Source organism: Pan troglodytes, chromosome 16, assembly GCF_028858775.2.
Source record: "Pan troglodytes isolate AG18354 chromosome 16, NHGRI_mPanTro3-v2.0_pri, whole genome shotgun sequence".
In the NCBI taxonomy this organism is placed as follows: domain Eukaryota; kingdom Metazoa; phylum Chordata; class Mammalia; order Primates; family Hominidae; genus Pan; species Pan troglodytes.
The window spans coordinates 72,351,806-72,640,163 of NC_072414.2; the positions used below are offsets into that span (position 1 = coordinate 72,351,806).

Sequence of the window (288,358 nt, forward strand, 5' to 3'; positions counted from 1 at the left end):
AATCTAGGATGGGAATGGTTAAAACTCAGCATCTGTTTTTATTTTATTTTATTTTATTTATGTATTTATTTATTTTCGTTTCCAGCTATTGACATTGAAATATGCATGAGTGGATTGTCTGTCTTTGTGGTTCTAAGATCTTAAGACCAACAAGAGAACCCAGATATTCCTAGAGGTTGCAAGAGAGAGATGATGCTTGTTGGACTCTTGGAAGTGATGGAGATGCCCCAGATTTCAAAAGCAGGGATGGGATTACTATGCTCACTTTAAAGGATGGTTGAGAAAGGGTACCACAGCTGCATCATCAAATGCGAGGCTATAGGAATCTTCTGAGACTCTGGGCATGAATCCCTGAAATGGCAGACAGAAGCCCTTTGGGACAAAGGGGAGGTCGGAGTAGGCTAAGGAGCTGGTAAGTTCATCTACCTGGCGCCACATTTCTATTTCTCACACTGGTAGTGAATGTCACCTGCCTGGAAGAGGGGAAGAGGTGTCCAACTGAGAGAGGACTCTGCATGTTTCTGAGGCTCAGAAGGGGTGAGTCCAGGCTGAGCTGGGTTGCAGAGAAAGGGCCTGGCATTCCTGGGAGTGAGCAGAGGCTGCACTGGGAACTGCAACTCTGGGAGAAACTGACTGAATTCTGTGTTCTGAAAATTAGCATTGATTGAGATATGTTTCATGCTCTCTTTTGAAAGCAAGTCCTGGACGCAGTAGATGTGTTTCCTAAAAGGGGCTATTTTGGAATCTGGATGTGGTAGCACATGTGTTACAGAAACTACTCAGTGACATGCACCAACAAAGTATATTTTGCAGCCTCTCTTGTTCATGAAATTGTACATCAAACATGCTTAATAAATGTTTGAGAAGTACTTAGAAATAATTTTTGTAATTTTAGGTCTGGAGACTATAATATCACTTTCTTTTTCTTTCTTTCTTTTTTTTTTTTTTTTGAGACGGAGTTTCGCTGTTGTTGCCCAGGCTGGAGTGCAATGGCGCGATCTCTGGCCCACTGCAAGCTCCGCCTCCCGGGTTCAAGCCATTCTCCTGCCTCAGCCTCCCAAGTAGCTGGGATTACAGGCAACTGCCACCACGCCCGGCTAATTTTGTATTTTTGGCAGAGATGGGGGTTTCTCCATGTTGGTCAGGGTGGTCTCGAACTCCCAACCTCAGGTGATCCGCCCGCCTCGTCCTCCCAAAATGCTGGGATTACAGGCATGAGCCACCGCACCCGGCCCAATATCACTTTCTTAATCTGCCATATTTAAAGGATATAAGGTTCCTTTATATGTCAATTAAAACAAACCTGTTGGTCATCTTCTATTTATCCATATCCTTTATAACTTTCATCTAGGAAATATGTCTGATTCTGAAATATAAGTCTATTGAAAATCTCAAAATTATACTTATGTCACTGTTTATGGATTTATCTGTACTGGGTGTTAATTTATCCATGCAGTACTTTATATTAAAATCATATGTGTATGTATTATATAAATAATATATAATATTTTGAATATTTTTAAACTTTATATAAATGGTGTAATTTTTTATATATTTCTGCAATTTCTTTTTTAAAAAACAAACATCCCACCAGAACCCATATTTAATAACATGCAAATAAAATAAGAATATTTTCAGAATGATTTAAAGCAAGCAGGAAAGGATCTGACATACTTAAATTGAAAGGATAAACATTTAAAAAATGCAAATAATTTTATCAAGCAGAAATGGTTCCTTTTCAAAGAAAAATAGGCAGGGATATTAAAATATTAAACTGATATAGTTTCCAAAATAATTCAATAAAACAAAAATTCCCCTATGCATGCTTAAGCATAGAACATTCTTTGAAAGCTACACAGCAAAAATTCATGAGAATAATATTTTATTCATAGTTTTCCTTTTCAACTATTCTTTGAATAGCTCTTGTACACATACAACAGAACTACAAGCTCATAAATAATGAGTTTCAGTTTTTATGTATAGATTGTAATTATTGAAGCAATTATTGGAGGAAATCTGAGGCCACAATATTAACACCAAATGAGAAACATAGTGGATTGTTCCCCATATTGATATCAGAGAGAGCAATTGAGTTGTGTCTTTATCCAACATAAAAATTACTTGATGCTGAGCAATTATAATGAACAATTTTAGTTTGGAACCTAATTTCTACTGGTATTAAAGATTCAGATATCGTAACAGAAAGAAAATAGTCATCACTAATAGTGTAAGCTGTTTTTTTTGTTTCCCTTTTAGGAACTTTCCACTATTTTTCCCTCAACTTTCTCATGTTCTGACAAAAGATACTTAAATTTGCAATATTTTAAACTTATTTTCAGCATGCACAATCCTGATTTTAGAAGTTTATCCATTTAATGATAATGTGTACAATACTCAATCATTTTTCTATCCTCATCATGCTCCCAAAGGTTATCCAATTAAAAAAAATTCCCCACTATAATAACTGAGAAATTTACATTAGGAAAATAAGCAGTGAGAAAAAAAATTACATATCTGAGAATAAAGATCACAAGATATAAAAGTTTCTCTGAAATTAAAAAAAATATATTTAGGCCACAGATTTAAGGAACCATATGGCAATGACTTGCAATTCATTTTATGTAAACAGAGAAGACAACATTTATTGGCACAATTTAATATGTAGATTAGTTTCTGCATAAATAGTTTAGAGTTGCATGATTGGTATATCAAAGAGAGATAAATATAATTTTAGTAGATGCCTTGAAGTTTGGAAAGGTCTTCTGTGAGTGGCATATTTGCTTATTTGCTGTTTAATAGCAAATTCAAGGTCTGATGATGTGACATGTGATAACAGCCTTTAGATGCCTCATCCCAGGCAGCCTCCTGTACCCCTCTGGTCTGCCTTCCCCACTGGTCTGTGCTATCAGCTGCATTATTCAGTTGTCCATTAAGTGGGAATCAAATCTGTGTCATTAAGGAGCCCCAGGTCACAATAAGCCTTCATTACTTTGCTTATAGCAGTGTGGCTTTATTTTGAATTGGACCACTGATTAATACTGTCCAGCTCCTGTTATACTGATGAGATCATTATTTAACCTTACACCTTCTGAGGCTATCAGTTACACATCAGAGAAGCCTTGCCTTGCATTCCCCTTGCCAGAAAAATATTTTCTTTGGGAGTTCCAGAAGCCAACTTTGTCCCAGGTCTTACAACAAAATTTCCTCCTCTCTTCCCCACCTGCAAGGCTGGCCTCACGTAAACAGCCAGCCTTGGTCTCGGCCACCAGGGCCTTTGCAGCAAAGATGTGCCCAGGGGAGAAAAATTCAATTTGTACTTTTCACTCAACTTTATATTTGTGACATGCATCCACAGGCATAATTTATTTACTGTCACTGCTATTTATTTATTTATTTTTAATTTTTATTTTTATTTTTGAGACGGAGTCTCGCTCTGTCGCCCAGGCTGGAGTGCAGTGGCCCAATCTCGGCTCACTGCAAGTTCCGCCTCCTGGGTTCACGCCTTTCTCCTGCCTCAGCCTCCTGAGTAGCTGGTACTACAGGTGCCCGCCACCACGCCCGGCTAATTTTTTGTATTTTTAGTAGAGACGGAGTTTCGCCGTGTTAGCCAGGATGGTCTCATCTCCTGACCTCGCAATCCACCTGCCTCGGCCGCCCAAAGTGCTGGGATTACAGGCGTGAGCCACCGCGCCCGGCCCTAAATATTTATTTTTAATGGTTATGTAACAATTTAATTATCCATTTGCCTATTCACAAACAAATATTGGTGAGTTTTCGGTATTACAATGTTGCCAGGAACACTTGTGTACTTGTCTTCTGGTGCACTTGTGTAAAGACTTCTCCAGGGCATATGTCTATGGGCTGAATTGCTGGTTGCAAGTTATGCACACCTACGGCTTTACTGGATATGGCTGGATTGCTCTCAAAATTATTCCCTTCAGGGCCTCAAAGTGGCTACAACAGGTCCAGAAGTCACATTCAAACACTACAACAGCCAAAAGAAAAGAGACAGTTTCTTCTGGTTCTTCTTAAGAATGGGAGAACCTTTCTCAAATAGCTTCCAACAGACTTTGCTTCAAGACTGTTTGCTGGGATGAAGTCTTACACTCATTCTTAAAGCAGGCATTGGCAAATCAAACCCCATAGACCACCAAATTTTCTCAACATCAGCACTCTTAACGTTTTGGGGCAGGTAAGTCTTTGTTGGAGTGCTTTCCTGTGCATTGTAGGATGTTAAACATCATCCCTGGCTTCTACCCATGAGATGCCAGTAGCACCTCCCCAGATATGACAACTAAAAACGTTGCTAGATATTGTCAATGTCACCTTAGTGGGGGAGGGCAATAGCCTCTCATGAAGAACCACTGGCTTAGTCTGATTATTTGGTAAGGAATAGATGGTGGGAATTCAACCACTGTGACCACTACAGACCCTGTGCTGGGTCAGTGCAGGATGCAAATGAACCTTCCGGAACCCTGTGTTAAAATGCCTCCACATTGAACACCACTGCTTCTGCTAAATACTTCTTCCTAGGAAGTGTTAGATCCGTAGCTGTTTCTGCTTTTAGCCTGGCAGAGAATTAATTCCAGAATCTAGTGAGTGGCAGAAGGTACTCACAGCAATGAAACCACTTCAATTGTGCAGCTGTAGGACAGCAAGCTACTCAAGTCATCACAATATAGGCTTTGATTTCATTTTCAGGTCAAAATGTGATTGAAAATCAGGTCCTTATTTCCCTTTAGGTCCTGGACTCTTTTACATTCTTTTCTTCCAAGTTTCTTTAGAGAGCCTTGAAAATATTGCTGAATGTCAAAATAAGATGTTCCCAGTTCCCCGCCCCCCCGCCAGCCTCCTAATTTATATATAGCATGGGCTAATTTTCAGTCTTCTGTTTCAGTGACAGTGACATCCTGTTCCTAACAGGTGGCAGAGTTACAGTCAGCTTCTTTGCAGTTATGGAACCATTATTTTAGGGCATATCCAGCTCTCCTAATTTATTTTATTAAATGAGGAGAAGACTCATCCCAGGGGGCTGTCATAGCAGGTAGGTGAACTTTGGCTACCTTGGCTTCTTGTGTCCCCTGGGCTTGCATATACTTGTAAACTCTGGGGAAGACTATTTGCTCCAGATTACACTGAATGGGGAACCCTCACATAGATCATTCCAGCTCTTCTCTCTGAGTGCCCTCCCTGATCATACTGAGGATTCAGAACACTCATATTCAGCACAAGCTGCAGTAGATACTTTTTTAAGAGGCAAAGGACCCACTTTTACATGCACACAAAATCCTCCCCTTTTTTCTCCCACTCCTCACACTAGCCCAAGTCAAGATGTTTCTGAGCTCCTGCTGTATTCCCAGCCCTGTGCTCTGGGAGTAAGATTTGGTCTCGGCTCTCAAGGAACTCATGGAGTGGAGGGAGAGACCCCTGATGACAGTGCAAGGCAAGATTCATCAAATACGAAAAGCAGGTGCTATGGGCATCCTGAGGAAGGAGAGCTCCATGCCTGGGGTTCCCTGAACCAATGCTGGGAGTGGTTGAAAGAGAAACGGATTTGGGACTGATGGGTTTAACTCACAGCACTCCCTCCTCCAGCTTTGTGAATATATTAGTCCGTTCTCATACTGCTATAAAGATACTACCTGCGACTGGGTAATTTATAAACAAAAGAGGTGTAATTGGCTCACAGTTCTGCATGGCTAGAGGGCCTCAGGAAACTTACAATCATGGCAGAAGGTGAAGCAAGGCACCTTATTCACAAGGCGACAGGAGAAAGACAGCGCAGGAGAAACTGCCACTTTTAAACCATTAGATCTCACAAGAACTCCCTCACTATCACGAGAACAGTATGGGGAAAACTGCCCCCATGATCCAATCATCTCCCATCAGGTCCCTCCCAAGACACCTGGGGATTACAATTTGAGATGAGACTGTGGTGGGGACACAGAGCCAAACCATATAAGTGATCCTGAATGGAGTAGTTGGTGGTCATTTGACATTTTGATCCTTCTTTTTCTCATGTGCAAAGTGGGAACAGTAACACTTATTCATAAGGCTGATGTGTGGATGAAATGAAGTAATGGTTGTTAAAGTTCCCATTATGGTACTAGCTCAATAAAGTGATGTTCTGTTTAAACTATGAAGATGAGGAGTTCCCTACCCCTGGGAAAATTCACGAAGTAGTTTGGCAGTGTGAGTAATGCCCATAATACTTACTAACACTTCTTCAACACTTAATCATGTGCCAGGCACTATACTTACTGGTTCATTCATGCATTCTATACATATTTACTAAGGACCTACTGCACGTTAGAGACACATCTAGGAGTTGAAGACAGAGCAGAGAACAAGACACTCAAAGCCCCTGTCCTTACCGCCCTTACAGTCTGGTGCTAGAGACAATTTACAAATTGCTGTTTCAGGAGTAATAAGCAAGTATGAGAAAACTAAAGCAGTGTAACATGGCAGAGGGGGTCCAGTGGTACTACTTTAAGGTGAGGTATCCAGGGGGTGAGAGATGTACCAGAAGTGAGATGGGTGAAGTACGCAGATATCAGGAGAATGATATCCAGCTCAGGGAGCACAAGGTTGTGGAGACAGCAAGGTGTCCCCTGAGCTGGAGGCAGTCAGGCCAGCGTGGCTAAGGCAGAAAAAGCAATGGTGAGAGAGGAGGGAGATGAGGCTGGAGAGGCAGCCAGGGGCCAGATAGGTGGGATGTTTTGGGCTTGGTAAGGACAGTGGATTCTACTGTAAATGTGGGAGACCATTAGAAGATTGGAAGTAGAGGCTCATGGGCTGGCTAGTAATTTCAAAGTGTCCCTCTGGCAGCAGTAAAGGGATTAAGGGTGGGCGCAGGGAGAGTGGAAAGGTCCAGTGCACAATCCAGGTGACCGGCTACTGGCTTGGACTAGGGTTGTGATAGGAGAGGCGAGAAGAGGTCCAGTCTCCTGTGGGATTGGATGTGGGGTGTGAGCAAAAGAGAGGAGGCAAAGGTTTTGGCCAGAGTAGCTGGGTGAACAACAGTGCCACTAACCAGTAAGAGGAACCATCAGGGAAGAGCAGGTTTGGGAAGTGGAGAATCAAGGTTTCCATACTGGCCACAATAAACTTAAGATTCTGTTAGACATAAAGATGTTGTGTAGGTGGTTGGAGATATGAAATGAGTTCAGTTAATATGTGGTCACATATAAACTACTTAGTCCTCTTAAACTAAGGTACGTACTCCTATCATGCTCATTTTATAGATGAGGAAACTGAGGCACAGCTTAAGAAAATTGAAACCCTTTGGTCCTTCCAGGACAAGGAGACATGGTTCATGAATGGAGCAGGTGGAAGAAGATGAAGGTTGTCCCCATCAAGTTACTGGAGACACCAGTTGGAGCAAAGCAGTGACTATTTTAGATGCTGACTCCAAAAAAGTAAGGGCACAGATAGGATTCATATGTTGGAGGTGAGGCCTGAAGGGAGGTGTCAGGGCCATGAGGGTGGACCCCCTCATGAATGGCTCAGTGCCATCCTCATAGCAATAAGTGAGTTTTCACTCTACTAGTTCCCATGAGAGCTGATTGTTAAAAGAGAGCCTGGCATCTCCCCACCTGCCTTCTCTCTCACCTTGTTGTGATTTGCACATACTGGTGCCCCTTCCTCTTCCACCATGAGTGGAAGCAGCCTGAAGCCATCACCAGAAGCAAATGCAGGTGCCTTGCTTCTTGTACAGGCTGCAGAACTGCAAGCCAAAGTAACCTCTTTCTTTATAAATTACCCAGCCTCAAGTATTCCTTTGTAGTAACACAAGTGTTCTAAGAAACTCCCCAACGCACAGCGTTTTTCAGGACTTAACATTGCCACCTAGCCCGCCAACGATCTTTACCACCTCTCCAACGCCTTTCTCCTCTGTGGGTTCTGGGAAGGACCTGTTTACTGGGATGGCAGCCAAGAGGAGATGGGAGAAGAGCTGTGCGATGGTCTCCATGGCCAAAATTCCCTAGAATGAGAAGCATTTTCTAAGATCCAGAAGCCCATGACAGCACTGTCTACTTTAAGGCAAGCTGTCCCAAGAGAAGCAGGTAAGCTCATTAGTGAGGAGCTGGGTCTTCCTTAATATCTATATTCCTTCCTCAAGGTCTTTATTCCCTGTTTAGGAAGAAATTCAAACCTGCTCAGCCCTGGCATCTCCCACCGGCATCTCCCAGATGCCTGAGCAGGTCTGTGGCACTAAACTCACAGGAGCAAATAGTAGAAGAAATACGTCTTCCATCCTGCCCAAGCTCTGAAACCACCTTTTGTGTTTCCTATAAATGTATTCACTCTTTTCACTGGACAACCATGGAAACCAGTAGCAAAGGCATTTTGTTAAGTTCTAACTCAAAAAGCTTAATCACATTTTTGGCAGCTTTTCTCTATGACACAGATGCATAAACTTCATTCTCTCCCCTTTTGCCCCTCAGCTTTGGGTATTAGGCATGTCTTAATAGACCAGCACAGCAGTTTAAAAGGAGAAAGTGTAAGCTTCCTGATACATTGGTTAACTCTGCTTCCATTCCTTTTGCAAACTTCTCAGCATTTTCCGAGAGCAACCATCTTCCATGGATCGGTATCTCCCTTTGGATCTGGAATCAGTAAGAGAGAGAACCTGTGAAATGCCATTCCTGAATAAAATATGGAAAGAGTTCATTCTGATTTTACTCATTTTTTACCATGCCAACTTCTCTCACATGTTGGAAGGATGTGTGCCCATGAAGGGGGGCTGATCAGGGGAGGAAAAGCAGGGAAGCCATCAAGACTGTGGAGGAATCAGAGCAGAGCAACGACTGTATAAAGAAGCAGCCAGCAAGCTGAGGCCAAGAAGGTCCGGCCCAGGCCAGACCAAGCAATAAAACCTGAAGGAAGGACTCTCTGTAGGGCAGTGGGACAGGGGGCAGATGTGATGGCGCAGAACAGAATGGCGAAGTTTCTGAGCCAGGCAATTTCAAGAAATCTGTAACAGAGGGACAAAGAATAAAAGGGAGAAGGAGCTATCCAGGAGAACAGGGCTAGTAGGAAGAATATAAGAAATCTAGCAGGCTGGTGGCCAAGCAGTGGTGTGCTAGAATCTATTCATATTAGTACTGGCTCATGAGAGCCCATTGTTACATTTTCAGGATTTTTGTGAGCCACTTGACATTAGGTTGGTTGCTGGAAATTGGCTACGTTGTATTCATACTACAGAAATTGATAAATGCTACAAATCCGGGTGCCTACCCACCTCTTGAAGCTCTCAATGGCCAGTTGTTAAAATTTACCAGCACACCACTGGCTGCCAAACTCCTAGGCTCCAGTGGCTTAAAATCCCAATGATCTAAGAGATCCAACTTGAGAGGTGAACTGGACAGCCTAGCCCCACCCCTTCTCTCCTCCTTGTGCTCTGAAGGGGCTGTGCCCAAGAGCATCAGAGAGGAAACTGCCATATGCCACCCACAGCCCCTGGGTGGGGACTCCCTGTAAAAGAGTAGTGATCACAGCCTAGACTAGAGTTCTCAAAGTGGGGTCTCCAGACCACCAGCAGCAACATCACCTGGGAACTTGTTAGAAATGCAGATTCTCAGGCTCCTCTCCAGGCCTGCTGAATCAGAAACTCTTGGAGTAAGGCCCAGAAATCTGTGTTTTAACAAGCCCCACAAGCAATACTGATGCTTGCCTGATTTTGAGAATCATCGGGCGAGGTTGTGGTAATGATAGTTGGGTCCAATTTGTGAACTAAGACAAAAATTTAAAAATGTATCACTGTGTCACAGTAAAGAGGATTGGAAAGATGGTGGGAGGTGGGTGCAAGATGGCCCAGCAAATGGTTCAGGATGAAGTCTTGAATTATGCAAAGGATTGGCAGGCTTTATGATCCCAGGTTGGAGAGGAGCTCATTAAGACCTGTGCTGGATAAAAACAGACACACAGACCCAATGGAATAGAATAGAGAATCCAGGAACAAATTCATACATCTACTGTGAACTCATTTCCAACAACAGTGCCAAGAACATACATTGGGGAAAGGACAGTCTCTTCAATAAATGGTGCTGGGAAAACTGGATATCCATGTGCAGAGGAACTAAACCAAACCCCTACCTCTCACTGTATACAAAAATCAAATCAAAATGGCTTACAGACTTAAATCTAAGATCTCAAACTGTGAAACTACTATAAGAAAACATTGTGAAAACTCTCCAGGACATTGGACTGGGCAAAGATTTCTTGAGTAATACCCCACAAGCACAGGCAACCAAAACAAAAATGGACAAATGGGATCACACCAAGTTAAAAAGCTTCTGCACAGCAAAGAAAACAATCAATAAAGTGAAGAGACAACCCACAGAATGAAAGAAAATATTTGCAAAATACCCACCTGGGTATCAATAACAGAATGTATAGGGAGTTCAAAAAACTCTACAGGAAAAAATGTAATAATCCAATTTTAAAATGAGCAAAAGATCTAAAAAGGCATTTTTCAAAAGAAGACATACAAATGGTAAGTATGTATACGGAAAGGTGTTCAACACCATTGATCACCAGAGAAATGCAAATCAAAACTATAATGAGATATTGTCTCACCCCAGTTAAGACGGCTTTTATTCAAAAGACAGACAACAGCAAATGCTGGTGAGGATGTGGAGAAAAGGGAACCATCATACACTATTGGTGGAAATGTAAATTAATACAACCATTATGGAGAACAGTTTGAAGCTTCCTCCAAAAATTGAAGATATAGCTACCATATATATGATCTAGCAATCCCACTGCTGGGTGTAAGCCCAAAGGAAAGGAAATCAGTATATTGAAGAGATATCTGCACTCTTATGTTTATTGCAGCACTACTCACAATAGCCAAGATTTGTAAGCAACCTAAGTGTCCATCAATACATTAATGGATAAAGAAAATATGGTACATATACACAATGGAGTACTACTCAGCCATAAAAAAGAACGATATTCTGTCATTTGCAACAACATGGACGGAACTTGAGATCATTATGTTAAGTGAAATAAGCCAGTCACAGAAAGACAAATTTCACATATTCTCACTTATTTATGGGAGCTAAAAATAAAACAATTGGGCCTGATGTGGTGGCTCATACCTGTAATCCTAGCACTTTGGGAGGCCAAGGCAGGTGGATCACTTGAAGTCAGGAGTCCAAAACCAACCTGGCCAACATGATGAAACTCCATCTCTACTAAAACTACAAAAAAATTAGCTGGGCGTAGTGGCAGGTGCCTGTAATCCCAGGTACTCGAGAGGCTGAGGCAGGAGAATTGCTTGAACCCGGGAGGTGGAGGTTGCAGTGAGCTGAGATCGTGCCACTGCACTCCAGCCTGGGTGACAGAGTGAGACTCTGTCTCAATAAATAAATAAATAAATAAAACAATGGAACTCATGGAGATAGAGAGTAGAACAACGGTTACCAGAGGCTAGGAAGAGTGGAGCAGGGGGTTGGAAGAAAGTGGGAATGGTTAATGGGTCCAAAATAGTTAGAAAGAATGAATAAGACCTAGTATTTGCTAGCACACAGGGTGAAAACAATGATTTATTGTACATTTAAAAATAACTAAAGGAGTATAATTGGATTATTTGTAACACAAAGAAAGAATAAATGCTTGAGGTGAGGATACTCCATTTACCCTGATGTGATTATTACACATTGTATGCCTGTATCAAAATATTTCATGTACCGCATAAATATATACACTTAATATGTACTTATAAAAATTAAAAATTAAAAAAAAAGACTTGTTCCGGACCTTAGTGATTCCTACATATTATTCAACACCATGTACCACGGCGAAGTTTGCAACATCTACCCACCCATCTATTTATTGATTCATTCATTCATTGAACAATTATCCTGAGGGAGCACAACTATTCAAGGATCCTGTGCTTTGCAAAAACAGGAGTGAATAAGTCACGTTCCCTACTCATAAATAGCTCATATTTCTAGAGGAGAAACAGTTGGGCAAAATATAACTACAATGCCCTAGCTACCTGACCCTAGCTAGGAAGGCTTTCATTTAAATTATATCATTTAGTTTTTATAAACAATCCAGTCAGCTATGACTTACTCCATTATATAGAGGAGAAAACAAAAGCTCAGGGAGGCGAAGTGACTTTTCTAAGGACACACAGTCTTTAAATATCAGAGCCAGGCTTGAATTCAGGTTTTCCAAAGCTAATTCCAGCTCCGTGTTCTCTGTATAACTGAGGCCTAAAAGATTGAACAGTTCCAGTTTTGCCCAGTGTTTTCCCCATGGTTTGTAGCAATTATAAAAATAGATATCACACGAGACCATGCTGAACCTTTCCTTTTTGTCTAAGTACTTCCTAAAGGAACAGTCCTGCCATGTGTCATTAAAGCAGGAGTTCTCACTGGGCACAGTGGTTCACGCCTGTAATCCCAGCACTTTGAGAGGCTGAGGCGGGCAGATCACGAGGTCAAGAGATCAAGACCATGCTGGCCAAGATAGTGAAGCCCCGTCTCTACTAAAAATACAAAAATTAGCTGGGCGTGGTGGTGCTTGCCTGTAATCCCAGCTACTCAGGGGACTGAGGCAGGAGAATCGCTTGAACCTGGGAGGTGGCGGTTGCAGTGAGCCGAGATTGAGCCACTGCAGTTCAGCCTGGAGACAGAGTGAGACTCCGTCAAAAAAGAAAAAAAAAAAAAAAAAAAAGGAGTTCTCTTTTTGAAAAATGCAAAGAAGAAATGAGAATTTGTTTTCAAAATTAAATTCAGAGTGATAAATTCCTCTCCTGGGACCCAATTCCATGAGCCTGTGGCCTGGCATTCTTTCCTTGGACTTATATGTAAAGACAGGCAATACCTTCTACCTGTATTTTTCTGCGGTTGGCATGATTTCTGAAGTAACTCTTAACAACACAGTGGTACGCTTCAACAGTAGAATTGTATACTTATGCAGATTTATGAGAGATTTTTGTTCTGTTAAAATTTCTTTTCTGAGGCAGTGTAATGGGAATACGTGCCAGATGGACTCAAGATGGTCTTATGTGATATCTATTAATATTACTGTTGCAACCCACAGGAAAGGCACTGGGTGGAGTTGGCTGACCCTGTCATGTGAAGCATGAGGCTTGCTATTGCCTACTTTAGCAGAGTGATGTGCAAGGGACGCCTGACACCAACTCACCCCAGCCTTGGTGAAGCGTTTACATTACTAGTCTATTTATAATAAAAAGCTCTGGCTGTGCCACTGAGGTCCTTTAGGAAAATAGCAACCCAAAGAGTTTATGCAAAATAATATCCTTATTTGCTTATTGGGCTAAAATGTGTCAAGGACAAGACTTTGGAAATAGGATGCACATGAATCCCAGCCCAAACCTTTTACCAGCTGTGTGACCCTGGGCAGACTTTGATTTCCATAAATGCAAGAGGGCAATAATAAAATATACTTTTCCAGGTAATCAGGAGTGTTAGCAATAATGTTCATAAATAACATAAAGTTCCAGGAGAAGAGTGGATGCTTAATAAGTGGTTACTCTTGTTTTCAAGATTTCCCCCCATGAAGTTACCTAAGAAGTGTAACATTTCCTCCAATGAATAATATGTGTGATGCATCGATCACAATGGATATATGTTGTTTAGAGTCAACCTTTTTTTGTTTTGGAACCTATCTTAAACTATGCTGGCAAACTTAAAAATTCAGCTAACATTTGGCCTAGAAAAAGGTAGAAAGGTTATGTTATGCCCCATTAAAAAAATGCCAATATGGTATTTTTCTCATTTTTACATGATGGTCTCTTATTCTGCATCAGTGATAATGAAGACTTTTTAATTATCAATAATTGTTCATTAAATATTGCCAAGCTGTTGCTAATTTTCTTTGGTGAACACTAGCAAAATATTTGCCTGGATGACAGTACTTGAGAATTATCCAAGTCCAAGAACACAGAATAATGGGAAACTAGGCCCTTCCTTTCTAATTTCCAGGGCTGTTTGTAGAACAGCACTTTCTTCTATAGCAGGCTCTCCAAGGACACCAATTTGGGCAAAATCAGGCACATCATTGCAAACCTGAGTGTGGAGACTTGCTCACTTGGCATTTACTGGAAAAAAAAATGAACTTCCACGTGCCACGGGCATTTAAATGCTTGCTAGACCTTGCGGTTGCAGAGGGGAGTCAACAGGACTCCTGCCTCCAAGGATTCTCAGTGGGCTGAGGTCTGCAGGCATGCATTGAATCCCACAGCGCAGAAAAAACTCCAACAAGTTATGAGCTTGTGTGATGCGGGAAGAAAGAACAGTTCTTGTAATGATACAAAGATAGAGGAGGCCACCTATCTGACAACTCAAATCTGATTTCATTATAAAAGTCACTTATTTCATAATGAAGTCAAAACTTCTGTTGCGTATGTATTTGTCTCAAAAAACTCTTTGGTTGTAAGTAAAGGGCAACAATTCAGGGGGCTTAAGGACTAAAATTCGGAATGGACTCAAGAATGCTTTGTGAAGCCTTGAGGCTTAAGTGACAGGACCTCTCAAGGGAGGTAGTCACAGTCAGAAAGCCCTCAGCTATCTGAGCAGTCCTCATACCTCACCTCTGTTTCTCTGTGTCTGTTTCATTCTTGTCTTTCTTCCACCTGTCCTACTCTGCCTTTCCAGATGAAGCACACAAAACAGGTGCCCCACAGCATCTAAGTACGTCTTCCCTAAATCCAATCAGCTAAGGGCTCTGTGTCTGGACCTTGTGGAACCAAGAGGCAGCTGCAGCCCACCCAGCTGGTAAGGGAAGTTCTTAGGGAAAGTGAGTCATCCCCCATTGTTAAAGCACTGGGTTGGGACTGTTCATAAGGTAAATAACCCAAGTTGCACACATAGCTATGGAAATGGTAGGTCAGAGGGAGAAGGTTCGGCTTCAGGTTGGAAAGAGAGGGATGTTTGCAGAAGAAATGAAAATCAATTGAGCATGGAAAGAAAGTTTTAACCAGCATAGTGAAGCAGCATCATTGTCTGGGGTAAATACCTGGGATTCGTTGTTTCATGGCCAAGGAAAACTAGGACACAGACACACAGAGGGTGAGGTTCAGAGTGGAAGTTTAATAGGCAAAAGAAAGAGCTCTCTTGCTACAGAGAGGGGTCCCAGAGAAAACGGTTGCCGCGTCCGCAATGAAATGCAGAAGGTTTTATAGATGAGCTTGAGGGGGCAGTGTCCGATTTACATAAGGCATGAAAGATTGGTTGCACCAGGTGTGCTATTTGCATAGTGCGTGTAAAAGCTGGCCGCCCCACCATAATTTTTTACTATGCAGATGGGTTCGCTGCCCGGCTGGTGCCATGTTGCCTGGTTCTTTTCTGTACACGTGGTGACAAAGAAAGGGGAAGATGGAGCCTCCAAGTTGAACATGCCTGGCCTTCAGGTAGCCCTTTCCTATTGGCACAGCTGCCGGCACATTCACATGTGCAAGCTTCCAGCTTGCTTATCTATGTCCACAGCTCGTTTTTTCAGGCTGCTCTTTGTTAGAAAAGAAGTGATTTGGGGGCTGTTTTTATTAAAACGGAAAATCTGCCGAGGACTCTGTTGCCCTTACTATCTGCTTAAATAATTTCTTTCTACCTCCCGTATCAGTAGGGATGAGGGGGCGGGGGCGGGGGTGGGGGGTTGGGGGGAAACCCAGACCCAAAGAGTGAAGAGAAGTCTAAGGAATAATCAGACAGTAACCGCTAAGACCAAAAGCAAGATAGAATTAGGTGCCAGGAATTAAATGAGGCAAGCAGTTCAGAACAAAACCTGGAGTGAGTTTGTCCTGAAGTTTCCCTGTGGGAAGTACATAAGGAAAGCTATGGTCCTTCCAAGATGGTGGCTGTGTGGAGCTACTTGGTCTCCATTTCCCAGCCGCATCTTCAATTAACCACTCACATCCTAACCCCATAATGGCATCTCATTCTTATTCTGGCTAGTTAACATCTATTGAGCAGTTAACCATGCACCAGGCACTGTGCTATCTATATTACTTGAAATGATTTCCCCAATAGTGCAGTGAAATAGGTGTCCTTATTTATATTTTACATATGAGGAAGCTGAGGTTTACGTGAAGCAAATCGCTTAGGGGCACATAGCAAGTAAGCCACAGGTGCAGCTTTGTGCGACAGACACTAAGACCTGTTTCTGCAATTACTATAGTGTCTATCCTCCATGTAGTCTATCTTTGATTTGTCAACTAGATTGTCACAAAACTAGCACCCGATACATCTAATTTTCTGCCTCCCTTAAGAAAATAACTTATAATTCCAGACCACCTTCACTGATTGGGGGAAGAAGCTGAGGGTGATGAATTCATGCAAATTCTGGGAAAAAGTCTAATATAAAATAAAAGACAGGCCAAGCCTCAAAAAACCTCCATCAGGTTTGTTGTTGTTTGCCTACTTTATGTTTTTTGGGTTCTGAGCTCTTGAAATTGCAATGGCTGCCTGTTTTCATTTGCAAAACGTCTCACCATAGCATTACAGCTTTGGTAAGTGCTTTTGAAAGCAAAAGAGCATATATATTTAGCAGAGAAGGTCAAAAAGAAGCCTCTAAATAGAAAAATATGTGTGCTTAAACTTTTGTCTCATTTAAATATGAAGATAAATTTAAGCACTCTTTGGTGTCCACAATTCCAACCTCATAAATTAGAAGCAACCATAGTAAATGCATCCAGCAGGATTTAAGCTATCCTTTTATTTCCCCTAATTATAAAGCATGGGGCTGAAAACATTCGCGCTGATTTACTCAATTTCCTATTGTCAAGTTCTATGTCTACACTTGATGTGATTATGTTAGTGTGCTAATTAAGTTTGTGTCCTTTACATACATCCTGCTTCCAGCAAAATAAGAAAATGCTAAGAGAAGTATGTTTTCCTTGAATGTGGTCTGGAATAAATAGGTCAAATGCCCTATGAGAGCAGAAAATATTATCTTTCGGGTTGAGCTGCCTTAGATACAATTTAATTTGAATGCTTGAACATATTTATGAGGTGCAAGAAGCAAATAGAAAAGAGCACTCAAGCTGTGTAGTGTGCCTTGCTTTCACCATTAGAGCTGAAACGATGGTGAATGTGCTCATATGTGAGCCAGAGTGTTTTGGGGGACACTACAGGGAGCAAAAGTCAAGAATATGCTGCTTGTATATTTCACCCAAGGCCACCTTTAACTCAAATTTATATCTTGTTCTATTTTTTTTCTGACTCGATTTATGCAGACATTTTCATTATTTTGCAGGTTGATATTCCTTCTGATTCTCAACTCTAGAAAAAGGCCTGGGGCCCAGGTCTTGTCTGTGATAATGCATATTCTTAAAAGAGACAAAAAGAGTCAATTGTTTCCCTTTGCAAATTAAAATATGACACGGTATTTTGTTAATACTTAAATTTTAAATTTCATGTTATTGAAAGAGCTTTTTTAGATTTATTTAGATGTAGATTTTTATCATGTGACACTCACGCATATATTAGTTAAGCTTTTCCTAAAATTGGATCATAGTCAGAGTCTTTCTTCTGAATCACTTACAACTCAGAGTCAATGTACATGTTTTTCTTCACACTTTCATCCTCTGGACTAGATGTTGAAGCATTTCTCATATTTGTCCCAATGCTGCCTCCAGGACGTTCTGCAAGTCTCGATGCTGAACTTTCTTGATCTTATTAGAAGGGTCATCCAAAGGTTTTTAGTCTACGTTGTGCATGCAGAGCATAGCAATTATGCCAATATGACAATGACTGTGAAACACTACTGACTGTAAGCCACCTCCTGATTTCAGAGAGAACCCTAGAATCCATGAAATACCGTAAATCCATAGCAGCAATCCTCCTAGGGTTGTTGTGAGAAATATCCTGGAATAGTGCCTAACACTTAGTAAGCATTCAATAAGTGATAGCTGTCAGCAATGCTACTCTAACTTGTTGGGATGGCTCTGTATATGTAAATTATTGAATAATTAGGGTAATAAATTATACCCATAAATTATACCCAGGCTTTAGTTACACAGGTATTTTAGGAATGTGTGCCTGTTTGGTCTCAAACAATGGGAAAGGATCTCCTATTCAGTAAATGGTGCTGGGAAAACTGGCTAGCCATATGCAGAAAACTGATACCGGACCCCTTCATTACACCTTACACAAAAATTAACTCAAGATGGATTAAAGACTTAAATGTAAAACTCAAAACTCTAAAAACCCTAGAAGAAAACCTAGGCAACACCATTCAGGACATAGGCATGGGTAAAGGCTTCATGACAAAAATGCCAAAAGCAATTGCAACAAAAGCCAAAATTGACAAATGGGATCTAATGAACTAAAGAGCTTCTACACAGCAAAAGAAACTATCATCGGCTTCAACAGGCAACCTATAGAATGGGAGAAAAATTTTTCAATCTACCCATCTGACAAAGGTCTAATATCCAGAATTTACAAGGAGCTTAAACATATTTGCAATAAAAAAAACCCAACAACCCCATCAAAAAGTGGGCAAAGGAGGCCGGGCACAGTGGCTCACACCTGTAATCCCAGCACTCTGGGAGGCAGAGGCGGGCGGATCACCTGAGGTCAGGAATTTGAGACCAGCCTGCCCAACACTGTGAAACCTCGTCTCTACTAAAATACAAAAAAATTAGCCAGGGGTGGTGGCGTATGGCAGCAGTCCCAGCTACTTGGGAGGCTGAGGCAGGGGAATTGCTTGAACCTGGGAGGCAGAGGTTGCAGTAAGCCGAGATTGCGCCACTGCACTCCAGCCTGGTGACACGGCGAGACTCCGTATGAAAACAAAATAAAACAACCAACCAAACAAAAAACTAAGAAATTAGCCGGGCATGGTGGCAGGCACCTGTAATCCCAGCCACTTGGGAGGCTGAGACAGGAGAATCGCTTGAACCCAGGAGGCAGAGGTTGCAGTGAGCCAAGATTGCACCACTGCACTCCAGCCTGGGTGACAGAGTGAGACTCCATCTTAAAAATAATAATAATAAAATAAATGAACAAATAAATTAATTAATAAAGTGGGTAAAGGATACGAACAGACACTTCTCAAAAGAAGATATTTATGTGGCCAAAAAAACACATGGAAAAAAGCTCAACATCACTGATCATCAAAGAAATGCAAATCAAAACCACAATGAGATCTCACGCCAGTCAGAATGGCGATTATTAAAAAGTCAGGAAACAATAGATGCTGGTGAGGCTGTGGAGAAATAGGATTGCTTTTATGCTGTTGGTAGGAATGTAAATTAGTTCAACCATTGTGGAAGACAGTATGGTGATCCCTCAAGGATCTAGAACCAGAAATACTATTTGACCCAGCAATCCCATTAATGGGTATATACCCAAAGGAATACAAATCATTCTACTATAAAGACACATGCACATGTATGTTTATTGCAGCACTATTTACAACAGCAAAGACATGGAACCAACCTAAATGCTCATCAGTGATAGACTGGATAAAGAAAATGTGGTACATATACACCATGGAATACTATGCAGCCATAAAAAGGAATGAGATCATGTCCTTTGCAGGAACATGGATGAAGCTGAAAGCCATCATCTTCAGCAAACTAACACAGGAACAGAAAATCACATGCACATGTTTATTGCAGCACTATTTACAACAGCAAAGACATGGAACCAACCTAAATGTCCATCAATGATAGACTGAATAAAGAAAATGTGGTACATATACACCATGGAATACTATGCAGCCATAAAAAGGAATGAGACCATGTCCTTTGCAGGGACATGGATGAAGCTGGAAGCCATCATCCTTAGCAAACTAACACAAGAACAGAAAACCAAACACTGCATGTTCTCACACATAAGTGGCTGCTGAATATTGAGAACTCATGGACGCAGAGCGGGGGACAACACACACAAGGGCTTGTTGGGGGTTGGGGGATGAGGGGAGGGAACTGACGGGTCAATAGGTGCAGCAAACCACCATGGCACATGGTTACCTATGTAACAAACCTGTACGTTCTGCACATGTATCCCATTTTTTTTTGAAGAAATAAAGAAAAAGCTAATCTGAAAAGTCTACATACTGTATGGTTCTAAACTATATAACATCCCACAAAAGGCAAAACTACCGGGATAGTAAAAAATTAGTGGTTTCCAGGGATTGGTAGGGAAGGAGGGATGAATAGATGGAGCAAAGAGAAGTTTTAGGGTAGTGAAACTATTCTTTATGATACTATAAAAGTGGATACATATCATTATACATTTATCCAACCCCATGGAATGTATATCACAAATGTAAACCCTGATGTAAATTGTGGACTTTGGATGAAAATGATGTGTCAATGTAGGTTTATTGACTATAACAAATGTACTAGTCTGATGGGACGTGTTGATAGTCAGGAGGCTGTGTGTGTGGAGGGGTAGGGGGTATGTGGGAACGCTGTACTTTTCACTAAATTTTGCTGTGAACCTAAAACTGCTCTAAAATAATATCTTTTAAAAGCAGAAACATTTCTAGATTAAAGAGACATAAAGTCATGACAATGAAATATAACATGTGATCCTGGGTTGGACCCTGAACAAGGATTCTTTTTTTCCATACAGGACAATTTTGGGATAATTGGGAAAAAATGAATAAGGTTCATAGCTTAGATAATTATATCGATGATAATTTCTTGATTTGATAATTATAATATGGTTATATAAGAGAGAGCCCTTTTTCTCAGGAAATACACAGAAGTATTTAGCAGAAAGGACTCTGTCTCCAGTTAGTCTCAAATGGTTAGGAAACAACAACATTGGTATATATATATATAGATATATATAGATATAGATATAGATAGAGAGAAGAAATGATAAAGCAAATGTGGCAAAATGCTAACAGTTGGGGTGAAAGGCTTATGATAGTTCTTTCTACTATTTTTGCAACTCTATTGAAAGCCTGAAATTATTTCAAAATAAAAAATATGAATAATTGGGAAAACAAACCACTTCAAAGAAAATAAGAAGTACACGAAGAGTATTAAACTCATTTTGAACCAATGATAGCATTCTAAATTCCATTCTGAACGCTTTTGTTATTGACATGCACACTCATAGAATTATAGTCTTAGTGTTCGCTTCTTTCTTTCTGCTTTCTTTTAAACTCAACATTATTTCATGTAAACAATCTCTGCATTGATAGAGTGCAAAGACCTGCTACTTTCTAGGGATGTTTTAGGATCCCACCACTTGGCTGGGCCTTGGTAGCTTATGAATTTTTTTTTGTTATTTATCAATTCCTAGCATGTTTATCTTATTCTACAAAAAATAGTGTCAGAGCTAGTATTGTTATTAACTGTAAAAAGCCTACTCACCTCACCTACCCCAACCCCTTGTTCTCGCATCCTGTAGCATCATAAGATGCAATCACCTACCAGTGAAAGCACAATGATGAGTTCTCAGAGTGGTTAGCCTGCTGGCTCCTGCATTGTTAGTCTATGCAGAGACCCGATTTTGAATCTTGACCATGTTTGCGACTAGCTGTATGATCTTAGGCAAGTTATCGAGTCTCTCTAAGCCTCTGTTTCCGTTTATTTCATTTACTTAAGTCTTTCTCAAAAGTTTGAATGTAGATCTTGCTCTATATGTGAATCCTGAATACCTGCTTACTCTATTTTTTGTTTCCCCTATTTACAGAGAACTTCCTCAATCTCATTCCAATTTACTTCACTAAGTGAGCAAGAGAAGTTACATATCAAGTTTCTGTGTTAAAATGGGATAACATTATCAGTGGAGAGAGCTCTAGTTTGCATAAATTAATACTTTACGATTGACTGAGCAAGAATTTTGGAGTCAGATTTGTCTGTATTCACATATTTATCTATGTCACTTATCAGCTATGTGACCTTAGGCAAATTCCTCTTTAACTCTGTAAGTATCAGTCACCAGATCTATAGAAAGAAAATAATATTAACTACATTAAAGAGTTACTTTAAAGGGTTAAATGAAATCTATATAAAACAATTTTGCAATATTTTAGACACTTTGTAGATATAGACATAGTTTGTATATATATGCACATATATAGATGTTGACCTAAATACTCACATAAAAATAAATATGATATAGTTATTTACAGATTAAAATTGGAAATCAGTGAGACAAAGATGCTCTCTAGAAAGGTCAGGGGCTGCTCAGCATCACCCTGGGGCATGATTACTCCCCTTGGTCTGGAACCTTGGTTTTTCTTTTTAGCTCAAGCAGAGCTCATCAGGTCCTGAGGGACAGACTGAACTGATCAAATATCAGTTTATTTTTAATAGGGAGCAAAAATGGCAAGTACACTACAGTGAACCTGTGGGCTGATCCGCTCATTACCTTTTACGGGAAAGTCTCCTTAGGAAGCCAGAGTATCCTCTGAAGGTTGCTGGGGCAGGGTGGGGTGTGTGTATGTACACATGTGAAGTATAGGCCAGAAGTGGAGTGACGGGGGATTAGAAAGATGGCCTTGTGGCCAATATCACTGAGTCATACATAATAGCCTAATGTGCCCCCATCAAGGAGAAGAGCTGGCAGCATGATTAGGGAACCACTTGAGTCCTGGACACATCTTGTTTCTTGACGAGGCTCCTCATAGACCATTCCTTGCTATTGACAAAGAAGTTCTTGTGTATCATTGCTTGTTATTTTGTTTTTCTCCAAAATGTTACTTGTAACAAGTCTTTATTCTTCCCCCTCTCCTCCAATACACATTCATCTTTAGCAGGTCTTGTTAGATTTTCTAGCTCTTTTTTTTTTTTTTTTTTGCATTTGACCCAAAAAAGATATTCTTTTAAGTCAACATCTGCCCTAAACAGTTATATCTAATTTGTGCTTATTTCTAGTATCTTGCCTTCAATTTCCTGTTACTATGGTCAGAATTTCAGAAACAGCTTCAGAAACCATCATGCCAACTCAGGAAACAAATTCCTTTTCTTTTTGAGCCCTGTGAGTAGGATGACTGGGGAAACACCTAGTTAGGAATATACTTTGGTCCAGAAAAAAAGAAAAAATGGGAGTTTCAAAGACACGTTATATGAACAACCTCTGAGACATGTCACACTCAGCAAGGGTGCTAAGGCCCTGCCATTGGCTCTCCATTTGGCCAAATTCTTATGCATTATGTAAACAACTTAGGTACCAGGAACAAAAGCAGAATGCTTTTCATAATGAATATTGGGAATGTCAGGGATTTTCCTATTCAAGTATCATGTAACATGAATATGATTTGATATACAAATATTCTGTTTAAGTTACAATTTTAGAGACTCAACTGATGAAATAGAGACCAGGTGAGGATTTGTGTTTTCCTCTAGGCATTTTCTTTTCCTCAATGTTGTAGTGCGTTGGAGTTTAACAACAGTAGTGTAGGAATGAGACGACCCCAGCCCTGTCTTTGCCATCATCCCACATTCTTACCAGTGATTTCCTTTGTAGCCAGGGGTTTGACTTTTAATAATGTATAAAATTGAGAAACCCAGACCTAGAGAAATTTACCATTATCCATCTCTCATCATTGTCCTGTTGAGACCACGCGGGCAGGAGGAGAGACCCCCATCTTGGCAGATCAGGAAGGAATGGGTGTCTCATTTTGAATCACCTAGGAGAATAGCTAATCTTAAGCCAGGAATTGAGGTGGGCTCTGGACTGGCTAAGGAAGGAACTTCTCCCTCGTTCAGGAGGCTAGAAGGAATTGGAACTCTGGATTTAAGGTGTAGTGAGGGCTGGAGTATGTGGGTGGTGAGGGGTGCACCCAGAGGCAGGCCAGCCAGATGCTACCAACACACCTCTTTGGTTTGTTTTTCAGTTAATAGAAAGTTGGTTTCCAGTGCAAGTATTAGATGAATTAGCAACACAGGGAAATGGTGAGTTTCTGGAGCAGTCAGCAGTTACTGCAGCCATAGCTAGAACTACTTCTGGGTTCTGACCCCGCATGCAGGTGAGAAGGAGGAGCAGGAATGGCCCTTTGTAAGGGAGGAGAGCAGAGGCCTGCCCTGAGGCTAACTCTGGATGGCAGCCATGGTGTTGGCAGCAGTGCCAGGAGAACAGAAATCAAGCAGGGTTGCTGGAAGAGATGGGTGCTGATCAGGAGGGAAGTCTGGAGTAGAGGTGGCAGGGAAGTGGATGACAGTGTGACAAGAGGCAACCAAGGCAGGTTTGTGCAAGATTCAGCTTCCTTGAGGACCACCCCCGCAACCTGCCCAGAGAGGCCTGGGGGTGGGAAACACTGTGAAAACTGGAGTTCTCCCTAGCAGGGGTGGTGGGTATTTGTGTTATACTTTAAGACACAAGAATGGAGTAGTTGTGACTGCTTCTCCTTCTGCCCAACCCACAACTTCCCTCCAACCCACAACTCCTCCACTTTTGCTCAAGATGCAAAAGCAGCACCTCTCTCTTCCACCCCAACCCTTAATTTCCTAATAGTCTAATACACAGGGAAAATGAGAAAGTTTCTTAGGTTTACCTCTAAATTGTGTACTAGATGGTTTTTAAGGTCACCGCTAAAATTCTATGACTCTGTGTTTGAAATAGTCATACATTCAAAGGACCGAAATCTAATTCCTCAATGAGTTAGACTGAATGTTCTCGAAATAAATTTTCTTAAACAAAAACATGCTTCATTTCCCTCTAAGAGTGTGACCTACAGGAAGGAAAGTCATTGTCACCTGTCCTTTGTTTGTGGTAATTTGCATGCTAATGATCGCGCAGTCCCAGACCAGTCGGTTGGATAATGAACTTGGCGGAGCCCTGTTGTATCAGAGTAACCAGTGTGGACGCCAACAGAATGCTGAGAATCACTTGGAAGAGAGATTAATCATTAACCAACCCTACTAATTCACAATCATTAACCAACCCTACTAATTCACTTGGCATTTTTAAGCAAAGATTACTTCTCTGTATATAACATAAGAAAAGATCAGATGCACATATTCAGCATTACTTGCTAAGACGTCCAGGTAATCATATTATGCTCAAAAAGATTGTTTTCAATTGCGCAGGTGGCTTCCAAAATGAATTAATACAACAGGAAGGTGGTTAGCTATTAAAATCTGAATAATTTCATATATGTGGCACTTCTTCACTAATAAGACCAAGTAAAAAATGCCTGGACCAGTGAAATAATGGTGTTAAAATGATTTGAAAGTCAGAAGGTGCTGGGCGTAGATGAGAATTTGTTATAACTACAACTGGTAAATGGAGTTACGTAGATGAGAATTTGTTATAACTACAACTGGTAAATGGAGTTACTGAAATCTTTCCCATGGACTGGGAAAACATGAAGACTTATACTGAATAGGGCACTAACTGATGAGTAGAATATCTTCTTTTTCCTATGTCCCTGTTGTTCTCTAAGAGTAACTGATGTAGCTTTTAATATGAGTCAGAATCAAAGCAGGAAATTAAAAATAAAAATCCAGAGAAGAAGGGTTAATGATTGAGAGATGCTGGGGTTCCCTAACACTGCAAACGTGTTAGCTTTTGCAGGGAGACACAACATTTAGCTCTATGTATGCTGCCATGGAAGAGACAAAGGGATGGAAACATGCTGCTTATATGATCACTGATGTCTGATAAGATACTCAATCACTCACTCCATGAGTATTAGAATATTTCATATGGCTCAGGCTATGAGCTGGGTACCAGAAAAGAAAAAAAAATGAAGGTAGTAGCTCATACCTAATGAATTAAATAAGATGTTATTTTAAAAACCAATCCTTGTGTAGTGAGATATGTGCTAGAACAAGGAGAAAGCAGGAATTTGGAAGTACATGTCGGAAGAAGCCCTGAGCACACCACCAGGAAGACAGAAGCAATCCATGCATGGTTCCTGATGAATGAGAGGTTCACTGGGGAGAGGGGCATTTTGGGCAAAGGGAATAGCATGGTGCACGTAGGAAATGACTGTGTGGCTGGATCTTACTGGAGCATAATTGGTGGGGAATGGGGAGCAACTATGGAGGTAAAAATGGACAGGAAGGTAGAATCAGAGACATAGGGGTTCATTCCAGAGCCTCTGCCCTTGGACTGATTCATGAATGTTTCTTTTTGTGCTTGCTAAATTTGTTTCTGCATTTATCTTTGTTCATTTTTCCCTTGCTATAATTTTTTTTCCCACTTTGTGGCAGACATCTATGGAAATGTCCTCCTAGCCTGTCCATAGCCCTATCATCTTGAGCTCTGCTTCTCTGGAGCTCCAGCCTCTAGGTCCCATCAGGGGAGGCTTCCTTCCCACATATTCTTGTCTCCTCTCCCCACCTGGGACAGCATGGTCCCCAGCGCAAGGCTGGCCTAGGAACAGGCATGTGACTCGAATCAAGGCTTCCTCCAACCTTTCCCTAAGTCGCCATTCCTTCCAGAGAGGGTGTCCCTTTCTGATCATGGGAGCCAAAGATAGTTTCCATCCTACCTGTCAGGAGCGATGTATCTTCACCACGTGGAGGAAGGTGTGTGCAGCGCGAAAGAATGACACCTGAAGGGAAGGAGAGGGGAAAATACACACAGGGAGTCCTTGTGAAGTCCAGATGCCTGGTCCCAGTTTTCCTGAAGTCGAACTGTATCCCTGCCCTTCTGAGTTTTGGTTGTTAACCCTTCCTTTGGGATACCTGGGCATCCTTAGCACCTTACCAATAATATGGCTACATAAGCTAATGTGAGTTGGGGTGTTTTCAGGTACAAAACACTTATTGACCCTGAGATTTCTGAGCTAAATGCTAATTTCACATATTTCCATTCATTTCTATTTAATAAACAAGTATTTGCAGCTGTGAATTTTTCTCTGCAGCTAGCTTTTGATACAGACAGTCATCATTATACTATTTTCCAAATTGTCAGTTGCTTTTTCATTTTAATTAAATTTGTCCCATCTCATTTCAGGGATGGGAGGCTGAACTTACCTCACCCCTTTGATAATAATATCAACAAATATTCTATACCAACCACATACCAGATAATGTTCCAAGCTTTCTACAAACATTAACTCATTTAATTCTCACAAGAACCCTGTAAGATCGTACTATTAATATCGCTAGATCGTGGATGAGGAAATGGAGGCACAGGGCATCCAACTCACACTGAGCAGATAAGTAGAGTTGCTGAGATTCGAACAGGGGACTGTCCGGCTTCCAAGTCCATGCTCCGAGAGCAGCTTAGAATCTAAAGTGCAATGTTGTCACAGCCCTGTGCGGTAGAAAAGGCCAGCCCACATGCTGCTAGCCCCTGAGACAGCCAGAGAACACAGCAAAAGCACCAGCACAAGCATGTGCTGTTCTTCAACACACAAAGAAGCTCAGGCCTCAGGACACAGGGTTCTGTTTGCAAGAGAACAACTCCCAAGAGACAAGACGCAGCCAGGAAGCAAGATTATGCCTGTAACATCGTGGTCCCATCATTGTTTCCAAACCCACTCAGTCATTGCCCCATGCCTTCCTCCTGGGGCCGGGTGCTTTGGGTCCATGCTCGGGGAGGAGTAGGGAGATGGTAAGTGGGGCAGAGTTATCCAACAGGCCAAGAGTAAATCAACCTCAAATCAACATATTTTACATTTGTCCTTCATTGTTGTTGATCTCATCTACCAATAACTAGAAAATCTTGGTTAAAGTCTCTACTGGTAAGGTGATTTTTGTTAGCTTCTCCTTAAATTCCTGGTAGTTTTTGTTGTGTACATTTTAGTACTATGTTACTTGGTCTTGATTCCTAAGAGTTCATGGATGGTACATTCTCACCATGGATATGTTTCCATCTGTTATATTTTTCACTTTAGATTGTCTCTTTTTATCCCTGTAGCAGGGTGAGAAATTTACTCATACCATACTCATTTGAACTAAATGAATTTTAACCTTGAGAGCTCATAGTATTTCTTTGTTTTACACCATCTCTTAGAAAGCTCAGCATCACCCAGGTGAATGCACAGTCATTCTTAGGTCCTTTCTCTTTCACTTCCAGCTCCCCTTCAAGGTGGTGTCTAGGTGGTCAAGGAGGGAGTGGTGAGAGAAAAGGGAGCCTTAGAGCCTTGCCCGCCTCCATTCTGAGGGGCTGGGATGGTCATTTGGCTGGTGAAAATTAAGGTATCTTTAGGAAGCCTCACACTGAGAGCTGATATCTGTGGCCTTGGTTTGGGGCCTTGTTCATTGAATCTTGCCTACTATAGCCTTTTAGTCCTCACCCAGATATCTGTTAATTTAGACCCTCAATACCTTCATGTCTCCTCACCTGTGGGACACCTAGCATACTTCACAGAGCCACGAGGAGCCAGGAGTGCCATATCAAGCCCAGCTTTGCAGCTACATCCTTCGATCCCTGCAGAACCACCCTGTGTGTTATCTTCCCCAAGACTCCCACATGGGTGGTGGCCAGAAACCCCTCTGCTTTTGGCTATTCCATCAGCTGGCTTGATATACCTTCCACGGAAATTAGAGCACCTGGGTCTGACTGCCTGTTTCCCCTCCCACCCTCCTTCCTTCCTTCTCTCCACTCTCCATGAAGGTAAAGCACGACAAGCTTCCCCTTCCTATCTCTGTGGGACAGAGACTTGCCATATTTTTCTTCTTCCCTCTGCAATACTATCACAATACATTTTAAAGTCTCTAAAGTGTATACAGCACACGCATTACTTCCTTCAATGTCATCTTCACCAAAACTCAGCACAGTAGGTAACATCATCCGCATTTTCCAGGTGAGGAAAGTGAGACTTAGAGAAGTTTCATGAAGTGACAGAGCAAAAACCTACACCACACTTTCGCTTCAAAGGCTGGTGCTTATGCCTTTTTGTATAAAACTAAGATCTCATCCACATTTGATCGGTTATAAGTCCATGATTCTTGGTGTAAAGGAGAGACTTGATAGAGAAGAAGACAGGGGTGGGGGCTGGGGGTAGTGCCTGGACAGACAATCCGTGGGCGGTTGTCACCTGTGTAGAAATAAAGATAAGGAGGTAGCAGTGGGGATAACACAGACCCATGAGCCTTTATCTCCAGCAAAGAGAGAGAGAAGTTAGATAGAATGGAGGAGGAAGGAAGGGTTGAGAGGAGACATATAAATGGAGAGAAAGCCTGTGGTTATATCCATGGCAGCCCTACCATGCCTCTCCTGCAGAAGCCCGTGCGTTCATTCCTGGTTTCTTCATATCTTAAAGTGAAGTTAAAAGAAGATAAAATTAGCCAGGCATGGTGGCTCACGCCTGTAATCCCAGCATTTTGGGAGGCCGAGGTGGGCGGATCACGAGGTCAGGAGATCAAGACCATCCTGGCCAACATGGTGAAATCCCATCTCTACTAAAAATACAAAAATTAGCTGGGCGTGTTTGGTGGGGGGTGCACCTGTAATCCCAGCTACTTGGGAGGCTGAGGCAGGAGAATTGGTTGAACCAGGGAGTTGGAGGTTGCAGTGAGCTGAGATCGCTCCATTGCACTCTAGCCTGGTGACAAAGCGAGACTCCATCTAAAAAAAAAAACAAAACAAAAAACAAAAACAAATAAAAAACCGGGTGCAGTGGCTCACGCCTGTAATCCCAGCACTTTGGGAGGCCAAGGCAGACGGATCACCTGAGGTCAGGAGTTTGAGACCAGCCTGACCAACATGGAGAAACCCCGTCTCTACTAAAAATACAAAATTAGCTGGACATGGTGGTGCATGTCTGTAATCCAGCTACTCGGGAGGCCAAGGCAGACGGATCACCTGAGGTCAGGAGTTTGAGACCAGCCTGACCAACATGGAGAAACCCCGTCTCTACTAAAAATACAAAATTAGCTGGACATGGTGGTGCATGTCTGTAATCCAGCTACTCGGGAGGCTGAGGAAGGAGAATTGCTTGAACCTGGGAGGCAGAGGTTGTGGGGAGCCAGGATTGCACCATTGCACTCCAGCCTGGGCAACAAGAGTGAAACTCCGTCTCAAAAAAAAAAAAAAAAAGATAAAATTGCCTTGGATCATTATATATTATACAATGGAAATCCTTTGTCTCAAGTATTAGGACTTAAACGGATATGAAGCAGAACTCAGGTGGCTGCTTTCTCCCATCAAGTTAAAAAAAAAAAAAAAAAGAAGAAAGAAAGAAAGAAAGGCTGTGGACCCTGGTACACATTAGCACAGCAGCTGGTCAACTCTGGTCATTTCTAGGAGCGCTGTGCTCAGAATCGTGTGCTATGGGCCCGGTGGATCTGCATTAATCTTTTCAAAAATGCAAATCTCAGCTTCAAATTCAACAGCCTCCTCTGGAATTTCAAAGAGTTCTAGGTTGTTTAAAGGTTGAGTGGAATTCCTGAGCCTGTGTTAACTGGTCACAGTCTACTGACTCTCATAATTAGCGCGAGACCACTGTGTTGTGTAAATGCCACTCAGTATTCAACAATGACTAACCACTCCATTTCAGATTGTTTACTTAAGTGGGGGGCTTTCATCCACAATCAGTGTTTCCGAGCATTTAACCTATTTAATACTGAGAGACGAGAGAGAAGGCGAGTTGCCCATTTCTCTATTTCTTCCCCTACACCCTAACTGCTCCCCAACTCCAGCCACCAAATCCCAGTATTGTGCATAGCCCAGTTCTAAGTCTTGTCTGGCTATTAAGCTGCATGACCTTGGCTACCCTGAGCCTCAGTTTCCTTATCTGCAAACTCCAGGGGCAGAATTGGATGATGTCGAAGGTCCTTTCTACCTCTGAAATACACTGACTGGGGGAGAAGATGAAATGTCTCCTTTGTGAAAATCTAAACGTATTTATTACGTACCAAAAACCACAGCACGGCCGACTCCAGACTTGGGAAGTGTCTAGCAGTTGTCCACGTGTCGCCTGTCTTTTATTGCAATGGACCAGTGCAAGAAGTAGGAAGCTTGAGCAAGATCCAGTTTTAAAGATATCAGCCGAGTAACATTTAGAAAAATGGGCAGAACACAACAGCAGAGTAAGAAAGTAAAACTTGTCAACAAATCTGTATGGTTAAATGTGTGTGTGCGTAAGAGTCATGTTCGCTCATATTTTATTTTTTAGGGAAGATATTAGAACTGTATTTGGAGACAAAATGAGCCATGGGTCCTGGCTGAAATGCTAAACTGATACATAAACACCAAGGAGAGGAACTTGCTTCCTTCTAAGGGGTGTGGAAAGTTGGAGAATAAAAGAGCCTCGTGGGATAGGCGGCAGTGATGCCAAGTGCTATTTATGGGCTATTTATGGGCCACCAGAGATTGAACTGCCTGTGGGGAGAAGGATCCACAAGGGACTCTGGGTAGCAGAAATATCTGAGATGGAGTTTTACCTTTTTTGATGTGGAGTGAGTGAAGAGAGCCTCCTCTTTTACTTTCCTTAAGAAATCTTCAGTCCAGTATACGTTATACATTAATTAAGTTGGTATTTTGAGTGTGTTGCTTTTCGGGGTATGTAGAAGAGAGGCTGAATTCTCATTTGGCTTGATGTTGGAATCAGGAACAGTCAACTTTGATATGGGGCATAAGAGCGGGCCATAGCTGATACCCTGGTTTCTCTGTCTGGGCCTGGCCTATCTTGTGGCTGGGTGCACACCTGCTTTATTTTTTACTTGAAATGTCTTCTTTTTCCACCTGTCCTACTCATGTCTTCAAAGCCTAATTTTCATTTTCCCTGATCACTCCACCTCCTCTCTGCCCTCATTCATTCATTAGTGACTACAGGCTGGAGATGCCAATTTCAGGGCTTCTGCCCTAAGCCCCCAAGGGAGCTGTGTGCTTCTTGAGTGCAGATACTTTATTTCACTCTTCCCCACTCTACCCCCCAAACCAGAAGAACGGAGCTCCTGTTTCTTCCTTTCCATGGTAGGCCCAACACCTGGCTTTGTGCCTGGCACACAGCAGACATTCAACATTTGTAGAACTGATAGACTATTAGATTAGTAGTGACAAATACTCCCCGAAGAAAATGCTTATTTGAACATACATCCCAAATTTTCTGCCCTCCAGAAAATGCTTCCTTGGAAGAATTTAAGACAGTTTGATGTCTCTGCAAACATTATCTGCGTTTAGGGACCAACTTGCCCTTCTCAGGGTTCACCTGGGATGTCTTTATTCTTCCATTTAACCTTTACAGGGGACCCCGATGGTGACGTGTCTTCCTAGGGGCCATTACCTCTCTCAGGGATCCTAGTGTCTGGTAGAAAACAACAGCTCCAAGTTCTCTGCATCCAAACTTCGCCAGGATACGCAGATAAACCTATTAAAAAAAAATCTTTTTAAATTCTCAACTTGGTGGTGTAAATAAGGCCCTTGCAGCGCCCTCAAGTAATAATCAACGGCAGTCATTATGGAAGGAGGGTAGAGATGAGCGCCTTACTCAAAGCCAAGACATTCACAATTTCTCGGGCCGGCTGCCTGTGCCTGGGCGTGTGCACCGTGCACTCCGAAGCTGTGTGCGGCGGTGGCCTTGGAGGTGCCCGTGGCCTTAGGAATTCCCGGGGTCGGGCACCCTCCGCTTAGCACCGGGCCGTGTCCCCGGCCTGGGAGCCGAGCAGCGCGGCTCTGGCATGCTAAGTGGGCAGCACTGGGGCGCCTTTGTTCCTCGCGGCCGTCTCCCAGGACCGGCTTCCCTCTGAATCTAAATGGGCTTCTCCCTCACCCGCTCCGCCCTGGCCTCCTGGCCTGGGCACGGCGCCCCTGGGTAATGCGCGCCCGGACACCTGGGGCGTGGGCGTGCGGGGGCAGCCCGGGCTAGGCGAGCGCGGGAGAGGCGCCTGCGGTCCCAGCCCGGCCAGGCCCGAGCACCTGCGCGAGCCCGAGGGAGCGCCCGGCCCTCTGCCCCCGCCAGTCGCCGGCGCCCAACTTGGGGGTCCCGCCGCCCGCAGCCCCAAGTCTCGCGGTGCTACCGCTCTGACCGGGGAGCCGCGGGCCGGGCGCCCCCCGCCGCGCGACAAAGGCTGAACCGGGAGGAGGAGGCCGAGGAGGGGGAGGAGGAGGAGAGAAAGGCGGGGACGGCGAGCGGCCGCGGCGGCGGGGAGAGCGGAGGGAGCGCCGCCCGCCCGCGCCGTCCTTTGTGTGGCGGCGGCGGCGCCTGGGCCTGACCGGGTCCCCGGGGCTGAGCGCCGGGCTCCGCGTCGCCCCTCCCGCGCCCCTGCCAAGCGGGCGCCTGTCCTCTCCGAGCAAGATGGCAACCCCGGCGGCGGTCAACCCTCCGGGTGAGTAGCGGCCTGGGCCCCGCCGCCCGCCGCAGCCCGCAGGCCTTGCCCGGGGCCAGAGCGGACCAGGCGCGCCGGGCGCCCCCCGGGGGCGCGGAGCCGCAGCTCGGCGCGGTGGGTGGTGGAGCGGCTGTCACTACGCGGCAGCCGCAGCATCAGCACCAGAGCGGCATCTGCATCCCAATCGCTGCCCATCCGGTCCCGGGCAGGCGCCGGTCCGGACCCGCGGGCGGCCGGACGCTGGCCTCGCATCCTCGGGAACCCGAAGGGCCGGCCCGGGAGCCCCCGAAGTTCTGAAAATAACCGCCTTTGCCTTCCCCATCCCACGCATTTTTCTCTTCCGGTCCCGGCTTTTGTGGCATCACGGCGTCAGCCAGTCCTGGCTGGTGGAGGGCTCCGCGCTGACGGAGGAGGGAAAAGTTTGGAGCTGGGATTCAACAGGGTACAACTCCCGGGACTCTCCCCTGCCCGCCCCGCCCACTAAGCGCTGGTCCTTTGCGCCCTTTGCGACTGGCTGCTGTGTGTCCTAACCCTCCAGGGGCACAAAACACCCAGCCTGTGGTCACCAGCGTGGAGCAGCCCTGGTCCTGCCCAGGTGACATCCTCTGCTTTCTGGTCTGACCTGTCCCCAGGGTGCAGTCTGTGACAACTGAGCTCATTAGGAAATATTTCAAAAATGGAAGAGTTCTTGATCAAGTGGCAACATTTACTTGTTTTGGTATTGTAGTAGGGAAGTTCCGTTTTCATTGGGAAAGTTCCCTACCTGATGAGCAGGGTGTGGGAGAAGAGAAACGTGAACATCTAAGCTAGTACAAACTTTTGGGTGTTGTGCAGAGGCTGCTGTGGGCACGGCAGGTTGCTGGGTCCCTGTGGAAGATGCAGGGAGAGTCACAGAGGGCGGCCCCCAGGAAATTCGCAGCAGAGGGAGGTCATGTGTTGGAGATAGGGAGGGTCGGGGGAGGAACAGCAATGCCTAGCAAAGAAAAGTGTCTCTCATCATAGAATTAGGAATGAAAGATCCCTTTCATCTAAGGCGGCCAGGGAAGGCTTCTGGAGATTGGACATTTCGGCTGAACCTTGAAAACGGGAATGTTTGAATATACAGAGCCAGTAGCAGAGGGGCATTGCAGGCGTAAGTAACAGTGGGCTTGCTCTAAGCAAGTGCAGAGGTCAGTGAGTAGTTGGTGCACTGGGGATATAAGAGGCAGCAGTGGGATTTAACACAGAGTTGTTTGGATGTGACCAGGCTTTAAAGGACAGACTGAGGAGTATAGACTTTCTCTCTCCACATTAAGGGAGAGTCCTCTGCACACTTCCTAAGAACCAGAAAAATAAAATAAAATAGAAAAGAGAGAGAGAGACAGAGAGAGAGAGAGAGACCTCAATGATATTGAACAAGGAAATCGCATGATCACTTTTTCTGGAAGACTGATTTGTCAGCTATGTCTAGGAAACATTGTAAGGAGGGAACAAGACTTGAGACAGGGAGGCCAGCATGAAATGAGGCAGGTGCTAGGGAGGCCAGAATTGGTGGCCATGGCTGGACCAGAGAGGAAGGAATGCACCACTGGGCAGGTAGAAGAGTTCCAGATTTGGCACTGATTAGATTTGGAGTAAGAGTAAAGGAGGAGGCCAAGGAGAGACAAAGGGGAGGTGTCCATGGAGACACCAAGGTGAAGAGCCTGTGTAATTCCAAGGAAGGCAGTTCCATCAGCAGAAATCGGGACTCTTGGAAGAACAGACAAGTAGGCCTCTGTCCAGAGCACTGAGGAGGAACGTGGCTGATCTGAAAACAGATCTGTGCCAGTTTGCCTGTGACTGAAGCTGCAATTTCAACCCATTCAACTACTTCAAAATCAATGGAAAATTGATAGATGTAAATGTTATGAAATTAGAAAAAGCAAAAGATGTTAAATGAAAATATTTTACTCCAATATACACTGGGAACAGGAATAAAATCCCTGGTGCTTTACATAATTTCTATGCCAGGACATCATTGTTTAAAACTTTTTTGTCCATTACATTGCTCCATGAGCTACATGGACTAAAGATGGAGTAACTGCCCCTGGCCCCATGGTGTGGAGCACAGGAAAGCCTGTGCCTGTGCCTTGGACTGCGGGAGACTTGAATGGTACAAGCATAGGGTATTGTTGGCGTTGCTAGTCAGCACCTGGCCAGCTTGACAGATGCTTTTCTCTGTTGACAGCTATACCAGAGATCTTCAGCATGGTGATAATTTCTCAAGTGAAAATTCCTTGAGGTGATCACCTTTCCTTTTACCATCATTTCTTTTACTGGTCCCCTGAGGATGATCCGTGGGGATGTGTTATTCTTGCCCCATGTGAATCTCCATCTTTTTCTTTGGGAGAAAGGGTTTAATTTTAAGGGACATGGCTCAGGGTTTGAGCCAAAGAGAGAGAGTTCAGATTCTATGGGCAATTTACAACAAAAAGAGCCATGATACCCAAGCTTGTCACCCAGAGCCTCCCTCACATGGGCTTGTGAGACTTCTTTGAATTCCTTTTTCTGCCTGCCTCCTTTCCCCAGATACGGTTGCTTTGCAAAGAATAAGAGCTTGGTAAACAGAACCAAATGGACGGGGAAGCACCAGGATTTATTTCTGCTGCTAGTTCGTGTCCAGGGTACAAAGGCCACAGCCAGTCACCTCCCCACGCCCCCACTTGTTCCTTTTTTCCCAGCTGACCACTTCACAACAGCAGAACCATTTACAATGACACTCTTCTGTGATGTGTAGTGGGGATTCTCTAGGGTCTTGTTGGTGACCGGTGATGTTGGGGTCTTCACGCTCATGTTACTCATGTTACTCTGTGGATATAATACAGGTCCAAATTTGGAATCTACTCCTTCAAGGTCCCCTGTTGGGGTTTTAGGTTAGGATTCTACCAGCTACTCTGGGAGAGGAGAAGAAAGGATTGGGCTCCCAGATATTCTCCTCATGACTTCTGCTATGACAGTCCTGGTTATATTTCTCATATCTTGTGGCCCCTGGTGCTCCCTCCTTCTGGGTCATTTACAGTCCTTACGTTGGTCACTGAAACTGTTGTATTGGCTGATTTTCTCTTTTCTCTCTGGCCAGGAATGACATATATCCTTTAGACTAGAGAGTGAAGTCATAGAATCTTCCGTTTTGTGTGTCTGTGTGTGTGTGTGTTGTTTTGCTGCCTTTTTGAATGACATTTAAGTGTTTCTGATGTATAGGAAATAGTGAAGATTTGAATTAGTTATATACATAAAAGGGTATTTGCAGCTGAAATGGCACAATTAAGAAGGAGATTGTTTCCTCAATGTCATTGTTCCATCTTAATCTTTTGTAATTTAAGCATGAGGGAATCAGCTACAAATTCAGACCAGTAATCATTAGGAATTAAGCATTATGTGGACATTCTCTGAGATGAGTATTTGCAGAGTAATTAATAAGGCTCATATGTTTTAAAGGATTTCAAAATTATGTTTTAAGAGATTTGGAATTCCACTTTTTTTCTGAAATCAATTATTGGATTTTTTCCCCACTTCCAGGTTTCTGGTCTTTGGCATTTCAATTTGGAATTAATTGTATAGTGCAGGAAGATTCTCTGGACAAATTGCCTTAGATGGAGGGACATTTGAATCAGCTTGTTGAACTGATTGGATATCTTTGATATGCCAAGCTGTCTGCAGGGAATAGAGCAATGTGGAGATGGGGGAGAATATTTCTTGACCTCAGGGAGTTCTAAGTCTACTAGGGGAGGCATAGGTAGACTAACTTAATAACACCAGGTGGAATGAAATGAATGTTGACTAGGCATGTTCATATCATCATGGGGAGCCAGAGGAAGTCTTATGGGAGGTAACTTCTGAACGTGGGCCTTTTGAAGACAGAGATTTTGACTTATAGAGAATTTAGGAATGGTCATTTTGCGCTGATGGCTGGGGTGTGAGGCAGACAAGATTTGTGAAAATATGGAATACTGTCAAGTGGTTGCTTCCTCAGTGTGCTCTTGGGGACTCAGCAGGACACCCAAGAATGTGGGTAGTTTTTGAGCCTTTGAGACGTGTGTGCTATGCTTGCAAGCTGTCCTGCCTTGAGTAGGGCTGGAACAGCCAAGCCAGCTGGACATACAGTTGAGCCCAATTTCTCTATATCCTGTCCTTCATTGAATCTACGAGCCCATCAATTGCAGGACACATCATTCTTTTATGGACTTATAAGAAAAAAATGAGCTGATGGCATTTTGGCTTTCATCAAAAGAAAGAAAAAAAGGAAGAAGTGATACCTGAAAAAAGAGATTTATTTATTCCTTCAGTATATATTTATTTTAATTAATTAATGAATTTTAAAAAGTTAATTTTTAAAGGCTCCTTTTTTAGGGCAGTTTTAGGTTCACAGCAAAATTGAAAGGAAGGCACAGAGATTCCTCATATATCCCCTGCCCCCACACATGCACAGCCTCCCCCATGATCAACATTCCCCAGCAGAGTAGTGCATGTGTTACAATTGATGAACCTGCAATGACACATCATTATCACCCAAAGTCCATAGTTCACATTAGGATTCACTCTTGATGGTAGACGTTCTATGGGTTGGACAAATGTATATGACTTATATCTACCGTTATAATATCATGCAGAGTATTTTCACTGCCCTAAAAATTCTCCATGCTCCACCTATTCATTCCTCCCACTTCCGAATTCTTGGCATCCACTGATGTTTTTACTGTCTCCATCGTTTTGCCTTTTCCAGAAAGTCATGTAATTGGATTCATGCATAACGTAGCCTTTTCAAACTGGCATTTTTCACTTAATAATATGCATTTACATTTTCTCCGTATCTTTCAGTGGCTTGATAGCTCATTCGTTTTGGTGCCGAAGAATATTCCATTGTCTGGATGTACCACAGTTTATTTATTCATTCACCTACTGAAGGACATCTTGGTTGCTTCTAAGTTTTGGCAATTATGACGAATGAAGCTGCTATGGGCTAATACTTACTGAGTAACTGCTATGTGCCGGGGACTGATCTTGGTTCTGGGATCACTGTGGTGAGCAAATTAGGTATAACTCCTACCATCATGCTGCTTGCTAGCAAGACAAATAGTCACAAAAGAGTAACACAATTGGGTTAGTTATGAAATGTGTAAATGTTATGAAGAAATGTTCCCCTGAGATAAAATAACCAAGGGACCTAAATTAGAGGATTAGCAAAGGCCATTTGAAGTCAGCGAAAGCCTCTCTGAGGAGTTGACCCTTGAGTCAAGCTCCAAGGAATGATGAGAAATGTGAGGAAGAGCGTTCCAGGCACAAGGAAGAGCCCCTTCAAAGGCCCTGAGTTGGGAAGAGCTGGAGAACAGGGAGCAAGGGTGAAAGCGGTGTGAGAAGCTGGAGCTGCAGTAGAGGCCAGCTCACGGGGGACCACTTTTGGGTTAGGGACTGAGACTTCATTTTAAAAAAGCGCTGGAAATCTACTGAAGGGGGTTTGAGCAAGGGACATGATCTGACCTGCACTTTTAAATGCTGCTTCTGGCTGCTGTGTGGAGAGCCAATTGGACTGAAGAGGGAGGAAAAGTAAGACTCCAGTTAGATGGTGCTAACTTAGGTCAGGGGCTGTCAGTAGAGAATGAGAGGGAGGTGGATTTGAGTTATACTGGGGGCAGGGATGCCATGCTGAACAACTCCAGGGGCACCAGTTACTTCCCTGTCCATCCCTTGGGCACAACATGTCCTGCTTGGGGCAGAATCATCATGACTTCATTGTAAGGAGTTAGGGGAAGAGTCAAGGATGATTCCCAGCTTTCTGTCCGACACCTGGGTGGTTGGAGGTGACAGGAAGTTAGTGAGAGGCAGGGGGCCTGTGGGGTGTGCTCCAGGCTTCAGTATTGGACAGCTGAGTTGAGCTGCTTGTGAGACAAGCAAGTGGAACTGTCATGGAGGCAGTGGGACACATGCTCCCAGAGATCTGGGCTGGAGAAGGAAACGAAGAGGGATGTTGGCCAGCCATTTACCAGGTTCTCTAAATGCTTTCCTTGGGGTAAGTTAGTTCACAGAACATAGAGCTTTTGGTCCAAGTACCATAGTTCCCAAGCAATGCTTGCATTTACTGCTTTATTGTCTGTCTTTATTGAGATTCACTAAGACACAAGGTCATAGGGAGATTATTTCTGCATCTTTTCCAGATCCAGCAATCCATTCATTTTTATCTATCTATCTATCTATCTATCTATCTATCTATCTATCTATCATCTATCTACCTACCTATCATCTGTCTACCATCTCTCTCTCTCTCTCTCTTTCTCTTTCCCTCCTTTTGTGGGGCAGGTCAGGCTGTTGGACTAGCTCACCACACGAAACTCTTTGTTCAATGAAGAAAAGTTATTTCTCAGTTTTAGCCAAGCTCCTTTCCAATTGAGGGCTCTTGTTTATGTTGTGTCCCTCTTCTTGGAATGATTAATTGCTCACTGTCCCTCCTTCCCTACCCTTACCCCCTCCTCACTCCTAACCATTTTCCTGTCCAATTCCTACTTTTCTTCTGGTTTCAGCTTGAATTCTTACTCCATTAGGGAAATCTATCCTGATCCCTTTATCCAGGTAAAATGTACCTATCATGCATTCTTCCAGGGCCCCATAAAGCTGTACTTTGCTTCTGGAGCACTTCACCTCATGTAAATTGTGCAGTTATTTGATTGATACCTGACTGGAAGCCCTGTGAGGGCAGGGAATGTATCCAACAGTATGGCAGCGCTGGCACCTACCATATTACTTCCCATAAAATAGATACCCAGTCGGGTTTTGTTAATGAATAAATGGAGGGATGCCAGGGAACTGTCTTATATTTTGTATGCGGCTGCCTTTCAATGACTCCCTTGAAGGAAAGAAAGCATATATCCTATATTTGTGGGTCTCTGTAACAAAATAGGCCAGAGCTGTCTAATTGAGATTCTGACTTTTATTTGTGGAAACTGATTTTGATCTGAAAATCCTACCAAGATAATCCCTATGCAAACTAGTTCCTCTAGACTTTCTAATAAGGAGGCTTGGACACACAAAGCTCATCATTCTTCCCAGAAGAAGATTAGGTCAGAATTGAACAGTCGAATGTATTTATATATTTTTATTTTATACTGCTGTCCACAAAGGTTAGACCAGAGGCTTAGAGAGGCTCACAGACTTACCTCGAGTCCTCAGCAGGTGGGTGGATGAGGAGGTCCTACACCTACCTGATACCTTGGACACACAAAGCTCATCATTCTTCCCAGAGGAAGGGTAGGTGATAGCTTGGAGACTGGCTGGTGGTAGTGGTAGGTTCCGTGTTACAGTCCCACAGGGTCTTCTCAGAAGGGAAGTGGGATCCTCCCATTTACTGCCTTCTGTGTTGTGTGTGAAACTGTTGACATGGCTTGCTTAATTACCAGCAGTTACCGATAAGACAGACTCCAGGCTGGCTTTGAGATTCAGCCACCCTAACAGCATTCAGGAAGGCAGCAACAAGGTCAAAAGATGCATTCATTGCCCTCTGATTGAATAGTGCAGGCTTTAGAGTTGGAAGCTGAGGCTCTTTGCAGATAAGCAGAGACTCTGTGGCTGCCAAGTCTATAACAATTTGACCATTTTTTTCAGGGAAATCTACAAAAATGCCAAAATGTTTACAAATAGGTACTTCCTGCTTTTGTACATTGTATGAAAACATGGGACATCTCTTACTGTTTTGGTTTCATTGTGAGAACATACAAAGCAGAGGTTGGAGCTCTTCTCCTAGCCCCTGCTGAGGAGTTGGTTGCTTTCTTCACCACAACCACTTTTCCCCCACAATAAAGATCTGTGTTGATTGTAAAAAATTTGGAAAATGTGCAAAAACACTAAGATAATTCTGCCACCCATAACTAACATTTTTGCATATATCCTTACAGACTTTTTTCTAAATATTGTGTGTGTGTGTGTGTGTATATATATATATATATATATAACAAAATAGAATTATTTCGAGCATATTGCTTTGTCATCCCTTTTTTCCCTTCATTAATGGTATATCCTATCAAGGATACTGATTTGAGAAGCTGCATATATTCTGTTTATGGCTGTGTCATAATTCATTAACTCACATTCTTATATCTGGGCATATAATATTTGGTGTGCTTTTCTGTTTGCCAGAATTGTACACACCATTGTATTGAACATCCCCGTATATGAATGAATATATAAATACATGATTTTTTCCTTATTGTCAATTCTTTGAAGTAGAATTGAACAGTCAAATGGATTTATATACTTTTATTTTATACTGCTGTCCACAAAGGTTAGAACAGAGGCTCAGAGAGAGGCTCAGAGATTTATCTGGAGTCCCCAGCAGGTAGGTGGATGAGCAGGTCTTACACCCAGACGCTGTGCCCCCTATCCTTGGCAGGTTCCGGCAACCCAGGCCAGGCCCTGTTGCCTGTAAGTCTGGAACTCAGATCATCTACTGATGTCTATAAAGGGCAACTGTGTACCTTTCCTGGCCTCCTTTCAGAGATTTAATAATTTCAGTGGCTTTTTAATTAACTGCTGTTAGGGTAATTGGTCCAGGTCAAAACAGGCAGGAAGTTGCCTTACTCAACAGGCAGAGAGCCTCTGATGGCCTCAGTGGGCCACTGCAGGGGCCCCATGACTGGGCTCTCCATGCCAACCTGGGTTCTCATCTGAGGCCCCATTGTTCTCCCTCCACCCCCTCCCTTATCAATTCACCTCTTCCATATGGCCTTTCTCAAACGCTGGTGCCACTAACTTACCCGGAAACCTTTGCTCACCGTCTATTGTCCACACATCCTCCTAGGATTGATCTACACACTTCCAACCAGACCACCTGGCTGACAGGGTGGTCCCAGGGCTTAGAGAGCATGCGGCGAGGTGATTTCTGGTCCTGCCTGCCTGCCTGTGATACCATTAGACAGGCCGTGGTGGTTATTCCTGTTTCAAATGCACATTCAGGAGTTGTTAGTAACTGAGGATAAATGTGTTTGTTTCTGATTTGGCCATCCCTACTTTTCTTCCAACAACTCTAAAAAAGTGGAGAGCAGCTGCAGGTGGAACTAGGCATCTCTCTATCCAGGCTTAGGTGGCAAAAGGAAAGACTCTGAGGTAGGACAGCCTGGGAAGATTCAGGGGTGCAATGTCCAGGGTGGGAGCACCAGAGGAGTTGGCCTGAGTGGAAACCCAGCTCTTCGGGTAGAGCCAGGCCTTCCAAGAGACAAATTAGCTGAAGGCCTTACTGGTGGCTGAGCGAGGGAGGTGGGTCCAAAGGAGAGGAGGGTGGCCTTCCATATACTCTGCCTGTTGAGTAAGGCAACTTCCTGCCTGTTTTGGCCTGGACCACCCAATTACCCTAACAGCAGTTAAAAAAGCCACTGAAATTATTAAATCACTGAAGGGAGGCCAGGAAAGTTACACAGTTGCCCTTTATAGAGGTCAGTAGATGAGCTGAGTTCCGGACTTAGAGGAACAGGAAGCCAAAGTTAATTGGTGCACCAATTTTTAAATTAATAGCCACACAAAATAGTATTGTCTTTCTTATCTTCAATAGACCTCTAAGTTGGGTGGCAGGACATGTGAGAAACCTGGGCACAGAGGCCAAACGTGTATCCACACAGTGCTTCTCAGCTGGGGGCATTTGCAATGTCTGGAAACATTCTTGGTTGCCACACCTCCAGGGAGTAGGGGTGCTACTGGCATCTGTGGGTAGAGGCCAGGGATGCGCTAAACATCCTGCTGTGCACAGGGCAGCCCCCCACAGCAAAGAACTTATCCAGCCTCAAATGTCAATAGTGCTGGATTGAGAAAGGTTGAGAAACTCTGGTCTATGGGAACAAAACTCTGTAGGCCTCTGGACAGTGGCAACTAGAAGAAAACCCCAGGAGTTTCACAAGGACGTGTGGCCCCCAGATAATAAAGGGCTGGCCCCTTTAAAACATGTCAAGAAAATGTGACAGCTTTAAAAGCAAGATGATGCTTTTGAGATAATTATGAAATCCGTGATGGAAGTTAATTTAAATGTGAAATAACAGAACTGCAAAAAGTTATTTTATTATTATTTTTAGAACAGCATTGATGTTTCTAGCCCATCAGCAGTTTGAAATGAGGCATAGTCTGGAATCGTTTGCCATAATTTGATATGCTTGATGGATTCCAAGTCCCCCAAAGAATAAAATGAATGAATGTGATCAAGGATCACAGCTGTGTTCTCTCTCTCTCTTTTTTTTTTTTTGAAAATATTTCACGCCAGAAAACTTCCAATTCAGTTCAGCCAGCCTCCCTGAACACTTCTATTCCCTGCACAAAGGGTGCTGTGCTCAGTGCTGGTGGTGGTGGTGTGGTGGGGGTGGGTTGGAAAGATGTGGCATAAAACAGGTTGGCTACGTGTGTGTTCCATCAGTCTCTAACACAGGCAGCACTGGACACTTATGCAAATTTATGCAAATGACTGACCAACCATTGGTGAACAGAGGAGAATGTAGACCCCCTCCATTTCTTTCCTGCAGGCAAGGAAAGATGCTGAAGACTGTTCCGGTATTCAACACATTTCAGGACCAGTGTGTGCCTTTTCCTAGTCAGTGTCACAAACTGCAGGCCTTATTCCCAGCTGCTTGCTGGGTCTGTGGTGTCCCACAGATTCTGCAAAGCCCACCGCTCCCACATATTTCCTCCTCCTGCTATGTCCCCTGTGGCAGCGAGTGGCACCACTATCCATTCATTGGCCCAAGCCAGACATTAATTATTTTAATTGCTTATCCACCTAATTAAACAAATATTAATTGAATGCCAACCGTGTGCTCACAGTAGTGTGCAAACCCAGGCGTGGTTTCTGCTTTCACAGAGCTTTCCTGTGTGGCAGGAGAGTCAGCCATTTATTAAATAATAAGTATTGTGAAAGAAAGGAGTCTTTGTTTCCAAATGCAACAGGAGGCCATTGAAGTGTGGTGAGTGGGGGCGTGATGTGATCAGAGGTGGGTTCTGAAAAGCTCTCTGGCTGCAGAATGAAGGACATTCTTATTGGCAGCAGGCTGGTGAGGAGGGAGGCCTGCCCGGAGGCCATTTCGGAAGTCCACGTGAGGGACGTGGAGGCCCGGTCCACGTAACATTGGATGTGGACAGCAATAAATGGATCTTTCAGATACTTAGGAGGAGAAACAATTGAACCAAGAGAGTAAGTGATGGACCAGATATCAGAGATGAGAGAGAGGGAGTGGTAGTGTTCCTGATTTGACCACTGGGTGGATAGGCTATCATATCCCCAGCTAGAAAATACTGGACGAGATCCAGATATTTTGGGCTTTTTGGTGGGGGTTGGGGGAAGATCAGGCGTTTGGTTGAGTTTAAGGCACCTTGAGCTCAAGACCTCCAAGGGAGATGGGGATTTGCCAGAAACCTCCAAGTTGCTTCATTTCCCCCTGGAGTCAGAACTTTGCCTTCCCCCTGCCCCCTCTCCACTGCTGTGTCCCCAACACCTTGAGTAAGGTCTGGCACACACTTGGTGCTTAAAAAATATTTGTCGAATAATGAATGAATGACTGAATGAATTGGTCTCCACATCCTCCAGATCCCAAACAAATGAAAAGAGATGTGTCCATCACAAGGTTTTGTGTTTTTGGTAATGTTTTATGCTGAACTTATTTCAGGTTTACAGACAAGTTTCAGGAATAATACAGAAAGCACTTGTATACTTGTCCCCCAGATTCCCCCATTGTGTTGCTATTTTACCATGTTGGCTTTATCAGTTTTTTTTTCTCTGTCTCTCTCTGTCTCTCTCTCTCTCTCTCACTGTGCCACTTGAGAAAGAGTGGCATACACAATGTGCCTTCTAACTCTAAATGCTTCAACGTATATTATTTCCTAAGAATAAGGACTTTTCCCACGTAACTACAATTTACGACAAAAATCAGGAAGTTGGCATTAATGTAATAGCATTATCTAATCCACAGACCTTATTCAATTTTCACCAATTGTTCCTCATAACAAAAAAAATGATTTTTCAAGTTCAGGGTTTAATCCAGGATTATAAGTTACATTAAGTTCTGATGTCTCTTTAGTGTCCTTTAATTCTGGACTAATTTCTCAGTTTTTGTTTGTTTGTTTGTTTTTGTTTGTTTGTTTTTTCTTTCATGACCTTAACATTTTTTCCAAGTATAGGCCAGTTATTTTGCAAAATATCTCTCAATTTGGTTTTGTCTGATGTTGCCTCACAATTGCATTGGAGTTGCGCTTTTCTAAAATTTTAATTTTTTTGGCAAGAATACCCCAAAAGTGCAGTTGTATCACAGGGTTACTTTTAACAATCATTTAAAAGTGAGTCTCTCTGTTGATGAAGTCAAGGTCGTGTATAGACAAGACTAAGGAAAGACGATTAGTCATGTAAGATGCCATTTACGTGCTTGGCAGACCTCATCTTTGGGCCCTATACACCATTTGCGAGTATAGGCAGCTTTACATGCTTCCTGTTGAGTACAGGTCCCAGGGGTTTTTTTAAAAAAAATTGTAACATTAACACTTTCCTAAACTAAGTATCAATTTCATTTAACAAATAAGATAATTATAAGCAAACTATGCAAAGATGATCATATCTCTAATAAAGTCAATAGGGAGTTGAAGTGTTTAATTACCAACTTTCCTGACATACAAATTGAAAAGCTTTTCAGGTAAGTCGCTCACATGGAATGCCTGAAACACACTGCAATTAACAATTGGATCTTCATTCAAACAGTAATTAGTGTGTGATTTGTCCCGTTTTTGGTTGCTGGTGCATATCCAGGTTTAGATGTGTATTTGCATTCATTTTAGGAAATTAATTTATGATTTCTTTTAAGTTTCACTTGAAAACAAATTTGCGTTTTACTGTGGCTTCATAAAAAGAGATCACCTTTTGTTGCCTGACTTAGTGACTTAAAAACCAAATTCGGGAGGTTATAATTTGTCTGCAGAAACTTGCCGAATTTTCCATTCTGAGAATTCTCCCTCTCCTTCCCATCCCCCCTCTGCATCTTCTCCTCCCTCCTCCTTCTCTTCCTTCTCCTTTTTCTTTTCTCCTTCTCCCCTCCCTTCCTCCCTCTTTCTCTCTCTCTCTTCTCCTTCCCTCCTCACCCTCTCCTGCTCCTTTTTTCCTTCCTTCTTTTCCTCCTTCTCCCCAACCCCCTCCCTTTTTTTAAAGACCCAAAGAAACAGGATGAGGTGGAAATGTTTGGTCTACCCAGTAGTTAACACAATCCACTAGGAGACAGTATAGACATTGAATGCATCCATTTTCCCAGCTGTGAAATGAGGTGGCTCCTCCGTTGGGTACTGGCCACGCACTAGGGCTGTTCTGTGTGCTTGGGATTCAGAGGTGGACAAGGCATTGCATGACCTGGTGGACCAGGGGACCGTAGTGTGTGGGTGGCTGGTTGCTCTCTTGTTCCTGCTGTTGCCTTATATGTAAAATGGGGGGTGATCACAGCACTCACCTCATTTGATTGTGGCATGGTTATATTTACCAATGTTTGGGATGGTACCTGGCACACAGTAGGTGCTCTGTAAGCACTACTTGTTTCTCTCAGCACCACCCTAGTAGTGTGGAACATGGCACAGGGTTTGGGATTGAAAAGCATCTTACCAGCCCAGCAGTGAAAAGTTGGGGAGGAAAAACCAGATGTGCTTGTTGAAGAGAGGGGGTCTGTCATGAACCAGCAAGCCCCATCTTCCCTGGCACTCTGAGTCTGCTGGGTGTGTGCAGGATCATAAGCTGTCCCTGCTCTGGGCATTCCCAGTTCCACTGCGGGAAGAGCCTCTAGGCCCTGCCTCTGCTGTCCCTACCTTGCACTGCCCTGGGAAGAAGGACAGTGGTGACCTTGGATTTGTCTCTTCCCTGAACCTCCTGGATCCGGCTGCTTCCTCCTGTCCCTGTTGTGCTGTGACAGTCTTCTCACCACCCCTCTCCATTTGCTGGACCATTCTTTTGTCCTGACTTCTGCAGCTGAATGCAGACCAGCAATGCCCTCATCACCCACTCCTCCTTCCCTGTCCTCACTGACAGAGTGGGGTAAGGTTCCCACTGTCCAAGGACTGTTCTTCCTCTCGGCCCCTCCCATGCTCTGGACCGACCAGATGGGATCTGACCACTCTCTATGGATCCTCTGTTGGGTCTGGGGCTAGGCTGCTGTGCTGTGGGACGGATGCTGTGTCTGGTCTGCCTGCACATCTGAAACTTACCTTTGTAGCTCGCTGGCTCCTTGTACCTCCTTACCTGGCCCTGCTGGGCCTCAGGCTGAGTCCCAAGACAATCAAGTTTTGTACAACACTTTATGGACAGACTAGGAGTTAGGACATGTGCCCCTTTTTTCAAGTTAATTCATTTGTCCTCATTCATTCATTCAATAAATATATATTAAATATCTGCCCTTCATTCATCACAGTGCTTAGGTGCTGGGAATACACTGGGTGGAAAGAATGACAGAGTCTGTGCCTTCATGCATTTAGAGGCTTCTTGAGGGGAGCGTCTTTCGGAGTCCTCCAAGCTGAATATTCCAGCACTGGAAACAAACCATTTTCTAGAACGCAGGATCTGTTAGGTCTGTCTGCCACTAGATGGCGTGGTCAAATAGGTACCTCAGTGATTTGCAAACCTGACCCAGGGATCACCAGGAGGGCTTGTAAAAACACAAAGTGCTGCCCCATCTCAGTTTCGGAGTCAGTCGTTCAGGGGTGGGAGTGGGCTGGGGTGAGATCGGCATTTCTAACAAGTTCCAGTGATGCTGATACTGCTGGCCCAGATCCCCTTCAGGTCCACTGAGGCAGGGGCTGCACTAAGCCAGTACTATCCAATGCCAGCTAACTCACCTGGTTCAGGATGGCTGGGCTCAATCGCCCCATTTCACAGGTGAGGAAATAAAGGTGGTCGAACTGAGCCTTGAAACGCTGATCCTAACACACGGATTTGCCTCATCCCAAGTGTACCTTCTTTCCACTGTCACACTGGCTTTCCCTGGGTGATCTGGAGGGAGAAGGGAAGATAATTAATGAGTGGACTGTGCTGAAGAGAAATGAACCAGAGGTGTTAACTAGGCATCCAGCAGCGTGAGAGGGTAGGAAGAGGAATCAGTGGCCCAGTCCTGGCATTGACATGGCATGGTGCCCTGGGACACCCCTACCTTTTCTCTTTGGGCTTTCGGTTTTCTTATCTATAATGTGAATGGTTGGCATGAAAGCACCTCTCATGTGGCAGGGTCCTGGAAAGTCCCGGGAGAAAAAGCTGAACAGACACCATGCCGGTTCTTAGGGAATTTCCATGGTATTTGGAAGATAAACACAAATGGTTTTCCTGTGCCTGGCAGCAGGTCAGCCTTAAACATCAGGGCATACTTTGCTTTGGAACGCAGTGTAAGGCTCTCACCAGAGGGTCTTAGGGGTGGAGCCTGAAGAGCCTTGGAGGAGATGGTGGTGGGCTCCGTCTGAGTTGGGGAGCCTGGGGCAATGGGAGGATAGGCTGCCGATGGTCACAGCACCCGCACCTCCCTATGCAACCAGCCATCCACGTATTTCTTTGAGCCTCTCTCCACATTTTATCATCTCACACCAGAACCCACATTCTGGATCTATCTTTTAACTCCTCTTCTATCAGCCCCTCTTTTTAGTTTAAAAAAAAGACCCTATGAACATATGAATATATGTATTGACTATACAGATGGTCCCCAGCTTACAAGGGTTTCACTTAAGATTTTTGACTTTATGATGGTTACAAAGTGATATGCATTCAGTAGAAACTGTACTTCAAATTCTGAATTTTGATCTTTTCCTGGACTATTGATATTTGGTACAGTACTCTCCCAAGATGCCAGGCCAGATCATCTGACACAAAGCCTATTTTATAATAAAGTGTTTAGTGTCTCATGTAATTTATTGGATATATACTGAAAGTGTTCTGAGCATGTTTAAGGTAGGCTAAGCTAGGGTGTTTGGTAGGTTAGGTGTATTAAATGCATTTTTGACTTACGATATTTTCAATTTACGATGGGTTTATTGAAATGTAACCCCATCAGAAGTGGAGAGCATCTGTATGAATATATATATTATGAACATATGAATATATATATTATGAACATATGAATATATATTATGGACTATAAAAAGAATTATATGTGAATATATATTTTTATTAGAATGAATATATATATTGGAATGAATGAATTAGAATGAATATATATGTACATATGTTCATTCCAATAAAAGTGGCTTACTACCTGCCTTAGAAGAGTTAGTGAGATGAGATGGTAAGAACATAATCACTCCTGGGATGGTTGACCTTGGGTAACTGAAAGCACGGACCTTGGGTAACTGAAAGTGAAAGATAACAAGGGACTACTGCAAAAGGTTTGGCAGTTACTGAGTATCTACCCAAAGGCAAAAGAAGTCATTATGTCAAAACAGCACATGCACACATGTTTATTACAGCACAATTCACAATTGCAAAGATAGGGAACCAACCTAAGTACCTGTCAACTGATGAGTGGATAAAGAAAATTTGGTATATATACACCATGGAATACTACTCAGCCATAAAAAATAACAAAATAATGCCTTTTGGAGCAACTTGGATGGAGCTGGAGGCCATTATTCTAAGTGAAGTAACTCAGGAATGGAAAACCAAATACCTTATGTTCTCACTTAGAAGCGAGAGCTAAGCTATGGATATGCAGGGGCATATAGGGTAGTATAATGGACATTGGAGACTCAGAAGGGTGGAGGGAGTGACGGCTAAAAAACTATATATTGAGTACAATGCACACTACTTGCGCAACAAGTACACTAAAATTTCGGCCTTCACTATACAATTCATCCATGTATCCAAAAACCAGTTGTACCCCTAAAGCTATTGAAATAGAAAGAAAAGAAAAGAAAGGAAGGAAAGGAGGGAGGGAGGGAAAGAAAGAAGGAAGGAAGGAAAGCTGTCATCACAATATTAAAATCAATAAAAATAAATGTTAAAAAGTACTTAATGGTACAAAGAAAGTCATTTTTAACCTATAGTTCACTAGTTTTGAAACAATGCACCGAATGACATTGTATAGGTTATATGAATTGTCTGATGGTAGCTGAGTGCAACCTCCATCTTATTGCTGTATTTTCTCCATCAAATTAAACCCAACTTATTTCTTCCAGCTTGGCTGTTTAAACATTCAGTCTCATCATTTGTTTTGAGGAAGGTGCACCTTTTTCCTAGGGTATTTACGACACCTTGGGCCTTATGCAGCTCAGGAAAATTAGAAGCTAATCTCTGATCTTCTTTTAATTGTGGTTCCTAGTGAGATACTCATTACCAGGTTTCAGGGTCCAGTTGAAGGCAGTCAGCTGGCTGGCAGTCCTTTAGTCCAAGTGGGTGTCAGGAAATTACAGCATTGAAAAATAAACAGAATTAGTAAAGCATGGACGAATTAAATAGCTACTCAACACAGATGAATAGAGAATTAATGACTTAGAAAGTAGAATGAAAGAAATTACAGAGAATTCAGCACAGAATCAGAGTTCAAAAATATAAAAGAGTGGCTGGGAGACAGAGAGGTGAGACCTCCTCCTTCTTATGTAAGTTAGAGTTTCAGGTAGAGATGGTAGGGAGAACAGGGAAGTTAGGTGTATTAAGATTCAAAGAGAAGAGGCTGATACGTTTTCAGAATCGATGAAAGTCATTGAGCCTCAGATTCAGGAGCAACAACAAATTCCAAGCGAGATAAATAAAAAGATATTCAAACCTTAACTAGATGTAGGGAAAATAGAAAATAACAAAGAGAAAAACTTAGAAGCAGTAACAAACAGCAGACATATCACCTATACAGGAGCAGCAATTAGATTGATGAATGACTTCTAAACAGTGATCATGCATGCCAGACGACAATACAATATTTTAATATGCTAGTTGAAAATAATTGTAAACCTAGAATTCTATACTTAGACAATTTTTCTTTTAAGAATGAGGAGATAAAACATTTTTAGATAAAAATTTGAGAGGATTTGAGACCTCACTAAAGGAACTTCTGAAGGTGTACTTCTGGAAGATTTAAGTAAGTGACCGCAAATGGAAGTTCTCAGATGCAGTGAGCAAAGGAAATAATGGGCACAAGAATAAAGATAAACATGCTTTGGCTATCATTAATAACAACATGTACTTTGTGAGGTGGTCAGAGGTAAAGCTGTGTAGTTTAGAACTATTAAACTTTTACTAAGTAAGTATAATAATATTTCTAGAGTAATAAGGCATATAGAGTATACAACCACCAACATGTGATATTATTCATATTAAATATTTCTACACTTACTTGTATTTATATATGTAAGGAGAAGAGTCTGGATTTACATATACCAAAAAGTTAACCATGATTATCACTTTTTGCATAAGTGTGTTTCTTAGCCTTTTTGGTCTTGTAATTTATAACAGAATAAAAATTTTAAAAAGAAAATGTGTTCCTAACTTATGTATCATACTTTATATTATGTAGTTAAAAGCATTTGCTTTTAAATCAAATGTATGTTGGTTTGCATATTTCAGCTCTGTCACTTAGCTGTGTGACTTCAGGCAGGTTCTTAGCCTCTTTGCTTTGATGTCTTGTAAAATGAGAATAATAATAATAATGATATCCACCTCATAAAGCAGTTGTGTGTACATGAGGGGACACATGAAATGTGTTTCGTGCAGAACCTAATGGCATCTGTGCCCAGTAAACATTAGCTGTTACCATCCTCGGGTCAACGTCACCATCATCCTAGACCTGAGGATCATTTCCACAAAGAGTTGAGGACTGATGCTCAATGGATCTGTGCAGTGGCAGCATTAAGGAGTTAGTGTGGAAACACACAGGAATTCCTAACCCTAGGAACACGTTGCTTACACTGGGAACGCTCACTATGTGATTATGAGTCACATAATCAGTTATGTCTAATGTATTTTTTCAGTGTCTACTGAGATAAGCATGTGTATGTATATACTTATTTGAACTATTGATAGATTTCCCAAGGTTGAGCTATATGTATCTTCCTGAATAAAAGGCACATGGTAACACTGCATGGTTCTTTTAATATTGTTATTAAAAGATATGATGAATTTGATTTGCTAAGATCCATATTAGTAAGTGAGTTTGCTAATTCCCATCCATTATTAGTAGTGAGATCTTTCTGCAAATATGCTAGAATTTGTAGTGTGGTCAGTGAAGCTTTTGATGATATTTTGTGTATGTGTGTGAAAGAGAGGGAGAAAGAGGCAGAGAGAGAGAGAGAGAGAGAGTCATACTATATTGGTCAAGATTCTTTCAGCTCCAAAGACAGACAGCCCAGTTCAAACTAACTCTTAGACAATCCATAAAGGAATTTTTCATAAAACTGGGATATCCAGGCAAGCGTTTGGCTTCAAGTAAAGATCCAAGAGTGCTAGCAATTGCTTAAGGCACTGTTTCTCTTCCTCGTGGTCCCTTAGCTTTCCCCACCTTGTGTTGGTTTTATTCTCAGGCAGGTTCTACCCAAGTGGTGGCCCAGTTGCATCTTACCAATGAAAACTCCAGCAGGGGTCTTAGGTAGAATAGCCCTGCATGATATTCCTGAACCAGGCCCTGTTGCCAGGGAACACCGTGCTATGACTGACCAGATCTGGGCATGTATACACCCCAGGAACCCTCATGGGGTCAGACTTACCTGGGCCACAAGGACTGTGGGTGAGAGAGGGAACATTCCTCAGGCAGGGTTCTCTGGGTTGTCCCCAGAAGGGAGACGGGGACAGGACAGGCAGTACAATAGATGTCTATGCCTCGTTGGCAATGTACTTTTGTGTCACAGGTTTCAGACTTCATCTGGTTTGCACACCACTCCCATGAGGTTTTATTTTGTGACATTTCATTCCCACTTTTATTGGGAAGATGTCCTCATCCAAGATGTTCGGAGGCTGGCCCACTTTGGCAGGATGATAAAGTGGCAAAGTCAGGTCCCTCCTTCCACGGGCTGCTCTTCCAGTCAGATGTTGCCTCTCTCTGAGTGCCTCACAGTCCAGCCATGGCAGTGGTATTGCCCAGGTCCCACTTGGTTTTATTATGGCATTCTTTTGTCTGTAATCATCAAATAAAAAATGTACCTGTGGGTGAAAGTCAAAGTGGTTGTATTCTTACTGCTTCACTATTGCCTGGAACCTTTCCCTTTCAGTGGTCTGAGTCATAATTTTTCTTTGGTTTGTTGACAAAACAGTTTATACTGTTTTCTTCCAAAACAGCCCTCAAAAAAAAAAAATAGGTAAACAGAGAATGGATTTCTAATTTGTCTTACCAGTTCAGGCTTCCAGCAGGAATTGAAACCCGGAATCTTTGTTTTGAAGACAGTAAAGTGGGGCTGCCTATATCTATGGCTGCTTTTAAGAATCTGACGTGAATTTTATCCAGTTCCTTGTGCAAAATAAATCCTTTTTTGTAGCAAAAGGGGTTGAAGTTGAAGGAACACATGAGATAGACAACAAACGAATTACTAAAATAAAACTATATCATGAACATGCTTGTGCAAACTTGGGATGATAGGCCATATCTGCCCACCTGTGGCCAAGTCTTGGCACACTGGTTTTTGTTTTATCGAAGAGCTGCTCACAGTAGCCTTGTTTCTGTCAAGAAAGATGAGCAGAGACTCAAACATATCTCTGAGTAGCTCACAACAAGAATACCCTTTGGAGGATCTAGAGTGTTGTGCAGTCTTTGACTTCTGAAATATACAGAAGACTTACTGTTTCTGCAAGTATGGCTCCAAAATGGTGGTCATTTTTTGTTTTTGTTTTTGTTTTTTTGAGTGAAGAAAGGATAATTTATTTAAAAATAATAATGAAACTAGTGGCTATCCTTCTGAGACAAAAGAAATATCATATACTAAAATTCCAATTTACTTAAAAATTTAAATATAAACCTAAATCAGTAAAAATATTGGGAGAAACTTTAGCAGACTGAATGTTCAACCCAGAGGTTAAAGATAGAGATATCTGAATGTGTAAATATTACAATCTTTTTTGTTCATTTGTTTTGTTTTGTTTTTATTTTTTCCAAAAAAATGGGATACATGTGCAGAATGTGCAGGTTTGTTACATACATATGTGTGTGCCATGATGGTTTGCTGCACCTATTGACCCATTTTCTAATTTCCCTCCCCTCACCCTCCACCTGTTCTGGAGTGTTTTTTTTTTTTGTTGTTTGTTTGTTTGTTTTGAAAATCTATAGGAAGGGGGCCAGGCATAGTAGCTCATGCCTATAATCCCAACATTTTGGGAGGCCAAGGCAGGAGGATCACTTAAGCCCAGGTGCTCGAGACCAGCCTGGGCAACATAGTGAGACCTTGTCTGTGATAACAAATCTTTTAAAAATTAGCTGGGCATGGTGGTTCACACCTGTGGTCCCAACTACTGTGCAGAGTGAGGGGGCTGAGGTAGAAGGATCGCTTGAGCTCAGGAGTTCAAGGCTGCAGTGAGCTATGGTCTCGTCACTGCACTCCAGCATGGGCAACAGAGGAAGACTGTCTCGAAAGGAAAAGAAAAGAAAAGAAAAGAAACTCTATAGGATACATTTCTTTTTCACTCTCTTCAATGAAGATTGCCATTTCAGTGAAGCAGCAAAATGCTCAATTGAATTAAGTACTCTTTAGAACTGGACACTTAAAAAAGAGGAGAATATCATTTATTGGATGCATGGATACAAGAGAAAAGATAGAAATGTGATTGGTTGCCTAGCTCCTTCTGTGACCAAAGTAGAAGATTCTTGAGATCTTCGCTGCTTGTTGAGATAAATGTGGATTGCTGGTAGCTTCTTAACCACACCATGGTCCTGTTGGTCCCTGTATTTCTTGTTTTGAGCACAGCTGGGGGAGTAGAGCTGAGTTTTAGGGTATCAACTTAATAGGATAGATATAGCAGCCATCACAGCGGCCCCAGGCTGCCACCAGAATCCATAGCAAAACACAGTCTCTCAATTGCCCCTGTGTCCCAAGGCTACTGCATGGGAGCGGGTAGGGCTAAGGGAAGGAGGGGCTTGGTTCATGCAAGGCCATGATTGTTTGTTACTGGGTTGTTCCTCTCTTGGAGTCCATGAAGAGGAAAGGAGATTTCACTGCTGTTGACCTGGTTAAATTATCTTGTTTAGAGGAACCCATTTCATGAATTAAAAATATGCTTCTGGTTAGGTGCTGTGGACTAGTTGTGTTCGTCAGCTCAGGCTGCCCTAACAAAATACTATAGACTGGGTGGTTTAAACAACAAATATTTATCTTCTCACTCTTCAGAGGCTGGGAAGTTCAATATCAAGGGGCCAGCTGATTTGATTCCTGGTTAGGGCTCTCTTCCTGGCTTGCGGACAGCCACCTTCTTCCTATGTCCTCACGTGGCAGAGGGAGCAGGGAAGCGAGCTGTCTGGTATGTCTTCTTTTCATCCTATCATGGAAGCTCCACCCTCATTCATGACCTCATATAAACCTTATTGTCTCCCAAAGGCCTCATTTCCAAATACTTTCACATTGGGGGTTAGGACTTCAACATATGAATTTTGGGTGGACACGATTCAGTCCCTACCACCAGCTCAAAATTCTTTCTGTTGGATGATATCGTAGTGACCCGTGTTTGGGGCAATAAGGTCATAAATTCGGGCAAAAAGGGTAAGAAAAGACAGACATCAAGAAGGGCATCAGCAGGAGGACCTGACTGCTGGGGCTGGGGCTGTGTGAGTGGGGTTTGTTCTGCTGAGACTTATGCACAGGAGTTTTGTGTCTCCCATCTGTCTCTCTGTTGAGATGCATTTTAAGATTGTTTCTTCGTTCACAGTTTAAATGAATCCTGTATTGGACTGTCCTGCTCTATTTTGAGCATGAGGGCCGTTCTTGGTATGGTACCTAATATACAAGAGATGTGTCCAGAAAATCTTAGTGAAAGGAAATTGGGAGTTTTGAACCTCAAGACTGAAAAGAAGGGAGGTTCTGCTAAGGAGAACACGGACTTGAGGTTGCCAAATGGTTTGGGGAGAAAAAAAATTAAGTTCAGTTTTAGAATACAGAGTGTGAGGTTAACTGTGAAATCTCTAGGTACACCTATGCCAAGAAGTCACTGAAGTTGATAGAATCACACACTCTTGAAAGGTGTGGGTCATTTATTTTAACCCTGTAGTCACAGCGGGAATCCTTATGATAAAGCCATACCCTGCTGCTTACCCAGGCCTTGCTTGGTATATTTCTAGGGACATACAACTGTTTAGTTTACGAAGCAATATTTTCTGCATTTAGACAGTCCCAGCTCTTCGATAATTCTCTGCCACTCTTCAAAATCTACCTCTGTGACAATTATTCCTTGTCCCTGGATGTGTCATCAGAGGGAATACCATCTACATCTGGCCTTGTTTCCTTTGGCCTGACTCCAGCTCTGAAGGGTCTCTCTCTCCCACTGTCTTCTCCAGCGTTCACTGTCAGGATCACCTGCTCATCAGCTTGGCCTGATAATGTGGAGGGGAGATCTCTATTTGTCTGTTGCAGGTATCTGTGGGCTTAATGCAGTGCCTTGAACACCACTGCTCTTTGCACAATAAAAACGGTACTTGCTGAATGACTGAGTGGAAGACTCCGTGTGGGCCAGAGGGCCAAGATTTAGGTGCCTTCTTCCAGTCCTGAAAGAGGCAGAATTGTGGAATCGTTCACCCTCACCACGTCGATGCACAGACCCAAAGGGCTCTAGGGAAATTACTGAACAGTGTAATCAATATTCATATGTCCATTGCAATTTTAACCTTACAAAGATGTCTTGGACATGATCTCATGAGGCATGGATATATGTGGTGCATAATTTACAGATGGAGAGGAATCAGACTGTTACCCAGTTCCATGGACTAGCAAGTGAGGAACCTGGATGTGGTCTCAGCTCTTCTGCCTGCGTTCTTATCCACAGGGTTGTGTCAAACCTTACACAGTAATTGTGCAGGAATTATCTCATTTGCTTGAAACCACTGTCCACTGAAATGTGCTCAGCTGATAAACGTAGAAACTGCGTCCGAAGGAGGGCCAAGATCACAAGGGAGGAGGAACTGGTAGAACTCAGACTTTAAGCCAGTCTTCCAAGTCCTTGGCACAGGAGTTTTTGGAGCAGACTTTTTCAATTTAAAAGGAGTGAATTCTGTCCTCTTCTGGAGGGGGGATGAGCAGGATTCTGAAGGAAACAGAGAACCACTGTTGGTTAAAAGCAAACATTAGTCCTTTAATATACAACTCCCAGCTTTTATTCTGTCATCTGCTCATATCCACGTCTGGTCTCTGGATCTAGAAATAGACAAATATAATTTTGCGATGTGTAATGAACTGACTCCTCAATGTTCATTCGACACATGCTTCCTGCCAGCAAGTAGATTGGAAAAGATATACGATCGATCTGATACAATATATGTCATAGGGAGATTCTTGTTAGAATACTGTATTCCAAATCCCCCTTTAAAATAAAAGGCAGAAGAAAATAGCTCGACTGGTGCAGCTTTTCTGAACAAAGGAATGGTATGGCCTAATACTGCTTAGTTGAAGTTCCCGACTGTGATAATAAGAAATATATATTTGGTCTTCACCTGTTTCCTGACAAACAGCTCCTAAAACCCTTGGAATCTCTGGAGTGATAAGAGTGTCTTTTGTGTATTAATGAGATGACTTGTGGCTGGGGCCCCTAGACAGCTTCAAGAAGGGGCTGGGCCGTGCTCTGTGCAGGATTAGAGGGTTGAAGCTTTCAGCCCCACCCCCTGACCTCTGAGAAGGGGAAAGGAGCTAGTGATCAAGCTAGTGGCCAATGATTTAATCTCTCGCACCTTCACAGTGGAACCTACATAAAAACCCCTAAATGTTGGGATTTAGGGAACCTCCCGGTTGGTGAACACATGGAGGCGCTCGCAAGGTGGGGCGCCTGGAGAGGGCATAGAGGCTCCACCCACCCCACCCCGCAATCGCCTGCCCTGTGCATGTCTTCATTTGGCTGTTCCTGCATTGTATTTCTTATCCTACACTCATAACAGAAAGTGGTTCTGGGAGCTGATATAGCAAATTATCGAACCTGAGAAGGGGAGTTGTGGGAACTCCCAATTTATATTCGGTTGGTGAGAAGTGTAGGAGGCTCGGACGTGTGATTGGCATCTGAAGTGGGGCAGTCATGTGGGATTGAGCCTGTAACTGTGGGGATCCATGCCAACTCCAGGTAGTTAGTGTCATAATTGAATCCAATTGTAGGAGATGCAGTTGGTGTCTGGAGAGGTGGAGAATTGGTTAGTTTGAGAAAAAAGCCCGCCCACTGACAGAGCCCCTGCCCAACTAAGCTCTGTACCACCAGATATCATGACTGCCCTTCCATCCTGGGAAGTGGCAGAGACCCTGGCACCCCCACCAGGTACCTCTTTCTTCCTCCATTCTTCTCTCCTTTGGTAGTCACATCCCTGGGACATCACTGTCACCCAGAAATAGCAGCAGGGCAGCCTGGGGATGAAAGTGCCCGTCCTTGAGGCCCCACCAGCGGTTACCAGGATCTGTCTGTCCTCTCAGAAGACTTCCCTAGGTCACTCTAGGTCTTCTCCCGAGGATGAGCACCCGCTTCCTGGTGCCACCCAGAGCTTCCTAGGTCCTCTGACTTGATACCACAGCTATAACTTGTGCTTTCCTGGGCCACGCTCTGTGCTGGATGCAACAGGCATGTAGCTGTGTGTCTGAGATCCTGAGTTGGAGATCTCTGTCGTCTCCCCACTTTCCAGGTCCAAGCAGCCTCCACTCTCACCTGTTCTCCACACCCGGCTGGCCACTTTTCCTCCAGACTCCAGAGTTAGGTTCACCTCATGGGAAAACAGGAAGATCATCTATGTGTCATTTATAAGATCAAACCAGATGATCAAAGCCATAACAAAGCTCCTAGGTCAAAGTTCCTCCTATCCTGGAAGCTCCTTGGATGTGTTCCCTGTTGGGATAGCCCAGGGCTAGGAGGAACCATCCCAAAGGAACAGAGCCCAAAGCTACTGTAGATTCTGACTGTCCAGTCTCAACGGGAGCTGCAAATAGCCCCAGTCCCTCTGTGCTGGCTTCTTTGCACTCTCACTCTCCTGTCTCTGAAGGGCTGGAATCTGCCTGATTCTTCATGGGTGTTGGTTGTGACCTCAGGGTTTTTCTTTGCTCTAGTGGTCTTTTTTGCCTTAGTGACAGAGAAGTAATCGGAACTGGGAAATGTGGGAATGAAGGAACGCAATCTCCTATCCTCTCTCCCACAATACACAGAACCCTGACAGCAGTTGGGCAGCCTGTCCAGGGCAGCAGTGGGCACAGATATGCAAATCCAGCACTGATCTTCCCTTAGTGGACTAACCTATGATCTTGCCCTGCACCTGCTGTGTGCTGGGCCCTGTTCTGGGTGGTGCATGTACATGGTGATGAACCATGCACTCTCCTTCCCCAGATTCTGTCCCAGGGTTTTTTCCCACCAGCTGTCAGTCTGCCCATCTTCATTTATATCCTTCCTGGAATCCAATGTCACGATCCCCCCACAAAGCAATGGACACCGCTCAGGTACTTACATGTACCCCTGAAGCCACCTGCCACCACCACCCCATTCCCTCAAAATAAAGAAAAAAACAAAACCAGAATCCTGAACCTTACATTTTCTTCGGGAGGCCACAGCCTTGGGCCTTGTGAACAGCACGCCCCCTCTGTCCTCTCTGCATGTTCTTCTCGAGGGCCTGGTGCTCTTCTGTGCAGGGGTATCACTGGGACCGTGGCAGTGGGATATAGAGCATTTGTAATCATCGTTCTTGCCACGCCCAGGTTATGGCCAGATCAGATCCACCCCCTCCCATTCCACAGCACAGGTCCTTTCCTGACCTTGCTCCTGCCAACCACTTCCCTCTGAAATCCCTTTTGCTCCTTTCCCAGTAACAATGAGGCTTCCCTTCAGTGTCCTGAAGAGGGCACAGAGGGCTCCCTGGCTCCCTTTGAGCCTGTCCTGTCTCCAAGTCCCGAAGCCATTCCCGGATGGGCCGTAGTAGGGGAGTGGGCCGGAAGATAGTCTGAAGCGGCTGGAATAGGGGTCCTTACAGACAGGCCCACCTTCCTCTCGTGATTGTCTGTTCTTCCCTTGGACCTCCTGGGCAGGCCCCTGTCTCTGCCTCCTGTCTGGCTGTTTTTCCAGGCTACCGGTTGTTGTCCCTACTTATCCAGCAGGGATCCTCATTAGGGGACACTGGCCTACCAGCTGTCTCCCTTTTGATGCTGAGGGTGGGCTTTGTTCCTCCAGTGCTTCCTCAAAGACCCCCTGGTGGCCGAAGCCCTCTCTCAGGACCTCCTGGTGGGGAGCACCCAGCAGGGGGCTGAGCAGCTGAAGTAGCTCTCAGCTGAAGTAGCTGTCTGAAGCAACCGGCCATTCTGGGGTCGCTGCCCAGGGCCGCTCCTCCTTTTCCTCCAGGACAAGCTCAGGTATGTCAGCCTAAATGGCCCAATGGAACTGACCATGATCCTTGTGAAAGTTTTTCTCCACGGAGAATTGATGCTGCTGTCTCCTGAAAGCTCAGCTGCAAAGATTAAGGGCCTACTGTCAACAGGTAAAAATGCAGCATCTGTTTCCCATTCAACTGCTGCTCCCTGGAGGGTGTGGACTTTGATGAAATAGTGCACCCGCACCAGCCCTTCACCTGCGTCTCTGGGGCACAGGGGGAAGGGCAGTGTCTTGCCATCAGGTCAGCTGAATTAGAGGTAGAAGATTTCTCGCCTCTTCTTGAATTTTCTGGGACCTGATGCTTAAATCAGAGGTTGGCAAATTATGGCCAATGGGCCGCATCTGCCCTGCCTCCTGTTTTTGTATGGGCCATGAGCTGAGAATAATTTTTACATTTTTAAATTGATGGAAAAAAAACACCAAAAGAATATTCCATGACATGTGGAAATTATTTGAAATTCAAATCTCAGTGCTCATGCATTGAAACACAACCACCCCCACTCATTTATAGACTGTGTCTACGGTTGCTTTTGTACCATAACTGCAGCATTGAGTAGTTGCCACAGAGACCTTATGGCCTTCAAAGCCTGAAATATTTACTTTCTGATCCTTCCCAGAAAAAGTTTGCCAACCTGTGGCTTAGATGGTGCAGGTGGAGATGGATCTTCTGCTTGGGCTGAGGCCTCTGAGAAACACAACAATGTTCCCATGAACAGAGAGCTTGTCCTCCTCTATAACCAGAAGGTATGGTCTCACCATCACAGCTCAGCCTCCTCTGCTAGGAAATCCCACAGCCTTTTTCTCCTCCAGAAGCTCATGCTCCCCTATCTTCAAGTATTGGAGTCCCAAGCATAAATTAAGACATCGAGGAGCATCCCATTTGGTTTATAGTACCAAATAGCATAAAAATAACACCTTAACTGCTTTGAAAAGAAAACAGATTTTAATGCCTTGTGTGTAAACATTTTTACTGTTTTGCATATATTTTATATTTGTAGAGTAATTCACAGTTTAAAATTTAACACAAAATGTTTTTTTGGTGAATGATGGATGAATATATTCATCAAGGAATATATTCAACAAGGAAACTACTTTGTTTCATAAAACCTCTTAAAGGGGATTTTAGATCTGTGGAAGGATATGTGAGTTCCTTAATCAATTTGTTGTGTAAACAGCGGGTATGCACACATTTTTTTTCCTTTTTAGAAAAGGCACTATATTTTATTTATTTTATTTTATTTTATTTTATTTTATTTTATTTTATTTTATTTTATTTTATTTTTTGAGACCGAGTCTTGCTCTGTTGCCCAGGCTGGAGTGCAGTGGTGCGATCTCGGCTCACTGCAACCTCTGCCTCCCAGGTTCAAGTGATTCTCCTGCCTCAGCCTCTCGAGTAGCTGGGTCTACAGGTGCACACCACCACGCCCGGCTAATTTTTGTATTTTTAGTAGAGACGAGGTTTCACCATGTTGTCCAGACTGGTCTTGAACTGCTGGCCTCAAGTGATCCACCCACCACCTCCCCCCGCCTCGGCCTCCCAAAGTGCTGGAATTACAGGCGTGAGCCACCGCACCCAGCCTAGAAAAGGCATTTTATAGAAATAATTGTATTTAAAGAATGAGATACCATTTTGTTACTGGAGGGGCAAAGGGAAAGCCTCTTCATTTTCTGAAGGTTTGCTGAAAAATCAACTCACAAAAGGCAGGTTAATTGAAGAAAATGGGTATAAATTTTATTAATGTGTACATGAGAACCTTCAGAATGACCCAAAGATACAGAGGAAACTGACCATTTTTATGCTTAGGTTCAACAAAGTATGGACAGCCGTGTAGATATAGGATTAGACAAAAAGGGCATGATCCAATGTCAATCGGCTGAGTGGGGAAACTCAGCAAGGCCTGTCTGTTTAGATTGCATTCCTTCCTTCTGAGTATGAGGCAGGACCCTCTCTGGAATGAGGGTCTTATGACCTGCAGTCAAACAAGGTAGGGCAGATAGTTTCTTTATGGCCAGTTTTCACACAGAAAGGCAGAGGGAAAGTTAGAGTGACATCTTTAAGTTTTATGGCTGGCTTTGGGGAAAAAGGCTTCTGGCTTCCATGCCCTGCCCTGGGGCAGAGGGATTCTAGTGTCTGTGTCTAGCCTCAGGGGAGAATGGCGCTAAGAGACAGGAGGGCAAGAGAAGATCAGAGAAATAAGTTTTTCTTCTGAGGATGCTTCTGAGGCCTTCATTTTGGGATATTATTGACTGAGTCCTGACATTTATGATTTTACAAGATTTCCTGAACAGGAAGTGCTCCTTTTTCTCCAGTTCACAATGTCACACTGGGCATCTATGGACTTGAGAATAACAGAATTGCCTTTGCTGCATGGATTTTCTTATGCACGTTTGCTTCATTGCCATTAATCTTCACATAGAGTCAAACAGTAGCATGTGGCTACACCTAGAAACTTGAAGCCGGAAGCAAAGTCCAGAGTGACAAAGCCAGAGAAGAGAGACCTAGGAAAGAAAGCATTTGTGTGAAGGTGTGAGTGTGAGGTCATCTGTGCTTTTTGTCGGGGAGACAGAGCATTAGTAGGACTCAGAGATGCCCAGAGGGGTCAAAGGAGTGGGGACAGAGAGCAAGGGATGCAGTGAGAGATCAAGAGAAAATCGGCAAGTGAGTGGAGGAAGAGAGGGGACAGGTAGACTGGGAGAGGGAGTGGGGAGCAGAGAAGAGGCAGGGAACGGGGAGTGGAAGAGAGAAGGAAAAGGAGAGGGGATGTCCAGGAGCAGGATAATAGATTGAAATAAGGATAAAGCCAGGAGCTCGGGTTAAGATAGGTAAGAAGTGGTACTTTCATGGAAGTTTTCCCTGAATCTTTCTGAGGTCCTGGGCGCAGGGTGGGTGGGAGATGGATACAACAGGGGGGCTGTTTGAGGCCACCTTCTCCTTTTATGTTTTCCAACTCCTGCTCCTGAGAGGCAGCACCTGGATCCTTACCTGCGGGTAAACCACTGGGATGTCTGGGGTCACTCTCCCCTCCTGCCGGTTGTCGCCTGTACCACTCTCCACGCTCACTGAAGCCCAGTTTCCAGGGAGCTCCCCAATCCCTTAGTGTCTGCAGATACAGCCAACAACCAGCACTGCCATCGGGCCACCTGGCCACACACCTCCTGCCCTGTGCCTGCCCTCGTCCTTTCCTCAGCCAGGACACCCCATTGCCTCCTCCATAGGTGCCAGCTTTGCCCGAGGTTCTCTTTCCCTCTTGGAGTGATGGAGGCTGGCAGTACAGAGTACCCTTCCCTTTAAGTTTTGGTTCTCACTTTTGAAGAACCCTGAGCCTCCAGGATTGCGGGCATAGTAACTTCCTCCTGAGAAGAGCCGTTATTGGGTCAGTCCCTGCTTCAGAAGCAGCAAGGTCCGTTGCTGCTGAGCGGAGGCTGCACGAGCCTTTGAACTGGCTTCCTTTCATCCTGGGCCCTGGTCCTCCCTTTCCCACCCCTTCCCATAGAACCATTTGCCTCCCAGTCCAAACAGCTGCCCCCCTCCCATGCACGTTGCTGACCCCACAGCCCTCTCACATTCCTCTGGCTCAGAGGCCAGGTTCCCTCCCTCCCTCTGTCCACAGGAGCAGGCAGTACTAAGGATATGCTGTCCAAGGCCATTACCGGCTTAGAAGTGGGAGGTGTGTGGGCTTCAGAGACAGCTTTGAAACGGCCGTGGATCACTTGGCACTGATTTTGCACCTGAATAATTGAGAACCTTGTAGGTGCCTCTTAGGGCAGCACTCAGAGCAAAATTTATCCATTCATTGATTCATTTATTCATCCGTGTCAAAAATATGTGTTGATGGTAAAAGGAATTTGAGGAGATATGGGCAAAAAAAGGAAAAAAATGTGTTGAATGGCTAGTGCGTCCCAGCTACGATGCCATGCACATGTGCAATTGTGAGCGCATTGTCTTCAGCTAACTGCACGGAAGCCTCCACTTCCTACAGCCCAAGTCATCCCCTCCTGCATCCTTCCCCCTCCCTGCACACCTCCCCTCCTTATTCAGCTTTCCCCCACCACTTTTACCTGCAGACTCAGGGATGGGCCCCTTCATCTTGGATTGATGCTTCATCAGCCTGGGTGGGTCAGCGGTAGGTGAAGTCTCAACATCTTACGAGGTCTGGGCTCTGATCTTACTGAGTTTCAGGATGCTGGCAGGTAAAGCAGCTGGGATCTGAGCAGTCACCAAGGCTTCTGGGAACGCCATTCTGTGGGGCCCACTCAATCTCAAAGAAGGCGACAAGGAAAGCATGGCCATCACTGAAGGGTGTGGTGATTCCATACGACAAATGAATAGACACTGCTTCCTGACCTCGGGGAATTCCTCCTACCTGGGGAAACAGAAACACACAGCAAGTGAGGGATTGTAACTGTATTGTGTTCCTTCACTACATCCATCCAGGTGTCCCCATCGTGGTGCCACCTCCATAGGGTTTGAGTTAAATGTACAGGAAGTGCATGTTGCTGTCCACTGTCTAAATTAGGAGTGATACTCCCAGGACACCCACATCCTCCAGATGATTAACCATCTGGTATCCTGGCGGGGGCTGTGTTTGCTTCACGACTTGTGTGGGCCCTGGCACCAGGAAGGATGGTAGCTGCTCTCGTTGTGTCTGGACAACAATCAGTACACATGGAGAAGGGGCACATGTCCCTGGTTATGTGGACAGTCTTCATTTGTGCCTGGGATTTTAACGTCTCTGCATGCTATCTGGTTTAGTATTTGTCCCACTCTCCTTCAAAGGTGTGGGTTTTGCATAACTGAGAAGGCCAGGGTATCTGTGAGCCCAGCGGGCAGGACTCAAGCTTGACTCACCTTGTCTGTTACTTCCTGGTTAAACAGTGTTTAAAATCCACGAACTTATTGCCTCCTCCAGAGCCTTCTGCATCCGTCCCACTGATTGTCTCTCCTGGTTTGTGCTGTTTGGCACCTCTGGTTCCCAGAGCTCTCTGGATTTACCTGCTGTGTCACTTTTCACACAGCTTGTCCTGGCTGTTTGCTGGTCCTTCTTCTCCCTTCTCGATGGGCTCCATCTTTCCTTTCTGTATATTCAGGGCCTTATACTGTGCCATGGAATAACCTCAGTCTACCCTTTGTGGAGAGAAGTAGGCCTTCACTCCTCACTGCTCCAGCATCAAGAAGTCACGAGCTTGTGAAGGGAGCCACAGGAGGAACTGCACGCTCGTCAGGCCACTGTTACCTCTTGCCCCGACTTCAGAGCTGGCGGCGGTGTCTCCCCCACCTTGAATAACTCATCTTTTAATATTTTCTTTGCCAGAGTCTCAGCCTCTCCATCTCTCTTATCCCATTTTTGTCTCCTCTCCTCTTTTGTGGCCTCATCTCTCCGGTTTTTACTCTTTCCTGAGTATTTCAGATATTTTACCATGCACATTTACTACTGTACTAATCAGAAAACCCTGAATATGATCATACCCAGGACACGGTGATAATGATGCTTCTTTCACAGTGTTGCCATGTGGATTTATGAGCCTGCTCAGGGCCTGCCACCTCTTTGAAACTCAGTAGCTATTTCAGCCTCAAATTCTGCCTTTTCCGCCTTTCATCACCTCTGTCCCATCCCTGTAGGGAAGTTTGCTCAGCTGGAGGTGGCTACACCATTTCACAACTGCCAGCTTCTGTTCCCCTCCCTCAGTTCTGTGTTCCCAATTCCCACGCAGCCTGCCCACGGAGCCAAGCATTTCACTTACCTTCGATTATATCACTTGCATTGCTTCCTGATCATAAGAGTATTATATTCTAAGTTTTTAAAACACAGAGATAATAGAAAATAAGTGGGCAGTAAAAATCCTATGTAGTCTTACCATTCAGTTATTAGCTTTGTTCCTTTTTAAAATGTATTTACCTACACACACACACACACACAGAGTCTCTTTCTCTGTCTGGATGTACACATATTAGAGGTGTGTTGAGTTAATTCAGTTTTCCTTAATGCTGAATGGCCGAGCATCTATGTTTGGCTCTGATTGAGGCTGATGCTGAATCATTGAATGAAAGTATGACATTCTAACAAAAATAGGTATTGTTCTTATGTTATTTTTATTTATTAGGATTCCTCACATTGTAAAGTTAAACTCTAAGTCAGAAACAGTTGTATCTAGACCCTGCCCACTGCTAGATACTCCTGTGCTTACCATGCTGCAATTTATTATACTAAATATAGACATTTGTTTGCAACTGAGTTTGGTGGAGGAATGAACTACGTTGGTTTTGTTAATTATGTCTGCATTGGTGATGATTTACTACAGATGTTATGGTGTGATATGGGAGGTTTTTTCCCTTGTGAATTTTTGAGGTGGCACAGTTGATAAACTTGGCAACTAATTTGTCCTTATAAAGATATGAAGGATTCCAAATAAGACTTTTTCTTGAAAGATGCATGGTCTAAACAGAAACAGGTAGAAAAATTTTAAATCCTAAAGATTGTTTATTGTTGTGAAGGCCAGCATACCAAACAATTCCACAAAGACATAATTTATAATATACACTAATAATCTCTTTTATTCTGTTTTATAGTAGTATTTATGGTTCTGTACATATCTTGGCTCAGAAAGAATATGACAGTCTTTGTAAAAGTAGCAAGCAAATATTTTGCCTCTTTTTTGGGGGGGTGGATGGAGTCTGGCACTGTCACGTGGGCTGCAGTGCAGTGGTGCAATCTTGGCCCACTACGACCTCCATCTCCTGGGTTCACGCGATTCTCCTGCCTCAGCCTCCCAAGTAGCTAGGATTATAGGCACACGCCACCACGCCTGGCTAATTTTTTGTATTTTTAGTAGATACGGGGTTTCACTGTGTTGGCCAGACTGGTCTCGAACTCCTGAACTTGTGATCCGCCCATCTCGGCCTCCCAAAGTGTTGTCTCTTAATATTTGTATTATTTCCTCACTTCCTATTAAATATAACTATTTGTTAAAGTTCTTGATAATTGATTTGCACACAAATTTTGCATATGAAATTAATAGCTTTTACCATATGGTCAAAGATTACTGCACATTTCATTCTTGCAATAATATTTATATTTATACACCATCTGACTGGGAGAGTTCAAAATACATCATACATACAAGGAGCTTTTTAATCTGAGTACATCTAGAATGCAGATTTACATTTGAAAGTGAACATGCGGACTTGAGCAATAAGTTCATGTGGCATGGCTTATTTGTAGTATTGATGTTGTTATGCTGTAGATGTAGAGATGGTGGTGACCTGAGTATCGTAAGGCCATTGATCATGCACAAGTTCAGGGATGCCGGAAATGATCTTGCAATAGGTATTCGACTGTTTGTCCTTTCAAAGGCCAAGGCATTCATTTAGAAGCCATGGCCAAATAATAGGTTTTGGGCAAATAGTGTAGCTGAAGCTGAACTTTGATGGATCCCTGATAAATATGTTTGCATATATGATTTTGTATCCTGCTCCATTAACTTACTCTTAGCATTTTCCTATAACATTATCTTTGAAATCATGATATTTAAAGGTTGAGTAATTTTTATCTGGGAGTGTTCCGTAAGTTATGAGCTTTTCTCTTTATGTCAGACTTGTTAGTTCATTTGGTTTCTGTTCAACTTCCAACTGCCTTTGGACAGTCAACATGTATCTTGGTCATTCATTTTTTTCCCCTACCTTTCATATCCTCAGCCACTGTGAAGAGGTCTCTGCAGTCATTGAGAACTGGCCTCTTCCCTTTTATACAGGAAGGTCCCTCAGGTATCTGAAGACAGTTTTATCCCTCCTTCTGCCTCAACGACTCTCCAGGCCGACAAGCTGTGTCTCACTAGCAGGTCCTCCTCAGTGAACCCTTCACCATCCCATGGTTCTTTCTGGTATTTTTGAATGTGGAGAATCAGAGCGTTGAACCCTCCTGTGTACTCTTCCACCAGCAACCCATGCCTTGCACTTTCTCCTTCAGGGTCTGTCTTACTGCACAGGGCTCCTGATTCCCTAGACTCAGGTCCTGGTAGGCCAGAGTCTAGGTTTTGGCTGAGACTCCTTCTAAGACCTCATTAGGGACATTCAGTTCACTGATGGACACCAATCCTTCCAACCTAGATGTTCTGGGCTGGCTTCTGTGTGATTGATGACACACACTTTCTTCTGATGTTCTGCGGCTTCTAGGTTTGACTCAAGCATGAGACAAGTCATGGGTGGATGTCTCATTGCAGTTAGACCTGTGGGGTCATCTCACACAGAGTGGGGCAGGTTGAATGGGTCACTCATCCTTGTTGTCTTGCTCCAGAATCATATCCTTGACAGCAGCCTCTCCACTTTTCTTCCATTGGAATTACTGGTTACCCATCTTCTTGCTGGGTCTGTTTTATTTTTACTCCTTTTACAAATTTCAGCACAGAGATTACAGGACTTCAGCCCACAGGGTGGAGAAGGAAGCTGGAGTTAGTGGGTTCAGACACTAGTGGGAACATGGGGAGTGACACCATAGTGTGCTGTAGTGCAGTGCCCCTGTTCCAGAGGAGAGCCAGAGCTCTACCTGAGCCAGCACTGTTAGCTGAGGTGGGAGGGCATCTCCCCGGGCTGCCTTGGGACTGGTTTCAATTCCCTAATGCCAAAACCTGCCTGCCTACTAGAAGGGGCTCAGGCAGGCATCCAGGGCTCGGTATCCAGGCTGGAAGCACCAGCCAGAGGAGACAGGACCTGGCTTCTTCTTGCTTTCCCAGGTCCAGTGGCCATCCTCTTCTCTATTGCAGAGACCTTGGCCCAGCCTGCTGATCAGAAAAGAATGTCTTACAGAGGATCTCACAGCTGGTTAAAGCTGAGCATAGATCTGCAGTCAGAGTTCTCTGATTCTCAGTCTAATGATTTTCTGTACATTGTGCTATAAAAATGCTACCCCATGGAGGTCCTTTGGGAATCATGTGCCCTGTCTTCATTCCAGAAGTAAGAGGGACCCTCCCTTGCTTGGACTTCAAGAAGAATCCTTTATTATCTCTCACTAAAATATTTGGATAAGAATCTAGATTTTTCAAATATGCATTTGTTATGGTTTCATAGGAAATCCAAGTAACCGATTTTTCAGAACCTAAGCAGTTAATGCTAGAAATTTTGCTGCAAATAAATTGATCAGTATGCAAGACAGTTGTCACGGCTGAATCATGGTCCACAGTTAAGGTAAACAGATCTGTGATGACATTTTCTGAGCAGAATACAAATGCAGCTACATTTCCTCCCAGAGGTTTCTGACATTTCTTCTACACGGATAACAGATTCTCCTAAGAAGGTGTTGGTCACAAGGAAGAAAGATCTTTGTTTAATCCCTCTGAAAAGGTAGGGCTGTGATATTTGATGTGCTTTCTGTGAAGAGAATTGTTCTAAGAGAGATGAATATTGAGAAGAGCGTTTTTCTTTGGTTAGTTGCCTGCCCTCACTCCCCTCCCACCCATGGAAAGAGTCTTTTTGTTTTTCATTTATTTGAATGGCCATTAAAATATTGTGTGTTGTCATGTTGTGAAAGTTTGCATGTAATTGATTTTTTCCCAATGTAAAGATCAGGGGATATTTTTCTTACTTGGATTCACATGAAATGTGGGGAGAGCAAGATGTCTTTTTTTCCATTTCCTCCTGTTCCTTTCATCTGTAATGCTCTCAAGTTCCACGTCTTTTCCAGGTTTTCGCTGCCTACACTGTATTATAGGAATTCTACACAGTACGTCTGCATCTGAAATGTGAAATAGTCTGTAGCTAGATGCTGCATTATAAGCCAGATATGTTTTCTGTGTTATGGTGAACCTTACAAAATCTTTAGCTTGTACTGATTTTTAAATGAGCTCCAAACCTCATTCCAACTTTGTCTAAGAGCAGACAGTCATTTCCCCTCTGTGTGTAATGGGAAACAATTTCCTGAGGGGATATTTGCATTTGGAGTCAGACTGCTGCGAATACAGATATTTCTGTCTATTTGTGCATTTGCCATCGGTTATGATCAGGGATCTGAGCAGAGATCTAGACAAGAGCGTTGCATTTGAGTGGGGGAATAACTCTCGATCTGTAGGGAGTTGCAGTTGGGATAAAAGACCAGAAATCTCCAGGGACTGGAAATGAACAAGAAAGCATACCCCTCAGAGGGGGCTAAATGACTGTGCTCAGAAATTCTGGAGCAGTCAAAGGAACGCTTTTCAGGAAACGGCATCTTTCCTATCGTACTTCGTTCCTCCCAGAGCATTTTTTGCAGTCCATTGCCAGGTTAGCATAGGGGTGGTGTCCTCCAGGAAGCCTTCTCAGATCTTCCCAGCCTTCCCCACCACATGGTATCCAGCATCCCTCACAGCATGCATTTCTCAGTGTGAAATTACTGGGCTCTGTGCCTCCATCACACTTAAGACTGAACTTGTCAGAGGCAGGATTGGGTCCTTTCATCTCTGACCATCGTTCAGCTTCTAGCACAGCCCCTGGCTCAAAAGAAGAGCTTTGCAAATGCTGCTTATAATTGAAACAGAGACCACTTTCTCACAGCAACCTCTGCAAAAGGAAATAATGTCCTGATAAACTCCATGTCTTAGCTGAGGAGAAACTGAGGAAAATAGTGATGAAGCCAGAGCTAGAAGTAGGCTGCTACTGAATGTGTGGCCCCCTGATTCAGTGAACCGAGGAATGTGTGAGCACTTGTACCTCTACTTTGCTGTGAAAGTCCTCCTGTATTGAGCATGTGTGGCATGGTAGTTGTAAATATGCAACTGGCCCAATCATATTTTTCTTCTGTCTCTAGAATTTTTTTGCCCTATACAGTGTAGGAGGATCAGGTGACCAAGGTTTTTTAGAATTTTCCCTTTTTGGGATCTGACGCCGACACACTATTTTGAGGCAGTGACATCATCTCTTTCCTCTGGCGTGCCCTCCTTGCGGCTCCATCATTCAGGCCTTGCCATCTCTCACCTGGACTGCTGTGACTTTCATTCATTCCCAGGAGAAGTCCAGGTACAGTAAGAATGAATCACCAGGGACCAGACCTGGACTGGGTAGGGGAGGGGTTGTTCAGAGACAGGCCTCCTTGAGGAGTGATATTTGAGCAAAATCTAAATGACTGTAAGGAACTAATGAGGTGAAGAGAGAGAGGAGAGCTTTCTTGCCAGAGGACATAGCATATGCAAAGGTCCTGGGGTCAGAACGGAACATAGTGTGTTCAAGAAACTGATAAGGCAGCATGGCTGGAGCCAGAGAGGTAGGCTGGAGAGGTAGGCAGTGGCCTGATCACACAAGAACAAGTTGATCATGGCAGGGAACTCCAGGTTTGGGCTAAAAGGAAAGAAAATGTGTTAGAAGACAGAGGCAAGGGCTGGCCTTGTCTGATGTGGCTTCCGAGTGTGGAATGAGTGGGAAGGACAAGAGTGGAATGCAGGAAGGTCAGGGGCATCTTGAGGCAGGCCAGCAGCAGAGCCCAGAAGATGGAGAGACCTCTCGGAGGTAGCAGCAGGGCTTGCTATTGGATTGGAGAAGCAGCAGCGGAGGCAGCGCTGCTGCCAGGCACCTGGATGAGTTCACCTAGGAGAACACATAGGATAGGAGGCTGCACAAGATGCCCTGAGGTCTGGAAGAGGAGGAAGAACAGGCAGAGGAGGCCTAGGAAGAGGGGCCTGAGGCAGGAGGTGAAGGACGTGGGCCTGGAAAACCAGGCAAAAATGCTTGAGACAGAGCAGGGGGCCACATCCCCATAGAAGGTCAGGGGCAGAAGAGCCACTGTTTGCCTTCACAAGAGTGGCCTTGTGACGATGGCAGCTCTCTAGTGGGGTGACAGACGAGAGAAGGTTGAAGGAAGCATGGGAGGCGAGGAACCAGCAAGGGGAAGCAGCTCTTTGGTGGTTTTGCTTCATGAAGGGGAGCGGATTACTTTTCCTTGTGTAATGGAAAATTCGGCCTTGGCTTTTGAGATTGATTTGAATTTTGATGTGTGTTATAGAATGCGTTCATGTTTCTATGCTGCACCAGATGCCTGTCTTCTAAATGTGGCAAACCCTCAGCTGCATGGGGAAATCGAGGTGAGGGTCCTGTTCTTCACGCCCGTTTCAGATGAGTTCCTTGCCAGGCGCTGCTTGAGCTACCCGTGGCAAACTGGAAACAAGAGGGGATGGATGACTTGTCCAGGATCCCTGGGTTTCCTTCTGAAGGGTGCGTAGGGCTGTGGGGTCCCAGGGCTGTGACAAATGCAGGGCACACTTCCCTGCTCAGGTGAAGCTTGCCATCAGCGAGGAGGAAGCTGTTCCCTGTCAGGTCCGGGGTGGGCGGTGTGTGTGGTTTGTGTGTACGTGGTGTGTGTGTGTGTGTGTGTGGTGTGAGAGAGGTGTCTGTGGTATGTGTATGAGTAGTGTGATGTGTGTTTGTGGTGTGTATGTGGTGTGTATGTTGGTTTGAGTGGTTTGTGTGGTGAGATTTCTGTGAGTGGTGCATGTGTGTGGTGTATGCATGGTGTGTTTATTGATGTGAATGGTGTGTGCATGTGTGGTTTGTGTTGTGTGTGGTGGGTGGGGGTGTGTGTATATGAGTGGTGTATGAGCAATGTGTGTTGTGTTTGCGAATGATGTGTGATGTGTGTGAGTGGTGTGTTTGTGTGGTGTGTGTGTAGGTGTGTTGATGTGAGTGGTGTGAGTGGTGTGTGTGTGGTGTGTGTGAATGCTTGTATGTGTTGATGTGAGTGGTGTCAGTGGTGTGTGTGTGGTGTGTCCAAATGGTGTGTGTATGTGAATGGTGTCTATGTGTGTTGTGAGTGGTATATGTGTGGTGTGTGTGTGAATGGTGTGTATGTGTTGAGTGATGTGAGTGGTGTGTGTGGTGTGTTGGTGTGACTGCGAATGGTGTGTATGTATGTTGCTGTGAATGGTGGGGGAGTGTGGGTTGTGTGAGTGGTGTGTGATGTGTTGTGTGTGAATGGTGTGTGTCGTGTGTGTGAATAGTGTGCGTGTGTCGATGTGACTGATGTGCGTGTGGCATGTATGTGAGGGTGTGTACGTGCGTTGATGTGAGTGGTGTGTGTGGGTGTGTGTGATGTGTGTGAGTGTTGTGTATGTTGATGTGAGTGGTGTGTATGGAGTGTGTGTGGTGTGTGTCAGTAGTGTGTATATGTATGTGTTGATGTGAGTGGTGTACGCAGGGTGTGTGGGGTGTGTGAGTGTTGTGTATGTGTGTTGAGAGTGGTGTGGAGGGGTGGGGTGTGTATGAGTGATGTGTATGTGTGTTGATATGGGGTGTGTGCAGGTGTTGTGTATATGTGTTGAGAGTGGTGTGGGGGTGTGTGGTGTGAGTGGTGTGTTTGTGTGTTGATGTGAGTGGTGTGTGTGGAGTGTGTAGGGTGTGTGCAGGTGTCATGTATGTGTGTTGATGAGAGCAGTGGGGATGTGTTTGGTGTGTGTGAGTGTTGTGTATGTGTGTTGATGTGAGTGACGTGTGTGGGGGTGTGTGGTGTGTGTGAGTGGTATGCATGTGTGTTGATATGATGTGTGTGTGTGAGTGGTGTGTGACGTATGTGTTGGTGCGTGAATCCCTGAGAGGAGGTGGGTGGGAGACAGGATGGAGGAGGCCGGTGCAGCATGGACTGGGTGCAGGCTCCCAGCTCAGGACTCAGCTCCGCACAGGGAGACCCGAGTGGGGTCTGCATTCCCTCCTGAGATCCGGGTGGGCCTGACAGCTGATGTAGAGACAGGACTCTGGGTAGAGGGACCACTGGAGGTCGGAACAGGTGGAGCGCCTCATCTCAGGCTCACGGGGTTTGCAGCTCCTCCTTCTGTCTCTGGCCAGAGCCTCACGCGGGGGATCGTGTTACGAGTGGGGTGCTGAGGAGTCCAGAAGGCCTTCTGCCCCCTCTGCCCCTCTGACCTCTCTTGCACTCCTGTGAGTGAGAACCAGAAAAGCAACATTATCGAAGTGACTCAAGTCCTTACCATAGCAAAATGACTCTAAGTGGTGTTAGCATCTGTGTGTGTGTATTTTTATTGAACACTTACATGTGCTTACGCTGTGCCAGACATCATTCTAAGTGCTTTACAAAGATTAGCTTCTTTAATCCTCGTAACTCCAGGAGGTGCATTGCTATCCCCATTTTGCAGATAGAAAACCAAGGCACAGAGAGGCTAAGTAATTTGCTCAAGGGTTATATAAAGATCACACGTACATACACGTATAATGTCTGCTTGGAAAAGACGTTCTGTTCTAGGGGAAAGTAACAGAGGAGAAGGAACATTTCTTCTACTAGACATGATAAATAATTGGCTTTCCTTAATACTCACAATAACCGTGTGATGTAAGTATTTTCCTGATCTTATAGAGGGGGAGACTGAAGCTTCGCAAGGTTCAATAGCTTGTGCACGGACCCCATGCCTAGATGGAGTGACCCCAAAGCATGAACATGTCCTACGTGCCATACAACTTTCATCTGGGCCTGTGATTGAGAATCGTGGCCTTAGCACGTCTCTTGCCACCCCGGGGAAGGATCTGCCTAACCACCTGGCCTCCGCCTGGGCACCACAAGGGACAGGGACCCCACAGTGGGTGGCCAAACACGTAAGAGCCTGCCCTGCCCTTCACTAGCCATGTTACAGGGTACAGGGCTGACCGGTCCCTGCCGAGTTTCCTAATCTGTAAAATGGGATGAATTTCCATTTACTTTATAGGGTGGATGTAAAGCTTGTGCAAAGAAGATGGCAGAGTGCCGGGAACACAGTCAGTACCCAACATAAATCTTAGTTTAGGTAAAATTTTATCATTGTTCTTAAGCCAATCCGTCCCATTATTGGACGCTTACTATTTAAAAAGGGCTTCCCCTTCCTCTGTCTCTGTCTCATTCATTCATTGCTTCCAGTTCTCACCAGTTATATATACTTTCTCCTGTGTCTTCCACATGAAACCCTTTAAAAAGTATTATTCTATTTGTCATCACTCAATTGACATATCATTAAATTAACATTAAATTAACACATGCATTGGGAGAAAACTAGAATATTCAAAAAAACAAGAGCTTTTAGGATAAAATAAAACCCACCTGTAATTCTCACAACAGAAATAGCTAAGTTTAACATATTAGTGTATTTCTATCTGCCTTCTAGTCTTTTTTCTGTGCATATAACACACACACACACACACACACACACATCCTTGCTCTCATCTCCCATCACAGCGAGGGAGAAGCTATGTCTGTGTTAGGTCCAGGACAGCGGGGAGTGTGTTTGCTGTGTGTCAGGGGTGTACATGTGCATGAATATTCTAATGTCTGTTGACACAGACTGCTGAGCTCTCCTCTGGAAAGGCTCTACTCATGAATACCCACAGCTGCAGGGTATGGTGGTGGCTGCACAGCCACCCTGGAGGTATCCAAAGTGTGATTTCCTCCCTATACAGTGCAGTGTTCAGTTCTCTTGGTGAGTGAAATTCAGAAACCCTGGAGCACATCATCAACTGGCTTGCAGGGCTGCTCTTCATCTGAAGGTTTAGCCAGCTTTGCTCTATTGATACCAGGCCTTGTCTTTGGGACTGTCACCTCCAACCTGAACAGGGACCTTCCTAAGCCACCTTCTTTGGATGGACATCCCAAGAGCTTTGCTTGCTTCGACTTGAGTCACAGAGAAAAGATGCCAGATTTGGGAAGCGGGTGCCAGACTTTTCCAGGGAAGGCTGACAGCTGATCACATTATAGATATGGACATAGATTGCAGAGGAGAGAGACTTGTTTTTTCACTTTTGTTTGAATTTATTAAGGGTGGCTCCTAAAAACCAATATTAGAGAAAATATTTTATCTTTAAAGTCAATGTTAGTCTCATCGATTGCATTTTCTGTTTGGCTTATTTAGTATCCAGAATACTTAATTACCAAAAATAGCATTTGGTAAAATGAGGCATCCATTCCTTAAATAAACTTTTTAAAGTAGACATAGGAGCAGATTCCTTGACAACAGAAACAGTGTCTGTCTTAAACCAGCAGCTCATTCCAGTTAAATGCAAGGCTCAAGCAAGATTGCTTACCATCAGCATAATCATGATCATTTTAATTATTGTTGCTTGAGTGTTTTTTTTTCCCAAGCACTATGTTAGGCTCATCACATACCTTGGCCTTAATTTTTTAAATGCCCCTTCAAGGTACATATTATGAACATTTCACAGCTGACACTTTGACCTAGAGTAGCCCCGTCACTCATAGCTGGGAAGTGTTTGAGTTGTGATTTGAAACCAGATATATTTGACTGCAAAGTAGTGACTTTCTTTTACCTCATGATAGGTCATTTTTACTCAATATTGCTCTGAAAGTTCTGGCCAATGAAATAGGACATGAAAAAAAGAAACTAGACATGAAATCAGACAAGAAAAAGAAAGATCACTTGTGGGCACCCACGCAGGTCATCTAATCTCTCTTTGCCTTGCTCCCTTCATCTGTTGGAGGAAAGAAAGGGCTTGGTTTTCAGTGTTCCTCATCCATTGCCCCACCAGCCAAGGTTTTGGGGAGCTTTACTTTTTTCAACTTATATTGCCAAAACTATCGGCATTTTTGTTTCACCCAAATTAAATTCAGGTGATTGGAATGGGGAAGGGATGACAACCTTTCTAGGATTACCAACAATGGCTAAGATCTCTTCCAGCCTGAAATTTCCTCAACTCGAAGGCAGGAACAAGGTAACAGCTTTAAAATACCAAAACTTGGGCCTGGCGCGGTGGCTAACGCATGTAATCCCAGCACTTTGGGAGGCCGAGGTGGGCAGATCATGAGGTCAGGAGATGGAGACCATCCTGGCTAACACGGTGAAACCCCATCTCTACTAAAAATACAAAAAAAATTAGCCGGGCATGGTGGCGGGCACCTGTAGTCCCAACTACTTGGGAGGCTGAGGCAGGAGAATGGCGTGAACCCGGGAGGTGGAGCTTGCAGTGAGCTGAGATCACGCCACTGCTCTCCAGCCTGGGTGACAGAGTGAGATTCTGTCTCAAAAAAAAAAACAAAAAACAAAAAACAAAAAACAAAAACTTGTGCTGCTTAGAACATTAGCTGAGCAGGTGATCCATTTTTAAAGTTTCCACAATTAGAGATATTTATTATATACTGGGATAACCGAAGTTAAGCAATCCTCTTTATATAGGTAGGACTTGTCAATATGTTTTTAGTGGATGTTGGAATCTCCAAGAAAGGGGGTAAGTGCACAGCTTTTTTCTTAACTTATTTGACCATGGAACTCTGTTCCTTGGAGAATCTTAAGGGGCTGCTGTTCTGTGGAACTTATTTTAGAAAGTAGTGACTTTCATTGTCATCTGTCTTTGCTGTAACAGTGATTCTGCCCTTCAGTTTGGGGACATAATGGACTCAATGTGTTTTAGCCTCCATTTCAGAAAAATATAAATATTTTATCAAAGCAGGCAGATGATAAAGTTGTTGGGTTATTGCTTTTAATACTGTCTAGCTGTCACAAACTCAGTTGTCTAAAGGGGAGAGAATTACTTTAAGAGGAGGATTTTTTTTTTCCTTGAGGACTTTTTGATGTGTACCTTGGTTTAAAAAACAAAACAAAAGTGTAATCATTCCCCAAGTTTTGTGGACATAGCAAGATGACTAAATTAAGCTTTTGTTTATTGTGAAATTGTATTGTGTATTGTAAAATTCTTCTTCAAGAGTTTTGAGTGGGATAGTTCAAGTTGAGCTTCAGATGTGTTTATCAAACATACAGTGTTTTGGGGCGTAACTGTGGGTCAACTGTCACAGGACTCCCTGAGTTCTACTGAAAGGAAACAGAGCAGTAACCTACACCAACCATGCACTGTCAACATCACCAGGCATCTCTCTCCACTAAGAAGGGCCCAGATTCCTTATGTATCCTGACCCATCTTTTATATATATTTTTGTAGATTGCTGCTTCCCTTCTTCCCCTGGGTAAAAGTTGAGCTAAGAAAAGGTAACACTGTGGAAGTCGTTCCCAACCACGGTAAACAGAATCACAGAGGCCACTTGAAACATTTGTTGAGCCATGGAATGGTCTGGGAAAGGGTGCCTGAGCTTAGGAGCTCTCCGTTAAGTAGGAAAGAGAGACTGCTTAGTGTGGTTTCTTTGAAATCGGGGATGCTTAACATGACCTTAACGAGCTTCCAAAATTATCTGGCTTATAAGAAATAATGTCTTGGCCACAATGTGCAGGAAAGGTACCCTTATTTAGTAACAGACCTTCTTATTCTTTAAATTAATATTTATTCCTGAAAAGGTCCAGCTCTGGAGATCCAGGAAGCCTCAGCCTGGCCTGCTATATCCTGAAGTGATGCTTTTAACACCCTAGAGCTCACTGTCTTCGTCAATAACAGAGGGGCCAAGCAGGGCTCAGATACTCAGGGCTTCTGAGTCCAGAGTAGGTGTGGCAACCAGCCTTTCTGCTTGAACACGAACCTAGGGCAACGGAGGGGCAGTGGTGGGCACTGCAGCAGGGCGTTGCCTCTCAGGGCGTGTGCCCCATCTGGGTTACCAGGAGTTGGTTCTTTCCCTCAGGTCTTAGCTGTGCTGCTCGGATTCCTCTGCATCTTACCTGCCTCCAGGTGGTCAGGAGATAGGAGTCCCTTATGAAAGCTGCTAAGCTCTTTTAATTCTGTTTAATTCTGTGGTTAAACTGTTTAATCACAGTTCCAATCAGTAAATATGAGAGTACTGCCAGAGATACCCTTTTCCAGAGAAAGAGGAAAGACTTGCCCCAGCCACATAGCTGATGATGGCAGAGCGGCCGCAGGATGCAGGTCCCTGGGCTGTCTGCGCAGGTGGTGCTTCTGGTACCGTATGACAACTTTCTTGCCTGTTACTGGGCTTTTCTGGCATTGACAAAACCTCTTGTCTTTGCTGAATTCCAGAAATGGCTTCAGACATACCTGGATCTGTGACGTTGCCCGTTGCCCCCATGGCGGCCACCGGACAGGTGAGGATGGCGGGGGCCATGCCTGCCCGTGGAGGAAAGCGGCGTTCCGGGTAAGCGACCTCAGCGTTTCCAGGAATTGGCTTAATAAATGTTGAGCAATGCTTTTGACCTGTTAGGAAAATATTGTTTCTCCCCCTCCTGTAGAATAAAAGCTCAGCAGTTTGCATCCTGTTTAACTTTTACAAGATTCCTAAATATGCACATGATTTGCTTCTAAGTGTTTTGGGCCTCGGCACCCAGCTGGGGACTTCTGTTTGCTTGTCCTTGTGGTGAGAATGTGCTTTGTGATCCTGCTGGGCCTGGCTCAGGCCATCTGAAGGGAGAGGGCTCACCCGTTATCCTGCCTGAGCCTCCAAGCCAGATTTGGCAGCACTGCTGCGCTGAGCTCCAGCCCCTGTGGGCTGCAAAGATTCCACCCTGGTGCTGTCCATTCTTTCCTCCTTCAGAGATGGTGTGCAGGAATTCCTTTCAAAAGAATTGGCTAAATCTCAGTGCTTGAAGACCAGACAGTTGGCATTGTCTGCTGCTCTGCTGGTGAAGGTGGTAATAATACTAAGTACTATTGTTCCAAGTGTACTTGTTCTGATAGGGCCAGAAATGTCATCACTCTTGAGCAGATGGAACCAAAACTGCACCTATTCATGATCCATAATGTTTGTGGCTGTACACAGACCTGAAAAACCAACCAACCAACCAACTAACCAACCAACCAACCAACCAACCAACTACCCACCAACCATCCAACCAACCAACCAATCAACCAACTAACCAACCAACCAACCAACCAACCAATCAACCAACCAACCAACTACCCACCAACCATCCAACCAACCAAAATCCTGCAGGAAAAACATGATGGACATTTTCAGACTCAAGATATCACCTAGCCCCTTTCTCCTGTTGAATCCATTTTATTTTCGATGCACTATTTGATAAACAAGGTTTCTCATGAAGTTGAATCAATTTGTACTTTTAAAGCAATTTCTGATAACACACAGCTCCTTGGGAATGCAACTGTCTGGTTACAGCAGAACCCACTTCTCACAGCCCAAGGCCTGCAGGGTGTGCCCGTTTTTAGGTGGTCCAATATGATTCTTAAAGGGAGCATAAGTGGAGGCAATGGGAAGTATCAGGATCTGGGATGGAGTGTGGCTAGAATGCAAAAGCATATTCAGCCTTGTAATTTTAGGTTGGAAAAAAGACTGTTATGTGTGTTGTATAGTCTCTAAAGGAGGGCCTGAGATTTTTATGATGAGGGAGAGGGTTAAAAAGCCCAGCAACAGAGCTCAGTGGTTATGCCAGCTTTCCCTGTATTCAGCACGCTCACTTGCACTCGCTGGGTGCTGATACAGCCAGTTCTCTCTCTGCAGCTGCCACCGTCTTTACAGCGGAACCAGCAGAGCTATAATGAGCAGTGTTGGTGCCTGGGGCAAAGCTCCGCAGATCAACTCTGTAATAAATGATGTGGCTCACCTCTGGGGCTTCCTGCAAACCCAGCCATCCGATTTCAACCAGCCATTCTTGCTAACTAGGTGCTAAACTCAGCAGTTGCTAAAAGAAGACAAGAGGTGTCAACTTAATTGATATTTTTACAATTCCAGGCCTTTTAAAATTATTTTAAATGTCTATGTGCACTCTAACTCGCATTCCCTGAGGACAGAGCCCCATTGCCTGCCCAAGTCCTTTTCCAGAAGAGGCCAGCACAGGGCTCTGTGAGGAGGGAGGTGGGCTGAGTCAGGACCAAGTCCAGGCAGAGATGCTCAGGCCCAGCCTAGTACTTACAGGACCAGAAACCGTCTCTGTGCTGGGAAGTCGCCTCTGAGCCTCTGCCAGGAGTTTCCTCTTCCCCTCCCACAGGGCCTGGGCTGTGGTGAGCCGAGGCTGCTTCCCTCCTTGGCCTCCATGTTTCTGACCCCAGCTTGGTGTCCACACCCTGATTTGTGATTGCTCCCTGAGCTGATGATTTGACTGGGGACCCAGTCCCATTTCTTTTTATTTTATTTTTAGAGACAGGGTCTCGCTCTGTGGCCCAGGGTGGTCTTGAACTCCTGGCCTCAAGCAATCCTCACACCTTGGCCTCCCAAAGTGTTGGGACGACAGGCATGAGCCACTGCATCTAGCTTCAGTCCCATTTCTGAAGAAGTCCTGCACCACTGTGCTTTCCTTCCCGGGTCACACACACAGCGTGGCACTGGAGGCAGATGTGGATCCTGAGCAGGCAGAGACAGAGCCTAGCATTGAGTTCCACTTAAAGCCAAGGGAATGAAACATCAAGAAAAGCAACGAGAGAGGAAGGAGGATGAGCAGCAATTGCTGACAAATCACCCAGGGGCAAGGGCAGGACCTGTGGAAGGCAAATCAATGGGCTTGACCTCTCTAGGGTGCTTGTCCTCCACCATCCTCACTCCTACTTCCTTTTCCCTGCCGGAGGGAGGGGGCAAACAAACCATGATTCCACTTGCCAAGCCTCAATGGCTTAGGGATGTATCCTGTGTCTAAGCAAAGAAACCTCCGTTTTTACAGGGCCGTTTCCATAGTAATTCTTGCATCTGACGTTTTTACATGTTTTGCTGAAATTCTATGACTGAGGCCACTGCTGTTCTAGAAGCTCATGATAATAGCTCCTTTGACCACAGCCTAAACACTTAACTAAGTACAAAGGAGACCCTGATGAAAGTCACTCACTCTCATCGAAATGCAGGTAACCTCATGGCAGGCCCCTGCTCCTGTGCCATGGCATGCATTTCCCACTGCCCTCCCTACTGATGGCATGGTGTTCTTCCACCTCCCTTTTCCGTCTGAGAATGTGGGACATGGTGGAAAGACTCAGAGAGAGAGGGGAAAGAAGAGAGAGGAGGAATGGGGGTGGTGGAAGGGGGTAGTGGCATTGGCAAGGACCTTCCCACACCCCCATTCTTTGCCTAGGTCTTCCCACTCTGACCTGATTATTCTGATGGAGGGAAGTATCCCAAATTTCCAGGATAACCCCCCTTCCCACCCTAGTGTTCCAAAGCCAATTAGAACCAATGTCTCGCAGTTGGGATCCTCCAGGCCTCCCGCCGGGCCTATCACTGTGGATCTTCATGGTTTAACTTTCTTCCCATTTCCCTGACAGCCTTCATCAGTAAGTGTCTTAGCGAGCTGCCTGCTCTCCCAGCATTTGGGACTCAAGGTAGAGGTTCCAAAGTCCCAGATTCTTTCAAAAGTGATTCCACATGCGTGGGAGAAATGAGCTGAAGCAAGTCACCTGGAATGCATGTTTGTAGTAACCTCCCTGATCTCAGTGACAGGGTGGTGAGGGGTGGGGGGCTTCACTGGGGCAAATTCAGCTGGGGGAAGCAGCAGTGGCTAGTTAGGGTTTGTGCCCATCTCAAAGCTAGCTTTTGATGGGGATGGAGGGTGGAGGCTGAGGGCAGGGATGTGTCAGTCCCTTTCCACTTGGAGTCCAATGCTGGGCTTCTGAAATAGCATCACTGAGGAAAAACTATTTTCAAGTTACTTATAGCCATCTCCCTCTAAGGTAACCCTGGGAGCTGCTGGAATGTGGTCAAATTGCAGGTATATTTATGTAAGCAGCTGTTTCTCTTGGTGAACTTTTATGTCCTAGCATTGCTGCAGTCTGGGCTGGCCAGTCCAGGCTCTGAAGGAGGAGCATTTTCCAGCAGCCCTTGACACTTCACTTGTTGCAGAAGCTTTGGGTTGGCCCAGGATCACTCCTTTACTGTCACTGTGGGACCAGCCCTTTTATCTCACTAGAGCATAAGTGACTTCTGTTTAGTGGCTCGTATTTGATGAAGCATTATTATGATTACAGTCACCGTCAGGGAGCTTCACTTCACTCACTCCTAACTAACTGCAAGTTCAGAAGTGCTTATCATGGCTTTCTGTCGAGGCAGGCATTCAGGCTCATCGACAGAAAAGTACAGTAAAATGCATTTTCAGCCCCCTTTTTGAAGACTCTTCTATCATCCATTCACTGTGTTGAATTAAAGTGAGTACAATAGGACTTAAAAGTCATATTTTGATTTCTCTCCTTTATTATCCAGATGCTGCTGTATAATAGAGACACATACAAGATATAAAACAAAGGATGATTTACTTAGACTTATAGAAAAGAAATAGGCATAGCTTATGGTAGTCCTATGTAAAGTAGAGAATCCGAGATGGTGATAGCGGTCCAAAGCAGCAGCATCTTGGCAGGTGTGGCTCTAAAAGATCCTTTGTGTCCTCCAGGGTTGCATTGTTTTCCATGTTGCTGATGAGCCAGTGAGACTGTTTTCGGGTGGATTGAGTCATCCTGAGTATTTAAGCATTTGTGTCCTGATTTACCTCCTGGTTCGCCTCCGAATTCTTAGAGCTGATGGCTATACACATGCACAGGTGTGAGGCACAGGATCTGGGTCCCTAATTTTTCCAGACAAATGCTGGTTCCCAAGTTCCCAGCGGACTTCAGAAGACTCTGGGTCTGGAGCAAGGCCATCTCTTTCTCATACCCTCTGCTTGATTGAGCCACAGCTGACCTGGCCAGTGTGGTATTGTTTACCATGGGGCTCACTTCCTTATCTGTCTGGTCCCACAAAGGGCTGGGTAAAGAACAGAACTCTTTGCAAAAACAAAGGTGACCAACCATCCTGGTGTGTCCAGGACTTTTCCAGTTTTAGCACTGAAGTCCTAGATCCCAGGTATCTCCACTCCTATACTGAGAAAATCAGGATGGTTGGTCACCCTAAACACCCCGAAGATCATGAAGGCTGAGAACAGAGGGCTGGCTTATAAATTGCATTTTGCAGGAGTACTGACAATCACACTCATACCAACTTGAGCTAAAAGGAATTTTAAAGATAACTGTATGTCTCACACCCACTTGTGGTTTTGTTAAATGCTTGCATGAGTTCTTTGGAATGTTGAAACTGCTATTTCTTTTTCTTAACGCTGAAATGTTTTTGACAGCACGCACGGGGTGTTAAATAACCTTCATGTGGACGGCAAAATCGCTCTTCCCCATAGTGAACACTAGGTGGCAGCGTGGTTCTGCGGCTCTGCAGAACACCGGGTGAATTTGGTTACAGCATTTTTGGTGCTTACCTTCCCGATGTAATTTTCTGAGAAAGGTGGGGTGATGGCTTAGTAATTATGCAGAATATTGATAGCTTTGATTCGTTTAGAAAGTCTTGCATTCAGCTCCCACTTGTCCACAACATCGGCAACTCTAAAGCTGCTGCCTGGTGCCTGGTTTCCCAAACTACCTTGCAGAGGTGTGTGTCTGTCTCTCTTAGTGGTGTCTGTAAGGCCCTTTAACTGTACTTTTTTTTTTCTTATCGCTGTTCTACCCCATCTCCTCTTCTTTTTGTGCGTAGGTATTTCTGTTATCATTACTGTCATCTTTTCCAGTTATGTAACTCCTTTTGTTCTTGTACTGTTAGTATAACCCTTGTGTCCGAGAACCAGAGATACCAAATTAGCAGGGGATCCTGTCAGGTCATTCCAAACAAAATAAGGCCAAGATTAGGACTTTGGCTACGCTGTACATAAAACAAAACAAAAACAAAAGATACTAATTTTAAGAAGAAAATAATTCTTTGCCTTACCTAATTCCAGTCCCTAGGTCCCTCAGGTTGCCCCTAAACCCCTAGAGACTAGGATTTGTCTTGTTGGGAGCTTCTTGGGTGTGCCCATGCAAGGATGGCTCGCCCTATGTAATCTGCCATTTCCTGGTAACCTGGGTGTCCTGTGCCTTCTCCAAGTCACTCATTAGCCACTGAAGCCCTGCCCTTAGAGCCTGAGGGTATGGGTCACCCTTACTGGGAGGCCAGCAGCTCTAGAATCTGTAGCAGTGGTCATTTAATACACACTCCATTCTGATACTGAGCTGTTCAGGCAAGGAATTTCTCAATCCAGGCTGCCAGGCAGGCTGGCCTTCCTTCTGCTTGAATTCCATGGGAACTGTGCCTCATCCAGTCCACCAGGACTACAAAGAACAAGATGGGCAATGCAGGGGCTCTGAGACATTCTCTCCAAGGAACTCCACTCACCCTGGATGTCCAGGAAAGCTCAGACATCTGTATCATTTTTCATTTTGTTTCCCCAAGGACTCTGGGTACACTTGACACCAAGTAAGTACCCCCTCTGCCCTAACATGTTTAGGAATTGTGTGAATTACCATTACAGAGACATGATTTTTTGAGAAGAGTTTGAGGTATTAGTTCAACAAATATCTATCAAGTCTTTTTGTCTTATGTTTACACTGAGAGGCCCAGTAAAGGGTGAATCTGGTGAGTTTCCACAAGCACAGCTGATTTGAGTAGCTTGAGCCCCAAACAGCCATTTTCCCCTCAACAGCCATGTTTGTGGTCCTGGATTTAATAGGGCAAAGTCTTAAATGTCCTTTTCACTTTGACTCATCAAGACCAGCCACATTTTTAAGCAGTACAACCAGTAGTATTTCTCTTTCCCTTGTGATCCCTTCACCCTGAAAACTTCTGTTTTCAAAATCCCGTGAGCCTTTTTAGGCTCTTAATATACCATAAGATAAACTAAGAAAAAAGTCTTTATGTGGAATAGGTGATGCAGAGGGGTGCAGGTATTCCCAAAGATGGTGAGAGAAAAGGAAGAGACACCTTTCCATCATAGCCAGAGCAATCCATTGTCTGCTAAGAGTTCTAAGAAGGGAATGGCATATAGAGTTCTGGAGGGGACTAGTTGATACTTAAATATTCCCAGCCATAGAATTAGTGGTGCTTAGACTGAAGACCTTTCATTTTGCCTCTTCTTGTCTTGAACCTGTTTGATGACTGTGTAGAGATATTGCTTGTAGCACTGCCAAAGGTTGGGATCAATGGATAGCAGTCCTAGTGAATAAAGCTCCTTTTGTTCCAGCAGCTCCTGTTACCAGTTAAAATGTTCTCCTAATAATCAGTGCTCACTTGTGATCTTGACTTTTCAGAATGGACTTCGATGATGAAGATGGTGAAGGCCCCAGTAAATTTTCAAGGTAAGTTTATTTTATTTTCCTTAGACTTAAAGAAGGCAATAGCCAGCATTCACCTTAGAAAGATACAAGAATGTAACGTCTTTTGTCATTGCAAAAGCCATTGCCTGCAGTTTGACTGGTCCCTCACTCTGTGGCAGTATTTGGCCCAGTGGCAGCTAGCTATTAGCGACTCTGCCACATCCCAGCAGAGATGATCAAAAGGTAAGTAATAAGTTATTAACTCTGTTTGCTTTATAAGCAATTAATGTCAATTTTAAGGATTCATTTTAAAAAGACAATAGAGCTTTTTAAAAAGTATTTTTAAAAATTCCTATGTCTTTTAAAAAGGAATCTATTAAAATTAATGTTCATTGCTTATAAAGCAAACAGAGGAATTCATTCTTGCTGAAAAGCCCTAGAGTTCAAGTTTAGAAAAAACTGTCAAGATAAGTCTTTTATTGCTACCACGGAAAATAAGAAGAGATATGAGAAACCAGGCAGCTGTGTTCTGGATGCAGGATAGAAAACTGGGTTTTCAGCTCCTAAGAACTGTATTGCCCCCTGGCCACGTGACAGCATCTTTATCTGGGCTCTGCGGGGCCATCCTGAGTGCAGACCACCTCATGGAAAGTTTGCTGGATCATGAATGTCCATGGGTTATACACATTACTTATGTGAAGGATAAGGCAGGCCCAACCCCATGACTGTGTCTTTTTTTTTTTTTTTTCCATTTTGTTTAAGATATGGTAGGAAGTTTGGCAGTGTTGACAGGAAGGCACAAATCATTCCATCATTCTTAGCAAAATTCACATCTGTACCCACTTACCTAAGGAAGGGCCTGCCTTGACATTCCTCTCCACTAGCCAAGCCTCCAAGCCTTCCTAATTCTTGGTCATTGATGGACTTGAAAACTCACCACGGGTGGCAGTTGCTTTTCTTCTGTATCCATGGTCCATAGTTTGGACTGATGGCCTCAGCTGTTTTTGGAGGAACCACATGCATATTGAGTTCTGGGCCCCCTGAGTTACCCTAGTTTTCTCCCCTCATGGTAGCCATTTTTGGCGATGATTCCTTTTACAAACTGCATTGCGATTGTGAGTTCCACACACTTTTCCACCAGTCCAACAGGGACATGCATCTCGTTACTTCCCAGGGATTCCCAGAGTCTCCAAGTCCATAGTAAACTCGCATCATGCCATACACTTTCGTCCCCAAAATCTTTTCCTTCCGTCTTTCAGCTTCTGCTTTGGTTGAAACAGTAGAGAGGAGATGGAGAACATTTTGGTCACTAATGACCTTGGAGTTTCGAATCAAAACAGGACATGAGTTTCAATAACAAAAGCATGTATTGTTTTCCCTCGGTGCGGACAGAATGGCAGCTTGGACATCCACCCATTTCTTGGGATACATTTTAATAGCAGGGTGTGCTTTCTTGCTGAAATGGAAACAAGGGCACATATCTCCCTGCCCCAGTTTGCTCTCGCTGTACACAGCCTCCCTCTATGAAGGAACAATGACTTTGGTTCCTCCGTGTCAAAATTCCCCTTGAGATAACATTCCATAGCATGCTAACCTTAGGAAATGATGATTCCTGGGGCCTCAAAACATAAAGAGGAAGAGAGATGAGGAGTGACGTTTGTTTGACATTGAAAAGATCAGTGTCAGTGATGAAATAATAGTGCAGGGGTACAAAGAGCTGATTGTATTAGGCCCGATCATTAAGAAACAGAAACTCTACACTCTGGGTAACTATCTCATGACCCTGTCTGTGAGTCCATTTTTATACAGTCAAAGTTCAAACCCAGGCATCTGTGAACCATCTCATTTCCCCCATGAAAAATAAGGAAGATAGGGTGTGTTTCCAGCATATGCTGTTACTAATAGGAATGAGTTTGTAGGACTGCAGAGGCCTAGAGGTCACCTAGGCTTAGCTGCTGGGCCCTCAGTGAATGGGCCCATGGTTGCATCTGAGCTGCTCAGCACTGGGAGAGACGACTGAGTCCACCCTCATCCCTCCACTTTGCAGTGACTGTGGCTGCTGTCCAGGGGAGGAGTGGAGAATCTGCTTCCAATTGGCATGGAACACCCCAGTGCCTCTCCTGTTGGCTTTTTCTCTTCTTACAATCAGGCAACAGAAGCCCCTTCATGTGAGGCCCTGGAAGAGATAGAGGCTGCCTTGTGAGCCAGCACCCACCGTAGTTTGCTGACTCAGAATCTAGGCAGGGTGCTGTGCCATGGTTTCTGTCTCTTGTGTGTGTGCCATCAGCTTTTCCAGCTTTTCACAAGGGGGCTTCCCAGTTTAAATGTCCTGCCTATCATGAGACCTCATGTCTCAATTTTTGATTTGGGAAGTATGGTCACAGTCACAAAGCAGCTCAATTATAGGAATTTGGTATGGTTCCTACTTTAGCACAGCCAGGCCCATCACAGCAGGCCTTAGATGCAACAAAGCAGTAGATGTGAAGCCGCCACTGCTGTGTGACCTCAGGTGCACACACAAGCACGCACATGCGCACGCCCATACGTGCATAGGCATTCCAGGAGCCCGCCTGCCAGTGCCAGAAATGTTCTCAGGCCCGCTCCACCACATCCCAAGGCCTCAGCTCTTTCTCACACATGGGATTCACGCCATTCGGGGAGCTGTGATATGCAGAACACGGCTCTGCCTACATTCGAAGTTTCCTTCCCCCCACACAAAGTCACGGGGACCTGGGGCACAGAAGCCAGACTGCAGTGGGCTGAGGACTGATGGGGAGATGAAGACATGAAGATGCGTGAGAACAACTCTTTGAGCAGTTTGGATGTAGATCAAAAAGGAAGGGGCTCCAGGAGGGGTACTTTTTAAGGATGGGAAGACTGTGAGTACATCCATGTGAGGAGGAGAAGTAATGGGGATAGCCAGAGATTTGGAAGACTCAGGAGTGACGCTGGGGAGAGATGGGTCCAGAGGAGGAGGAGAGAGCTCTGCCCCACAGAAGGGAGTACTCATGCTCCAAGGCAGAAGGAAGGAGCTGCAGGTGAGGCCAAGTGCGAGGCTGTGGGTGCATCAGAAGTGGAGGGGTTAATTCTCCTGGCTTCCATTGTCTTGATTAGGTAGGAAATGGGGCTGTGTGCCGCAGGTGGGAAGAGGTTTGCTATTGTGCCTGAGAGCGAAGTTTAGGGTGGCCCTGGGTGGAATTCACAGGAAGGAGGCTAACCGAAGACAGAGATGTAAAAACTTTAGACCCCATTTGAGATTGTGGACCACCAATGTGAGGTGGCATCAATGTGTATAAGTGCAATTTCCCTCCAGCAATACCCAACGGTGTGGATACAGGGAATGGAGGCTTTTCTCAGACTCAGGGTTGAGGATTAGGGCAGGTGCCATGGAAGGACAGGAGTCAAGGCGGTTAAGGTCTCGATGAGAGGGTGGTTGAAGAGGCCAAGCTGTGGGTCCAATGGCAGAGGGAGTGAAGGGAGGCCGGCAGGCCGGAGGAGTGAGAAGAGGATGGAGGAGGCCGGGGACGGGAAGTAGCAATGCGGTCAAAGAATAGTTCTGATTTTGTGGGAGTTTGAGAGGGCTGGAAAAGTAGGAAGTTGTGGTCAAATAGTGAGAAGCCACCACCATGGGAGAGGCTGGCCGAGGTCCAGTAGAGGAGGCCGAGGTCAGTCCTGGGAGCAGAGGCGTGGGGAGACAGACGGGTGGGTGTGCATCACCCCCTGCAGAGGCTGTCTTGGGGGTGGTCTGGGGGCAGGGGCTGGCTGGCTGTGTGGGTGGGCAGTGGTGATGATGATGAAGAGCCTAGAAGGTGGCAGAGACGGGTGGCACGAGTTTCAGAGGAGGAGGCCTTTCTGCCAAGGAGGCAAAAAGGAGTGAAGTCGCAGAGCCAGCCTTTCTTCCTGGGCTCAGCCAAGAAAGCAGCCTCCACTGGGAATGCTTGGCTTGACCTCACTCTTGGAATTCCAGTTATCAAGTCACTGATCCTAACAGCAGGTGGTGATAAACCCTGTGTCTTTGGAAAAATGCCGATTACACTCCAGAAAGTGTTTCTCCAAAGATGATCCTCCCGGGCAGCTGGTAGTGGTGCCGCACCCTCCTATAGTGAGGTCGGCACCAGTCCCTCCCTGGTTCCTGTGCCTGTGTGGATGGCCCTGGTGTGCCTGGGAGGCAGATGCCAGTCCTGCCCAGCACGTCCTGCAACCTCACACTCAAGCAGAGGGCCAAAGCCTTTTCATCACTCTGAGTGGTTCAGGGGCATCTTCCTACTTTAACGGCCCCTTAGACTGATACATTTTCTAGGGAGTCCCAGGACACCTTCTCATACCTGCAGCTGGGGTCAGCTGCCACCAGTACATGGAGGCGTCTTAAATATTGTTTCATAAGGGGCATTACTAACATCCCAGAGCTGTCATCAATAGAGTCAAAATTATACACCGTGCTCATCATGTGCCTTACGTATGTGAATGCATGCGTAATGTTTCATTAAAACAAAAGAGAGGAAACTTTCCTAATGTAACTGTCTTTTTACATTTACAACTTGGGGACAAACAAGCATGCAGTCCTCAAACTTTAATTCTTGTCACTGTGTATTATCTGTATATTTTTGCTCCCTTCAGACTCATTCCACACCCTTTCTCAAAAGACCCTAAAGACCTTCCAAGGAGTTCTCATATCTGTTGCTGTGGATTCAGCTCCAGTGCTTGGAGCCTCCTAAGAGCTTGGACTCAAAATCCCTTATCAAGGGGCTTCCTGGCCTCTCTTTAACCTTTTTAGAAATGGCTGTAAGTGACCCCATTGGCTGCTCTTTGGTGAGATTGTAGCACCCAGTTGCACCAGTCCAAAATTATGCCTTATATTTTGTAGAGTTAGCCAGTGAACCTCTAAAGTTATCTAAAAGTAAAGATACTCATGGTAGGAAAGCTTCTGCAGAATTGACCTTTTGTTTCTCATCACGCCCATTTTGGTACTTCCCTTTTGGTTTTGTGTGGTATTTAAGTTGTAGGCATTTTCCCCCCTGGCTTTATAGGTTGTGGTGATGTTTTAGTTTTAATCATTCCTGCTTTGTGAGTAGGTATCATGACCAAAACTTTGTTGATAAGGAAAATATGCAAGGTAGACGTGTCCTGCCCAGGTCTTTCCCGGCAGAAAGAAAAGAAGATTGTGGGTTTCCAGAATTCTTAGTCTGAGCATCTTAGCCTAGAGAGTGGGTTACTCTGTTTCCAAGTGAGAAGACGCCTAAAGTATTTCCAAGGCAGAGAGGATGACCAGGCAGCAGCAAGGAGTGCCCCTTTTTTATCTGGCCTCATCTTATCAGTTACCGTGTGTGGGACACACTGGATGGGTACGTGAGGTCCTTGTAAGGCAGGAAGAGATTCAGCCGAGCCTTTCAGAGGTTGCAGAGCAAATGCCAAGAGGAGCCCTTCCAAACTTCCCATGCCTCCTCCCTGCCTCTGCAGTCTCAGTTCATATGAACCAGACAAGTGTTGCAGATAAGCTGGGTAGAACTTGGTACAGTGTTGCTTATGAGCAACTAAAGTTGCTTCAGTGGGTTAGGGTTAGCACACACTGGAATGAAAGATTTTGTAGGAGGGGGTGGCTTTCTAACACCATGCTGATATAGATGAGTGATTTCCTTTTTTTTTTTTTTTTTTTTTTTGAGACGGAGTTTTGCTCTTGTTCTCTTGTTGCCCAAGCTGGAGTGCAATGGCGTGGTCTCGGTTCACTGCAATGTCTGCCTCCTGGGTGCAAGCAATTCTCCTGCCTCAGCCTCCAGAGTAGCTGGGATTACAGGTGTGCACCACCGCGCCCGGCTAATTTTTTGTATTTTTAGTAGAGACAGGGTTTCACCATGTTGGCCAGGCTGGCCAACCTCAGGTGATCCGCCTGCCTTGGCCTCCCAAAGTGCTGGGATTATAGGTGTGAGCCACTGTGTGCAGCCAGTGTGATTTCTTCATACAAGATGTTTGGCTCTCACATGATGGACCTGCACCTTGATGCGTTTCTTACCATGTTTAGCTATGCTACCCGCTTCAGTTTTTCTGCTGGAGAGATTAACCCTGATTTGAAATGACATACCTGGATAACACTAGAGTTTTTTGGAGAGAGAGGAGGAAATCAATTCTGGGATCATAAGCAGTCCTGAGCTGTGTCTCTTTGGAAGCTGCTAGGCATATTCTTCCCCCATAAAGCCTTAAATATCTTTGCTCCCTAGTCTCTCCGGGCATTCTAGCTCTGAACTAGGACCAGTTAGTGCTCTGCTGGGGAGAGGTGGTGAGAGAGAGGCAGCAGGTGACTGGCAGGCCTGGTCCCAGTCCTGGTAAGTCAGTGTGACCCTTGGAGCCTCAGCTTCCTCCTCTGGGGAAAGGAGATATATCCTGATTGGGGGCTGGGGGTGGGGGTTTGAAAGGATCGATTGCAGTCAGTGCTGAGAGAGTGCTTGGGAAGCTGTAAGTTGCTATAGAAACATGCAAGATGCGTGTCTCACTGGGAACAGGGATTGTCAGAGGTGCCGGGCCTGGGTCCCTGCTTGGGAGGATCTGGGCTTCTCAGACTCCTCCCTGTGTTTTGGGTGAGTCTTGCATTCAGCCTGGACACACAGGTATCTTGTAGTTGCCTTGCAGAAACCTGGGCCTTGGATGGCTTCTGGGGAGCAGGATGCCTACCTCCTTCTCAAGGAGAGAGCAACCCTCTGCCCTTCCTGGAGCAGCCTCAGAAGCTGGGAAAACTGCCTTACTGAATATGCCTCAGTGGGCCCTCTCTGCAGGTATCTGACCAGCCTCCATGAGGCTCCTGAAATGGCTTTCTTCTGGCCTTCATGGCTCTTACAATGCCCTGCAGCATGCCCGGGAGCGACTGGCCATGAAGGATGTTCCTGGAAAAGTACAGTCTTCCTACCCAAGTGTCACCAAGGTGGGGCAGAGCCAGCCTGTGCCTAATACTGCACCAGAGGCTGCTGACAGCTGAACAGGACTCATGTGTAGACCCCCCACGCAGCCACTCTTGGTCTGATGACTCCCCCAGGCTACCTCTGAAGGCCAGGTGGTATGAGCCTATGCAAAGGGTCTCTTCCTACAGTTCTGACTCTACCCTAAGTGGTCAAATCTCACAGAGAAATCCCTAGTAGGGGGAGATGGGGATTGATGCTTCCTTTGCTTGAGAAGTGCTGAAGCCCTTTACTGGAATTGCAGGCAGAAAGCCTTGTTTGTTCAGTAACTTGAGCCATGCACAGTTTGGTGAATTGTCCAAGAGCAGAGGTTATCACTGTGTGCTGGGTGAATTCTGAAAAGGAAAACACTCCTGGTGTCTGGTCTTCCAGTTCTAGTGCAATCTGGGGAAATGAGCACAAATTCTGCCCTGAGTGAGGCCTGTTTCCAAGCCCGATGGCTTTGAGAGTGGCAGCTGCTTGGTGATGCTTCTCCAGGTTGGGGAGAAGCTTTATGTTTATTTTCAGCAGGTCTGTTGTTTGGACTGCTGTGGCCTGGAGAGGGGTGTGGACCTCAGGAGGTAGAAATGGAAGCTGAGGCATCATGGAGAAATGTGGTCCTGGTGCCATCTGTAGCAGGGCTGCTCTACAGACATTCCACGTGTGTAGAGCTTCATGTAGCTCTGAAGCTGGCAGTGAGGTGTAGTGACCAGTCGTATTATTTCAAGTGCTGACTTCTCAGATTTGGACCATGGCAGTGTAGGTGGCCTGGCTAGAGCTAGACTTGGTCATATCTCTCTCATAGTATCCTGCATCAGCCCACCTGCTGCCTTGAGGTACCCACACCTGATCACCCTGACATGAGCAAAGAGGAGGCTGCAGAAGCACTTAGGTTTACGTCGTGGCTCCTCTCAGCCAGGCCTGCGTGGGGACTTTCAGTGTCCCATGTCCTAGGGTTCCTGGGTATTTCCTGGGACTTTTTCACAGGGAGCTCTCCCCATCACACACTCTCAGCATCCTCTTCTGACCTTTTAGTGTACAAGGAAACCACACAGGGATTGTGTTTGCACCTGCTCACTCTCTGTTGCCCTTGCTTTTCCGTGGGCTCTCTGTCCTGTCCAGCACCCATCTCCAGTACCCAGCACAGTAACTCCCAGACTGGAAGTATGCTCCAGGTATACCATGTCTGCAGTGATCAGGGAGTTCCCACCATGGGGCTGTCTCATTCAGTCTGCTTGCTCCGGGTCTAAGGTTCCCTTCCCATAGCAGACAGGAGACTCAACGGCTGTCAGCAGTTTAAGGATGCTCTTTATTGAGATCTTATAAAATTCTCCTTTCGTATTCTTTAACTAAGATGGGTACCTCACCGTTCAGGTTAAACTTAGGAGGTCCCCATTAGGAGCAGAGTTGGAAAAGAAACACAAGTCAGTGTGCAGTTAGTTGAACCTCTTCTTTCTGTGCCTTGATTTCCATAGCTGTGCTCCTCTAGCCAAGCTCTGGGTCCTCTTAGCACAGCAGAGGTGTCTTTGAAGCTGACAGCTCTACCTGTGTCCCCAGCTGTCAATTCTGTGGAGTCCTGGTCCTGCTTCCCTGTACATAGGAGTTAATTTCTTTATTGATGCTACTCAGCCCCGAGCAAGCATGTGGTGCACACGCAAGTCACAGACACCAGGTTCACAGGCTCAGTCCTGCAGCTCCTCTAGGCAGACCCCAAATTGTCTCCTCACTCTGGGGAGGAGATGGCCTTGCCCCAGCAAACACGATCTTGGAGATATGTCCTTCTGTGTTCCCAAGATGGCATCATCCCCGCTGCCTTGATGAAGGCTTCAGAATGAAACCGTACATACATATGTGTGTGTCACTCACTTATCAAATCTTGTTGCTAAGTAATTGGCAGCTGTCGGTCATTTTGACATTCTGCTGGTAACTCAGTATTATTTCATAAAATGTAAAGTGCTTGGAGCATTTTCTGGACTAGGCAATGAATACAATCAGTTTTTAAGCAGTTGCCCTAAGGCCATCTTCTTCATACACCTCATCTCACAGATTGGGTTCACAGAGCACTCTGGTGAAATTGCTTTAGATCTCTGTTTAAGATTCCCCGTAGGAAGATTTTTCGCCTGCAGAATATTTATAAAGCAAGATGGTCTGTGCCACTATGGGACAAGCTCTTTGGATAATAGTATCAGAAGCAAGTGTGCGTCAGCCCTGCATTGAAGCAGTGGCCACAGTGACCAGCTGAGGGGTTTGGAGGCTCAATGGAAGGGGTTTAAGGGAAGGCTCTGGTTTGTATTTTGAGAAACATCAGTCTGGCCACAACATGAGGACTAAACTGGAGGGTGAGACTGGAGAAAAAGGCTGGGAAAAGGTGGTTGGTGACAAGGGGAAAAGTGGTGACAGCAGGCAGTCGGCATGGACTGGAGAAGGTGGGAGAGAACCAGGAAACAGCTGCAAGAGCTTTGACACAGATGGAATTTTGAGGGACGGGAGCAGTTCCACGTGTGCTGAATCGAAGATAAGTAGGAATGGCTATTGCCTGGTGATACTGATGGGTGGGGAGCAGCTGACACGTGGTTGGAGTAGGGAAGAGGGCTGTGGGTGGTGCCTAATGAGCGAGATCCCAGAAGTCAGGCTGAAGAGCTGGAATGCAGACTGTAGGTGGTGTGGGTGCATGGGAGGAAAGCCGGTTCTCCAGGGTGTCTGGCGGGCAAGTGCAGGGCGGTGGCGTGCAGCCGTGGACCTAACTCATGCGTGTACTGCCCATGATCTTACAACGCCCATCAGCGGCCAGGGTGCCTGCCCAGCATCTTACAAGGTCAGCAGCCTCAGCCAACTGTCTCTGTGTTCCATTCACCCCATCGGGCCTTGATGAAGTGTAGGCTGGCGAGGCGGGGGCTCACCCTCCTCTGAGAGCTCCTCTAGGCCTTTCTTGCTGCACCTTGGTTGTCTCGTGACGAGCTCCTGGCTGAGGAGTCAAATGCAGGAGACGTTGGTGAAGACCCAGTTCAGGGGGGGCTGCCACCACTAATTTACCTAATTCATGGAGAGAAGGAAAAGGAAGTCCTGTATCTCCTCCAGGGAAGGGTTCCTGAATGCACTAAATAACTCAACAATCTCTAACCACATCCCCCTTTTTCATCACTTTCTTTCATTATGATTGCCCTGCCCCAACCCATTCTTCTTTGGTTACCTCTATCTACCCCCGAGTCAACAAGCCCTGCCTGATTACGCAGCAGCCGTTTCTCCTGGAGAGTATATGCCCTTCCCTACCAGAGTGGCTGTGCTCTGTGGACCAACGGCATTTGTGCTGTGGCTGGTGTTTCCACCATTCCAGTGGGTTGGCTGCAGAATTATCCTTTGTGGGTGGGAGAGAGCACCAGGCCTCAGGAATCTCCCTGCTGGTCCCAGCCTCCATCTCCTCCTCCCCAACCCTGAACCTCTCCCGCAACCTGCACCTCCCCCGAGAAGCCAGCCACAGAGGCAGAGAGCATCATGGCTCTTATCAGCCTGCCATGCACGACAGCTTTCCCTTTACTGTCCAGCAAGGTTTCCCACCTTCTCTTGCTCCTCGGCCCCTCTACTCCAGGGCCCATCTCTACCCTTCCGTCTAGGCCTGCCTCCTCACCACCCTCAAATGTTTCTTCCCAATTCCAGGCCTTTATTTGATCCTGCTGATCCTCTCCCCAAAATAGACCTCCTCTACTTACTGACAGGTTAGGCCCAGCTCTCTCCCAGTTCCTCCTCCCTACCCCTTCTAGCACCCTCAGCCCCAGGACCACCTCCTCCTCTTCGCTATCGTTCTCCATTGTAGTTTTTGCTTTTCACCTGCCTTTTGAAGCATTTAATCATACTCTGCGTTTCATTTCCACTATGCAAGGTGTATGTTTTGTATTCATAGTTAACCCCCAACTGCTTGAGGACAGAGTTGGGCATTCCTTGTTTTCTCTACCACTCCTTCCCTCATGGGGTCTGGAAGGTTCATGGTGGATGGCTCAGGTCGCTCTGCAGTGACCTGTACTGCAGTCTCACTTCCCCTCGGTCTGTGTGTTCAGAGACCCTCAGCACGTGCTACTTGGTGTCATCAGGGCTGACTGGCACGTCTGTTCCCCAATCTGGGAGGATGGGCTGTTAAGCTAATTAATACATGCAGTGTCTGGAGGCAGCCCTGCCTGAGTTGTTTTTTTCTTGCCCTTAGTGTCACTCTCATTTTCTGAACACCAGTGAAACCCTAAATCCTGCAGCAGACATGGGATTTATTTTTAGATAATTCTTTTATCCCAAGTAACAGCTTTGTCTTAGAGTCGTTGAACTGAGTTGGCTGTGACTCCTTCAAGCCTGAAGGTAAAAAGCCTGGGTTGGAAACATTCTTCCATCCCTTCTGCTAGTTTTTTATTACAACACATCACAGAGATTGCATTCAGTAATTCCTTTGCAATGCGTTTTTATTTTAAATTGGCTATTTATTGTTTCATAAGCCAGGGGTGTACCTGTTTTGTTACTATGCTGCAGAAAATCTGTTGGGCATAGAACAAAGGCTTATTCACAACTTTAAAGTAAATTTGTAGCATTATTGGTCTACTTAGTGACACAAGGAATGGTAAGACTATATAGTGCTTCTTACTGCAAGCTATAATATGTAAATACTATTTATAATATATTACATACTTATATTTATATATTACATATTTATATGTAATAAATATGTAAAGATACAACATGTAAACCACATATTGAGGCAGACAGTAACCACATTTGTGTGTGTGTGTGCACGTGTGTATATCCATGTACAGATTCATGTGTGCACAGGTTGGAGTGCAGTGGTGCGATCTCAGCTTACTGCAATCTCCATCTCCCAGGTTCAAGCAATTCTTGTGCTTCAGCCTCCCAAGTAGCTGGGATTACAGGCATGCGCTACCATGCCCAGCTAATTTTTGTATTTTTAGTAGAGATGGGGTTTTACCATGTTGGTCAGGCTGGTCTCAAACTTCTGGCTTTAAGTAATCTGCACACCTTGGCCTCCCAAAGTGCTGGGATTGCAGATGTGAGCCACCGTGCCCAGCCTTCGTGTCTCAATTTTGTATGCTTACAAAAATACCTCAGGCATATGGGAGTAATTAGAAGATTTTGATATGTATTTAGAGATTGAGACTATAGACATCTATGCTTCCAACACGTAGATGTAAGAGCTTGCTGAGGCATCAGAAGGGCCATTTTGCCCAATAGTCATTCAAAGCACTCAGCTGTTAGGTGTTAGCCCCTAGTTCCTGATCATTTGGTGTTAATGGTTTTATCCCATTAGATAGTAATCCCTAATCTGATACTTCTCTTTTTTCCCCTCTCCTGATCTTGTGCTTTCTGGAAAGAGAGAATCATAGTGAAATCGAAAGGCGCAGACGGAACAAGATGACTCAGTACATCACGGAGCTCTCCGACATGGTCCCCACATGCAGCGCACTGGCTCGGAAGCCAGACAAGCTCACCATCCTCCGCATGGCCGTCTCGCACATGAAGTCCATGAGGGGTACAGGGAACAAGTCCACCGATGGCGCGTACAAGCCTTCCTTCCTCACAGAGCAGGTACCCTGGTCATCACGTCACCATTGGAAAGGGGGGAGAATCCCAGCGTCACCAAGATGAAATAAACTACGTGGGGAACCAGGGCTCAAGGTTGAGGAAGGAATGAAGCCAAGATGTTTTGTTTCCATTTTTCTCCAAGAAGCTGTCTTCAAAAGAGGGTTTGTCTGATCTTTGGGTCTTCTGCTTTTATGTTTCCCATAACCTTAATGGGATGTCACTCAAAAAAATATATTGAGCATCTGAACATCGTGCTCAGCACACTGACACGGGAAGAAGTTAGTAAAAACGCTGTATGCTGGAATTGTGCTGATATGATCAGCCTATGAAAGTGATGGTATATGAAAAAATCTCCGCATCACTGATCATTAGAGAAGTGCAAATCAAAACCACTATGAGATACCATCTCACTCCAGTCAGAATGGCTATTACTAAAAAGTCAAAAAGTAACAGATGCTAGTGAGGTTGCAGAGAAAAGGGAACACTTATACACTGCTGGTGGGAGTGTAAACTAGCTCAACCATTGTAGAAAGCAGTGTGGAGGTTCCTCAAAGAGCTAAAAACGGAAATACCATTTGACCCAGCAACCCCATTACCGGGTTTATACCCAAGGGAATATAAATCGTTCTACATAAAGACATATGCTTACGTATGTTCATTGCAGCACTATTCACAATAGCAAAGACATGGACTCAACATAAATGTTCATCAATGACAGATTGGATAAAGATAATGTGGTACATATACACCATAGAATACTACACAGCCATATAAAAGAATGAGATCATGTCCTTTGCAGGAACATGGATGGAGCTGGAGGCCACTATCCTTAGCAAACTAATGCAGGAACAGAAAACCAAATACCACATGTTCCCACTTGTAAGTGGGGGCTGAATGATGAGAACACACGGACACAAAGAGGGGAACAACAGACATTGGAGCCTCCTAGAGGGTGGAGGTTGGGAGGAGGGAGAGGATCAGAAAAAATAACTAATGGGTACTGGGCTTAGGATCTGGGTGATGAAATAATTTGTATAACAAATTTTCGTGACATGAGTTTACTCCCTTGGCAGTACGTAACAAACCTGCATGTGTACCCCTGAACTTAAAATAAAAGTTAAAGAAAAAAGACAGTGATGGCAGCAGTAGTGATAATAGTAGCCGCGATCAGAGCACTTAGCCGGCTGGCATTTGCTGGGTGCCTGGTGTGAGTCATAGTTTTCTGTGAATTATCTCATTTACTACTTATTCTAGCCCTGTGAAGAAGCCACTGTTATTTAGCTCTGTTTTATTGATGAGGAAGCTGAGGCTTAGAGTCAGCAGATTGCTGAGGGTTAATCTGCTGCTTAGTGGAGGAGCCAAGATTGGGTCCAGTGAAGACAGGCTGGTAGGACCCCAAAGCCATATTTTTAACACCTACACTAGTCTTTGACTAGTTGGCAAGAAGAAACGCATAAAATGGCTAGTGAGGTCGTATTTTATAAGTGGCTTTACATGAGCCAGAGGCCTGTGTTCAGGGTCTTTGTATTTCCATGTGCTGGTCATAGGGCAAGTTGGCAAATACTCTAAGCTTCAGTGTGCTCATCTGTGAAATGAACATAAAGCTTTTTGCTTTCCTGTCTCCAAGAGCTTTTGCAGGATAAATGAGATGATGGCTTTGAAAGCACTTCATTATGTATAGCCGGTGGGGGGGCATTGGGTGTGGAGGTGAAATAATACAGTTGTCAGGGCATGCAGTTAGGAAATGCAAAAGTATGTAGGGTATAGGGTCCTAAAAGTAATGGAGGATTTAACAAGACACAGCGTGTGGCCAAGCTGAAATAGAGTGGAAGTGTCCTGGTATTATCAAGAGGGACTTCTCAGGACAGAGACAGTATTGGCATAGAAAGGAGCCACAAAAAATACTTAGAAAGAGGGGAGCAGAAGGGATTTCACAAAAAGGGAAGAGTGTGTACAGAACCTCACAGGCAGGAATGAAAAAGATTTTGTTGGGAGACCGAATGATTTATTCTGCTAGAGCCGAGACTCGATTTATGTCATGGAAGTTAGGTTTAAAAAGAATAAGGGACGAGGAACTAACGTTTATTACTGTCTGTTCTGTGGCAGACACTTTAGCAAGCACTTCGCCTATTTGATCCCTTTCTAAATCATCCCAGTGGTCATGGGAGCCCTCGCTTGGCAGATGTTAGGAAGGTCCAGCAGTGGTAATATGTGCCACTTGGAGGACACAAACTGTGGTGGTCAGGGCAGGAGCTTCAAGCCTCATTTCCACCTCTGTAAAAATAAATGCAGTGATAGCTCCCAGCTCGTGTGGTTGTGGTGAGGAAGGCAACAAGCATAGATTGTTTAACATGGGCCTGAGGTATAATGAAGGGTAAATAGCTGATAAGTAACAGACAGAAATTATTGAGCACTACTGGCTGCTAGAATCAGTTTTTTGTCTATATTTTTTTAATCCTCACCAAAAAACCTACAGAGTCAAGGTTTGAAATGAATCTCGTTATCTTTAAGTGACTGAGGATTATGAAAGTGGCATGAAGAGAGAAGGCAGCTGTGCAGGTCAGATGAGCCCTACCTTTGTTCCTCTCTCAGCTGCTTGGATGGTGATGATAATGGGTACATTTATGGAGCACCTACTGTGTGCCAGGCCCTTACTAAGTCCTCACACACAGCATCTCATTTAACCTTGCAAGAGCTCACTGAAAAACATTGCTGAGGGCGTGAAGTAACATGCCCAAAGTTGCACAGCTAAGTGGGAGAGCCGTAGGTGATAGTCTCCTTTTACTCCAGAATACATGCTCTTAACCGTGACTGTTTTCTTGGAGTGTAGAGGCTGGTTCTGGATCAGGGCACAGGAACTTGGTAGTGATAGATGGTCTCCCAGGGAATACACATCAGGGAGGAGGGTGGAAAAAAGAGGGTCCGTGATGCGAGCAGGGCTTCATCCCATAAGACCTCCCCACAGTCTTTGCAAACTGGACAAAAATGTGAATTCATGAGTGAAGTCATTCAGTCTCCACTTCCTCTCCTCCAGTGACAAAGAATTCTGTACTTCCCCAGACACCCTCTTCCGTTTTTAATTCTCTTAACAGCTCTTTCTGTTGGGAAGATCATCCAAAAACTGAAAATAAAAATGCTGACCGAATTCCCTGAACTAATTGAGCATCTAGGTGACGCAGAACAGCAAAAGTGCAAAGCAAGAGAAATGGGCAAAATAAACTTATCCGTAAAAAATGCTTGTACCAACTGCTTCTGCCCTGGTTTCCCAGGCAGAGGATGTTAGAATTCCTCCCCAGCCAAGGGCTTAGACACATTTACAAAGCTCCCTGGGTTCTGCTCATCAGCATATCAATGTTCCCTAGTCTCTGGGTCCTTGTACCCTGCTCAGTCACTGGGATTTGGGGCGCCAGACTCTCCACCTTTTGCCTTCACTCTGCTGGCTGTCCATGTGCTTTACAGTGGGGTTTTCACATAAGATTACATTCAAACAAAAGATTGCCAGCCAAAAGCTGTTTGCTAGCTGCTGACCTAGAAGGATACCTTTGTCCTCTGGAGCCTGAACAGTACTTGAAGTGGTTGGAAGGGTGGCCATGGATTACAGTGTCTAGGGAAGACTTAGTGCCTGGCTCCTGCAGGCACAAAGCCCATTTCATTCAGTGGCAAAGGGCTCCTTAGCTTGATGTGAGAATAGTATGGGCAACTACACTTGAGCTGCCTTCAGGCGCTGCAAAGAAAAGACATCTCATTTTAACAAAGTTAATTTTGCCCCATCCACGTCCTTCTGAGGATAATATCAAGGCTTCCTGCTGCCCCTTCCTTGATCCCAGTTTCCTCCCTGCCTTCAATGACAGTCATGACCCCAATGAATCAATGTGAGCCGAAGGTTGATGCTCCTATCCTCTTCTCACTGTAAAGTGATATGGATAATGCTGTATTCCCTGCTGCCTCCCAGAGTTACTCTGAGAGTCTTTTGAGATGATGGTGATTATTGTCAGTTCTGGAAATCCGACAGAAATGCAAATGTAAGAGGATACTCTTATAGCCAGTGCCAGCATTCAGCTCAGAAATATGGAAAGAGAAAAGGAACAAGAGGGTACTTTCAGTACGGCAAGCTGTGGGTGGGGAGACACGTGGTCTCTTTCGTTCTCCCTTCTCACCTTCCCCTTCCCCTTCCCTTCCTTCTATCTAGCACCTTTTGTGCCAAGCACTATGTGTTGGGCCCTTCTGCTCCAATGACATGACTACAGTTTCAATATGTGGCAAAGCTGTTCACGCCTCTGGCAACCCAGTACCTTCTGGTGATCACTCATTGCTCTCCCATCCCCCTAGGCTGGAAATTTTCTCTCCCCAACAAAGGACTAATGAAGATGGGCTAACCGTGTTTACAGTAGCTGTATCATAGGGATGGTGCAAGCTTTGTGCATTTTTCTAGCTTACTTTTCAGAAACAAAGTACTCATTTCCCAAACTATTTGTGTACCAGAATAAATATGCAGATAAAGGAAATTGAAGGCTGCTTTCCCAATAAGAAAGTTGAATCAGCCTGGGTCTGTCAGTGTATTGTGCCAATCATAATCTTTTCTTTATAGGAACTGAAGCATCTCATCCTTGAAGCAGCTGATGGATTTCTGTTTGTGGTGGCTGCTGAGACAGGGCGAGTGATTTATGTGTCTGACTCCGTCACCCCTGTTCTGAACCAGCCCCAGTCAGAGTGGTTTGGGAGCACACTGTATGAACAGGTGCATCCTGATGACGTGGAGAAGCTGAGAGAGCAACTGTGCACCTCAGAAAACTCAATGACAGGTCAGTGGAGCTCCCTTTATGAGGCTGTTTGACTCTAGAAGACATTCTTGGCTGGGCGTGGTGGCTCACGCCTGTAATCCCAGTACTTTGGGAGGCTGAGGCAGGTGGATCACGTGGTCAGGAGATCAAGACCATCCTGGCTAACACGGTGAAACCCCGTCTCTACAAAAAATACAAAAACAAAAAATTAGCCAGGCGTGGTGGTGGGCACCTGTGGTCCCAGCTACTCCGGAGGCTGAGGTGGGAGAATGGCATGAACCTGGGAGGCAGAGCTTGCAGTGAGCCAAGATTGTGCCACTACACTCCAGCCTGGGTGATAGAGTGAGACTCTGTCTCAAAAAAAAACAAAAAACAAAAAACAAAAAAATTATTTTAGTAAACAGGCCAGGAAACTGGAGGCCATAAAAAGCTGCCTAAAGGTGAGGGAATATATGTGAGTTGGCCTGTGTGATAGCTTCATTCATTCGATAACATTTAAAAATCCATTTTTACTACATCACATTTTTCTGTATTTTACCTGCAATTAGTATACATTACCACTAGAGGTTGTCGTTGATATATTAGCCAGATCCATATGCCCTGTTTGAAGTTTATCCAATAAGCATGTGATTTTCTGTGATCCTGACCATAAACATTCATTACCCAGGCCTTAGTTACCTGAAATCTAGTTCCTTATTGAAATGTTTAAATATAGTCAATTCTACTCATACATGTTTCTAAAAATCACTGCAGTATACACAATCATGCAATTCAAAACTATAGGGCTTATCGAGAAAAAGTGGTTTAGAAGAACAACACTCAATAATTTGTCAGATAAAAGCAAAAATAAAAACCTATTATAAATGGTAGCACAGCTTTAACATTAAGTGGTTAAGAAATGTATACATCTTACCACACATATGGCAGTTGAGTTTGAAAATGACCTAAAGTTTGCTTACAGAGGTGGTCTCAGAAGGTGTGGTCATTTGTATGTTATTGCGAAATGGTAGGAGGACAGTCATGTGAAATCAGACGGAGAGTTTTAACTCCAAATGTGGATGAGTGTGGCTAATAACACACCGTGGGCCGAGAGAGCTGACTGATGTCTGAGGTATGTGAATTTTGTGTATTTCCGTGTGGCCCGGTTCAGCTAGGCACAACCTTTCTATGTTCATCTAGTTTTTCTTACAGATAAGCAAACACAACATTCACATTATGCTCAGATTATTCCTTAATATGTCAATCACATTGGAACAAATTTGCATTGTTGAAACAAGAGTTATAGAAGCATTATACCAAAATATTTGCATTCTGCTCTATGACAGATATATTTGTGTTGTCATTCTCCCTGACCATATTGTGAGCTGTTGTATTCCCACTTGCTTTTGTGTCTGCCCACAGTGCTAAACTCAGTGCTTTGCCCATAGTAGGCCTTCAGCAGAAGCCTGATAAATTAGTGAGTGTGTTGTTTATTGTGGTCAGCCTAGGATGCCATAGCAAAATACCACAGAATGGGTTACTTAAATAACAGAAATGTATTTTCTCATAGTTCTGGAGGCTGGGCATTCAATGTCCTAATCCATTTGGGCTGCTATAACAAAATACAATAAACCAAATAGCTTTTATGTAACAGAAATTCATTTCTCACTGATATGGTTTAGATCTGTGTCCTCACCCAAATGTCATGTTCAATTGTAATTCCCAATGTTGGGGGCAGGCCCTGATGGGAGGTGATTGGATCATGGGGGTGGGTTCGCCTGAATGGTTTAGTACCATCCTCTTGGTCCTGCCCTCATGATAGTGAGTGAGTTCTCACAAGATCTGGTTGTGTGTAGTACCTTCCCACTCTCTCTCTTAAGAGTTCCTGCTTCTGTCATGTAAGACACCTGCTTCCCTTCACCTTCCGCCATGATTGTAAGTTTCCTGAGGCCTCCTCAGAGGCCAAGCAGATATCAGCATCATGCTTTTTGTACAGCCTGCAGAATGGTGAGCCAATTAAACCTCTTTTCTTTGTAAATTACCCAGTCTCAGGTATTTGTTTATACAATGGGAGAACAGACTAATACAGTCAGAGTTCTAGAGGCTGGGAAGTCCAAGATCAAGGCACCTTGATGTCTGGCAAGGGCCTACTTTCTAGATGTTGCCTTCTAGCTGTGTCCTCACATGGTGGAAGGGACTAGCTATCTATCTGGGATCTGTTTTATAACAGTACCTAATCACCTCCTAAAGGCCCCATGTCCTAATATCATCATCTGGGAGATCAGAATTTCAGCGTACGAATTTGGGGAGAGCGTAAGCATTTAGTCCATTGCATTCAAGATCAGTAGATCATCAGGTTTGTTGTCCCCTAAGGCCCTTCTCCTGGATTTGGAGATGGCCACCTTCTTGCATTCTCACAAGAATTATAACCAGCCTAAGTGTAGGTCTCTCCTCTGTGTGCACGAATCTTTTGTGTCTCTGCCTCTTCTTATGAGGACACCAGTCACTAAATTAGGACTCACCCATATGATCTCATTTAAGCTTAACAATCTCTTTAAAAGTTCTATCTCCCAAATACAGTCACATTCTGGGGTACTGGGGATTAAGACTTTAACATACTAATTTTAGTGGGGAACACAATTCCACCTATAATAACACTTATGATAAGACTGAGTTTGATGTTGCTAAAAGTGAGAAGTCTACAGCTGTTTCGGAAGGATATTAGTAATTTTCTCAGTGCTGGTGATCAAAGATGTAAAAAAGGAGGAAGAGGATAGAGAATTAAGGTGTAAGGACAGTGTCTTTTTCTCCTGGCAGTAAGCTTTGATGTTCTTGTAAAACAGCGATGCTGAAATAGGCTCAGAAAGACTCTTTCTGCTACCCCATTCTCCTGCCTGAATTAGCAAACTCCATATAGAAATCCTAAGGGACACACCTTATAAAGTTAAATATTTGGGAGGAATGTAAAAGCGGAAAACCAACCAACCAGGAAATGTTGGTTTGACAGCTGAAATCACCTTCTCTGGAAAGTGCTGTCTTTCCCAGACTTCTATATGTGACCACAGGATGTGGCTTTTGGAAACCCAGTCTGGAGACCCAGCTGGGGAAGCTGCCAGGGAAGCGATGGTCAAGGCAGGTCAGGCTCTGGCAAAGGGTGTAGCCAGCTGGTTCATCATAGTTGGGTGGACATTTCTGTCCATGTGAAGTCTGAATGTGTCTGGGAGAGTTTAAACAGGCGATGTGAACCACATCTGGACAGAAATGTCCTCGGAGTGGACACTGGACTGTGGCCAAGGCAGCCAGAACCAGTACAGTGGAGGGTGTCCTCCAAGATGCCAGAGAAGGCCCTGTGAAAGGTGAAGAGCCAGGTCTCTGAGTTTGCCTGTGGGCCAAGCCCGTCTTGTCAGGAACAAGATGAGGCTGGAGAAGTGGGTTCTTATTCTTAGGGTGGAAGAGAGGACAGGGTCTCTTTTGCAGTCATAGGGTGTGATGCGACTTTCCTAGAACATGCAACAAGCTCTTATTGATTCCATGGGGGAGAGCTTGGAAGAGCTCTCTGAAACTGGGCTGCTACTCAGACGGGCCTTAGGGTTTTCCTGGTGCTCAGGACAGGACTGGAGTGGGTTTCATATGTAACCAGCCCAAGCATAATTTTAAAATTGTATTAAAAGGCCTCAGGTGTGGCTTAATGCCTTCAATTATTGGACTAGAGTCTCTCAAACCCTCCTGTCCCTGGACTCATGTGGTTTTAGGCCTGGAAAGAGGTGACATGGTCCACTTTGGGAGAGTCAGGGTGGAAGGGTGTTGAGGCGAGGCAGGGAGCCAGGCAAGGCCTGCTGGAGTGGAGGTGGCTTAACTAGGGCAGCCTGACCTCCTTTCCCAGTGGAGTTTCCCTCCTCTGAGCCTCTCTCAGTGGTGATTCAATGTCTCATTCGTTGGACCTGCAGGGTCACCTGTACTGAATGTGTGGAGGTTTGCGTGTGCACAGGGGAGGGGACAAGAAACCTGACTTCACTGGGGCCTGCAGACTCCCATGTTGGCTCAGGGACCCCAGAAAATCAATATGCTGTCAAAGAGTTGCAGCATCTGGGGTGAGGGTGATGGTGGAGTTCTTTGTTGAATTAAAATTTTTCCTAGCTGGAGAGGTGGTGACAAAGAGTGGGTGAAAGGTTATATACAGTCTCCTTAGAAACATCATGGAGTGATGTGACTTGTCATGATCTGACTTGTCTGCGAATAAAACTGGAATTTATCCACATGGAGAGAGAATGGGTGAAGCCTTACCATACAACAATGACACTGCTAGTGGAAAAGTGCTGGAAAGGGAGTTGGGAGCTCCCTGCTTTTGTTCTGGTTTTCACTTTGTGATCTTGGCAAGTTCCTTTCTTCTCTAACCCTCATTCTCCTCATCTTGACCCAGGAAGTTTCTAAGGCTCCTTCCAGCTCTGATTCTACTCTTTTGTTCAAGGCCTCATCCACCAATGTATGAAATGGAGGCAGATTGGAGGAGGGGGACTGGTGAAAAACCCAAGAGGACCTATTCTGAAGGCTCAGCAGAAACAGGGTGCCTTCCTCCAGTGGTTGCCGCAAACATCCTGGGCCCGGCTCTCTTGGCTCATTTTGGTCTACCTGCCCTGCTGTTGGCTGATCCTGATGGCCAGGGAGACTCTGAGCTAAGATGTGAGGTCCATCTACCTCACCACCCAAGGCACTTGGATTCAGAAAGAGAAGATTCCCTCTTGGAGGAAATCAGGTGCTGTCTGTCACTAAAAGAAAGAAGAGACAGTGGGCAGGCAGGCACTGGCTGGCTCAGGAGAGCTGGCCTCGGTGGTATTGGAGGAGCTCCTTATGGGGAAGGACGAGTGTTCTGCAGAATGAAAGTGCCTTTTCCTCTCACCAGGAATGCTGGGATGTTTGGGTTACAGGATTCTGAGCAGAAGATGGAGCATGGAGGTGCCAGGATCAGATGGGAGTGGTGTCAGGGAGGGGCCACAGAATTAATGATCCTGGATATCTCAGTGGCCTAAGCCCCAGCTCTCTGCAGGGAAGGAGAGGAGCTGAGGAGAGGCCGAGGGCATTCCAGGTGATAGCAGAGCCTGTGACTGTAACTGGATATGCCCAAGAGGTGGGGTTCAGAGAGCAAGCAGGGAGCAGCAGAAGCAGCTCAGCAGGGGCCGCCCAAGGGAGCATGGAGTGAGCAGATTCTTTGTGCCTTCCGGTGGCCTTTCCCAGGTTCCCTCCTGTGGCTGTTGAACTCTGGAGAACCTTGATCCTGGTGAGCAGAACTGGAGGCGCCTTGTGGGTGACCTCAAGCACTGCCCTGGGTGGGGACCGCCTGGCTGTCCTGGCTGGAAAGCGGATGTGCACAAGCATAACCCACGGACTCTTCAAGACAAGGTCGATTTGGCCTCTTTCCCCCGCATCACACTTCCATGGCTCTGTTTCTGCTGGACTCTTCCTGCATTCAGAGAATTGGGTCAGCATTTTGGTTCAGTGTAGAAAATAGCTTCAAAATAGAGCTGTCCAACAGCAGAAGAGGGTGCAAGCAAAGGCCAAATTCCTCCCTCCCTCCCTTCCTCTCCCCATCCTTCCTGCCTGCCTGCCTGCCTTCCTTCTTTGCTTCCTTTCTTCTCTCTCTCTCCCCTCCTTCCTCCTTCCCTCTTTCTTTCTTTCTCCGACCACTACTTAGTTTATTCATTTATTCATCCATTCAACAAATGCCTGCCTTGCATGGCTGTAGAAAGGTTATGTGGGATGCAGCTTACCTTGTGATCAGCCTCTCCTTCCCCTATCTCCTATATGCAGGAATCCCCAGCTGTTGTTGAATGAATGGACCCCCATTTGCCAACTATTCCATCCGGAATTCTTTGTGATAATTTGTAGAGAGCCTGAGCCAGGTTGGTCCCCAAGGGATCTGGCTGGAAAGTTCCTGTGCATGATTCACATGTCCCAATCAGCTGTGATTAAGCTTTCCTATCTCCCTGAGAGCTTCATGGAAATCCGGAGATATTTTCAGCCTTGGATCACAGGATTTGGCTAGGCTGTGGTCTGGGCACAGATAGCAGCTCACGAGAACAGCTCACCGGGGAGCCATTTTCAGCCAGCTCTGCAGCTCTGCTCATATACCTTTCATCAGGCTGCATTTCCATGAGAGTTTAAAGATGGTGCATTCACTGAAGAGTCTCCCTGCCTGGGAGAGAGGACGTCTGTGGGACACTCAGTGCATGTTGCATTTATTCTTCTCATTAAACCATCACAGCTGGGTGGGTGGCTCACACCTGTACTCCCAGCACTTTGGGAGGCTAAGGCAGGAGGACTGCTTGTGTCCAGGATTTTGAGACCAGCCTGAGTAACATAGCAAGACCTTACCTCTACAAAAAAAATTAAAAAAATTAGCTGGGTGTGGAGTCATGCACCTGTAGCTGCAGCTACTCAGGAGGCTGAAGTGGGAGGATCGCTTGAGCCCAAGAGGTCCAGGTTGCAGTGAGCCATGATTGTGCCTCTACACTCAAGCCTGGGTGACAGAGCGAGACCCTGTCTCAAATAAACAAATAAATAAATACCATAACAGTGAAATATTAATAGCTGTAATGAATTCTTTTACTTTTTTAGATATAGGGTCTCACTACATTGCCTAGGTTGTTCTCAAACTTCTGGCCTCAAGCAGTCCTTCAGCCTCATCCTCCCATGTAGCTGGGACTACAGGTGTACACCATCATGCCTGGCTCATTTTTAAATTTTTTTTGTAGAGACAAGGTCTTGCTCTGTCACCCAGGCTCAAGTGCAGTAGCACAGTCATAGCTTGCTGCAGCCTCTCTTGAGCCTAGGAGGGTCCCAAGCATTTCTCCCACCTCAGCTTCCCAAGTAGGTGAGACTACAGGTGGGTGTCACTGCACTCAGCTAATTTTTTAATTTTTTTGTAGAGATGAGGTCTTGCCATCTTGCCTAGGCTGGTCTCACACTCCTGGACTTAAACAGTCCTCCCATCTCAGCCTCCCAAAGTGCCAGGATTATAGGCATGAGCCACCACAGCGGGCCATCTTGCATGTTTCTAGCACGTTTACCTATTTCAGTGGATATCAACCCTAGCTGCACATTAGCATCAATCACCTGGGGAGATTTGATAAATACACTTGCCCAGGATTGGGGAAGGGAGCTGGGCACTGGTGTTTTGTTAAACCTTCCCAGGTGATTTTGATGCACGGGAAGGGTTGAGAACCATTTGTTGTCTGGGGCTCATCAAGGTCCTATGCATGGGGATTATTGGCCCCATTTCACAGGTCAGGAGCATGAGGCTTGAAGTTACTGAGAAGTTCTCAGGGTCACACACCTGAGGCCAAACAGCTGCTACAAAGTAGAGCTCGTAGTCAATGCCAAAGAAGCTTATTGCCTTTGGGGCATCTAGAGACAAAAAAGCCTTGGCGTGACCCAATATCCCTGGGGCACCAGGAGCCAGAACAGCGTTTAGTGGGGTTTGGGCATATGAGTGGTGAATGGCATCAAAGCTCTGAGACTGAGGCTCAGATGCAGGGGTCTCTAGGATCCTGTGTAGTCTAGTGGAGCACTTCTCAAATTGTGGTCCTTAGGCCAGATGCATGAGCATCACTTGTGAACTTGTTAGAAATGCAGATTCTTCCCCACTGAATCAGAAGCTCTGGAGGCCCAGAGATCTGTATTTTCACCTACCTTTCAAGTCATCGTGATGCATGTTAAAGTTTGAGAACAACTGACTTGGTGAAGCCATCCCGGGACTTCATATCAAGTTATCTGGATTGAGTGCACTGTTATTCTTGGCTTTGCCAAGCTCTTTGATCTCTGAGTTTAGCTTTACTCCTCAGAAAGTTGGGGAATCTATGACTTTGTGAAATGTCTTATTAATTATAGAACTCCATGCACATGTTTATTTGAGTTTACTTGGGAGGTAAACCCTGGTAAAATCTGTTAAGTGTGTTTCATGGGTACACTGCACTTGCATCCATGAAGTGCAGGGAGCTTCTTAGAGATGCAGAATTGCAGCTCCCATCCCAGGCCTACTGAATCAGGATGTACATTTTAATAGGATTCCCCAGGAACTTATATACTTCGATGCACATTTTAGTTTGAGAACTGCTGAACTAAAGAATTTAGCAAATAGTGATTGTGCTGGGGGCTGCTTGCAGCAGCCTGGGTCGAGGGCATCCTTTGGCATCTGGGACTGGCATGAAGTGATGGGATCTGCCTCAGTGACTCAACTGCCCAACTTGTGTTTGTACAGCTCTCAGGCGACCAGGCCTTGGTGGGGAGCAGCTAGAAGTGTAGCTCTGGGGGTTTGCTGTCCCCTCTATGCTTGCTATCTAGGGCAGAGGCTGACTAGGCAGGGGAAATGTGTATGGCAGCAGAGCAGCCTGTGTAGCAGCCTTAGGAACCTCGCCGCACAAGCCCATACATCCCCTGCTCTCCACCAGGGTCCGCACCAAGTTTGCAGGTTCAGCAGGCAGCATCCTCCACTGTGGAACAGGAGAGCGAGGAGCTGGTAGCGTGCTCATCCTGTCACCCTGGGAGGACCCAGACTAGAGCAGGAAGAAAGCCAGTTATACATGATGCTGCAAGAGACAGCGTGCACCTCCTGGAACGTGTGTGCCTGGGAAAATAGCTGCCAGTTGTCAACATGCAGCCTCAGCCTACCCAAGGCAGCTGGGCCTTCTTCCTGACACTTTGCAAAAGAGGGCAAGGACAGACTGTTGAGTTCAGCCATGTGGTTGAGTCCTTCAGTGGAAGAATGTCAGGCAGATAATTGATCCCACAGGGGTCCTGTGAATTATGCAGTCCACCCCTGGGGTATCAGTTCTGGAAAAAGATGGTCCATTTCCAAGTGTCAGTCATGAAGGTAACTTCATAAAAACTGTACTTTCAAATATATAGCTTATTTTATTTGGAATGCCCAAACTTAGTCTTTGGACTAATGCCAGAATCTTAATCCTGAACACATTCAGCAGTCCATTTCTTGCTATATTAGGTAACATATATAAATGTGGCAAAAAAAAAAAAAACAACTTGATTTGATCTCGACTCAACTATTAACACTGTTATTGAGTTTCTGTTGTTCGAAATAGAAATAAAGCATTTTTATGGCAAGAAAAGCATGTTTATTTGACTTAGTCCCCTTGGAAATTGCCCAGTTGTGTAAGTAAACACTTAAAAACAAAGCATTTAGGGGTAAGTTGCCAGAGGTGCTTGATAAATGCACGTGAGAATGAAATCTGAGAATTGCTGGCTGGTTGTTTTTTGTATCTTCACAGTGACTTTCCCACTAGAAACCTCAGCCTCCTTAGATCTGTTATCCCAGATGTTTCTTTGGAGCCAGTTCAGTTCTTTCTCGTTGTTAAATATTTATATAACCTGCCTGTTTTGCTTCGCTACATGCATAGTATGGCTGATGCTGCTGAACTGTTTGTGTTTTTTTCTCATATTTTATGTTGAAAGATATTCCATGAATCTGGACAGATTTCCAGCCCAGGCTGTTGGGTTCATTATCACTCTTGTGTCACAGCAGATAAAGGAGTCAGAGTGGTGCTTTTGCACACGTTGCTGACTCTGGCTGGAAGGCTGGCCTCCCTGCACACAGTGAGCTCCACCATCCGTGTGTGCTAAGGAGTGGTGGTGGGGATGGGGGGCGGTGCATAGGGGTGTAGGGAGGCAGCGGGGGAGTGGAAGAATCCCTGTACTTGGAGTCAGATGAACCTGGTGACAGTTACAGTCCATGGCCTTTACCTTGGGTGAATGACTTAACCTCCCTGAGCCTCAGTTTTCTCGCTTGTAAATGCAAACAATAATGCATCTCCTACAAAACTGCTTTGAAGCAGGCATTCAATGACATATGGGATAGTATTAATGATAGTGTTTGGGAATTGTAGAGAGTTCATTCATTTGTTTTAATAACTGCAAATTCCATTTAAACACTACTATAGATCAGTGGTTTCCCAAACTTTCCATCTTGCCCTGCTTTATTTGTCTTCTTAGCTCTCTAAAATGTGTCTTAGGATTTTGGTACTGTTGACAAGGGAAGATGGGTAGGCCCTGATCTTTGTTAGTTTTGCCCCTTTACAAAAGTGTGACATGTGCTTGAGAATCCCCATTGCAGGCTCAGGTAGAGGAGAGGGAAGAAAAGAGGCACTTACTTTTTTCTTTCTCTTTGTTCTATTCATTCATCCATTCATCCAGCATGTATTTAGTGAGTACTAACTAACTTGGTGCAAGACACTGTACTAAGTGCTGGGGATCTAGTGATGAATAAAACCCATGTGGCCTGGCTCTTGTGGAGTTTACAGTTCAGTGGGGAAAAGAGACACCAAAGAGTTAATCACATCTAACACACTGTGATAGGTGTTGTGGAGGAAAAGGCCAGGAGGGCAACAAGAACAAACAACACAGAATGGGACATGTCTGGGCAGGTTGGAGAATGCCCCTGTGAGTGACTGATGCCTGGTGAGATCTAATAAGGAAGCAGAAGGCAGCCAGGTGAGGAGATGGTGAAGCATGGGGAGAGGGGATGCTGACTCCAAGACCAATTGCAGGCCACTGAGGATTTTAACCAGTGGAGGCCCATGAACCATGTTAGATGTGAGATGGTCACTCTGGTGACAGAGTGGAGAACATGTCATAGGACGACCAGACAGGTTTGGGGTATTCAAGGTTAGGAGGATGCTAGAGTTATCTACGCGAGGGTTGATGCAGGCTTGGGTTGGGGAGGAGTATAGTTTCCTCTGGCTGCCATAGTACATTACTAGAAACTGGGCAGCTTAAAACAATGGGAATGTGTTATCTTGCCATTCTGGAGGTCAGAAGTCCAAAATCAAGGTGTCAGCAGCCAGGTCAGTTCTTTCTGGAGGCTGTGAGGAAGAATCTGTTCCATGGCTGTCTCCTAGCTCTGGTGGTAGCTGACAGTCCTTGCCATTCCTTGTAGACACATCGGTCCAATCTCTGTCTCCATCATAAGGTGGCATTTTCCCTTTGTGTCTCTGGGTCCAAATTTCCCTCTTCTTCTAAGAATACCAGTCTGTTGGATTAGGGCCCACCTTAATCTGGTATGACCTCATTTTAACTTGATTCTATCTACAAAGACTTTCTTTCCAAATAAGGTCACATATGCAAGTTCTGAGTGGACATGAATTTTGGGCAGGGGGTGGTTGGAGACACTGTAAAACCCAGTATAGATTGTAACAGTGGAGATGGAGGGAAGTGGTTAACTTCACCAGATATGTAGGCAGTGAAACCAACAAGGGGAGTTGATCCACTCACTCTAGTCCTTTACCCAAATAGTGTTTTAAAAAAGCTGATATCCAGGGTCATTGGTGGCCTCGTTGGTGCCTCTTCTCATCGTCAGATCTCTTCTACTAGAAGCGAGTTTAACCGCGGGGAGGACAGGAGGCACCTCCTCAGCATCCCTGACTTGTCGTGTTGAGTCAAGCCACAAAATCCACTGCTTCCTTTGATGTTTATGCGTTCACTGATGGATCCCTTTGGACCCACAAGCCTATTTTTGTAGATCAACTTGGGTGCAATGCAGAATGTGCTCATTGTGCCCTGCTGGGGGATAGGAATACTCACTGGTGTTAATTTTTTATAATGCTAATCACCTATGCAGTGAGTCAGCAGAGGTACAGCCCTAGGAATGGTCTTCTAGGCTGTGGGTGGTGTGGGATTTGATTTGCCCCACCATGTAGGCATGGAGCCCATTCAGATGTGAATGTGGTTACAGGTTGAGCCTTGCTGTATCGATTCCTCTGCTTCGCTTTCCTGCTCTATTCTTCTTCGTTTCCTTCCAGATGGGGCTACTGATGCTCACCACTCATCCATCTGGAGTAGGCTGAAGCTACCCTAGGTGGGACAGAGCAGCACTTCCCCCTCTTCCTCTCCACACCTCCCTGATATGGCAGGGCTTGGAATTCAGTCGCCGTGCAGACCCAGGAAGGCAGTTGAATTCCTCCAGGCTGCCCCTTGCTGTACTTCTCCCTGCTTCTCATACCACCCAGCCCTGAGCCTGGGCTTCCATCTCTCTTCGCCTGCCTTTGTCCTGACCTGATTCATCCTCTCATGCCTGAGTCCTGCCCACCTCCCCGTGCCTTGGGTCAGACCTGCCCCTTCATGTTGTCCATGCGCACAGCAGCAGAGCTGGGCACAATCCAGAGCCGAGGTCAGGGCTGTTTTTGCTGAGAGCAGTGGCAGGTCGCCACACTGAGGGTGGGTTCAGATGGGGTGCGTGGAGGGGTCAAGGCCAGGAACTGATGCAGGAGAGGGTGCAGGGAGATGGGCCAGAATGTCTGAGTGGGGAACAAGCCATGCACATCCAGGAGTTGAGAAGTTTGGCCCCCAGCTCAGGACATAGTCTGTGACTGACACCTGGCCCGCTCAGGCCTGGCTCTGACAGCCTGCAAGGTATGGACTCAGTTTCCAGATGTTGGACTTAAATAGCTGGTACTTGACCATTGTGCCTACATTTCCAGAGGCTTCCTTTATAATCGGACCCTGAAACCAGACCAGGGCACCTGCCCCTCACCAGTCTCCTTCGTCTTCTGGACCTTGTCTTCTAGGTATGCAGACCTCTCATGCTTTGTTCATGGCAACAACTTCTTAGGGAAGGGATCTAAAACAGAAGCCTACCTGGGCATTGCAAGACTGGAAGAGGAGACTTGCCCAGTAATGTCACTGAATGACTGGATTTTCCATGCATGGTAAATATTTCTTTGTAAGAGAAATAACTGAGAGGACACAGCCTCCCCAGCACAGGGCTTACAGGGAATCAGGGAGGCTGCCAGGGATACAAGTAGAACAGCCCTCACTGTGAACCTTATGTGCATTTTATGTACACATCCAACTAGGTTCTCCCTTTTGGCATTAGAGAACAAGCCGCTTCCCTCTAAACAAGATTCTGTAGTAGAGGGAGCTCTCCAGCCTCTGCCTGAGCTGGGCTGTTGGGAATCAGGAAGTTGGGTTTGAGAAGCAGGGAGAGGTGGTCTGCAGGATCCAGGCCTTTTCCAACTCCCAATAACAGTGCATCTCTGTCCTGGATAAAGAGGGAGTAGGCGGTGAAAGTTCTCTTCAGTGGCTCAACATACATATTTTCTATCCCACCAAAAATGTATGTGAATCGACTTGAGAATGCTAAATCTTGCTTTAAATTCATGCAGAGATTTAACCATGTAACACTGGTGTGCTTCTTTATAATGCTAAAAGTCACCTCCTAAAGTTCCTACATTCTCATTTTCGTATTATGGCTTTTCTTGAAACAAGGCATACCCAAGTGACGCCTGAAGAACATTTATTACAGCTTTGTACATAAGTTTTTAAAATTCCCAGCTCTTAAAACAGTGGTTCTCAATCTCATTGTGCATCAGAATTCTGTTGATTCTTTTAAAAATTCAGATGCCAGGACTCCACTCCATTTCTGTGAACTCGACTGTACCATAGTGAAGTTCAGACATCTGTCTTTCAAAAGCTACCCTGATGATTCCAGTGTGGACCAACTACTGCTCCCCAATGCGACCCCTGCCAACAAACCCCATGCATAAATAAAATAAAATAATACAACCTAATTTGTCCTTTATCTAGGAGATAAATTTCAGGAAGATAGTTTCTTAATTTACTACCACCGAAAACCAAAATGTTAAAAATGTAGTCATCAACACAACTGAAAAATGTGCAGCACTTAACATTCTAAGTCCTCTTTGAAAGAGTCTTGATTTCCTAATGAAGTATCTTTTATCCTAACTTTGATGTTCAGGAAGCCAATCGACAAATACTTTTTTCTTCCTTCTATAACAGGAAACTACAACAGAAATAACCTAGAAGTAGTATTTTTTTAGGCAGATATAGTTACTTTGAGTTACTTTGGGATGTTTGAAAAGACGAATTGAATCATTGCTTCTTGCTGGTATGATTTAGATTTCAGTAATCATCTCACGTGATAGTCATATTTTGTAATACTTTGGTTAAAAATAGCTTTGTTGCAAAAACTCCAGTGTGATAAAGAAAATAAAATAGTTTCCTTTAGCTTCACCAAAGACAGACACATTTCCCTCTGAAATGTCATGACTCATGCCACATGGCTAAATAAAAGTGCACGTATAGCACTGATCTTTCCTGTTTATTGCTTTTTTAGTAGAAGCTAATTGAGGAAAACATCTGCATCCAGTTTTCCCTTTATTTTTGTAGATTCTTTTCTTCTACTCCAACGCAAAGCCTCCCTGGACCGTCATTTGCTCAGGCAGTGATCTGATAGATGGCTTTCAGTTTTCTCCTTTTGGGTGATGACACAAATTACTCTCCAGTGAGCTATTTACAATGCCACTCTTTAACCTTGAGCTGAGTGCACACGTTCTAAGGACCTGAACTCACAAGAGCTCGGCATCATGAGGGTCACACAGGCTGACTCTTCTCTCAGTTCTACAGCTCTCTCCATAATAGGCCTGTGAAGTGGCCACTGGCTTCTTTTTGAACACCTGCAGTGGCAGAGCTGGCCACCTCAGAAGATAGCCCTTTCTACACTGGAACAGTGCACTTGTACTCAGTTTGAAGTTACCCCCAGTAACCCCTGCCATCATCTTAGCACAGCTCACATTGCTTGCTAGGGCTGGGAATTGGCAGATGGGTGGACTCACCGACAGCCATGGTGTGGAGTTAAGAGCATGGACTTTCTGCCTGGGTTTGAGTCTTCGTTTCCCCGCTGACCAGTTGGGTGATCTTGGACAGAGTACAGGGATCCTCCCTGAGCCTCCAGTTCCTCATCAGTGTTGGTGTGAGGATGCTGCCCGAGACAGTGCTTGGCGTGGCCTGGGTACTCAGTAAATGCTTGTCATCTTTTTTTTTTTCCCCAACCGTAGGCAGCTTTGTCTTGGGAGGTATTCTCAGTCCCTACCTAGTCAGGGATTCATGCACACACTTTTGTAAGCACTCCCAGGAGAAAGTGGTGAGAGAGAGAAGCTGGATAGGTCAGGACAGGTCAGAAGAGAAGCCAGGCAAAGATGTGATTCTGGGGAGTCTAGCTTCAACCTGATCTGCAGGGACAAAGCCTGGGAGAGTAAGTTGCACAGAGTCAGTCCCTCTTTGAGGCAAGGGTGTGGGGTTTTGCAGTCCCTCTTTGAGGCAAATCAGTCACTGGTCACAGGCCTTGAGGGGTGGGTGTAACTCCTAGATAACTTCAGTCCAGGCGGCTTCAAGGAGAAGGCTCTGGAGAAGATGCAGGTGTGAGCCATCAGCTGAAGAACCTGCAGCAGCTAGGAGAGGACCCAGCAGTCAAATTGGTGCGTGAGATCCAGGGTATCTGGGCGGGACATCCGCAGTGTCTACTGAAGCCCACGGAAGAAAGCCTATTGGTGGAGCTGGCTGCAGGCTGGCCACCAGAGCAGCTGAGGTTTACCCAAAATAACCTGACAATGCAAAGAGCCCCTCCATGTGGATGCAGACCCCGCCCCACAGTCCCGTCTCCCCTCGGGGCTGCCCACAGCCTGGCCCAAGACTGAGGCCAGCAACTAGGGCTTGGCCACCAGGTCTTCACAGAGGAAGGGGAAACCTCTTTATGGGAGGCAAATTGCATATCTTAGTTTAAGTCAACAGATAGTTATCAGCACAAGTCACTGCACTAGAAACGGAAGATGCAGCAATGCATGAAACTGTGGTCACCATGCATCGTGGAGCTTTACCCCAGGAAATGGACAAACAGGCAGTTATATAATGAATATAGAGTCAAATTGGTGGCATGTTTTAAAGAAAAAGAACAGGAGGCTATGGGACAGGGGCAGGGGACCCTAATTTACACGTTAGAGGTGGTGGGGAGAGTGGAGCAGGGAAAGGCCTCTGAGGAAATGACTATAAAGCTGAAAATGGAAGGACATGAATGGGAATTAGCAATTTGTGAGGTGGTAGGGGGAGTGAGGTCAAGAACTTTCCCAGCCATGGGAATAGCATAGCATGTGAAAAGGCTCTGGGGCAGGGAAGGTATTGGTGGCTCTGGGGAAGTGAGGAAGGCCATTGTATTAGTTAGTTTTCATGCTGCTGATAAAGACATACCTGAGACTGGGAAGAAAAAGAGGTTTCATGGCCTTACAGTTCCACATGGCTGGGGAGGCCTCACAATCATGGCAGAAGGCAAGGAGGAACAAGTCATGACTTACATGGATGGTGGCAGGCAAAAAGGGAAGTGCTTGTGTGGGGAACCCCTTTTTATTACCATCAGATCTTGTGAGACTTATTCACTATCACGAGAACAGCATGGGAAAGACCTGCTCCCATGATTCAATTACCTCCCACCGGATCCCTTCAACTACATGTGGGAATTCAAGATGAGATTTGAGTGGGGACACAGCCAAGCCATATCCCTTGCAGTGAGATGAGGGGGAAACGTCAGACCAGGGACAGCCACAGAGAACCATTATGCACTTGGAATTTACTGTTAGTGCAAGAAGCAGTCCCTGAAAGCATGTTAACATGATCCAATTTGCATTTTTATATAGAAAGACTGTTCTGGTTGCTGGAAGGGAAATGGATTTTTTGGGGAGTGAGGTTGGGAGGATCCAAGAAGAGAAGAAACTAATATTTACATACTGTGTGAAGTGACTTCACATCTCATTTACTTCTCAGGACAGGCCTTTTTTTTTTTTTTTTAAGTATAGGCATATTCAGTTGTTCCAGCACCTTTGGTTTTTTGGTGATTTTTTGCTTTGTTTTGCTTTTTAATCTCTTGGCTGAATCACAGTACCTTCACTGAAAAGACAATTCTTTCTCTACTGAATTGCCTTTGCACACCAATTATATCTACACAGGTGTATGTCTATTTCTGGACTCTGTGCTATTCCGTTTATGCAGAGCGTCCTTCTTTCTTTCTTTCTTTCTTTTTTTTTCTAGACAGGGTCTTCTTTGGTTGCCCAGGCTGGAGTGCAGTGGCACCATCACAGCTCACAGCGGCCTTGCCCTTCCAGGCTGAAGTGATCTTCCCACCTTAGCCTCCTGAGTAACTGGGACTACAGCCATGCGCCACCACGTCTGGCTAATTTTTTTATTCTTTGTAGAGACAAGGTCTGGTGTTGCCCAGGCTGATTTCAAACTCCTAGGCTCAAGCCATCCTCCTGCCTCAGCCTCCCAAAATGCTGGGATTACGGGCATGAGCCACCATGCCTGGCTCAGAGTGTCTTGATTACTACAGCTTTATCATCTTCAAATCAGATAATGTTAGTCCTCCAACTTTGTTCCTCTTTTCTAGTCTCTCAGGGTCCTTCACTACCTGATGTCCAATGTGTAAGAACTATTCTATAGATTTTACTGGGTGCTTGATGGTTTCAGAAGGGAAGGTCAGTCTGACTCCTGTTACTCGGTTGGAAGCAGAGGTCCTTATGATAATTTCTTTGAATGCCTCTTCTCTGTCTCCTCTGTCAGCTCAGTTCTCAAATTCCTGTGATGGATTGCCTGACTCTCTTATCTAGGAATCTTAGCCTTTTGCATATTATATTTACCTCCTTTCCCTTTTGTTTTGTGTGTGTGTTTGTGTGTGTGTGTGTGTGTGTGTGACCTCGGAGAATTTCCAAAGGTTTCTTTTAATTCATTGATTCAGTTTTTAGCAGTATCACTATTTATTGCCTCCATTTGGGTATTCATTTCTGAAATCATGTTTTTCATCTAAAAGCAATCTTTCTTGGTCCCAGGTTATTTTCTTTTTATTATAAAAGATTTTCTCAAATATTGCTGAGACTTAGTGTTTCAACATATTGTGTTCTTTCTGTTTCTTGATGTCTTAATCTGTTTACTGCTGCTATAACAGAATACCACAGACTGATTAATTTATAATGAACAGAAACTTATTTGGCTTACAGTTCTGGAAACTGGGAAGTCCAAGACCGTGGTTCTGACATCTGGCAGGGGCCCTCGTGCTGTGTCATCCCATGGTGGAAGGCAAAAGACTGAGAGAGCAAAAGCAAGAGAGAACGAGACAGAGAGCGGAAAGCAAGAAGGGCCAAGCTTGCTTTTATAACAAACCCATCCCTACAATCATGACATTAAACTATTCATGAGTGCTCTGCCCTCCTGAGGCCTTATGACTTGATCACCTCTTAAAGGTCTCACCTCTCAACACTCTTGCATTGGGGATTAAGTTTCCAATACATGAGCTTTGGAGGACACATTCAAACCACAGCAAGTGGCGGGGAGTGGGGGTGGGGGATTTGTTCTGATTTTTCCTGAATTGTGTACAGCTATCTGGGAGCTGCAGCCGAGGCAGCCCTGTGCCTTGGTCACCGTTACCTGAAGTTAGTAGGGCCATGCCCACTCCTTTACATGAAATGCTGCCTCTCAGAAGCAGGCTGTGGCAGCTTTTCTTCCTCTTTATGTGGCAGGTTGTTTGCTTTAAGTCAGGGTGATATGAGGGGGCTCTGCCTCTGGCCTCACTGTGATTATACCCTAGGTCACTTGTCTTCTGCTTCCTGATTTCCTGTTCTCTCTCTCCTGCTTGGAGTTTGGAAACTTCTAGTAGGGAACTCTTTCACTTTCTTCCCAGGCAGTTTGTTTCCTCATATTGGTTGAACCATGGTGATATAGTTGGAATGGTTGTCCCCTCCAAATCTCATGTTGAAATTTGATCCCTAATGTTGGAGATGGGGCCTGGTGGGAGATATTCGGATCATGAGGGCAGATCCCTCACTAATGGCCTGGTGCCCTCCCTGTGGAAATGAGTAAGTTCTCACTCTTTTGGTTCACCTGAGAGCTGTTTGTTTAAAAGAGCATGGCACCCCTCCTTCTCTCTCTGTCTTGCTCCTTTTCTTGCCATGTGACACTCCTGCTCCCTCTTTGCTTTCTGCCATGATGCTTCCTGGAGTCCTCACCAGAAGCAGATGCTGGCACCATGCTTCTTATACAGCTTGCAGAACCATGAACCAAATAAATTTCTTTTCTTTGCAAATTACCCAGCCTCGGGTGTTCCTTTATAGCAACACAAAATGAACTAAGACACATGAGCTGCTCATACTCATTTCCAGACCATCCCAGGTGTGCTGTGCTGTTTTTTGCAGAAATATTTCAATATCTCTCTATTTTAAGGCCCCTTTTACTGTTTTTCTTCATGAATGCAGATTTTTCCTGCTATTTTTGTATTTTTAAAATCATTTCATTAGCAAACTGCGAAGGAGGGAAGGCACGACTTGAAATTGCCTTCTTGAACTCCATGTCAGCCTGGTCTCCTGGCATATACTGGGCTGCCTTTCCACAGCCAAGGAGGGTTAATCATTTACCGTTAAAATTAAACCCCTCAGGCTTGCATTTCTGGCATTTTTGTAGCATGATACCCCAAGAGGAATGTATTTCTTTAAATCACACTTCAGCATATTCTAAACAGGATGAAGAATTTGTACTTTTGTCTACAGATTAAATAGCAGAAGAGGTGCCGGCCATGGGAGGACTGTGGGGTGATGATTTTATAATGAATAGCAGAGCAGCAGGCCACAGCAGGCGGTGGCCCGTGATCCCACATCATGTTGAGAATGTGAATGCAGAAAAAGCTGTGAAGTTCTCGGGCTTTTCAGAGAGCCACGAGAGCCCAGTTGTCGAGGTGGGAGAGGTGGTATGGCCTGCCATTCATGTTGGAGTTCTCTGCCCCTTGGTATGGACTGACCCCAAATGTGCCAGTCTTGGTCTTTTCATTGCTCATGAGATGATGATCTCTTGGATATTCTCTGCAGAGTTTTGCTGCCCTCCTTGTGCCATCCTGCTGCCTGCTCCTTGCCTAGTTAGTCTCATTAGCACCTTCCCCAGATGGTACAGTAGAGGGACAAAGGGATTGACATGCAAACAGACTGCTTGGCGGAAAGGCTCTTCTGAGTGTCTGCAGGGCCTATTAGTCGCAATGCTAAGTCCCTTTTGCCAGACCTAATCAGGCACCCCCACCCCTGTAAGCCTTTTTTTTGTCTCCTTATTCCATGGCCACAGATTCTAATCTGAGTTCTAACCCAAACCCCAGCCGCCATCTTCCTTGCTCAGGAAGGCAAGAGGGCCCAGAGGCGGATGGTTCCCAAAAGCCTATTCTTACTATCTGAAAACAGTTTCCCTCTGTGGGTCAGCAGGAGCCCATTCTGCTCAGTGAACATTATTGTTGCTGCCAACTCCTCCTTCTTCCCAGTACACTCTTTGTGTACACAGGAGCTCTCCCGACACGGCTGGACACTCAGGTTCCAAGTTGAGGTGTCTCTCTTTTCCTGAATGTTGGATATGAATGCTAATCTTACAAGTTTTTTGCTCCTAAAATCTAAATTATTGATATTCGTATATTTAAACTGCAAATCATATGACTTTTCCTAGGCAGTTCCGGGAGGTAGAAGTTTTGCTTTTAGAATGGAATGTGGCCTTTGCAAAGCGTGCTCAATATTCATTGCCAACAGCATGAAGGGCTGGAGGGTTTGTCAGAAGCATGTTTCTCAAGTCTCTGGCTTTTCTGCCTGTGCGACAGATAGCAGAATCATTTTTGAGAGCTTGACTCCTCTGTTTGCTTCTGCTCATGCCTTCCTAGGGCTCTGTGCCCTGGGGTTGGGCCCCAGCCCACCTCTCCAGCCCCTCTCCCTATGGAGCTCCAGCCAAACAGGACTTTGTACTATTCTCAGACCCCTCCTTCCACTTTCCCCACACCTTGCTCTGAGCCCTTTACTTGGGGCCTCCTATCCCTTGCAGCTCCATCTCTTTGAGGCTCCTTTAGCACCTCCTCTGGGAGGAAGCTTTCCCTGACCCAGTCTGCTGTCTCCGACATGAAGCACTCTCTCTGTCTGCTCTGTGCTTCTTTTGCATTTTGTGCAGACATCTCCTCGAGTACCAACTGAGTTGATTTCATAGTTAAGTAGGAATGGTGTCTTGCTTCCCCTACTCTGTGAGCCACTTTGCTTAGTACTGCAGCTTGCACTTTGTAATTTCTGTTGGATGGAGTCAGTTTATAGATTCTTGCTGTCTACCCAGTCTCTACACATTTGTGAGCTTCCATGCACCCTCTCTTGACAATATTATTTTGAAAAAAAAAATCCATTGCACTGTGACTTATTCCCATGCCATGGAGTGGGACTGGGCTGTCTTCCATAGTGCATTCCTGTGTGAATTCACCACATGCCCAGCACCCTTCTCCCTGCTCCCAGCTTGAACTGTGAGCATCTTGTGTGAAATGGGAGAACTTGCTCAGCACTGGTCTGGGTGGGTAGAGTTTAACACAGCCTGTAACTCCAGCTGGTAAGGACGCTGCACTTGGTCACTGCTGTGAAACCATGTGTCCTTTCTTAAAAACCTTTTCCAGGCTCAAGTGCCATAAAGTTCTGAATAAGTAGTGGATAAATAAGTGGATAAATAGTTCTGAACTTGCCAGTGGGATACATGTAGTCTGCCATTCATTGCCTGTCACCAGCCTTTCCCTGCCTGGATAACCATATAGAACCAGGAAAGAGGAGACGTATTAGTTGATAAGTGGCCCAGGTTACTAGGGGAGGACCTGTGTTTATAGCCTCCTAGTTGTTGAGAATATGTCAGGAGCTCAGCTTCTGGAAATTGCTTAGGATTCCTACTGCCAAAGGAAAATGCTTTGTTAGGCTTGAGGGGTAGAATTACTTGTAGAGAAAAGCCTTAGTTCTAAATCCTCAAGGATTCTTTGGAAAACAGGAAAAGAGAGACACATGGGGCATCCATAGGAGCCTGTAAGGAGTTGTAACTGGGCCACTGTGCAGTCATGAGAGCTTAGCCTCCACAGTGGGTGGTTGTGATTCAGGACAGAGCTGTTGGACACCAGTGTATGTATGCGAGGCACCCTGGACTAGGGGACACAGAGATATTCAACCCCTGGCTAGCTGCTTTCACAACGTTTGTAATCCAGGAAGGGAGGCAAGCTATCTGCCTAAGTGTCGATAATGTTGGGGACCATGGTGGGCAATATACTAAAAGGATCCCTAAGGTTTCCATCCTCTGGTTATTCAACCAAACACTAATCTAAGTATGGCTGCAAAGGGATTTTGCCTATGTAGTTAAAGTCCCAAGTCAGTTGATCATCAAATACAGAGATTATCCAGTAGGCATGACCCAAACAAGTAAGCCATTTAAAAGGAGAAAATTTTATCTGGCTCATGACAGATGGGGAAGTCAGAAAGATCTGAAGCACAAAAAGGATTTGATAGGCCATGACCATTGCTGGCTTTGAAGTTGGAGGGGCCATGAGCCAAGATCTGTGAGCAGCCTCCTTACATGGCCCGTGGCCAACAGCCAGCAAGGGCATGGGCACCTGACCCAACAGCTGCAAGGATCTGCCAACAACTGGAATGATCTCAGAGGTGTATTCTTCTGCAGGGCCTCTAAGTAATAGCCCAGCCCAGACAACACCTCGATCTTGTCCTTATGAGGCCCTCAGCAGAGAACCTGGTCAATTGTGAGGTAATAAATGGGTGCTGTTTTAAGCTGCTGAGTTGCTACATGGCCATGGAAACTAATATAGATACCATTCTGTTGAGGGCAGTAGCATTCCCTGTGCTGCAGGAGAGCTGAGAAGCTCGCAGCCCATCATGACCATTAAATAGATTTGAAATGGTAGAGCAGTGTTGGATATAGATTTGAAATGGTAGAGCAGTGTTGGATATAGATTTGAAATGGTAGAGCAGTGTTGGATATAGATTTGAAATGGTAGAGCAGTGTTGGATATAGATTTGAAATGGTAGAGCAGTGTTGGATATAGATTTGAAATGGTAGAGCAGTGTTGGATATAGATTTGAAATGGTAGAGCAGTGTTGGATATAGATTTGAAATGGTAGAGCAGTGTTGGATATAGATTTGAAATGGTAGAGCAGTGTTGCAGAGGAGATAATTATAAGTATATTCTTCCTGAGGAAAACACTTTACTCAGCAAGTGAGGAAGAAAGGCCTTCTCTCTGGAGCAAGAATTTAAGGGAGAAGGGGGAAGGGAAGGACTTTCTAATACACTTCGTGTTGTGATTCCACCTTCGTGTTAGTCTCCAAGTGTTTGCAATAAGCTGAACATCTGCATGTGGCTCCAACTGTGTTCCTAGTGTCGTGGTGGCCCTGGTGAAGTTCAGGCCAGAACAGAATGAGGTACAGCCAGCTGCACCATCGGGGGCCCTCAGAAAGCATTTCTTTGGAAGAATGGAGCTTTCTGACTCTACCTGAGGGTTAACTCCCTGTTACTAAACTGGAACAAGTTCTACCCCGAGTGACCAGCCATCTCCAGTTGCACTCCCTCCTTCCTGCCTGGAAGCACCGATGGCACACCATTCTTTTCTGAGGGGCTGTTGGATCATTGCCCCCTACCCCTAAAGACAAAATGTAGACCTATCTAGGAGGAGAGAGGAGCTTAAGTGACTGGCAGAAGGGCTACGTGGCCTTAAATTTAACTGTTTCTCAACCTCCTTGGTGTGGGATTCATCTCTCACTCATGACTCTCTCTTTGCTACCACTTTAAAAACAGTGACCATATTGTATATATAGGTGATAGTCCAAATCCACGCACTAGGAGAGTGAAAAGAGGCTGTATGAATGACCGTCCTAGGACAACAGGCAAAAGCCAGGCTGTCCCAGCCAAAGCTGGAAAGTGTGGTCACAACAACCATGCCTGCCATTAGGGGACCTGTACCTCCTATAACTCCACCAAATATGGATGCAAACCCATTCCCCCGAGTCTCCCAGGAATGGCTGAGAGAGGCTGCAATGATCCAAAGTTCTCTACTAAACCAAAAGGAAAAATTGAAGAGGAATAAAGACATACACAGAAAAGAACTACAAAAAAATAAAAATAAAAAGGCAGATGTTCCCAGTCTGGGTTTCTGATCCTGAAACAGCCACAAGCTGGCCACAGTCCCTGCAGATGGCTGACCTCCTGCCCCCTCAACTGCCCATCTGCTTCTGTTTGGTGGGTGCCGTCTTATTTTCTGCTTTGGGGAGTGGTCTCCAGACTTCCCAGAGCAGTTGTACTGTGAAAAGTAGTACAGGCTCTGCAGTAAGTCAGGCTGCCCTCTTCAAATCCTGACTCCGCAGTTCTCAGCTGTGAGACAACCGTAACTGGTTACTTAGTGTCTCTGGGCTTCAGTTTCTTTGTGGGACAAATACAGCCTGGCAGGGGCTATAGAGGAGGGGGCATTGCCCACCATGCAGGCAGTAGGAGCTGCATTGTCCACAGGGTATTTAAAAACAATAATAGAACCTACTAAAAGTTAATCTGCTTTTTATTATCATCATGTCCCAGCAATTCTTTGCATATCAATGATCAAATATTTCTCCCCTCTGAAATGAACTGCCCCTAAGGCCCTTCTCCCCGCTGCGTCTTGGTGTGCAACCACTGTGACCCACTTCCTAGGGCTGTGTAGATAAAATACTGTAACACATGTAAAACGTTTCAGAATACCTAGCCCTTAGTAGAGTCCTCAGTGAGTAAAGAGTTAATTCCCTTGTCCTTCCTCTTCTGTCAAAGGCCACAGAACATTGTATTAGCCTGAACTATTTGGTTGCAGGTGACAGAACCAAGTGTTAAAGACTTGAACACTGGGAGAAACTTTTCACTGTTTTATGTTTTTACTACTTTCTTGGAGTCAGTTTTGTTCTCCTAGACCCCATTGTCCTTGAAGCTGAATCACTGCCGTTGAAAGAGCCATGCTCAGATTCTCAAAGAGAGAAGAGGGGGAAAGGTGGCAAAGGTCACATTTTGCCTATGGAGGACTCTGATTGGCCTGGTTGGATTCTATCCTAGTCTTGGGACCAATCACTATAGACAAGAGGGTGGGTGAGTTACTGTGATTGGCCCAGGGTGTGTCAGGTGCTCAGTCCTCAACCAATCACTATGGCGAGGGAGATGGGATCTTGTAAGAAGATGGCAGCTCTTTTTTTGACTTTCATAATGAAGGATTAGTATGAGAGCTATTTCTCAAGAAAGCATTGTGGTAGAGGAGGTAATGGGTAAATAGAGTAAGAGATGTCTTATGCAACTCTACTGCCCATTCAGAGCTCCCTCTTCTCGTTTGGGAAGAAAATGGTTTGGCTGCAACCAGTGAATTGATGTGTTTGTGCCCTCAGCCACTTATAAACACCTGCCAGAGAGAATGAAGTCTAAGGAAAATGCACCCACCTTTAGTAGTAGAAGGCCCATTCTCTCCCAGGTTCACTGACACAGCTCCAGGCTCCAAAGTTTGTTCAGGAGCAGGCCTCAGGCACACTGGTTGGATCCCTGTCCTATGGCCTGGTGTTTTTTCCTGTGTGCACAGCTGCTGTAATAACTGGGGTCAACCTTTTGAGAATAAGAACACACTGTCACTGGAACAGTGACCAAAGCATCCTCCAGTTCTGGGCCCCCATTTCAGGGGGACACATTTTTGGAACCACATCAAATATTGTCCTTCATGGGGCCATCGTTTTGCTTTGTTTTTGTTCCTAATTATTTTCTCTTGTTTTCCTCCTTTGCCATCTCACTGTTCCTCCTTTTTGAACCAAGATAAGATGTTTCCAGTTTTCTTAAGGATTCTTTTGATGAAATAATTCTAATTTATATTTGTATTTCTCTTGTAGCCTGGGGAGAATTTTTATGTGCACAAAGCCTTCTTTTGTGATCTTATCCAAGACAAACTTCAGATTCTTCTTTTTAAAAAGTTACTACCGACCAAAATAATACTTACAAATCAGCTTACTGCAAACAATTACAGAAGGGCCCTCTGCCCATCAAAAAAGATGCTCTTTTCTGGAATCTTTATATCTTCTGAAGCAGGAGTCAGAGAATGCATTTTTGTGAAGGGACACACAGTAAATATTTAGGATTTGTGGGCCATGTTGTGTTTGTTACAGCCACCCAGCTCTGCCATGGTATATGAAAGTAGCCATAGACAATAAATAAATGAGTGGGCGTGACTGTTTTCCAATAAAACTTTATTTACAAAAACAAGTGGTGGACTAGATTTGGGCTGCAGGAAGTACTTTGTTGACTCATGTTATAAAGCATGTTATGCTTTTCAACTGTCTTAGAAAAATTACAGTAAAAAACTTTGAGGTAAGGTGGTCATAATTCTTATTCTCATTTCATGGAGTAGAAAAACTGAGAATCAGTAAAGGTATTGACAGCATAGTTCCCTGTGAGCTTTAGAGGCAGAGTAGGGTTTGATATTAACAGCCTTAAAAACATTCTCCTTATTTGATGCAGGAATGCCATATTTGGAAAACCATCCTAAGATGGTTTGGATTTTTGTTTCTATGTACATGTTCACCCCAGCACCCTTGGCCATAGGAAAAACCTGGAAACAAAGTAAAAGTCTAATAGTAAATTACCTACTCAAAATAATATTAAAAGAGCCTTTAAAATGAGGTTTGTGATGAAATTCTTGAGTTTATGCTAAGTGACATGAAGTAGAAAAATATACACCATGAGGCCTCAGCTAATTAAAATAAAGAACAGGCATGCATAGAAAAAGATTGACCAGAAACGCACCTAAATGTGAACAGTATTTTTCTCTGGAGAAGGTTATCTGGGATTTTCACTTAGAGTGTTCGTGTGCGTGATTTTTCTAAAACGACCATGTTAGTTTTAGAATGAAAATTAAGGAGAAAAACAAGAATAGCAAGTTATTCAATCTTGTAGCCTGAGGCCTTGCTCTATGCATTATTCCAGAGTGGTCTGAATGCCGTCTCTCCCTCCAGCAGCCAGGAGGCAGGGGCTAGCTCCCGGTCTCAGGAGACCCTCCCTGCCTGCGGCTCTCTGTGCCGGGAGCCTGCCAGTCACTTGTACTCTGATTCTCTAAGGGGGTTTGTTGAGCTTTAGTGTGTAGGTCTTGAAATCTGTACATAACCCTTCAAAGTAGGAATGCCTGATTCCATTTTCCAGTTGAAGAAACTGAGGATCCGAGAAATGAAGTGACCTGAACAAACTCTCACAACCCGCATATGGAGGAGCCATGTCTTACATCCTTGCTGCCTTTTTCATTTGAAATAGCGTAATTACTAATTTATCAGCTCACTAATGGGTCTCCTTTGTACATCAAACCCAGAACAATATCTGCTTCCACAGCTTCTGGTTGTGTTGGAAGATTTCTGGGGCCTCTTACAAAGCCAGCCATTGTGCAACTTGAGCCCAAGCGCTCTAACAACTGGGTCCCTGAGCCACAGGGAAGCTCATCGCTCTGTACCAAAAGCAGGATGCTAATAGGACATCAAGAATTCTGACACTAGATTCTCCCTGAATTCAAAGAATGGGGAAGGTGAGAGGACCAGAGTGAGAAAACTAATTGTGGTCCTGGGGGCTGTTTGATTGTACCATTTCAGATGGAGCAGTTATAGATGCCCGCAAGTTCCCAGATGTGGCAGTGGGCATGGCTGGCTGCCCCGGACAAGAGGAAGGCGTGCTCAGAATTGAGGAGGACATGTCCTGAGAGGGAGATGTTAGGTGGGCCTTCCACATGGGTGCTGAAACCATGTAGGGTGATAGCAGGTCTTGGGGTAAAGAGAAAGGCTGTGGGTGCTGTGCTGAAAGTCTAAAATGAAGGAGGAGGAGAGACCCAGAGGTGGGAAGACAACAGCAACAAAGGAGGGGTAGTAGGTGGACGAGGTGGATGTCATGAGTCTGGAAGGAGTGTGTCATGCAGGAGTCAGGTTTTGAAGGGCTTTGGGGACTGAGGAAGACAGTAAGACTACCTTTGACCCCATGCCATGTGGGACATGGGAGCATGAGCCTTCTCTCCAGAGGGCATGCTCCAGAGGGCAGGCTGGTCTCTACTGAGGCAGGGAGTTGAGTTGAGTTCAGGGAGTGTCTATAAGGAGGCTGAGTATACAGGAGCTGTCTTAATTCCGAGTGGGTATTCTGGAGGGCACCCAGGGGGTTGGAGATTAGGAGGGAAAGGAGCAGGGGGCTTGGATCAAGGGTGAAGAGTACACATAGGAGAGGTGACCAGGGTGGCCGGTTGTTTAGGCACTGACTAAGGAAAACAGAATGGGAAGCATCATGGGACCAGCCCAGAGACAGGATTACAAAAGAACCAGAGTCCTTCAGACCCAGTGGATGAGGCTGGGGAGCAGGGATTCTAGAAGGAGCCAGCCTTGGCTGGATGGATTGTGCCTCTAGGGATCTGCTGGGAGTCAGCCCGAGGAATCCAGGCCCATGGCTCTAAGCAGAACCCAGGCTTCTGTGGGTCAGGAATGAAGATTAGATTAGGAGCAGTGTAACTGGCAGTAACATCTCTGTTTGCCTCTCTACTGGGAGCCGGTAGTAAGCAAACCCAGCACCCAGGTCTCCTGTGGGATGGAGACTGACTGCCATTCCATGACACTGGGATTCGCAGCCCAGTGCTGGGGCAATGGCCACTTGATTTTGTACATCTCAACTGCTATTACATTTGTCAAAAATCCAATTTACACACAACCTTGCAGGAACACACCTACTCTATGAAGTCAGGCGTGCTTTCATTCCAGAGGAGCCTGAAGAGCGGCTTCATTGTGTCCAAGGAAACCAGAGAAGCACACAGAGAAATAAACGTTGAAGCTGTTGTCTCTCAAGGTCATGACAACAGATCATGGAAGTGTGTTTTTTCATTTCCTCATGTTCCACTGCTCATGTGCTACGCAGCTGGGATTTATTTTCAGAGCACACTTTGGAATCTGCCAGACCCTCATGCTGGCCTGCTTCACAGCTGAAACCATTTGCCATTTGGTAGATGATAAAGCAAGTGACAATTTACACTAACATGGCCATAAAAAGACGCCGTCTGTGAAGGAGACAGACAGGTGTCAAACCTGGGGCAGCAGACAGCGCAGAATCAGCAGACGCCCAGGACCTCCCCTGCACAGGCTGCGCCAGAGCTCTCAGCACACTGAGTCAGACCATTCCACTGAATAGAATTCTGGTCTACACATCCTGCTTAAAGATGTACGTACCAGTAGTCAGCATGGTGGTGATTGCTGGGTCTTTGTAGAGCGCCATGCAGTCTGCAGAGCCCTGGTCCATGTGAGAAGGGAAGGCTGCAAGTGTTGAGGGGAGCAAGCTGACCAGGTACAGTCCTAGACCATGTGTGCAGGATAGTTCTAGCACAGCATGACAGAGCCGGCCCAAGGAGAGCACAGTATGCTGCAGAGTGCAGCGAGGAAGGTGACCATCTTCTCTTGCATGTATTTTCACTCCCCCACACCTTCCTCCATTTGGAGCAGTGGGACCCAGGCTTGGGGAGGGTGACTTCTTCAAGGCCCTTTCGATTTCAAATGATAGAAACCCTTATGAAACGCTGTCTGCTGCAAAGCCGCAGCTCTCCAATCCCTTTCTCACTCTTCCTGGCTTTATTGTTCTTAGCTGTTATCTCAGTGTAACAATCTGTTCTGTTTGAGTCTATTCTCATTGACTTTAGTCTGTTCTCTTCTTTGTTGTTGTTGTCCGCTCTCTCATCCTCTAGGATATAATGGCCTTTGCCTGTTTAATTATTTGTGCTTACATTAGTGTCTCTCACATATTGTCCGGGCTAAATGAATATTTGTGAAGTGATGGCTGAGGTGACACCTTGGGTAAGTTGTGATAAAAAGTAGAAGTCAGCTAAGCACAGTGGCTCACGCCTGTAGTCCCAGCACTTTGGGAGGCCGAGGCAAGAAGAATGCTTCAGCCCAGGAGTTCAAGACCTGACTGGGCAGCATAGCGAGTCCTTGCCTCTACAAAAAATAAAAAAACAAGCTGGGCATGGGGGCACATGTCTGTAGTCCCAGCTACTTGGGAGGCTGAGGTGGGAGGATTGCTTGAGCCTCAGAGGTCAAGGCTGCAGTGAGCTAAGATTCCACCACTGCACTCCAGCCTGGGCTACAGAGTGAGACCCTGTCTCAAAGAAAAAAAAAAAAAGGAAATCAGGCAAAGGGAAGGGGATTGCTCAGGGAGGGGAAGTGGCTGGGAAGGGCCAGGGATGAGAGAGGAGAGAGTGGCACACTGGGGAGCTGTGAGTCCTTCCGGGCAGCAGCAGGGGCCTGCGTGGAGTGGTGGGATGGCATAGGGTGAGGAGGGAGTATGAGAGGAGGGCAGGGGCCGGACTTCGGAGGCCTTTTATACTGGGCTGCGGGACTTGGATTTTCCTGACAACTAAGAGTGGAGAACATGAAAGGCTCTCAAGGAGGAGTGTGACGCGATCATTTGATCTAAGCCTGCCAGGAAACACATTTGTCGCTTGCCTCCTGTGTGCGAATCACTTTTATGTATGTTGTATCACAATAATCCTGAAAGCAAGATCTTGCTCTTTCATTTTGCAGTAGAGAAAACCATGGACCAGCGAGTCTGAGTTGACTGGCGTCACATAAATGGTAGAGCCATAATCGTTTTTGTGTTTTAAGTGAAGAATTCTGGTAGCAGTGCAGAGGCTTGAATGAAAGGGACAAGATCAGAGGAAGTGATGACTGCCCTTTTGCAGCCATCCATCCAGAAATGCAGTGAGGGGGACAGATGTAAGGTGGTAGCAGTTCAGAGGCAGGAAGTGCACAGGCCAAAGATACACAGGAAGTAGAATTGATGGAATATTGGTGACTGATCAGATGTTGGAGTTTTTCATATTCATTATTTAATAAGCATTTATAGAGCCAAGCATAATTGTAGTCACTTTGTAATATTAATTCATTTATTGCACACAAAAACTATCTAAAGGAAGTACTATTATTATCTTCATTTTTACCCATGAAGTAGCTGAAGCACAGAGGTGTTAGGTAACTTGCCCAGGGTCACACAGTGAGTGAAGGAGGCAGGACTTAAAGTTAGGTAGTCCAGCTCCAGAGTCTATGCTCTTACCTCCTAAATTTCTAGTTTGAGCAACTGGGTAGTGGTGGCGCCAATGACAAAGATAGGGGACTGTGGAGAAAGGGCAGCTTTGGATAGGAAGAAGAATTTGCTTTTGGACCTGAGGAATGTAAGATGTCAGTGAGATGCCCAAGAGACAGTTGTACATGTAGGAGCTTCCAAGAGAGGTCTGGCTGTGTTAAAGAAAAAATGATTCCCAACATTTGTTAAAAACTATAAAGAAGATTCCATTCAAGGGATGCCATGTCAAGAGGTGCAGGCACCACTGCACTGTGGTCTTGCACGCTAGGAGAGAGTGGACCCAATTCCAACAAGGATAAGTGAGGGTTTATAAGCAAGAAGCAAGGTGGCAGCAGGAGGCAGTGGGTGGAGAATGACTAAAAGGAAACATCAGAGGTCGGGGGATTCCGGTTAGACTCAATCATCAGAATCCTTGCTGAGGACAGTGCAGGGTGGTAGATATCAAGGGTGTCAGATACCAAGGGTGGGGGATTCTCACCAAACTAAGTTAGGATTCTTGCTCAAATTGGGTTCTGCAAGGACAGAGAGGGAAGCTCAAGGTTAGGCCTAGACAGGCAGAGGACTCACAGGAGGCCGATTGAGTTTCGGTCAAAGGAGGGAGGCTTTATCAGCTGGAGATGGACATCTTGATGTCCTCAGTATGTAAGAGGTGGTGGAGTGGAAAGTCGTCAAGGGTCCCTGGGAGAGAGTGAGAGAGAGAAGGGCCAAGGCCCAGCCCTGAGAATGCCAACATGGGGTGGGGAGGAGCTGGACTGAGGAAGAGGGGCTGCCCCAAGGATAGGCTGGAGAAGGTGGTGTCCCAAGGCAAGAATGTTCCAAGGGACTGGCCAAGGATAAGGACAAGGTGGAGAGGGGCTGAAGAGTGTGTATCAAATTGGGCCACATAGAGAGCCCTTGTGGCCTGGGCTGGAGCAGCTGCCATGGAGCTGTAGTGGGTGGAGGCCCAATACAGTGGGTGCAGTGGGCTGGGCATCAAAAGGGGGCAGTGAGTGTGGACAGAACCCTCCAACCGCAGATGCAGAGAGAGGATAAGAGCTTCAAGGCCAGAGAAGGTCTTTTGCTTGTTTGTTTTCCCCTAAGATGGAAGAAATTTGATGGTGTTTAAATACTGGAGGAAGTAGACAGTAGGGAGGGGAGAGGGTAGAAATAGCCACGTGGGAGGAGGTCAACTGATGGCCCAGAACCCCGTGGGGGGTGGGAGAAGAAATACACTGAGGTTCAGTGCTTCTTCCTCTGAGGTAAGAGCAAGGTGGGGGATGGATGCAGAAAAGTGGGAGGGACAGAGATGTGTGTGCACGCGGTGAGGGAGAGGAGGGACTCGGGGATAACGTCTGGTTTCTGACTTAGATTTCCATGCAGATGGCAGTGCCCTTGCTGATGTTTAGGGAGGGTTTGGGGAAGAGTGGGTGAAGCTGCTTTTGAGGTGCATGGTCAGCTGCTGATGGTGTGGCCCTGGGGCTAAGGAAACGAAGGGGTTGATGCTAGAGGTGTAGATATAGTAGGGTCATTAGCATCCAGAGGTGACTGTCAAAACCTGGGTGTGGATAAAATTGCATAGGGGACATGTACAGTGAGAAGAGAAGAAGGCTGAGGCTGGAGCCTCCAGGGAGAAAGGAGCAGAGAGGAGAGAGGAATCGGGAGCGCTGTGTCCGAAGCCAGGGGAGGGCAGATGCTTGAGAAGGGAGCAGTGCATGGTCGCGTAAAGCCCAGCAAAGCAATTGGATCAAACAAAGGAAAAACGTGTTTTGGATTTAGCAGTAAGGAAGTTGGTGACCTTGGCAAATGCCTTTTCCATGGAGTGGTGAGGGAGAGAGCCAAATTGGAGTGACTGCAGGCGACAGAATCCAGCAAAGCAGAGGCAGCAAGTGTAGACGGCTCTGAAGAAACAAAGCATTTTGAATTGTATGGATTTCATCACTATGTGAGTTTCTTGCCAAAGAATGTTGGGAATTCCAAGACACAAACAATTTGCATAGCCACACTTGTCCTCATTTGGCAGAGCATTTGGAGAAAGCACTCCCCGAACTCCCTCCTCCATCTCCCAACCGAAGGCAGAGGCTTACGTAACTGTCCTTCTCTCTCTCTTAGGCCGGATCTTGGACCTGAAGACTGGGACGGTCAAGAAAGAAGGGCAGCAGTCATCCATGAGGATGTGCATGGGCTCGCGGCGGTCTTTCATCTGCAGGATGAGGTCTGTTTGGGGGAGCAGCAGGCCATCATGGTGGTTGGTTTGTTCCTTTTTCTGTCACTGTTAAGAGCCTTGACCAGCTCTGCCGCAGTCACACATGCCAACTTGGGTTCACTCCAGGGACTTCGTCTTCTTGACCTCAGCATGCGGATATACAGGATCCTTGGTTTAGGAAGGATTCTCTCTATCCTCCTACCACCCCACTTTGTCTAATTTCCTACCATTTTCTTCTCATTCCTAGATTCACACCCTCTTGTCCACTGTATCACTCTACTTCCTACCCATCTTTAAGACCCTTCTCCAGTCCAACCTCTCCAAGATTCTGTAGTTCTCAACATGTTTTATATTAAGATGGCCTGATTTCACACTTATTCATATATTTCCTGTCACAATTCACACATTTAATTGGTCTCTATGATATTGTTGATTGATATGTTAAATGTAAATGTCTGGGTTCCATGAGTAAATTATAGTGCCTTGAGGATGAAGGCTTTGATTGAGACTTCTCTGAGCCTCCCTGACATCTAGCAGAGTCTTCTACATATATTTGATTTCTACATCATAATTGAAGAAATGCAGGAATGAATGAACTTTGGAGAAATCAGGGGAATTTTGCCATGTCCTTGAAGAAGAGAGAGCTGGGAACTTGAATCCTCCAGTCCAGTTCAGCACCTCTGTACCTTCAACCCTGTGCCCCCTGAGGGATGGTTGACATGAACTGCAAGGTGGGAGGTGCAGGACAGAGAATTGAGATTGTTTGGGCTGCGGAGTTCATGAGGCAGTGACGTGAGGTGATGCCACTCATCATTCATTTATTTAGTTATTCAACAAATTTATGTTAAGGGTCTGCCTGTGCCACGTGCTCTTCAAGGTGCCTGGGAGTCAATGTTAAGTAAAGCAAACAAGGCCTGGTGTGGTGGCTCATGCCTGTAATCCCAGCACTTTGGGAGGCTGAGGTGGGCAGATCACCTGAGGTCAGGAGTTTGAGACCAGCCTGGCCAACATGGTGAAACCCCGTCTTTATTAAAAATACAAAAATTAGCTGGATGTGGTGGCACACGCCTGTAATCCCAGCTAGTCAGGAGGCTGAGGTGAGAGGATCACTTGAACCCAGGAGGCAGAGGTTGCAGTGAGCTGAGATCGCGCCACTGCACTCCAGCCTGGGTAACAGAGTGAATCTCTGTCTCAAAAAAAAAAAAAAGAGACTAAAATAATAATAAAGCAAACAAAACCCCTGCCTGCATAGAATTCATTTTAGTAGGGGTGATACACAGTAGACAAAAGTACCAAGTAAATATATGGAACATCAGATGGTGGTGAGTGCTATGGAGGAAACATAAAGCAAACTTAAGTGGGAGTAGGAAATAGCAGATTTCGTTAATTTCCATGTTATATAGGATGGGAGGGGAAGACATCACTGATAAGGTGACTTTTGAGCAGAGACCTAAAGAAAGTGAGTGAATGAAACAAGGGAATGTCTGGGCAAAGAGAAGGGCAAGTAGAGGGAATAGCGAGTGCAAAGGCCCGGAGGCAGGGATGTTCTTGGCATGTTCAAGGAACAATGAGAAGGTCCTTGTCTCAGAAGCAGAGTGAATGGGGTACGGTGCAGGAGGAATGGGCAGAGATGTGGTTGAGAGGTAGTGGATGTTAGGTCATGTTGACTTTACATCGCTTCAGCTTTTACTCTGCGTGAGATGAGAGGTCACTGAAGTTGACTGTGAGAGTTTCATGTTCTGAATAACATTTTTAAAAACTGCCCTGGTTTTCTGTGGAGAATAAACCTGTGGACAAAGAAGAAGGGTAGAAATAAGGAGGTTATTGTAATGATTCAGGTGAGAAATGTGATTGCGGTAGAAAGTGCTCAGATTTTGAGTGTATTTCACAGACAGAGCCAGCCTTCAGGTAGGGTGTGAGAAAAAGAGAGAAGTCAAAGGTTCAGCTAAAGTTTTTGCCCACTCAATTGGAAAAATTGAGTTGTCATTCTCTAAGATGGAAAAGGTTGTTGGGGGGAGCTGGTTTGGGGTTGAGGGGAATTCCAGCATTTTAAGATTAAGATGCCTGTCTATAAGAAACTTAAACAAATTTACAATAAAAAAACAAGCAACCCCATAAAAAAGTGGGCAAAGGACGTGAGCAGACACTTTTCAGAAGAAGACATACATGCGGCCAACAATCATATAAAAAAAAAAAAAGCTCAATATCACTGATTATTACAGAAATGCAAATCAAAACCAAAATGAGACACCATCTCACACCAGTCAGAATCGCTCTTATTAAAAAGTCAAAAAGGGCCGGGTGTGGTGGCTCATGCCTGTAATCCCAGCATTTTGGGAGGCCAAGGCGGGCAGATCACGAGGTCAAGAGATCAAGACTATCCTGGCCAACATGGTGAAACCCCGTCTCTACTAAAAATAGAAAAATTAGCTGGGTGTGGTGACGCGTGCCTGTAGTCCCTGCTACCCGGGAGGCTGAGGCAGGAGAATTGCTTGAACCTGGGAGATGGAAGTTGCAGTGAGCCGAGATCACGCCACGCACTCCAGCCTGGCAACAGAGCAAGACTCCATCTCAAAAATAAATAAATAAATATATAAATAATAAAAATAAAAAAGTCAAAAAATAACAGATGCCGGTGAGGTTGTGGAGAAAAAGGAACACTTACACAGTATTGGTGGGAATGTAAATTAGTTCAGCCATGGTGGAAGACAGTGTGGTGATTCCTCAAAGACCTAAAAAGAGAAATACCATTTGACCCAGCAATCCCATTCCTGGGTATATACCCAAAGAACTATAAATCATTCTGTTATAAAGACATATGCATGCATATGTTTATTGCAGCACTATTCACAATAGCAAAGACATGGAATCAACCTAAATGGCCATCAGTGATAGACTGGATAAAGAAAATATGGTACGTATACACCATGGAATACTATACAGTCATAAAAAAGAAAAAGATCATGTCCTTTGCATGGATGTGGATGCACCTGGAAGTCATTATTGTTAGCGAATTAACACAGGAACAAAAAACCAAATACCGCATATTCTCACTTACAATTGAGAGCTAAATGATGAAAACTCAGGGACACATGGAGCAGAACAACACACACTGGGGACTTTCAGAGGGTGGAGGGTGGGAGGAGGAAGAACATCAGGAAAAATAACTAATGGGTACTAGGCTTAATACCTGGATGATGAAATAATCTGTACAACAAAGCCCATGACACGAGTTTACCTGTATAACAAACCTGCACTTGAACTTAAAAGCTAAAAAAAAAAAGATGCCCACAGACACCTAGACGGGGAAGATGAGCAGACAGTTGGACATGTAGTTCTGGAATCCAAGGAAGAGGTTGGGGCTGAAGATATGGACCTGGGGATTGATATCAATAAAATGGTATCTAAGGCCTCAAAACTGAGATGCATGTGAAATCACGTGGGAGGTGGGTATAGACAGAGGAGAAGACAGAGGACTGAGTCCTGGGGCTTTCCTGCCTCAGGGGGATGGGGAAGAACCAGCAAAGGAGACTGAGAAGGAGCAGTGAGGCAGGTGGGAGGGGAAGAAGAAAGGGCAAGGGAACAAGAGAGGGCAAAGGAAGTTTCTGGAAAAAAGGAGTTATCAAAGGCCAAAGGCTACTGATGAGCCCTGAATGTGAGCCCTGAATGTCCATCACTGGACCTCGGAGAGAGAACCAGGAGGAGATATGGCACGTAGGATATACGGCACGTAGCAGCACAATGGAACCACTTACTAACGTCACCCTCACCTAATTGCATGCCACAGGATCTGTGACTTGCCACAGGATCTGTGACTTGCACTGGGGCGTCCGTTGCTTACTATGAAGTTCCAAACAATAGGTGCTTTAAAATAAGTATCTATTTTCCCTAATTTAAAGTAATCTTTTAAAGCAACTACACTTTTTAAGCAAAACCTGTTTATGTACAGGCTGATTGGTCTCCCTCAGATCAGCAAGGTTGCCTGTGTTGAGGGGAGACCTGCTTCTCTCACCCACTCCTTGGGCCCTGAGAGCTGGCAGAGACCATTTGTTCCGTTTTACGAGAAATGGCCCTTCAGGGATTTGAGCCTCGCTGTTCTTTTCTCTGAGTCTCCTCCTCTCGAGGCTGAGCCTCTGGAATTCTTGAAGGCACAGATGAAATCCTCTTTGCCACCTGCCTCAGGTCACAGGATGGTGCTGGAATGCCAGAAAGCACGCATGTCTCCATTTAACTTAGGACTGGGTCCCCACAGACTGCCTGCCCCTCTTTCAGCAGCAGGGGCAAGCTGGACAGTGGGATCCACTTGCATTGCTGTCCATCCAGAGATGAAATGCCATCAGTTAGTGTAGTCAGTCACGGCATGTTTGTCCTGCAGTGCTTCTGTGAATAAATGCCTATCCTAGCTTAGTAGACATTGAGTAGAGCACCAGCAATACAAATCTTAATCGTACCATCTAAGCAATTCCCTTATGAATAAATTGATTGAAAGTGCCATAGTATATCATTTCCATTAGCCCATAAAGCCATTATCACTGCCCTGTCAATGAAATTCATGCAGTCCCTTCCCTGCCCTAGTGTCCTTCCAGGGAGCGTGATATTGGTTGCTCTTTGAAGTGCCAGGTCCATACTGCCTGTGTTTACCTGAGAGGTGGGCAGTGCTGCCATCTACTGAGAACATAACATTTTCCTCCAAATGAAACAGCTATTTTCAGTAAAGCACTGGGCACAGTCAGCCAGAAAAGGGCAGAGGGCCAAACATTGCTGGGCAGCAATGACATGGGGTGAGCCTCCTGTGAGGACCACACTAGTGCTGGCAGCTGTCTAAGGTCTCAGAGTATAACTAGACTCTTATGCCTGCTGTACTGAAAATTAAGATATTCAGGATATCATTTGTGATGTAGTTGGGAAATGGAAATGCACATAAAAAATGGATATACCAAGCAGCAGTCAGAGCCTGGCCATGGTGCAGGCTTTGGGTGTTCAGCACCTGAGATGCTGAGAGGATCATTGAAAAGGGAGGCAGGAAAGGTTGTCCCAGAGTGTGCAGTGTGATGCCACCATCCCCTGCCTCCCAGATGGGGACTAACAGAAAGACCGGATTCTCTACCTGTTTATCTCTCATCCCCACGCTCTCCTCTGCCATCAGCAGACTTCCAGCTGTCTGGTTGTCCCTAGTGCTAGAACAGTGTATGGGAGGAGAGAGTTTCCACAGCTGTGATGCTAAAGCCTGAGAAGATGCTACTGTTCATTAACTGGCAACATCTGTTTTAAGTTGATGTCACTGCTCAGGCCTGAAGGGACATTATTGCTGTCATCACCCTCTTCCCTTCTTTCCTAAACGCCATGGAGTTCCACTGAAATGATCTGCAGGACTGAGCATGGCCAGGTCTCTCCTAGAGTCTTTCTATAGGTCTCCAGCTCTTGGACTGGGCCCTGAAACAATTTCAGTGTGTGTTGTAATGTGGGTCACACTCTCCTTTCTTCAGTCACACACACACACACAAAAAATCAAAGGCATGCAGGTCTGCTTCTGCACTTTTGAAGAAAATTGGCTATAGGCGTCACCTGAATAAATGTGTAAGCATCAATTAAGGCTCATCTACTTGACTGCAGCACCATATATTGAGTAAACTTGCCTGGGTCTTTGCTCATTCTAATACATTTGTCACATCTTAGGTGTGGAAATGCTCCTTTGGACCACCTTCCTCTAAACAGAATAACCACCATGAGGAAAAGGTTCAGGTCAGTATCTCTTCCGATGTATATTTTGGGACTGTTCTGGTAGATAGTCTAAACACCCTAAGCTAAGCAGCCTAGATTAAAGAAGGGGCTTAGTGTGGTGAGGACCAAGAGAACCAGACGTCAGGGTGGCAGTGGCAGAGATGAGAGAGAACAGGGAGTTGGGTGGAATTTATTTTTGATTTTCAGACCATGTGGGAGGAAGGAACACAGGATGGTGAGGAGTCAAGATTCAAAACCACAAAGGCAGACAAGGGAACCCAGTAGCTTAGATGCCAGAGGAGTCATCAACATCCTTGCCTCACCCTCATATGATGAAAACAATTTCACAACTGTTCTTTTTTAGGAATGGCCTTGGCCCTGTGAAAGAAGGAGAAGCCCAATATGCTGTGGTCCACTGCACAGGTTACATCAAGGCCTGGCCACCAGCAGGTAAGGAGACCTGCATATAAATTCCACGGGAACTGGGTGCTGCTCATACCTGACCATGGTGTCCTGTTAGAAAGGTATTCTCATAGGAATAGGTAGGAAAATATTCTTATTTTTCTTTGTGGTTAGAACACAATGATCTTTGTAATTGGAAAACATCCTGCTACTTGAAACAAAGGTTTCTGTAAAGAGCTAACTGTGCAACCAGATGCAGTGGCTCACGCCTGTAATCCCAGCACTTTTTGGGGCCAAGGCGGGTGGATCACGAGATCAGGAGATTGAGACCACCCTGGCTAACACGGTGAAACCCTGTGTCTACTAAAAATACAAAAAATTAGCTGGGCGTGGTGGCGGGCGCCTGTCGTCCCAGCTACTTCGGAGGCTGAGGCAGGAGAGTTGCTTGAACCCGGGAGGCTGAGGCAGGAGAGTCGCTTGAACCCAGGAGGCAGAGGTTGCAGTGAGCCAAGATTTCACCACTGTATTCCAGCCTGGGCAACACAGCAAGACTCCATCTCAAACAAACAAACAAACAAACAAAAAACAAAAAAAAAACACAACTAATTGTACAAAGGTGATTGGAGTCTTAGCAACTTGTTTCTAGGTTCTGTCACCCAGAGCATTCTATAAAGTCAGAGTGGCAATTTGAAATGATGAGTGTATCTAAATCATTACAGAAATGCAAATAAAAGCCACACTGAGATACATCGTATTCTCACTAAGATGGTTAAAAGACAGGTAACAACAAATGTTGGTGAGGATGTGGAGCAACTGGAATCCTCATACATTGCTGGTGGGAATATAAAATAGTATAGCCACTTGGGAAAACAGTTTGGCAGTTCCTGAAAATATTAAAAACAGAGTTACCATATAATTCAGCAATTTTCACTCCTAAATATACAACCAAGAGAATTGAAGATGTTCATAGCAACATCATTCATAATGGCCAAAAAATGGAAACAACTCAAATGTACACCAAGTGATGAATAGATAAATAAAATGTGGTATATTCTTGTAATGGAATATTATTCAGGAATAAAAAGCAATGAAATATTGATACATGCTATATTATGGACAAATCTTAAAAATGTCATGCTAAGTGAACAGAGTCAGACACAAAAGGCCACATATTATATGATTTCATTTATGTAAAATGTCCAGAATAGGCAAATTCATGAAGACAGAAAGATTTGTGGTTTCTTGGTACCGCAGGGAAGAATGAGGAATGACTGCTAATGGATACAGTGTTTCTTTTAGGGGTGACAGAGGTGTTCTAAAATTACACAGTGGTAATAGTTGCACTGCTATGTAACTATATTAAAAACCACTGATGTGAATTATATATCAATAAATTTGTTCCTAAACCAAAAAAGAAATACAATGTTAAATAATTTTTTATTCACTTTATGGCCCAGAATGTAGTATATATATCTCAGTAACTATTTCATGTCAGCTTGAGAACAATGTGTATACTGCTGTTGTTGGATGAAGTATTCTTTTTTTTTTTTTTATTTGAGACGGAGTTTCGCTCGTTACCCAGGCTGGAGTGCAAAGGCATGATCAGGGCTCACTGCAACCTCCACCTCCTGGGTTCAGGCGATTCTCCTGCCTCAGCCTCCTGAGTAGCTGGGATTACAGCCTCCCACCACCACACCTGGCTAATTTTTTGTATTTTTAGTAGAGATGGGGTTTCACCATGTTGGCCAGGCTGGTCTTGAACTCTTGACCTCAGGTGATCCACCTGCCTTGGCCTCCCAAAGTGCTGGGATGACAGGCGTGAGCCACCGCACCCAGCCAGATAAAGTATTCTTTAAATGTCAATTTGATCAAGATGATTGATAGTGCTGTTGAGGGCAACTATGTTTGTATTGACTTTTTTGCCTGCTCAATGTAGCAATTACTGAAGGAGAAATGTTGAAATCTCCAATTATAAGAGTGGATTTTCCTGTTTCTCCTTGTAGGTCTTTTTTTGCGTCACGTATTTTGATGCTGTGTTGTTTGGTGCACATATGTTAGGGATTGTTATATTTTCAAAGAAAAGTGTTCCTTTTTATCCCTGATAATTTTCCTTGCTCTGAATTCTGCTTTGTATGAAATTAATAGAGTTTCTTCAACTTTCTTTTAATTACTGTTAGCATGGTATATCTTTCTCTATCCTTTTACTTACAACTTAACTGTGCCTTTATATTTAAAGTTGGTTTCTTGTAAACAACATATAGTTGGATCTACTTTTTTAATCCGCTCCCATAATCTTTTAACTGATGCATTTAGACCAGTTACATTTAACATGATTATTGATATAGTTTGATTGATAGCTACCATGTTTTCTATTCATTGCACTCATTCTTTGTTTCTTTGCCTCTTTTTTTGCCTTTTTTTAGTTTCTTTAAAAATATTTTTATTCTTTGCCCTAAGTTTGCAACGTACATTTACAATTATTATATACAATTACATATATATATATATATATCCATGTTCAAAAAATATTATGCCACTTCATGTATAGTGCAGGCACCTTATAATAAAATCTTCCTTCTTCTGTCTTTTCATTTCTTATACTATTGCTCTCATTCATGTCACTTATGTGAATGCTATCATCACCCAATACGTTGTAACTGTTATTGCTTTGAACAAACAGATATCTATTAGATCAATTTAAAATAAAATGTTTTATTATATCTTTATTTATTCCTTCTCTGATGCTCTTCTTCCAAGGAACTTATTTTAATATTTCTTAGAGGGCAGCATTACTGGTGATGAATTCTGTTTTTGGTTTTTTGTAGAAAATGTTTATTTCTCCTTCATATTTGAAGGATTGAAATTATGAGATACGGAAATATAGGTTGGCAGCTACTTTGTTTCAGTGCTTTAAATATTTCACTTCATTCTCTTCTTGTTAACATGGTTTCTGAAGAGAAGTCCACATAATTCTCATCCTTGTTCTTCTATAGGTAGTGTGGGATTATTTTTTCTAGCTTATTTTAAGAGTGTCTCTTTATGTTTGGTCTCCTTCAGTTTGAATATAACGTGCCTAAATATAGAGGGGTTTGTTTGTTTGTAATACTGCTTGGTATTCTCTGAGGCTCCTGGATCTGTGGTTTGATGTCTCTCGTTAACTTTGGACATTTTTCAGACATCACTTAAAAAATATCTCTTCTGCTCCATTTTCTCTTTCTTCTCCTTTTGTATTCCAATTACACAAATATATCTTTTGAAATTGTACCACAATTTTTGAGTGTTCTGTTGTTTTTTTTTTTTCATTCTTTTTTTCTCTTTGCATTTCAGTTTGGGAAGTTTCAAATTGATATATCTTCAAGTTCACTGATACTTTCCTTGGCTGTGTTCAGCCTACTGATGAGTCTATCAAAACTCTCCTTGACTGTTTTCAGTTTACTGATGAGTCTACCAAAGGCCTTCTTCATTTCTGTCACAGTGTTTTTTAATTTGAGCATTTCTTTTTTATTCTTTCTTAGAGTTTCCATCTCTCTGCTTTTTATTATCCATCTGTTCTTGCATATTGTCTACGTTTTCCATGAGAGTTTATAAGTTATTAATCACAATTATTTTAAATATCTGGTGATTTCAAAATGTGTTTCACACCTGAGTCTGGTTCCAGTGCTCACTTTGTCTCTTCAAACTATGTTTTTTTTCTAGCTTGTTAGTATGCCTTGTAATTCTTTGTTGAAATCCAGACATGTTGTATCAGATAATAGGAACTGAGGTAACTAGGCCTTTGGTGTGGGGTTTTATATTAATGTTCCTAGGAGTTGGGCTGTGTTTAATGTTTTAAATATTGTAGCTATAGGTTCCAGAGGCTATAAATTCCTTTCATGTTCTTGTTTTTCTCTCCTACTACCTTTGGTTTTCCAAAGAACTTTTTCTTTTTCTATTCTTTTTTTTTTTTTTTTTTTTGAGATGGAGTCTCGCACTGTCACCAGGCTGGAGTGCAGTGGTGCAATCTCAGCTCACTGCAACCTCTGCCTCCCAGGTTCAAGCAATTCTCCTGTCTCAGCCTCCCAAGTAGCTGGGACTACAGGTGTGTACCACCACAGCCAGCTAATTTTTGTATTTTTAGTAGAGATGGGGTTTCACCATGTTGGCCATGGTGGTCTCGATCTCCTGACCTGGTGATCCTCCTGCCTTGGCCTCCCAAAATGCTGGGATTATAGGCAGGAACCATGGCTCCTGGCTCAAAGAGCTTTTTCTTAAATAGTCTTAAATAGAGTATGCCTTGCAGCTATTTGAGCCCTGTTGATGTGGGATGAGGAGTTGGGGGAGAGAAATTGTTCTGTAATCTTATGATTAAACCTCACCGGCCGATGTCCTGGGGCTGTGACCTTCACAAGTGTTTCTTGTCTCTCCCTCCCCTTAGGCCGTATGGGAAGGATAGAGTTGGGCTGGAATTGAGTAACTCCTCTTTTCCGTAGGTGAGATAAGGTTCTGGTAAAGTCTTTTCTCTTAGAGAGTTGGTCTTTGTTATGGAGAATGCTCTGGACATATTTCAAAATGGTTACTTTTTATATCCCCCTACCAGAGATTGGGGGGTGATTTTTCTTGGTTTTTCACTGTGAGAACCTGGTGGGTTCCTGGCGGTAAAACCCATGAAAGTGTGGGGGCCCATTTTTGTACATTTTAAAACACATTAATAATACATTCATATAGTAAAGTTAAAAATATTGTTTCATTCATTCATTCAACACGTATTTGTTGACCACCTACAATGTATGTGCGAGGCATTGTTCCAGGCACTGTAGATATTGTAGTGCATGTAAATCAGTGAAAATGACCAAGGCAAATCTCAATCATTTTAGGAGATTTATTTGCTAAAGTTGAGGAAATGTGCCTGGGAGATACGTATATGCCTTTCTCCAAAGATGATTTTGAGGGCTTCGATATTTAAAGGGAAAAGGGTGGATATGGGGGGAAGAGGAATACATTTTTAAAAGGTGCAGGTAGATAAGAGACAAACAGTTGCATCCTTTTGAGTCTTTGATCAGCCTTTCACTGAATATACAATTGGTGGGGGCGGGGGGCTGCGGTAAATAGTCACTTTTGCCTTCATCTGGCTCAATGACAAGCCAGATAACATAAACAGTAGAGCAGAGGAAGCTATCAGATATGCTTTTGTGTCAGGTGAGCAGAAGGATGTCTTTGAGTTCTGTCCTTTGTCTCACACCTGTGAAGATAAGCTGTCAATTTTCATTGCCAGGGTGAAATTCACCAGAACTGTTTTAGGGTAAAGATTTGGGGCCCACAAGGAATTTCCTTATGAACAAATTGTGGGGAGGTATGTAGCTTTTTTTTTTTTTTTTTTGAGATGGATCTTGCTCTGTCATCCAGGCTGGAGTGCAGTGGCGCGATCTCTGGTCACTGCAAGCTCTGCCTCCTGGGTTCACGCCATTCTCCTGCCTCAGCCTCCGAGTAACTGGGACTACAGGCACCTGCCACCATGCCCGGCTAATTTTTTTTTTTTTTTTTTTTTTTTTTTTACTAGAGATGGGGTTTCACCATGTTAGCCAGGATGGTCTCGATCTCCTGACCTCATGCTCCGCCCGCTTTGGCCTCCCAAAGTGCTGGGATTACAGGTGTGAGCCACCGTGCCTGGCCGCTTTTTTTTTTTTTTTTAATTTTTGTACCTATCTTATTTAGGAACCAAATGGAAGGCAGGTTTGCATGACCCAGTTCCCAGTTTGACTTTTCCCTTTGGATTAGTGAGTTAGAGTTCCTGAGATTTATCTTCCTTTCACATGCGCAAAATAGACACAATTCTGTATTCTGAAGATAAAAATGGGCAATAAACAAGATGCATAATCAAATATACAGTACATTAGATAGTTCACACTGAAGATGTAGACTCAAGAGTCATCAGTGTACACACGGTTATTAAAGTCGTAAACCTCTGTTTACCTCTGGGGAGAAAGGAAGCAGAATGGTATCAGCAAGCCCTCCAATTACACTGGATATTTTTTATTTCTCTAATATAAAGATAACATGAAGTAAATGTGGCAGAATGTTAACATGTTTTAAATCTGTGTATTGAAGAAGGTAGTTAAGCAAGACGAGTAAATTACAGAGATTTGCTGTACAATATAGTGCTTATGGTTAACAATAAAATACTGTGCACCTAGACATTTAAGAGTGTAGATCTCATGTTGTGTTCTTACCACAAAAAAAATAAATAAACAAAAATAAAAAAATACCAACAGACATACAAAAGGAAACTTTTGGAGGTCATGGTATGTTTACTACCTTGATTGTGGAGATGATAACGTGAGTGTATACATATGTCCAAACTTACCAAATTGGATATGTTAATTAGGTACAGTTTTTCATGTACTGACCATATTTCAATAAAGCTAGGGAAAAAAATCTGTGTTTGGATACATGGGTGTTTGTTACATTTTCTATTTTTGTCTATGTTTAACCCTTTTCCCATTTGCCCTGAGAATACTTGCCGGTAGCACTTGTGGCTGCAGAGTTTACCCCAAGATAACTTTGCCACAAAGTATCTTGCTTTTATTATTGTCACATTGCTCTAGTATATTGACTTTGGAAACAAAAGACATTCTATTTATAGCAGTCTGTGTTTAGTAGTGATATTTCCATTTACAAAATATAGTAATTCTCAATTGCTGAAAATACAAATCCTAGAAAATGTAGCATTCCTAGACACGATGTTAACATTGTTCTTGGACAGTTGTTGGCCAAAGATTTATTTGATGAATCTGATTTTACTGAGAAAGACAATTCTGATGATTCAGATGATTCTGATGTTACTTCTGTTTAGAAGTAACTCAAAGAACAGATTTTATATTTTATTTTCACATTGAAAATCAGTCATATTTGCTTCAGACTCCAAGAGTGTGTTTATGTAAAATTAAATGAGTGCTGGCAGCAAGTTACACTTTTTTTTCTAAACAGGAGAAGAGTTAAAGCATAAAAAATTAAAAATCAGACTATAAAAAATTGTGGTACACAAAATATCCTGGCCACAAAAATCCAACAAATTTACTGGTAAAAATGTATCAACTATATATTTTTGTAAAATAAAAGCAAATACCAATAGTGTATTTCATGACTACACAAATAAATCATGATATTGAATAAATTTGCATCAATTTATAAAAGGTACATAAGGAGAAAGCAGCTATAGCAATAATAATTGTTACAAATCAAGCTGCAAAATGTAAATTTTTATTAAATTCTACACGTCATTGCAGTCCATATAAATAAATACTTTAATACACAAGAACACAAAGCATATGGCAAAATAATACATTTGAAGAAACGCCAATGCCATCTTCATGCTTGGAGTAAATAAAACGTTTCGTAGAATGTTGGTAATTGGCGAGCAAATGAAAAAATCATGAATTCTAAGAAAAACTAGCTTAAACTTAATATATATCATTGCCTCCGCTGGGTAATGGGTTATGTTAATAATGGTTTCTGGTAGTGACAAATTGAATCTCTAGTATTAGGAGAATGATCCAAGTCCTATCTCTGACCAACTCATAGACCTGTCACTTACATTCCTTTGCTCATTACCATGCTCTGTCAATAGACAGTGAAGCCTTGCTGTCTTCTAGTAGACTGTACCTCTGACCTTGTATATGAGGCCTTCCATGAACAATATGGATGATTTGAAAGCAAATAATTTTTAGATACTGTTTAAAACGTAAAAAGAATGAGTTTTCTATATTCACAAATATAGTAAGCACCTTAATGCAGTTCTTAAATGTAAATAATAATAATAATAAATACTTACTGAAGGCTTACTATGGGTCAGATGTAATTATAAATGTTTTATAGCTACATTAACTCATTTAATCATCACAACAGCCGCATGGAAAGGGTGCTATCATTAATTTTTGTGATAAACAAGCAAACTGAGGCACAGAGCTATAACCTGCCTAAACTCATACAGCTGGTGCATACATAATGGAGCCAGAATGTGGACCCAGCTAGCTTGATTCTTAAGTTTGTGCCCTTAATCAGCATGTACATACATATGTATACATATACAGTCTTGCATCACTTAATAATGAGAATACATCCTGAGAAATGTGTCATTAGGCAATTTAATCATTGTGTGAACATCATGGCATGCACTTAAACAGACGTAGGTGGTATAGCCTACTACACACCTAGGCTATGTGGGATAGCCTGTTGCTCCTAGGCTACAAATCTGTACAGCATGTTATTGTACTGAATATTTTAGCAGTTGTAACACAATGGTGAGTATTTGTATATCTAAACATAGAAAAGGTGTAATAAAAATATGGTATTGTAATCTTATGGGACCACTGTCATATATGCAGTCTGTTGTTTACCAAAAACAACTGCATAATGACTGCGTGACTGTACATACATGTATATATATATATATATCTGTTTGATATTTACATATGTGTTTGTGTGTATATATATTTTATATATATATATATATATATATACACACATGAAAAATTTTTTTTCTACTTAGGCCATAATGCACAGAAATGTCAGGATATTGTTTGCCAAAGGCCTCCAGCTGGACTCAAGGATGGTGATCCTAAGAAGCAATGCCTTCCCAGTGTTCAGAGCCTGGACCTCAGCTTTGTAGATCCAGAAAGTCTTGACAGTGTTCTAGAATTTCTCAGAGCCAGGGAGTGTGGAAGAGTTCTCATAAGTGAATGTTTTAACCAGGTGCAATTCAGTAATGTCATGGGGCTCCTTGTCCCTGGCATGGATGCTCATGTCCAATGTCTCATGAACCCATCAGTTTTGAGTACTTGAGAAACCACATTTGTATTAGAAGATTGTTTGCTGAGAGGAAATTAAGAGTAAAGGGATGTGGACCACTGGAAGGGAGATTTCCGAGAGTGGCCCAGTTCACCGAGCATGTGTGCTGGCTCCAGGGGTGGCAGTTATTGGGCCAGGCTTTCAGGGGTACAAACACAGACCCATCCTTCAGGGATTGCACAGATTGGTGGGGAGATCAGTGCATGCACAGGTGACTATGGGGAGTGTGGTCAGGGCAGGCAGCCTTGTGGGGGCAGAGGAAGGGTCCCTAACCTGCGTGGGGTTAGGACAGGGTTCCTGGAGGAAGCCCATAATACCGCAGGATTGGTACTGACAACTTCTATGCCATTCCAAGGTGACCGTCTCATTCTTCTTGATGCTTTCTTCACTTGAGTTAATCATTCTAATTATACCAGGCAAATTTCTCTTCCTGCTTCTAGTCTCAAAGTGGTCTTCTTCTTACCACTTTATTTGAGCTCCAGCCCCCTGATATCACATGGTAAATGCCTTGATCATGGAAAGACTCACTTTTAGTGTCCTTATGGATGGGAGTAAGAAAGGAGGCTGAGGCCCAAGGTGCGGACAGGTGACTGCATCCAGAGAGTCTGCAAAGAGGATTCAGGATAAGCTTTTCTGAGGTTGCATGCAGGTCTGTGACTGTGAGTGTGAGTATACAGGGTAGCAGAGCAGTGGGACTATTATGCATTAAGTCTTCAACGATGGCCCTTGAAACTTTGCTGCATGAGAAATGATTGAAGGAGCCAGGGGTGTTTATCTTGGAGAAAGTGAGACATGATTTCTGTCTTCAAGTATTTGAGGGGGTGTCATATGAAGGAGGAATTAATCTCACTTAGGATAGTTCCAGAAGGCACAATTTGGATGAAAAAGGAAAAGTTACCAGAAGGCAGAGTTTAACTTAACAGGGAGAAATGAGCAAAGGCAATGAACAGGGTGCTAAAAAATGTGTATATAGAGACACTAAACATATGGAAAAAGTTAGCCTCACTATTAATCAGAACTGCAAAGTAAAACAATTTGTTACCATCTCTTACCTATCAAAAGGCAAAAAATAGAAAAGACAAAATACACAATGTTGGTAAAGTTAAAAAAAATGGACACTTTATGTACTGCTGGTGAAAAAATAGGTTAGTACAAACCTTTTGTAGAATAACCTGGCAGTGTGTATTAAATATCTTAAAATGTGCACCTCTTGAGATACAGAAATTATGCTTTTAGGAACTTATTTCAAGGAATTAATCAGAGATGTGTGCATGTGTGTTCAAGCATTAATAATAATTGTGAAAACCTCAAATTAATCTACATTTCAATGGTAAAGAATTGGTTAAAAATAGCATGGAACATCTACATGATAAAATACTGGACAATAATTAAACAGGCATGCTTTTAGAGGCTATTTAAGAACAAAGTGCTGGCCGGGCGCAGTGGCTCACACCTGTAATCCTAGCACTTTGGGAGGCCGAGGCGGGCGATTCATGAGGTCAGCAGATCGAGACCATCCTGGCCAACATGGTGAAACCCTGTCTCTACTAAAAATACAAAAATTAGCTGGGCATGGTGGCGGGCGCCTGTAGTCCCAGCTACTCGGGAGGCTGAGGCAGGAGAATGGCATGAACCTGGGAGGCAGAGCTTGCAGTGAGCAGAGATTGCGCCATTGCACTCCAGCCTAGGCGACAGAGCCAGACTCTGTCTCAAAAAAAAAAAAAAAAAAAAAGAACAAAGTGCTAAGAAGTATTAAAAAGAAAAACAGGCTATAAAACATGCACTTCATGATCCCAATTTTATTTTTAAATTATAAGTGAATCAAGTGTATCTATGCATTGAAAAATGATACAGAGAATATTAATCACTGTTATCTCTGTATAGTAGATTGTTGGCTACTTTTTCTTTTCTATTCATTTCTGTATTTTCCAAATTTTTGCATGACTTTAATAATAAAAGAAAATGTCATTTTTGTAAAATCAATCTAAATTTTCTAAAGAGGCATTCCAGACAATTGGATTGAGTGGTCTGCACTGGATTTAGAAGTTGTATATTTTTGTTTGTTTGTTTTTATATTTAGTTGGTCATGTTTCTGTCAAGATAGAGGTTCTGGAAAACAACACCATCTCCATACATGATGATAATAGCACGCCTACAGGATACCTAGCTATGCCACCTTGTTCTGTGGCTGTTAATACTCTGTTTCTTGATTGTAACTACATTCTTAGCACATATAACACTATTTTGTGCTTACTGTTTAGATCCCTCAAGAGCAAGAGGCATGCTTTGTTCATCATCTCATTCCAGTGCATAGCTCAGACCTGACAGATAGTATGTATTTCATGAAGACTGGTTGGATGGATGGACAAAAGGAAGGAAGGAAGGAAGGGGAGGATGGATGGAGGGAGGGAGGGGGATAAAAGGGAATTTTTTGCCTAGACAAAGAAATCACTCACTTTGAGGGATGGGTATGTGAAATAATTTCTTGCCAGGATTTCCAAACAAGTTTATAGAATCTGCTTTCCCAGAAATCTTTTAAGATGGTAGAGGCAATCATCTAGCTTAGATGAGTTAGCTGAAATGAGGTCATGGCACTCTTACCCTATTACAAGGTCATAGAATTAGAGCACTGAAGCAGCAACTCCCTCAATGATTGGATGATGCCTTGTAAGTGTTCATGGGGAATGCTGTCCTTGCTTGCTCATGAGTTCAAGTTCCCTAATTACCAACAATAACTTGGTTAGGAAGTATGAAGATTCTTGAGCAGCAAAGTTGCTAAAAGTATCTAAAGGCAACCTTGAAAAATCTTTAAAGGTGGGCAGCAGAGGTAGACTTTGTGGAGTGAACAAGGGTTATTTGACAAACCACTTGGAACATGTCTGCTTATACCTGAGAGGGTTAGTTGTACACTCATTGTTCTTTCTCCTCCCTGCCGACTCCCTGTTAAATGTAAATCTCACAGTGTATTCTCATACATTCCAGAAGCCCTTTCTGTTACACAGTGGCCTTCTCAATTAGCCTCACCAGGCTTTATACTGAATAGGTTTCATTTAAAACATTTGGGATATGACTGAAAGAAAAGAAAGCGTTCTAAAGTCAATCAGCTCCCTTGTCTAATGCTTCAGGTGTTCATTCTGTCAGAAATCACTCATGATGGGCTGCGTTTTCCATTTTGTGGGGTGCGTTCAGAGTCCAAAGGACACTTTGAAAACCTGAAGATGTGAATTGCCTCTACCCCATTGTTATCACCCAGCACCTTGAATTTCATGGACTAACATTCAGCTTTGAGCCAAATGTCTTTTCTACAACAAATCTTCCTTTCTAGTAACCATCATCCGACCTGCCTGGTTCCTCACCTAACAATCCATGGAAAATGCCAGGTTAACTGGCAGTGTGTCTGCACAGCAGAGCCAAGGTCTGACCCTGGCAGCTTGACCCAGAGCAGGTGAACTCCCACCAGGACCATCTGGGTCAGGAGGAGGTTCGGGTGTTGGCTCCCTTGTGTGCTTTCTTAGTGGTGAAATGATGCCTGTCCTCACTTTGCTGCTAGACTTTCAGTAAGCCTTGGCCACAGCATGCCAGAGGCCTGAGGTTATTTTGGGGTTTTGGCTAGAATCTGCTATGGTCAGGCCAGTGCTGTCACTTCACCAGACAGCTCAGTTTTGCCATGAGCTCATCTACAAGAACCTTGCACTTCTTGCAGTTTGCTTGTTGATCACTGTGTTTGTTTTCCCTTCACTTGGAAATTTCCAAAAGCTGCTTGTCTGTATCGAGGCCACCAACTCACAAGGCATTGGCTGGACCCCTGCTTTCTCCAGCCCCCAGCCATCCCACCCTGCCCATGTGGCATGAGTACATCAGGTCTCTGCCTACTGCTCAGGACCTCACCAGGCATCAAAGCCATGATGACCTTAGCTGATGAGATGGAGAATGATGATTGGCAAAGTCTTCTGGCCTCTTTGTTCTCAGGCAGGGCAAAGCCACTCTTCCATTTTGTTCCATAAATACTTTCTGAGCTCTTGCCACAGGCCAGCCACTTTGCTAGGTCGTGGGGATCCTAAGGTGAGTCTGACACAGTTCCTGTTCTTAAGGAGCTCACCTCCAGTGGAGGAGACAGGTAGGCCTGCGGGTCATTGCAAAGCCACAGGTCAAGGGTCATAACCGAGACACGTGTAGGGGAAACATGCATGTAGGAGAGAAATGCCATTAATTGGGAGTACCAAGACTGGCTTTTCCTTGCTACACACTGTGGCCAAGCCCTACTGAAAGCTTAGCAGGCAAAGAGAGAGTAACATTTGAGCTGAAACATAAGCACAAAGGAGATGTGGGAATTGGCTGGTTGAAAAAATGCATTACAAGCATGGGAAATAGTGTGGACAAGGACAAGGGAGATGTAATGATGATTCCAGTTTTCATTTGCAAATGATCACTATGTGCCTGCCTCAGTGAAAAATCATTTCCATGCATTGTGCTATTTTAATTTTCACAACAACCCTAATGAGGTACAGTCACTCTTACCATCTCCATGAGGATTGGAATAGTGAAGAAATCAGCCCAGTTTGCACTGCTGGTAACTGATAAGGTTGGGTTGCAAAACTAGGCTTTTTGATGCCCTTACCATAATTTTCTGCTTTCTCAGAGTGGGAGAGAGACACTGTGTTGAGAACCACATGTAATTCACTATGGCTGCTAGGGAAGATGGCTGGACAGGGAGATAGCATCAGATCTTGGGGAGGGGGCCTTGTGTGCTAAGCCTGAGAGTTTGTACCCTTCCCTACATTCCTGGGAGTTTGTACCCTTCCCTACACTGAAGGTTTTAAATTATTCTTCTGGAAGTTGGATTGAAGGGAGAGGAGGGACAGGAATAGGCCTGAAAGCAAAGGGACCATAAAGAGGAGTATTTATGCAATAACCCATGGAGAAGCTGTGAGGCCGAACTAGGGCAGCAGCCGCGCACATGGGGAGGGGTGTGAAGAGTTTATGAGAGCTGGGAGATGTGTGATGACTGGGATGAAGTAGGCCACAGGCGGGGGTGGCAAGGACCACAGCTGGCGGGTGGGGACGCTGGGATCCACACTCAGGGAGGCTGACTCCAGAGTCTGAATGCTTAAGCATTACCCTTGCTGCCTCCTTCACTCTGCCAATGGAGCTGAAAGTCATCTGAGGCTTTGCATCCAGAATTTAGATTTTAGATATTTGACCATTATCTATCTATCTATCTATCTATCTATCTATCTATCTATCTATCTATCTATGTATCTATCTATCATCTATCTATCTATCCATCATCTATCTACCTATCTGTCATCTACTGACATCTATCTATCCATCTAACTATCTATCTACTATGGTGTGGTTTGTTTGCGCACCCCCCGCCCCACAACCTCATGTTGAAATTGGACCCTCAATGTTGGAAGTGGTGTCTAGTGGGAGGTGTTTGGGTCATGGGAGTGGACCTCTCATGAATATATTAATACCCTCCCTGGTGGTGGGGGATCTGTGAGTTCTCATTCTTGTTAGATCCCAGGAGAGTTGGTTGTTAAAAAACCTGTTGTCTCCCCACTCTCTCACTATGTGATCTCTGCACATGCTGGCTCCCCTTCACCTTCCACCAGAGTAGAAGCACCCTGAGACCTTCACCAGGAGCAGGTGCTTTTTATACATCCTGCAGAACTGTGAGCCAAATCAAACCTATTTTCTTTATAAATTACCCAGCCTCTGTTATTCCTTTATAGCAAGACAAAACAGGCTAAGACACAAATCTCTTTCAAGAAACAGGTTTGCCATTTCCAACAAATTCCTTGGCCACATTACCTACAGTTAGTCTGACACCAAGTTGGTTTCACTGGTTTCATTGCTTACCCCTGGTTTTATCTACACCATGTCCCCTCCATTGTTTTATTCTATTTTATTTGTGCCAGGATGATTTTTAAAATAATTTCTTACAAGACAGGTGAGCAGGTGCTTCATTTCATGACTTCTTGCAAGGTTGAGAAGTTCTTCCTGTTGCTCTCGAATTCTTAGTCATAGGGTTTCTTCTTGGTCCCTCCACCTGTTCTTGCCATTGCTAGCCTGCCCTGGTTGCCATTGCTGATTTACATTTCTCCCTATTTCAGACTTGAGTCACTTCTGTTGTAAGTTTTGGAGGGACGGGTAGTTACTCAAGTGGTATCACTTCACTCTGTTGAGCTGAAAGCACCTGGTATACTTCAAAGCTTTGCATTGCATAATGGGGGATCCATTTCTTTAGGGTCACCAGCAGAAACCCTGAAATGCAAAGTACCTACAGATCAGCATTAGCTTTGTAGAGAAGTCTGAGACCAGCTTTTATTATTTTTTTTCTAGATAGCCTGTTTTTCTTTTCTTTTCTTTTTTTTCATTATGACCTTTCTAGGTTGTTTTTTCCTTTTCCTTAGAGTTCAGAATTTTCACTCAAGTGAATGTAGTATAGGTCAGTTTTCCTTCATTTTCATTATTGCCCGGTGGGCTGTTTTGGTTTGCAGACTCAAGTCTTTCTTCACGATAGGAGAATTTATCTATGGTTTTTCAGAGTTGCTGCTGCTTCTCAGTTGCTCTCTTCACTTTAGGATGTTCTGTATTGATTTCTCAAATCTGCTTTCCCTGCCACTTAGATTTTTGCTCATCATATTAATTTCCTTATCCTTTGCTCCAAAATCTTGGAGAATTTCTCAATCCAAATCTTCTATTCATGGTTACTGTTTAATTTTCTTAAAAATTTGACAAGTACACATTTCATCTGAACTCCATCTTTGCTGAATTAAGGTTGTGCCTTGCGCATAAATATTATGTCCTCTTATGTCACACTGAGTAGTTGAATTTAGGCTTTTTCCTCTTTTCTTTTTATTAAGAAAGTCTCCTTTTCTAGTGGAAACATTGGCTCTAATTCCTTAACTCGGTATCTTCTTTTTCATAGGCTTGTGATTTTTTTTCCATGTGGCTTAACTTCGAGAGGTCACTATGTGGTTGTCCACTTTTGAGAGTTGAGAATAGTTCCATCAATGATCACATGGGTTCCAGAAAGATATTTCAGGCCCTGACACGGGCAGAAGAGGAATGTTTAGCTTTGCTGCAGTTTTACTGTCAGCTGACCAAGGTTCACTTGTCTATACATGAGGACCAAGGCTGACGGTGGGAAGATAACTAAAGTCACAAACACCCCCTGTAGTGACGCAGACATTCTGCCGCCATACTGCTTGCTGGGACTTACCGGGACAGAGGGATAGAGATCTGCTCTCCCTCACAACATGCTGTGTTCTGTGCTGATCTCAGCCATGGTGGCTGTAAGCTTGTAGGTTGGTCTTGCTGGAGCCTTTTCCTCATATGCAGGGAATTCAGGCTTTGTCGACTCTTCCCTCCACCCATTCTTGCCTGAACCATACATTTCAAAGTTTTCTCGCCATTGCCATCCTTCCCTGGTTGCCAGTGCTGATATATATATTTCTCCCTATCTGAGACTTGAGTCATTTTTGTTGTAAATTGGGGAGGGACGGGTAGTTACTCAAGTGGTATCAGTTCAATCTGTTGAGCCAAAAGCACCTGGTATACTTCAAAGCTTTGCCTTGCAAAGTGGGGGATCCATTTCTTTAGGGTCACCAGCAGAAACCCTGAAATGCAAAGTACCTATTGATAAGTACTCCCCAAAATATCTTCCAAAATTAGTCCCCATAGATACACCATGAATACAAGAATTCCATGCTCAATCCATTTGGGAAACTTGGCAGTCTGTATTCTCCTCCTAGATAATTATACTCCACAGTTGCATATTAAATTCTCTTAGACTTCTACAGTGATGAAATCTCTTTATCTTTGTTTAAACTATGTTTCCCAAATGTGTTTGGCCAAAGAAGCTTTTTTTGCCCAAAACTTACTAATATTCCTCTGAGAATACTTTGGATGCATGCCGTGAACAAGTACCCTTAACTCTGCTCGTAGCAGAAGGTGGTTTTTTCCTTCTGAGTTTTGTGGAATGCAAAAATATGTTTCAATTCACATGTGACAATGTAAGTCCCAGGACAGCCTCCACCCAGTGTTGTTGAAAAACTGTCCAATGTTCCCTGAATGTTTGCACAGGGTTAATGCAATCCCTGGGAAGAAATGAAGAAGCATTTCTGGCTAATGCCGAGTTTCATCCCAAACAGCAGTTTCCAGTTAAATTTCATTTGTGTGTTGTTTATATTACTCAGGATTTACTTAGAGCTGGTATGAGGGAAGAGTATATCCAAGGAGAAGGTAATTTAATGTGGGGCACAATGAGCTTGTGAAACCAATTAGGGAATCATTAAAATCTGTTAAAATAGCTGGAATTATCCTGTTCATATTAAAAATCAGTTTGATAAATGTTGCAATTCCTGCCAGGAAGCTCTCCCTTCTGACATGGCTCCTTCTGGTCCTGGCATCCAGCCTTGGCCATGTGCCCCTCCTCAAAGCAGAGTGTTCTTTTCTCCATTATAACACCAACCACGTGGCATCCTCATCATTTGGTTCTGTTTTCCCCACTAACTGGTGAAATCCTTGAGTAGGAGCTGGATCTCATTCACTGCTAAACTCCTAGTCCGTAGTGGAGTGTCAGATGCTTACCTGGAGTTTGGACTCATTGAATGTCAGAGCCAAAGAGAACCTGGGGCATGATCAGTCCAGCCTGCCATTCTTATAGATGGAGAACCTGAAGCTCCGTGAGGTTCTGAATCTCAGCTGACCCTAACGTCTCTCAACTCCCCAGCACTTCCCTTCCCTTGACCACAGCCCACACCCCGCAAAGGACTCCTGCAGCAGGACAGAGCTCAGCCACAGAAGAAGCCAGCTCGGCAGTGGGCGGCTCCACCTCTTCTGACTTGTGCTAGGACGGCCTTATCAGCTTCACAGTGAAAACAAGAACTGGATGTGTTCAGCCCCATGTGCCAGGCTAAATGCTTAATGTGTATTTTCTTATCTAATGACCACAGCAACACTATAGAATAGGACCATGGTTATTTCTATTTCACACATAATAACTACTACTATTCCCATTTCCTGAAGCCTTGAGAGGCCAAGTCTTTTGCAGTCAGTACATGGTGGAGTCAGGATGTCTGAGTCAGGACACCTCTTTGGTCACCCCAGAGCTTGAGCCTTTGATGACCCCCAAGCTGCACTGCCCCCAGTCTTCTACCATTGCTTCCATCATTGTTGGTGTCAGCCATGATGACCATTTTCTCTTTAAAGGATCCTTCCTGGAGGCAGTTTTGCTATTCATTGTACCATTGTGAGGCCCTCACAGTGGTAGCCTATGTCCCTGACCTTCAAATAATCTTATCACCACCATCTCAAATATAAAGATTTGTGTCTTCCTATATCAAGAGGAGCTCAGCTGATGTGCTCCGAATAGTCCTCTCCAAAGGACAGATGCATGCTTTGCTCCATGTGCTTGGGCCACAGGTCACTTTCTAAAAGGCCCTGTGAGTGGCCAGCATGCTGTTGGGAGAGAGAGGAAGAAGCACTCAGCCACCCTCTGTAGCAGAAAGTTATTTTATTCTTCTATCAAAAATATTTGCCTTTCATAACTGTCCTACTGTCACTATTCTTATTTAGATGAGCTGATCACCAAAACAGATCCTGATACGTGCTTTCAAGGGAGTATTCACTTGAATCATTTTCACAAATGGAATGAATGGCTTTGAAATTGTTGACCAGTGGGAGACCTTTGAGGTTTTTTGAAAAGGGACTCAAATATGGTCAAGTCTGTGCTTTGACAAGATGAAAGTGGAGATTGGGTAGACAATGGTCAGGGAGAAGCAGGAAGAAGAGGAGATAGTGGTGGGAGTGGACAGTGGAGGTGAGTTTGCAACAAGAAGAGACGTTTGAGCACCAGGAACAGAAGCATTGTGTGGAGGCAGCACCAGGCAGGAGGGACCAGGTCCATGGCCAGGGGCTATTGGAGAAAGGAGCAGCCACTGTTGGGGAGGGGATTGACAGCCAGGGAGGGCCATGGGGGCAGACCAGAGCACAGAGCCCACAAGAGGTAGACAGCCAAGGGCGAGGATGGAATACAGTTCTCAGGTGCTGAGTGGAAGGAACTCGTTTGGGAACTGGTTAACTTGGGAAAGGGGAGCAGGGGCAGGTGGAAACTGATCCTTACAGGGAAGAGTGTGGAGCAGGAAGTGGAAGGACACTGATGGCGGTGAGAGTTGATAGCAGGATAAGGACGCAGGGGCTACTGGAGAAGCCACTGTGATGGATGACGAGTTGGCAAATTTTAAAAGTCACGGAGGAACGGTCAACACAAGCCAGCCTGGGGTGTCCCAGGCAGAAATATGGTAATGGAAAGTTGGTGTAATGGTGTATCCCCAAAACTGGTTGGGAGGCAGATGGACTGCAACATGGCCCTACCTTCAGATGCCCATCCTGCTCTGAGGGGCATTTTCAGCTTCTAGAAGTGAGACATGGGGGAGAAACCAGCCAATGAAGCATGTCATGGTTTCTGTGAATTTTTTACAACTGAAAGTTGAAAATAACAATGAAGTTCCACAGCTAAGGCATGGAAAGGATTTAAGGTTCTAGGTTCCTCTGCCTCCCTTGAGAAATGACCAACTGTGTTCCCATTGAATCCCACTGCTCCTGTGCCAGTGAAGATGAAGCTAACTGAGAAGCACACAGTGGGCAGAAGCCTGGGGGCCTCCTGGCCCACTTCTCTCTTTACTGATGAGGCCCCAAGAGGGACAGTTGTTGTGCCCCCTTATTCCATTTTCCTGATGTCCTCTTTTCACCTCACTGTGTCTTTATTTTTATGGCCCTGTAGCAAACACTGTGTTTACAGATTCTGATTTATTGGAAATGAAGCTCTGTCTTCTAAGTCCAAGTTTGTACAGAAAATACTCATTTGCAACTTCCCCTTTAGGCAAAGGAAGATGCTTGTTCATTTCCATGATTTAGTGGCAGTAAATTTGGAAAGAAATGTTGCAACTCTGCCAAATATTTTAGAATTAAACTCCTACCATCATCAGACATGTTATCTCTCAATTTGATCATTGAGGGGCAGGGTTCTAGAGTCAGAATGGTACACCACACTAGTCTTTCTGGCATTGTTTGAGAATGACGTACAATGTGAGAAAATTTCCCAGCTCTGCAAAGCGTAACTTTTTAAGTACCAAAACATCATTGCTTACCTTCTTTTTTTTTGTCTTTTTAAGAAAATGATTACAAAAATGGTTCATGTTCATTAATGAAACTTGAAAGATATAGAAAACCTTGCAAAATAAAGTAAAAATTACTTGTAAACTGAACTTGCTTTTAAATTTTTAAAAGGTTATGAATAGTCCCCCTTCCTACCCTAGTCCAACCCCTAAAAACCAATTGACAATATTCCAGCACTTCTCATTCTAGACTTTTGTATTTAAAAAATAGAGCTCATGTATATTTTATTACATGGTCTTGTTTCTTTTTAGCTTATTTTGGATGTCATAAATACCTTTCCAAATGAATACAGATTTGTATTAATTCATTCTACCTTGTTCCTTTAAATGGCTGCATAATATTCTGCCAACCATTCCCCACTGGGAACATGAATGTTGTTTTCAGTCTGCAGCTCTTGCAAAAGATACTGCAGTGGACGTCCTCGCATTTGAATCTTTATCCATGAATACTGGTATTTCTGAAGATAGCTAAGAAGTGCTATAGGAATGATACATTTAAGTTTTGGTAGTTACCCTGCCGAACAGGATAGGTATACCTTTTTTCCCACACTCCTACTGTACCTGAACCCAGGTTCAGCCATTCTCTACTCAAAAGCCATACAGGAGAGACAAGATTTAGTGGGAGGAAAAGCAGATTTATTCAGAGAGCCAACAAATCAGGAAGATGGTGGATCAGCATCCTAAAGTACCATCTGAAGTCAGTACAAATTTTAGGCTCTTTCTACATTCAGGGCAGGAGGAAGAGGAGGTGGGTAGGATCAAGAGGTAATGGACTACCGCAGACATCTGGGAGCAAGGATCCAATGAGGTTGGGAACTTTTTTGTCCTTGGTCAGGTCACAATGCTCCTACAAATCTTTAACAAAAACATAGTTAGTTTACATATTTCTCCTTTAGTCCCAGAGTTAGTTTTATAAAACACATGATTGCTGTTTTTGCAATCATTATGTCAGTGCTCTAAAATCTTCCTAGCCTACAGGCAGGAATGGGTAAAGGCCTCTTAAACAAAAATGGAGTCAGTTATGTTCATTATTTTGCCGTTTCACTGTTACACTACTAACTCTAGATGTTTTTATTCTTTTGTCAGTTTTGCCAGTCTGATAGTTTGTGGGGGAGAGGAATGACATATTTTAAATTAGATTTTCTTCATTAGTGAAATTGAGCATCTTCCCTGGATATATTTGCTGTCTGTATTTCCTAGTGAATTGCCTGTTCATGCTGTGTGCCCATTTTTCTACTGGGGGATTTTTGCTTTTCTGATTTTCTCCTATGAGGTCTTTAAAACATTATGAAGGTTAGCTGTCTGATTACTGTATGTACTACAAAGATTTCCGTTCAACCTGTCTTTGTCTTTTAATTTTGCTTATGTTGTTTTGCATCACACGGGTTTTTTTTTTTTTTTGTCTGTTTAAATAAAAGGCCCCGGACATGCTTTCCTCTTTCCCTGTTTACTCAGAGCACTCATTACAAATGCAGAGCTCTCCATTCAGAGATGTCCTCGGGGCTTTTCCAAGTACATAAAGCTTTTCAGCCCATGTCCCTTTGGCGTTTGTTGTTTTGTTTGTTGTTTGTTTTTCAGTTATTTTTATGTCTTTTTATGTAAGAATTCGCTGTCCTACCTCCTGCTGGTAGCTGACACTTCTTGTTTCTCTCTGCATGTCTGCTTTTACACTGACCCAATCCAATCACATCCTTTTATGGTCTAGAAAACCAAACAGCACAACTTGCTGGCATTGAAGCAGCGTGCTTGTCTGGGGTAAATACCCGAGGTTCATTGCCTCATGCTGAGGAAATCAAGGACACAGACACACGTGGAGTGAGGTTAAGAGCAGAGGTTTAACAGGCAAAAGAAAGAGAAAGGAGAACAGTTCTCTCTCCTGCGAGACAGGGGTGCCCAGCAGAGTGCACAGGGTTTTATAGACAGGCTTGAGGAGCCAGGGTCTGATTTACACAAGGCCTGAAGATTGGTTGGACCAGGTGTGATGTTTACATAGCTTGCCAGGAGACTGGCCACCCCACCCTAATCTTTTATTATGCAAATGGGATCTCTGCTTGGCCAGTGCGATGTTGCCTGCCCCTTACTGTGCACCTGGTTGACAAGGAAAGGGGAAGATGGAGCCACCATATTGGACATGTCTAGCCCCCGGGTACCCTTTTCCTATTGACACAGCTGCTGACATTCACCCGTGCAAGCTTCCAGCTTCCTTGTCTATGTCTGCAGCTCAATTTTACAAGCTGTTCTTTGTTAGAAAAGAAAATGATTTGGGAGCTACTTTTCATTAAAGGAAAACCTTACCGAGGACTTCCTTACCCCCACTATCTGCCTAAATAATTTCTTCTTAACTCCTATATCAGCATCATGGGTAAAAGGAAGCAAAACAGGCTGTGAGTCAGGAACCAGCTGACTTTCCTGAGTGAAGCATCTAGGTTTTAATGCTTGGCCTTTGGGGCATCTGTCACGGCTACACAGAGACCTTGTTCCGGTCAGCTGAGATTTGTAAAGGGGTAATTTCCAGATGAATGAAGTGCTTTTGTCGTCATTTATCTTACATGACAGGCTATGGAGGAGCCTCTGCCCTGACCTGACTGCAGGGGTGCTCAAAGCCTCAAGCTGGTGGCCTCAGGGTGATGTTCAGTGTAACTGTGCCAGAGCCATCATTACATGACATTGCCCCTCCCTCCCCCTTAAACCTAGAGCACTCTCATCCACAGCCCAGAGCACTCTTTTCGCAGACTCTGCTGGTCCCACCAAATGTACAAAGGCCAATTCTGATGAGTCCTGCTCCAAGGAACCTTCACCAGTTCTGCCACCAGCTTCCCAGCCACTTGGTTTGTATGGACTTTCTCACTTTCTGCTTTGTATTATGGCCATTTTTGCATCTGTTTGTCTCCCCTGCTTACCTGGCAGTCCAAGAGGACAAGGACCATATTATTTAAACTCCTGAACACAGAGCTTAGAACACAGCAGGAATTTTGGTGAATGGTGACTAAATTCCTCTTGGCATCTCCCAGTTATACCCCCTGCAGTACCTCACCAGAAGGTACCCAGGTTTACCAATATCACTACTTAAAATTTCAACCTAATTATTATTGAGAGAATTTATACAACTTTATATTAAAACACTAAATATTTTTAATGACAAGTAGGTTTGATTTCATGATATGTTTTGATTAACTGTTTAGGATCTGCTTCTGTAACTAGTGGGAAAATGTCCATGATCAATCCGTGATGCCTGCCATGGATACAGGAGCAGGTTCTCTCAGTTCCTGTGCTGTACGCATGCCATGCCTGACCTGGTAGAGAAAAGGGCAAGAATAAACATATAAAATATTTGTATACCTCCAAAAATTCCTATGTTGAAGTCCCAACCTCCAGTACAGTTACTGGTGGAAGGTACTCGAGTTACCACTGACATCCCTGGCAGGAGGGGTTGCAGGGGGAGCCCTCTCCTGCCCCACTCATACCTGTCTAACTATTTATAACAGTGCTTCAAAATGTGACCATATTTGGAAATAGGGTCTTTTCACATATAGTTAGTTAAGATGAGGTCATACCTACCTATTAGAGTGAGTCCCTAATCCAGTATGACTGATGTCCTTATAAAAGGGGGAATTTGGACACAGACGTGGGACACAAGGAGATGCCATGTGAAGATGAAGGAATATTTATGTTGAGCTAAGTAAATTTGAAACCGAATGTGTTTAATGGAAATGGAAAGGTATATTTATATTGCCAAAAAGAAGAGTTCATAGTAAAACAAGTCATGAAATTTTATAATATTTAAATATATGAAGTAAAACTATTAGACATACAAGAAGAAATTGAATAAACCACCTTTTGCATTATACCTTTGATGTACTTTTTTTCAGATTTTGACAAATGAAGCCATTGAAATGTAAATGAGGATTTAGAGGATTATATAATATAGCCAATCTTGATTCCACATGCATAGATATTCAATGTCAAATTTTAACATTTTAATAATGGATTTTCAAAATTTTAATAAATCTCAAACTTATAGAACTTGGAAAGCCCATTTTTTTAAATCCCAGTGCAATAAATCTAAAAATTCATAACAAAAAGTTACATTTTAAAAAATCAGTTATTTGTACAAAGGAACCTGTCCCAACTAGCTTCTGGTGAAGGATGGAAATCAAAACACTAAATATGGACTATTTTGTAATTAAAACCATGGCCCCACTCCATATCAAGGGGATGTGGCCAAAACAATGTTTAGAGGAAACCTGTGGCTTAAAATGTTTTTATTATTAAATGTGGGAAAACTAAAAATTTTACTTATGAATTATTAACTAATGAAAATAGAAAAAGAATAATAGAATGCCATAGGCAAACTGAGAGGAAGCAATTAATGAAAGAAGTAAAAATAAGAAAAATTAAATTAGAAAACCAAAGTATTATCCAATTGATAAATAATTCTTCATCAAGACTGGCAAAAGAGAAAATCCCTGACAAGTCTATTGTAATTTTAAAAAGAATGAAAATAAATGAATATTAAGAATAAATAAATTTAACAAAGTTTAAAAATTTATGAACAAATAGTGTGCATAACTTAGATTTTTATGCGTCAAAACTTTTCAAAAGAAGGCTAATTCCTGGAAGGAAGGAAGTAACCAAATTTGAATCAAAAAAAATTTTTTTCTTTTGTATTTTTTTAATGCGAAAAGATCAAAGCTAGGCGAAAAATTGAGAAAGCTGACAAAACTGCACCCCAAATGGTTCCAGGCCTTGAAAGCTTTATGGGCAAATTATTTAAACACTTCCAGAGCATGAGAAAAGTTAGAAAGTAGACTGATTTGTGAAGTTAGCACAACTTTGAAACAAAAACCTACAAACTATGAACCCAATTTCATGTGTTAGGATAAAGATACTAAATACAATACTAGCAAATCAAATTAATAGTTATAGAAATACATACTAATGACAAAAATGCTTGGGTGGTTTATCATTAGGAAATCTGCTAATGTAAATAATTCAAGGAAAAAAACTATTGACAAAATATAAGTTTAGGTATTAATTTTTAATGGAGAAATATCTTTGTAAACTAATAACAGAAATATATTTTCTTAACATAGATGAAACACACACTTGAAACCATAATTAATATCTTATGCAGAGTGATTAAATATTAGAAGGGTTCTCAAAAAAGTGAAGAATCTGAGAGGAATGCTCATTGTTATTCAACAATGTTTTGGAATTTCCAAGCCAATAAGTTAAGGAAATAAAATATAATTACTTAAGAGGTAGAAAAGAAAGGGAAGACAGAATTAACATTGTTGGAGATGTCATGATTATCTACATGAAAAACCTAATCCAGTCACTGGAAAATCTATTCAAAGATTGAGTATGAAATGGCCAAAAAATGTATGAACAAAATGCTCAAATGTATGAAAAAAATTATCTTAGTGTCACTAATCCTCAGGGAAATGCAAACCAAAATCACAATGAGGTATTATCTCACCCCATCCAGGATGGCTATTATCAAAAAGACAAAAAATATTAATAATAAATGTTGGCAAGGATGCGGAGAAAAGGAAACTCTTATACGCTGTTGTTGGGAATGTAAATTGGTACAACCACTAAGGAGAACAGTATGAAAGTTCCTCAGAAAACTACAAATAGAACTACCACATGATCCAGCAATCCCACTACTGGGTATTTATCCGAAGGAAAAGAAATCAGTATATCAAAGAGGTATCTATGCCCCCATGTTCATTGCAGCACAATTCACAGCAGCCAAGAGTCCAGTTTTTATGCAGACATATAGCTTTATTTCTCTTGGATGTGACCTAAGAATGGAATTGCTGAGTCATGTGGTAGCTCCACGTTTAACCTCATGAGAAACTGCTAGACTGTTTTCTGAAGTAGTCGCACCATTTTACATTTCCACCAGCAGTGTGTGAGTGTTCCAGTTTCTCGTATCTTCACTAACACATTATTGTGTTTTTTGTAAATTATGATAGCCATCTTAATGGGTGTGAAGAGGTATCTCACTGTGGAATTGATTTCTGTTTCCTTAACGACAAATGATGTTGAGCTCTTCATGTGCTTATTAGCCATTTGTATGTCTTCTTTGGAGTAATATTCAGATCCTTTACTCATTTTATTTTTTTGTAATTTCAATTTTTATTTTAGATTCAGTAGGTACACGTGCAGGTTTATTGCCTGGGTATATTGCTGATGCTGAGGTTTAGGGTATGGTTGATCCCATCACTTACATAGTGAGTATAGGACCCAATAGGTAGTTTTGAAACCTTTGCCCTCCTCCCTCCCCCATCTAGTAATCCCAGTGTCTATTGTTGCCATCTTTATATCCATGAGTACCCAATGTTTAGTTCCCACTTATAAGTGAGAACATGTGGTATTTGGCTTTCTGTTCCTGCATTAATTCATTTACAATAATGGCCTTCAGCTGCATCCATGTTGCTGCAGGGGACATGATTTCATTCTTTTTTATGACCATGTAGTATTCCATGGTGTATATGTACCACATTTTCTTTATCTGGTCCACTCTAGATGGGCACCTAGATTGATTTTATGTCTTTGCTATTGTGAGTAATGCTGTGATGAGGGCATATGTCTTTTTGGTAGAACAATTTACATTTTCCTTTGGATATATACCCAGAAATGGGATTGCTGGGTCAAACGGTAGTTCTAAGTTTTTTGAGAACTCTCCAAACTGCTGCTTTCCACAGTGGCTGAACTAATTTACATTCCCACCAACAGTGTATAAGCATTCCCTTTTCTCTGCAGCTTTGCCAGCATCTGTTGTTTTTTGACTTTTTAATAATACCCATTCTGACTGGTGTGAGATGGTATCTCTGTGGTTTTGTTTAGTACTTCTCTGATGATTAGTGATGTTGAGCATTTTTTCATGTGTCTGTTGGCCACTTGTATGTCTTCTTTTGAGAAGTGTCTGTTCATATATTTTACCCACTTTTTAATGGGGTTATTTGGTTTTTACTTGTTGAATTGTTTAAGTTCCTTATAGATTCTGGGTCTTAGACCTTTGTTAGTTGCATAGTTTGCAAATATTTTCTCTCATTCTGTAGGCTGTCTGCCTACCCTGTTGATAGTTTCATTTGCTTTGCAGAAACTCTTTTGTTTAATTAGGTCCTACTTGTCAATTTTTTTCGTTGCAATTGCTTTTTAGAACTTAGTCATAAATTCTATCCCAAGGCTGATATCCAGAATGGTGTTTCCTAGGATTTTCTTCTAGGTCTTACATTTAAATCTTTAATCCATCTTGACCATTTTTAAATTGAGGATATTTGTGTTTTTGTTATTGAGTAGTAGGAGTAAAACCCACTTTTAAAGGTCATGTACTGTTAGAGGATATTGTGCAAACAATGCTTGGAAGATAGAAAAACATCCGATATCCAGATGACAATATGTAGATTGCACAGTCCTGCCCTGTCATAGAGGCATTTTGTCACAAACAGCATGTGTGAACTTAATTCTAAATCTTTTCCACCTGCTAATGGCAGAGCCCTCCCCTACTGCCTTCCTGCAGTCATCCATCAAGACCCTGGTCACGTGAGTGGCAATGGCCACAGGTTCACTGGCAGTTGGATCTCTGTGGCTGCTCGTCAGTGTTGGTGTCAGGGCCTCCTTTACAAATGCTGGCCCTTCTGACTTAGATGACATCCCTTCCACAGGGAAGCTGAGCCCAGTGTCCTGAGAACATCACACTTAGGCACATAAAGCATTCATTCCGTTAATGAATTTGAATTTACTGAAGACATTCTGGAAATTTTACATACACACACTTGAATCTCATTCACAACTAAACATTCTTTGCCCATATTAAGACATAAACTTTTTAGTAAGTTGCAGCTTTCCCACTTCACTTCTGTAAAGCCAGCTTGTTATTTTAACATTATTCTACTTGGTTGATTAAAATGCATTCTTACAGATGAGCTCCCTTATGTGCTTAAAGGACTGGTATCTTAGGGCCCCCATCAAGTCTCTTTCTATTCACTTCTAGGCTGATGAAACTTACAATTGAGAATTATTTTATTTTATTGATTTGCATAAAACCACCACTATTTTATTATATTTATAGATTTTGTGCATTAGGAATTAGACAGGGTATAGTAGGATGGCATGTTTCTGCTCCTCAATATCTGAGCTGCTAGTCTAGAAGTCACATAGTGTCACTTCCACTGTATTTTATTGGTCAAATAGTTGCAGAGGAATCTAACTTCAACCCTTGATGGAAGGAATACAAAGAAAATTTATGGGTATTTAAAAAAATCTGTGGAAGTTCTCCACTGATGCTCATTGAATGAGGAACAAATGAAGGAACTGGAGTTTGTTATCTCTAGGTAGATGGTCTCAAGTTTTAGCCAGTCAGACCCTATTACCGAAAGATCCCTCCAAAGGATAGGACTGAGAAGAACATCATTTTCTTTATGCCAGCTGGATTAGAGGGTTCTTTATGCTGTTTTCTCTGCTTCCTGCCTGGCCTGTGGCATTGATTCCTGATTCCTAAGTATGGCAAAAGCGCATTTGTGCCAGCCTGGGCAACATGGTGAAACCCCATCTCAACAAATACAAAAAAAATTAGCCAGTGTAGTGGCACCTGCCTGTGGTCCCAGCTACTCAGGAGGCAGACATGGAAGGATGGCTTGAGCCTGGGAGGTCAAGACTGCAGTGAACCAAGATCGCGCCACTGCACTCCAGCCTGGGTAACAGAGCCAGACCCGGTCAAAAAAAAAAAAGAAAAGAAAAGAAAAGAAAAGTGCGTATATGCCTCTTGCCTTCTTTGCCCACAAACATATGTTTACCAGCAACTGGGGAAGCAGGTCAGGTAAATGAGAAGGAAGCTGACATTCAGGCCTCAGGTGGGGTGCTCCACACACATCTTTCTAGCATCCCATAAGGTGAGCATTCTGATACCCATTTTATGTATAAGGTAACAGAGGGTCAGAGAGATTAGATCACTCTAACAGGTCCTTGTGGTGTCCACTTCCACTTTCATATCCATGTGGCCCAACTCTGATTTCAGCCACAGCTACAGTGGGCACTTCTGTATGAGCTCATTCTCATTTCAAGCTGACAGTATCCCGTGTCATGATGGGATATACTTGCTATCAAAGATTTATACTTTGTATCAAATTTGGAAAATTGTCAGCCATTATTTCTTCAAATGTTTTTCCATGTTCCTTCCCTCCTCCTTCACAGACTTTTAAGTGTATTAGGCCACTTGAAGTTTTCCAATGAGATCACTGATACTCATTTTATTGAAAAAGAACATTTTTATTACTTTCTATCTTTCATTTTGGATTGTTTCTATTGTTATGTCAAGTTTACTAATCTACCTTGTCTAATATGCAATTAATACCATCTAGTACATTTTAATTTTTTATTATTTTATTTTATTTTTGAGCAGAGTCTCGCTTTGTTGTACATTGGCCTGATCTCGGCTCACTGCAATCTCCGCCTCCCGGGTTCAAGTGATTCTCCTGCCTCAGCCTCCTGAGTAGCTGGGATTACAGGCACGTGCCACCATGCCCGGCTAATTTTTGTATTTTTAGTAGAAACGGGGTTTCACCATGTTGGTCAGGCTGGTCTCAAACTCCTGACCTCAAGTGATCTGCCCACTTCAGCCTCCCAAAGTGCTGGGATTACAGGTGTGAGCCATCACACCCAGCCCCATCTAGTACATTTTTAAAATGTCAGACATTGTAGCTTTCATCTCCAGAAGTTTGCTTTGGGTCTTTTTGCTTCTTCCACAGCTCTACTTAACTGTTAGTATACAGTTATAATAACTGTGTTAATGTGTTTGTTTGCTAATTCTAAAATCTGTGTCAGTTCTGCGTCATGTTTTGGCAGCTTGGTCTGTTTTCCTTCATTATGGGTTGTATTTTCCAGCTTTGTTTCATGCCTGGTAATTTTTTATTTGATGCTAGACATTGTGAAATTTAAGTTGCTGGCTTGAAAACTCTCTTAAGGCTGTGAGCTAGGGGCAGTCACCAGGCTTGTCTTATTTGTTACCCATTTCTCAGGGATTGCTCTTGTTCATTGCCTGATACCTAGTGTCTTCTAAACCATCATTTCTTGCATTTGTTTTGTTTTTTTCTTTTGTTTGTGTGTGTTTGTTTCTGACAAGAAGGTAAATCTGATCTGTTATTTCATCTTGGCTGGAAGCATAACTCCATTGTGATTTAAAAAGCAATGACTAAATAAAAGTTGCTCTGGTTATGGGGAACTGTCAGCATAACTCACACCTTGCTTCCTGAATGCACTTCATTTACTATCAGTAAGCCAGGCTTACAGACCAGAGGATGTGAAAGGCCTCTGTAATGATCACACCTAAAGTATTGTGGGCACCTTTTAGGGAAATAGAGGCAATCAGAAACATATTCAGAAATGTGACAAGAATATAGAGAGGCAAACTATTTTTGTAGGAGGAACAGTTTAAACGATGGAAGGATGTTTGTCCCAGAACGGAAAAGACTCAGAAACTCAATCATATTCTTCACTTGTCTAAAGGGCTACACAGCAGAAGAATGTATGACTCTAAGGGCAAGTCCAGGACCAGCAGGCGAAATCTTCAAGGAGATAGATAGACTGAGTTGTCTGGGGCTATAGTGACCACCCCACCACTGGAGGAGTTCAAGCAGCAATAGATGGACATGGGATTGAAGTCTCATGAGGGTGTTGGGCTCAGAGTCTTCTAAGGACACCTCCTACCCTGAAACTCCATTGCCATGTGGAATCCTATCTTCCTTCATCTCAGACCTTGGGGCAGTAACCCTTGTCCATCTACTGAGCAGGAGAACACCTTCTTCCTTATTGCTTTGGTGCTCCTACTGTAAGTTAGTTCTGTGCTTTCAGAGCTAGCTCTTTAGTCAGCTGAGTGTGCTGCTGCCCAGCCCAACTCATCATTCTAGAATCACCTGGTCCTCTTGAAAAAGGGCAGGGCTCTTTAAATTCCTGAGGGGCAAGAAACTGGACATCCTTAGAGGCACATGTGTGCTGTTCATGTGAGTCCTGACTGGTATTTGGTATTTGGAGGAACTGTAGGTACATGGTAAATGTCATGAAAAGCCATGTGTGCTGGAATGAAGACTTTTGATTTATGTTTATTTCCTGCAGAGGAATGGTGTGGCCAACTTCTAGGAGTGATATAGATGACAGGGTAGAGAGGAGATGATTGGAGAGCTAACAGAAGTTGAAGCAGACAGGTTTGGTGTCCATTGATATGTAACTGGTGAGAGGAAGGAATAGTGCAGGATGATGCTAAGATTTCTAACCTGAGATATGCAGTCACTAATACATAACAGAAGACAACTCTAGATGTCATTAGCAAAAAGAGAATTCTTAGATAAATGTTAATGAGTCCCATCATTCAAAGGGGGCCAGCTTTGGAAAATGAACAGAAACCTAGGCAGCTTCCATGGGTTAAAGAAGCATGAAGCCCAGGGAATATCTGTTAGTAGCAGCAGCCTGCTCAGGACACTGTGCTTTGTTCTGCTGATGAATTTGAACCATCCCTTCACCCCGGAAGGATGCAGGGAGGTAAAATCTAGCTTCTTTGACTTCCAGAGTGGAAGCTAGTATACCGTCTTCCACCATGATCTCTCATAAAGGAGGATTTCTTTCAAGTAAGCCGTAGGTTTGGCTGCTGGTCAGTCTAATTAAGTGACAGATGTTACTGCTGGTAGTGCTGCTTCTAATAGAGATTAGAATGTATACCAGTAAGTGATTGAGTTTTGCTGCGTATAACAGAAAATCCCAAATATCAGGGCCTTAAATAAATCTATTTTATATCCAAAGGTAGACAGTCTAGAGTTAGTACAATGATTCTGTGATGTAACCAAGGACTCATTCTCTCAGCTTTCACTCCACAATCCTTATTGTGTGACCCTGGCTTTCCTGCCTTTCGAGATGGCTGCTAGTACTCCCCGGTCATATCTGTGTTCCATATGGAAAGGAGTGTTCCCAAAAGCCATGCTCATGACTTCTGCATCCGTCTGATAGGCCAGAGCCATGTCAGTTGAACACCTCTAACTCTAATGGAGCAGGCACATTGCCACTCTGAATAAATCGAGGTTCCTTAGCATGGAAGGAGAGAATGTAAATGATGTATGTCACTAGTGGTCTTTTCCATGGAGAGCAGAAAGAGGAGGATGTTTTGGTAGAGAGATTTGGGCACGATTTTGAAAGACCTGTGAGACTGAGATAGACATTTTCAGTAGGTAAGTGAAGGCAAGATCTGGAACTGCAAAGGAACATCTCGACTAGAGACATAGTCTTGGGTCTCATAAATGTATGGTTAGAAATAGAGGCAATGGCTGGGCGCGGTGGCTCATGCCTATAATCCCAGCACCTTGGGAGGCTGAGGCAGGTGGATCATGAGGCCAGGAGTTCAAGACCAGCCTGGCCAAGATGGTGAAACCCCGTCTCTACTAAAAATACAAAAATTAGCCATGCGCGGTGGCAGGCGCCTGTAATCCCAGCTACTCAGGAGGCTGAGGCAGGAGAATCACTTGAACTCGGGAGGTGGAAGTTCCAGTGAGCCGAGATCATGCCGTTGCACTCCAGCCTGGGCGACAGAGTGAAACTCCGTCTCAAAAAAAAAAAAAAAAACCAAACAAAACCAAACAAAACAAAACAATAAACGGAAAGAAAGAAATAGAGGCAATGGAAAAATGATATAAAAAGAGACAAGATGAGGTATAAAACTCTGGGGAATGGCAATGCATAGAGCAGCAACAGTTCTCAAGGTGCGGTCCATGGACCCTGGGAGTCCCTGAAACGTCTTCAAGGGCACACAAAGTTAAAACTATTCTCATAATAACACTGAGATGTTATTTGCTGCTTTCTGTGTGTCAACATTTGCGCTGATGGTGTAAAAAGCATTGGTGGGTAAACTTGCTGGGCCTTAGCGTGAATCAAAGCAGTGATACCAAGCTGTCCTGGTGGTCATTGTATTCTTTATCACTACACACTTGCAATTAAAAAATAATTTAAAAATGTTTAAATGCCAGCTTCACTTAAGAATGTCCCTGATGAGGCAGCAAAAATTATGAGTTGTATTAAGCCCCAAATGGAAAACTTGCATAAAGCAACTTCTGCAGCATACCAAAGCACAGGGATTGTGTCAGGGGAAAACATGTATGCTTCCTTTGGGCTGTGAGCTGAACTAGGTGTTTTTTCCATGGAACATAGTTTTTGCTTGAAAGAATGACTAGCAAACAAATGGTGGTTATTACAACTTATGTATTTAGCAGATATTTTCTCAAAAAAAATTGAACTTGTCACTTCAAGGAAAACAATTGACAGTATTTGTTGTCAGTGGTAAAATTCAGGTTTTCTAATAAAAATTTGAGTTTTGGAAAGCTTGTATCTGTCACCATAATTTTGACCAGTATCTAGAGATGTTTCTGATGAGATACATGGTGGTATTAACAAGTGCGATTTTTTTTTAATGTTGTATAATGCAATGTGTCAACATTTAGAAGGTCTGTATAATATGGTGAACTAGTATTTTCCAAATGACCAATACATAGTATGTAAAATTATGTGATGGGTAAAAGATCTATCCAAAGTGTTAGACAAACTAGCCTATTTTAATATTGTATTGAATATTACAATATGACAGTATGAAAAATTCATTCATATAGTTTTGGATTTTATATTACAATTAGCCTTTAAGAAACTACCACTTGTCAAGATTTGGAAAAATACCAAAGGAGAATATACTCAGTATTCTGAAAAAGCTTCCCCTTTTTCTCCCTTTTCCATATCTGTGTGAGGCCATATTTTCTTCATATGCCTCAACTAAAACAACATATTGTAGCAGATTGAGTGCAGAGCAGATACTAGAATCCAGCTGTCCATTATTAACCAAGGCATTAAAGAGATTTGCAAAAATGCTAAACAATAATTGAGGGATAATTACTTAATATGATAAATGTGTGTGCGTGCATGTTATATCTTAGTCCAAAAGGTGATATTTAATGGAGAAAGCCCTGAGACATTTCCACTAAGATCAGAAACCAGGCAATAATGCCCACTATCTCTACTACTATTCAAAATTATAATAGACATATTATCCCATACAACTAAATAAGAGAAATTAGAGGCAAAAGAATGCACAAAGAAAAAGGAAAACTATCTCTGTTTTCAGATTATATAATAGTACACCTGGAAAAGCCTAGTGAATCAGTGATAAAACGGAAACAAATAATTCAGGTTAATATATGAAAATCAATAGCCTTCATATACATAAACAATAAACAGAGGCTATAATGGTAGAGAAAGCCACATTTACAATAGTAAAAAGAGGATTAAATACTTAGGAATAATTTTAATGAGTACACAAAGTACAAGGAAATTTGTAATGAGGAAAATTTGAAAACAGTCCTGAAAGACACAAAAGTAGGTTTAAACAAATGAGAAAACATCCTTTGTTCTTGGGAGGATAACTCAACATTGTAGCTTCAGGAGATGTCAGTTCTCCTGAAGTTAATTTACAAATTTAATGCAATCCTAATAAAAATATTATGAAGCTATTTTACGGAGTCAGATAAGTTGGTACTATCAAAGTTCCTGTGGAAAAACATACCTTCAAGAATAGCCAAGAAAAAATACAACGAATAGTCCTACCAGACATTAAAACATACAATAAAGCCTCTATAATTAAAATAGTATGGTACTAGTGCCTGAATAAACAATTGGGCAGTGCAATAGAAGAGACAGTCCAAAATTAGACCCAAACATGTATGGAAATTATATGATAAAGTTGGCGTCTCAAATCACTGCAATTTAAGAAAATGTTGATGGGGCAACTGGATAGCTATTTAGAGAAAGATAAAATTAGATTAATATCCCAAAACTCCCAAAAGAATAACTCTGAATGGATTAGGGATCTAAATGTGAAAAATAAAACCATAAAAGTATCAGAGGAAAACAAGAGTGAATTTTTCCTTAAGCTTTGTGTAAGAAATAGCTTTCTAACTATGACTCAGAGTCCAGAGGTAAAAAAAGGTTGATAAATCTTACCACATAAAATTTTTGAAATTTTTAAATCACCACAAAGTCAAAAGACAGGGGACCATCTGGAAGAACATATTCATAACATATACCACAAGGATTTAATATCCCAAATACAGGGAACTCTTAAAAATGGACAGCCAAAGATCCAAATAGAAAAATGGGAAAGAGACAGAAGCAGACAATTCACTAAAAAACAAGATATAAAAAATGATCCTCGAACATACAAAGTAATGTTCAAACTCACTCATAATTAGAGAAATGCAAATTAGGACAACACTAAGAAATCACTTCTCACCTGTCAGACTGACAAACATTAAATAATGTGACAGCACATTCTGTTGGCCAAGACTCTGGGGAAGCAGACCTCCTATACATTCCTGGTGGGAATGCAAATTGGTGCAACCCTTCTGGAGGAAAGTTTGGCAAAACAAAACTACATATGCTCTTACCTTTTGACCCAGCAATCCCACTTCTAGGGATCCACTCCGAAAATGCACTTCTGATGATAATAAAACACATATGCACAAGGTTATTCATTGCAGCATTGTTTCTCATTGCAAAATATTGGAAACACCTAAACGTCCAGTATTTAGTGGTTGAATAAATCATGGCACATCAATAAGATGAAGCAGTGTGCAGTTATAAAAAAGAATTGAGGAAGAGCTGTATGAGTGAATATGGAGTGAATTCCAGGACATACTGTTCAGTGAAGTAAGCAAAGCCCAAGAGTGTCTACAGTAAACAGCTCTTCATAGAAGAAAGAAGAGGACATGAGAAAGTGCACATGTATCTGCACATTTGTGCAAAAGAAATGCAGTAAGGATAAACCAGAAATGAAGGAGACTGGTCACCTACAGAGGGTGGATGGAACAAGGATGGAAAGAAGACAGAATGTAGTGTAGTGAGAGTGACATTTCTCCGGCTCACAAAACCATAGTGATATTTAACGTGCTCTTATCAATGTCTGGAGTGAGGGGCTGTCACTGTACTTGTGTGACTCTATCACTGTGAACCCTTGGTCTGACCCAGTGTGGAAATATTTGCGTTAAGTGTCATGCAGTGTAAAAGGAAATGTTCTACTTAACAGCACTTGCCTATGAGGTATCAAAAAGGAATGCTTGTTTTCACTACGACAGTTCTAACCAGCTGCAGATGTTTAAGAACCTTGCACTGTGAGGGACCCCAGATACCAGACCCACATTGGACCAAACAGAAGACTGTTTTCTAACCCCTGTGAACAGTGAGGATTGTTTTAACCAGTTCCTTTCTATCTGGAGCACTAGTTTTCAGTGCTTAGCATAACTATCACCAGTGTCTCCTTTCTAGCCCTTAAACAACCCTGACTTCCCCCTACAAGGGGAAACACTGGTTGTGCTCCCTTGCCTGACAAGTTAGTAACCAGCTTCAGTGGTTTTTACTTGTGTTTCTTTTGCCTCAGATGGTCTTTGTTTCATTCTTTGTCAGCAGATAAGAGAGATATTTACATAAGCTGAAAGACCCATATTGGCTTCTTACTGAAATATCCTAAATAAATGTTTTGTCCAAGTTGTACAAATGTACAGAATAACTATTTCCATTTCATCTTCCTTAATTTCCTCTGCATCATCCACAGATGGAGATGATAATGTACCATAAAATTATCAAAAGACATCAGGCAGAGAGAGAAGCAGGAACTGAGTGAGGAACTGGTTAATTCATTGGCTGGCTTCCCAGCCCTGCATGGCCAACACTCACTGTATTTTCGATTGCTTAAATAAAATCGTGGACACTTTTCTTCTTTCCCATTCACCTTGGGCATATTGTTGATGACACAGGTATTTCCCATTTCAGGAATGACCATACCTGAAGAAGACGCTGATGTGGGACAAGGCAGTAAATATTGCCTCGTGGCAATTGGGAGACTCCAGGTAAGAAAAAATTCGTAGCCTTTTTAATCTTAAATGAAGGCTTATTGCCACAAAGTGCAGAAGACTGTCGGTTTGGCTGCCTATTCTGATCACCTGTGTTCTTGGTATTTGTTGGGTTTCGTGTCTCACTCTGTGGGACAAGGCTGAGGCCAAATCTAGAAGAGAAGGGGACTGTGAGCTGTAAGCAGAGTTCTTACTGAATTGAGGGGTTGCATCAGTTCATCCCCCATGCTTGTGCTGGTTGCCACAAACTTGCGTTCTGCTCACATCACATCCCTGCTTAACCCCCTTGACTGTTTCCCCAGAGTCTATGGGATAAAGTCCAAGCTCATCATTACAACCTTATCTCCTTGCCTTCTTCCTCTCTCACATCTTATTCCCACACAGCACCATTCCCCTTTCCATAAACCCCCACCTCTACGGGTGTTCACAGGCTGTTTCTTCTGCCTGGTATTTCCTTGTTCTCCTTCTTCTCCTTTCAATGTTCCTTATCCTCCTTATCTGCTCATCTTTCAAGACCCAACTAAAATGTCTCCCTGATCTTAGTCTAAATCGATCCTTCTCTCCTCCCTACTCTCATAGCACTGAGCTCTACCCTCAGTTACTCTTCTTTCACTGTCTGTTGCAGGTAGTAAGTTGAGTGCATGCTCATCCCCGCAAGCTCCTCAAGGCCAGGGAACGTGTCTTTTATTGTGTGAAAGTTAAATTTGCTCAATGTCTGGCACACACAGTAACCACTCATTCAACTGGACTGTTCATTCTCCCTAGGACATTGAGGGTCTTCCCCATGCTGAAGAGGAGAGACATACTAGACCTTGTTCAGATACACTAATCCCTGATTTCCTAGTTCTGACCATTTTCAGACAAATGAATAGGTAATTTCATCCATGTATGGGTATTGCTTGCACATGGGTGAAGAAAGAATATTTGGGTAAATTCAGTTCACAAATATATATGCTCCAAGTATTTTAACTAGTTCCTTAGGCTCGTTTGCCATCCTTAGTAAAGGGAAGGTGGGGGAAGAGAAGGGGATTAACATTTATTGAGCACCAACTTGAGCAAATGCCAAGGTTTAACATGCAATATCCCTTTTAAGGCTCACAAACGCCCTGTGAGATTATAGGTTTTATTATTCCCATTGGTTGATAAGGCAACTGAAGTTCAGAAATGTAAAGAAAGTGGCCAACTGTTACAGTTAAAGATGTGACCAGGGATAGATATTTGAACACTTTAGGGTCATTGTACTAAATGACATGGAAGGATCTTTGAAGTGAAATGCACATGGATTATTCTTCTCATCTCTGTCACCATCTCCATCTCGTCTCTGTCAACACCACCTCAACTGTGGATTTTCCCCATCCCAGGTGACCAGCTCTCCTGTATGCATGGACATGAATGGGATGTCGGTGCCCACAGAGTTCTTATCCCGGCATAACTCCGATGGAATCATCACGTTTGTGGATCCAAGATGTATCAGTGTGATTGGCTACCAACCCCAGGTGAGTAGATAGTTTTGAGCTCATGGCAATTGACTAGAGATTTAATTGTTTTTAAAACATTCTTACTTCATTTGAGATACAACACAATGGCCATGTGGAGAAACATCATAAAGATCCATATACCCTGCCTAGATAGAACGATAGATATCCTTCCAAGGCAAGAAAAGACGTTGTAAACACTTGTGCCACTTAACATGGACTCTTTCTTCTTTGCCCTCACTGTTATGTTTCTCTAGTTGATTTTTCACAAACTGGAGTTAAGATGTTCTATTAATAGGGGATCTCTTATTAATATTCATTATAAAGCTCATTAATGTGGAAGACCCTGCAAAGCCTGGTAAAGATGCCTACCTAATTTTGCCTAACCTCTTGTTTCTCAAGTGCATTTGGAAACCTTTTTTTGTATAGGTGGCACGTCTTTAGGTCTGTGTTCTAGACTCTTTTTTGAAAAGTCAATGTCATAAGAAACAAAAAGGCAGGAGCAGTTGTCCTAGATTAAAATAGACCAAAGAGATAAAATAATAATATGCCACATAAGGGCCTTAATTGTGTCCTGGGCCTCAAGACATATTGATAGAAAAGACATTTAGGAGACAATTGAAATGTTAATATGTACAGAATATTGGGTGATGTCATTGAATAATTATTGATTTTCTTAGGTTTAGTATAGCACATGATGGCACATTGTCGTTTTGTAAGATAATCTCATTTTTATGAGATACATGCTAAAATACTTTGAGAAGTACCATGATGTCCACAACTCAATTTCAAATGGTTCAGTAAGAAATTAAGTATATTAAGTATATACATGCATATGTATGAATATATACACATATATGAAGAAAAAAATGCAAATGTGATAACATATTGATAATTATTGAATATACATAAAGGATATATAGCAGTTTATTATACTATCAACTTTTCTGTAGATTTAAATTTATTTAAAAATAAAAAGCTTTTTTATAAGAGAAAAAATATTTATTCTGAGGAACTAAGTTTGGGATATGTAGATATGAGTATTTTAATGACGTGTATTTTAGGACTAGAAGCAGTTCAAACCAGAACTATTAGGACTCTGCATATAATTCTGCATCTCTAGATTCATATAAACCTTGAGATTCTTGGATGAAATAAAGGGAGAAATTGATTTGTTTCCAAATTCACCCCAACCTCTGATGGCAGCCAGACCCATTTATCTAGTGGCACCTCCCGGGGCATCCAGTTGCTCCTTGGCACACAGATAGGACTTCCCCTCCATTGCCAGTGTCAGCATTCACTTAGACCATTTGCTGATTTGGATTGCGATCTATGAGTTAGTTTAAATCTTTTGCTGTTTAAGACACTTCCTGGCCAGGCGTGGTGGCTCATGCCTGTAATTCTAGCACTTTGGGGGGCCAAGGCAGGTGGATCACTTGAGGTCAGGAGTTAGAGACCAGCCTGACCAACATGGTGAAACCCTGTCTCTACTGAAAATACAAAAATTAGCTGGGCGTGGTGGCGGGTGCTTGTAATCCCAGCTACTCAGGAGGCTGAGGCAGGAGAATTGCTTGAACCCAGGAGGCGGAGGTTGCAGTGAGCTGAGATCGTGCCATTGCACTCCAGCCTGGGGGACAAGAGTGAAACTCCATCTCAAAAAATAAAAAACATAAAATAAATTTTAAAAAATACACTTTTAACTGGACCACTTTACTACAACACTTTTGAAGTTATCCGTTAACAGTTTATCTTATTCTGATCAGTTTCATTGTGAAACACACTTTTGTTTTGGGCTAATGCTATGTCCTTTGAATGTAGCATAGACTAATGATGATAAATAGATAGTAAACAGGCTTTTAACAAGTACAGTTATTTTATGATAACCTCATTTTTTCAGCCACAGGAGAGCTACAATTTCCACATTTAAACAATTCCAGTTTTCATAAGCAACACATCTGTCCTCAGGCTATCATTTTGCTTTCTTTTTATGTTATTAAAGTATGTTTATTGCAGTTTGCCTCTCCAAGACAAACAAAAATAAAATTGCATTCTGAAGCTACTGATGTAGTGCCTTAGCAAAATTAGAAATGGATATTGAGCATGCCAGAAGAACTTAGAGTGAATACCAAGAAGCCAGTTCTCTGACGGCTCCCAGGGAAATTTTGCACTCACTTTTTCAAAAAATCTGGGGTGGGACAGGCTAAAGGAGATGAGTTAAAGGAGATGGAAATGAACACTGTTGTATCACAGTGAGTATACAAATAATTACAAATGGATCTGGGATTATTAAAGCTTGTCTCTTTTATTTAGGATCTTCTGGGAAAGGACATTTTGGAATTCTGCCACCCTGAGGATCAAAGCCATCTGCGTGAGAGCTTCCAGCAGGTACATACTGCCAGTGCCCACTTAAAGCTGATGCATAGTCTGGGCACCTGTGGATGTGGCTGGCAGGACATTAGTCCTACTATGTGCCAGGCAGGCTGCAAGGTCCTACCTATGGCCTCACTCAGGGCCCCTGCTAGGAAGTCACTCACAGTCTAGTAGGGAAGACAGACACACATCAATAAATACGTACTATGTAATAGGAGGAGAACTCTAAAGGGTCATGAAGAAAAACATTGCAGAGCACAGAGGCTGGAGAGGTTAACTGCATGGGGAAGAGGCAGGAATTGTTCCGGGGGAGAGAATAACTGGGATGGGTCTTAAAGGATGAGCATAGAATAAATGAGTGAACATTCTAGACTGAAGGGGCAGCCCTAGAGATGCAAAAGGGAGAATCCTAAGCAGTTCCTAGTGGCTGGAGTGACACTGGCTGACTTGGAGGAGGTGGGCAGTGGTGATAAATGAGCCTGGTACAGCCAAGTTATGAAAGGCCTCTTAACCCATGCTAAAGAACATAGATTCTCTCCTCAGTCATTTAAAGGTAAGTGAGGGCTAGGTGTGGTGGCTCATGCCTGTAATCCCAGCACTTTGGGAGGCCAAGGTGGGCAGTTCACTTGAGGCCAGGAGTTCGAGACCAGCCTGGCCAATGTGGCAAAACCTCTACTAAAAATACAAAAATTAGCCAGGCATGGTGGCACGCACCTGTAGACCCAGCTAGTTGGGAGGCTCAGGCAGGGGGATAGCTTGAACCTGGGAGGTAGAGGTTGCAGTGAGTGAAGATTGCACCACTGCACTTCAGTCTGGGCGACAGAGTGAGACTCTGTCTCACTCACTCACTCACTCAATCAATACAAAGTTAAGAGACCGGGTGTGGTGCCTCACGCCTGTAATCCCAGCACTTTGGGAGGCCAAGGTGGGCAGATCATGAGGTCAGGAGTTCGAGACCAGCCTGGCCAACATGGTGAAACCCTGTCTCTACTAAAAATACAAAAATTAGCCAGGTGTGGGGGCGGGCGCCTGTAATCCCAGCTACTCTGGAGGCTGAAGCAAGAGAATCGCTTGAACCCGGGAGGCAGAGGTTACAGTGAGCCAAGATCGTGCCATTGCACTCCAGCCTGGGCGACGAGCAAGACTCTGTCTCAAATAAATAAATAAATAAAAATAAAATACAAATAAAGGTAAGCGAGGATGACTTTGAGGATTTTAGGCAGAGCAGTGTTTTGAAAAACCACTTTAGTAGCCCAGGTTTGCAGAAGAGACAGGTGGAGGAAATAACTGGAAACAAAGACAAGAGGCTTTAAAATTGTCCAAGTAAGAGGTGATGTGGCCAGAATATGGGCAGGAGCAGTGGGAATTTGAAATAGGGGGCAACTTGAGGAGACAGTTGTTTGATGAGTGCTGATGCTTTGGATAGACATGGTGAGGAGAGAGAGGGATTTAGGATGACCTGGGAGCCCGAGAGGGTGGCCACCCGAGTAACAGTGTCATGCACATCGTGACTGTTAGCTGCTGTGTACCGAGCACCTACTGTGTGCCAAACATATGGGAAGCCTTGTCCCATGCACTATTAAATCTGCACAGTAGTCGGAGGAGGTAGGCATCATCATCTTCATGTTACAGGTGAGTGTAGTGAGGCTTGGTGACCTAAAAGCACCTTCCCGCCACACAGGTGATGAATGAGAGAACCAGGATTCACATGGAGGAGTTGCAGCTTCCTGAGCCCAGGTTCAGCTGAGGTGAGAGAGAGAACACACCTCCTCTCTCCACAGGGTTCTCACATCTTGCTTCAGCCCTAGGAAAGAATAGAGCAGGCAGTGTTCTATTCAAGTAAAGAGGCCCTTGAGTTACTTTTCAAGAGGGAATAATAGTTTGTCATGCCTCTGAGAAAACATGTGCTTGACATTCTGCCTTACAAGTATCTAAGAGTGGGCCTCTCTGACCGCCAAGCCTTCCTATTGAAGGCGTTGCTATGTTTGCACAAATTGACACAGGACTCCAAATTTATGCCACGTATGTGGATAGAACTCTTAACCCCCACTCCTCCCTGCACACTCTGCTCGTTCCTTTCATAACATCAGCCACTCCTGGCTTTCTTCCCACTTCTGGCCTCCTCTGCTGGTTTCTCCTCTTCTGCCTTCTTCTACAAGCCATGATGGATGATGCCCCAGGGATCTCCCCTTGGCTGCCTTCTCTCCTCCCTGTGATGTCTCCCTGGATAATCCTACCCATGGGATGACTCCAGCCCAGACTGTCCCTCCTGCTCCACACTTGCTTATACACCACTGGGGTAGTAGCCCACTGGGGTCTACTTGAGGGTGGACAGTGGGAGGAGGGAGAGGAGCAGAAAATATAACTATTGGGTACTGGCCTTAACACCTGGGTGATGAAATAATCTGCACAACAAACCCCTGGGACATGAGTTTACCTATGTAACAACTGGCTGCTACTCCACACTGCCACATGAATGCCCCACAGCCCTCAAATGCAGAATGCCTGAATCCTTTCCCAGCCCCTAGTCCTCCTCTCATCACCATCCACCTGTTTGCCCAGGCCAGAAACCAAGAAACATCCTTAGCTCTTCCCTCAATCCCACTCCACACATTCAGCCCCTCCTCTCTTTCTTCTTTCCTACCCCCCTGAACCAGGTCACCCCATCTCCCATTCTGACCATTGCAGTCATTTCCTTGCTGGTCTCTCTGCTTTTACTCTTACTCTACTCCAAGCCATTCGGAAGACATAAATTAGGTTTTGCCACGTCTTTACTTAAAACATGCCAACAGGGCATTTAGAATCAAATCCAAGCTCCTTATCATAGCTTCATGCTGTATGTATACCTGGCCCCATCTCATCCTCATGTGGACACTACTCTTGAGTCACGCTGGCCTTCTTTTTGTTCCTTGAACATGATTTTCCCAACCTCAGGGCCTTTGCACATGCTGTTCCCCTGAGGGAATGCCTTTCCTTCACTCTTCACATTACTGACATCTTATCCTTCAGCTTTCCACTCATGTTGTCTCAGAGATGCCCTCTGTGGTCACCCTAGCTAAGAAAGTCACCCCAGCCTCCTTCTAAGTCCCTTGTTTTCCTTCATAGCAACTATTTATTTGTCCATTGGCTTGTTTGCGGGGTTGTTTTTCTGTCTTCCTTACCAGAACCTGACCTCCCTGTGGGCAGACTTCATTACGTCTGTGCTTTTTTTTTTTTTTTTTTTTGAGACGGGGTCTTACTCTGTTGCCCAGGCTGGAGTGCAGTAGTGGCACAATCTCGGCTCACTGCAACCTCCACCTTCCAGGTTCAAGTGATTCTCATGCCTCAGCCTCCCGAGTAGCTGGGATTACAGGCCTGTGCTGTCACGGCTGGCTAATTTTTGTATTTTTAGTGGAGATGGGGTTTCACCATGTTGGCCAGGCTGGTCTCAAACTCCTGACCTCAAGTGATCCGCCTGCCTCGGCCTCCCAAAGTGCTAGGATTACAGGCATGAGCTACCGTGCCCGGCCTTCATGTGTGCATTTGATCCTAATCTTCACCACTGAGTGTAGAGCCCTGTACAAGGGTGGCTCTCAACAAAGCAATCTAAATGGATCAAAACCCATAGCAACTGACTTTCATTTTGGAAAAATGTGAAATTGGAATGGTTAAGCATTGTAAGGGGATGTGTTTTTGTGCCATATGTTTGCTGACTATGTGGAAATTATGATAAACTTTGCATCGTTTAGCAGTCAGGTTTGGGCTGGGTGGGCTTTATTTTTGTGGGTTAATGGAAATGGAGCTTTAACAGTGGTGGGGGCCTCCATTCTGTGCCCAGTAACTGGCCAGACCCATTTCATTATCTTATGTAATCCTCAAACCTACACAGTAAGTGTTGTCTTCCCCATTTTTTTCACAGTAGACACTGGGAGGTGCAGTTGCCTGCCCCAGGTTACAGAGCCCAGGCCTGTCTCCCTCCAATGCATTCAATCACAACACCACACCCCACACATGGGCCTCTCCATCCAACAGCACATCCAAGGCTTCAGACTGCTGATGCTGTCAGAACCGGTTGGTTTTGAAAAGACAAAGAAGGAATTTAACATCTGATCCCACCCTGATACCCAGCTTAAGTAACTCTCACTCTGTGAGCAGCCACCACATTTCTCCAGCGGGATGGGAGGCCGAGACAGCAATGCCGGCAGTCCCGGCCCCAGCCCCAGACCCAGACCCAGCCCCGGCCACAGGGCACTGTTGGCAGCGGCCAAGCAGCCACAGGGACATCCTGGAGCACACCGCACCTCGGCCCCGTGCTTGTGTTCTTTGGTCTCCGGCCACTGACAGCCAAGGTGGGGGTCAAATGTTGATAAAGGGAAGTGGCTTCCTCTTGCAGAAGCAGGAGGTGGCTACGTCAGCTAAGAGCCAGCTCTTGAACTCTGGATTTAAACAAAAGCACTTGAATAGCCCAGACAGGAGGCCCTTAGAACTTGATTGTTTGTGAGGAATTTGAGTTTGAGGGGGTGAGAGGGAGCCAGCCAGGAACCGGGAAACTTGCCTCTGCTCTTGGATTCCCTCTCCAGGCAGTTTACCTATAAGTCAAAAAGAGCTGAACTCTGTGAAAGTGAAAGCAGCCTCCCATCTCCCCCGTCTCCTCTCCACTCAGGCACCTTCCATGATGATGAGGATGATGAAGGGGGCTGTTTTTATGAAGAGCCAGGCTAAGCCGGGTTTTACGCTTGGCCTTGGCCATCTACTGCATTGCACCTGGGTTAAGCACAGCCACGTGTATCACCCTGGTCTGAGGGCCTGGACCATGTCACCTGCACCATGCATAGCCAATCCCCCATCACATCTCAGGTTTCCCAGCCTCCCAACATTTGCCCATTGCTGTGCCTTCTGCCAGGAGAGCCCTCCCCACACATCTTCACTTGCCAACACTTTACCCACCTTCCAACTGTGTTCCAAACCCCATTTCCCTCCAGGAGCCGTCTTCAGATCCTGACTGCAGGTCATCTCTCCTCGCCCTCCTGGTAACCCCATGGCATTTCATCTTGTGTTTCTGTAGTGGCAGCAAGCATACTGTCTCTGGGTTACAGTTATCTACACATTGATCCTTCACCTGCTGGCTGAGAGGCTCTTTGGGGAGAGAGAATGTGCATTGGCAGTAGGGATTTATGCAAAGGGCTTTGGGGCCAGGTAGATCTAGGCTTAGGATCATAAGGCTTTAGGCAACATATTCAACTCCTTTGAGGCTCAGTTTCCAGGTTCACAAAATCCTGTTATGGGGACTGCTTGAGCTAACATGTCTAAGGTGCTTAGCCTATAACTTGGACCCAGGAGGGTGCAGAACTGCCCGCTCCCTTGTTCTGTTCTCTTTCCACAGCTCCTAAGGCTGAGCTTCCCTTTCCCCAGCTCCTAAGGTCGTGCCTTCTGTGTGCTAGTTGCATGGAGCTAACAAATTTCACACTATCTCGGGCATTCTAGTTAGAAGAAACAAACAAAAAAAAGGACCGCCCTTCCTGTGCTTCCTCAGAGTGCAGAAGATGTGGGTTTCAAAACGTGGACAGTGACTCCCTATGTCCCCTGTTTTTGGTGCAGACACAGAGAAGTCCCTCTTGGTTGCTGACCTGAGAGGCACATGGCCTTGACCTCCAGCCCCAAGGGGAAACAGCCAGGTTGCTGTTGGGGCTGCAGATGTGCCTGGCCTTACTTACTCTGCAGCTCAGCCTCCTCCCCTGTGGTGTCAGGGACAGCCTCCCACCCTCCCAGAGCTCTTGGTTTGGTTTATTTATCACTCAGGGATTTCCCACCAGGGAGCCTTATCTGACATCCGCAGGCTCAGATCTTGTCTGGCTTCCCCTAGGGACAGTGTGGAGGGAGGATGGCCAGCCCCAGCCATGGGGCCAGCACACCATTGAGTCCCTGCGGGAAGTGTGCTCTGAGAGCCTGCTCCTTGCAGGGCTTGAGGATAGAGATGGGGTATTCACAGGTGACCAAGATGTCCCTGTCCCCATGCTGCATGCAGTCTGGCCAAGACGACAGACACCACCGAAGAGTAGACCACAAGTGTGGCGGGTGTGAGGAATGGGTGAGTCAGACCTTCCCTGATCACAGGGACCAAGTCCCCATTCTAATCTATGGTCACATTGTGATCTCTCAGTTGGCAAACCCGACTGCCATGGCCCAGAGATTTACCAGCCCTGATCTGGGGTCTGCACATGCCTGTGGAGGGGAGAACTCCTGCTCACTGTATTTTGTGCCAGGGCTGTAATCACACCCAGGCCTAGCCCCACCAGTCATTTATATCCCTTCTTCCATTTGTGCCTTGACCATGAGAACCACACCCGAATGCTACCTTCTGCACATATGCGTGCGTATTTCCGTGTCTGGTTTGCTGTGTGTGCATACAATGTATACAGCAGTCCCCCTTATCTGCCGTGTTGCTTTTGACAATTTCAGTTACCAGCAGTCAACCACAGTCCAAAAATATTAAATGGAAAATTCCAGAAAGAACTCATCAGTTTTAAATTGTGTGCTGTTCAGAGTAGCATGATGAAATCTTGTGCCTTCCCACTCTGTCCAGCCTGGAATGTGAATCCTCCCTTTGGCCAGTGTATACACACTATGTTCGCTACCTGCCCAGTAGTCTCTTAGCCACCTCAGTTATGAGATCAACAGTATCTTAAGACTTGCATTCAAGTAGCCCTTATTTACTTAATAATAGCCCCAAAGTGCAAGAATAGTGATGCTGGCATATTGGTACAATTGTTCTATTTTATTATGAGTTGCTGTTAATCTCTTACTGTTTCTAATTTATAAACTTTATCATAGGTGTGTATATATAGGAAACAGCATAGCATCTATAGGGTTTGGTACTATTCACAATTCCAAGCATCTACTGGGGGTTTTGGATTGTAGCCCCCTTGGATAAGGGGGCACTGCTATCTATTTTATTTATTCTTCTTCCTTCTTTTTTTTTTTTTTTTGAGACGGAGTCTCACTCCATCACCCAGGCTGGAGTGCAGTGACGCAATGTCTGCTCACTGTAACCTCTGCCTCCTGGATTCAAGCGATTCTCATGCCTCAGCCTCCCAAGTAGCTGGGATTACAGGCATGGGGCCTGGCTGGTTTTCGTATTTTTAGTAGAGACGGAGTTTTGCCATGTTGGCCAGGCTGGAGCATATTTTCAATAGAACAAAGAGGAGATCTGTATAGCCAGAGGGACAATCTTGTGATTTGGAAATGAGATCTTGCTTCCCGTCCCAGCTTTTCCACCAAAGTTGTCTGATCTTGGATGACTTATTTAATTTCTCTGAGTCTCAGTATTACCAGCTGTAAATAATAAAACTCATCTTACCAAACTCTTATGAGGCTCTTTCTGAAGCAATACATTTGAAATCGTATTACAACATCAAAGTGTCATACATAGAAACTTATAAATAAATAAATAATCCATAGAAAGTGATCATTTCATTACGTCTCCTACCAGAGTCTACTGACTCCATTTTACAACGTTAAGCAGGGTTAAGCATCTTGTATGTTGCAGTAGCAAGAAATAAATCAATGAATACAATGTAGCTACATACCTGAGTGAGATAACTTGGGGGTGAGTGGAGAGCACCAAACCCAGAGTACCCTAGCAACCGAGGCAAAAAGAAAAACACTCTGGCTTGCAGAGTTTTCATGATCTCATTTGTAAAAGCTAAATTAAAAGTCCTGCTATAAAGCAGGCATTGAGTGGTTGCTTTCTCATACCGTGGTTACAGAATGACCCAGATGCAGCACCCCATTTCACCAGAAGGTAGACGGAGGAGTTCCCATTGCAAAACTGCTCTCCCTCTCTTACTGTCTTTTAGCCACAATGCCCCTATTCTGAGGTCCTGCTGGCCCCTGCCGCAACCCCACTGCCTGCAGCCTCTCCCTCCTCCCGTTTGGCACCGTCCTTCCTCCTGCTGACTTCCTTCTCCAAATGTTTTCTCAGGTGGTTAAGCTGAAAGGCCAAGTCCTGTCGGTCATGTATCGATTTCGCACCAAGAACCGGGAGTGGATGTTGATCCGCACCAGCAGCTTCACATTCCAGAATCCCTATTCTGATGAGATTGAGTACATCATCTGCACCAACACCAACGTCAAGTACGTACACTGCCATTTCCCTCTCCTGGAATCCACATGCGCTTGCTTGGGTCCAGAGCTGGCAATTTTATTTGGAGTTCTTTCTCCCTGCCGGCTCTCCCTGCAGCTGGAAATCCCTGCAGGATTAAGAATAGAGGAGACTGTAGGTCCCCATCACTGTCTCCCTCCCATGTTCCTCCTTCTCATTTCCCTCCTGATTTGTGAGAAACAAAAGAATGAGTGATAATCATGACACTCCCTTCCCTTCGGTGCAAGGTGCTCCAGTTTCTGCTCCTCTTTTCTTCCCCCTGAGCATGGACCTCAGCCAACTGGAGCTCTGCTGGGCCCCGCCTTGTTGCTCCCTGTTGCAGCAGCTGCTTGTGCCTGGTTTCTTGGTCCTACCGAAGCCGGGGGTGGAGGAAGGGAGGCTGAGCCTCTTGGCAGCTCTAGGGAATGGGACAGGTGGCCTGGGTGTAGGCACCTCAAGGACACATGATTTCCCTGCTGCCCAGCCGTGGAAGCATTCCTCCCTGCCCAGGGTCCGAGGATCCCAAGATCTCTGCTGGAATCACCACTCCTGTGTTCCATGCATGTTAGCAGACCTCACACCACTTCCTGGCTGTGCGTCCTTGAACAAGTCACTTCATCTCTTCACCTCCCTCATAAGGTTGCTGTAAAGATTAAATGAAGTCAAGCTACAGGCCAGACACTTGGTTCAACTTCCAGCACAGTGAGCATGACCTTGAACAGGTCATGCCTCCTCTGCATTTAATCTCAAGGAAATACAAGGCCAAGGAACCAACACAAAGACATTTGGACAAAAGGATGTCCAAGCAAACGCAAGCATGTGGAAGCCATGGCCAGTGTGTCGGGAGGACTGTAGCATGCAAGGGTATGAGATGAGGCTGGCATCCGGAGAACTGTCCCCATGTCTCACCATCGTAGTCAGTGGCACCAGCATCCATCATTTTCCCCAGTTCAGCACTCAGTCGGGGGACCTGTTTCCAACCCTACCACCTCTTCTTCCTCATCTGCTGACATCCCTTCTCAGTAGCCTCCCTGGGATTCTGAAGCCTCCAGGTGGTCACCACAGCCTACTGGCACTCTCAGAACTTGCCTGGCTCTGCCCTCTGTTGCCGTCTCTGAGCCCCTTGGATTTGGGAGTTCCCATCTGGGCCGCACAAAGTAACCTTCTTTCCAGGCAACACCACCCTCTGAGTCCTCAGCCTCTGCCCTGCTCCTGGGTCAGAAGTCACAGAGCTGGACAGACAAGCCCATGAGAGAACCCTCAGAGGGCCAATGACCTGGATTTTTTTTTAAATTTTAGATTCAGGGGGTACATATGCAGGTTTGTTACTTGGATATATTGCATGATGCTGAGGCTTGGACTTCAGCTGAATCCATCACCCAAAGGGTGAATATAGCTCCCAATAGGTGATTTTTCAACCCTTCCCTCCCTCCCACCCTCCCTCTCTAGTAGTCCTCCCAGTGTCTATTGTTCCCATCTTTATGTCTGTGAGTACCCAATGTTTAGTTCCCACTTAAAGGTGAGAACACGCGGTATTTGGTTTTTTGATTCTGCATTCATTCACTTAGGGTAATGGATTCCAGCTGCATCCATGTTGCTGCAAAGGACGTGGTTTTGTTCTTTTTAATGGCTGCATATTTTGTGTCATTTATGTACCACATTTTCTTCTTCTTCTCCTTTTTTTTTTTTAAATTGAGACAGAATCTCACTCCGTCACCTAGGCTGGGGTGCAGTGGCACTATGGGCTCATTGCAGCCTCGACTTCCTGAGCTCAGGTGATTCTCCCACCTCAGCCTCCCGAGTAGCTGGGACTACAGGCACACACCACCATGCCTGGCTGATTTTTTTGTATTTTTAGCAGAGATGGGGTTTTGCCATGTTGCCCAGGTTGGTTTCAAACTCCTGGACTCAGGCAATCTGCCTGCTTTGGCTTCCCAAAGTGCTGGGATTACAGGTGTGAGCCACCATGCCCAGCCCACGTTTTCTTTATTCAGTCCACAGTTGATGGGCACCTGGATTTATTCCTTATCTTTCCTATTAGGAATAGTGTTGCAATGAACCTGCAAGTCCAAGTGTCTTTTTGGTAGAACAATTTATTTTCCTTTGAGTATATACCCAGTAATGCAGTAATGGGATTGCTGGGTTGACTGGTAATTCTGTTTTTAGCTCCTTGAGAAATCTCCAAACTGCTTTCCACAGTGGCTGAACTAATTTACATTCCCATCATCAGTGTGTGAGCATTCTTTTTTCTCTGCAACCTCGCCAGCATCTGTTTTTGTTTTTGTTATTTTTTTTTTCACTTTTTACTAATAGCCATTCTAACTGGTGTGAGATGGTATCTCATTGTGGTTTTGATTTGCATTTCTCTGGTGATTAGCGATGATGAGCATTTTTTTCATTTGTTTGTTGGCTGTTTCTGTGTCTTCTTTTGAGAAGTATCTTGTTCATGTCCTTTGCCCACTTTTTAATGGGGTTCGTTTTTTTCTCATTGATTTGTTTAAATTCCTTGTGGATTCTGGATATCATGTCTTTGTCAAATGCATAGTTGGCAAATATTCTCTCCTATTCTGTAGATTGTCTGTTTACTCTATTGATAGTTTTGTTGTGGTTGTGTTTGTTTGTTTTTTCTGTGCAGAAGCTCTTTAGTTTAATTAGATGATGACCTGCATTCCCACCCCAGCTCCCAACTGGGCAAGTCACCTACTCTTTCTAAGCCTCGATTGCTTCATCTGTAAAATGGGGAGAATGACAGAACGTACTGGCCCAGAAGCATAGAATTTTTCTGCAGATTCTGCATGGAGCTACTGCATATGAAGCACTCTACTGTGATAGCAGGCAGAGTCGGCCCCGGTAAATGTGGTCTGCAGTAACTATCACTGAGATTGTCAACAGCACCAGCAGCAGCAACCCTGCCACCCTTTGCAGCGACTTGGCAGTTTCTTGGGCCAGCTCTTGCCTGCAGCCCTAGATTATGTTTGGTCTCCTAAATGCCCTGCCTGCCTTCTTCCTCTAACTCTGGGCAGATCACCTTGCCTTCCAACAAACAGAGACACCAGGACCCTCCTGGTGATTCTCTTCCTGTTCATGAGTGTATCTATCTCAATGCCCTCCTCTCCTCCATTTCTGGCATCTAGCAGAGGCAAAGCCTCCTCCTTCCAGGGCCAAACTCTGCACCTTCTTCATCTCCCTGCACGTCCCTGGACTCCCGTGACCCTCCCTTCTTGTCTCATCCTCCTTGTTGGCTCCTTCTTGGGCTTTCACATAGGCACCTGACTTCCTGATCTCGGAGAATCCCTGTCTGGCCAACCCACCAAAGCTCCCCTCCCACCTGGCCCTGCCAGACGTATCTGTGGGAACCTCCTTCTTCACCATTCATCTGTTGTTAGCACCTTACAGCCTGGCTTTTGCCCTGAAGGTATTGAAATTGTTGTCCCAGCAGCCTCAGATAACTCATATGAAATAACCTGTTCTCACTGGTCATTCTACCCAAACTCTGTCCAACCAGCTCCTCTTTGTTAATGTCACCCTTGGCTGACTTGATATTCTGATTCTTTTTTTACCTTTGCCTTCTAGTCAAGACTTTCTTGGTTGTAAGTAGAGCAGGAACAGATGTACTAAGTCATAGTTCCAGGTGTGCAAAAAGATAATACTATTTTACTATTTTCTATTCTGATTTTATCTAGTGAAACTCAGTTAGCTTGGCCAAATTAAGGATGTTTTATTGTCTCACTTCTCCCAACATGGGAAAAGGGTGGTTCTTCTTTACTCAGGAAGCAGAGAGGTACCACCTCTGTGCCAGGCTCATGTGTGGCCTGGCCTTGAAGAAAATAGGGAAGCTTGAGAAACGGGAGTAAAGGTAAGCAGGGCTCAGGATTCCATGGTGCTTCCTTTGTTCAACAGATGGGTTATGGAGGGTGCTGAGCATGGGCCTTTCAGGAGCTCTTGAGACAGGGTAACAGGATGTGCTCACTGACCTGAAGGAGCCAGGTGCAGGGCGGTGAGAGCCCCAAAGGGAGAGGAGGAGGAAAACACCAGCCTGGATCTGCTTAGCATCTGTTCAAGCCATAGCTTTGTCCCAGGCTCATACCTCCTGTCATGGCCCCTTGCTCCAGCCACTCTAGGCTAAGACTTGAGCTCCCATAACGTTCTTGAGCTCCAAGAACGTAAGAAGGGGCAGACGGGAGGGACAGGTAGAATGCAATGGGGGCAGAGAATAAATACTTCCCCGCAGGGCCTCGGAGAAAGCATCCCCAGGAGGTAGCACTGCAGTGGGGTTTGCAAGAAAAGTAAAGATCCGCCTGTGAAAACCAACCCCCTGGCTGAGGTTTTGCTTTATTTTTCTGAAAGTCAGGCAGCATTGAGAAAACAGAAAAGCCATCTTGTACAGGGGGTGGCCTACGTAGTTCCTCCAGACAACTGCTCTTACAGCTTGTGAGGTTACACGGATCAGGATGCCCCCTCAGGACACAGTTACACCAGAAGCCTCAATCTGTGTCTCTGAACTGAAAGGTCCTACATTGGTGAAGTTGGTTGGAAAAGTCTACTGTGGACGGTAGAGGGCAGTGACAACCAGGGATGTGAACTGGCCAGCTCTTTTTCGAATTTGTGAGGCGAAACTTTGCCAGCAGTAGGCAGACTTGTTATGGAAAGATCCTTAAATGCTCTGTGCTGAGGGGAGGGGATGGCGAGGGTGGAGTGTGGGCAATTTGCAAGCTCGGTTGCTTTCAGTCAAAAGCATCCAAAAGAAACTTCCTGGAGAAATTGAGTGTTTAATGTCGAACATTTGTGTAAAGCCACTACAAAGAAGACCTCTTTATCATCCTTGCATTTTTTCCTGTTCCATCAAATATGGAATGAGGTCCAGAAAAACACAGACTGATTTAACGTGCTGGTCACACACCACAACTTTGAAACGTGCCTTGGCATTGGGGGGCCAACACTCATTTGGGGCTGTTTGTTAGCTTGAGTCATTTCAGCGTTTTTACATGGGCATGACCTAGCTGCTGTGCTTTCTTCATTTCTGACATCTTTTTAGGGAAGTGATCTGAAGTTATCTCTTTGCGTCTGTTCAGGCCAAGTCCTATTTCCTGTCACAGCATTGTTCCATCGTTGTCATAACCACACCTGTTGGTCGTGCTCGTGTATGTGTGTGTGTGTGCATGTGTTTTTAAAACCCCAGAATGCCCAGAATCATGATGGAGTCTCTCTCGAGCTGACTCACCATCATGTCTCCTTTGTCATGCTTAGCAGTGGCCACCTGGTTGGTCCTAGGCAGGCAGTGGAGCATAGGGGTGGGTACAAATGAAATCAAAGGAAGGCTGCATTCCTGGTCTCTGCAGAGCGTAGAGGCAGTAAGGGGCTGAAACAGCCAGTCACCAAGCCCCAGATCTGGGAGCTATCCTGGATCCCTCCCTCTCATTCGCCTCAAGAGGTAACCTGGCACAGAACCAGAGCCCCACAGGTTCTACCTGCGATTCTCTCTAGCGCATCTCGTCCTCTGCCTCTTTGGCCCTGCCTCAGTTGAGGCCTTTGCCGTCTCACAAGTGATCATCGGTCTTCCTGACCATCTCCCCTGCCTTCCATCAGGCCCCTGCTGAGCCAGTCCACGTGGCCCAGGAAGTGAGCTCTAACACACACACACGCACGCACACACATGCATGACTGGACCATGCTGCTCCCTGCCCCGATCAAATCAATTCCAAACCCTGTAACAAGCATTTCGAGTCCTTCACAATAGGCATGCAGATGGTGCTCAATCAGGGTGGATATTATTAGCCTCCATCCCCAGACGCCTCCCAGTGTGCTTCCAGCTACTCCCAGGGACATGATTCCAGCTACCTCAGAATGCGCGCTTCATGGCTTCTTGCTCACTTACTCAGGCTGAGTAAAAACCCCTGTCCAGGGAGCATCAGGGAAAATTGACAGCATCTGCCCAGACTCCTGCACCTCGCCGGCAGGAAGCCGCGCTTGATGCATTCACTTTCTACTCCTCAGCCGTTATAGCCCAGCTAATGGAGGGCAGCACTGGCTGCGGTACGAATCCACTTCCCTCGCATGTGCTGTCAGTCAGTTTTCTCCTGAGCAGCCCTGCTTTCTCCTTCTCTGGAATTTGCAAGCACACCGAGGTTTATTTTTATACCATTGCCGTGAAATGTCTGAGAAAACTCCCCAGGGCTCTTCTCAGGATGGGGCAGCCTGCAGGTCAGCACTTTCTCTTCCACACATGCTCAGCTATGGAAGCAGAAACCCAAAGGTTGTGGGATGGAGATGCTGATGTTCCGACCACAGAGCCAGAGCAGTTAGGGTCCTGGGGATTTGCCAGCCATACCTGCGACCTAATTTTTCTGCTTCCCAGTGAAAGGAGCTTTTTCTGGTCTAGGAGCCCAAAGAGGAACAGAACTGAAAGCAAACCCCCGGCCTAATACCGAGAACCCTTATCACAGCCTTTATCCACATTAGAAACATGGGCCTTCCCCAAACACAGACCTGCACCAAGGTGTGTGAGTGGAGAGGGCTGGGTTTGTGCCCCACTTCGCCCCTTGGCCAGGCATCCGGGGCACAGCTACACAACTGCCCACAGTGGTCCCTGTCCTGTCTCTGAGATTCTGGGCCTGGGCTGGGCACAGCTGAGCTGCAGGTAGGAGTGGTTGTCATTTCCTGGAAAAATGTTTGTGGGTTGAAGGTTGGGCTCTAGGAAAGGGGTAGAGAATGGTTCATGGATTGCTGCCATCATGGGGAGTTCACTGCTTCAACCCCACAAAAGTCCCAAGGAACAGATTTTTCTCTTTCCTGTGGCTCAAGATGCCCAAGGTACTAGAAAGGGAGACGTGGAATAATTGTCCTTGTTATAGCCATGGGTATTTCTCTTGGGCTGGGGCAGCAGCCTAGGCCAGAGTAAAAAGACTGCAAGGTCAACAGCCAGACAGACTTGGGTTTGAGTCTTATGTGTTCCATATTCTTGCCATGTCACCCGGATGTACCCTTTACACATCAATTACATTCTAGCCATGTCGCCCTGGATGCATCATTTACATTCTAACTGTTACTCTGGACCCATAGTTCACACCCTGGACACTTACATCTACACTTTCATCATATGTCTCAGTTGCTTTATCTCTAAAATGAGGATACTGCAGAGATGTGAAAATGTTGACAAAGTGCTGGCCATCAGTCCTACATTCAGTGGAAGTTGATGGTGCCCCCAAGGTGTGAATCAAAGCAAAACACAACAAAAGCCATAAAGTAAGAATAAGAGAGTATAGAAAATAATGCTTTTTTTTTCTATTGATTATACTGATTCGTTTTTCAATTTCTGAAATATCAATTTGTTTGGAAAATTATTTCTAGTGCTCCCACTTTGCTGGTCTAACAAGTGTGGGCTGAGACTGCCTGGTGGGAGATCACATGCTTTTGGTTTTATCCTTTTCCTTTTATCTGGGCTCCCACACCGACATTAGGAGGCAGACTGTACCCTTGGATAGAACCTTGTTCTTCCTGAGGCGTCATCTTAACTCACCACACTGTAATTGATTGCCCACGCCTGTCTTTCCCTGGAGACTGTCAGTTCCATGAGGGCAGGGATCTTGTGGGTTCTGAGTCATCGGTCTGTCCCCGGTGCCTGGCAAAAGAGTTCCGTACAGTTCACTGAATGAATGACTCTTCTGGGCTGAATTCGAAACAGAATGTTCTCAGGGTCCTCCAACTGGGGTTCCCTTCAAGGAGGCCTTCCCTTATGGTGGGGACACACACACAACAGGGCCATCAGCACAGACGGCATGGCCAGAGGAGGAAATGGCGTTCAGATCATACATATTTTGTAATGCCGAGTAAAAGAGTTTAGAAACAGAATCCAACTTATTTTGTGTTTCTCCAGGGGCAGAAGTTGTTCCCCAGATGAAAGTTATAGGGAGGTACATTTCAGCTCCTTAGGGGTCAGGCTTTTTATAAGTATTTCTGTCTGCAAATGGATCAGGCTGCCCCAAAACGTAGTGAGCTCTCTAGCAGAGAAAGTCAAGCAGAGACTGACCAGTTGCCTGTCAAAAGAAATGATGCACTGGGGGTTGCTGTTATCAAAGGAGCTGTGGACCAGATCACCTGTGTGCATTTGCTTCTTAGGAGCTGAGGAGAGTTGGTAAATAGCAATGCATCTTTTGTGTAATCCAAACAGCCTACACTTGGGATGAGAAAATCTAATCTTGCTCAGTCTTCACCACTTACCAGCCTGGTGATTGTGTTTCTACCACACACAGTTGGTGCACCCTCTGCCTTGCCTGTTTGCCTGGGAGGAAGATTGAAGTTAACCATTGTGGAAAGGGCCAAATGGGATCCCTTGATCTCTGTCCTGGTTAAGTTTGGCCAGTGGAGTGACTGGCTGGAAACAAAGGAACAAGAGTGGAAGAGTAAAAGGTATTAGGCAGCCTTGCTCACCACGGCTCTCACAGGTCTGATAGCTGCTCACTCCCCCTGTCCCTTTGGCCCTAGGGATGGTCATGGCTTCCTGTTGTTGCTAGCCTAGGGGCTCTTCACCATCCTAGTATAACAACTATGAAAGCTTTTCCTTTCCCAAATGGGGCAGACAGCAAAGCACCTTGAAATCAGAAGTATCAGTTCAGTCCTTGGCTCTGTTCTGTGATAGCCACTTGCCAGTTGGCCAACCTTGACAACCACTTAACCTCTTTGAACTTCAGTTTCTTAACTTTAATATGGGGGTAAAGTAACCACTCTGAAAGCTTAGTGTGAGGATTGGATGAGATAATGTAAACACCTGTCCGTTTATGGCCACACCTGTTATGTAGCCCCTTCCCTAAACCTTCTTTAATCATCCCTTTTGAGGGTACCATCTATTTTCTGCAAACCTCTAGCATCTCTGGGCCTCAGTTTCCTCATGCGGAAAGGGAATTAAAAAAAAAAAAAACACCTATTTCCAAGGTGACTGTGAGCCTAAGGTGAGTTAGGATGAATGCAGGCACCTAGCAGGGGGCCAGGGTAAATGCATAGGGGGGGGTGCAGGTGTTACCTCTGCCTTCCTTCCACGGTGGCCAAACACACCACCTCCTCCTGGATGGGGGCCTCCAGATTCTCACCAAGCCTATGCTTTTGCTGACAGTTACAATTTTGTTACAGTTTTTGTTACAGTTTGTTTACAGTTTTGTTACAGTGTTCCAGCCATGCATTCCTGGTGGTTCCTCCCCAGGAAGCTGGTCCACCTTCCACACCTGCTCCTCCCCACCAGCCACTTCCTCATCGTAGATAACAAAGGCTTCCTCTCCCACCCTCCCCTCTCTTCCTACCCACAGACTATCTAGCCAGCCCTCCTTGCATCCCAGACCCAGATGAGGGGAGGTGGCCTGTGGGCAGTTCCTCCATGGGGTTCCCCACCACCCGGTCCAGGACACAGCCATGGGTGAAAAAAGTGGGACCACGAACATGTCAGAGGAGATGCGCTGTGATCCTTCTTGTTTCAAAATAGACAGTGGATGTAAACAAAGGAAATCCATAACCTTCCTAATTAATGCACACACTTGAGAGATTGTTTTTCTTGGTGTTAAATTTTGCTCACCCACATACTGTTTGTGGCCATAATTGCAGCGTGCATAATATATTGTGCTGCACTTGAACTTTTCCACAGCTTTCATCATACCTTCCTGTGTTTCCAGACGATCTTCACAGTGGTTGCTGTCAGTGCTGTGGAATAGTTACTCAGGAAATTAATATTCAGGATTTACAAAGTCACTCCCAATTACAGCCAACTTTGCATGGGTAGCTCTTACTTCCTTCCACTGAATAATTTCCTCACTACAGCTCAGCAGCAGGATGACCACCTGGGAGCGTGTGAGCAAGTCCACAGTCCCTCATCTGGGTCACCATAGTTTTCCGAAAAGGTCGTGCCATGCACACTTCCCCAACACCGTGTGACCATGGTAGTTTCAATGCAAAGCCACCATGTGAAACATATTTTTACCAACTTAGCAGTTGAAAAATTATACTTCAAAGGTGTTTTAATTTACATTTATTTTGATTATTTTAATGGCAAAATGTTTCCCTGACTTGTTTATTGTATCTATTATGTATACGTTATTATAGGTACATACAGTACATGTATGTTTGTCCTTTTATTTATTTATTTATTTTGCTTGAATTGCCTGTTCATATGCTTTAAATTGATTGCTGGGCTGGGAGTAATGTCTGTTAGTAATTTGAATTGCATAGTACCACTAATAATTTTTTGCCTGTCCTTCTTAATGATATTTACAATTGAAGAGGATCCTGTCATTTGCCCCATTTTTAGGCTCTGAGCTATAGAGTTCACTTTCCCTTGAAAACAATCCAGTTTTTAAACTGAAAGCCGCCATTTCCTCCAGCAAGTCCTTTTCTTCCCCATATGGAGCAGGCAGCAAAGCTCCTTGGAGTCAGAAGTATCAGGTCAGACCCTGGCTCTGTTCTGTCATAGCCATTTGCCAGTTGGCTGACCTTGGCAACCACTTAACCTCTTTGAACTTCAGTTTCTTAATTTTAGTATAAGGGTAGAATAACCACTGTGAAAGCATAGTGTGAGGATTGGATGAGATAATGTAAACACCCGCCCGTTTATGGCTAAGTGTTAGCTGAAGCCAACTGCTTCATTCAGCATTAAACCCAACTGCTTTTCTGAATTTGCCTTAAAGTATTTGTTCTGCGGTATCTTTTGACCCTGCATAAAATGAAGTCACACGTCAAAATTGGTTTCTTAAATAGTTGAGTTTGGTAGCCTAAACATGAAATGCAATGTCTGGAGTCTTGATTTAGGGCATTAAAAATAAAATAATTAAAAATGGAAAACAATGTAGAGATCCATCGGGTATCACCCACTCTGCCTCTGAGGTATGGGAGAAGTCCTGGCTTAGCCCTATTGTCACCCCTTCTGTTCTTCATGACCCTCTTTGTTGTCTTCTTGTTTCACAGGCAACTTCAGCAACAGCAGGCAGAATTAGAAGTGCACCAGAGAGATGGATTGTCATCGTATGACTTATCCCAGGTGAGTTTCTGGAAAACCCTTTCCCTGTTGGAATTGTCTCCAGCCCAATGGACTTGGGACTCAATTCAGCCCTGAGCTTGAGCCCCTCAACACAAAGGATTGCCCCATCCCCCCACTACAATGGAAAGAGCAGACCTACAGGTCACCTGGGGGTCTGCTGCTGTCACTCCTCCCTATAGAACTGAGCCATGAAGAATGTGTACCAGGTGAAGAACCAGGGGCCATAGTCAACCTAAGGGCTGAGGGACATTTCTGAGGACCATGCGTGAACTGTAGTATGAGTTTACTCAGAGGCCAGCAAGAGCAGCTTCTGATCCCCTTGGGCCCCTTGGCTTCTTGGCCATTTCCCTGCCACTGCCTGTGTCCTGTTCTTCCTCAATGTGCCTCTTCCTGTCATGCTCTGAGCCTCCCTCTTCACCGGCTCTGTCTCCTTTCCTTCTCCTATCTCCACATGATGTCTACTTTTCCTGATATTTAGAGTAAGTTGATTGTTGTTCATTTCTCACTCTCTCTAAGAAAGTAATCAGTGTGACTCTGCTGTCCTTCCTCTGACCTTCAGTTCACCGCCCCCTAACCCCCTCACTGGCTTTTCTTGGCTTTCACATATAGAAAAGCTTCCCACCTGATAAAATGTTCCAGCCCAAAATGCCAGTGATTCCAGAGGGAGGGGGCTCTGATGAAGGAGAGCCGGTGGCTCCTGGGGACGCATGTTCTGTGCCTTACGCATGAGTTGCTGTTGTGTTTTATTTAATGTGCAAATAGGTCCCTGTCCCCAACCTACCAGCCGGTGTTCACGAGGCCGGGAAGTCCGTGGAAAAGGCGGATGCAATCTTCTCCCAGGAAAGAGATCCTCGGTTTGCTGAAATGTTTGCAGGAATTAGTGCATGTAAGTTTCCAAATGGTACTGAGGTTTTGAGAGTGTGGGTTTACAGTTGCTTTCAGGCCATCTACAGACAGCTACTCTTAATAAGAGGGGGCCATGGAAGGTGAGTTTTGAGTAACCATTGCAGGGTATAAAAATACACGAGTTGGAATGGATTCTGTCTACTCCTGGCCTTGCCTCTTTATACCAGTTACCCAGGGTAACCAACCTGGGGCCTGGCATCTCATCATTAAAATTTGAGGAGTTGGAACAAATGAGCTCTATTGTTCCGTTGTGCTGTTTGTTTTATGAAGCCGAAGACATGTCTCTGTAAAAAGTTGCAATTCAATCCCTAACACACAGAGGACCACATTTTAAAATCAAAATGTGCGGTAAAAAAGAGAAACAAAAATGATCCTCTATCCTACCACCTGGATATAACCATTTTTAACTTTTTAAAGTATGTTTTTTCTATCTTTTTCTACACATATATATTCCTTTTTTACGTGAAATTGAGCTCACAGTAGCTTAGTTTTTTCACATGACAGTTTATTATGAACATATTTCCAGATTATTAGACAATCTTTTTTGGTCACTTGTGTAGAGTTCACGTGATTAATCCTCTGTGGTGGTCATTAGGCTGTCTACCTATGTCAGCATTGCCGTTAGAGGAGATGGTGCGGTTCTAACTTAAGGCATCACATGGGGCTGGCATGTCCAGCTGCCTCACCCTCCCACTCAGATTACCACTGAGATTAACAAAATATAAAATTTGGGAAGATCTTTGTTGGTTCCAAAATCAGAAAAAGGATTCTATTTTCATGTGGTCAAGGAATTTTGACAAGATACAATGGAGTCAGGATGAGTTGAAGGGAGAAACCAGGTGGCTTGTGAAGAGGAAACATGGGGAACTCTGTCACTGGAAAAGAAGCCCAATCCTGTCCCCTTGGGGCTAACAAGCTGAAGACAGTGAGGCCCGAGGCGAGGACAGACAGGCCTGTGGAAGGTGGGAAAGGAGCACACCTCAGCCCTCCTGATGCCAGCATGTTGGTGGAAAGTCAGAGCGTCCGGGTGCTGCAGCTGCCTCCCGTGAGGGCAGCAGGTGCCAACACAGCACTAAGTCCCGTTGTCAATACACAACAAAAAACAGACCCCTCAGCACAACAGGGGAGGAGCCCCCGGCTCTTGGTTCCCATGGCCACCCACCCACATCAGTATTTCCTCGACTTTTCTAGAGAAATATCATCTCATCCAGTAAGAGGAGACAACAGCACATCTAAAAGGTTTTTTTCTTCTCCAAATAAGCCTGAAATATTTGGCCAGAGACCCATAGCGTCTCAGAGAAATCCAAACATAGACACTTTTCCATAAAGTTAACAAAACAGGAAAAAAAAAAAAAAAAGACAGACAAGAAGAAAGAAGAGGGGGAAAGGGTCCAAAGGAAGGAATGAGAACAAATGTCCTCATTTGGAAATGAGTTTTTCTGATAAAGAGGAGACGGTTCAAAGAATCTTCAGTATCTCTTCTCTAGGTGATTCCAGGCCATCCTGCATGTCTGAGAATGAGTTATTTGAGGTGGGGAAAGTGATGTTTAATAAAATGCGTCAGTACAAAACAGGCTAATATTGCAGAAATCCAAGTCAGTGAATTAGAAAGAAACGCAAATTTTCCCAAAATACAAAAACTTGGGTTTTCCAAGTGAAAGAGCTCAATGAATACTAGACAAAAATTTCAAAGAAACTCACACCTAGACGTGATCTGTTGTATTTACTTGTTTAAATTTGAAGAAAGGAAGAAAAAATCCTGCAAATGTTGAGATTTAAAAAATTACCTTACCTACAAAGAGAAATCTTTATTAGCCTTCCCCAAGACATTAAGTGCCAGAAGACTTAGGAAGGTGGTGGCGGTGGGGCGGGGGGCGGGGGGCGGGGGAGGGGGGACACAGGAATAAATAGAGAGTTTGGAAGAATATATGACCCTGAAATTTTCCACCAGCCAAGCTGCTTTCCTATTTGGAAGACAACAGAAAGATGTTCACAGGCATGCGCTATCTACATATTCTGCTTGCAAAAAAAAACTACTTGGAAAATTGTACTTGTTTATGAAATGAATCAAAATATAGAACATGAGAATGGAAATGATAGGTTGGAAAAGCAGTGATGATGAAAAACGAAACTAATAACACTGAAAATTAACATAAAAATTATTAGAAGATACGAAAGACAGTAACAATAGATAAAATTAGAGTCTAAAACCTCAAATCAAGAAATTTAAAGATTTCTTCACCAAAGATCCAGACTGATTTTGGAATGGGGGTAGTATTTTTAAATAGATAAAGATTTATCATCAGTGAATATCAAGAATGATTAAATATGTCAACTCCCAATCAATAGCTCCTGAATAATATGCTACCAAAATATGATATAACAAAAACAAACTGAAATGAACAATTTAACCTGAAAGAAGGGGTGGCGGAGATGCTTTGCAAACCCAAGAAGGAAAGTAGGGTCGTCAGTGTCGCCAAAGAAAAATTCAAACTGTCCAGTGGGCAGAGAAGCTTAATTTATTCAGATACAAGATGTAACCTAAAATGAAGATACAGATGTCATAAACACTGAAATATGTGAAAGCCAAAATAATTAGAATCCAGGAAGATGCTGATAAAGCCGCATTATAGTGGAAGATCTCAGTAGGCCTTTCTCCATCTTTAACAGGTCACGTAGATCAAAATAATAAAATGGAGAAAAATATAGAAGACCGAAAACTAGAGTTTTTTAAGTACAATTATATATAATATTATAATACGTATTATTATATATAATTTTATACCCTTCAAATGTCCTGGAGCAGTTACAAAGAAAATGTGTTTCTTATTTACCCAAGTCACAAAAAACTTAAACAGAGGAAAAAAATGGGTTGCATTTAGTTTATTATCTTATTTTTATTTTTATTTTTATTTTTTTTGTTTGTTTTTTTGAGACGGTGTCTTGCTCTTTCGCTCAAGCTGGAGTGCAATGGCGTGATCTCGGCTCACTGCAACCTCCACCTCCCTGGTTCAAGCGACTGTCCCTGCTTCAGCCTCCCGAGTAGCTGGGATTACGGCTGTGCGCCACCATGCCAAGCGAATTTTTGTATTTTTTTATTAGAGACGGGGTTTTGCCATATTGGCCAGGCTGGTCGCAAACTTCTGACCTCAGGTGATCTGCCTGCCTCGGCCTCCCAAAGTGCTGGGATCACAGGTGTGCGTCACCGCGCCTGGCCTGCGTTAAGTTTAGAGTCAAGAGAACTACCTAAGTCTACCTTCTTCTTGCCAGTTTGAGCCTCATCTCTCCCCTACACCAATCTTGCTCTTTATTCCCAAGATTCAAGATGTTATTATTGGGTTAGAAGTACACCCCCAGGAGCCTGAGCTCCTTCCGTCCTTTAAGGATTTCCCACTGTCTTACAGCTGTCACTGCAGCAGAAGAAAATGAACCATAAAAACTGCTCAGTGCCTCTTTTTTATTAAAGCCTCACAGAAGTTGTCTCCATGCATGGGAGAGTCAGCATGTGGTCTCTGCAGCCTGGTCTCTGGGCCCCAAGCCCACAAGCCTGAATGTCCATCACCGCATCACTGCTCACGGCCACTCGGAGGGACCTACCCAGTCTGCCCCCTATCACCGCCAGCAAGCCAGGGATGGGAGCAGATGCGGGGGCTGTATAGGCACAAAATAATCACCATGTAACTAAACTTAATTTCCTTTATTCCAATATCGCATTGCGGGTGAACATGTTAGGGATTGTAGGAATGAGACGGGTAGACATTTGAAGATTCTGGGGCACTGGGAGGGCACTGCAGAGAGCCCTGGGCACCTTCGATGACCGAAGGAGGGAGAACTGTCACATTGGAGCCTGCTGTCTAGCACCCTGCCACCACTCGTGTTCCCACTCCTGTTTCTCAAACCACCATACAAAGCACCTTCTCTCTCGTGTAAGATTCTAAACAGCCAGCTGGGTCTTGAGCCCATTTCTTCAGCCGTGTGGCCGTGGGTGAGCCTGTGGGTGAGACGACTCTGCTCACCATTCTGCGGTGGCAGAAAATCATGCATTATTGCACCTGCTGGCCAGGGGCTGAGTGTTTTCAGTGTTAGAGGAGCTCAGTCTCTCAAAGAAACCCTAGTGGAAGGTCAAGGCACACAGATCCAGGGCTGTTCCCCGGACATCACCTGCTGTGGCACCTGCTGGGTGAGGGTGGCAGGGGTAGCTGAGTTCCAGAGCAGTGGGAAGAGCACTGGGCTTGCATTCACGCCTTGAGCCCTCCCTTGCCGTCTCGTGACTTTGGACAGGCTACAACTCACTTTTCTCATCTGTAACAAACAATAGCAAACTTTTAGTTTCTGTTTGCTCCGTTAATCAGGCACCGTCGTAAGCACTTAGGTTAACTCACTGAATTGCCACTACAGCCTTCTGAGGAAGATACTTTTATTCTCGCCTTCTTTCTGTTGGGAAACTGAGGCAGGGGGTGATTAAGTAACAGTCCAAGGTTGCACCTCTTACCTTGGAGATGGGATTCAGACCCAGAGAGCTGAGATCAGAGTCCATCCTCTTCGCTGTTACCCTGTGCTTCCTCACCCAGAACTGGAGGACTTGGAATCCCTACACCGCAGGGTTGGAAAGATTGGATAAAATAATGTCTGAGAAAGAACTCTCACTAATTTTTTTTTTTGAGGTGGAGTCTTGCTCTGTCGCCCAGGCTGGAGTGCAGTGGCATGATCTCAGCTCACTGCAGCCTCCGCCTCCTGGGCTCAAGCGATTCTCCTGCCTCAGCCTCCCGAGTAGCTGGAACTACAGATGGCTGCCACCATGCCTGGCTAATTTTTGTATTTTTAGTGGAGACAAGGTTTCACCATGTTAGCCAGGCTGGTTTTGAACTCCTGACCTCAAGTGATCTGCCTGCCTCAGCCTCCCAAAATGCTGGGATTACAGGTGCAAGCCACCATGCCTAGCCTCATTAATTCTTTTAATCTTCCCCACTCTCCAAAAAAGCCTTGCCGTCAAGCAGCCTGTGGCCTAGCCTAGGGGTCAAGAACAACAGCCCAGTGCCTTCATATGCCAGGGAGGCTCCAGGGGAGATGAGGAGGCAGAGGCAAGGCTGAGAAGATTGCGTGCAGGTGGGCTGCCCTGACTTGTGTCCTCCCGTTCCCACGCCCACCCCTGCACCTCTTCTTGGGGCAGCCTCCTCTGTGGTCTGCAGAGCAGGGAACCTTCGCATGTGACTCCTGCTCTGGTTTTCCTAGCGGAGAAGAAGATGATGAGCTCAGCCTCTGCAGCAGGAACCCAGCAGATCTACTCCCAAGGAAGCCCATTTCCCTCTGGACACTCCGGGAAGGCCTTCAGGTATGTGCCAGCGAGGGGGACAATGGTATGGGAAGATGCTCCCTCACCAAGAAAGCCCTGGGTCTCAGAGCACAGCTCTGTGGGCTGTAAGCATGAGTTAGTGGTTACTGGCGCTCAGGCCTTGGACTAAACTGAGGATTCTGGTGGCTCTTCTTCTGCTCTGTGAGCCCTCTATGAGTTGCCATAGATTCCTGGTGTCAGTTACTCTTTCTTGGATGTGAACAGCACCGGCCACTGTGTTCTGTGGCAGTGATTGCCGGGGAGAAGGGAGTGAGTTCCCTCTAGCCAGGACCCAAGTGAGCTGGAGCTGGGAACAGCTGACAAGGTAGCAGGAAGTATCCTGTCATCTGGTGCCCAGAGGCTACAGCCAAATCCAAGGAAGACTGGTCAGCTCAGCCCACCACGTCTGAGCCTCATCCTAAAGGGCACTCAAGGCTTCAGGCAGGGTGTCCAACCTTCCCAAGGCTTGGTTCTTAGCATCAAGGGCATCTGGTAGGTCACTGAGGAAGCCCTGACATCATCACTGGAGGCAAGGCCTGGCTCCACTGACTTCTGGGGAGACAGAAGCATCAACTGGGAAGAACGGTCAGAGAAGAGGCTGGCAGCTCTTGGGGAGGGTGTGTGGGCACTCACGTGTGCCCACCAGACACCCTAAGTTCCTCATGCCCAGCAGGGCAGGGCTTCTCCAGTGAGGTTGGCCAGACCCTAAGCAGAGCTTCCAGATGCAGAGGCCAGGAGGGCAGGTGAGGCCGGCCACCCAGAGAGAGGCCCCTGCCACGGGACTGCCCTAGCCACAAGGAATGAGGATTTTGCTTCCACACTGGTTCATGGACAGACCTCCTGGAGACAGATTAGCAGACATTGCAGTGGCTCTGGCCACGCCTGCAGCTGAGTCTTGCTGAATTGCACACTGGGGAGCCCTGGCTGCAGGCAGGGCCTCTGGTCTGGGGACAGCAGACAAGATGGCAGCCCTCTGTGAGCAGTCCCTAACCATCATCACCGCAGGTCACGCTGCTCTGCTGAGCAATAGTCAAGCCCTCCAGACTTCTCTTGGCTGCTGAGTTACTCAGCTACTCAGCATGCATTGACCGATCTCGGTCGATGCCAAGCCCTGTGCCAGCCCTGCCCGGGTGCTCATGTTCATGGGGTCCTTGTGACACTTGCTGCTTGTCCTCCACTCTGGACAAAGGGGATCAGGGAGAATACAGCAGCAGGAGGTAAGGAGGGGACAGTTCAAAGGCAAGGGGACAGCCCAAGGTGGCATGACCGGAGAAGGTCTGGCTGACTCTTCAGCTAGGCCTGAAAGCAAAAGTCAGGTTCTGCCTCCTGACCAGGGCAGGGGTGCAAGGGCCTGAGGGGTGTGCTGAGTGAAGCCTTGGAGGAGGTGTTGGAGGAGGCCTCACTGATGGGAGAAACAGAGGATGACCACGTTGTTCTATGACAACGGCCTCACACAGGCTCTGCACCTCACACTGGACTGTCTGCCCTGAGCCGTGTCTGCAGCAGCAGCCGTGGGGGCCATGCTGAGGAGGAGGACACCATCACTGATGACCTTTGGGAGAAGAGTGAAGCTGCAGACAGGGCTCAGGGCAGACAGTCCAGCGTGAGGTGCAGAGCCTGGGTAACGCTGTTGTCATAGAAACAAAAATGTAGGGTGCACAGGGCAGTGATGAGTGATGGGGAAGGAAAAGCAGGCTTGGGGCAGCTGGCAGTGTGGGGAAGGAATCCAAGGAACGTCCGAACACCTGTGCAGAGCCTGGCATAGAAAAGGCACTTGCTGAGTACTAGTCCGTAAAATGAATGAATAAATGACTGAGTTGATTAAAGGATGCCTGTTAGGGCTAAAGCCTGTGGAATAGGCAGAATTTCCTGTATATCCGAAGGATCTGAGCTGGCTTGGGATGGGGTAGGCTGTGGGATGAAGGACTCTGGGGCCCAATACAGCCATAGGGAATCCTGGGCCGCTTGCAGAATGGTGTTGCTGGCACCTGAAGTGCATCCTCACCCACAGTCCTCCCTCTCTGGTCCTGCCAGTTTTGGCCCCTGCCTGTCTACACTAAGGCAGGCAGCTGTAGCCCAGAGGCCCCCAGGGAGGGCTGTGCACAGGGGCTGGCGCTTTGCCCCAAGAAGCCCATCCCTTTCTGCCAAGGCGCCTGTCCTAGTGTTTTGGGGAGGACACCAAGGGCTGGGGGTCTGTGGGAGAGGGTCCTACTAGACAATAGTGACCAGAAAATGTCCTCTGAAGCAATACTTTCATCAGGAAGGAGAATGGGAAAGGAGCCCTTATGTTAAATGAGGAATTGATTGTATGAAGACAGAAATGATGTCCCCTTTATATAAGCCACTGAACTTGTTTTACAATGATCAGCTCAAGAATGTCTCTGACATTCTTGGTTTCTCCCTATTTTAAAAGGGATCAGATAGCATAGGAAACTTATTAGAATACAATAGTAAAATTTTACCCAATCTCTGCTGATCTCTGGCTTGCCTTTTTTTTAACACAGAGCTAAAAATCTACCAAAGCCTTCTGTGATGAGCCCCATTCTGCCCTACTTGACTGATTCATGGGCACCCAGCGCACTGCCCTGCATGCTGAGCTAGTCCCAGGGAGGCAGGACGAGGGGCCTGAAACAAAGTAAAAGTCTGCCCCCAGCCTTTTAGTCTTTGATGAGCTTCTCATGTAATCGACATAGCCCGGAAAATCTCCTGGAAGAAGTGCCTGGTGGTGCAGACAGTGCCTGCCGAGGAGCTAAGCAGGGTCAGAGATTTAGCCTGCAAAGGACATGCAGAGAGCACGGCATACAGCAGGGGCCTAATAAAGACAAACTGAGTTAAGTCGAAGGTGAACTGAAGGTGGGAGGGGTAAACTCTGGGTAGCAGGACTAGGCCCCATCCAGCAGGTTTTCATTGAGAAGCTTTTCTTTCCGTTTAAAACTGACAGCCTGCAACCTATTTCCTGAATCCTTAAGCCTCATAGGTGCCCCAAAGGAACAAATTAACCAGAGCACAAAAGAGTGAGTGAACACCGGGATTGATTTTTATTCTAAGAAGCTTCTCTCTTTCTGGGAACCAAATCATCTGTTGAGAGCAGAGGATGTACAGGCATAGGATAGGGGCTGAGGAGTGCGTGGGAGACCCTGGGGAGAACGAGGAGAGGAAGTACCAGACTCCTAGACATGGCAGGACTACTCAGCAGTGTGGAGGAAGCCCTGAAGGGAGAGGAGGACGGCCAAGGGGCTTTGAGGCTCACGATGTGTGAGTCATTTTCTCTAGTGACGCGCTGCATGGAGAGAGAGCCAGGAAGATGGCCCAGGGCGGATTGTGTGGTTGGCTGGGCACGCAGACTCATGCAAACCAGGTGTGTCCTCGGGATAAATGCATTTTCCTCTTTTCTAGCTCTTCAGTGGTTCATGTGCCTGGAGTGAATGATATTCAGTCCTCTTCTTCCACGGGCCAGAACATGTCCCAAATCTCCCGGCAGCTAAACCAGAGTCAGGTGGCGTGGACAGGGAGTCGTCCGCCCTTTCCGGGACAGGTATGGGCATCTGTGAGGGCATCTCCCCTGGGTGCCCAGAGAGGCAGAGCACTCTGGGAAGTGTTTTCTTTGGATTGCGGCTCTGAGGATGGGTCGGCTCCTAGCTAGAACCAACCACCCTAACAGCAGCTGGCTACTCAGGAGCACCATCCACCCTCAGGGCTCTCAGAGAGCCAGGTGCCCAGCCTGCAACTTCAGCAGCCTTTTCTCCTTACAGCCATGTCCTGAGGCAGCTGGCAGGGAAAGGTTGGGCAGGTTGAGACACCCCATCAAGAATGAGCCCCTCACTACTCTGGACCTCTGGCTGCCCCTGCGCCTGGAGGGCATGAAACCACCAACCCTTGTGACATCCCCAGACCCTCATAGTCACTGTGAGGGTGGGTGTTGATTGGGCTGAGGGAGTTCTAGGTGTTCATAATGCCAAGGCCTTGGTAACCAGACTCCAGAGGGCCCGGATCCTTGTAGCCCTGGGGAGTAACTTCAACCAGGCGTGCCCCAGAGATCCTGCAGTTCCTGGGCCCTCACACACCGGGCTGATCCCAGGCCTGTGCCTAGCCAGACAAGAGGGTCATGGGGAGTCACTGTCAACCCAGAGCAGGCACTGCCCCTGCGACCAGCCTGGGGCATGGGTTGGGGGGCGGGGGTCTGCTGGTGATGCTTTCCATCTCTTTGCTTTGTCCTGATTGTAGCAAATCCCATCTCAGTCCAGCAAGACTCAGTCATCTCCCTTTGGGATTGGAACGAGCCACACCTACCCGGCAGACCCCTCTTCCTACAGCCCCCTCTCCAGCCCAGCTACCTCCTCGCCAAGTGGGAATGCCTACTCCAGTCTTGCCAACAGGACTCCAGGGTTCGGTAGGTGGGGAATGAGGGAGTGAGATTCTGGGAAAGCCAGCACAAATGCTTTCTGAACAGCCTGAATTCAGGAGGCTGAGCTCCAAGCTCCCAGCTACCAAAATAAGGTCTGGAGGTTTCCAAGCACCTCCTCTCTCTCTGGCTATGAGGAGGCCTATGGTGTTCCTAAGAGACTGGATGCTTAGGCCTTGGCTTTGTGATTTGACTTTATCATTTTCAAGGCACTGGGATGATGTTCCCGTGCTGTGAGGTGATCTGAATACCATTTTAACCCATTATGGCCCTGGCAAGGATTTTCAAGTCAAAAACCTTATAGTCTTCTTTCAAGAAACTAGAGAATAGCTATAGAGACAATCAATTGCATAAATAACACTGCAAAGTTTTCTGTCTTTTTTAAATATTAAAAACACCTATCTTACTTTGTTAACAAAACCTCAGGCCATAGAGGGTTAAGGAACCGCTGTGTCCTATGCATTTCTCAGGATCCTGGGCCTTGCCCACTCTCCATGTGTGTAAGGAACCTCCTCAGCATGTCTCCCAGGGCTAGGGCTCCACTTCACGTCAGGACAGGCTCATAAGAGACCCGTGGTCCTGGCTAAGAAGTCCAAGCTGGTGCCTGCTTTCTCACAGTGAGGTCACTGGGTGACACCCAGCAGTGCGGCTCATAGAGCTTTTCTCTACAGAATTGATTCCTCAGATGAGCGTGAATCTGAGCCCAAACATCTGAATTTCCACGTGGCAAGTTAAAAGCTTCCATTAGAACTGCTTGTCTGTCAGCCTTATGAACAATTCTGTGCAGGCAGGGCACAGTGACTCACATCTGTAATCCCAGCACTTTGAAAGGTCAAGGTGGCAGATCACCTGAGCCCAGGAGTTCGAGACTAGCCTGGGCAACATAGCAAAACCCTGTCTCTACAAAAAAAAAAAAAAAAAAAAAAAAAAAATTAGCCAGGTGTGGTGGTGCATGCCTGTAATTCCAGCTACTCAGGAGGCTAAGGTGGGAGGATCATTTGATCCCAGGAGGTTGAGGCTGCAGTGAGCCATGATCACACCACTGCACTCCAGCCTGGGTGACACAGTGAGACCCTGTCTGAAAAAACAAAAGAAAGAAAAATGCTGTGCAGAGCCCCTAGCACACAATGGGGAGTTGTCATCTGCTGCCCAGCCCTCCCCACCTCCTCTGCTAACAGCAGCACGTCCGTCCCACTCAGCCCAAGGTCTTGGGGCACAGCATTTCCTGAGGCCATGCTTGTCCCTCCAGCCTTAGTCCCATTTACTTGCAGTGTGTTCTCCTCTTCGCCTGTTAAGTATTCTCACCACGTGGTTCACTGGAACCCAGTTTAGAAGCACAGCACCCTGTCTGAGGAAGGAGAAACCCCGTAGCAGTTGCTCTCAAGTCAGCCAGGCACTCAGCACAGTTACCACCTTGAGCCCAGAATCCTGTTTCTCAGGATAGCATCCACCTTCCTGCAGTCACACGTGAGATCCTTCTCCACATCTGGTTCCTCACCTGGGTGTGGAGAGACCCCTTCACCTCCTCCTGAAGGTGGGCCTCGTAGACTCAAGGCCTCCTGGGTACCTAGTCCTTCCCGGAAGCCCAGGGACCATCTGGCACCGATCTACTCAAAAAAACCTTCAGTGCCAGGCCCCGAATCAGCCCTGGAAAACAGAAGACAGGAGACCTGGTCCCCACCCAGAGAAGGACACAGTCCAGAGACTGGGTCAGGGGAGACAGACAGGTAAAGGGAGGCAGGCAGGACAGTCTGCAGGTACAGCAGCCATGGTCTGCGTGGGGGCCCTTGTGGCTGCAGGTCAGGACAGTCGTTATGTCTGATGGGGTCAAGAGAGGCTTCGGAGCAGAGCTAACATGCAACCAAGGTCTTGGAGCATCCCACTGTGGCTGTGACAAGACAGGTGGGCAGGCCACTTCCCTGCCCCAACCATCCAGTGCCTTTAGCTCCATGCCTCTGTCTAGTCTTCACTAAACAAATGCCAGGCCCTGAAGTATAAATGGAGATGGGACACAGGAAGGATGAAGCCCTGGGTTGAGGCCACTGCACCACTGATGGCCAAGAACAGGCTCAACACAGATGGGGCTCCAGGTTTGGTTTTTACATTTGCCTTTGAGCTATCTCACACTCAGATCATAATAATAGTAATGATAGCACCCTGCCCTTACTGGGTGCTTATTATATGCTAGCATGTAGCATTCATTCAGTGCTCACAATAGCCCTAAGAAGGAGATACCATTATTATTCTCATCTCACAGATAAGTAAACTAAGGCACACTGAGGTCAGATAACTTACCCAGGCTAACTTACTATAGCTGATAATAGCAGAATCATGCCTTTGGAGCCGAGAATCAAAGCTGGGCAGTACATCTGAGACTGTGTTCCCATCCACTACTCTGTACTTACCATCATTTTCAAATCCATTCACAGGGCACCTCAGAATTAAGCAGGAATTGGATGTCCCAGCAGATGGCCCTTGATGTACATTCATGAGAAAGGGGCTGGAACCCTTCCAATGAGGGCATGGAAAAAGCGTATAAAATCGAGAAATGAAGGACTGAGAAGTTTCTTATGGCCTTGCCATCAGTGCATCATGTGTTACCTTTGGCCACAGCTATTTGAGTGGAATAGGATGCAGGGAGAGTGTGTTGAAAGCCAGGCTGTGGTGGAGTGAACAGATGGTAGAGTGGAGACGAAGCTGAGCAGGAGAGCAGGAAGGGAGGCACAGTCTTGGGAGGGAGAGGGAGACCTCGAGGCGAAGGGTTGCTGTCATCGTCTGTGATGAGTACGCTGTTGGAGGAAAGCTCCCAGTGCAGGCAGAGGGGACCCAGGATAAGGTGTTGGGGTTCACATCAGAAGTGTAGAGGGGCCTGGAAAATGGGTGGACACCAGACGCCCTTCTGACCACAGGGTCAGCTTTTACTCCACAGGGCTTCAAGGAAGTGGAGTGCTGGCTGGGAGAAGAGGGCAGGCTTTGGTTAAGGACAGAAGAAAGAGGGTGTGTGGTTAGGAAGAGGACCCAAAGAGTTGTTCGTTAGTGAGGATGGTTATTCCTGAGGGCACAGTGGGAAAGGGTGCAGGGAACAGAGCAGGTAAGAATGGGTGAGTGGAGAAGGAACAGAGCAGGTAAGAATCGGTGAGTGGAGAAGGAACAGAGCAGTCTGCCCCATTAATGGTCAGTTTCATTAATTATTAAACACAAAGCAGGCTTAAAAAACAGGCCGTGTTTACATTTGCAATGGACACACACCCTAGCCCAGCGTGGGCACATCTGAGTGGCTTCCCAGTGCCCTCTGTGCAGCCCTGGGGCCTATTGGTGTGGCACTGATGGGTTCCCAGCCCTGACAGCACCCCACGGTACCTGGCCTCAGTTCATTACCCATGGCCAGAGCCCAGAGCCCAGAGAGATAATGCGGTTGATCCCAGCCTCCTGCTTCTGGCTGGCTGGAGCAGGCAGGGGATTTGGAATGCCTGCTGAGCAGACTTGCCGGACGTCACCCAGTGGTGGACCAGGGGCAGACATCGAGTTGTGACAAGCATAGCATGTCACTTTTGAACAGTGCTTCAACTGTAGCAGACTCCTCAGGATAGCTTTGTAGACTGAGTTTATACATTGAGTGAGAAAAAACGGCCCTGCCTGGGTCTCAGCCCTTTCTGTGAAACACATGCTGGTTTTGTTCCACGAGCTTTCAGGAGTCAAGCCAAAGCATTTCTTCCATTTCAGACCTTTCAAGTTATCTTGAGCTTTACTGCTGTCATAATTGTGTTTCCAGTCTTAGTATCATTTTCATTTTGAGTCCAGTCACAGCAAAAACCTAGCCATTTGAAATGTAGCATCCACTAGGAAACTACACAGTCCGATTACTTAAGCCCTGAAAAATCCAAGCATTTATTCCCTTAACAAAGTAAGTGGGGAAAGTGTTGTGCCTGTAGGGCCCAGTCAGGAGACAGAAACCATGGCAGTAATTTAAACAGGAAAAATTTAAAGATTTTGTGGCTAATTAAAGGTGGTTAAGAAGGACCCTGAGGAATACAGGAATAATAAATGTGGGCAGCAGCTTCTACCTCTAAGGCTAAGGGAAAGTAGACAAGACAGGAACTAAGAACTTGAAAGAGGAGACCCCACCCCACAAAACCTGAGGTTCAGCCCTTGTTGGAGAATGTGCATCTGTCTTGGTAACACACCGTGGATGCTCTGGACTGCAGTGGGTCTGTAAAAGCAGCCTGCCCGCTGACTGAGACACTCAGTAGGGGGTGCAGATGGACCAGAAATGGTCTACACACCCACCCCACCAGGTGGCCAAGAATTTCCCCAGGGAGTGCCCGCAGGTAAAACTGACTCACAGGAAGCAGCCTCTGGGTGGTAGAGAAATGTGCTGAAGAGGGAGCACCCAGACATCCTGCACACTGCGTTAGACACACTGCAGGAGGAAAGAAACACCTGATCCAGGAAGAGAAGCCACTTCTCTGCAGTACCTCGCTTGTCTCTCCAGCGTCCTCTGTTGAGAAAGCCTAACGCTGCACTCGCTGACAAAGGAGAAATGTTTGCAGGGTGTAGTTTCAGTATCATGAAACAGGGCAAAGAAGGATGGATTTAGAGCCAAGAGGCAGTAAATTGATAACTGGCAAGAATGTATATGACCTGAATCCTCAAATTGCTCAGTTTCTTTTCATCTCAACTACTGCCAGGCATCTGCTTGTTGATATTACCTTGTTTCTTGGAGAAATGCAGGAAGCCAAGTGCACAGGTTGCTCAAAGAGAAATGGCTCAAAGGTGCTATAGCAGATCAGGTTTCAATTCCTTGACTTGCTCCAAGTGTGGCATACACATATGTAGGATCTAAGTTACATTATTTTCTTAGCAGCATGCTTTCCAGATATAATGTCTTGGCAAGCAACAGCATGTCCATAGCTCCTTGTTCCCCACATGCGTCTCAGTTTAGGGTGAGGTCTCTAAAGCAATTCATCCATGCATGACACAAGTCAGATCAGGTCGATACAGATTAAATCAGGTCACAATAGATAAACAACTCTGGGGATGAATGTCTTTTACAAAGCTCAAGAAACACATCCAGAACACATTGCCTTTTTGTAAAAGAGCCATGTCCATCCCAGCCTGCCCCACCTAGCCCATACTCACTTTGGAGAGGAGAATTGAAAGAATTTGTTATTCCAGGCTGGGTGTGGTGGCTCATACCTGTAATCCCAGCCCTTTGGGAGGCCGAGGTGGGTTGATCCCTTGAGGCCAGGAGTCCAAGACCAGCCTGGCCAACATGGTGAAACGTTGTCTCTACTAAAAATACAAAAATTAGCCGGGCATGGTGGTGCGCACTGAGGCAGGAGAATTGCTTGAACCTGGGAGGTGGAGGTTGCAGTGAGCCGAGATTGCACCACTGCACTCCAGCCTGGATGACAGAGGAAGACTCCATTTCAAAAAAAAAAAAAAAAGGAATTTGTTATTTCAAAAATATCTGGAGTGAGAAACGAAAGGCATAATTCAAAATAGGGGAACAGGGTAGACTAAGCACAGGCAGGGAGCCAGTAGGATTTCGCTGATCTGAAATGTTTGCAGACACCATGCACCCTCTTCCTCCCCAGCTCCTGCCCATAAAGCTCAGTCCCGGACATTTTTACCAGTGAATTGTGGGGAATTATAGACCTCTCCATCCCTAATACTAGTTAGTGTTGAAAAGGTGAGGCCTTAGCCAGAAGGCTCAGGAAGACTGTGATCCTTGCTGTAAGGTGCGTTTTTCTTCTGCCTAGAAGGCATTTGTAAGAGAATGAGCTGCCCTTTGGTGCACCTTATTACTTTATCCAGCAGGGTTTCTCAGTGTCAGCACTATTGACATTTTAGGCTGGATAATTCTTTGTTGTGGGGGGGCTGTCTGTTCCTTATAGGGGGTTCAGCAGCATCTCCCTGCCTCTACCTACTAGGATTTCTCTGTTTATGATAATGACAAATGTTTCCAGACATTGTCAAATGTCCCCCTTGGTTTGGTGGGGGGGTGGGGTTGCGCAAAATCACCCGATTGGGAACCACTGAGCTAAACCCAACTACATAGGACCTCCAAGCAGGACTTCAAGTGAGCCTTAAGTCTTAGGGCAATTTCCAAATCAGCTGAACCTCACAAGAAAAAATGTTCATGAGAGGAGAATGATAGCATTGAGCTTCAAATTTTTAAAAAAGGAGGATGTCATCCCTGCCTCCGTGACCTAGGAAGCCACAAGCTCCTCAAGATTCTGACCCGTGGTCTGAAAGCCCACGCAGCTGGCCCAGGTGTTATCAGCCCATAACACAGTCTATCTGGGCTGGGAGGTGGCCCATGCACAGAATTATCTAGGCACAGAGAAGGGGAAGGATGTACATGACAGAAAGAACACATGTGCAGTAGCACAGAGATGTAACTGCATGTGGCTCATGGGGGACATGCAAGTATTGTCATGTGACTAGGGCAAGAGGGGCTGGAATTAGACACGAAGTGGGAGATGAGGCTAAAAATAGGTCCAGATCGTGAAGGATCTTCATGCCAACATCCAGAACATGGATGTTACTGCATAGACCGCGGTCAACCACTAAGCAGTCTGTAAGCAGTAGACTACTGTTGGAGGGAGATCACGCCAGTAGCTGTGTGGTTATGGGGGCAGTGGGTGTAGCCATGACTCACAGCACTGGTTGGGGCAGTGAGAATGGAGGAAAGCAGGTAGGAGTTGAGAGATGGTATTTAGGGGAGTGGGAACTCAGCCGACCCCAGCCTGTCAATACCACCAGAAGCGCAAGTTTATCATCCCTAGCTCTTCCCACTCACACCCCTCAGCACAGTCAGTAATCAATCAACAAGCCTAGGCACCTCCTTCTCCATCACATCTCAAATCCACCCACTGCTCTCCAGCTGGCTTTTGTTCTGTGTTTTGAGCCACTGTCGTCTCTTGCAAGGATTGCTACAGCAGCCTCCTCCCGTCTGGCTCCTTCCCTCTCCTCTTGTCTACCCCATTCCTTTCTCGGTTGGTCTCTTTCCCTCTCTTTTTGTCCACCCACCCATGGACCATACACATCTGTGTGCTTCCTGATGCTGCTTAAAAACCTTCAGTGTTTCTCTGTTGTCCCCAAAATTGGTCATACTGACAGTGTGGAACCTGACCCCTGGCTTACCCTCCAGCCTTATCTCTTATGACTTGCCTGATCTCACTCTATTCCTCTTCCATCCTGAGCCACCTGTAGATGCCCGGATGAACCAAGCCCTTTTTCACCATCAGGCCTTTGAACAGACTGACCCTTTTCTCTAGAATTATTTTCAACCTTACCTCCAAGCCCTATACCGGATTAATTACTAATTCCCCTTCTGGTGTCATCTGAGATCTCTGAAAAACCTTTTCTACTTGTCATGGCTAGTTAGGTATCCCTCGTAAGGGTTTTTATTCTAGTTCCTCTGACTCTTAGAGCAGCTCTCACCTGTGCAGAATCGCCTGTTTGCTCCCTTTCCCAACCATGCTATATGCTTGTTGAGAGAGGAACGATCTTATTCTCCAGTGTATGTACAGTACCAGCATGGAGCCCACGTCAGAGCAGGAGCTCAGGAAATATTTGCCAAGTGAATAAATGAATGAGTCAGTTGATGAGATTAGAAGAGGTTATTTCCTTCTTGTTTGTTGACGAGAAGGAAGGCCTGACTCAGACCCCTGCTTTCAACATATGTTAAGAGATAAGGTCACTTACAGTAAGGACCAGGAGGCACGTGAGAAAGAGTAGTGTAAGAAGTAGCAGAACCAAAATCAAGTTCAGTCCTAGAAGTCAACAAGATAGTTTCAAACAGAATGATCAAGAGTGTTGGATACTCAAGAGAGATTGAGAAGAATGGGCACTCTTCAAATGCCTATTGGATGGGGCCTGGCAGTAGAGTAATTGCACAGGGTTGAGAAGGGAGGGAAAGGAGAAGATGCTGTGGGGTGGGGGTGGCTGTAAATGTTGATGGCAAAGGGAAGGAGAGGTAGGTATGTGCTTTAAGGAGGAAGGGCTGAGGGCATTGATTTGTAATGGGCAAGCCCCAAGGAAACCGTCATTGCAGCAGCATCCTGGGTAAGCCTGTGTGGCAGTCATCTTCCTGAATGCATAAGGACATTCCCCCAGTCTACCATGCCCTTCCTTCAGCACAGGTGGCTATGTCCCTCCACCCTCCTGCCAAGCAACATGGACCCACTGAAGGCCCTATCTTGTGCTCAGCCTCTGTAGGCTTCCAGAATGGGACAGGTGCCTGTCAGGTGGGAATTTCCTCATAGCTCCAGCTGGCGATGCTACTGTTTTAACTTTGCCACAGTTGTGGACCCAGCCTTCCCTCGGCTGAGCCAATTAATGAGGCCAGTCGACACGATTCTATGAAAGAGTTCCTCCTGGCCCTTGGGGTCTTGTGTGGGATTATTAGGAAAAGACATTTCACATAGGCAGATGAATTTTTTATAGCAGAATCCTATGTGCACAGTAGATTTAAATCTCTCTTATGCTAAGGAGGGGAATGTACCCTGCCTCAATTTTATAGAATTCCTTATCAACTATTGTCATCATGTAGAGTTTGAAAAGCACCAATGGTAAGGCATTAAAGGGACCTTATGCATTTTATTAAAGCCCTTTATGTCTCAGGCATTATATATAGGTGGATGGGTGGGAGAGAGAGAGAGGGAGAGAGAGAGATTCTTCTCCCTGAACACTTTCTAACCTGGCCTCACATTAACGCAGTGCCCAGGCTGGGGGTTGGGTGGGGCCTGAGGCTTCCCCGTGGCCAGCATGATCGTTGGAAAGAGTAGTATGGGACAAGATGGGGCTTGTCTTGCCACCCAGAGCTTGACAGAGAGCCCATTATCTCCAAAATGGTACTGAATGATTTCAAACAAGAAAAAAAGCTTCTAAGATTTTTGATGTTCCTTAAAGGTATCCTCTCTGAAGGTATTTTTTTAAGCCTCCTCTTTGGTTGAATCTCAAAAACGTCTTTAGACAAAATTCCACTTACTGGATAGGCGCAGTGGCTCGCTTATCCCAGCACTTTGGGAGGCCAGAGCAGGGGGACTGCATGAGGCCAGGAGCTTGAGACCAACCTGGGCAACAGAGCCAGACCTCGTCTCTACAAAAAAAAAAAAAATGTTTTTTAATTAGTCAGGCATTGTGGCAGCCTGTAGTCCCAGCTATGAGGGAGGCTGAGGCTGGAGGATTGGTTGAGCCCAGGATTTCAAGGCTGAAGTGAGCCATGATTGCACCACTGCATTCCAGCCAGGGCAGTGGAGTAAGACTCTTTCTCATATGTAAAAAACCAATTCCACTTATGTTTCCTATTTTTTGTTTCTTCCATTGGCTGTTTTTTTGTATAAACTGTAGACAGAAGCAAAGTGGCTCTCATTTATAAATGAATGTGCTGATTCCCACAGAGGAACCTTATCTTGTCTGACCAGTGCCCAAATTTCTTCCCCTGCAAACAAACTGATGCAAAGAAAACACTCTGCCAAAGAGCCAGGCAGGAAAAGACTGTCGTGCTTGGCCCTGTAGGGGGACCTTGTATAATGCGTGTGTGGCTTCCGAGGAGTTGCTCGGGGGCAGAGGCTGAGGTTGGGAATGCCAAGGTGAGGCTTTTCCTCTAGCAGGGCCAGATGCCTTTCAAGAGCATTCGGTGGACCGAGAGGGAATCAGGAGCAGGGGTAGGTGTGTCTTCCTCCTCATGCCAACACCATACTGCTGAGGACAGACCCTCTCTCAGCCCACACTCTGCATGCAACAGACATGCCCCTTGCCCCCAGATGCCTGCAGGAGGGCTTTGTGCACAGTCACCAAGTGCAAGGAGCACTCCAAGGCTTAAAGCACCTAGTCACCTGGCAGGTGACCTCAGGAAGAGCCAACCTCTCTGGCCAAGTACCTGCACCATTGGGCAAAGGGCTCCTGTGTCTCTTATCCACTCCATTTATGATCTGTCAGCCAGTGAGAAAGACAAGGATAGCAAACACATTCCGCCAGCTCTGGATGGAACATGCCTTTCAGAAGCGGGAGGCCCTCCAGCCGCAGTGGTTCTTAGGTCTCACAGAACCACGGGATGGCTTTTAAAGGAAGTGTCCTGTGTGTCGAATCTTTCAGCTGAAAGTGGACAAAGTAGCGGGCAGTTCCAAGGGCGGCCCTCGGAAGTCTGGTCGCAGTGGCAAAGCCAGCACCATGGCCAGCAGAGCGGTGAGCAGCACTCCCACCAGCAGCCCGGTCAGACTGAAGTGTTCCAGGTAAATCGAGCGAGCACCGCCTTCTCGTAGGTACCGGCGCCTTCTCTCTGCTTCCTTTCCCCCTCGGTCTCTGCCGCACCACCGCCTGCCCGATAGCCATCGTGAGTTCTGGCCCAGCCTGGGCTAGAGGGAGTCCAGGAGTAGAAAGCCCCATCCTACCCAGCCAGAAACGTCAGGTGCATGTGGGAAGGAGAAGGGGCTGATGTAGCCTTTGAGCTAAGCCACACAATAGAGGAGGCTGCAGTTGGAGATGCTTCCCAGACTCCAGAGCTATCCAGGGGAGAGGCACAAAACCAAGGCCAAAGGGGGTCTCTCCTAAGAGCTGCAGGCACCCCCAGGCTTGGCTGTCTGTCACTGGCTGACCCTCTTTCTTCCCACCGTAGCCCCCAGGATGTGAAGGACATCCCCACCCAGGCCCTTGCTCAGTGCCAGCCTTGCCCTGGCTCTACTCTTCTCTGTGGTTAAGCTCAGGGAGAGTCCCCGATTGAGGATACCTGGGCACCTTGAAACTCTCCATTATTTGAGACCTTTCTAGACCATCCCTCGTGTCTAAGGCAGACTGTGTGGCTGGGGATGGCACTGCTGCAGTCCCACAGAGCAGGCCCCTGCCCCTTGTGGGCTTCCTTGGCTTAACTTTCAGCCAGAAACATTCCTACTGGAAGGCTTCAAATGGAGGTACGAGCCCATTAACTCCCCTTCAGCCATCCCTCCAGGTCCTTGTAACAGGAGCCCAGGCACGTCCTGCATGCCCCAGGCCTGCCCTGCAAAGCAATGATAGGGGCAGGAACCACGTCGTGGGAGGGTTCTGAGACTCCCAGGATCGCAACCCCTCCTTCTCAAGAATCAGTGCTCCATATACCCCACCCTCATCCCAAGCCCCTCTCCTGCTGGGGTCAGCTGTGTCTTCACAGACAAAGGCCTGGGACTCAGATGTCACTCAGGGCAGCATTCTGTGAATGTACAGGGGAACGGCTCACCCAGGCCTTCGCCTGCCTCCCCTGACTGCAGCCATCTCCTCCTTCCTCCTTCTGTAAGGCCTTGTTCCTTGCCCATTCTGAGGCCCCACAGCAACCCTGTAAGGCAGAATTTCCTGACATGGATCTTCATGGTCACGATGCTAAAAAGAATTCTTGGCCAAATAAGCTTACGAAAAACTGGTTAAACAAAGTTATTGAGTTTCTTTATTGCAGGACGTATCAGAGCTTTTATTACACCAATAAGGACTGGATTTCTAGGAGGTAGGCAAAGTGTGCCGTGTTTCCCAAACTTATTTGTCCACAGAATTCTTTTCTCACAGAGTATCACATGGGCTGAGAATTCAACAGAACACATGTTGGGGAATTGGCTGTAAGAAACTGAAATAGTGCTATTCCCGTTTTCTGGATGGGTCATCTGAGGCCCAGAGGACTGGAAAGACATGTTGAAACTGAAATCTAACCATTCAGGGATTCGTCCCTGCGCTAAGATAAACATGGAAGACAGGCCAGCCAGGTCTCCACACACATCTTCCTTCCACTCCACTCTGCGTTGCATTTCTCTTATATTTTGGCCATCTGCTATCTGTTAGGTGCACCTTGCTTGGGGCCAGCCTGGGGTCTCCCCGCCAGTGGGGCTCTCGTCTACCCTGGGTCCCTGACTCAACCTTAGATAGACAAAGGGCATGTCCTAATGCCGTTTACCTGCTGTCACAACAGCTCCCTGGGGAGAACAGTTTCCCCGGGTCTCAGACATTTGAGGACCCTTGCAGAGCATCCCGCAGAAGGCTGGGGAGGACCTCTGGGCTGCCCCTTTAGGGATGGCCATGAGGGTGAGTGCAGGCTGGGCTCCTGGGACATGCCCAGTGCACGGACAGAGGAGCTGACTCCCCTGTGGCTCTCTTTTCCTCTCCTCTGCAGGACATGCTGCCCATGCCGGGAGATCCAACCCAGGGGACTGGCAACTATAACATCGAAGACTTTGCCGACCTGGGCATGTTTCCACCATTTTCTGAGTAGCTGCGGCCAGAGTGAGGCTCCTGCTGTACAGTGCCACCCATACTGTGATGTCGATGCCCATGTGAACGAGGCCCACCCTCACCCTGCTTGCCCTGCCGCAGGCCCCCCACCAGAAGCCATCTCCCCCGCTGTGTGTCCCCAGGCGCGTCATTGCTCCACTCTCCCCTGCAGCCGCGGCTGCTCGGCCACTGACCAGGGGCCCTGGCAGACATTAGGGGATCAGTTGTATTTATTGTATTTTATCTGTGTGTGCTCAGGAGGTGAGCCTAGTGGGTCCTTAAGTTTGGTTGTGAATAATCTCTTAATAGACAATTTCTACCCATGAAAGTTCAGCCAATGCCCAGAGTGACCAAGCAGCACCAGCAGGCCTGCCCAGGATGCTGAAAGCAGATTTCTTCTTGATTTCACTTCTGATGGATGCGTGGGGCTCTGGGGGAATGCTGGAAAAATGGGCAAGCAGAGTGCACAGCCCTTGTTCTGCCAGCTGGAGCCAAGAAGCACAGAGACACAGAGGCGCCTGCCCCTCAGCTCCGCTGGTCTGTCTGTGCATCCACTGTGCCGTGGGACATATGTAATTTGTGCAGTGTGACATGGACTTGCTGTCCTAATGGATGTGTTGTGCCTTGTGTCTGTCATGTGTGGCCAGCGTGAGTGTATAGAATCCAGAGTATGTAGAGAGCCAAAATGTGTGGCCCTGTCCCCAAGCTCAGCACCACCGGCCATGACCAGAGGATGCTCGGCCCAGGGTCTGGGAGCTGGGCTAACAGGCTGACACTTCGGCAGGGTCACCAGGAGGCACAGCTAGGGGCATGCCCACATGGGTAGGTCAGTTCTTTGGTCCAAGCCTCTGGTGCAGATTCAAGCTCCTCCTCTTAGAGGAAGCAGCCCCTTCCTCCCACAGGAGCCCCAAGGGAGCACTCACCCTCCTCCCAATTGGATCTGAATAGCTGTGTTCCTGATCCCACATAAGCATGTCTCATCCTTGCCCCACTGGTGAGAGGAGGACCTTGTGCCTGCCCAGAGCCTGCAGGACAGCACGCCTTGAGGTCAGAGGCCTGGCCCTTCTTTACAGATGTAGATAGCAGGGTAGGACGCCCAGGCCTTCTCACATGGGCACCATGAAACACTTTCTTCCAGGCCACCTGAGCCTTCGTTCTTCAGCCCGACTGGAGGAACAGCAGCTCTGGGAGGCACAGAGTGCAGGTCTCAGGGGCAGAAGACGTGGGTTCCAGTTCTGGTTCTGCCACACACCCCCGGGCCTTGAATTTCTCTGGTGGTCTCAAGACATGAACAAGAGCTGACTCTAGAATCTTCTGCCTGGCTGACCTCTGAGCCCATGATCCCTGGCTTGCTGTGCTTCTCTTGGATTTGAGGAGAGTTTAAGAATCCATCCCCCTGTTTTCAGGGACCTCTGCCTTCTCCCACACCCCTTACACTAGTGAGGACTCCTTCGGCCTCTTGTGTTTCCTTCCTTTTGTGACCATTACGCCCCCTCCCTGTTTCTTATCACCAGCCCATCAGCCCACTGACTCCCATATGGTAGAAAAGGTACCGTGGCTGCTGCAGGGCACATGGAGGGACCCACCCTCTGGGAAAGCCCTTATGTCCCTCCCAGAGTCCTTCAGGTAGGCCCTCGCAGACGCTGCTTGCTCAGAAACAACCCGTGCATCCCTGCCCATGGATTCTGCAGGACCTAGAAGAGTGGCATTGGTTCTAGGAACCTGAGAGTGGAGTGAGGCCAGCATGCAGGAAGGAGTTTGGAGAGAGTGTTTGCTGTGATCCATTGAAAGCTCCACATTAAACCCCAGCCCTGTCTGGCCAGGGAGATCCATGTGCTCAGTGTTGCTAGGGGACCTACAAAAGTCAAACATTGCTCAGTAAAATGCCTTTGGCTGGTCACCAGCTGTGCATGACTGCAGTTCCTAGACTCTAACTTAACCCCAACTTTGCAGTTTCTAGAGCTTTTTGTCTGTAATGGTGATTGGGTCTCCACTGTAGATGCATGCAGTGTTCACTCCAACCTCAGAGGCTTTCTTGCTTCTGGGGAAATGGCAGGTGGTTGAAACCCTGCACATCCTCCCAGGGCCAGCCCCAGAATGGGCCTTTCTCTGCCTGCCCTGCCCTTGGGGCCACCTCTGCCTCCAGCAGGCTTGAGCTTGCCCCAGGCCTTGGGCATAATTATTTCCCCCCAAAAAAGGCACAAAAATAGGTTTTGGATCAAAGAAGTGTTTCTCAGTGAAATGAAAACAGTCTTTTTATAGCCTTTAGCTTGTGAGTTTGGAAGTTTGGGGGGTCTTATGTTTGTTTTGCCTCTTCTGTTTCTTGGAGGAGAGTTGAGGCTTTTCTTAGGTGCATACACAGACCCAGGTGAACACGCTGACTGTGAACCTGCCCTGTATCCGGAGCTGTGCTGGGCACTGAGGGGATGCAACAAAATTAGGAGAGGATCCTTGCTCCCAACATCTACTTCTCCTACCTCAACAGGGGTCCAGGGTGCAGTGAACTCAGTTCTTGGCCCTTGGGTGAGGATTCATGGATGAATGAAAGCTAGACCTGATGGGGAGGCATTATGACTAAATAGGCCCAGCCTCCTTCCCTTCCAGCTCTGTCCTAGGAGCATAGGCGGGAAATCTGAGTAGAGTCTGACTGCACTTTTTGCTTATGATTTGTAAAAGCCGTCATGGGGTCAATAAGAAAATAGGGGTGATGGAGGGGGAGAAGCCCAGGACTGGGAGAATCGCACGTGTCCCAGGGGTTTTCACCAAGGATTTTCGAGACAAACTGGAGTAAGAATTAAAGCCCCAGAGGATTTAATTATCCTGGTTTGCAAAAGAGCCTCCCATGCCAGTCACGCCCAGCCTTGGAGGCCAGAATGCTCATGGCCCCTGTGGTCTGCTTGTCCTTCAGCCCATGCCCAGCAGATACCTCTCTGACTGGAGACGGGCTCAAAGCTGGATTAGAAAGGGGAGAGGCACTTGTGACTTTGTTTGACTCTGTGACTCACTTCCTCGCTCACACCTTGTTTGAACTACTAGACTTTCAACTGGCTTTCCTTAGGCCAGGCAAGCAGACAGCTCCCCACAGAAGAGGTCTGTACAGTGACAACCTGGGCCGGCAGCAAGGACACAGATGCAGCCACAGTAAGGCTCCATCAGGACTGGGTCAGTGATGGCAACAGGATGGCCAAGGATGGCTCTAGAACACTCTGTCCATGCGTCACTCCCCCCAGTTTTATTTTTAGCTTTGGCTTCAGGGAGTGACAGCTATCACAAATAGCCACATTCTGCTCTACTCTCCAACATACCAGATTCTACACTGTTGTTATTTCATGAGACGTGAATGTTGCAGAGAGTGGGGGGATTCTGGTTGTTAAGGAACTTACACTGGGGAGCTTTACTCTTCCGTGTCAATAATGTGACTACATGTCCTCCAGATTAGCCACACATGCAAACATCAGTGTCCTTCTAGCTTTAGCCGAGAAAGAAACCAGTCCCAGGGAATGAATGGTGGTCTCCCCACTCCCGGCAGCACTTTAGGCAGCCCATAAGCTATGCGAGAATGTGAACACTCACCTCTCTGGGCTCACCTTGCTCCGTCACGGTTCTGACCTACCACATAAACAGGAAGAAGCCAGTGACCGGAACAGCTCTAGGAATAACAAGTCAGAATAGAAATGTCCTTTATATTACCAGAAAATATGGGCTTGACCTAAGTCGCTGTCTCCTAACCTGCCAGGGGTCATTCCCCACCAAACCCCCAGTACTAAGGAGCCATGAGCCACCTGGACATTCACCTTTTCTTTGACCATCTGGAGTCTGGGGCAACTTAAGGAGGCACCACACAGTGGTGCAGGCATATTTCCAAGCGTAGGTGTCCCTGGCTTTTGTGGCCAAAGCTAGTGTTATGGTCAACAACGGGCCAGGGTCTGCGGGGCACTGACCTTGAAAGTGGCAAAATGGAGGTTTCACAGGCTGTGCGGGAACAGGACAGCTTGCTTCATCTAACAATCTCAGTTTCCTTTAAAAAAAGAAAGAAAGAAAAAGATTTCATAAGCAGATGTCAGTGGACAGTTTAAGCACTTAACCATTTCTCTTTCTTCTTATGGATGTGAACTGTGCTGTGGATAAATCATTTGTATTTCTTGAATGTTCTCTATGACTAACAGTTATTAAGTCGGTTGTGTATATGTGTAACTAATGTAACTGCCTTTTAAAATTTCATTACAATAAAAATGACTTTGCTCTGAACAACAAATGGCCCAGGCCAAGTTTGTAATTGAACCATCCTTGAAACCTGCCCTTTGCATTACACTCCGTCCTATGGGCTGTATTGTGTCATAATCTGTAAAGGATGTGGCGTACATTATACTAAAGAGTGACCCTTTTGGAGGTTTAGCTTCTTAGGATAGAAAAGGAAACTAGGGCTGGGCACAGTGGCTCAGGCCTGTAATCCCAGCACTTTGGGAGGCTGAGGTGGGAAGATCACTGGAGCCCAGGGGTTTGAGAACAGCTTGAGCAACAAAGCAAGACCCTGTCTCAAAACAAAACAAACAAAGGAAACTAGCATATCAGTCATATTGCATTAGAACCAACAGAAAATAAATAAACAAATAATAAAAGGAAACTCACAATTCTTGACCGTCTGTGTTAGGCAAGGCTCTCTAGAAGCTTCCTTACAAATGCTATTTTTGTTACTACAAATCTGATATGTGGTTACTCTCCCTGGTTTACAGATGGAGAAACTGGAACTCAGAGAAGTTAAGAAAATACAGGAAGGAAATGGCAGAACCAAGATATTGAACTCAGGTCTCAGTCCAAAACCCTGTATATATTGTCCTATTCAAACATTCTTATTATTATTTTTTAATCCTTACAAAATTGTTAGTGTTTTAATATGCTGATGCCTCTAGTAAATACAATTGACTCTTGAACAACATGGGTTTGAACTGTGTAGGTCCACTGACACGTGGACTTTCTTCCATCCACCTCTGCCAGCCCTGAGACAGGAAGACCTCCTCTTCCTCCTCCTCCTCAGCCTACTCAACGTGAAGATGACAAGGATGGAGACCTTTGTGAAGAGCCACTTCCACTTAATGAATAGTAAATATACTGTCTCTTCCTTATGATTTTCTCAACATTTTCTTTTCTCTAGCTTACTTAATTGTAAGAATACAGTATATAACACATATAAAATATGTGTTAATTAACTGTTTATGTTATCTATATTCTGGTCAATGGTAGATTATTAGTTGTTAAGTTTTAGGGGAGTCAAAAGTTATACATGGACTTTCAACTGCATGAAGAGTAGGCGTCCCTAACCCCCATGATGTTCAAGGGTCAACTGTACTTACAAATTCTATTTTTTCTCTGCCAAAAGAGAACTTTTTGGATTCTAGCAAAATGGCAGACTAAAATCGTTTTAAAACTCTTCCATCAAACACCTAGCATTGCTAGTTTTTACAGCTTTATTGATCTATTATTGACATAAAGTAGACTGCACATATTTAAAGTATATGTAAAATTCTGTGACCCTGAGTTAAACATAGACTTCTTAGATACTACACCAAAAGCATGATCCATCAAAGAATAAACTGACAAATTAGACTACATAAATATTAAAGGCATTTGCTTTCAAAAGACACTGCTAAGAGCATGAAAAGATAAGCCACTGATGGGAGAAAACATTCACAAGTCATGTATCTGACAAAGAACTAGTACCTAGAATATGTAAAGAACTCTTACAATGGAATAAAACAAATGACTCAGTACAAAACAGGCGAAAAATCTGAACAGGCACGTCACCACAGAAAATATACAGATGGCAAATAAGCATGTGGAAAAAACTGATTACCATCATTAGTCATCAAGGAAATGGAAATTAAAATACACAGTGACTCTAATATTTGGCTAAAATGTAAAAAGACTGATGATAGCAAGTGTTGCCCAGGATATGGAGCAACTAGAACCCTCATAAAGGCAAAATGGTACAGCCACTTTGAATAACAGTTTCTTAGGAAGCTAACCATCCACTCATCTTATGACCTAGCTTTTTCATACCTAGCTATTTGCCCAGGAGAAATAAAAACATATTTCCAAACAAAGACTTGAATAGGAATATTCATTGCAGTTTCATATGTAATAGCCATGAGGGAAAAACAACCTAAATGTCCATCAGTAGGTGAGTGGATAAATAAATTGTGGTACCACCACACAGTGGAATACTACCCAGCAATAAAAGGGAACAAAGCACAGATACAATCAACAGCATAAACAGAGCTCGAAAACATTATGCAGAGCAAAAAATGCCTGGCACAAACATACACAATGATTGCACTTATATGAAACTCTAGATAAGACTTACCAATCAGAAAGCAGATCGTTGGTTGCTGGCCGGAGGAGTAAGTGGGAGGAGGCACAAGGGAAGTTTGTGAGATGATGAAAACGTTCTATATCTTTCTTGTGTGATGGTCACAAAGGTGTATACAAATCACAAAACTCATCCAACCCTTCATTTAAGATGGGTACATTAAATTCTGTTGTGCATAGGTTGTCTCAATAAAGTTGATGTAAAAATAATCACAGCAGTTTCTTGTGGAATTTATCAAGTTGATTTCAAATTTCCTATGGAAGAAAAAATGATAGGCAGTAAATTTTGTTGAATAAGATCTAAAAAAGAAAAGAAAGAGGGAGAAAGAGGAAGAAAAGGAGAAAAAAGAGCCAGTCTTTATCCCACCAGACAGTGGGAAGCTTTATCATTAGAAGTGTGGGGTTGGGCCGGGCATGGTGGCTCGCACCTCTAATCCCAGCACTTTGGGAAGCTGAGAGGTAAGGATCCCTTGAGCCCAGGAGTTCAAAACCAACATCATGGTGAGGCCCCATCCCTACAAAAAAGAGATGGATGGCTTGAGCCCAGGAGTTCGAGGCTACAGTGAGCTATGATCACACCACTGCACTCCTGACTGAGTGACAGAGTGAGACCCCCTTTCTCTAAAAAAAAAAAGTGTAAGGTTAGCATGGAGATGGAAAAGTAGATCATAGAACACAACAAAGAACCTAGAAATCCACAGACATTCAGAAAGAAGACTGGAAGAGTCAGCATTACAAATCACAGGGACCAGCTAGACTTCCAATAGATGGTGCTGGAGGGAAGAATGTAGGAAAAGAAATCTTCATACTCTCATCTCCCACCCTATAGAAAAAATAAACTCTACACAGATGAAAACATCGCAATGCTAAAGGCAATATATGTAAAACATTTAGAAAAAATCTAGGAGAATATGTTTTAAAAATCAAGTCTTGGAAGGATTTGTTAAACCCGGCACAAAGACAACAAACCATGAAGTAAAATATTGATAAAGTTTAACTCAATTTAAAAAATCAGCCTCAAAAAATGTAACAGTCCATTAACTGGTAGAAAATATTTGCAATTTGTATACCCAAAAATGTAGTATTCAGAATAAATGAAAGATTCCTAAAAGTCAATTTAAAAAAATAGAACTCAATAGAAAAATGGTCAAAGAATTTGAGTTGTGAGTTCATAGAAAATCAGATGGCATTAAATCTATTAGAAGACGCTGAACTTCATTGTAATTAAGGGAAAGACAAAATTAAAACAAAATAAATGCTTATGTCACTCAGATATACTACGTCTGATAACATGATTGTTACTGAGGATATGGGGAGACAGGAATTCTATTTCCTAGCTAGTGGAAAATAGCATACTTGCTCTGAAAAAGATGACATTTATCAGTGCCATTTTTCCAACAGCATATTGGAATGTCAAAGATGTACAAACCCATGACAGTGATTCTAATTCCAACTGTCTGTTCTACAAAACGTCTCACATATACACAAGAAGACAGATAAAAAGATATTTATTGCTCTGTGTGTAAGAGTGAAAAAGTGGAAGAAAATAATCTATCCTTTAGTAGAGAAATGAATAAATTGTGATTTAGGTACACAAAGGAATATATCGCAGCACTTAAATACCTTGTTGCAGATGCAAAAATTCTAAAAATATAACATCGAATTTAACTGCTGTGCATATTGTTATAACTCAACACATTAACATATTTTGTGAATAAATAGATAATTGGTCAAAGAAAGAAAAGAAAAATAACCTCATTGATGCTAAAAACAATTCTGGATAATGTTTATCCTTAGAAGAAAGACATAGAATGACTTGTATGATTCAATTCCTTAAAACAGATTAAGAAAGAGAAAAAAAAGAGGTATTGACTAAAAAGGAACAGAAAAATAGCTGAGGCAATTATGGCAAAATGTTAAACAGCTGTTTCATTTCGGTAATGAGCACGTAAAATTCTATAATACTTTTCTCAAAATGATGTATAATGGAAATATTTAATAATTAAACAGAACTCAGAAAGCAGACACTTAAATCTCACAAGTAGTCAAAGAAACGCAAATTAAAGTAACAATGGCATGACATTTTTCACCCCAATGGACTGGCAAAAGTGGGAATGAATGTGAAAGGATTGTCTTAGTTATTTTTGGTAAAAATAGAAATTTTTGCAATTCATTTTGAGAGTGATGTGACAATATCTATTAAGTAAAACTGTATCTTTGACTCAACTATCCCATTTCTAATAATCTGTCTTAGCGAAATAAGAATGTTGAATACAGATATATTTATAGAAATATTTATTGCCACCTTATTTTGTAGGGGTGGAAAACTGTAAATTAAGGCAAAGCTCACTGATAGAAGAATGGATGAATACATTGGAGAATACCTACCTCATGAACTATCAGATAGCATTATTTCAATATATTAATAAATAAAATAAATAATCAGAAAATTATAAATGAAATTAATCTATGTTGATAAAGCAAACATGACCAAAAGCACATTAGTTAGGTTCATGTGTGAGTACATGGTTGTATATATACATACATATGTACATGTAGAAAATGTATAAAGTATTCAGCCTGGGCAACATTGCAAGACCCTGTCTCTACAAAAAAAAAAAAAATTAATTAGCCAGGTGTGGTGGCACATACCTAGTAATCTTAGCTACTCAGGAGGTTGAGGTAGGAGGATCACCTGGAGTTTGAGGCTGCAATAAGCCATAAGCATGCCACAGCACTCTACAGTCTAGGTGACAGAGTGACACCTTGTCTCAGAAAAAAAAAATGTATAAAATACCATATTCATATTAATAAGCTGTATTTGGAGGGATTGTAGAAGCAGAGAAAGTAAGCAAAACTTAAATGTGTTACATATAATAACATTGCATTTACGTGAAATTATTTACATATGCATTTATTCATTTATCTTGTGTATTTCTCCAAGAAAAAAAGGCATATGCCTTTATATGTATAACAGATGGATGAAAATCCCTTCATGATGGTCTCAACCTAATGGGATCTGAGGTGAATTTCCCTTCCATCCTTGTAACTTTTAATATGACTTGTTCTACAAAGATTATATATTACTTATAAAATCATTAAAAGTAATCTAAAGCAAATTGCCTGCCAGAATAAGAAGAGAATAAATGATCACCCACAGTAACTTGAAATCTTGAACCACTATGGAATTTTGATGCCAAGGAGTGGGAAAGAGAAGGACACCTGTGTGCAATGGTAGAATGCACTCTAGCTGGACACACCTGTGGCAGATGGGAAGCTGAGTGGACTGCAGGGCACGATGAGGAGAAGAAGTACTGAATGAAGGCCAAAGGACCTGCCATGACCTAGGCTGGTGCTTTACCTGTAGTCCCTCTTTCAATCCTCAAAACAAACAGCTAACAAAAATATACCCTTTACATAGATGGAACAATATAATTATTTTTCTGATTTTTCTGATGATATACATTCATTGTTTTTAAAGCGAAGAGTATAGAAAAGTATGAAGAACAATAATACTGTATTCCAATTCGCTCTTTTTTTTTTTTCTGACAGAGTCTCACTCTGCTGCCCAGGCTGGAGTGCAGTGGTGCGATCTCAGCTTACTGCAACCTCCTCCTCCCGGGTTCAAGCAATTCTCCTGCCTCAGCCTCCTGAGTAGCTGGGATTACAGGTGTTCACCACCACGCACAGCTAATTTTTATATTTGTTTAGTAGAGATGTGGTTTCATCATGGTGGCCAGGCTGGTCTTGAACTCCTGACCTTAGGAGATCCACCCGCCTAGCCTCCCAAAGTGCTGGGATTACAGGCATAAGCCACTGTGCCTGGCATCTTTTTTGTTTTGGAGACATGGTCTCCCTCTGTTGCCCAAGCTAGATTGCAGTAGCACAATCACAGCTCACCGCAGCCTCGACCTCCTGGGCTCAGGTGATCCTCCTGCCTTGGCCTCCTAAAGTACTGTGATTACAAGTACGAGCCACCACACTTGGCCCCAATTCACTCTTATTGATGATTGGGACAAGTGAGTAAGGAGAGGTGAGAGGGGTCAAGAGCAGGGGTGAGGGAAGCACCGTGTCTGCTCAGAATTCAGGGAGTGGAACAAAGCCGCTGGAAGAACCAGCACTCATTCTCATGATACCACCTAGACTTTACTCCCCTCTCAGCCTCCACTCCCAGAGAGAACTTATTTTTCCACTGAGAAAAATAAGCTTATCCCCCCGTTACCATGTTGATGCCTGACAATCATGAGCTTCTTTCTCCTGTAAATCCTTTAAGCATGTTCTCTCAGTAAGCATTTGTGTGGCCCCCACCGCCTGCTCCATGAACAGTGCTGGGGTTGAGGCTACACAGGGAAGACCCAGGTCCCACTCATGAGGACTGCCTCATCCTGAGGGGAGAGGCAAGCAATATGATGTTCTGGAATGTACTAAGGATTTTGGTAGAGGTCACCTATTCTGCACCAACACAAAAGAGGGAAGGGGGAGTCCAGGAAGGGCTGAGTATCTCATGTGTTTGTGATTAGCATGACTTAAGCAAGAGGTCCCAGTTGGGGCCCATCAAAGATGGAGTCTACCCACTGGGCGCACAGCTCGTTGGCTCAGCTTTTGCAGAAATCACTTAACAGACCCCCAAATCCAAGCCCGAGACCCCTATAAGTCATGAAATAGCTATAGCCTCTCAGCAGGACACCAGATTAACATGCCTGGAATGTAGCTTGCCTCTAGTTCTACAGCCACAACCTCCTAATTAAAAATTACTAATTCTTTCCACACATTTTACCCAGAGTCAAACATATATGCCAAGAATAAAGAAATGTGGCCTGGGGCTGATGAGACCAGAAAACATTTCATCACAGTGATTTATCAGAGTGTGAGCATTTCTCATTCACAAGGCTCGTTGAGTGCAGGTGTGCCTACTCGTTTTTTTCGCAGAATCCCCACTCCTTTAACTGGAAGCCATGTTTTCATTGCAGCCACAATGAGTTTAAGTTGGGCCCATGGAATAGAGCCATGTCAGGGATGATGTTACATGGGGTTCCTGGAAACCCTCGTGATCCCTCATACCCCACCTACTCCTAGGAAAGGCATGGTTTTGAGAGCTCCCTGTGGAAGGGCACACAGAGCCGACTAGTTACCAACTCCATGAGGAACCAGGACCCCAGATGTTAAGAAGATGCCGGGGAGCTTGGAGTCATCCTAGGCTCACTATCAGCAGGCAGAATGAAGTGTTAATTCAAGAACAGCAGGCTCTCTTCCTAGTCATCACGTTGGGGTGGGAAAGAGTTTTGTCCAAGCCCGGGTGCTAGCACAAAGAGATGGGCTGGCTCCCCTGGAGATAGGACAGAAGAAGAGAGAAATGATTTAGGGTGCGATGCTGAGGAAGCGTTCAGTGAAGGCTACTTCAGGTTTTTCGTTCATTGGTTTATGCCCTGTACAGTGCATGACACTCAATTAATGTTCAATAAATTCCAAAGAATTCGTCCTACTCTGGGTCGCACCATCATTCCTCAATTGTCTTTATCTATAATGAATTCACAATGACTGGTTGCAGCTTTAGAAAAGTTTTCAGATAAGTCTCAGAACCCCCACTCTGTGCTGGCTATGAGCGTGCAAACTTGTATTTTCATTCCTGGTTTGCTTCAAGTCTATGGTAAGGAAGCAGAGAGCTGGAATGGAGACACAGTTGGCATTGTGACAAAAATTGGCATGCTTCAAGGGGACAGGCTGGCAGGAGTAGTCAGAGAGAGGTGGCATCTCATCTAACCTGAATCCTCGGATTCTAAAAGGATTCCTAATGAATGACAGATGGGAAGAATTGAAAAGCAATGAGTAAAGTACGGATTCCTGTCACCCGAGTGGACCCTGCATGATGCCTGGGGTCATCTGATGGGAACATGGCATGTCTCAGGCAGATGGCCTGTAGATAAAGAAAAAATGGAAGAGAGGCAGGTGATCGGGCTTCGTGGCCGGGGCCAAGATGGAAATGCAGGTTCTCACTGCGTCTTGTGCCCAAGGATTCTGTAGATGCCACAGATCCAGGATCCAAGGGACCTGGGCCTCCTTGGACATTAATGAGGAGGTTAGGGACACAGGGAAGGTTGAGAGAGCATAGCCTTGCTGAGCAGGCCACAGAGGTCCCCGGGACTCCGCTCTTCTGCTGGAGAGACATATGGTGCTGCCAGCAGGCCATGGGACCCTCTGCCTATTTTCATCCACACCTGCTCTCTGCTTTCATGCTCAGGCACAAGGATCCATATCCCTTTTTTGAAAGACTGTCCTTAAGCTATGGGATCCTACTTTGCCAAAGCATGCAGAGCCAGGGGTTCCTAGGATTTTACATCCCACAGAGAATAGCTTATTACCAATGACTCCTGGGTGCAGGGGCATCAATATGCCAGCTTCCTTGCTCCTAGATGGGGGCATCTCTAAGTTGTAACATATTTTCTCTACAGCATCCCAGTGGGATTGAGATACATTTACCCTCTGCAGAAACTTTATTTGCCTTGCTTAGTCTTCTTTCTTTTCAATCTCAATTCCTGGAGTGAGATGTCTCCCTGAGCCTTCCCTGGGGTTTGGTGACAGCTGAGCCTCCTTGTGTATTGCATGTTCTGTGCAATTTTGTGGGATGGAGGTGGTGGCAGATGGAATTTCCACATCCCTCCCAGTTTTTCCTGGGAATTCCTTAAATAAATCACTTTTACCCAATTTTTCTCAGATTCCACCTCGGAAGAACTCAGCCTCAGGCAGGACTATTGTAATAATCACTAAACTGCAGCTGCATAGATAGTAAGAACTTGTAAATGCTGCTATGTAAATTACCCTCTTACAAAAAAAAAACAAAAAACAAAAAACATATGTGCTTTTAAAAGCTATAGATAGAGGCTGGGTGCGGTGGCTCATGCCTGTAATCCCAGCACTGTGGGAGGCCGAGGTGGGCAGATCACCTGAGGTCAGGCACTCCAGACCATGCTGGCCAACATAGCAAAACCCCTCCTTTACTAGAAATACAAAAATTAGTGGGATGTGGTGGCGCACACCTGTAATCCCAGCTACTCAGGAGGCTGAGGCAGGAGAATCACTTGAACCCGGGAGGTGGATGTTGCAGTGAGCCGAGATCATGCCACTGCATTCCAGCCTGGGTGACAAAGCAAGACTCCTTCTCAAACAAACAAACAAACAAAACAAAACCAAAACAAAAAACAATGTTATAGATACAAAGAAATTAAGTTTCACTTTTCAATCAAAATAATATTTTAGTAATGTTTCATACTATAGATGTGAACAGTACTTTGTCCTCAAAGATCAATTTTTTCAAGGTCTAGAGAGAGCAACCCATCCCTATTTATTAATACTTAGACTTTCCCAGTTTTGGCAGTGAATGTAGCACATTCCAGGAAATGCTTCAGTCCCAGGAAAACTAGGACATTTGGTGACCCTACCCTGGATGCCAATATTTGTTGCCTGGGAAGGCACAGCCCTGGAGAGGAGGAAGCTGATAGGATTTTATAAGACCACAAAAGTCTGAAGGGGATTTCAGTGATAACGGAGACCACCTTCTCAGAGGAGGAAAGGAGATCCAGATGTTCTGAAGAATTTTATTTTGTTTCCCAGAAGCCTCAGCAAGAGAGAAAAGCTCCTCTCAGCCTGGACTTTCTGCAGAAGCACGGCCAGAAATCAGACTCACAAAGATCCTGTGAGAAGCTGAGGAGCCCTCTCTATCAAATTCCACTCACCAGGCCTGTGGTGAATGACCCTTCCACGCTGACCCAGAAAAGCCTGGCCAAGTCAAGTGCATGTACTCTGCTCAAGTCCACACCATAAACCGAAGGTGAATCCACCCTAGTGATTTACCCATTAAAAGGAATCCTGAGTCTTTGAGGCTGAACTTTCTGAAGAGAGCAACATTGCTTCTCCCCTGAGGAAAACCAACATAAGACTCCCAGCAGCCTCATCAGACCCTCTAAGAACCCTGAGAAGGAGGGAGTGGCTGAAACCCAAAGCTGGTTCCTTCAGCAGAGAAGGGGAAATCTGGGCAGAGACCCTGGAGCGCCACCCCAAGAGTGCAACCTCCAATGCTTAGCCTGCTGCTGGTGCCCCCAGTCAGGAGACCATTTCAGAAAAAGCCTGGTGTGATGGTTAATATCAAGTGTCAACTTGATCAGATTGAAGAAGGCAAAGTATTGTTCCTGGGTGTCTCTGTGAGGGTGTTGCCAAAGGAGATTAACATTTGAGTCAGTGGACTGGGAAAGGCAGACCCACCCTCAATCCAGGTGGGCACCATCAAATCAGCTGCCAGCACAGCCAGAATAAAAGCAGGCAGAAGAATGTGGAAGGACTAGACTGGTTTAGTCTTCTGGCCTCCACGTTTCTCCCGTGCTGGATGTTTCCTGCCCTTGAACATCGGGCTCCAAGTTCTTCAGCTTTTGGATTCTTGGACTTATACCAGTGGTTTGCCAGGGGCTCTCAGGCCTTTGGCCACAGACTGAAGGGTACCCTGTCGGCTTCCCTACTTTTGAGGTTTGGGGACTCAGTCTGGCTTCCTTGCTCCTCAGCTTGCAGGTGGCCTATGTGGGACCTCACCTTGTGATTGTGTGAGTCAATACTCCTTAATAAACTCCCTTTATATATACATCTAACCTATCAGTCCTGTCCCTCTAGAGAACCCTAATACACCTGCATTTTCATTTCCTCAGGCTGCCACAACAAATTGCTACAAAGTGTGTGACTTCATAGAACAAAAATTATCTCACAGTTCTGTAGATCAAAAGCTTGAAATCGAGATCTTGGCAAGGTTGGTTCCTTCTGGAGGCTCCATGCCTCTTCCCGGCGTCTGGAGGCTGCCAGCAAGCCTGAGCATGCCTTGGCCTGCAGCTCAATGTAATTGAGATGTTAATTACCTTTGCAAAAGTTCTCTTTCTAAATAAGGTCACATTCACACATACCAGGGGTTAGAACTTGGACATATTTGGGTGGAGGGCGGACATCATTCAACCAACCTCACAGACAAGGCGTGAGGGAGGGTTCCAGCTGCCAAGTCTTCCACAGAGATGGACAGGAATCCAGGTGCTCTGTCTCAGAAGTGAGGAGGCCCAAACCAAATATCCAGGAGTGCAAGGAGCAGTTACATGCATCCTTGCTAAAGAAGTGGGGGCCAAGGAAAAGTATGTGCCAATTCCCGATTAAGCTTTTGGATGAGCAGAGGTGACAGTTGCATGAGCTAGAACAATACATGGACAGGAAGCAAAATCAGCCGACCTGGGAGAGACAACAAACAGCTGGTCATCCCCAATGCCAGAGAGGGAATGGCTTAAGAAAAACTTGGCCCATGATATTTAAACCTCCAAAGGACAATAATGAAGTGGGAGGTTCAGGGCTATTCTCTAGGAACCTCCTTTCAGGCACTCTCATCTGCCACCACCCCCACCCCACCACTGCACAGGTTTAGAAGATTCAAGACTCATGGAAGGCTCGGGACAGGTGTCCTCAACCCTCCTCATTGCAGGCTCAGGGGGACGCCCCACCCTAGATGGGGGAAGCAATCAGGACCTCAAGTGGAGAGGGAGGCTTTCAGGATGCTGAGGGCCAGCTGCACTGATCTCTGTGATTAGAATATGATTCACTGCGAAATGGGAGGTGGGAGGGAAGATAGTTTCCAAAAAGGCTGCCCCCCAGGTCTGTTGTTTGTGGAAGCGAAAGGAAAAGAGACAAAGCAAAGGCAGGAATTATGACTTAATTAAGGAAATGGGGCAATGAAGAAATCTGGCAGGATATAAGCAGTAGTCATAAATCACTAAAACCAACACTGCCACTCTTCTTGTTCAGCAATCCTCAGGCAGAGAAAAGAACAAGGCCTATGTGAAAGAAACAAGGAAAGATCCAATGTTCTCAAAAATATGAATCCACACAGCTTAAGGCTAATAGGTTCAGTGATGAAGATTAGGGGGGTTGTTCCATTTTTTTTTCTTTTTGCTTTAGTTTTGCATTAAAATGTATTGCATTCTTACTTCTGCCTGGAATCTATTTGTTAAGAGGACAAGATTGTGATCTAGAAATGCCCTAGAATAGACAAACTTCCTGGGTGGAAAACTGATTAATGCATGTTTTTTTTTGTTTTGTTTTGTTTTGTTTTTTGTGACAGGGTCTCACTCTGTTGCCCAGGCTGGAGTGCAGTGGCATAATCTCGGCTCACTGCAACCTCCACCTCCCAAGTTCAAGAGATTCTCCTGCCTCAGTCTCCCAAGTAGCTGGGATTACAGGCGTGTGACACCACACCCCAGCTAATTTTTATATTTTTGGTAGAGATGGGGTTTCACCATGTTGGCCAGACTGGTTTCGAACTCCTGGCCTCAAGTGATCTGCCCGCCTCGGCCTTCCAAAGTGTTGGGATTACAGGCATGAGCCACTGCACCCGGCTGATTAATGCGTGTTTGTAAATTGATTGAAGGTGAGGAAATCAATCAAAAGGCAATGCTGGATTTGCCAGTTGAAGGTACTACTGCATGCACCTCCCCGGCCTGTATGTACTGGTGATGTCTCACAAAAAACACAAGAACAAGAGGGTCCTTAATTTCCAAATTCAACTTAATTTGTAAGTCTTAATTTCCAAATGCAACTTTGATTTTGTTGGATTTATTTTATTTTTTTTGAAACAGACTCTCACTCTGTCACCCAGGCTGGAGTGCAGTGGCACGATCTTAGCTCACTGCAGCCTCTGCCTCCCGGGTTCAAGCGATTCTCCTGCCTCAGCCTCCCGAGTAGCTGGGATTACAGGCACCTGCCACCACATCTGGCTAAATTTTGTATTTTTAGTACAGATAGGGCTTTGCTATGTTGGGCAGGCTGGTCTTGAACTCCTGACCTCAGGTGATCCGCCTGTCTTGGCCTCCCAAAGTGCTGGGATTATAGGCATGAGCCACCATACTCGGCAGGAAGAGCATTTTGTAATTTATAAATAAACTGCATTTACACTGTATTGAAGCCTTAGTTTTTTAAAGAAACCATTTTCTTTTGAAATAATTATAGATTTACAGGAGGTTGCAAGGAAATGTACAGAGAAGTTCTGTTCATCCTTCTCTCTCCTTCACCTCCTTTTTAACACCTTACACAGCCAAGAAATTTACTTTGGTGCAATCAAAGAAATCAAAGAAGCCAAGAAATTGCACTCTAGCCTGGGCGACAGAGTGAGACTCTATCAAAAATAAATAAATAAACAAATAAATAAGTAAAAAGCACTCTTCCAACTTCCTCTTTCTTTCCTTTGTATCCTCTGGCCATGGTGATATGAACTCACTTTCAACACTCAAGAAAGCCAAAAGGAAACCATAATTGTTTTCACAGACATGTATTATGGGAGTAGCATCAACAATGTCAAATGACAAGACGACATGGCTGAAAAGTAATTTCCAGCCTGAAAGTGTCCAGTGGCTTTGGAGCTTAGGAGTCACTGGGGACCCAACAAGTACAAGTCCAGTGGCAAGGCAGAGGCAGGAGCCAGGGGCCCTTTATGTGGGGACTAGTCCCCTGAAGGTTATTCAGACGAGGACCCAGACATCATGAAGCAGTTATGACCTTGATTGCCGCCCTAGATCACAAGGTGATGCCTAGGTTTTAGAAACAGTCTTCTTGGGCAGAACAAGCAGCAAGATGACCTGATGGCGGCAGGAACCGAGCTGAGCCTGCAGGTGGAGGTCAAGAGGTCACAGCAGTGGGCAGAGAGCTGACAGTCTAGTAGCTGGGCAGGCTCGGATGGCCACTTTTTTTTAGAGACAGCATCTCTCTGTCACCCAGGCTGGATTGCAGTGGTGCAAGCATAGCTTACTGCAGCCTCACACTCCTGGGCTCAAGCAATCCTTCCACCTCAGCTTCCTGGGTAGCTGGGACTACAGGTGTGCACCACCAGGCCTGGCTAATTCTTTTATCTTTTTGAAAAGATGGAGTCCAACTTTGTTGCCCAGACGGGTCTCCAACTCCTGTCTTCAAGCAGTCCTCCAACCTCATCCTTCTAAAGCGCTGGGATTACAGGCGTGAGCTGCTGAGCCAGGCCTTCCACTTCTTACTGTGTAAGCAGGTGTTCAGGGTATTCAAGGATCACCACACACATCTAAAGACTCCAGGCCAGGTGTGGTGGCTCATGCCTGTAATCCCAGCACTTTGGGAAGCCGAGGCGGGCAGATCACTTCAGGTCAGGAGTTTGAGACCAGCCTGGCCAACGTAACAAAACCCTGTCTCTACTTAAATAAATAAATAAATAAATAAATAAATAGCCAGGCTTGGTGGCAAACACCTGTTATCCCAGCTACTTGGGAGATTGGGGCATGAAAATCGCTTGAACCCAGCAGGCAGAGGTTGTAGTGAGCCGAGATCGAGCCACTGCACCCCAGCCTGGGCAACAGAGCAAGACGCTATCTAAAAAATAACCCTAAATAAATAAATAAAGTCATCTGATTTAGGTGCTCACCCAGCTGGGCTTAGCCTTGAAGAATGAGGCTGTGGCATTGTACAACTGTCCTAAGAATGAAAAATGGGACCTGCGTGTGCTGTTCTTCCCCCACTAAGTGGTCACTATTGATCTCAGCAATGCAGCATTCATTGGTCCCATGAGGCCTGGAAAAGACCATTGCAAGTTTCTGACCTTCATTTAGTACTAGAATAGATTATAAGCCACTCAGACCTATATGTATACCCACTGACCCATTCACCCTGACCTGAGAATTTATGATAGAAAAATTGCTCAATAGAAGGAAAAGCAAAATGCACAAAATTCCTCATTTCCATTTTATTTATGTGATATGGTAATGCTTTAATATTAAACTACAGATATTCCATTCTCATTATTCCATCCTTCCCTGCCCACTCTCTACTTAGGCAGCAGAAGTAGCCTCCACATACGGTGCCACTAGAGGACAGGAGAAAGAGCCTCCAGCAAGCTTGTCCAACCTGAACGCATGCGGCCCAGGACGGCTTTGAATGCGGCCCAACACAAATTCACAAACATTCTTAAAACATTATGGGGATTTTTTCAATTCTTTTTTAGCTCATTAGCTATCGTTAGTGTTAGTGTGTTTTATGTGTGGCCCAAAACAGTTCTTCCAATGTGGCCCAGGGAAACCAAAAGATTGGACACCCCGGCCCTAAAACAAACAAGTTGATTGTTAATAAAATGTTATGTGAATTACTTTAAAAAGGTAGAGAAACAACAAGCTATTTTGCAAAATCCAGCCTTTATTGAAAGTTAAAAAGGACTTTCAGCCAGGCCTGGTGGCTCACAACTGTAATCCTAGCACTTTGGGAGGCCGAGGCGGGTGGATCACCTGAAATCAGGAGTTTGTGACCAGCCTGGCCAACATGGCGAAACCCCGTATCTACTAAAAATACAAAAATTAGCTGGGCGTGGTGGCAGGTACCTGTAACACCAGCTACTCAGGAAGCTGAGGCAGGAGAATCACTTGAACCTGGGAGGCGGAGGTTGCAATGAGCTGAGATTGTGCCACTGCACTCCAGCCTGGGTGACAAAGCAAGATTCTGTCTCAAAAAAAAAAATTTTTTTTTCTAGGCATTCTGGGATTCTGAACTTCAAAAATAAAAAGCCAAACTTGGAGGACGGAGTGGAGGTTTTACTCCCCAGTGAGTAAGAAAGACTTCCCCGTGACCTCGTGGTGAGCTTCCCATCCAAAACGGCAGCGAGACTTTGCCTGCCGACAGGAAGACATTCAGAAAGGAGTATGGATGCTCATAGATGCTGCGGTCATGTCACGGAATGCTAGCCCTGGGTGCAGTGGCAGATATAGTCCCAAAATATTTGTGGGTGTCGCAGACCAGTCAGGCTGTGTCTCCTTTTCTCAAGCACAGCAAAGCAATTCAGCCCCCAGGCAGAAGGTCAACCATGTCAGGGTGGGGCTGAGGAGGCAGCAAGAGTCCTCGATCACCCAGGGAGATGCAGAAATGCTGACACAGCTGGAGGCTGGAAAAGGCGTGAGGCCACAGCAAGGATGGCCCAGGGAACATGGGCCTTGTGACCAAAGATGGGGACCATAGACATCAGTGCCAAGAGCAGCTCCCGGTGTCCAATTCCAGGCATGTCAAGCCTCAGCACCACAGGTGCTGGCGAGGACAGGAAACAGCCAAGTGAGAGGAGATAACCCCTAGGGCCCCTGGAAATTACAGCTCCTTGGGAAAGATGGAAAGTGGAAGCTAAATGAGGAGAGTTTCAAAGGTGGCTCTTGACCCAAAAGACGCTATCATAACTTTTAAAGGAGAATTGAGTGAAAGAATAAGAGTTTTCTACCCTCTGTGGAACTAAGTGGAGTTCAGTCTCAGAATCGTCACACACCAAAGAGGTGCAGCTATAAATTGTTTTTGTTCTTTTTTTTTTTTGACAGAGTCTCGCTCTGTTGCTAGGCTGAAGTGCAGTGGCACGATCTCAGCTCACTGCAACCTCCACCTCCTAGGTTCAAGTGATTCTTTTGCCTCAGCCTCCTGAGTAGCTGGGACTACAGGCACAGGCCACCACGCCCAGCTAATTTTTGTATTTTTAGTAGAAACGGGTTTTCACCATGTTGGCCAGGATGGTCTCGATCTCTTGAACTCGTGATCTACCCGCCTTGACCTCCCAAAGTGCTGGAATTACAGGCGTGAGTGGCTGTAAATTCTTAATGGGCTGCAATGAGAAACCAGGAGCTGTTTGGCAGCCATTAAAAGGTATCAATATGACAAAGATGGAGCAATGTGCCTCAATGCGTGAGGATAGGCGAGGTGAGCTGAGGAGTGACATCTGATTTCTGGGATTTTCTTAGAAGAGATATCCTAGGCTCGGGGAGTGTCTCTAGGTAAAAGGGAGAGGACGTTTTACACCGACTGTCGTCATGCATTCTTGCCAAGCTGCCCACAGTGAACTGACTGCTGGATACTCCCTCAGAATCTGTCGTCCAGCCTTTGAGAAAATCTCGTGGTCACGTATTTGACCACCAAGCCAAAGCAAAGGATGCAGCCCCTCGGAGCCCAGGCAGCTGTGTCCAGTGAGAGGTGCCTTTTCCAGGATGCCAGGGAGGTGAGGCAGGACTTACATGCCGGCTTCTCCTTCTATCTCTCCGCATCGCCAGGACCACATTCGGATTCATAGTGTGGGCAGTGGGTGGAGGGCTGCCAGGAAACATGGTGCAAGTGCACGCTTCACAACACCTCATGCCAGGGGCTGGCAGAAAAGGGCCTGCCTCCTGAGGGGTGTGTGTGGCGGAGTGAGAGAGAGAGAAACGGGGAGAATGTGTGTGAGACAGTGTGTGTGTGTGTGTCTGAGAGACAGAAAGAGTGTGAGAGAATGTGTGTGTGCATTTGTTGGGGTAGAGAGTGTATGAATGTATGTGTGTGCTTGTGTGTGTGAATGTGTGTGCGAGGAACTGTGTGTGTATGTGGGGGGAGAGAGTGTGAATGGATATGAGTGTGTGTGAGTGTGTGAATGTGTATGAGTGTGTGAGTGTGTGGGGGGAGTGTGTGTGGTGTGTGTGAATATGTGAAGGGAGAGTGTGAGTGTGTATGTGTGAGTGTGTGGGAGTATGTGTAAATGTGTGAGGGAGAGTGTGCATGAGCGTGTGTGTGAGTGTGTGTGGGAGAGAGTGTGTGAGAGGGTGTGCCTGTGCATGGCAGGGGGCTCTGGGTTTGGGAAGCAGAGGTTCTTCTCCTCTGGCTTCCGCACTGGCCCCCTATCCTCCAACACAGCCCCGGCAAATGAGCGGCTCCGCGTCTACTCCAGCCTGCTTGCTTGGCGGGAAGGAAAGAACAGGAGCACCCTTTTGCTGTATTCCACGCACATTGTGCTTGCAGCTCAGCCTTGTGTCCTGGATGTACCACAGGGACAGCAGCACCTCACCACGGGCCCCCAGAGCTCTCACCCAACCCCTCACCCTTCTTCTTCACTAGCCCAGCCTTCCAGGGGCTTTAGATTGTCTCCAGAGTTGCAACAGTCAAATATTTTTACTCATTGTTCTGTTTGGCCTCAGCCTGTGTTTCCAGCCTCCTAACTCCTTCTCCATGTCATGTTTTCCAATCAAATCTGACTGCTTATTGCTATCTTAGTCTGTTCAGGCTGTCACAACAAAATACCACAGGCTGGGTGGCTTAAACAACAGACACTTATTTCCTCACAGTTCTGGAGGCTGGAAGTCCCGAATCAAGGTGCCCGCCTGGCTGGTTTGTGTGGAGCCTCTCTACCTGGCTTGGGGCCAGCCTGCGTTGTGCTGTGTCCTCACACGGCCTTTCTTCTGTGCACGCGCAGGGAGAGATCCATCTCTGCTGTCTCTTCCTTTTTTCACAAGGACGCTTATCCTACCAGATCGGAGCCCTGCCCTTTACCACCTCATTTCCCTCCATTATCTCCCTAAAGGCTTTCTCTCCAGTGTAGTCACATGGGGATTAGGGCTTCAGCCTGTGAATATGAGGCTCACAATTCAGTCCATGGCACTATCTCAACACATTTTTCCTTCCGTGCCTCTGCTTACCCCAGGCCTCCATCTGGGCCACCCCCTCTCCCCTGATCCCCACTCTCTAGCAGCCGAAATCCAGGCCGATTCGCATCAGTTCCCTGACCCTCCTGTCCGAGGGGCTGTCTCCCTTTATTTGCCCTCCATCGCACTTGGAACCTCTACGGATGTGTGTTTTCTGCCTTGAGTACTGGGACTGGTGGATTTACATTTTCTCCCTTCCGAGACCGGGAGCTACCTGGAGGAAAAACACATGCTTTGCTACATTTTTAGCCATCTCAGTGTCTGACATTGGTTGCTCAATAAATAGTTGCTGACTTTAATTTAAAAAATATGGAGCCACGCTATCACTGAGAACATTTATTCAAAAGAATGAATGTATCATCCATTCCATTAGCCGTTCCTTAAATAAGTCTTTCCAAGATGCTGTGTTGGAATATGTCTCTGACCCACTGTCTTAGTTTCCTGTGTCTACTGTAAGAAAATGCCACAAACAGAATGGCTTAAAACAGCACACATCTATTATCTGACAGTTCTAGAGGTCAGAAGTTTAAAACCAGTCTCACTGGGCTAACATCAAGATATCGGCAAGGCTGGTTCCTTCTGGAGTCTCTGAGGGGAGAATCTGTTGCTTTCTTTTCTCAGCTTCTACAAGGCTGCATTCCTTGGCTTGTGACCCCTCCTTGAATAACGGCAACCTCTCACTTCCACTGTCTCATCGTCTACTCACTACAGCCTCCTGCCTTCCCCTTATGAGGATTTCTGTGATTCCACTGGGTTCACCCAGATAATCCGGGATAATGTCTCATCTCTCAAGATCTTTAACTAAATCACATCTACCAAGTCCCTTTTGCTGTGTAAGGTAACATATCCACAGGTTCCAGGGATTAGGATGTGGACGTCTTTGGGGGGCATTGTTGAGTTTACTACACCTAACAAGAAACCATGCCTTTTTCAGTTGAAAGTGCTGTGATTGTCAGAAAATCAGTTACATTATAGTAGGGTTTGTCCTCAGGTTTGCCATGCAGTAGGCTGAGTAGGAGTGGATAAAGATCGCAGACAGAGGTAGGAGCCTTGAACTTGAGCCTCCAGTGTCTTGTCTACTCTACATTTTTGAACTCTAGTGCTTAGGGCAACAAACTACTGCTCTAAAGACGTAGGGAGCCAATGCCTGTGGAAGACATTGCATATACCTGAGAATCTGCTTCCTGTCATTCAGAAGTCCGCTCCTTTCCATCAATCTCAGTGTTTAAAACACATCCTCCTCTGTTTTACCTACAACACCTACAAGTGTTGAATTTGATCGAGATTAAGTAGGCTTCCTGATGGAAGCAATTTTTCCTCCCTTGGCAGACTTAAATGAGGGCCCCTTGAATTCAAAATGCAAATGGCTCACATTTGAACTTTGCATGCAGCACAACTCAAGCATATCTGGCTTCCCTTTCATTGTCAAGATCGGTAGAAACTCCTGTTACACACACACACACACACACACACACACACACACGCCTTTACTACTAGCTCCACTCTAGGGCATTTGAAGCCTGCCTATACAACTTCCTACTAAATCAGCAAACATTAAGCGACCCCCAATGAGGACAAGATCCCAGACAGATCACGAGGACTGCTGAGGGAGACGAGAAGTGGTCCTCGCCATCCTGGTACCCCATCATTCCCTCGGCAGCCTCTAAGCACCAATCCTATCCCTTCTAGCTCATCCTCCACATTGTGGCACACAAAGTATCTATTTAAAAATGCAAGTCAGATTGGCCCATATCTCATAAAACCCTTCGTGGCTCCTTTGTACGAGAGTCCATGCTCTTTTGAATGACATTCCTTTAAGGCCCCACCCATCTCTCCAACTTCATTGCCAGCTACTCCCTTCCTCACTCCCCAGACTTCACTCAGCTATTCCTCCAGGCACCACAGTGTCCCTGGCCTTCGTGCCTCTGACCATGCAGCAACTCTGCTTCTGATGCCCAGAAAACTCAGTTGAGACATGACCCCTCCAGGAAGTCTTCAACAACACCCAGCCTGGGTGAGACATTTCTCTTCCATACATGGTGTCATGGCCACTTTGCACTGAAATGGCCATCAAGTATTTGTCACTGGAGGATCCCCTTAAGGGCAGCGGTGGTGTCCAATTCATCTCTGTATCTTCAAAGTCTCATTCAGTGCTTAGCACTCTGTGGGAGAACTGGATTTAAATGAATTCAAGCAATTTGCATCCCTGCCAAAGTTAAGCTGATGTTAACATCAGCTTGTCTGGACAGCAGCTGATAGATCCTATGGTTGATAAAAATCTCCCTGGCTGGCAGCTAAACTGTTAAGCCAGCAAGCCTAGAACTTCAGAAACTACCAGAAAGGGGAAATGTGACAGAAGCTGGTATTCGTTACTCACCACCGACATTTGTTTTCCAGCCAAACGGGTTTCTTAATTAATGGTTTTGTAAAATGTTCAGGAAAAAAAATTAATATGATATTCTCTGATTCTCAGATCCCTGCCAAACATCATCTGTAACATATTGCCATCTTGGCATCTGAAGAGCGTCCCTCCTCTTTGCCCAACCCTCTTGAATTGTGGGGGCAAATTCAACAACCCGGTTTGAGGCAATCACGCTGATGAGACACACATTGATGTCACTCATCTTGGGAGGGTACACACACAGGACAGTCACCATCTGCCTGAAGGCTGGTACATAATCCAAGAGAGCTGTTTTATTTATTTTTTCATTTCCTCTATTCCCTGCCTTGAAATAGTTTTGCAACTTGGGAAGAAAAACAAAGAAGAGAAAAATTTTCCTACCAAGTTTTGGACTCAAGTGATGTACATAGCAATTAGCAACCAATAATGTGTTATAATAAATGTACAACAACAACATCTATCACTTGTTGACATTAACTATAATTTAGCCTTCATAGTATCTCGGTGAGGTAAGAACTATCTGTAAAACCACTCTTTACAGATATAGGAGCTGAAGTTCATCTTAACCAACTTTACCAAATGGCTAGTAAGTGACAGAGCCGTGATATGAACTTCAGCTTTGACTTCAACATTATGCTCTTAGCTACTGTATTCAGTGTTTGTATCTCCTCACTCTGCCCCTTGATCCATTAGTTCCCTGACTCATATAATTCTAGCACCCAGAGGTCCTTGATATAACCATATTTCTAACTGCTCACAGCATTTCTGTTAAAGCAGACAGTCCATTGCCTCCCAAAGCAGCTTGTTCCGGATCGGCTCAGCAAAAATTCTGAGCCAGGTCTTTCCCAGGCTAAATTTAAATCCACTATTGGTCTACCTACTGGTACTAGTTCTGACCCCTGGAACTGCACAAAACCATTCTTCCACAAGATGGCTCTTGATGTGTATAAAGAAAATATCCCTAGGCTTGAGCTGTACCAGGATTCAGGACTGAGCCCAGGGGCTAGAAAAGAAGCCAGCACAGAAGCTGAATTTTGAGGAAAGACTAATTGTGAGTATATTGATGGTACCCAGCATTGCTGCTTCTCCACATAAAATCTTGCTTGAACCAACATCTAAATTCTCCATCAGTCAAGTTTTTCTTAAATGAAGCAGAACTTGAGCCTTTTTCTCCTCTTGGGACTAGGATAGGAATGGCTACTCTCATCATGGTGGTCCAAAGACGCACTGAGTGATCAGGCAGGGCTCTAACATGGTGAGAAGCTACAACAGAGGTTCAGTGGAGACAGTCACTGGGAATGCCCATCCCCTCCCTGCATCCAGAGTGTGCCTCACGGAAACACAGTGGCCAGGCCTAACCGTGGATTCCAAACCCTGCTCCTAACCTGCAATACTAGGTTCCCCATCTTGAAAGTGATGCTTGTGGTTTGGCTTTCCCATCCCCTGCTCCTTTCTTCTCTTTTCTTGCTGCTGCATTTTGTGGAAAAGAGTTTAAGACAGAGGACAGCAAACCTTATGCAAAGAACCAGAGAGTAAATATTTTAGGCTTTGTGGGCCACACAGTCTCTGATGCAACTACTCAACTGGAAAGCAGCCATAGCTGTAGACATAGGTGAATGGATGCGGAGGTGTTCCAATGAAACTTTTTTTATGGAAGCAAGCTTGAATTTTATATGATTTTAATTTGTCACAAAAGATTATTTTTTGATTTTTTAAAAACATGTAAAAACTTTAAGAGCATGCTTACCTTGACAGCCATACAATAACAGACAAAAGGCCATAGTTTTTAGGCCCTTGCTCTAGAATGTTTACTGAATCTGAGTGACAGACCCTGGTCTACAGGATCTCCCAAGGGCATTGACCCCTGGACTATAAATCTGGGCCATATGAGACTTAACATCTTTGATGACTCTTCTGGAAATAATGTGTATCCTGACCCTGCGTGGTTTCTTCTCCAGCAGCTCCACTCCTCTACTCATGGCTGTGCCAAGCTCAGTGGCAATCACTTCGTCACATCCATTTGTGTCTTCACTTTGTGGTGTCATTCCTTGGAAGGCTTGGCCTGTACGAGAGGAATATTTGACAACTGAGTTTTGACTCACTACTGCAAAAGGATAAATGCTCGAAAATTGATTTCCTGGGGAAAGAAACATGACTAAGAGGAAACCTGAAAGTTTAGGAACAATAGCACCTTAACGGGAAATGAGGCATTTGGGGAAGCTGGCATGAACCAAGAGTTAGGATGAACCATTGAGTTGGACCAGTTGAGGGAAAAGTAGTTTTTCCATGAGCTAAAACTAGTATTTTCCAACCTTAAAAACATTTCTTAAACTCAGCTTCTAACAGCCTTATTTTTTTTTTATTTTTTATTTTTTGGTGCTGTAATGAGAGGGAGAGGGTTTTTTGTTATTGTTTTTTTGTTTTTTGTTTTTTTTTTGAAAAATGAGAGCTACTTTTAAATATTGTAAGTTGTTTGCAGCAAGTTGTTTTCTTAATCTGGAAATGGGAGTTTTGCATTCTGCTAAATATTGTTCTTTCTTTAAATCCTTTGTTTTTCTTAGGAAAGTCCCAGGGCTCTTGTTCCCGTTTGTATGTTGGCTTTCTCCCCAAATCTTCTCAGTTGAACTCTGTTTTTCCCCATTTTATGGGCTGCCTGGAAAAAGGAAGACTACATGGTTGGAGTGTAAATAATGGAGATCTGAGTCAGAAGATAGAAGCTGTCACTAACCAGCAGGTCAATAGACTCTTCGCCACTGTTACATGCCCAAGAATAGGTATATATCTCCCCAGTGTCCATTGTATTGAGGGCACTGTGGCATGAAGGTGGGGTGAGAGGTATAAAGCAAATTCAAGTGGCAAGTCTTACTGTTAACAAAAAAATGTCCAGGGTATTATGCCAGTTATGTTCTGACCCATGTGTCTGCAGAAGGAATGAGACAATCTCCCAAGTTGTCAGCAAAATGATCACATAAACCAGAAGTTAGCTCCACTGTAAACATATATTAATTCACAAATTATGGGAAATGTTGAAAAGCTCACAGAACATATGTCCATTTACAATGCAGAATGCATTCAAATAATTAGATTTTAAAAGTAATGCTTTCATGATTATATAATAAATGTTAAAACACAGAAGAACAAAAAGACAATAATGAATTTAAAATTATTCATTGATCAAAAAATTAAGCACAGAATTACCATATAATCCAGAAATTCTACTTTGGGGTATATGCCCCTAAGAATTAAAAGCAGGGACTCAAAGAGATATTTGTAGACCTATGTTCACAATAACCAAAAAGTGGAAATAAACCAAGTGTTGACAGATGAATGGATAAACATGTTTTACATAATATTATTCAGGCTTAAAAAGGAATGAAATTTTGACATATGCTACAACATAAGTAAACCTTGAAGACATTATTCTAAGTGAATAAGCCAGACACGAAAGGACAAATATTGTACAATTTTATGTACATGTGGTACCTAGAGTAATCAAACTCACAGAGACAGAAAGTAGGTTGGTAGTTGCCAGGGGCTGGGGGAAAGAGGGAATGGTGAGTTATCGTTTAATGAGTATGGCATTTCACTTTGGAAAAATGAAGATATTCTGGGCATGTATAGTGGTGATGGTTGCATAGCCATGTGAATGCACTTAATGCCACTGAACTGTGCAGTTAAAATGGTTAAAATGGTAAATTTTATGTTATTTATATTTCACCACAATTAAAAATTCTTCACTAACAAAAGAAGAACAAAACTTATAATTCAAAAACTACAAAACATTGTTAAAAGAAATAGAAAACCTAAATAAATTGAAAGACATCCCATGTTCATGGATCAGAAGACTTAAGATGGCAATACTCTCCAAATTGTTAAGATGCCAATACTCCACAAATTGGTCTATAGATTAAGCACAATTCCTATCAAAATCCCAGCTGGCTTCTTTGCATAAATTGACAAGTTGATTCTAAAATTTACATCAAAATTCAAAGACTCAGAATGGCCAGAACATCTTGAAAAAGGACAAAGATAGAGGATTCATACTTTCCTATTTCAAACCTATTACAAAGCTATAGTAATAAAAGTGTGGTACTGGCATAGGATAGACATATAGACCAATGAAATAAAACTTAGAGTCCAGAAATAACCCCCCACATTTATGGTCAGTTTATTTTCCACAAGAATATCACAACAATTTAGACAATTCAACAGGGAAAGAATAGTCTTTTCAACAAATGGTACTGGGACAATTGGATATCCACATGTAAAGGGAAAAAAAATGAACCCCTACCCCACACCATATCCAAATGCAAAATGCATCAAAGACCTAAATATAAAAGCTAAAACTAAACTCTCATATACTGCTGGTGGGACTGTTAAATAGTGCCAATACTTAGAAAAACACTCTGGCAGTTCTTCAATGACATAGAGTTGCCATATGATCCAGCAATTCCACTCCTAAGAATATACCGGAGAGAAATGCAAATATGTACCTTCACAAATACTTGTACAAGAACTTATAACAGCCCAAACTGGAAACAACCCAAGGGTCCACCAACCAAAGAATTGATAAATTAAATGTGATATGTTTACACAATGTAATATTCAATCATAAAAGGAATGATATACTGATGCATGCTACAACATGGATACAACTTGAAAGCATTATAAGCGAAAGAAGCCAGTCACAAAAGGCCACATATTATATGATTCCATTTACATAAAATGTAGAGTATAGACAAACCTATAGAGACAGAAAGATTAGCTGTTGCCTTGGGCTGGGGGTGGGGGGTGAGAAACGGCGAGTGACTGCTAATGGGTACAGGGTTTCTTTTGGGATGATAAAAATGCTCTAAAGTTGACTATGGTGATGGTTGCACAGCTCTGTGAATATACTAAAATAATTGAATTGCATACTTCGGATGAATTGTATGGTATGTGAATTATCTCAAAAGACTGTTATAAAAAAAAACTATCTGTATCATTGTTAGCATTTTGGTATATGTGTTTATATCCTTTTTTTCTTCAAATGTTTATAGATTATTAAATAGAATTAAGATTGTAATGTTTTATAGTCTATATTTTTATTTAACTATATAGTTCCATGCCATTAATATTGTACAGAATTATTTTATTTTATTTTATTTCATTTTACGGATGGACTATCGATTATTTAAACAATATCCTATAGTCAGACTTTTGTTTTCAACTACTTGCACTTTTAAATAACATCATGATGAACATCCTTGCAGGTGAATTTCTTAGCCATCCATAATTATTCCTTGGAATAAATTCTGGAATCAGGTATTATGGTCAAATTACATGCACAATTAATGGCCTTTGAAAGGTATTACTAAACTGCTTTCCAAAAAGGATGTATCTGGTATATGAAAAGATGCTCAGTATTATTAGTCATTAGAAAAATGCAAATCAAAATCATAATGAGATCCCACTTCACACCCACTAAGATGGCTATAATAAGAAAGACAGACAATATGTAAGGTGGAGGTTGCAGTGAACTGAGATTGCACCACTGCACTCCAGCCTGGGTAACAGAGTGAGATCCTATCTCAAAAAAAAAAAAAGGCAATAATAAATGTTGGCAAAAATGAGGGAAAATTGGAACCATTGTACATTTTGACAGTGCCTTTAAAATTTAAACATAGTTACAGAATGACCCAGTAATTCCATTGCTAGGTATATCCCCAAGGGAATTGAAAACATATACACAAAAACTAGTGGATGAATGTTCATATAAACATTATTTATCACAGCCAAAAAGTGGAAACAACCCAGATGTCCATCAACTAATGAACGAAATGTGGTCTATTCATACAATAAAATATTATTCAGCCATGAGCAGTAATGAAGTGCTGATGCATGCTACAGCATGGATGAACCTTGAAAACATTATGCTGAGTGAAAGAATCCAGACACAAAAGGCCACATCTTACAGGTTTCACTTACATACAATGTTCAGAACATGTAGATCTATAGAGATGGAAAGTATAGTCTGGGTGCAGTGGCTCACGACTGTAATTCCAGCACTTTGGGAGGCCGAGGCAGGAGGATCACTTGAGCCCAAGAATTCGAGACCAGCCTGGGCAGGAGGGAGAGACCTTGTCTCTACAAAACTTTAAAAATTAGACAAGTGTGGTGGTGTGCACCTATAGTCCCAGCTATTTGGGAGGCTAAAGCGGGAGGATGGCTTAAGCTCAGGAATTCAAGATGGCAGTGAGCTATGATCAGGCTACTGCACTCCAGCTTGCATGACAAAGGTAGACCCTGTCTCTATTTTTTAAAAAACTGAAAGTATATTACTAGCCGCATCAGGGGCTAGAGGAAGGAAGAAATGGAAGTGACTGCTAAGAAGTACTGGAGTTTTTTCAGGGGTAATGAAAATGTCTGGAATTACATTGTGGTGATGATCTATAACTGGAATTAGATGAAAATGAGCCGGAATTAGATTGCAGTGGTGAGCACAACTTTGTGAATACTAAAGCCACTGAGCTGTATACTTTAAAAGGGTAAATTTGTGGTATATAAATTACACTTTGCTTAAGAAAAAAAAAAAAGCTATAGCTCTTTTTACTCCCAAAAAAGCAAAGTTTGAGTGTGACTAGTTCCTTCTAGCTCGCGTATTTTTTATTTTTCCTAATTTGATAAACAAAAAATGTCTTTTCTTAGGTGTTTTAACTTGCATTTCTTTGATAATCAAGGAAATTGCACTACTTTTTATGTTTATCAACTATTTGCATTTTATCTTTGTGAATTACTTGTTCATAGCTTCTGCCCATTTGTTTTGGGGTTTTCATTCTTTCTTTTATTATTTCACAAGACTTTTTATTAAAGTTTTTAATCTGTAATCTTTTACCATATAGTTGCTTAATTTACTTTTTCATTTATTCCTTCAACCAGTATTTATGGATACCTAAGTGTCACTAAGTGAGCCTTTTGACTTAGTGTTGATAAGAATATTTATGTAGTCATTGCATCCCTTTTTCTGCTTTCTGCCTGTTCATATACTTAGAAAAGACATCAGTACATTTTTTCAACCTAATTTTCTCTTAGGATTTCTTTGGTTTTCATGTTTACCTGCAGCTTCTGAATTTGTATGGAATGCTTTTGCTGAAGGATGTGAGAAGTGCAGTGCCCATCACAGGGGGCCCTGCAAGGCTGGGGCCTCTGCCCCTCCAAACCAGATCCCTAGATGCTTGGGACACCATTCCTGCTGACTTCCTAACACCACTATGCCTGGCTAATTCCCAGTCTTGCATACTTTTTCATCCTCCTTCCACCTCCTTTCTCTGCTCTCAAAAGGCTTCCGAAGTGCTGGGGATTGGGTAGGGGTGCCAGCCTCGTTCATTTTGCTTCCCAACTCACTGTCTTACAACAGAGAATATTGATTACCTGCCAATCCCTGTGCTAAGTTCTTTTTGATGCACCAGGTCACTTAAGCTTCAGTCAGTCCTACATGTCTGTTTTACACATGGGGAAACTGAGGATTAGGAGATTTAAGTAGTTGTCCAACGATGCACAGAAATCTGTCTCCAGCCCCTGCCCTTCTAGATATTGCTGTGAATATGGAAAGAACAGGAACCTAGAAAGAAGGCTCTGCCCAACTCTGAGATGCAATGGCATATATCATCCACTCAATGGGCAAGTACATACTGAAATCCTGCCCTGTGCAGGCCCTAGGTATGGGTGCTGTGGGCAGAGAGGGGTAATAATACAAGACCCCTGCCCTCAGGGATGTGACATCTGGTTAGCTCCCTAGAGAATACACTTCACACCATTTTGCCTTCTCCCTTTTTCTTTCTTTCTTTTTTCTTTCTTTCTTTTCTTCCAACTTTCTTTCCTTTCTTTCTTCTTTTCTTTCTTTTTCTCTCTTTCCCTCCCTTCCTTCCTTCTTCCTTCCTTCCTTTCTCTCTTTCCTCTTTCTCTTTCTTTCTTCTTTCCTTTTCTTTTTCTCTCTTTCCCTCCCTCCCTCTTTCTTTTTCTTTCTTTCCTTCCTTTCTTCCTTCCTTCCTTCCTTCCCTCTCTCTCTTTCTCTCTTTCCCCTGCCTGCTTGCCTGCCTGCCTGCTTGCCTTCCTTCCTTCCTTTTTTCCTTTGTTTTCTGAGACAGGATCTCGCTCTATTGCTCAGGCAGGAGTACAGTGGCAGGATCACTGCTCACTGCAGCCTCAACCTGCTGGACTCAAGCAATCCTCCCACCTCGGCCTCCCAAGTAGCTAAGACTACAGGCATGCACCACTATGCCTGACTAATTTTTTCATTTTTCTATAGCAACGGTAATGTGGTTTGGCTCTGTGTCCTCACCCAAATCTCATCTTGAATTGTAATCTCCGCATGTCGAGGGAGGGACTTGGTGGGAGGTGACTGGATCATGCAGGCGGTTTCCCCCATGCTGTTCTCATGATAGTGAGGGAGTTCTCATGAGATCTGATGGTTTAAAAGTGGTAGTTTCCCATGCATGTGCTCTCTCTCTTCTGCTACCATGTAAGACGTGCCTTGCTTCCCCTTCACCTTCCACCATGATTGTAAGCTTCCTGAGGCCTCTCCAGCCAAGAGGAACTGTGAGTCAATTAAAACCTTTTATTTTATAAATTACCCAGTCTCAGGTAGTATCTTTATAGCAGTGTGAAAACAGACTAATACAAACGAGGTCTCACTGTGTTGCCCAGGCTGCTCTTGAACTCCTGGGCTCAAGTAATTCTCCTGCCTCAGCCTCCCAAAGTGCTGGGATTACAGGTGTGAGCAACCATGCCTAGCTGATTTGCCTTTTTCTAACCGGATGAACTCTCCTATTCCTCTTCTTACCTAATGTGGTAGAAATTATGACAATCTTCTCTTATATCTCTTAATAGACCAAAGACAAAATGTTTTTGTTATGGTTAATTTTATGTGTCAACTAGATTGGATCACAGGATGCCCAGATACCTGATTAAACATGATTTCTGGTTGTGTCTGTGAGGATGTTTCCAGAGGAGATTAACGTTTGGACTGATGGGCTGAGTAAAGGAGACAACCCTTTCCAATGTGGATGGGCCTCATCCAATCGGTTGATGGCCTGAATGAAACAAAAAGGTGGAGGAAGGTTGGATTTGCTCTCTGCTTGATTGTATCAGCTGGGACATCTCCTTTCTGCCCACAGAATTCCTTGTTCTCAGGCCTTCAGATCCAGACTGGAATCTATGCCATCAGCTCTCTGGCTCTCAGGTCATTGAACTATACAACTGGCTCTCCTGGGTCTCCAGCTTGCAGAGAGCAGATTGTGGGACTTCTCAGCCTCCATAATCACATAAGCCAATGTCTTATAATAAAGAAATACCTAAGCAAATAAATTGGGCCAGGCACAGGGGCTCACTCCTGCAACCCCAGCACTTTGGGAAACTGAGGCAGGAGGATTGCTTGAGCCAGCCCAGGAGTTCAAGATCAGCCTGGGCAACATAGTGAGACCCACATATCTACAATTTTTTTTTTTTTAATTAACTGTGTGTGGGCAGGGCGTGGTGGCTCACACCTGTAATCCCAGCACTTTGGGAGGCTGAGGCAAGCAGATCACGAGGTCGGGAGATCGAGACCATCCTGGCTAACATGGTGAAACCCCATCTTTCCCAAAAATACAAAAAATTAGCCGGGTGTGGTGGTGGGCTCCTATAGTCCCAGCTACTTGGGAGGCTGAGGCAGGAGAATGGTGTCAACCCAGGAGGTGGAGCTTGCAGTGAGCAGAGATTGTGCCACTGCACTCCAGCCTGGGCGATAGAGCGAGACTCCATCAAAAAAAAAAATTAGCTAGGTGTGGTGGCGCATGCCTATACCCTAGCTACTTGAGAGGTTGAGGTAGGAGGATTGCTTGAACCCAGGAGGTTGAGGCTGTGGTGAGCTAGTGTATTAGTCCATTCTCTTATGGCTATAAAGAACTATCTGAGACTGGTTAATTTGTAAAGAAAAGAGGTTTAATTGGTTCACTATTCTGCAGGCTGTGCAGGAAGCATGGCTAGGGAGGCCTCAGGAAACACAACCATGGCAGAAGGCAAAGGGGAATCAGGCATGTCCTACATGACTGGAGCAGGAGGAGGAGAATGAAGGGGGAGGTGCCATATGCTTTTAAACAACCAGATCACATGAGAACTCACTCACTGTCATGAGAACAGCCAGGGGAAAATCTACCCCCATGATCCAATCACCTCCCACCGGGCCCCTCCTCCAACACTGGGGATTACAATTCCACATGAGATTTGGGTGGGGACACAGAGCCAAACCATATCAGCTAGGATCACACCACTGCACTCCTGGGCAACAGAGTGAGACCCTGTTTCCAAAAAAAGTAAATATGTGTGTGTGTGTGTGTGTGTGTGTGTGTGTGTGTGTGTGTGTGTAAGATCTATCTATCTATCTTTATACGTATATATCTTCTTGGTTCTGTTTCTCTGGAAAACTCTAACATAGCTTCTGACTCCTTAGCCTTTGGATATGAGGGCTAACAAAGCTGTCTCCCTTTGTCTAGCCTCAGTCTTCATTCCTCCAGATCCCAGCTTACCAATAACTGGCCAGTCTCCATGGTGACTGAGGTAAGGAAATTGTGACTGCCTTGAGGGAGCTGGTAATGGCTTTCAGAGTGATAGCTCTGCTGCCTGCTCCCTTGCCCACCCCACTCACCTTTTGCCCTGAAAGTGGGGTGGGGAACTGAGGAATCACAGACTGCTGGAGGGGGTGCAGAGCCTCCCACAGCATCCTCAAGATGAGAGCACTGCCCCAGGCACCTAACATTCATCATGCTTGCCACCCTCTGGCAAGGTATTACTACTGGTGACAAGGGTGAGGGCAGACTGACTTCAACCATGCCTGGCCCAGCCTGCAAAAGAAAACTAATGAGGACCTGAGGCTGGCATATTTTTAAGCTCAAAGTTAGAGTCCCTGGACTGGCAGCCTTAGCACCACCTGGGAACTTGTTAGAAGGGCAAGTTCTTAAGCCCCACCCTAAGATCTACCGAATCAGGAATTGGGGGTGGGTTGGGGACAGCGATCTGTGTTTTACCAAGCCTTCCAGGCTATCCTGATGCAAGTTTAAGTCCAAAAACCATTGTTCTCAAGCAGTGGATCCCAAATTTGTCTGCACTTTGGGATTACTAGGGAGCTTCAAAAAACTACTGATGCCTGTCCCAGTAGTGAACTGGAGTTGGTTTGTACCAGCTCACCACAGCTGACGTTTTAAATTTCAGAAATTTTGTGAGTCGGGTATTTAACACAGTCACTACTTAAAATTAAATTATATACATATAAACTTACAATGAAATAATTATATTAAAAATAAAAGTAATAAATATTCAAAACCCATCACCTCTAAATTGTTTTAATACATTTAACTATTATCTATGCTCTTGAGATTATTTATATTTTGTTTGTTTGCTTTTGTTTGAGACAAGGTCTCAAGTGCAGTGATTGTGACTCACTGTAGCTTTGACCTCCTGGGCTGAAGCGATCCTCCCATCTTAGTCTCCCCAGTAGCTGGAACCCCAGACGTGCACCACCATACCCAGCCAATTTTTCTTTTTATAGAGAAAAGGCCTCACTCTGTTGCCAAGCTGGTCTCGAACTCCTGGCCTCAAGCAATCCTCCCACCTTGGCCTGCCAAAGAACTGGGATTACAAGCATGAGCCACTGTACCCAACCTTATTTACATGTTCTTTCTGCATGATGAAAACACTATGTCATGGTTTGCTGCTGAGCATCTCTTTTCAGCTCTGCATTCAGTGAAGGCACATTTGTAGCTGGAAATCAACCATGACGGGGATATTTACACCTCGGTAATCAGCAAATGTTACAGGTCAGGGCTCTTCCTCCCAAAGAGCCTGTTGTTAAGCATTTGCCACATGCTACTACTCATGTTCCACCCCAGAAGTTGTGATTTAATGGGTCTGGGATGTGGCTGGGCTTTGGAATTTAAAAAAAAAAAAAATCCCCGGGTAATTCTAATGTGCACCAACTCTGGGAACCACCATTCTAAAGAAAGTCAGCTCACTGCAGACCCCCCGCGGGAGTGCTTAGTGGGGTAGTTCACCCGTAGGCCCCTGAGCTCAACAGGCAGGACTGTGTTGTGTGATGACGTGGGAAGGAGTCCTCTTACTTCTCACAAACTCAGTTTGAGGGGGCAGGTAGGTAAAGTAGATAAGTGAAGAGAGTGAAGGAGGTGACACAGTGGCCAACCCGAGGGTTCACACCCCATTTGCACCTCACCCATGAGCTCTCAGCCCCAGCCAGGAGTGGCCACATGTGGAATGCTGGCTCAAGGCTACCAGAGCTTCTGATTGTTTTTAGATAAACTACAATTCTGGATATTTCAGTGAAATCTTCCCATCTTTAGGAAATCACAAAGGCCACACAAAACACACCTGCTAACCAGCTTCAGCTAGCAAGCTACTGATTTGAAACCCCTATCTAGCAAGGGTGGACCTCACACAGGATACAGGAGAGTATGGCCACATTGCAAGTAAGTGAAAATGACTCTTGATAGTGCTGCTGGGGCCCCTCATCAGAAGGGTGGACCCCACATGGTCACTGGATTCCTCCTCAAAGCCCAGGTGGTAAGTTGGTTCCAGGGGTCCTGGAAAAGCAGGGGGGTGGCATTTCAGATTTCACCTCATATAGTTTAGTAGTCTCCAAATACAGGAAGAGAGGAAAAAGAACAGCAAACACTGATCACAAACCCCCTACCCCAGAACGTCCTGTAAGCTGACATTTAATCATTGAAAATGATGTGGGGAAATGAGTGTGGCCATCCACATTCCCACAGCTATTTCTGGAGGTCAGCAAAACAGACCTCCAAGCACATCACCTTCAGGTGAGACCCTGGACACCTCACTGCCAATCCCTGTCTTAAGTTTTGGATGAAAATTTTTCAGATCCTGGACACTTTAGGCATTGGGTTAGTCCAATCACCGTCAAATCGCGGCCATGGAGAAATTAGAACCTTCCTACAGTGCTGGTGGAAATATAAAATGGCATGGCAGCTTTGGAAAGCAGCCTGGCAATTCCTCAAAAGCTTAAGATAGAGTTACCGTGTGACCCAGCAATTCTAATTCTAGATATATATTCAAAAGAATTGAAAGCATATTCACACAAAAACTTGCTCATGAATGTTCATAGCAGCATGATGCATACGAGTCAAAAAGTGACAAGAACCCAAATGTCTATCAATTAATGAATGGACAAACAAAATGTGGTCTTGCCATACGATGAAACATTATTCAGCCATTAAAAGGAATGAAGTACTGATACATGCCACAACCTGGATGTAAGTTAAAAACATTATGCTAAGTCGGGCAGGGCATGATGGCTCACACCTGTAATCCCAGCACTTTGGGAGGCCGAGGCAGGCAGATCACTTGTGGTCAGGAGTTCGAAAGCAGCCTGGCCAACATGGCAAAATCCTGTCTCTACTAAAAATACAATAATTAGCCGGGCATGGTGGTGCACGCCTATAATCCCAGCTACTCAGGAGGCTGAGGCAGGAGAATCACTTGAACCTGGGAAGCGGAGGTTGCAGTGAGCCAAGATCGCACCACAGCACTCCAGCCTGGGCAACAGAGTGAGACTCCGTCTCAAAAAAAAAAAAAAAAAAAAAAAAAAAAAGCCAAAAAAACCATTATGCTAAGTGAAAGAAGTCAGTCACAAAAGGCCACACATTGTATGATTTATAAGAGATGTCCATCCAAGATAGGCAAATAGATAAAAACAGAAAATAAATTAATGGTTGCCAGGGGCTGAGAGCAGGAGAAATAAGGACTGGCTGCAAATGGGGCTGGGTTTCCTTTTGGAGTGATGAAAATAATTGGCATTGGATAATAGCTATGGTTGTATAACCTTGCGAATATACTAAAAACTACTGAATTGTATACTTCAAAGTGTGCAATTTTAAAAATTGTGGCTACATATCTAAGCAGACAGCTTGTACTTTGGCAAAAAATATGTAAACATCCCATTCATCTCATTGTGGAGTGAATCAGGAAGGGAAGAAACACAGTGAGAGTCCCTCTGATAACAACTAATATTACAGAGGCCACAACACAGGCTGTAACCAACATTTATCCCACCATGGCCAAGGAGGAGATAGACCTGAAGACACCTTCTATGTAATTTAAACACATTGCAAGTGCAGAATGTGAAAATGCAGAGGAAAAGCCCACAGAAAAGGCCCCTCGTGTTTAGAATCCTGCCCAGCCATGCTCCAAGGTGGGAAACTCAGCTGCCCAGAGGCCCTCTTCAGGGATTCTGCCTGCTTTGCTGTATGACAGCCATTAGTCTCATGCAGCTAAGTTCTAATTGAGGCTGTAGTGACATGACTTGAAATTCACAAGATTAATTTTTGCAAACCATGAAGGGATTCATTTATTCTTAGTTTATGGAGATGACCCTGCAGAGGGGCAGTTGATTGTGCTATGAAAGCCCAACAGGGCTAAGCCCAGCCACAGTCAACCTGTCCATAGTTCTCACAAGAAAGGGAGGGATATGAGAGGACACACCCCCCAACAAAAGGAATCTTCTTCAGTCACAGAATTATTTTCATATGAAAACATATGTGGGAAAAATATCTAGGTAAGTGCTCAGGGCTGTTATGGAACTACAGAAGGAAGGCATGTTGATCAATGTCCAGTCAGGGAAAAAAAAGTCACATCATGTTTTCCAAATACAGAGAAGTGAAGACAGAGAGTTGGTTACAAACACACTGGGAAGGCCAGAGGAGCAGAAGGAGAGAGATCAGATTAGCCATAAACTAGAACTACAGGAAACCAGATCACCCTTAGGCAAGAGAGCTGACAGGGATACGGTGTTGCCTAGAGTTGAGAACCTAGATATTGGGAGGCTGTGGCTGTTGGACTCTTGCAGCTGACATCTTGATGCTCCAGGAAGTCAGAGCCTACACTCCTGCTGCTGCTGTTGGAACCAGGTACCCAGATCACACCTGCCAGCCTGACCCCAACTGAGCCTCGGCCCACAAACCACCATGCTGTTGAGGCTGCTGATGTACCCACTGCCATTGCCACTGCACCTGAGCAGGAGCCTAGGAGTCCACTCTCTGCAATGCTGCGGCAGACAGAAAGGCTAGGAAGGGCTTCACTCTTTCTCCCCATCTTCCAGTCTCCTGCCACTGCTCTGCCATGGACAAAATCTAACCAGTATGCAGAATCTAGATGCAGTGTGCAGGCTCCCAGCCCCCTACCATACAGAGCAGAGCACAGAGGAGTGGGAATGGAGCTGAGGGGCAAAATGGCCAGCATGGAGTGAGTGGGGGTGCCTTTCACAGCCTGAGATAGCTAAACAGGGGCAGAAAGTACCTAATTTCCACCCCAGGCAGAGCTTCAGCTTGGAGAAAATTGGCCTTACCAAATACAGACAGATTTATTGGTCTATTCTTTTATTCACTCATGCATTCACACATGAGTTCATTGGGTTAAACAGTAATGCAGCAAATAGTGAGTGCCAATAATAGTATCTGCTCTCCTTCCCTTTTTTACACCCTACAGATCTTGAAGGTCTTTGTGGCCTTCTAGAATTCCCTATAATAATTTTTCCTTATCAGAGATTAGAGCCAACATCAACAGAAAAGGTATAACGGGAATGAGGAGGCTCTGGTCCAAGCACACAAAGAGATGCTCCCTGGAGACTGTGAGGGCACCAGGAGGCTGGCACTGGAATCCCTCCAATTTTGTCATTACTGCTGGTTCGGCGTGCCTGGGGTTCACATCATTCTTTTTATTAAAAAGTGCACCTTTTCCTTGAGGGGACAGGACTTTCTCCGGCACATAATTCTTTTTTTCTTTTAACTTTTATTTTAGGTTCAGGGGCACATGTGCAGGTGTGTTATAATAGGTAAACTTGTGTCATGGGGGTTTGGTGTACAGATTATTGAATCGCCCAGGTGCTAAGCATAGTACCTGATAGGCATTTTTTTCTGATCCTCTCCCTTCTCCCACCCTACTCCCTCAAGTAGGCCCCAGTGAATTCTAAAGGGACTTTGTCACATGGAGTTTTCTATGATACGCTATGATATTATGAGACACCGTATAGCGTCCTTGCTCCCATTGTCCCAGCGAGCCCAGAGCAGAATCTACATGACTGCTTCTAGTGGAGCCAACAGAGAAAAACCAAGGAGCTAACCAGAGTCATGCCTGCTGGCTGCAATGGCCCCTGCAAGTACTTGGTAGTTTGGAGGAAGCACACGTGTCCTGGAGGAACAAGTCTCAGTGCCCTCAGACCTCAGCTCTTGCCACTTTGAAGAGCCTTGGGCTAGCTGTTGATATGGGTGGTGGATGGGTGGACCAGGGAGGGTTGTGACTCTACTCAGTTGCTTCCTGAGGTTGCATTGCTCCTGCTGGGGGAAGGAAAGACTGATGATCATAAGAAAATGGCCCTGGCCGGGCGTGGTGGCTCACGCCTGTAATCCCAGCACTTTGGGAGGCCAGCACGGGCAGATCATGAGGTCAGGAGATCGAAACCATCCTGGCTAACACGGTGAAACCCCGTCTCTACTAAAAATACAAAAAATTAGCCGGGCGTGGTAGCGGGCGCCTGTAGTCCCAGCTACTCGGGAGGCTGAGGCAGGAGAATGGCGTGAACCCGGGAGGCGGAGCTTGCAGTGAGCCGAGATCGCGCCACTGCACTCCAGCCTGGGCGACAGAGCGAGACTCCGTCTCAAAAAAAAAAAAAAAAAAAAAAAAGAAAATGGCCCCTTTCCTTGGCTAAGCAAATGATCCTCTTTCAAAATCGCCTTTTTAGCTCTTCTGGCAAGGGCCTTAAACAGAGTCAGAGAAAACCTCTTTGTGAGTAGAGAAAATCTGAAAGAAGAGAGTGAAGACACTTGAAGAAGAAGTTGTCCTGCAGGTCACAGTGGCCCCAGTGAATGAGGCACTGCAGGCCTTGGAGGAGGGAGTTCCAGAGAAAAGGTTCTGATGTAGCCAAACAGGTCCTGATGAGCTAGACCCAGGTGGGGTAGGCATGGAAGCAAGGAAATATCCCAGGCTGGGTCTCAAGGAGAAAGCAAAAGACAGAAGTGGGATCTGAAGGGAAGGGTCAAAAACGGTGAGTAGGCAATACAGAGTAAGAGGGTTCAGAAGGCAGGCCGTGAAAAGATCCCAGAGTCAAATGGGGAAAGAGGATGTGCAAGGGCACAGAAGAAGATACAAGATCATGGAGTTCATTTCTACACTACCCTTTTTTTTTTCTGGTGTCCCCATGGATATGGTGTGGCAGTGGTGGAAACACCCTTTGGAGGTGCTTCAGATCCCAGAGGCAGGTTCCCACCAGCACTCAGCAGAGGTACTCTCCTGGTGAGCTAGGTACTGAGCTGACGGTGGTACTCTGAGGAGTGCCTGACTTGCATTTCCCGTTTCTGCATCTCCAGCGCAAGCTGCTGGCACACAGTAGTGGGACAAAACAAGGAGCAGGGAGAGATGGGATTCATGCACACATTACTTACGACAGCTGGCTCATTTCTGCATAAGCAAGTACAGCACACATCTCTCCCACTTAAATGAGCCAAGGCTGGGCAGCACACTACTGCTGTTCTTGGCTGCAGAGTGGCCTGTGCTCTGTGGCCAGAGTGACCATGATGCACACTCAGCAGGACTGGGGGGAGGCCATAATTGAGTGATGGTTTATTGATCCTTCTGGTGGGAGGAGTTCAATAAGGTATATGAGAATTCTTTGAAGGTCAAGTTGATAATCTCATGGTGTTCCACAGATATGGCAATGAACATATTTCACATCCTAGTTGGTAGATGTCATTTTGCCATCTGGAGTTACCACCAACTGGGTAGACCTTGGTGGAGCCTTCTTCCAAATCCAGGAGTCCAACAGGCTGTGTGAGAGCATGGGTGTGGAAGGTCAGTTCATGGAAGGAAGAGCATCTCAGTGATCATGAAGTAGACCATAGATGGAGGAGCTAATCAGCACAAGGAACTAACCATTCTGGTGAGAGGAACTACCAGAGGGTCCTGAGCACAGTGAGATAGATGAGATGGATGGGAGATCAAGTCTAGGTGAGACGGGTTCCCAAAAGTATCATGCCCCAAGCATCTCACCTTTCTCTACGTGCTGCTTAGTGGAGCCAGGGCTAGGAACCTGCAAACTACATTTCTTAGATCCCTAGACAATGGCCTATTTTAGATTTGCCAAAAGGAGGCGTTAGAGAGAAACTGAAAGGGGAGCAGAGGGGAGGAGGGATGCCCCTCCCGTTTTTCCTGTTCCTGCTTGTATCGCTTCAGCAGGAGCAGTTGGCTTCAGCTTCCAGCTTCTCTTGGCACTTCCAGAACGAGCCTTGCCTGCTGAATGCCAGTTCTGAAGCGGATATCAAGATACTGTCTAAGAAGGTCTAGAATGGCATCCAAAATGTGTTCATCGGGTTCTGAAAGAGGATCAGGGCACCACATGGCCAAATGTTATCATAAGGAGTAAGGCATGTCCAGAAAGCCACTTTCCTCTCTACTATCTCTCTGGATACAGAGGACAAAGGACTCAAAGAGGCACTTCAAAGAATAAACTACAAATGGCTAAAAATTAAAAAATTCATCTAAACAAAACAAAAAACCGACTGTGGTGGTGGCTCACACCTGTAATCTCAGTACTTTGAGAGGCCAAGGTGGCAGATTGCTTGAGCCCAGGAGTTCAAGGCTTGCTTGGGTGACAGAGCAAGACCCTGTCTCAAAAAAAAAAAAAAAAAAAATAGTATAACCATGCACATACACAAAACTTCAACTTCACCAGTAATTAAAAAAAAAAAAAAGAAATAAAAATCAATATTGAAATGCCACTTTCTACTCACACTGACAAAATTATGTGAGAATGATAAACACTGATTCTCAGGAAAAAATTATTGATGAGCACAAAATAGATTATATGATGGATTGTTTGTTAGGGTGTTATTTATGATGGTGAGAAAGTTAAGTTACATACCAAACAATAGAATGATATTAATAAGCATAAATCCATAATATAAAATATTATTTAGATATTTAAATAATCCTATAAATAAATATATACTGCCACATAAAATGTGTGTAGAATATTACTTAATAAAGTAATTTAAATAGATAATATATTCATCTAGTAAGATCCCATTTATATTAAATGTATGAATGTATATGTATATATGTGCATGTACACATACACATATATACAATCATGCATCTATTAATGATAAAGGTAAGTTTGGAGAAAGATGTTGTTAGATTATCTCATCATTGTGTCAACATCAGAGTGCGCTTACACAAACCTAGATGGTACAGCCTACTACACACCCAGGCTGTATCGTATAGCCTATTGCTCCTAAGCTATGAACCTGTGCAGCATGTTACACTGCTGAGTACTGCAGGCAATTTTAATACAATGCTAAGTATTTGTGTATCTAAGCATATCAAAACATAGAAAAGGTACAGTAAAAAATACGGTATTATAATCTCTCTGTCGTTGACTGAAAGATCGTTAGGTGGTTCATACGACATATGAAAGAGGTATTTGTAAAAGGAAAGATTTTTAAAGTCCTGATGCCGAGGCCATACCCAAGCCAATGAAATCATAATAATTTGTTGAGTGGGACCCAGCCCTCAGTTTTTAAAGCACTTCAGGTGATTACAATGTATAGCCACGGCTGCAAATCACTGATCTAAGCACATCCCACCTTATTCTATACACTCTCCTTTTCACCTCCAATATTAAACTTCTATTTTTATATATGTTTCCCAACCTATTTCTTTTGGTAACATTTGGCCCTCAGGAAAATAGAGAATCCCAATGTTGGTTTGCTACAAAGAAGCCTGGAGCAGGCTGGGCACAATGGCTCACGCCTATAATCCCAGCACTTTGGGAGGCCGAGGCAGGAGGATCACTTGAGAGCCCTGGAGTTTGAGACCAGCCTGGACAACATGGTGAAACCCAGACTCTACAAAAATTAGCTAGATGTGGTGGCATGTGCCTATAGTCCTAGCTACTCAGGAGGCTGAGGTGGAAGGATTCCTTGAGCCCAGGAGGTCAAGGCTCCTGTGAGCTGTGATCACACCACTGAACTCCAGCCTGGGCAGCACAGAGAGATTCTGTCTCAGAAAAAAGAAACCTCACGCATTTTCCTGGTCAGGGAGTCTGGACCGTCTTGGGAGCCAGTCTGACTCTGCTCAAGTGAATCGTCCACAGATATCACAGATATCAGGTAGAATCGTCTAAAAGTCGTTCTGAGCAGAAGCCTGAAAAAGAAACACACAAGCACATACACAGCAGAAGCCAGGGCTGACTCCCCAGCTGGCCAGGAAGAGTTGCCGAATATTTGATGTTTATAACATTAACTCTCTTTCATTAGTGACCTTTCATTAAGTTGAATCATTTCCTTTGGAAATAAAAGAAAATGCCTCAATTGTTTTTGACAAGTTCTCTTCATCTTTGAAAATATTTTGCAAAATGACTTCTTGCATTTGCAACCTCAGACTTCCTCTAGATTTTCTCTCTATTGACCTAAGCAGACAATTACAAAATATTGTTGGGCAAACTCTTAATCTAGCAGGGAAAATTTTCACATTGGAGTTGAGGGATCTCTTAGACTTCACCGTCTGCAACCCCCTCTGCCATTTTATAGCTTGGGAGCTGAAACCTAAATGCCTTGGTTGGGGTTAGCCAGAACATTAATAGCTGAGCTGGGAATGGGACCAACTCTTTGCCACCACCCTTAGCATGATTTTTGCCAGATCACACTGTGTGGGCCATAAGTATTTCACTGCAACTTTCTCTAGTGCCACCAGATTGCTGCGTGTTTCAGCAGTAAAGTGCATGGCCTCTTAGTGTCAACATGCCCCAGGTTCAAATCCTGGCTCGACTAGGTATTAGCTGTGAGAATTTTGTCAATTTACTTAACCTCTCTGTGTGTCAGTTTTCTCATCTATAAAATGGCGATTCACAGGATTCTCATAAGGCCTAAATGGGTTAATTCATGAAAGGAATGTAGAACAGCGGTGGCCATAGTTACAGCCATTTTTACCTCCATGAGGCACTTTATCCTGTTGTGAGGCACTGACCTCACTCTTGCTTCACTTTGGCCTTAGATGCCCCTCATGGTGTTCCATTTCCCACGCTGAGCCCTGAAAGTCTGTGTCCTGTACCAGATATGAGGGGCCCCTCACATGCAAACAGCGGGAAAAGCTGCTCAGCTTGTGGTGAAGAGGGAGGATGGAAGGCTTGCGACGTGGGAGCAGACAAAGGGCTTTCAGGACCAGAGGTTTCAGAGCACTTTTGTTCAAAGCATTGTTCATTCAGCCCTTCATCAATACCTCCTGACTAAGCCACTTGGTATAATTACCTTGCTCCAATAAGAATCATTAGCATTTTCACAGCTAAAAATGCTAAGAACCTTCATATATATCACTGGCCACTTGCACTGGAGGGTGGAGACTGTGTTGCAGCCCTGCTCGGCCTTTGAGGTCTGGCGTGGGCTTGGGCTAGATCTCTCCCTTCCCTGTGCCTGCCTCCACCTTTGCCCAGTGGATGCAAGATGGCTTCCACCAGTCATCAAATGCTATGGCCTTTTCTTACTGGGTCCTCATAATACCTGGTAGTGAGAGCAGATGTTTTGCCCCATTTTATGAATGAGGAAGCCTAGTCTCAGAAAGACTTGGCAAGGCTATGGGTAAATGCATGGAAGAGGTCCCTGGGTCCACAACTTCTGTTCGCTACTCCACATTCTTCTGGACTCCACCCATGTTCTTGCACCTGCCACCATGGCCTGCCTCTCACTACCCTCATCCTTTTCCTCAACCATCTACATCCATTCACTCTGGGCTTCTCTCCCCAGACACTCATATTCCATCAAAATCTATCTCCTTTCCTTCTCCCACCTCTTCCAGGGCCTGGTTTGAGGCTAGACCCTTAGTCAAAGTGATTCTGCCTGAGACAATGATGGTCCAAAATGGGGTCACGAGTTACTACTTTCAGGAAATGAAACTCATATTTAGCATGCCTTCCTCAAATCAAAATGCCATCCCCAAAGGGAATGACTCATGGATGATGGAAATTTCTGGTACCTTGGCAGGCCAGAGTGACAGCTGCTGCCCTTGGTGAAGCTAGCCTGTGGAGAAGCAGACAGAGACCTGAGTAAGCCTAGTGGCTGAGTCACCTTGGGCTCATCACTCCCCTCACTGACCCTCAGTGAAGTTCCTCTGACCCTCCGGTGAAGGGGTGAACCAGATGCTGGCTGAGATAAACTCCAATCCATGTTCCATCTTCTTGAAAGTCCCAGCACACACAGTCGTGGGTCTGTGGATCTTCCTCAAAATTTACTGGTATTTTGCCTTCATCTCTCCTACCTTCCTTATGAGGAGTTTCAAATTACCTAGAAAAGTCCCACTTGATCATCTCCCTTCCAATAGCTTTAAGATGTATCAGGTTTGTTTTTTTGTTTTTTTACCTTACCTTGGCTTCCATTTTCCTGTTTGCTTCTTGCAGACAGAGAAGCCAGAAAGAGGGAATCAAGAAAGTGTTGAATTCAATGAATACTTCTTTAGTAACAATTATCTGTCAGGTACATGGAGCAAATAAGAAGGAGCATGGGTCATGATTTTTGCCCTCGGGACCCCAAACTACAGTCCAGTCTGAGGTGGGGCCAGATGAGGACCATAGAAGAGGGATGAAGCAAGAGCTGAGGGGGGGTTGGGAGAAGATTTGCTGAGCATGGAGTTGCCCAGCAAGGTAAGAGGGGCAGCCCCACTAAAGACAGAAAAGTGAGTCTGCGTAGGGTGTTGTCTTTCTTTTGCATTTATTACACAAACAAACAGCAACAATGGAAATCATGGGGGAAGAAATCATCACAATCCTCCCCGCTAACACATCAGATGTTTTTATTTTTCCAAGTGCTTTTCCAGGCCCTGGTGACATTTATGCAAAAATGTTATGTTGTGGTAAACACAGCACGAGCCCAGTTCTGCATCCAGCTGTTCTCACTTAGCCGAGCATGTCTCTGTGTAGCTACACAAACTTCATCGGTTTAACAGCTGCACAATATTTCGCCGGGTGCTTCCACCAATACCACCAACAATGAATGGATGTGCCGGCTTCCTGAAATGTGTGTACTGATTAGTGCTGCTATTATTATTATTATTATTATTATTTTAAATGTTTATTCATTTGTTAAACATAGAATTGTTATATTTTCTGTATTTCCTTGATAAGTAGAAGGGTTGAACATGTATCAGTTCTTTTGTTTGCTAATTATAGCTCCTCTTGTTGGAATGATCTGTTTGGGTTCTTTAGTTTCCCTGGACCTGCTACAGTGTACATAGGGTGAGCAACAGCCCTGGTTTGCTCAGGACTGAGGTGGGTTCCCTGGGCATAGGGCTTTCAGGGAGCCCTCCTGAAAACCCAGGATAAGTTGGTCACCCTATTTTTATATAATAGGCACAGCAATTGTGCAGTTAGTTCTTGATGAATTCCATTCCCCGCTCCCAAATAAGCCTTCATTTCTTTCTCATCTGTAATAGTCATAAGAGTCATTATAAGAAATACATGAAATAGGCCAGGCGTGGTGGCTCACGCCTGTAATCCTAGCACTTTGGGAGGCCGAGGCAGGTGGATCATGAGGTCAGGAAATCGAGACCATCCTGGCTAACACAGTGAAACCCCGTCTCTACTAAAAATACAAAAAAATTAGCAGGGCATGATGGCGGGCGCCTGTAGTCCCAGCTGCTCGGGAGGCTGAGGCAGGAGAATGGCGTGAACCCGGGAGGCGGAGCTTGCAGTCAGCCAAAATCTCTCCACTGCACTCCAGCCTGGTCGACAGAGCGAGACTCTGTCTCAAAAAAAAAAAAAAAAAAAAAAAAAAAAAAAAAAAAGGAAATGAAATAACATAGTTCAGGCACTTAGAACAGTGCTTGGAACATAGTACTTAATAAATTTAGGGGAAGAGGGTATAGCATATTGATTAAGATTTTGTCACGTAGAATCACACTGCCTGCATTCAGATCCTGCCTGCTTGGTCTCCTCCTCTGCAAAACTGAGATAATAATTACCTGTGTCATACTTCTTATGAAGATTAAATGAGCTAATTTAAGCAAAATACGTGGAATAGGGTCAGGCAAATTGTAAGCCCCCGGATGTTAGCTTCTCTTTATGGTAGTAGAAATGGCAGTCATATGTACCAATAACTGCCATTATTGATCATCTACTACATCAGGCACTGCTAAGGTGACCAGCTGTCCCAGTTTGTCTGGATTAGTATGGGTTTAGCACTGATGGCTTCATATCCCAGGAATCTTTCCATTCCAGGCAAATTGGGATAGCTGGGCATCCAGGTACTGTGAGAATTTTATTTTATTTTATTTTATTTTTAATTTTTATTTTTTGAGATGTAGTTTCACTCTTGTTGCCAGTCTGGAGTTCAATGGTGCGATCTCAGCTCACTGCAACCTCTGCCTCCCGGGTTCAAGTAATTCTCCTGCCTCAGCCTCCCGAGTAGCTGGGACTGCAGGCATGTGCCACCATGGCTGGTTAATTTTTATATTTTTAGTAGTGATGGGATTTCACCATGCTGGCCAGGCTGGTCTTGAACCCTCAGGTGATCTGCCCACTTCAGCCTCCCAAACTGCTGAGATTCCAGGCATAAGCCACCACTCCTGGCCAGGTACTGTAAGAATTTTAAATGATCTCATCTTGTCGCCCAACATCCCTTCACTTTTACACATACAGAAACAAGGACTCCAAGCAGTTAAGAAGTTTGCCCGGGTGACACAGGTGGTGAGGACCAGAGCCGGCTGGCCCCAGAAGCAGAAGTTGCCTCACTTCATGAGCAGCATCTTCACTGGGAAGGGGCTGGATACTGCCCGGAGGCTGACTCATGGTCACCTGAGATCATCTTTTTCTTTTTAATTGTGATGAAATATGCATAACGTTAAATTGACCACTTTATTTTGAAGTGTCTATTTCAGTGGCATGAAGTACATTCGCAATGTTGTGCAACCATCACCACCATTTCCTGACATTATCCTTTTACAATTTTTTAATTTGGTCATGTGCTGACTCTTTCTACATTTATACCACCCTCACCGTGTGCGCAGGAAACAGAGGGTTTTCACTCCCAGGAAAGCCCTGTGAGCCACCAGTCATCCTGATGTAAGCCAAACATCATCTGCTTGCAGTTACACAAGTGCCAGTAATACTGAGTCTGTGGCTATGGCCACATATGCCTCACCTCTCCCATCTCCTCTTCCTCCTCTAAGTGTGTCCACTGAGGTACCACAAAGGACTCAGCAAGCTGAGATCAGGAATGAAGGGATCAGCATTGTTTCACGGAAAGTATTTGAAAGAGTGATGAGTCTGCACTGCATCTGGGCAGATGCTTTTGTTCAGGGAGGTGATGCCTCCGGCCTCTCTGTCCAGGAGACCATAAGACCCAGCACCGGGAAATCCTCCATCATGCTGTGACTAAAACCAGACCTGAAGCATGTGAGTTTGGCCCAGTTCAGATGCTCCTGAGAACACGGCCCATCAGTCCCTGCACATTAAGGCTGCTCAGGGACCGGCAGGCAGCCTCCGGCTTCCCGTGAGGGTGCAAGGCTCCGAGAGAGCTGCACCAGCAGTGGGGTTGGGCCAGGAGTGAGGGCTGTCTTCCTTCCCCCGAGTTTCTACCACCCACCCTTTCTTTGAACTCTCTTCAGATCTTTATCCCATTCATCTTTTGCCTTCTATAGACCATGGACTCCTGGAGGGCAGGAACACCATCTCACTGCTGCCTGTGCTTGAGCGTGCAGGCACTCAATCACCTGCATTGCCTCAGAGAAGAGCAGGTGTCTTAGGGGTTTGGTCCTTTGCTAACTATGGCAAACGACTAAGAATATGAAAATAATAATACTAAGCATTTTCTCTCTTTTCTTTTCTTTTTTTAATACAGGGTCTCATAAAAGACAGGTCTTTTGGGCTGGAGTGCAGTACACAATCACGGCTCACTGCAGGCTTCAACTCCTGGGCTCCAGCAATCCTCCCGCCTCAGCCTCCCAAGTGCATCACCAAGCCTGGCTAATTTTTTATTTTTTTATAGAGAGGGTGGTCTCACTACATTGCCAAGGCTGGTCTTGAACTCCTGAGCACAAGCGATCCTTCTGCCTCAGCCTCCCAAAGTGCTGGGATTACAGGCGTGAGGAACAACTTCCTGCCTAAATACTTTCTGTGTGCCAAACTCTGTGCCAATGCTTTCCATCAAGTGTCCTCACCGGGACCCTATGAGGAGGTTCATGCCCTTTTTTAACCATAGAAAAACTGGAGTGAGTTCAGAGGAGTGTGACAAGGGACATGAGTGGCCTTTGGGCTGAGCTTACCGGGTGATAAGAGAGGCCTCCTGAGGGCAGGATGCCCACTCAGGCAGGCTCTGAAAGGGAAAGGCTACAAGAACTGCAGGGGCCTGCGGAGGAGAGTGTGCAATAAACAGAGGCCTATAGAAAATAATTATTCTTGCAAGGGCTGTGGGGGATGAGGCGCAGAACTCAAGGTGCTCAAATTTGATTCAGAACAGAGGCTGGGAGACCAGGCATGGTGGCTCATGCCTATAATCCCAGCACTTTGAGAGGCCAAGGTGGGTGGTTCATTTGAGGCCAGGAGTTCAAGACCAGCCTGATCAACATGGTGAAACCCCATCTCTATGAAAAATACTAAAATTAGCTGGGCCTGGTGGTGCATGCCTGTAATCCCAGCTACTCGGGAGGCTGAGGCAGGAGAATCGCTTGAACCTTGGAGGCGGAGGTTGCAGTGAGCCGACATTGCACCACTGTACTCTAGCCTGGGTGACAGAGTGGAAAAAAAAAACCCAAAGAACACAAGTTGGCAAGGTGGCAGCCTCTGGAGAAGGCATTGGTTGGGAGGTGAGCTGCACCCCCAAGATGTTGTTCTGCTCTATAATTCTGGGCTGGGCTGAGGATGTGGTCAGAAAGCACCATCACCCAGAGGGAGCTCAGAGGATGAGCAAAGAAAGAACAGCTTCCCGAAGAACATTTCCTTTGTTTACTCACTATAGCTTAAGCAGAAGGTGTCTGCTATGGTGGCTTTGCCTGGAATAATTTGTAATTGACACAGTTTTCACGACCTTCTCTGGGTTTCCTCTCATTTATTTTTTTTTTCGGTTAACAGAATAGTGATGAGTAATTTTATCTGACTTCACTGTGACATCAACTGGCACATCTCCTAAAGTAGCCTTTTGTCTACTGACTGCCCTTCAGGGGGATATATTTATATTTATGTCTCATTTATTCTCCTCCTCTGTGGATTGTGGTTTTCCGGGAGAGAAGTAAACTCCACTTTAGGGGAACATGGAAAATCCAATTGTTTAATAGATGATAAATCGCATTTCCTTTCTCTTTTTTCAAAAGATGAGCTGTTAAGAATCACATATTAGGAATGGTTGTCATGCTAGAAATACATGGCTCCCAATGTTTACACCTTGTGAGTTTCTGGGGTATTGGCTGCCATTTTTACCCATTTTTTATTTTATTTATGTTAATACTCTGTGCCATTTGGTCCACTACACCTGAACATGAATTTATGTCCATCTGCATTCATTGATCACTCAGCTCTTTACAAACAGGGCCCTGTTCATGCAGTTGCTTTCCACCCTCATGCATTCTGCTTCAGAGGTACTGGATCACTTACCACTGTCCAGGTGCTCTGGGCTGTCTCCCCTACTATGTCTTTGCCATGCCATCACCATTGCAAAAAAGAAGAAGAAGAAAAAAGCCTTCCCACTTATTATCTGCCTTGATCATGCCTATAAATCTATTTGGCACAAGTTCAGCCCTGCCCCTTTCTCCTGGAGACCTTCACAAGCCTCTCGTCTAGTTATAGCACCCTCCATTCCCCTCTGTCACATGCTATCATGATCGTGCTTGTGTGGGATCTCCTTGAAGGCAAAGACCTGACTTTGTGTCTTATTCATTCTTATATCCAGGGCCATTGCATTGCATAGTGTGTGGCATGATATAATTTCTCAATAAATCCATATTAAGTAAAAACAAAACAAATATCTCTGTAGGAAAGGATTCAATTCACTATGCCACCTTCTCCACGAAGACTTCTTTGATCCTTCCAACCTGGAAGACATTTCTACCTGTGGGCTCCTGCTCACTCCACCTGTGCCTCCCTTTGAACCTGATACCTTTCTGATTTTCCATTCTACCAGCAAACCACCTGGAACGCAGGAGGCGCTAAGTGGTCACCAAATGAAAGTTAGTTGAAAACGGAACTGAATTTGCTCACAGTCACACCGAGATAATCATTCTGGAATACTCTTGCATCCACGCAGTTTTTCCCTCACATTGTGAAAGCAACATTCCTAGGAATCCAGAGAAGAACTTCAATCCTGAAACAGAATATTCTGTGTGGGTAGTATCTCCATCTTTCCCTGACTGTAGAGGTACATGGAATTTATTGTTGTCATTGTTGTCTTGAGGTTCTCAGAATTTTAAAGGTCTACAGTTGGGCTTTAAGGAACTTGAAAGGTCACCTAGCCCTTTAAAGCCACTTTAGCGTCCAGCCTCGGCCTCCCGAGGTGCCGGGATTGCAGACGGAGTCTCGCTCACTCAGTGCTCAATGTTGCCCAGGCTGGAGTGCAGTGGCATGATCTTGGCTCGCTACAACCTCCACCTCCCAGCTGCCTGCCTTGGCCTCCCAAAGTGCCGAGATTGCAGCCTCTACCCGGCCGCCACCCCATCTAACAAGTGAGGAGCATCTCTGCCCGGCCGCCCATCATCTGGGATGTGAGGAGCCCCTCTGCCCGGCCGCCCAGTCTGGGAAGTGAGGAGCGCCTCTTCCCAGCCGCCATCCCATCTAGGAAGTGAGGAGCGTCTCTGCCCGGCGGCCCATCTTCTGGGATGTGGGGAGCGCCTCTGCCCGGCCGCAACCCCATCTGCGAACTGAGGAGTGTCTCTGCCCCACCGCCACCCTGTCTGGGAGGTGAGGAGCGTCTCTGACCGGCCGCCCCGTCTGAGAAGTGAGGAGCCCCTCCACCCGGCAGCTGCTCGGTCTGGGAAGTGAGGAGGGTCTATGCCCGGCAGCCGCCCCATCCGGGAGGTGGGGGGCGCCTCTGCCCGGCCGCCCCGTCTGGGAAGTGAGGAGCCCCTCTGCCCGGCCGCCACCCTGTCTGGGAGGTGTACCCAACAGCTCATTGAGAACTGGCCATGATGACGATGGCGATTTTGTTGAATAGAAAGGGGGGAAGTGTGGGGAAAAGAAAGAGAGATCGGATTGTTACTGTGTCTGTGTGGAAAGAAGTAGACGTAGGAGACTCCATTTTGTTCTGTACTAAGAAAAATTCTTCTGCCTTGGGATGCTGTTAATCTATAACCTTACCCGCAACCCCGTGCTCTCTGAAACATGTGCTGTGTCCACTCAGGGTTAAATGGATTAAGGGCAGTGCAAGATGTGCTTTGTTAAACAGATGCTTGAAGGCAGCATGCTCGTTAAGAGTCATCACCACTCCCTAATCTCAAGTACCCAGGGACACAAACACTGAGGAAGGCGGCAGGGCCCTCTGCCTAGGAAAGCCAGAGACCTTTGTTCACATGTTTATCTGCTGACCTTCCCTCCACTATTGTCCTATGACCCTGCCAAATCCCCCTCTACGAGAAACACCCAAGAATGATTAATAAATACTAAAAAAAAAACAAAAAACAAACAACAACAACAAAAAACTCTACTTAACAAAACACAATCTGATTAGTTTCTGAATAAAGTAAATAAAACCTGTAAAAAAAAAAAAAGCCACTTTATCTTCAGGGTTTAGAAACCGTTGTCTAGAAAGACAGATCATTCATCAAGGTAAGTCAATGGCCAATAGAGTGGGTCCCATCTATACTACCTCTCTCTGTATAGACATAGTGAGGGCTGATCAAGCTACGATACAGAGTAGGGCTTGATTGCTGAGCATGATATGCAGGAAACAAGTAACTTAATAAACCCTCCTGACTGAGTCTAGAAGGGGAGCATTATTCTCCCTCTTATTGATGAGCTGCAAAGCTCACAACCCTCAGAGAGTCTAAACCAGCACAGGATACTGGGTCAGTACTCTGAAGAGAGGAACCAGAAGCCCCAAAAAATACTTGGCCTGACTGTGGCCTTGGTCTCTTCCTGATATTCTCCCTCATCATGTCTAGGGCTGACTTAGGGAAGAATCCTCAAGTGCTGAGGGAATAGTGAGAATTTAGGAAAGGCCATTCAGAACGTATGTACTGAGTTCAGCAAGCCACTATCATAGTCACCAGGTCAGGGGTCCATGAGAGTAGTGAACTTACACTACTTGCCCACAATACTTGGCACAAGGCCTGGCACCTAGCAAAGACTGCCCAATCCACATTTGTTGGGTTGAAATCTAGTTAAGTATGCACACTTCACCAATGTGTTTGTCAAAACTGGAGCGATGCAGAGAAGATGGCAAGGTCCCTGTGCTAGGATGCATGCAAATCCATAAAGGGAAATAAACACACACGGGAATGCTGGGCACAGTGGCTCACGCCTGTAATCCCAGCACTTTGGGAAGCCAAGGCAGATGGATCACTTGAGGTCAGGAGTTGGGGACCAGCCTGGCCAATATGGTGAAACCCCCCGATCTCTACTAAAAATACAAAAATTAGCTGGGCATGTTTGTGCACACCTATAATTCCAGCTACTCAGGAGGCTGAGGCAGGAGAATCACTTGAACCCAGGAGGTGGAGGCTGTAGTGAGCCGAGATCATGCCACCGCACTCCAGCCTAGGCAAGAGAATTAGACTCCATCTCAAAAAAAAAAAAAAAAAAAAACCACACACACACACACACACACACAGGAAAATATTATCAAAACCCCAAAAGGAAGAATATTGACCAATCTCAGAGGAGTGACTGCCACAGGGGCCAGCACTGGGTGGGGTTCAAAGGAAACTTGATATGTGTCTATTATGTACTATGTTTTATTTCTTCTCTTTTCTTCTTTTCTTTCTTTCTTTCTTTTTTTTTTTTTTTTTTGAGACAGGATATCGCTCTGTCACCCAGGCTGGAGGGCAGTGGCGCCATCATGGCTCACTGCAGCTTTGACTTCCTGGGCTCAAGCAATTCTCCCACCTCAGCCTCCTGTCTAGCTGCTGGGATTACTGGCAGGCACAACCACACCCCACAAATTTTTTTTAATTTTTTTGTAGAGATGAGGTCTCACTATGTTGCCTAGGCTGGTCTCAAACTCCTAGGCTCAAGTGATCCTCCCACCTCTGCCTCCCAGTGTTTTATTACTTAACCAAAAAAAGAAAATAAAGGAGGAACTGAAACAAATATGATAAAATGTATTTATTCATTGTAGGCAATGGATACATTGGTGTTATATTAACTTCTGTAATTTTCTGAAGGTTTGAGTTTTTAAAAATAATATTGCAGCAGTATGCTACAAAAATCATTATTTTTGTTTCTGTTTTGGCTCCAGCGTGAAGGATTCCCAAGACTACTCTCAAGTTCAATGATTTGGTAGAAACTTGTAGAACTCAGAAAAGCTGTGATACTTACAGCCTCAGTTTATTAGAGTGAAAGAATACAGATGAAAATGGCAAAGGAGGCCAGGCTCGGTGGCTCATGCCTGTAATCCCAGCACTTTGGGAGGCCAAGACGGGCAGATCATGAGGTCAGGAGTTCAAGACCAGCCTGGCCAACATGGTGAAACCCCATCTCTACTAAAATACAAAAGAATTAGCCAGGCGTGGTGGCGGGCACCTGTGATCCCAGCTACTCAGGAGGCTGAGGCAGGAGAATCGCTTGCACCTGGGAGGCAGAGGTTGTAGTGAGCCAAGATCGTGCCATTGCACTCCAGCCTGGGTGACAGGGTGAGACTCTGTCTCAAAAAAAAAAAGAAAGAAAGAAAAAAGAGAGAGAGAAAGAAAGGAAAGAAGGAAAAGGCAAAGGAAAACGGTGCCTTAGGCAGAGTCCAGGACAGACCAGGTATGAGCTTCCCACTGTCCTCTCCTAGAGGAGTTGTACAGAGAGTACTTAATTCTCCCAGGAATAACGTGTGGTGGTACACACAAAGTACGGCCAACCACAGAAGCTCATCAGAGTTTTGTTGTCCAGGGTTTTGTTATTCAGTCTCTGGCCTCCCCTGAGGTCAAACACAGTGCGGCCTTAGACCTGCATCATAAATCACATTACTAACATTAAGTCATCTGATGTCATCCAAGACTTCCGGTATACAAAAGCCGGTCCTTTCTTTGGAACATGCAGAGGTTGAACATCATAAGCCTGTGAGTTAACCCTTTGTTACACAGTCCCCAAACAAGCCAAAGTGAGATGCAAGACCTCTGCCTGGATTTGCAAAAGATTTTGTGACCCTCAGCCAACCACCTACCTCAAGCCTACAGAACATTTGGATAGATGGCGGTGGTTGGAGAGCCTCCAGTTTTCTTAAGCTCCTCACCTCAAGCCTAAGAATATGGGCTCCAATCAGACCACTGGAAATCACCGCATGTGTCTCCTGAACTTTCAGAAACCAACAGACTGGTGACTGATTTGCACCTGAGATATCTAGTTTAGGAAAGAGTGTCTTGTTGCTCTGGGAACAGACTTTGGGATTTGACTGCCCTCCCAGGTTTTGATGAGACAAAGAATAGGTGCGTATTTCTAGTGGAGGGAGGAAGAACAAACCAGTTCAGGACCTTCTTGGAAGCTGTGGGGCTGGACCACAAGATTCTTAGGGGCTAAGGAAGGTGCTATAAGCAGCCAGCCAGAGGAAAATGTATCAGCCCCAAAACAGGAAGTGGAGGAGTTTTTGAAGAACCTTTTAAAGTCCCATGGGAGAGAAACAGTTAACTTTCAACACTGCCAAGTCCAGGGAACACAAGCCAACTCACTATAGTAGTCAACTTTAAAAGTTCCTGGCCCTGCACCGTGGTGCACACCTGTAGTCCCAGCTACTCGGGAGGCTGAAGTGGGAGGATGTCTTGACGTCAGGAGATTGAGACTGTAGTGAGCTACAATTGTATCACTGCACTCCAGCCTGGGCACAGAGCAAGACCCTGCCTAAAAAAGAAAGAAAGAAATTTCTGTCCACTTTCTCCTCCACATTCTGTCCTGTTCTAACTTTGGAGAGTCAGAAACTGGTTAGTAGGGTGCATGAGAAGAACTAGGTGAAGAAAAAGAAAGAATTTTCTTTTGACTACAGGCCTACATAGGTCAAAGCTAGGGAAGTAAAAACATTCAACTTTGAATGAAGTGCAAAATTCTAATTATTAATGAGACTGGAGATTTTAATTAATAGACTGGTACTATTTGGGAAACAGAGTGACAAGAGAAACTTTTTCACTATATTCCCCCCTCTGTACTTCAGTTCTAGTAATTTCCTTGACTTGTCTCCAAGTATACTAATCTTATTTCCTGCTATGTCCCATCTGCTGATAAGTCATTCTAGTAAATTTCTAATTTCAGATATTGCTTTCTATTTCTAAAGTGTCTACTTGGTTTTTGAAGAATATATTTTAGTTTTCTATTGAAATGTTTATTCTTTTTACCTATTTCATTCTTTTTTTCCTCCATTTTCTAAAAAATATTAATCAAAAGAAGTTCTTGTGTGCTAACTCCAATACCAGGGTCATCTCTGAGTCAGCTTCTATTGACTGTTTCATTCCTTGGTAATTGGTCTCTTTTTTCCTGCCTCTTTGAGTATCTAATAATTTTATTGTATGCCAAATGTTGTGGATGGTACATTGCAGAGGCTCTGGATTATGTAATACTCCTTAAGAGAGTGTTAAATTTGTTCTTGCACAAAGTAAAATTACCAAATGATCACTTCGATCATGTTGAGACTTGAGGATTGGTTTTAGGCTTATTTAGGGCAAGTCTTTTATAGTTTTGCCCTAGTTTCTAAAGGGTAGCCCTTACTTCTAATAAATGGTTCTTATTCCTATGGTACAATCTTTCTAGAGTCTCAACTGAAAGCTCACATGTTAACCAAGTACGTCTACTCTGGGTACTCCTGAACTTCAAAATCTCCTCAGCACCGTCCAGTACTGAAATCTTTGCTTTGCTGTCTAGCCTTCTGGTCACCTGGAATCTCAGCCTACCCATGCATCTTTTATGATTCAGTCAAAGATATGATGGAATTTGTGTGTGTGTGCAGATTTTTTTCACTCCTTTTCTGAGGCTTTCTTCTTACAAGTACACTGACTCTAGCGGCCTACACAGCCATGAACTCTAATCTCTATTTCTTCCATGCAGCATGATTCCTGCTGTCTGCATGGGTTCTGTTTCCCTGCACCATGGCTTGGAGGTAATTTCAGAGTTTCAGTCCAATCCTCAAATATTCCCTCTGTCTAACTCCATATAAAGGCTGCAGAAAGGAGAGAAATTGGAGAGGGGAATCGCATAGTTATCCCAGAAAGGCAATAACCCAGATAGAAAGAGGAAGAGCACTGGGAATTAAATATAATGAGAGCAGTTTTCATGTGTTGTGGTATATCCAGATACTGAAAGATTTTAGCTCTAGTGTAGACAACATAACACCAAGGTAAGAAAAAAACAAAGAAAAACCTGGAAAGATATTCCAGTTGAATTTGTGTTAGACTTCTCAAATTGACTTAGGAATTGTGCATTTAAATGTTACTTGCAGGTTTAAATCTGAAAGGGTAAAGTTTCTAGCACCCAATAAGGACAGAGAAGGTATAAGTATCCACCTACCTCCTCCATCCTCTGAAACAGAAAATAACAAAGAGTTTGAAAAGGATAGGAAGACATTTTGGCTTAGTCCAAGATTTGGCAACCAACTCGGGAATGTAAGGACAAAAATGACCAAAACAACAAGTCATGGGAAACAGCTGAAAGAAGAGACTGCAGTTGTTTATTAAACCCATTACAGTAATTTTTGATGTTTAAGATTATGCAAATGAATTTTGATCTTTTCCGATAGGAATATGAACAGAAGGAATAAATAGGATATTTAATTTAAAAAAATACAAATGGCAAAAATCATAAGAAGAAAACTTTAAATAAAAGCAAAATAAAACAACTAGTTACCATTTTTTAAAACTATAAGCATAGCATAGAAATTAAGCATGGAATAATTTAAATAACCAGCAATTCAAACAAGACAAAGGTCCCCAAATGGGTAGATTGCTTAAATAAGTTATGATGAATTAAAGAGCTGTATGGATATGATCTTATCTTGGCAGAAATAGAATTATTTGAACATATATGCATATATATATATACATGTGTGATCTAAATAATATATGTTAATGTGTTAGTGAGAGTTAACACTACAGAGTGGGATTATGAGTTTTCTTTTTGTTCTTTTGCTTGTCTGTACTTACATATTATAATGAAGATATAATGTTTTTGTAACAAGAACTCTTCTCCCATCAACACCAAAAGTCTTGTATTTTTCGAGCATGAAAAGTTTTTTCTTACTTAAAATTATCAATTTATTTTACACTAATTATACCTGCTTTGCTTATTTGGCTTTGTTTCCACTTTGTGGACAGGTGTAAAGAGATGTCACTGTTTTAACATCTGTAATATGGGGATAATACATAGCTCAGAAGGTTACTACCTATGTCCAGCAATAAACTCTTTGCTGTTTAAATCAAACCCCACTGTTGAATTTAGATTGTTTTGGCTGATGAGGGCCAGAAGAAGAGATCAAGTTACCTTCTTTGATCTCCATTGTCCCCTCCAAGCCACTCCAGCTTTCCTCCTTCCCTCACAACACTCAGCTGCTTCCAACTCATTCCTTCCAGCTATCTGACCTGGCACCTACCCCCTGCAGTCACCAGCTGATTTCCTGGTCTCTCCTGTATTCATGAAGGAATTGAATTGGCCTACTGGCTTGCTGTCTTCCTCTCTAACCTCATGTGGGCTTTAATTCTTGATGATTTCAGTCTCTAACTCTTCACTCCCTTAGCCCTTCAATTCCTTAACCTCCTTCCCTCTACCCTAGCACAATCCCCTCTTCCCATTGCCATACTCTAGACCAAGTACCCCTGGTAAATTCACCTTTTCTGAAATCTTCCTTTCAAACATCTTTCTCTCTTCTGAGCTTGCTTTCTCTAATACCCCACTTCAACAATTATAGACTAAATCCATTGATTTCCCCTCCTTCTTTTCCACATTAAATTTTCAATATCCCATTACTTCCCTCGTGTCTTCATTTCTCATCATTACAATCAGTTCCTTAAAATGCCTTCATCTCCCCTGTGCCTTTTTCCCCTTATCATATTTGCCTGGCAGAACTCCAACGCTGGTTAAATGCAACTTTTAGATTTCTTTGTACTTGCTTCCAATTATCTGACTGTCACCAGAGAAAAGGTGCAGAACCTGGGTGACTGGTTCAGCTTAGACTTCATAACCACAAACGAAACAGGTAACCAACACCACGTGGCAAGCCCGTTCCATTTCCTTAGTATATTTTCTTTTCTTTTCCCTCCATATCAAGTTGATGACCAGGTGCACCTTCAGAAGCTCTGTCCACTGAGAGGCTATCTATTCCCTTATGGCTGTTTTCAGGGCCACTCCTGAGTGGGACAATAGTGGCAGCAGTCCATCTTTGGCTTGAACCAACATATTGAGCTGACTGATTCATGATCCAGTTTTGGATTTTTCCCTCCTATATCAGAGGTTGTGGGGAACCTTCCCCAGGAGGTCATGGTGTGAGCAATTGCCTTGGTGCAACAGAAGTAAATAACTTAGTTAAAGCCATTATAGTAATTTTTGATTTTTAAGATTATGCAGATGAATTTTGATCTTTTCCAGTAGAAATATGAACAGAAGGAATAAACAGGATATTTAATTTAAAAATACAAATGGCAAAAATCATAAGAAAAAAGTTTAAATAAAGGCAGAATAAAACAACTAGTTACCATTTTTTAAACCTATAAGCATAGAATAGAAATTAAGCATGGAATAATTTAAATAACCAGCAATTCAAACAAGACAAATGTCCCCAAATGGATAGATTGCTTAAATAAATTATGATGAATTAAAGAGCTATATGGATATATATACACACACATATATATAATATATGGATATATATACATATATATGTATATATATACACACATATATGTGTGTGTGTGTATATATATATATATACACACATATATCTATACAGGTTCTCGCTCTGGCACTCAGGCTGGAGTACAGTGGCACAATCACAGCCCACTGCAGCTTTGAACTCCTGGGCTCAAGTGATCCGCTCACCTCAGTTTCCCAGGTAGCTGGGACTACACGTGCACACCACCACACCTGGCTAATTTTTTTATTTTTATTTTTTGTAGAGATGAAATCTCACTATGTTGCCCAGGCTGGCTCTGAACTCCTGGCCTCAAGCAATCCTCCTGCCTCAGCCTCCTAAAGTGCTAGGATTACAAGTGTGAGCCACCACGCTTGGCCTAGTAGATGTTCTGTTTGTAGAACTTACTTGTGCCCTCCAGACCCGTCCAGGCCAGATTGCAAATGAACTATTTTCATTGTGCACT

General features: G+C 44.6%; 1 protein-coding gene, 1 long non-coding RNA gene and 1 pseudogene across 7 annotated transcripts; 1 reads left to right on the forward strand and 2 right to left on the reverse strand.

Annotated features, from left to right (window-relative positions):
* Nucleotides 1-8,520: 8,520 nt before the first annotated feature.
* Nucleotides 8,521-32,765, reverse strand: LOC129137157 (uncharacterized). Its single transcript, XR_008539375.2, has 4 exons — nucleotides 32,278-32,765; nucleotides 32,074-32,157; nucleotides 26,386-26,448; nucleotides 8,521-8,609 (listed from the first exon to the last, which is right to left on the reverse strand). It is a non-coding gene; the product is annotated as an uncharacterized LOC129137157 (long non-coding RNA).
* Nucleotides 32,766-32,918: 153 nt separating this feature from the next.
* ARNT2 (aryl hydrocarbon receptor nuclear translocator 2) lies at nucleotides 32,919-229,859 on the forward strand. 6 transcript variants are annotated; one of them, XM_016927276.4, is made up of 19 exons: nucleotides 32,919-33,115; nucleotides 79,441-79,555; nucleotides 86,449-86,496; nucleotides 98,741-98,954; nucleotides 103,540-103,753; nucleotides 136,587-136,689; nucleotides 142,357-142,422; nucleotides 142,766-142,851; nucleotides 179,670-179,746; nucleotides 181,111-181,245; nucleotides 183,535-183,609; nucleotides 191,555-191,706; nucleotides 202,655-202,727; nucleotides 203,490-203,613; nucleotides 208,866-208,965; nucleotides 212,362-212,500; nucleotides 213,190-213,355; nucleotides 223,475-223,611; nucleotides 225,507-229,859. In XM_016927276.4, exons 1-19 carry the CDS (start codon nucleotides 33,085-33,087, stop codon nucleotides 225,603-225,605), a joined length of 2,154 nt encoding a protein of 717 aa, XP_016782765.1. In that variant the 5' UTR covers nucleotides 32,919-33,084; the 3' UTR covers nucleotides 225,606-229,859. The 6 variants fall into 6 exon arrangements, with proteins under 6 accessions (XP_016782765.1, XP_016782769.1, XP_016782770.1 ...); XM_016927280.4 differs by having other exon boundaries at nucleotides 32,980-33,115; nucleotides 223,475-223,641; nucleotides 225,507-225,593; XM_016927281.4 differs by having other exon boundaries at nucleotides 32,992-33,115; nucleotides 213,205-213,355; nucleotides 223,475-223,641; nucleotides 225,507-225,593.
* LOC134808467 (histidine-rich glycoprotein-like) lies at nucleotides 64,781-73,601 on the reverse strand (annotated as a pseudogene).
* Nucleotides 229,860-288,358: the final 58,499 nt, after the last annotated feature.

Bases quoted from the DNA above. Each gene is read 5' to 3' on its own strand.
- ARNT2 (XM_016927276.4), top strand. From the start codon at position 33,085: ATGGCAACCCCGGCGGCGGTCAACCCTCCGG. The intron at 79,556-86,448 runs GTAAGCGACCTC...TTGACTTTTCAG, and splicing joins GGAGGAAAGCGGCGTTCCGG to AATGGACTTCGATGATGAAG. The intron at 142,423-142,765 runs GTCAGTATCTCT...GTTCTTTTTTAG, and splicing joins ACCATGAGGAAAAGGTTCAG to GAATGGCCTTGGCCCTGTGA.